The sequence below is a fragment of the Archocentrus centrarchus genome, chromosome 17 (assembly GCF_007364275.1).
Source record: "Archocentrus centrarchus isolate MPI-CPG fArcCen1 chromosome 17, fArcCen1, whole genome shotgun sequence".
NCBI classification, from domain to species: Eukaryota; Metazoa; Chordata; class Actinopteri; order Cichliformes; family Cichlidae; genus Archocentrus; species Archocentrus centrarchus.
The window spans coordinates 15,062,517-15,325,379 of record NC_044362.1 but is presented as its reverse complement, the minus strand read 5'-3'; the positions used below and the strand labels follow the sequence as shown (position 1 = coordinate 15,325,379).

Genomic DNA, 262,863 nt, shown 5'->3' with positions numbered 1-262,863 from the left:
TTGGGAAAAAGCTTTTTGTCACAAGACTGAAACAGTGGTGCTGATATAGCTACATATTGTACTGCTCCACTGAGAAATTGTATTAACCAAATTCCAAAGTGTCAGAGATTGTCAGTAGATGCAGTTATGCTATCAGTATGAGAAGCCTGTATGAGATCCTTCCTGAGTAAATACACCTGTGGCATGGCTGAAAAATAAATCCTACGTGACCTCCTTCTAGAGCTATTGCATTCACAAGATTTTCAGAAAACTTGACCTCTGACTTAGACCTTGAGGAAAAGTCACTGAGAAAAACAAAAAGAAAGAAACAGGTGAAACCCCTTAGGGTAAAAGGGAAAAAAGAGAGAAAGTAAAACCGTCCGACACACAATGACAGGAATAAAACAGGAATTGAATAAAACAGTGAGACGAAGCACAAATCAGCAAATGGAGAAAGAAACAGGTTGTGTGTACATGAGTAGAAGAAGCACATTACTAAGTAAGGCCCAAAACCATGACAAGAAGTCACCACAGTGCCCAAGAATAACCTCAAAAACACCTCCCACACACAGACATGCAGGCATTGTGGGTCAGCACCCATAAATGTATGAGATATGCAGAGGAATTCAGATGCATCTGAGAAGTGACAGAAGTTCACAGGTGTTGGTGTGTTGTGTGTGTTTATAGTGCACAGGTCCATTCCAGGAAGCATGTTCAACAAAGTTCATTAACTTCCTGTTCCAGAACAGCTGACACAATGCAGCGTAGTTATTATGTTTTGGCAACGCTTACAATACTGCGATAATATACAGAGCCTGTAAATGATCCTATAGCCCACAACGTTATTAAAGCAGGTGGATCCCAAAATGAACCCGTCTGTCTCTGTAGCTTGATTGAGCATTTCAACTGCTTTGAAACTTTGTTTTTATTTAGTAATTTATTCCTGTAATTAGAAAGTGAAGTTTCCAAATTATTGCATTTCTACATTCAATAACCACCAAGTGACTTTCTGTTCCTGACATTTAGTCTTGGTTAAAAAAAATAGTTCTAAAATGAAACCTGTGCCAACATCAAAAATGCAGCCTCAACATCTGCTGAATGCTCTCAATTGATTTGCTAGCAGGGTTAAGGTTTGTGTTCAGCAATTCAGACCCAATGAAATGAAGAAAACAGTCTAGCGTGAGGAAGAATAAAAGACCATTTCTTACCCCACTGAGCTAACAGCTCTATACTGCACAGCTATGTTTGTGATACATCAGGGTCCGAGAACTTAAGGCAGTGAAGGCCCAGATAAATAAATTCACCAGGCAACAAGTGAGACAAAATTTACTCACAGGTACACTGTAGATATATGTAAATGGGAAAAAGGTGTTGTTTATATCCAATAAACAGGTATCCAGGTTAGGGATATCCTCTCCACGTACACTCGCCTGCATTTATGGAGAAGATGATGTGAGGTTGCCAAATTAGTTGTCAATCAAATATTCTTGTATTAAACAAACAAAGACAAAATGTATTTAATTTCTTCTTTGCAATAGTCTGATTGATAATTCTTGTTTTGTAAGAGATGCTCTGACTTGACCTCTGTTGATCTCTGTCCTTCTACAGTTCAGTGTCGTACCACAATGAGTTTTGACCAGGGAAATAACACCACCGTTTCCATCTGCTTCCGCCTGTTTTGCTTGGGTTTATGAATGCAGAGACACAGGATCACTCTCACGCCAAACTTGCTGTGTGGGGCTGTAGCAAGTAGCAGTTTGGTGAAATTGCTCTATAATCAGCAGCACACTTACTGCTTAGCACCAAACAGCGGGCACAAGTCGTGACTAGCCAGTGAATAATTGGAGCATTTAGTAGCTGCAGAGTCAGATGTGTCTCTTAGGAATAAACATGATTTCAAAGGAAAAAAATCTGTTACAGGTTTAAAGTAATATCTTTAGGAAATTATTTACATTGTTATCAGCAGTTAGAGGAGATGATTGATATTAATCTCGTGCTTTTAAATCCAAACCAGGAACCAATCAGCTTGCCTTACCATGAGGACAGGAAATATCTAACATGGCTCTCTCAGCAGTTCAAAATTATATCTGAAACTAACTTAAGCTACTCTTAATATCAGACAGAGCAATTTTGCATGTCCACTGGGGATGCAAGGAGTCCTGCAACTCCTCAGCTTCACAGTGGATGATTGACAGGTGCTGTCCATCTCCTAAAACCTCCAAAACACCCAGCTGCACTTTGCTGGACAAACCCTTGTTGTGTAATGATGGTTCACTGAAATGTATTTCAGGAAAGAGTCATGCAGTAAATCATGCTGATTATGTTTTTGTTTTAGATTTTTAGATCATAGTTTAGAATTTTTCCATTAATTTCCAGAGGCAGGCAGTCGTTCCCGAAGCCCCTGGTTTACAGAAATGGACCAAACTGGCAAATAAGTGCTTTTCCTCTCATAAGTACATAGTTTTTCACTCCTGATCCACATCTTGAATCAAAACTGTAGCTGTCTGAGTTGTTTGGACTTGAATTTCTAGTATTGAACACACATGAATGTAACGCAAAGCGTGATTTTTTATTTTTTATTTTTTCATATTGTTATATTTATCCTATGTGTGAATCTGGCAGTCCTTTTTTACCTTTAATGAGAAGTTAGACAATTTTGTCAGAAATAAAAACCAAGCTAAAGCAATTATCTGCCCCCACCTGATTGTCTTCACCTGTCTTATCCCCTCTGGTTATCTTTGAGATTGGGAGATTGGGATGTTATTTTTAAGCGCCGCCGACTTAGTGTTTGCAGTAATCATGAAATAACTAGTGATCGCAGTTAACTCGTTTGCTGGTGTAAAAGAGAGAGATGACTAACAATCTAACAAAGAACGCAGACACACAGGAGAGAAACCAGAACCTAAAACCTATAACCCTGAGGTCCCAAAGGAGGAGAGTGAGAAGAGAGCAGGCTATTTCAGGAGGGGCTGGGTGATGAGGGGTGCTTTTATTTAAAAATGGAGGTGGATGTTGGAGGTGGAAAATGAAGGTAGAAACTGAAAGAGGAGGGTCTGATGCGAGATGGAGGTTTAGGGTGGTTGAATCATGCGTCACAGCTTTATTCAGGGCCCTGATGCTGCAAACAGTGACACACACACCCCACACACACACACACACACACACACACACACACACACACACACACACACAGCAGTGCTACAGATGGACAGAGGAGCAAGGCTAAGAAAAACTTGTGAGAGAACAATGACACAGCAAAGAGGAAGCAAAGCAAGGGAAGAGGAGCAGGAGTGAGGCCAGTGAAAGAGATCAAATACATTTAATTTCAGTGCATTACAGTTTGTTGAAGTATGAGCACTTCTGACTCTTACAATTCATTTTTTTCTTTTTTCTTTTTTTGTAGTGAAAGGTTTATTAAAGTGAAATGAACAAACCATATGTAAAATGATCTCATGGCATCATCATAATAACTAGAATTTATACTAATATTTATGTAACTGCTGAATTGAAACAATGCGAAGCAGCTGCTGGGATATTACTGTACTGCAGGGGGTGTGAGAGCTTTAAAACACACACATGTACACGCGCGCGCGCGCACACACACACACGTATATATAAAAATTTTTGAATCATAGAAACATGTTACACATGTTCATGTATACCTATTAAGACACAAATTCCTCTTTTTTTTTTCTTTTAAATGAATCTAATGAGATTTAGAATCTCTTCTGGGAAAGCGTCATAGATCAAAACAGGCAGCGTTAACCTGATGATTTTTAGAATGAAAAAAAAAAATCCAAAGAAAATCCACACAAGCTGAGAACATACAGACTCCACACAGAAGTGCTCTCCACAGGTTTGAACCCAGGACTCTCTGCTTTGAGATAGCGCTAATAACAATCTACATTTGATTTTGTTTTTTAAAATTGCAATCCTGCTACTATGTCGTGCTGAAGATAATAAATTTTATTCCAGCCCTGCCACTTCTCTTCTCTCCACTACCAGTAATACTAAAGCAAATCCTGTGTGTGAATATTGTTCTGCTTACTCATCTGGCATTTGAACTATGTTTGTCTGAACTTACATACATGAAGGTGCTGTGGTTGCTGCCATTATCAAAAATCCAGGTGTTTGGAGTGAGCCTCATGTACACCTGGTCTCCTGCTTCAAGCTGTGGAGTCATGCTGTTGGTTGCTGTCTCATGGCGATTTCCATTAGGACGGCTATACACTGTCACCATATGCACTCTATTCTTCATAAGTTGCAGTCCCATAGGTTTAGATACAATAGCCAGAGAAGCTGAAGTAATAGACTTCTTCAACTGGAGCAGGGAAAATACCTGGAGATGATGAATAATAGTTATGCCTAAGCTGAAGGCCATTAAGAAGAGTAATGGATAAATAATCCCATTTATTTATGAAGATCATCATGATGTAAGCTTACCTGCTGCAGGGTTGTGAGCACCTGAGTTAAAGTAGCACTTATTGTAGGGGAGAAAAGTTGGCAATCAATTTTCTGGCTCCCCATTATGTCTCCAGCACAGGGACAAGTTGGCTCAGTGCCAGGACTCCCTTTGTCAATGTTGTCTCCTTCTCCGGTATCGAACTGAGTGGCATCCGTTATACACAGGTAGAAGAGGGATAAGGTTAACACAGCTACTGCGGTTTTCATCTTTTAATGACCTCTGTTCGTGTTTCTGTTCTCCACACAGTGATTTATATATCCCTGTTTTCTTCTGTTCTGTTGAAACTGAACATGCTTAACTGCATGTCTTAACACGAATGTGTTTGATCGAAGGTATGGAAAACCTGATTTTCCGCTCTCAGGATCACCTGCAGTGAACTTCTGGAGAAGTAGGGGCTATACTGATATATAGCAAAATCAGCACAACTGTCATCCAGTAGCTTTTAAAGCAACAAATACCCAGCTGACATAGGCGCCAGGCCCCTGCGACCCTGATTGGACAAGTGGAAGAAAATGGATGGATTGATGGAAATAAATATTATGGGCAAATTTTGTGAAGATTTATTTTTACATATCAGATTTTGGAGATTCTATACATGTGGTTTCTATGGGCTAGAGACAATAGAAATTAAAAGAAATTTAGATAATGCTTCAAAATAAGTACTTGGAGTCTTCTTCACACTGATGCAGAGATAACTAGGACAATAGCAGGCAACTCTTTTTTTTTCTCAGACTGCCACAGAGAGAGTGAGCAAAGGGCTAAAACACAGTTATGTTAAAATTAATTATTTCTAGGAGACATGACTCAGTGTTTAAAAATATATAAACCAATAAACCAAGAACTCTTTGTTTGAAAAGGTTTGACACAAATGCAGGATAAGCTTTTAAAAGTAAAAGGTTATTCTTTGTTTTTTCTTCATAACATTATAGACTTGTTGAATTTTAAAAACTTGGAATGGTACTGAAGCTATTTCTTATTTGGTGTTGCCTGAATGCTGTGAGTTGCTTATATGTAATTAGATATCCCAGCTGTCATAGGGCCAGAGGCAGAGTACACCCTGGACAAGTCACCAGTCTGGCACAGGGTTGTCACAGAGAGACAGACAACCATTCACATCTATGGGCAATTGAGAATCACCATTTAATCTAACCCTACTAACTACATGTCCTTGGACCATGGGAGAAAACCAGGATACACACAGAAAGCACACTCAAACACAGGGAGAACATACAAACTCCACACAGAACGGTCCCAGCCAAGTTGGATTTGAGCCCAGGACCTTCTTGCCATGAGGCAACAGTGCTAACCATCACACCACCCACTTCATTCATTCGTTCATTATTTTTAAAAGAAAACATGTCCAAGTATCCTTGAGCTGACCACAAAGATGTAAAATAATGCAATTGAGGCTCAGGGCCCATTCTAGCTGGGTGTTTGTGTTGGCAGCTGAAAATAAATTGTGGGCTACTGGAATGAGGACAAAACCACAGGTTAGAGCAAACAACAAGCAGGTTGCTGGTTTGAGTCTCTGGCATCTCGTCTCTCTGAGGTGCTTTTAAACTATCCCTGACAGCAGTAAGGAAAATAAGCACCTGACCAAACTAGTTTAGATAGGTCCCTGTGTAGCAGCTGTAGGACGATTTCTACAGGCCGAAGAACAGCAGTCGCCGCAGGAATCAACATCAGTACACTTATTTTTCTTTAAGTAGGAGAACCGGGGTCCTCCTAAGGACAGTTTGAGGAATTAGCATTTCATTTTCTGCATCCTGGTGAGTTTTTACACCAAATATAATTTAACAGCTCAGATGTGTTTCAGCAGTATTTCTGCTCATATTCAAAACTTTCTGTACTTTTGTCACGCAGCGCTTCCTTCTGGCTTCTCCATCACTCCATCACACTGTGTGTGTGTGTGTGTGTGTGTGTGTGTGTGTGTGTGTGTGTGTGTAGCCTCAGTTTCCCTTTGTATCTATTATTACTCTCTTGTTGCCTTGTGTTTGATTTATGTTCTGAGCTTTGAAATACTTTGCTGGACTTCAGTTCTCCACCTAATAAAAGGCTGTTTTTTTATTCTTGTTTGTCTGAGACTTCTGTGTTTGGGTCCTACCTGCTCACCCCTGAGAGAATCAGTGAAGGTCATAAAGTTAGATAATCTTAAATCCCTGAAACAGCATGCATATAAAAAATATGAATTATTAAATGGTTTGTATATTCCAGCTTTGCGCCAAGCCTCTTGTATATGCTTAAGTTAAGAATGCTTCTGCAAAGGATAAATCAGTACATCCTTCAACATGTACTGATTTCTGGATCACAGGCAGGAGGATAGAGGAGGAGATAAGGAGACAACAGAGGAGACTAGGAGGAGATTAAAAAAAATACTATTACACTTTTTTAAAATCTCACACTTTTTCTAACATGCTCCACTTCATAAGCTGGAATAATCACTGAACTGATTTTAACAATCATAAAGGATCTATGTTTAGGATCTAAGTAACAGTGATTTAAATAAAGGTCATCTCAGTGCCAGCAAACTAATTTTATTTTATTTTCCCTAAAAGATATCATATTCATTCATTTCTTTATTTTTTAATTTACCATACTTCACCTGCATTGGCTCAGTGCTCCACTAGCGGTGCTCATCCCTCCAATCACTGAATTAGAGGCAGGGTACGTCCTAGACAGGTCACAGGTTTTTCTTCAAACTTTCAGGCTTTTATACTGAAAACCTCAGGATGAAATATGAAGTTCTTTTCATTTTTCATATCATTCCACCATGTGGTCTGAGTTGTACTTTATGTTTTATATTGATGAGTAAATGTTAACGTGCAAAACAGCAATGTGCATTATACAGTATTCAAAAGAAATGTAAGGTACACTTTTTGATCAAAGTATAGCATCATTTCAGTTGAACTTTTGGGATATTGATCTGGTCGGTTACGTAGCAGAGGGGGTTGTTAATCTGTTTCAGCTGCTTTGGTGTTAATGAAAATAACAACAGGTGCACTAGAGGGGAAACAATGAGACAACACCCAAAAGAGGAATGGTTTTACAGGTGGAAGCCACTGACATTTTTTTCCTCCTCATCTGTTCACAGTGAGGAGATTTCAAGAGGCAAGCAGCTACTCTAGGAGAGCTGGACAGGGCCATAGAAGGTCCTTAACCCATCAGCAGGACTGGTATCTGCTCCTTTGTGCAAGGAGGAACAGGAGGAGCACTGCCAAAGCTACAAAATGACCTCCAACAGGCCACTGTTGTGAATGTCAATGGCACCGTCTGTCTCATTAGAAGCTTGCCCCGACATTGTCAGGCATGCATACAAGCACGTGGGGGCCATACAAACCACTGACTACTATTTTGAGTTGCTGTAATGAAATTTATATATATATATATATATATATATATATATATACATATATATAATCCCAGCTCGCCCCTACGGGCGGTCTATTTTGCCCTCCAAGCTCGGGTCCTCTACCAGAGGCCTGGGAGCTTGAGGGTCCTGCGCAGTATCTTAGCTGTTCCCAGTATTGCGCTCTTCTGGACAGAGATCTCGGATGTTGTTCCAGGAATCTGCTGGAGCCACTCTCCCAGTACTGCCCTGAGTGTTCCAATTACCCCGGGGACCACTGTTACCTTCATCTTCCACATCCTTTCCAGCTGCTCTCTGAGCCCTTGGTATTTGTCGAGCTTCTCGTGTTCCTTCTTCTTGATGTTCCCGTCACTTGGTATTGCAACGTCTATCACCACGACTTTCTTCCTTTGTTTGTCCACCACTACAATGTCCGGTTGGTTAGCCACCACAAGTTTGTCTGTCTGTATCTGGAAGTCCCACAGGATCTTAGCTCTGTTGTTCTCAACCACCCTTGGGGGCGTGTCCCATTTTGACCTCGGGACTTCCAGGTCATACTCGGCACAGATGTTCCTATATACTATGCCGGCCACTTGGTTATTGCGTTCCATGTATGCCCTGCCTGCTAGCATCTTGCACCCTGCTGTTATGTGCTGGATTGTCTCAGGAGCATCTCGGCACAACCTGCACCTGGGGTCCTGCCTGGTGTGGTACACCCCAGCCTCTATTGATCTTGTACTTAGAGCTTGCTCTTGTGCTGCCATGATTAGTGCCTCTGTGCTGTCTGTCAGTCCAGCCTTGTCCAGCCATTGGTAGGATTTCTCTATGTCAGCCACTTCTTCTATCTGCCGGTGGTACGTCCCGGGCAGAGGCCTGTCCTTCCATGATGGTTCCTTTTCTTCGTCCTCTTTGTTCTCAGGTTTCTACTGCCTGAGGTACTCACTAAGCACACGATCCTATGTGTATATATATATATATATATATATATATATATATATATATATGTACAGCATGATTTTTTCCCCATTGAGATCTGATGTGCTTTTAAAGTGTGTGTTTTTTTTTCAGCAGTGTACATTACACCATTATTTAATATTTGTATTTAAATTTATACTTGAGTTTAATTCATTGTTTGTTTTGACTTATGTTTTACCTTATGAACATATTTGTTTTGTATTTCATTTTATTTTGCCATATATCATTCTACTTATTTAATCTATTTAATGTGTTTAATGTGTTTAACTCATTTTTTTATTTTTTAAATTTAATTAAAAAAAATTTTTGGCTGTCCTAACAAAAGAATTTGCTCAAAGCACAGCTGTATCCATCTACAGCCTCACTGACTGTAGACTCATTGTTTGTTCATTTAATTGGTATTTTTAGTAATAATCATATTTTTAGCTGACAGGAGTTTTTCAGGAGTTGTCTTGACACCATAATTCCCCCCACCAAACTTTACACTTGGCACAATCCAGTCAGGCAAGTACCATTCTCCTGGCAACCACCAAAGCAAGACTCATCCATCAGATTTCCAGACAGAGAAGTGTGATTTGTCTCTCCAGAGAACACGTCTTCACTGCTCTAGAGTCCAGCGGCAGTGTGCATTACACCACTGCATCCGACGCTTTGTATTTTCCTTGGTGATGTAAGGCTTGGATGCAGCAGCTTGGCCATGGAAACAAATTCCATGAAGCTCTCTACACACTGTTCTTGAGCTAATCTGAAGGCCACCTGAGGTTTGGAGGTCTGCAGCCATTGACTGCAGAAAGTTGGTACCTCTGTGCACTATGCACCTCAGCATCAGCTTACCCCCCTCGTGGCCTACCCCTTTGTGGTTGAGTGGCTGTTGTTCCCAATCGCGTCCACTTTGTTGTAATACCACTGACAGTTGACTGTTGAATACTTGGTAGTGAGGAAATTTAATGACTGGCCTTGCTGCACAGGTGGCATCCTATCACAGTACCACGCTGGAATCCACTGAGCTCCTGAGAGCGACCCATTCTTTCACAAATGTTTGTAAAAGCAGTCTGCATACCTAGATGCTTGTTTTTTGTGCGTGACTGCACACCAGTGCACAAAGCAAAGACCATAAAGACATGGATGAGCGAGTTTGATGTGGAAGAACTTGACTGACCTCAACACCCATAAACACACTTCTAAACCTTGTAGAAAACATTCCCACAAAAGTTGAATATAGCTGCAAACGGTGGGCCGACATAACATCAAAACCTAGTGATTAAAAGTGGGATGTCCCTCAAGTTCATATGTGTGTGAAGGCAGATAAGAAAATACTTCAGGCAATATGGATCTTTAGCAGTGAAGTATGTATAGAAACAACAGCAGTGAGCCTTCTGTCAAGAAGATAAAGTTCTTGGGCATTTCTACTGGGTCACTGAAGAATCTAACATCCATTCCAATATTTCCTGCAATCTCCCTCCAGGAATTTGCTGACATTTGTGAGCCCTTATATTGTTGCTATGAATATTATTCCTTTTACTGAGACAATGATTGTTGTTCAGTGATAATTAAAAAACTGTGTCAAGAAAGTAGCCAGAAATGCACAAGAGGAATCAACAGTGCTGAACAAGCCAATCACAATCATTGTGAACTGTGTAGTTACGTTTCTTGGGATTTGCATGTGTAGATTTCAACAGTAAATCAGGCCTTACAGTATGAGGTTGTTAAAGGTTGTTAGTTTATTATCCTTGGGAAAAATTCCAGAGAATTTTAATTAAAAGGTTCTAACTAAAATGTAAAAATGCTAGCAAGTTTCTATATTTTTCATATTATCAACAGTTCCCATGAAATGAGTAACACCAATAGTGGATTGAACCTACACTGACATGTATAATCCTAACCCTGCACAAAAGAGCTCAGTCATTTTTCAAAAACTGCATCACAAAGTTATTTAAATCAAAAAGCACACTAAACTCCTATTTTGCCTTAAAAAATCAGATTGTTCCTCAGTTTCACTTATCATTTTTCACCTGGTTGTCCATTCCCCGCCTTATCTGGCTCTGTGCTCCATTTGCATCACTCACCCCAGAGTTTGAGAATCACTGGGCTAGAGGCAGGGTACATCCTGGACAGGTCACCAGCTGATGAGCTCTTGACTTTTCATTTCATTTTTATTCAATGCTTTCAAAGCCAATGAGTCTAAGCTGTACTTTGTGATTTGTGCTGATGAGTAAATATTAGCATGCTATCTGGCAAAACAACAGTGTAAAATTGTGTGCATAGCAGACGTGAGACAGAGAAGCACGAGTAACCTGCACAACTGTGATAAAGTCTCAAAGAGCCAAAACCTCTATGACCTTGACTTTACCCAAGTCATTGTTGATCACCTAATAAATAAAACAGACCTTAGTCAGAGTGACTTTATTCATTAAAAACATTTAAATAGTCAAATAAAATATTAATGAATGTTTTAAATTTACCCAATAATGTCACCAGTTCCTCCTACACCTATTACAGTAATTGATGTTTATATCTCTAATTTGTCACACTGCCACTACAAGTTGGAAACTAAAAGCACAAAACTCTATTCATTTTTTTTTTTATTTAGCTCTTTTGTAATTACACTTCTCTCCACTACCAATAATGATAAACAAAACCTCTTTGGACTAAGATTTTTCTCCTCATTCACTCACTTATCTGAATTTTGAACTTTGTTTGTCTGAACTTGATCTCGGTTACAGACGGAACAACAAATGACCAATGAAGGTGCTGTGGTTGTTGGCATTATCAAAAATCCAGGTGTTTCCACGGAGCCTCATGTACACCTGGTCTCCTTTTTCAAGCTGCAGAGTCATGCCATTGGTTGCTGTCTCATAGCGATTTCCTGCCGGATGGTTGTACACAGTCACCACCTGCACTCCATTCTTCATCAGTCGCAGCCCCATTGCTTTAGATGATACATTATGGCCAGAGAAGCTGAAGTAATAGACTCCTTTGACTGGAGCAGTGAAAATACCTGGAGATGATGGACACAATTACATCTTACACAGCATTAAGATGCAGTGGCTATAGTCCAATGCAGCATTTATTTATCAAATAAACCCATTTATGTATGAATATATTTTATAATAGTAAGTTTACCTGTTGCAGGGTTGTAAGCCCCTGAGTTAAAGTAGACATTCTTGTAGGTCAGTGTGATCTCAGTATTGAATGGTCCAATATTTCCAACATTGCTTATGGATGCACCAAATGCCACGCGATTGTCTTGAGGTGCAGGACAAAAATAGGGATATTTTTTCTCTGTTTCCTTCGTTTGAAGACAATTAGACCTCAACCTGTCCTAATACAATGATGATGCTTACTTAACACATCTACAGCAGTACAGTGTGTCCTTACCTGGGATTCCTGACCTCAGATTCTCCCACTTTTCTTCCAATTGCTTCTCAGTGTTCTTCAGCTTGGCCTCCAGTTCTTTTAACATTAAAACCAAGTCAGAAATAGTTTCTCCAGCACATGGACAAGCTGGTTTGATGATGGGACTCTCGGTTGTGTGGGTTTCTCCTGTTTCGCCATCAAGCTGAGAGAGCTCAGCCACACACAGGTAGAAGAGAGATAAGATTAACACAGCCAGTGAGGTCTTCATGGTTTTACTAGTTCTGTTTCACAGCATCTGCTCTCAGCACCTCTACCTACAAGGTATTATATACACACACAGAGAAAGGAAGCACCCTTTATTTTCTTTCAAACCAGAACAAAGATATTGTTATCACAGATACGATCTTTTATGTTGGATCAAAGGTGACTGTTTTATTGGGATTTTACAAGCAAACAACTGAGTTTTCTCATCAATCATAAATAAGACTGAATATGTTTTCATAAGTTTCCCATTAACACACATACACCAACAAGTGACTGATCTTACTGACAGCAGATACAATGTGACTTATATTTTTCAGAAGCTTCAATAAAATAGTTGTGTTTTCTTGTTCCTATGACAGGTGCTCTAATAAATTTACCGTAAGCAGCGTATACATAGCACTGTTTTGACCCACTCAAGGCACCATATGCTACAATGCATACCGAAGAGTCGGCGAGGAGCCTATTGTGATTGCAAGGGGTGTAGGCGCAAAAAAAATGGGCAACTTGCTCATTCACACAATTCTTTATTCTGTTGTGTGAATCATTGTTCAGTAACTTTTATTTCTTGCACACAACTATGGGTGCATCTGGGCTCAGCTTCTTTTTAAGTGCAACCTTAATTTGTTGAGCTGGCCGTCCAGTCACTGACCTTCAGATTAGTGGATGAGCTGCTTGCATTTTTGGCCACAGCAGCTTTTATGGGCAGTGGAGAGAGACAGGAAATGGGGGAAGGATACAGGGGAAGACACGCGGGCAAATTGGCGACAGGCCGGGACTCAAACCCATGCCGCCCACACCACAATGCAACGTGGCATATGTATGTGGTCGCCAGCTTCACCACTAAGCCACCCAGGCGCCCTGCTGCGCTACCTTCTGAACCACAGTGAACCTGGATCTTGGTTTGTGATGAGACTAATAAGGAAGTATTTCAGAATGCCAACAAAAGCATAAAAATATGCACATATCACAAGTGATGTTGAAGGATATAATATACTGAGGGCATTTGGTTATAAACCAAAATCTCAAACAGGTCATATAAGTGCAGAATAAAATAAGAGAATACAGAGCGATAAGGCAATGATACCAAAATGTTTTCACGACTGCATCAACACACAGTAAAATGTGACTGATGCAGACCTTTGACTCGTTGTTAAATTAGCCATTAACTACCTGGTGTTCCATTTTGAGGGTCTGATTTTTCTTTTCTTTTTGCCTCACTGCCTGCAGAAGTCAGATTGTGTGCAAGTGTGGATGAGTCACTCCGGTCTTGGAGGGAACAGTGAAGAAAAGGCCTCATATTTCCAGGGACTGAAATAGACTAAATGCTGTGTGTCTGCCTCTCACACTGCACACTGAGTAGGAGGACATAGCAGACACAGAGGTGCTCTCAGCTCCCCCACATTCATCCAACATCTTATCTCCATTTTCAGCCCATATACTGTCAGCTGGTGGATGTTCCTGTGAATGTGTTTACATACGTGCGCTTTCATGTTAATCACTGTTTCTTCATTGCTGAATGTTTAGTTTTCTTTGAAATGTATATCAATAAATATAAATATTTACAAATGCATCAAGTGAAGCTTTAGACTCTTACAGTTTGAAATGAGGATGTAAAGGTGAATATGATGCTCTATTCTTTCTGTCCACAAGAGGGCAGTCAGGTACAGCTCAGATAGAGCTGAGAAGCAGAACAAAGACTGAGGAGTCCTAGAAACGTCTTTAAATATTACAGTTAAAATAAGCGCTTTGCTGTGTATACTCTTGCACTTGACACACAGCACACAGCAAGAGTACATACAGCACCAGTGGATTACAGTTTAATGCTACAAAGTACAGCTCAGCAGGAGATGAAAGGAAGATGGGGCTCATCTAAAAACCTTCAGCCTGCAGTTTTCCACGGGAGTTATTGTAGAATCATTTAAAAGGCTTTGAAAGTGAAACGGCTTTCACTGATAGAGGGTAAAATGTGTTTTTTCAGGGCCCCGTTCAAGAGAGAAAGAGAGAGAAAAAAGACTTGTTCGGTTCAGAAAGAAGCAGAATTCAAATTAACTCAAATTGAGTGTGAATCACAGAGTTGATTCACCAAAATTTAAGACTCAGAGAACTGCAGAGTGAAGATTGTGTTTAATGGCTGGTTGGGAGAAATCTCCTGCATCTTTTGAGACATCTTGATCAGCACTTTATTAACCATTGCGATCCCTCTTTGAGCAGAATTTTAAAGAATATAAAACAAGAAGATCCAGACTTTGCAAAGTTAAATTAAAGTTATAAGTATTGTGTATAGTTGTATTTTAGTACTGAAATACTTCAAAATGGTATATTTGACTGTTTTGTTTTGTTTTTTGTCATTGCTGTGATTTAAAAAAATAATTTGAACATTAAACCATAAACTAATAGTTTGTATTCATGCACATTTTACATGCTTTGATGTTCACTACTATGATTAAGAAGTGAGCTAAAGTATTGAGTTTAAAGGGAGCCTATTGTGTGCTTTCCTGTTTTGTGTCATACAAACTGCTATAATGTTTGATGCATTATGTTAAACATGGCTAAAAGCAGTTGATGAGGTCTGTGAGCACAGATGTTCCACCAACCTGGTACTCAGTGCTTCTGTTTGCAAGAGGCAGCCAATCAGACGACAGCTGGCCAAAAGGGAGGGTGGCTTTTAAAGGCAGAGGAGCTACAGACAATCTTTTCAGACATAGGATGAAATGTTTATTCCACAATTCCACATTTTCTATATAAATCATTGCATATCAAATCACTACAAGTTTAACTATAATTTCATATTGTTACCTGTTGGGAAGCTGTGAGACCAGTTTTTGTGTGGACATTCTTGTAGCTCAGTTTAGTGACTATTTTAAAGGGTTAATATTTATGACACTTTCTACTCCAAATGCCACCTGCTTACAAAGAGGTGTTAATGAAATTGTGCATGGATCTTCAAAAATGTAGAAACATGCTTCATTTATCAGTTTTTACAGAACATCTCACCAATATTTATGCATGAATAATAATAATAATAATATATTAACATCAGATATGGGGTCCTACAGGGCCCTTAACTTGATCCATTATTATTTACATTAGTAACTTAAGACCCATCTGCAACATCTTCTCTGATAAGCTTACAGCAAAGCGTGCCAATTGTTGCTGGAAACTTCTGCCACAGGGAAACAGATAAGGAATAAGAAAGCCATTCCTGATGTATTTTTTTCTTTGATAACTTTTCTTGGCTCATGATCTTTCACAAAGAAATTATACTGCTATTATTTGAATAATCTTGCCTTAAAAGCCTTTTTCAAATTACCCAGTTGAACAGCTTTAAAATAGCTTCAGGGCAATGTGGGGGAAAAAATAACATGAAGCAGTAAATAAAATTAAGGAATGTATGAAGAATAAAACACTCCATGAATACACATTTTAAGTAGGTCCTTTCAAGTGGGGGGCTGTACAGTGGGCTGATTCTCTCCTGTTGAATCTGGCGGGTGACTCAGAGCATCATAATGTCAGTATAAAGATTTTTAAAGGACACCAGTCATGGTGGATAATTTAAAAAAAAAAAAGGCCTGAGGACCCTGATGGTGGTCTTGTAGTCCTGTTTTGCTTTAGTGTAGATAGCAGCATGAGCAGAGGCAAGTGTCCTTCTAGAAAGCTCACTGTTTCTTCATATTATTTCATTATTACAGGGTTTGTGTGTGACTTTTTTTGTTGGTATGTTTTATGTCTTTTATTTCTCTCCTTTGCACATGCTGAATTCCAGACCTAACAAATATGTGCACAGCAACATACATAGCATCTTTCACACAGACCTTGCACAAAAACTACACCTAGTTTCATGTTTATGCTAATATTGTCCTCTGTAAGTCTTTGCTTGTGTGAAGGTAAAAGAGTTTTAAAAAGAAGATCAATATTTGGTGCAAATTAACTAAACTTTGCCATTCTCTTGCAGCTATTCAATAAGGAGGGATCATTAGGAATAGTTGAACATTATTTATTGATATACAGAATTCAATTTATCTATTTGGTGGTTAGACTCCGATGGGCCATCGAAGCAGAATGGAATCCAAGGGATGATAGGAATTACGGCAGGAGTCTAGATGCTGGTGGTGGTGGTGAAGATAAAGATGGGGGCTTGGATGGCACACTGAGTGATCTGGTTGAGGTGGAGATGGGGAGGAGATGGGTTGCAGGAATGAGTCTGCAAGGAAGAATGACAGGTAAGCAGTGAGATAAAAATCTTCTATATTCAACTTATGCCTAAGCTTCAGGTTAAGTCACCTGCATGTGACCGACAAACGTGAAAAAAAAATGTGACCTTTGACTCGTTGTTAAATTAGCCATTAACTACCTGGCGTTCCATTTTGAGGGTCTGATTTCTCTAGAAATGTTGCTTTGCTGCCTGCACAAGTCCAATTGTGTGCAAGTGTGGATGAGTCACTCTGGTCTTGGAGGGAACAGCGAATAAAAGGCCTCACATTTTCAGGGACTGAAATAGACTAAATGCTCTGTGTCTGCCTCTCACACTGCACACTGAGTAGGAGGACATAGCAGACACAGAGGTGCTCTCAGCTCCCCCACATTCACCCAGCATCTTATCTCCATTTTCAGCCCCTGAAGGCCTCCTTATATGTGCAATGTGTGATGGATGTGTCTCTGTGTGTGTGTGTGCGCGCATGTGCACGTATGAGCGTGCACATGTGCATGTTAATGGTTGTCACTGGTAATTTTTTTGTACTTTTGCTTGAAGAGTAAAAATGTCAGTAAAAAGTCAATCACTTTATTCTCTTCAGGTTTGATCAGCAGAAGTTAAATGGATTTTTTCACATGGATCTTGCAGCTGCATCCTCTCTGTCCACAAGAGGGCAGGCAAATACAGCTAACCACAAAAGTGAAGGCAGTCAAAGCAGGCTGATATGTCTTGTTTATAGTGTAGAAACCTGTGGTGAGTTTTTACTTAAATATAAAAGAACTTTACCAGTGCTGTAATCACTAAAGGCTGCTGTTGGGATCTATAAATCCCATCCTCTTCCTTATCCTTGGAACACAATGGAGACAATGGAGACCCAAATATTATGGCATATGACTGGTCAAAATTATTTAACCTGAAGCCCAAAATGGCAACCTCGGGGTGGCCCTAAAGCAAAAATCAACAGATTTCCAGAGTCAGTAGGAATCATGAATGAATTTATGAACAGTCTCAGTCTACCCAATAGTTATTGATATGACAAAAATGTTTTATGTTATACAGCACAGAGGAAGCAGCCTCTGAATGACCCTCCTTTCTGGTTTGGCTATGAGGAAAAGCAGCTTGTAGCGTCCAGTCTTTTTGCAGCACCATTTTACCTTGATGAGCCAATCACAGTTATTGAACTGCATGAAACCAGAAACATCAAATGTAGACAAATTTAGTGCATTTAACTGTCTCTAGCCACATTTTAAACCTAAGGTCATGCCCCTAAATGAAGAAAAATCAAAGAATACGAAGGATGAGAGGGCAGGAAGGTCTGCATAACGTGAGACTGATTATAGTAATTGGCATGTACCGGTGCTTGGCTGTGATTGGTGTAGCTCAGGTACAACTCAAAGATGACTGCCTCAAACCCTCAACACATAAGGAGCCATCTAGACTCAAGATTGTTCTCTTCTCCATCTTCTACAAGCCATCCCTGTGTTTTCTAACATCTGGTGTGTGCTTTGTGTTTAAAGAAAAGTGAGCTGTCATTTCTTTTGAATAGTTTTCTCTTGTTTATGCTAGGTAGGAGGCACATTGTTGTATTTTCATCTGTTTCTTTTGATTATGTTACCTTGGTTTGGACTTGTGGAGAAGGATAGTGCAGATCAGGAGTTGCAGTGTGAATCTAGAGAAAACACATTATATTGACAAAAATATAATCACCCATCCAAATCACTGAATTCAAGTGTTCCAATCACTTCCATGGCCACAGGTGTATAAAACCAAGCACCCAGGCATGCAGACTGCTTCTACAAACATTTGTGAAAGAATGGGTTGCTCTCAGCTCACTGAATTCCAGTGTGCTATCATGATAGGATACCACCTGTGCAACAAGTCCAGTCGTGAAATTTCTTCACTACTGAATATTCCACAGTCAACTGCTAGTGGTACTATAACAAAGTGGAAGCAATTGGGAACAACAGCAACTGGGCAACTCTAGAGTCCAGTAGCAGCACGCTGCTAGAGCAGTGGAGATGTGTTCACTGGAGTTATGAGTCACGCTTCTCCATCTGGCAATCCAACGGACCAGTCAGGGTTTGGCAGTTGCCAGGAGAAGGTGTTATGGTCATGGCTGTGTTTGAGGTTGTTTTGGACTTTTCTGTCTTTGTACTCCAGTGCTGAGCCTGAATTCCCACTCTACAGTCAGGGACACCTGGGATTCATCAAGCTGCAATTACCTCTCTTATTTAAGGACCAGTTCAAACCTTCAGTCTCTGCCAGAGTGTCTGCTACTCCCTGTGGTAATTGCTGTTCTGCCTTATTTTGTTTTTCGAGGACCCTTCTGTGCTTTAATCTGTGTATTCTTTGTGTACATCCTGTTTTGCCTGGTTATAAGGAAAACCTTTTGCTCACCTCACTTGCCTGCAGTTTTGGTACTGGCCTTTTCTCTACTGACCCAGCCTCCTTGCCTGCCCTCCTGGAGACTACTAATCTGCATACAACAACCCCACCAAAGGACTGCTGCCACTGCAAAGTAAGTCCGTTCATTTTTTCACTCCCAGAGTCAATTCCCCCTCTCTAGATCGATTCACCTCTCTCTGGACAATTGGACCAACTTCACTCTTCTCTGTTATAGAAGGAACCTTACCTGTGTCACTGGTTTCCAGTGCTTGCTCAACCCCTTAGTTTCAGTGAAAGGAACTCTAAATGCTTCAACATACCAAGACATTTTGGACAATTTAATGCTCCCAACTTTGTGGGAACAGTTTGGGGATGGCTCCTTCCTGTTCCAGCATGACTGCACACCAGTGCACAAAACAGGTCCATAAAGACGTGGATCAGTGAGTTTGGTGTGGAAGAACTTGACCAGCCTCAACACCAATAAACACACTCCTAAACCTTGCAGAAAGCCTTCCCAGTAGTGTTCAAGCTGTTATAGCTGCAAAGGATGAGTCAAATTATATTAAGAATGGGATGTCACTCAAGTTCATGTGTGCGTGAAGGCAGATGAGCAAATACTTTTGCGCCTTACGCCCAGGCTCACCCGTTTCCTGGTGGGGGTCCCTTCGTGCGCCGGTGGGGTCTGCACCTCCTTGGGCACACCACCAAGGGGGGTGGGTTGAGCAGCGTCGGAATGTCTGGTTGGCATTCTGGGGTGCCCGCTGATCCTGTGGGGGGTGGCATTCAGATGAGGAAATGACGCCTTCCCACAAGGGGCCAGGTAGTCCTGGACTCGGGCCCACTGTGTGTGGGTGTTGGTGTGATGCTTGCTGTTGTCTTCTGTGTGTGTCGTGTGTGTGTATGTGTCATGTTTGTCTACGGTGTGGGGGGGGTGCAGGTTGGGAGTGTTGTGGTGCTCTGGGGTGTGGCTGCTTCGGACCCCCTGGACTTGCCTTCCCTGCCCTGTGGTTGGGTGTAGGAAACCGGGGTGCTCAGTGAGCCAGTTGTTAGCTGGCTCTCTCCCTCCGGGGGTAGTCTCCTACCTACAGGTCATATGTATCCTGACCCTTACCCTCCTCCTACTCAAACAACACATCACATACACAGGTAGGGCCTGCTCCTCAATTTTATTTACATCTTAGACATTGACGGTCTTGTGGGAGTGGTGTGGACGAGCGCTGTTAAGTGCTCATGTCTGTCCCTCCAATTTTAACAGCACTGTAGCTTTCACACAGTGATAATCATTCTTCCCACTACATATACTCACACACACAAGCACATACACCCAACATGTTGGGTGGGAGGAGGGGATGGGCGGGTCTTCCCACACTCCAGTTTCCTGCACCCTGCCTGGAGTGGGGTCTGGCTAGCTGTTTGGGACTGGGTCGGCTGCTTCCCCAGGTTGCCGCTGGCTCTGCACTAATACAGTACCTGCTCATCCACACTTCGTGTCCATGTAAGGTCTGTGTGTGTGTGTGCATGAGCGTGCAACTGGTATATATGTGTGTGCACGTGTACAGTTGGGCCTGTGGCTTACTGAGCCTTGGCCCCTGTGGGACGTGTCACCCCTCCCTACCACTCTCCACTGATCATTGCTATCTCCCCTGGGATGTGGGTGCCTGTGGGTCCAGGGGTGTGTGGCAGGATGTCTTGGTGTGGCTGTTGGCCTGCTCCCTTTGGGGTTGTGGTCTGGGGGTGGCTCAGGCCTCTCCAGCGTGAGGAAGGGGGGGGCTCTGCTGGGGATTGGGCAGCTCTCGGGCGCCTGGGGCCTCGCGGCCACATTCTTGGCTTGTGCTGGGGGGGGGGGGGGGGGGGGGGGGGGGGGGGGGGGGTTGTGCTGGGGGTGGGTGGGTTGCTCATTGCCTCTGGCTCGCTGGGGCTCTTTCCTTTTGACTGTGGGAGCGCCATCTAGAGTCTCCCTTTCCTCCTCTGGGGTGTGCTTGCGGATGTCATCAAGATGTGTGGCCAAAGGTCTTCTGACCTCCAGGGGGGGCTGTGGATGGCCTGGGTCTCCTGGGTCTTTCCCTGTTTACCTCTAGATCCCGGGGGCATGGTTACAGCTTTTCACCCTCATTATTGATCACATTTCATGACAGAGACACAAACTTACATTAAAACATAACACAGCAAGATTGTGCGTGTGTATATATGAATACCTAGGTCTGTCACCTTATTTGTTCTATTTTCTTCCCTCCTTTTTTTTTTTTTCTGTTCCCCCCTTCTACTTCTCTTTCCTTCCTGCCTGTCAGACTTGGCAGTTATATTTTGATGGAATAAAAGAAAATACAAATATTAACAAGCGTAGCCTATAGAGAACTTATAGAGCTCTTCTTGTAAAAGCAAACATGTTTGATACAATAATGCATTCGGCTCGATTCCTTTTGCAAAAACTGCCAGAGATGACAGGCTTAAAATAAAAGTCCTTCCATTAATTTTTTTTCAATCTGAAATATGATCAATCTGTCTTTATTAGTTTGTCATGTACTGCTGTGCCAGGCTAGGCAGAGGACCCCAATGTAGGACTCAGACAAAAACTAAATTTAAACTTCAGCTTTATTTGCTGGAATGAAGGAGGTAACAAGGCTGGTCAGGAGCCAGCTGTACAAAACACGAAACTTATTTGAAACTCAAATACAAAGGGCACTCAACAAGGAAAGCCGGCAATGATGACGAGAATGCGACAAGGAACATGGGAAAACGCAGACAGTATATACACAGAGGGATAATGAGGGAAGTGGAAACATCTGGGGAAGAACAGGTGAACAGAATACACTAAAAAGACACAGAAAGCAAAGCTAAATGTGACCCACGGAACGTGAAGGGCAGCGGCGTGGGTGCGCACAAATGCCCATCTTGCAATCAATTCACCACTGACCCGACCGACACACCACTTTAATAAAAGGAATAAACCATAGGCATGCATTCACTTCACAAGGATTAAATTTTAATATATAAAACAATTATCACTAAAGCTTTATTTAAAATAAGTTATTCTTTAAAGAATCAAATAACGCTGCACACTCCAGATATTTGCTGCGGGAAATTGAAAAACGAAGAAACCTCGATGTACACATCAAATGTACGGCAAACTACACTGCGACCAAAAGTAGCAAAACGTGTTTAATTCCCACCGCCACGGGCGCCGGGTTGGTTCAGTGGTGGAGCAGGTGACCATATTTGCCGCGAGGCTGAAGGCAGGAAGCGCAGGAGTCCTAGGGCCTGCCGCTCTGTCCTGCATGTCTTCTCCCGCTTTCCTGTCATATCTATACTGCCAATAAAGCCGCTGTGGCCAAAAAATTTAAATAATTCCCACCGCCAGTAAAATCTACCGCGACACGTGAAAGGCGGCAAGAAAAACACTCACACAAGCTTCCCCGCAACGCTTGCACCAGTTAAACTTAATGAATTAATCACGGTACCCAAAGTCTGTGTAGCTCTGGTGGATAAATAAAAGCACAAGAATCACACCACAGAAGGAGTCCAGCATTAAGCTGGCACGTTAAAACCATTTAAAAGCAAATACTCATAAATAGAACAGCACACATTCACCACCACTCCAGGTTCAAACAAGCAACTGCCATATGGACCTGCACCTGCCCTTATAAAGTGGAAACCCTCCCCACAAGGGGCGGTACATGAACCCAGGTTCTACCCCTCACATAAACACAAAGCACGCGGGACAAGGGACTGTCAAAATAAAACAGTAAATGTCAAACATGACACAATGCAGACGACATATAGGGAGTACAGAGGGAATCTAAACATATGCCTAAACAGAAACCTAAACACAACACACAGGCTTGACATAAAACAGGGAAGCAGGTCCACAGGAAAAACCTAAACACAGACATCAAGACTATGACATATGGAAGCAACTAAACTGAGAAGATACAGACAACTGAAACACAAAGACAGAAGACTAGACACAGGAGGGATCGCAAGGACACAAGAACATGGAGAAGATGAGAACAAGGGAAATAGGAACTAAATACAAATAACTATAATAACAGAAAACTATAACATACTAAGAACCTAAACTGTAAGCAAACTTAGAAACATAACTAGAGAAATTAAAAAAATAACAGAATTCAATTACAAAAACACTGGGCCCAAAGGCCTGGGACCATGACAGTGCTTGTCCTTCTAAATCTCAGTGCAGCTTTGAGACTGTTGACCATAATAATTTATTACAGAGATTAGAGCATGCCATAGGTATTAAAGGTCCTGCACTGCACTTGTTTGAATATCTAAGACTCCAATTTGTTCATGCAAATGGGGAGTCTTATCACACTGAGGTTAATTATGGAGTACCCCAGGGTTCTGTGCTGGGACAATTCTATTTACGTTATACATGCTTCTCTTAGGCAGTATTATTAGAAATGTCTTAATGACCTCTAATTTCCTGCTTCTAAATTCAGATAAAACTGTTATTGTACTCGGCCCTACAAACCTTAGAAACATGGTGTCTAACCAGATACTTACACTGGATGGCATTACCTTGGCCTCCAGTAACAATTTGAGGAGTTTTGGTGTCATTTTTGATCAGGATATGTCCTTCAGTGCACATATAGAGCAAATATGTAGGATTGCTTTCTTGCATTTGAGCAATATCTCTAAAATTAAAACATCTTCTCCCAGAGTGATGCTGAAAAAACTAGTTAATGCATTTATTACTTCCAGGTTGGACTATTGTAATTCATTATTATCACATTGTCCTAAAAACTCCCTGAAAATTGATCCAAAATGCTGCAGCTAGAGTACTGACAGGGACTAGAAAGAGAACATATTTTTCCCATACTGGCTTCTCTTCATTGGCTCCCTGTTAATTCCAGAATTGAATTAAGAACACTTTTTTTCTTACATACAAGGTCTTGAATAATCAGGCCCCATCTTGTCTTAAAGACCTGATAGTACTGTATCACCCCAACAGAGCACTTCGCTCTCAGACTGCTGGCTTACTTGTGGTTCCTAGGATACTTAACAGTAGAATGGGAGGCAGAGCCTTCAGCTTTCGGGCCCTTCGTCTCTGGAACCAGCTCCCAGTTTGGATTCAGGATTTTCTACTTTTAAGATTAGACTTAAAACTTTCCTATTGATAATGCTGGACCAGGTGACCTTGAACCCTCCCTTAGTTATGCTGCAGCCTCACGGGAAGCTGGCTTCATGAGAAGCCAACTTCTCAGCTGACTTCCCATGATGCACTGAGTTTTTCTTCTTTATTCACCTCTTTTCACTCTGTTTATACATCAATCTGCATTATAATCATTAGTTATTATAATCTCTGGCTCTCTTCCACAGTGTGTCTTTTGTCCTGTCTCCCTCCCCTCACCCCCAACCATTCACAGCTGATGGCTGCCCCTCCCTGAGCCTGGTTCTGCCAGAGCCATCTTCCTGTTAAAAGGGGGTTTTCCTTCCCACTGTTGCCAAGTGCTTGCACACAGGGGGTTGTGTGATTGTTGCAGTTTTCTCTGTATTATTGTATGGTGTTCATTTGACAATATAAAGTCCCTTAAGGTGACTGTTGTTGTGATTTGGCACTATCTTAATAAAATTGAATTGAACTGTTTGCAGTGGTGATGGACAGGTTGACAGATGAAGTCAGACAGCAGTCTCTGTGGACTATGATGTTTGCAGATGACATTGTGATCTGCAGTGAGAGTAGGGAGCAAGTGGAAGAGAGCCTAGAGAGAAGAACCCTAATGAGAGCAGCCATCCATCCATTCGCTTCCGCTTATCCTAGAGCGAGAGGCAGAGGCAGGGTACACCCTGAACAGGTCGCCAGCCTGTCACAGGGCCAACACAGAGAGACAAACAACCTTTCACACTCACATTCATGCTCTCATTCACACCTGTGGGCAATTTAGAGTAGCCAACCTAACCTAACCCCAGTAAGTGCATGTTTTTGGAATGTGGGAGGAAACCGGAGTACCCGAGGAAACCCACGCAAGCACGGGGAGAAAATGCAAACTCCACACAGAGAGAAGGAGAGGCCTGGGCCAAGGTGGAATCGAACCCAGGCCTTCCAGATAGTATTCTAACTATGAGGCAGCAGTGCTAACCACTGCACCACTGTACTGCCATGATAGCAACCCCCCCCCCCCCCCCCCCCCCCCCCCCCCCCCCCCCAAAAAAAACACAGATTTGTTTTGGCCTTGGCTCACCACCACATTAATTTGTACTCCTGTATTTGTGAATCTCTTGAATAATAAATACAATACCTATTCACTTTATCAGGCTGTTCTTGTGGCTGCTTGGGTTTTGGGGAAGATGGATGCTTTTCATGTTGTGCCTCAGCCCCCCTACAGGGGGCCTAACAAGGTTTGTTAAATGATGGGCTAAATTTGAAAGCGTTTTCAGGAGAAGAAAAAGTGAGTACAATGCATTAATTCAAAAGTTTTTAAGTCCCACATCTGCAATCTTCTATGAAATAGAGAAAAGTTTAGCAATCAGTCAATGTAATGCTTAATTCCTGTACATAATAAGTAAAGTTTTATATGCATATATAATGAGTTTCTTTTGCTGAACAGCTGTTTCTGTGGCCACAACTGACAAATTACACAAAGTGGTTTCATGTGTTTACTTCCTAAATTATTTGTTATATTAAAAAAAAATCATGTAATGCCTGTTAGCTTAGTGTCTTTCTAAGATCCATCAGTTCTTGAACATTAGCTGATATCATTAGAAACCATAAGCTTTGGGTCATACCAAGCCAGTAAATTTGTCACAAATATGATGTGCAGATTTAGGTGAGCAACTGTGTTTTTGTAACACTTGGTAGTGTAGATACTTAGCTCTTCAAACATGGTAGCCATACTTTTCTTTTTTTTTTTTTTTTTGTATTTTTGGACACTTCTGAAACTAACTCATTATCACCTTACCAACAATGCATTAGTAACAGTAGAAGTGTCCATAACTCTCCTCTTCATGTGAAGTTGCCTCTTAATAACATCATGCAATATGTGTGTTCACCATGATCAAAATCATACCTGTCTGTCATCCTTTGCTTTAAGGACTTGGTACCAGAGCAGACCAGGTGGACCAGGTTTTGTTCTCGGCTGCAACTTGGATTGGCTGTACATGTAACAGATGTATCAGCAAGATATTTCTGACGGGCAGACGGAAATATCCCTGTGGCTTTGTTCGGCTCGCCTCGCAGACGAGCAGGCTTCTCTTGCTCGAGCCAAGAGCTCAAACAAAAGCTGTCTTTGTCCTTTAATTTGTCCGTCAGTCTAAGAATAAAGTTGACATTACAGGTATGGCACCGAGTTATATTTCTAACCCCCCCTCCTCACTTATCTCCGCTGACACTGTTTGTGTGTTTGTCTGATTATATTGGCTTTTTCCAAGCACACATGTTCTTTGTTTGATAGGCAACATCTATGGAAATGGTGCTGGGGTATTAGTCTCCATCACGCTGTTAACCTTTGGCATGTCAAAAACTCTTCAGCAAACAAATACGGATATCCTCTGTTGTCCCGCATGACCGCCATTGCAATGTACTTACATGGAGATGTAAGTACACTGTACGACTAAATATATTGAAAGAGATTTGCAAGCAAAAGAGAGCATCCAATTGGCCTGTGTGACACAAGTCTGATCTAAACATGTATCTGAAGGCTGCCTGCAGTGAGATCCCCGTGCCCAGGCAGAGAGGGGGGCCGAGGCTGGATCGCTGCTCCAGTTCCATCCAGCAGAGGCAGGGGGCAGGAACCCGGGCGTACCTCTCAAGCCCCAACAGCTGTCCTGCAGGAGGTTTTGAAGACCACAGACCTCAAGAGCACCACAGCTTACAGGAGCGTCTTCATGTGCAGAACCATTTTTTTCAGGCATTTCCCCAACCTTGTGCCAGCATGGTCTACAGGTAGGATATTGGATTCTTTAGAAGGTACATGGGGGAAAAAAATCTGATAACTTCACTTTATCTTCTGTATTATGTACACATGCAGGACATTTTAAACAAAGAAGATGCATGCATTATATTTGGGTTATGTTGATTCTGCGGTGAGGTGTAGGTTAAATAAGTTTGATTTGACTGTCACCAATCAGCAGCCTGTTTTTTTACTTTACTCCAATTTGTATGATCTATAAAACACTGGAAGCAAGGATTATAGATGAATTCTTCTCAGCAGGGTCTCTGCCTATTAAATACTTTCATCATTTCCTGGTAATCAGACTCTTACAGAGCCCAGAAACTTTTAGCTCTAATTCCTGCTCCTTAATTAGACATAATGTTTTGGTCACAATCAGAAAAACTACCATGTCCTCAGTGACTTCGGCAAGTTTCAGTACCATGACAAGACTGAGGAATAATGTGAAAGCCCAATTTTTGAGCTGATTGATCTAACTCATGATCGGAACTAATGATCAGTTATGTCATTAAATGGAGTGGCATATTTTAGAATTGCTGTCCTGTTTCTGAAATGTTTTAGCTCTTTTTAAATACATGTCTGCTTGCTGAATACAAAACCTTGAAATCAGTAGATTCATTTAGTATAAAAAGGAAGTGGCTGCAACAGGGAGCAACTCTTTTGTGCACTAAGAAGACATTACGAGTTTTAGATGTGCTGCTTTTCTGATTTTAAAGATTCTGATTCATGCACCCCAGTAATAGGGAAAAAATTTGCCTCCTTCTGGGAAGATTTAGGTGAATGAACCCTCAAGACTCTGGAAATCTGCAAATGGTTTAGTACATTTTATTTATGCAGAAACTGGGGGGACTTTCATTCTAAGCTAAGTTAGCTGTCTGTTGGCTCTAGCTTTATATGGAAACCAGAGACTCTAGAGTGGACTTATATTCTCAGCCAAGAAAGGAAAGTCACGTACCTCTCAAAATGTACAAATTTTTTTTTTTCCTGTAACACAAAATTAGCTTTACACTCGCTGGTCACTTCATCAGTTATACATTGCAAGTACCAAATTGGACTCCCTTTTGCCTTCAGAACTGCCTTAATTCTTTGTTCTATTGATTCAGCAGGGTGCTGGAACCATTTCCCAGAGATTTGGGTCCATATTTAAATGATAGCATCACACAGTTGCAGATTTGTTAACTTGATGTTTGATCCTTGATGTGAATCTGCTGTTCCAACACATTCCCAAGGTGCTCTATTGGATTGAGATCTGGTGACTGTGGAGGCTGTTTGAATACAGTAAACTCATTGTCATGTTCAAGAAATCACACTATTACACAACCAGCAGCCTGAATCACAAGGCAGATTGAATCTTTGCTTTCATGCTGTTTACGCCAAATTCTGAACTTACTGTACCATCCAAATGTTTCAGCAGAAATCGAGTCTCATCAGACCCGGCAAAGTTTTGCCAATCTTTTATTTTCCAATATTTGGTGAGCCCTTGTGAATTGTAGTGATAGTTTCCTGTTCTTAGCTGATAGAGGAGCGTCAAATGTGGTCTCCTGCTGTTGTAGCCCATCTACTTCAAGGTTGGATATGCTGTGCTTTCTGTTCTTCCGCATACCTCAGTTTCAACGAGTGGTTATTTGAGCAGTCTGACTATTCTCCTTCGACCTCTGACATCAACAAGGCATTTTCATCCAGAGAACTGCTGCTCACTGGACGTTTTTTCTTTTTCAGACCTCTGTAAGTCCTGGAGATGGTTGTGTGGGGAAAGTAGATCAGCAGTTCCTGAAATATCCGTCAGCAACAATGCCATGTTCAAAGTCACTTAGATCACCTCTCTTCCCCATTTTTATGCTTGGTTTGAACTTCAGCAGGTTGTATTGCATATGCCTCCATGCTTAAAAGCACTGAGTTGCTGTAATGTGATTGGTCTATTAGATATTTGCTTTAACAAGCAGTAGAATAGGTTTACCTAAAGACGTGGCCAGTGAATGTAGATCCTTCTACTTGTGTGTGTATACCACACCAATTAGTAATCTTTAGAGGTTCTGGTAGGTAGACTTTTTTTCACAGACAGAGCCAAGGTAGGTGTTAATTTTTTTTTTTTTCCACTGTGGTTTCAGGCTCCAGCTCCAACATCAATGCACATACTTGAGTTTGGTATCAGTCTTCCAATCTAAAATTTGACAAGAAACACTTAATTTAGTTCTAACCTTTTCTTGTCCTGTCCTCATTTCTAATAACACATAGAGAAATGAACGTTGATTCTACATTGCACATGACTCCATAAGTCAATTAAAATTGCATATTTTTAATATTTTACTGCAAACAGATAAATCAAATCCATTAATATCCTCAGTGGGAATTTAACATTTCCTTTACAGTGCCTCAAATACTGGCAGAGCTAAGCACAAATCCACTGAACATTACATGAGGGTAAACAGCCTACAGATAGTTTCCTCTCTTTAGTCATTAGTCTCTGAGGTTGCACATCATGTTTTTCATAAAAACACTGTTCTTATGAGCCCATATTCAAAATGTAAAAAATTCATCACAAAAAAAAAAAAAAATGTACCAGTGTGCTGTTAATGTGAAACAGGAGACGTCTATAAGCAGCTGTATATTTCTACATGGGGTTGATGGGTATGGCTGTCTGATTAACTAATGACCTCCATCTCTCAACCACCAACACACATAAACGCAAAGGGAGAGAATACAGCCCAAAGGCAGATCCTTGTTTACAAATCCCTTTGGTCTTTGAAATGCTGGTGCAGGCTTGGATATTGTGTCAGCCTCACTGGCGAGCACAAGGAAAGACATGCTACATGTGAGATATGGCAAATTCTCAGTAAAGATAAATTGTGCAGCAGATTATTGAATTTATAACTTCATGGGGAGGTGAGTAGCCCCTTAAAGGAAAGAAAACATGAGATGACTGGTGTAAGGTAGCATGGAAGCTTGTTTTGAACCACTGAAAATAACATTTTTTGCCATCGATAAGTCAAAATTTTACTGCTGTTAAGTTTAAAATTTTGGATGGCAAAAAAAAAATGCTTTTTTTCAGTAGTGGAAACAAGTTTCCATAAGGTAGCAGCTTAATTTTTTCTAACATCAGAATTAAAAAATGTTGATTATTGAAAGTTTCCAGAGCTATTCTTGTGTTTTCACCTCTAGCAGATTTTTTTTTTTTTCCCCAGGGCTTTTCCTTACCATGCTAAAAATAGTCATTAGTCATCCACTTGCCAGCTTGTTTAGGATGAGCTGTTACCCAAGAAAGAAATGTTGTTTCATGAAAACTCCCGCGCATGTTTGTATTCTGCAGGTACACAAGCCTTTCGTAAATACTGACTCTATGAACCCCTGAGTGCTTCAACATTAAAAATAAATGCACCTGCATTTTCTCCCCACTATTATTCAATATCCCACAACAAGAACATATGCTCACTGAGCATGCAAATCATGATGTGTCTGTTGGGGCTGACTTAATAAAGATGTCAGCATTTATCCGTGTCACCATATAGAGAGGATTCAAATGGAGATGAGGCTGTGGCAGAAGCTGGCATAACAATTGTAATGATGATATTAACTGAATGTGTCATAATGGGAAGGGTTAAATAATGTTGATTATATAGAAATAACATGATGGCAGTAATGATGATGATGATGATGCGGTGATAATGTAAGTGATGGGGTTTGATTCTGGAGGCGATGGCTGGTTTTAGTCACAAGGATGACCTTGCCTTTACAGCCACGCATGTCCAGTTCAGATTTAAGCTTCCTCATCAGTATTTCATGCATGCCTGCTGGCCTGCAGTGGAATTTGTGGGCTTAATAACTGTGACCATTATCTCTACACAGAGTACTACCACCCTATTAGGGCAGATTAAACAACCAATGCTCCCTCTGAGGTGTTGTGCGCACAATGCATCACAATGACTTGCACTCTCAAATCTGCAGCACAGGGAAAAGAATCTGGACTTGGACTGAGCAAGAGTGCTATATAAAAGGGGTTTTTTTGGAGTGGAGAGAAGAAGGGGAAGAAGAGAAAAAAAAGATGGGGAAAACATGTAAGCAAATAGAGGAATGAAAGAAAAATACCTAGAGAGAGATTTAATCGAGTAGAGCGAGGTGGTACTGTACTGCTGCAGCAGTGACATCACTGACTACTTGGAAAGGTTCCCCCCCCTCGTTATGTCTCATAATGTCTATTATGTCTTTTCTCGACAGGAGGTTACAGCTGATAAGGACGACTATCAGACACTGACTAGCCTTTTGAACACAAAAGTAAAATGTGTGATGCAATTATCTTTCCGTCAAACAGCAGAGTGTTTACAGGGCTATAATTATGTAGTGAGAACCTAATGTCACTGAAGGTTTTCTTTGCATGGCAGCTATTGCAAGTGGAGAAAATGACTATTAAATGCGCGATTTTGCAGAAACACAGGCGGACAGATGTTGCACACTGCTGGAATTCTGGGATAGGTTACTGTAAGGGGATTTAACACTCTCCTCGGTGCAGTGTCATGGTTGCTCGCCTCAACATGAGAACTCATCTTATAGAGGTTTGTGTCTTAGCAACAAAGTTTTAGAGCTCTTATTATAGGTTCTTACCAGAGCAATTAGAGACGAGCAGTTTGCCTCAGGGTAACAGCATTATCCACCGCTGGGGATTCCAGCCGAGACCGTAACAATTCTAGTTGACGCTTTTGACTGACATACTTTTAAAATGGGCTCAGCAAGGAGGAAACTGGAGCCTGGAGGTGCCGTTGACATTAGAGGGATGCTTGCGACTTAATCCAGCTGTACAGTAACCTCTCCAGAACACTGAGGAACAACGTGATCAAGCCAAAGTAAAGTTTTCTGGCAGGCACAGAGGCCATAGGAGATGTAGAAGTGGCAGCACACCAGAGTTGATGCCGGCACTTCTAAAGGGTTGGGCATGAAAGCACTCTCTGCCAGTTTAACACTTCGTTATCAGTTCACTTGTCATGAGAAAGCAAGAGTTGTACAATGTTTTGTGAGGCTCCAGAAGGAGTTTTCAACAGCCCGTAAAAATACCCTTGATGATGTCTTCAGAGTTACCTCTTGGACTTTGACACTTTAGCCTGTGCTGATAACTAGAGGCAGGAATTTGAATAATGCATGTATTAAACATGTCTGAGTTGCATTATAATAATAACTTTATATTTTTAGCACTTTTTAAAACACAGTTACATAGTGTAGATATATAAACACACAAAGATATAGTCTTACATTCATTCATACATACATGCTTTCATGCACACATTTGGTATGAACTATTGTAAAAATAAATAAATAAATAATGGGGCAAAAGATTAAGAAAAAGCTTACCCATTTCAGCAGCTCTGTGAAATAAACCACTGATTCAGCCGACCTGATGGGCTGAGGATGCCTGTTCCACAGTTTAGGAGCTGCAGCCTCAGACGTGTGCTCGCTGCGTGAAAGAGTTCAAAGACCCTGATTAGATGATCAGAGAGACCGACTGCTGGAATAAGGTCTCAGCAGGTCCGCTGTGTACGCAGGAGCCTGGCCATTGCAGGAATTGCATGATAAATTTTATTCTTGGGCCATATCACGATGTCTCATGTTTTGGTTTCAATCCTTTTTTAAAATTGTGGAAGTGCAAAACTCTGTTGCTGCTACTATTTGTTTTCTAAGAATTCTATTAACTTTTCAAGCTAATAAAATTAACTTTTTGATTCAAGTCAGCAAGCAACTGAGAACAAAATTTAAATGCACAAAATCACATCAGACACATTACTGCACACTGAATAATATGGAACAAAATGTATTTTCTCAGACTGCATAAAAATCTCACGTCTCACACTCCGCAAACCCACCTCCCAAATTCTCCCACCGACCCATTAACTGTTCTTGACAGTAAACACTGTCACTGATTTTTACATGTGTCTATTCTTATCAAATGTAATCGCAATGAGCTAAGTAAAACAGTACTGGCCTCGAGGTTTGTGGATGTTTAATGAACCACAAGGTTCTGCATTGTTAAATTAGTGCTCAGTGAGGGAGGAAAGTAAGACGCTGCACAGCTTAAATACAATGTGTGTGCTTTACTTGAATCTTACAAGACTCTGAAGTATAGCTCGTAATTTGTGACATGCTTTCAGGTCATAGACTGGAAGTGAGTGCTTATGTATGATCAAAAACAGGGCTTGCACTGTAACGGCAAACATAAAATAATGGGTAAAGCAAGTGTAATGATTTAGTTGTTGTGCATAGTTAAATGAAGCATGCCTGCGATAAACACATGTTGTAGTTAACCAGCTTTCACCACCATGCCATTCACCCTAAAGTGAATTACTTCAACTAATTAAAGTCACAGTAACTCAGCCTTCTTGATTTCATTCAGAATCTACCTATCTCTCTTACTCTCTCTCTCTCTCTTCCTCTCTCTCTCTTTCTTCCTCTCTCTCTCTCTCTCTCTCGCGCTTCCTCTCTCTCTCTCTCTCTCTGAGCGTGTGGCGCCATAGTGAAAAACACTGCAGTTCTTAGCCAGTCAGTGAGAGCAAGTAGCCTATACACAGTCTCTCTTCCTCATTCAGTTACTGGCTCACTCTCTCTACTCTAATCACGCGCTGCTCCTCGCCTCCTCACTGCATCTGTCCTCCTCTCCCTGAAGTGAGAAACCATGCATCCTCCTTTCTCCTCCTCCTCCTCCTCTTCCTCCTCCTCCTCCTCTCTGCTTGTCCATTGCTGTTCCAGGGTCCCTTTATCACACAGAGTCCACTTGCTGCAAAGCCGGGGACCATAAAAGCTCTGCTACTTGCTCGGGGACTTTGGAAACGGGACAAGGCTGTTTGCCAGGTCTGAGGACATCTGAGGGAAATGTTGCTTCAACTGGGATGCAGAGCTTTCTGGGACCTCTGCTCTGTGTGTAACAGCATTTAATCCCTCTCAAAGTTCCAGGAGAAGACACGTCAGTCAAGATTCTCATCCCGTTCCGTCCTTGTTTCTCACAGAGCGCTGGCGACTCGCAGTGTGTAAGAACATTTGTATATATGAAGATTTGGTTTGTGTGCTTGAGTGCGTGTGTGGAAGCAAATGCCAGAAATGCTTCTGCATGTGTAGCATTTATTTGCGAGCATTTGCGTTTCTGTGAAAGCATGACCTTATTTTTAAGATGTGTGACAGGAGTGAGACAGCGTCTGTGAACATGAGCGAGTGTGTGTGTGTGTGTGTGTGTGTGTGTGTGTGTGTGTGTGTGTGTGTGTGTGTGTGTGTGTGCCCAATGTAGTGGTGCAGTGTTACTCTCCTCACTCCAGGTGTTTGACTAAAAGGCTTAGCTGTGGTTGGAGGGCAAGATGGACTCCAGAGACACCCACAAGTCCTGGCTGCCTGACAAAACCATGAACACACTAAAAAAAAAAAAAAAAATGAGGAATTAAAGGCTGACTAACCAGGGAGGAAGAGACAGAAGCTGAGGTGGAAAAATGGAAAACATAGGTGGAGAGATGAGGGAACTGAAACAGGGCAGAAAGAGAAAAATGTGACAGACTTACAAAAAAAAAACTTGTGCTCGTTCTTTGCCACGCCATGACAAAGAAGCTTAGACATGTGAGAAGGAGGCATTAAACTGGGGAAAACAGCACAAAAAAGAAATTACAAAGAGTTCTCACAGGTTTTTTTTTTCCAGATCAGTCTTTTGTCAGGTTTCGGCAGTGTCATTTTTTTCTTTTTTAGTCAAGTGTTCATCTCAAATGGACCGCTCTATAAGCGACTCATTCAGCTCCTGTTCTTCATCCTTCTCCCTCCATCTTCATCCTCTCCCATCTTTTCAGGTGGAGTCAGACCAGCTCAGGATCTCAGCACCTCACACACTGACCGGGACCGCCGCTGATATGTCTGATCTTGACGTAGCTTAAGTTTGAGAACATTCTCTCAAAGGAAATGGAATAAACTCGTGCATCATTTCCTGCTGTGCTCTCCATATGAGAATCAGCAGCACCAGCCAGAATTGGCATGGACCTTTGATTTTCAACTTCACATAACGACACAAGCAAAATCTAAGTTCTACAAACAAGAACAAAAAAAAAAAAAAAAGACTTTTAAGCACTTTAAGGACAAAAGCAGAGCAGCTCTAGTGGCCTTTGCCTACAGCCATGCAGGTGTCCTTTGCATGTACAGATCATGGGCTCAAGGCCCCTCGAAATGGCGAGCACAGCAAACAGAACGCCACGAGCCCCAACACAGCCAGCCAGGCACGTGCCCGGTTCCGCACAGTGGCCCTGATAGCTCGCAGCCTGGGGTCCTTCACCCACCGCTACCACCACAGCCTCAAGGAGTCCACGGCCAAGCTCACCGGCATGAAGTACCGGTACGTAAATTGGAGAGGATGGAGGCTGTGTGAAGAGAAGAGAGTGAGGAGGAAAGAGGAGGTCTGCTTAGTTAGTTTACTCTTCTGCCTTCTTTTCCCAGTCTCCCAGTGTATGGTGTGAAAAGCTCTCACAATTCTCATTGTGAGGAAAAGAAACAAATTTGAAAAAAAAAAAAACACAAGATGATAAACTGAAACAAAATGGCAGAAAACAAAAATGAAGATATGTGAGCAGTGACAGGTGATGAGTGGGATGGTGTGTGTGTGTGAATGTGTCAAGAAAGACGGACAAAAAAGGACAGATATTTTTCAAGTATGCAAATTTATTGGCATCCTTGATTCCACAGTTATTAGCGCAGCAATCTATGATCTGGGACAGTTTATGCTGTTGGCTTAGCTTTGAGCTACGGACGTGAACATGTGAATTTAAGAGGCTGCAAGTGCAATCTGAAGAGGGAGAGACGGAGAAGACAGTTTAATGTGGCAGTGACAGATAAAAATGCTTTAAGATTAGGACCTTCAGTCACACTCGAAAGTTGTATTAAAAGCATATTTTTAGAACACCGATTTAAAACGTTGACCAGAATCTACCTCTTTTTGGCAACATGTTCATTACTGGTGCCAATATGGGGGTTACATTAGGACTAATTATTATTTATCATCGGATTATAGTGAGATGACTAAAAACGCACAGAAAACCCAATGATACAACAACACTGTCATGTTAATATGATGAAAATTAAATTAAATTATTAAAAATAAATCATCACACAGTTTGATAGAATCAGTACATAGAAAACAGCCATCCTGACATTAATACTGTTGTGACATTGTGACGAAAATTACTGTCATATAGAAGAAATACAATAAGGTTTGACATGATAAATCTGAATATGATGCTTCTAATATAATAATAAGAAAAGATGGTAACGTGCCCTCAGTACAGCAAGATAAATGTGCATCAGAATCATAGCTGAGTTTTCTCATTAAAGTCTTACTTTAATACTTTGTCAATGCTGCATGCAATTCTCAATAAGTGGCCGCAACCTTACAGTACATTCTGGAAAGTGTGACAGTAGCTGAGCAGTGGCGGGCGGTAGAGGTCTCCATGTGCGTCTGTGTGGGAGTTGTAACAAGGCTGGGCCAAGTAAACAATGCTCTCTTATCTCAGTGAGTGGGCTCTTAACCCAGACCGCAGGAGCAAAATAGTAGCTTTCACCTCACACCGTTAACTCGCTGGAGAGGGTGACATCATCGTTTACAGTGTCAGGATCAAGAGAGACAGAGGGGAAAAGAGGATGGTGGGAAAGACAAGGAGAAAAGAGAGAAAGAAAGTACAAAAAGACTTGGAAAGAAGTAGAAGCTGAATGAAAGAGAAAATTAGGGCACACGGGTCAGTTCACAGAAAAAGAGGCAATTAGCAGAATCTGGGCAGATTGGATGCCGAGCAGCTGACTATGATAAGTGTCTGCTTGTCATACAATCTCATCTCGTTTCCATAACAACATTGAAATGGCCAACTTCAATCTGCTCTCGGCGCTAAACAAGTCTTTATTGTGAGAACTGGTTCACCATTTATGTTTTTTCATTCTTTCTTTTCCATTAAGCAGGTAAATTGATTTTGAAATTTTACCACATTCAGCTCCGTGCTTTCACAGTTCTCAAAATCTGATTATTATTGTAGCTTTTGTGAAAACAGGTGGAGCGCTTTCATAGTAAAGCTTACTCCAAGCCCTCAGCAAATCCTCTATTTTCACCACAGAGACACAAACATTGGATGAAAACTCTTATCAGTCGCATCCCCTCTTTGCTCCCTGTTGGTCTGATATTTTCTGCTTCTCCATCTTTCATGCCACATCTCTCCGCCTCTCCCCTTCCAATCGTTCGACCCAAAGCTGTTCAGTTAGATACTTGTATTGCTTTGGACGCCATCTGACAGGGAATCTCTTTCTCTTGAAGTGAAGCCAAGTCCAAGTACTAAATCTGTGTACAACAAATTCTTTGAAGTTTTCTCTGTGTGATAACAAATCACACTCAGACTTTTCTCAAAAAAAAAAAAGAAAGAAAAGAAAAGAGTATGTGCGATTGTGGGTGTATGGATTCACACATTGCATTATATATCCTTGAGTGTATGGGCATTTGATGCCATTGAGGCTCCACACTGGGAACATCTGAAGGCGTATAGCAAGTGGAAGCAGGAGAAGTAGTGCACAGAGCAAGCAGGCATAAACTAATAATATCACCACCCCCAGCATTTTAGTTGTTATGGTAATCCAAATATAGTGGGGTTCTAATTGTAGGGTCCCTAGTTGCAACCTTTCAATGCTGCCTAATCTTGTCCTCCTCTTAAAATAATATACAAATCTACAAAAAGCATACTTAACGGGACAAAATTTGTGATGTAACGAAACGTGATGTTGTTGGCTTTGCAAGTTGTGCAGATTATTTCTGGTTCCTGGTAGGGAGCCCCTGGTTGCCGTGATTGAAGTACATAACGGTCATTAGGCAGAAAGGCCTTTTGAAGGTTCAGGAGGTTTGGGAAAGGTTCCGCTTGGTTGATTCGGAACTGCGCTGCAGATGGGCATGCAAAAAAAAAAAAAAATTAAAAATCCCTTCTGCTGGTTCCTTTGGATGCAAGCTTATCAGCGGCCAGCAGAGAGAGAGGCCTCCTGTGCTGTGTATACATCTGCGTGTTGACAGTGTGAGTAATGCATGAAGCAGCCGTGTAAAGAAGGTTTTTTTTGTGCACACAGAATAGTCAAAAAAATGCAGTTCACACTGGTCATTTTAAGGTATTCCACACTTTTTTTGCACACTCACATGAGTGAATTAAAAAGGAAAATTGTGAGAGAGGTTCTTCCCAGTTGTCTGAGTGAAGCAGATTGAGTGATTGTGATTCTTTCAGACATGTATGCGTCTCAGTGTGCCTCGAGCCTTTTAATTAAAAATCTTTTTCTTTTGAGGCCCTCTGTTCAATAAGCCAGTCTATCAGACCTTACAGAAAAAAAATAGGTGCAGGTGAGTTTTACTAAACAGTATCATTTCTCCAGGGGCACCTTAATCATTAGCATCAGAGGATGGACTTAATTTGTTCAGGTCATTTTAGGGTGAAGCTTAAAAACTTCCAATGGCTCATATTCTATATTGTTGTCACAGAGCCAGTTAGTACTCCCTAGTTTCTATACTGTAATCTGCTCATTTAAGCACATTTTCACTATATTTCACTTTACATTTTAAGCAGTAAGTCAACAAGAAATCCCTCTTAATGATGTACAGACAAGGTGTATGACTGCTTATGATTGGGATTACGCTTAGCACGCAGTTTTGAAAAAGATTTAAAGTAGATTCACCACCACTTACCTGTTACTAGCCCAGCCTTTCTGTGTGGGTTTCCTCTAGGTGGAGGTAGATAAACTGTCTGAAGCATATAGAATAAAGTGCTGCATAAATGTATGGTTAAAATGTGATTTGTAGTAAAGCAGTTTGAATGGTCAGTAAGACTAGAAAAGCAATATACAAATGTGAACACAATATCTTGAGCACTTGAAAAGCAGGCAGCTGGACTTCTTTAGGTTTGTGAAGATGTTTCACCTCTCATGCAAGCTCTTCTTCAGCTCTAAAACCTGGAGGAGAGTCCCAGGTATTTAAGCCCTAATGGAGGCTGTCCTCTTGGAGGTGTCCTTCCTATGAATCATCTGAGTGACCACATGACCCAAAGTATGAAAAACGGTGTGGGTCATTACCACCATGGGGCCATGGTGTGAAGCCTCTGTAAGACATTGCCCCACCCCACCTAATGTTACTGAGGTCACCTGAGACAAGGTGTGAGCAGAGGTTCAAACTACAATATCCCAGTGTATTCACAAATGATATTTCTATACAAAGTTTCCAGCATTTTTACAGCAATTTGTTGAAGCATAAAGCGCAGTTTTCTGTCACTGTGGATCCGGCACATACCCTTACTTGCTTTGTCGCTGCTCTTTGCGCGCCTGTGACCGTGAACCTCGATTATCTGTGTGTGATGTGTGCAGGTGCGTGTGTGTGTTTGCATGCTTTCATGCATGTTTGCACTCAATGAGCCGATCACGCTACTTTTGCACTCGCAGCGTGTTTTCGCTCTCTGGCATGTTGTCTTTGCTTAGTTGTTCACCATAAATCAAAGGGCTTCATCGAACTTCAGTGAAACAAAAATATATTTCATGTTCTGACAGAACTTACTCCGGTGCTTGTCTCAGCCGTTTTGCCATGATGTGTAGATCTAATAATGTGAGCCAGGACGTTGCACAACAGGAGCCCTGTAGCATGGAGCTCCACTCTGCCCAAAGACCAAACAAGCCCCGAAGGATAAGTACCACACAATCTCTCAGTTAAAAAGCTGGGGAGTTTGCAGGGACTCGCTGCATTTTAATTAAAGGTTACAACCGAGATGGTTTTCTGTAAGCACAATGATTTTATTAAAGTGTTCCCTTGCGATGAAAACAATATTATCTTTTTCTCCTTAATTGGCCTCTGTAATCACAAAGGGAAAGCTAAGACAGAAATATATGTGTACATTGCAGCAGTGCTGGCAGTACAATGCTGGCAGAGCTGAACATATTAAGCCAGAGTATTCTTTAACTGTCTTCACTTTCATAAAAAAAATAAAATAAAATAAAAAAATATTAATCTAACAAAATGCTCTAAAGTCAAAATATTTACACATCTACATCAGAAGTTAAGCAAAGGGAAGAAATCTTGCATGCAGCGTGTACTGTAGTAAAACTGTGGCGAATCTGTTTTTTTCTAGTGATCATGCAGATTTGTTTCCCATGTTGCCTTACTCTCCAAAATCCACACCATACTGAATCAACCACTTCAGATCTGCCCACATGTTTTTCGATACAGGGTCAACAACTTCAGTCATGTGTCCCTTCTAAAAATAGCTGCTTTGTGTGAGATTCTCTCACCATCAGTCACTTGAGGGGTGTTTAAATTAACAAATAACAAATGTCCGAGCATTTTGAATAGCATGCCAGAAGAGCCCGGTCGAATATAACAGTGTGTACTTGTAAACGAGTGTTTGTGTGAGTCTGAATGTGCGGCATAAAAATGAAAAGCACTAACACAATGTCGGCCCTGTGGAAAAACAAAGCAGGAAGTCATGTCCAGACTCTGGTTCTTTATTGCACACACAACCACAAACTCGCACACCAACACACCATACAAACCCCTGCAGGGAGCTGGCTGTCATTTCCCATTTCCCATTCTGTGTCATATAGAATGCGTTATCTGTAGAGGGCGTTTGATCTGCTTAGACTTGGGGCTTGGACTTGAAACTGCAAGCTCGAGTTACACTGTCTCTCTTTCTCTCTTCATAGCACTCTGTTTCCTTATCATCTCCATCCATCACCTTCATCAGCGCTTTTTCCCGTGCAACTCTGCTACATTTTTTTTTTCCATACTTAATCTATTAATTTTTCCACTGCCCACAAAATATGATTGATTTTATTTCCCATGCTTCTTTCCACCCACTCAAAGTGTGGTTTTGATATGTTCAGAATATGACCTGACTTTCTCCCCGTTCAGAATTTTATGGATGTAGCAAGAAAGCAGGAAATGGGTGTTGTCTAATCCCTCGGCCTATCAAGGTTGGCTCGTGTGGGTTTGCTTACTCTACATTAATCCCCTGCGAGTGGAGAGTTTTATCCATTTAACCAAAGCCTGACAAACATTGATTTGAACGGCCCAAAACTGTTAAAAAAAATTGCCTACTATGACTTGAGAGTCACACTCTTCCACAATAAGAGGCCATTTTTTAAAATGCTTCAGCTCGATATAAAATATTAAGATGTTTGTTTGATACAGTATTTTTATGTTAGTTTGAGACCTACTAAGAATAGAAAGGGCTGCATACAGTAGTAGCTCACCGGATGTTCATAAGTGGTGACAGGTTTGTGTTGAGGGGGCGTCATCATATGACTCATTTGTCATTTTACTTCAAGGCTTCTTTTGGGGACCAATCAAGCATGAGGGGCCACACTCGCTGAATCGCAAAGTTGTTTATGTGCAACTTGTGTTTAGACAAGCTGTTTTATCATTTGTGTTTGTCTCCATTATTATATATAAAATTACTATATTTATATTTTATATATAAAATGTAAAGTTATATTGGCTATTCTTAGTTACAAATGGCATGCTGTAATTCCCTGAATCATTAGCCTCTTTGGAAGGTGCTGGCATCCACATCTGATACATGGACAGATCTATTTCTGCTCTGTAGCAGGTTGTGTGTTTAATAAACCGTGTTTTCCAGCACTGCTGCTGCCGCCGCTTCTTGACTACTTGACCACAACGCTGTTAACAAGAAAACAGAAGCGAGGTGGCTTCGCCAGCTGCTGAACATCCGTTTTGTTTTGTTTTTCCTGTCATGATTAAGACAGACTCTGTGAATTTGAAGCAGCACGCAAATGCTGCACACTGAACTTATGGAGCAACTCCAAAAACAAAGTTAGCATTTTGTTCAAGGACAGCCAGCTTTATTTGGAAATGGAATGTGCCTGCCAGCTTGTTTATAGTGGGGATAGTATGCACAAATGAGCGACTGTAAACATGAAAACAGTATCAGTGCAGATCCAAGGCAGACGTATTCACAAATTGAAACAATTCCAGGCATTGAGTTGACATCCAGAATTAATAACAATAAAGGCAGCAATGTACATTCCTCAACATCAAGTGTGGTTTGTCCTCAGCAGCCCCCGACCGAACACACACAGACTGAGTTAGTAACACACTTCTAAGCTACAGTCCAGCCCTTCCCCCACACTTTCATGGATCAGAGATCCCACTCTATAATACATCAGAGAGATGGAGGATATAATATCCAAACTCCTCCACCATATGAGAGACAAGAACAAATCCCACAATTTGTGACAGCAGTGAGATCTGGCTCCTGGTTGTCTCCTGTCATAGAGTTATTGGCATATAAATTACTTAATATATCACAGAATTCGGATATTCTGTTGTATACACGTAAACACTTTCATTTATATGTTTTACCCTTTTATCTTGGCAGCTGGGTCGAACTACTGACTCAATGACTGATGTGTCCCCATGTTGAACACCTAATTGAATTGGCTAAGGGCGCAGTTAGACAGTGCGGGCTCGAATTAGCCCGCCTTCATCTAGACAGGCACAGGCCATTACTTGTCAGGCACGAGAAAACGACTGCTGGCATTTTTTACAGCCTCATTTGTTGTAATGAGTAAATGCCTGCAAAAAAAAAAAAAAGAGCAGAAGGCAAAATCCCCAGACCATAATTGGAGGTTCTTTCTGTTGCTATTTTCACCTTTTTTTTCCTCTCAGACCAAAGTGGTTTGGTATATGTGCCCTTGATAATCCTGTGAAAAGACAATGACTCAATTTCATGACCTTCCTATAATTTCCTTTTGCAGGGTTTTCAATCCCCTTGCCACAGTTTTCTTTCACCAACAGTGTACATCCATCACAGTGTGGAAAGACACCTGTGGCGGCTGGGGTGGAGAACATTCTGCTTTTGCAGTCATTGCCTGTGTTAAGCAATTAAATGCTTGCACCACATGAGTTCCCCTCACAGTTGGACTTGAAGTGGTGCACATTATAAAACTAAATGTGAAGTGCCGAGTTGAGACTCTGAGTCAAGGGTGGTGAGAAGCCTGATGTCTTAGTTTATCTTCCATGCTGTTAATGAGAGTTGAAAGTGCCTTATTACATTGCTGCAAATCAGTTGGATGTAATGTAACTGTTTTTGAGGAAACATACACTTGATTAGGTACAGCTTAGCAGAGGTGGTAAAAGTACAGATATTCTGTAGACATTATAGTTTTACACAACTTACGGACATCGGCACTTGGTCCGGCCCCCTGTTAGCTCTGATTATAGTGCTATAAATGATACATAAATGATATGGTTTTGCCTCTTTAATCTCTTTGTATGTGATAAGCCTCGATGATGGAGGATACACAAATACAATTGTCTCTCATGTGTTATTGTTCTGCCATTTGGACTCACATCGTTTGACAGAGCAGTGACCGGAAATGGAAACTTCTCTCAGATGTGTTAAACATAAAGTAACAAGTCTGTTTTGAAAATGTAAGGAGTTAATTGTGTAAAAATGTAGGGAGTAAAAGTAAAAATTAAATCTCCCATTCCACCACATCTCATAGGTGCTCTGTTCGATTGAGATCTGGTGACTGTGGAGGCCATTTAAGTGCAGTGAACTCACTGCAGTTTTCAAGAAACCAGTTTGAGATGGTTTGAGCTTTATGACATGGTGTGTTATCCTGCTGGAAGCAGCCATCAGAAGATGGGTACACTGTGGTCATAAAGGCATGGACATAATCAACATCAATACAGATAGGCTGTGGTGTTTGAAAGATGCTCAGTTGGTTGGGGCCCAAAGTGTGCCAAGAAAATGTCCTTCACACCATTACACCACCAGCAGCACCCTGAACTGTTGATACAAGGCAGGATGGATCCTTGCATTCACGTTGCTGACACCAAATTCTGACTCTACCATCTGAATGTCGTGGCAGAAATTGAGATTTATCAGAAAAGGAAACACATTTCCAGTCTTCTTCTGTTTAATTTTGATGAGCCTGTATGAATTGTAGCCTCAGTTTCCTTTTCTGAGCTGACGGGAGCGGCACCTGGTGTGGTCTTCTGCTGCTGTAGTTCATCTGCTTCAAGGTTCCATGTGTTGTGCATTCAGAGATGCTCTTCTGCATTCCTTGGTTGTAACGAGCAGTTGTTTGAGTTACTGTTGCCTTCCTATTGGCTCAAAGCAGTCTGGCTATTCTCTTCTGACATGATCACCCAGAAAACTGCCGCTTACCGAACATTTTCTCTTTTTCGCATCATTCTCTATAACCCCTGGACATGATTTTGGGGGGGGGGGGGGGGTCCCAGCAGATCAGCAGCTTCTGAAAGTCAAATTAGTTATGCAAATTGTCACAATAGTAAGAAATTCAGAATGTACAAGTGTTATTATATGGTTGTATTATATTTTATATAAAAATAAAATTGTCTTATATTATGTAGACAATTGCAAATGCACAGATGACAGTAGGTAATGAGTCAGTGATTCAGTAGCCTGGTGGCCTGTGGATAAAAACAGTTTTTTAGTCTAGCTGTCCTTGCTTTCACTTTTCTGTAACATTTGCCAGACAGCAGGATTGTGAACAGTGTGTGCTGTGGCTGGGTGTGGTCCTTGATGATGTTGTGTGCCCTCTTTATAACCCGGATATTATAAGTGTCCTGTAGTGATGGGAAAGCAACTTCACAGATAAATTGCGCCACTTTAATGACACACTGGAGAGCCTTCCTGTCCCGAGTAGTGCATTTCCCATACCACACTGTGACAGAATTTATCAAGATCCTCTCCACTGGGCATCTGTAAAAGTTGCTGAGGAGCTAAGCTATGACACAGCTTCAGTGTATTAAAGCATGGATGCCTGTATTTCTAAGGAAGACAATAAAAGTAAAAGGTCAGAGGAAAAAGAACCGCTGAGTGTCGATTTAGAGGGAAGAGGCAAAGGACAATGCTTGTCAAAACGCATCACAGTGCAAAGAACATTTTTTTTAGTTATTAGAGAAATATATTTCTGGGTCCTTTGAGGGCCTGCCCGTTCTTTCACAGAATGTGGGATCTGTACTGAGAAAACAAATCAGCTGTCCTCCCACTGCAATCTCTCAATTATGATTCATGATCATCTGAGATAAAGGTGACCATCGGATTAGGTGAATTTCCTCTCGATCCAACATAAGACGACACCAGACATTGTTATTATCAAGCCCTGCATTCTGACATTACATTTCTGCCATGCTCTAAATGCTGTAATTGCTGTGTGTTATTTCATTTCAGTCTCTCAATGTGTTTTGGAAGCAACATTTTTTTTTCAGCCCTTGTTTATGCAGAAAATTTTGGGTCGAGCGAAACGCAGGAGCACAGAAATTGCAATGACATTCGAGTGATGACATTTTGAGTCTAAATAACAAATAGTTTTCTTAATCGTGCTTTGTTATTTCTTCATAGGAACCTGGGGAAATCTGGACTGCGTGTCTCCTGTCTGGGGCTCGGTGAGTACAACTATTAGCATTAGTAAATTATAAATATCATAAGAAATTCACTGTGTGCCTGTGTATACAGAAAGATAACATAGAAGCTATACTGAAGGGGACAGGGTTTTTCCTTTTGTTTTTTTAAGTTCCATCATATCGTTTCACCCTTTTCTAAACCTCATGCATCTTTTATATTTACGGGAAGTCACGAGAGACAACAGAGAGCTGTTTGCGAAGCATTTTTCCTGTTAATATTTAATCAATAGCACTGGTTTCAGCAAACAAGTTGCTCAATTATCACATATATCCAGAACATACCAGAGGGTAAATACTCTCACTCTAACTCATCTTGATAGGACTGTGTTTGTGTGTTAATGCTTATTGCATTGTGTGTGTGCCAAGTTCCTTGAAAGGGGGGTATAACTTTACAAAGCAAAGCAGTGGTGCAGTGCTGCCCAGGCCCGGCAGACAAACTGTAGATGATTAAGTTAATCATGGTTATTTTATTTTCTTTTAGATTAAGCCACATGACACTGTGCAGGAGGGAGGAATAGTGAAGAGAAAGAACATTCATCAGCTGAAGGGAATTAGTTTCAAGTCTTCATATCGGCAAGCCTAAGCTACACAGCAGTGCCCTTGAGCAAAACATTGATTCCTCGCTGCACCATTTTTCTGCAGCGCAGAGGAACAAAAAAAAAAAAAAAAAGAAAAGCTATAATTTTGCTGTGAGGATGAAAACACGTCATTTTAGCTTTGATTAGGATCAGCTGACGTTTGGGGAAAATACTTATTCACTCTGGAAGGTTAGACGCTGACTATGAGGAGCCAGTTAGCTTAGCTTAGCACAAGCCCTGGCTGCATATAAGAGTTGGATGTTGCCAACCTAACATCACTTGGTTAGTGGTTTGTGGACTCTTATTTTGAAGAAATGACTTCAGCATCTTAGTTTTTTAAAACAGCACATGAGGACTGATGGGTAACTGACTGAGAAACAGAGGACACTGCATGCTCTTGGGGCAACTATCTGTGAATCACAAGGTTAGACCAGTTCTAAGCATACCCTGTTTATCACTGACTTCACTCTTATTGGGATCATAATTTACAAAATGAACATCATGTTGTATTCAGAGATGTAAAACTGTGACCAGAAACTCACTAGGAAAGTGATTACTAATGTAATAGATCAACTGGGAGGTAAGAGCACTTTTTCATAAATGTCTACTGTATATAATAAACATTTTATTTTTTTTAAAGCTAGGGGTTTTGCCTCCTGCTGGCCATTAGAATGACTGCAGGTCTAAGGGCACTGGCTTCACTGTCCAGTGCCAGAGTACATCCATCTTGTATATACACTCTGTGAGCACAACAGGAAACAAGGAGAATATTTAAAGTATACAGAACATTTCTGGGCTGGGCGCAGTTCCCTTCTAATTCCAGTGTTTGTGCTAAGCTACATTAACCAATAGCTGCTGACACCCTCACAATACTGTAAGGACACAAGCGTGATAATAACCCTCTTCTCAAACTCTGTTTTTTCCTTAATGTGTTAATCACATTACATTTTTCAGTAACACGGTAATCATTACAGCAGTAAATTCAGTAATCACATTACAGTTGCAGTTATGTTGTTACTCGCATTACAAACGTTCTTCAATTGTCTGCACAATCGGAGGATATAAAGAAAAAATCATCAAACGTGCCTGTTTGCTTCCTGCACACTTGTGCTACATTGAGCAGATTTCAGTTCATGTGCACAGAGAAGGAAAACGGTGGAGCCTTCTTCTGAAGAGTGGAGACATGAACATTAATTTTTATTGCATGAAAGGAGACAAGCATGATGGTAGTGCAAACTGCATCCAGGACAGAAACAACTGCATTATACTGCTGACATAACACCGACTCTTTGCAAACATCACGCAGACCACATGCTATTGCTAACACAAAACTAGGGAGGAACCACGGCCAGTATAAAAGATGGACGTACTGTAGCTAACATGATGTCATCCATTGGTTTCTGAAGTCCAGTTTTGAAGCCTCAAGATTAGTATTTTCGCTCTCACCATCTTGGCTGCAACAAAACACATGTGAACACATGCTGTGTTCAAATTCAGGGGCTGCATCCTTCGAAGGACCCGGCCTACGTAGACCGGGTCCTTTGAAGGCCGCAAAGACTGTGAATGCCAGAAGCAAGTGGCTGTGAACTTGAGCTATCTAGCTTTCAGATCTGCCTCACCAGCCATTCCACCCTTAGTTACTCCTATCACCTAGCAACTGTGACACCGGGATGCACGGCTGTGGAAAAGAAGCTGTTAAAACGGACGCCAAACTTTTGCTTTTTTTTCCTGGTTTATTTAATTCAAAATAAACTGTTAACACAATGATAGGACATTTCTACATCAAGGAATAAAGATGAGCAAATGATTAATTTCCAAATATACTGACAGCCCTCCAATAAGACATTAAAATTGAATGAAACTATCCAATTATGTGGCTTAACTTTAATCTCAGTCACACTGCTCAGGATCAAATGAAACACTGACATAAACCAAACATCACCCATTAGAGATCATTTGAGTGAATAATTTCTGTGTTTAACTTCTACTCAGCAACCAGTGGGAGTTTTGAAAATTATATCTTGGGAAGCAGGCGTTCTCTCTGGGTTTAGTGAGGCGAGCTGTCCGTTAGACAAGCGGGAATGAGCATCTTAGCATTTTAAGCAATATCTTGAGAAACTGAGCAGATATTTGAGGTTTACACATCTTCATTCTCGCCTAAAAGCATTATAAAAATTGATTTTGTGTCACAGAAAGTAATATTTTAAACTTTTTGGCCTCTCCGCCGCCATTGTCGCCTTTGAGTTTTGCTGCGCAATGAATCATGGAATACAGTGGCCCACGAAAGATACAACGGACCTGTCCTTCAAATCCAGGGAAAAGAAGTACACATTTATCTGCCGCATTTGGAGGAGCCTTCAAATTTGGACAGCCTTTGTCACCTTGTTGTGATGTAGGGGGATGTAATCGGCCTTGAAATGTGTCCTTCATAGGATGCAGGCCCTGAATTTGAACACAGCCACAGATGGGCGGGTCTGTCTGTGAAACCGCATATTCCTCCATTCTGAAACAAGGTACGAACAAGATTTACAACATAAATTACATTTTTATTCAAAATGACCAAAAGCAAACGACTGAGCCCATAAACCCATCAGGAAAAGGTTTACAGAGGTCAAGACATAGAGCTGTTTCCATAGACTTCTATAGGACCAGAAGTCTTTTAGCAACAACAGCTATCGCCATCTGGTGGTCATCAGGTAGAATGCAGGTTTAAGGCACTTCGGCATTGGCTTCATTTCAACCCAGAAGCTACATCCATGTTTTATACTGTCTGTGCAAGAACCCAGAGTGGTTTATACTGACTCAAGCCCAGCAGCAAGATTCTGATTTTCAGCAGTTAACAAAGGCACTGATGAGCAGTCGGACTTGTAGGATTGTAGCCTCAATTTCTACTTCTAAATATTCCTGTGGTAAAATCATACTGGCTTTGTGTTGAATAATACAAAAAAGATATAATATAGCCCAAAGTTTATATGGTTAACTGGTAATGTTACAGAGAAATGTGAAATAGTGTAACAAATTACTTTTTCTGTGGAGGAATTAAGTAAGTAATGCATAAATTCAAAATAAATAAATAAATAATAATGAGTAAGGTCTAATACATTGCTTTTTTGAGTAATGACCCAACACTGTTACAGATTTAACAACAAGTGCTGCATTATTTCTAATTGTTAGAGGATCAGAAGTAAAAAAAAATTGCCATAAAAATATAACAATTGCATCATAGCCTGCACTCAGTGTGTGAGTCTGGACATGCTCATTACAATCTGTGCGTCTGTGTGTATGCGTGCATTCACTTCTGAGTGGAAACTTTAGGAATATGTCACAAAATCTGACCCTTAACACATGGGTGCCTTTTGCTTAGCCTCAATGTTGCTATCATTTATCAAAGTGCTTTTAACATTTGACAGGTGACAGGTGCTATCTATCTGCACCAACCAAGGCTCAGAATCAAAGGATAAAGAAAACAGAGGTAAAGCCAACCAATAAAAAACATGCTTCCCTGGGTGGTACCCCTGAAAATGTACAGAATACAGCATCCAGGAACTTGAGTACCGGAGAGGCGTAAAGAGGATCAGCATTACATTCATTTATTTCCACCTGCCCTCTATAGAAGGGAGCACTGGTAATTATTATTTGTTTCAACTTGGGATGTCTCACTAATTTAGTTTTGTAGTCATGTTTTTATTTTTTTTATTTTTTTATTTTTTTTAAACTAGCATGCACACAGCTTAAGAAAATCAGGCTGAGCCTACACCAGTCTGGTGTTATACTTCCGACGCAGTTGGCTACAGATTTTATACCGGCTTTTCAATTATTTCTTATTAGTGGGCGATAGTGACAAGCTTCATGTGACAGGAGCAGGCAACAGAAAGCTGAAAGGAGAACAGATAAATTCTAACAAAAGCTGTCTTCATCCTTTTGCTAAAGAAGAACAGAGACTGTAAGCGTGTCTGTCTACAGTGCAGTCTACAGAATTAATAGAGTTCACACTGTATTTCACAAGCACAGTGCCCATTATTCCGACTTCAGCTATAGAAAGGGAGCCCATGCACCCAGTTTTACAGTTCAGTAATCTGTTTCTGGACAACAAAAATTATATGTTTATATCAAGTTTGGGAATTGTTCTCATCAGATGCTCTACAACTTATACATGTAGCTCTTTTTAGAGTCACAAAGTTTCTAAAATGATGAACTGCAGATATTAAATCAAATCTAATTTAGAATTCTTTAAGCCCTCTCAGTATGCACCAACCCTCATGCAGGAAATAATCAAAAATTAATATTCAGCCAAATAATCAAACATGAGTCCAAGTTTTTGTTTCCTTCAGGAGCGATGCAGGTTTGCAATGGATGGCTGAATAGATGGGTCTGCCATTCCATGTAGACATACACAAGAACTCCCCCAAAACCCTACAACACCTCCAAGATACCTCCTAAAAAGACACTGTGTTACACAACAATGCCTGTCACTCTTCTTTAAACTGTCTTTCTGCAAATTTGTACACATGGTTTAATAGAGTCATTCTCTTTTAATCTGTACTGACATTTGTCTGTGATGGCCTTAGGGCAGGGAGCATTTTGTCATGTCTCCATGCCAAAAATGTCAAATTATGAATTAGCAGACACTGTGAATGACTTGTTTTACATGCAAAAGGTCGTGCATGTTTGGTGTTTGCTCCAAATATTTGACGATGACTTTCCCCCTCCCCCCACAGGAACATGGGTAACATTTGGAGGTCAGATCTCTGATGAGGTGAGGCTTTATGTCAGATCCATTTATCAGGTATCCATTTTATTTTGTTCAGACTAGACAAATAAGTTGGCCAATATTTTAACAGGTCTATCAGTATTAGTCTATATAATGCACAGTGCAGCATATTTTACAGAATAAAAAAGAAAAAGATATGTGGGGTTTTTAGAGACGATATCACGTTCATACATTGTATACTGGCCATACATTGTCCAGCAGAGCGGCTTCCACTACATTGTTTATTTACTCCTTAAAAATGCAGGATTACTCATGCTCTATTTTAAACCCGGCTAGACCCAAATACAGCCAGTGAGACCATTTACAAAACCCAATTTGTGGCCCCAACGGGAGTCATTTAGTGTAACTAGATATAAAATGGTGTGGGTGTAAGCAGACCACAGTAATCATTCTGATTTCAATTTTCCAATATCATAACAAGCTGGTAAGTCCCTGTCAGCTCTACCAAAGCTAAGTAATCAGATCTTATTCCTCTCACAGGTTATTAAGCAAAAGACCTCTCACAGTGTCCTAATCTGGAATTAGATGGGAGATAACAGTGAATTGGGGACATCTTATCACTGCTTGATAAGCACGCAGGCTAACAAAGGCACAAACAAAAATCAAGTGCTGGGTACAGACAGAGGAAGTCCTCACAACTAAACTGGCCTTTCAAAGCGCTTTCTCTGAATAAAGAGCAAGCACAAGAAGTAGGGCAAAAAGTGTGGGAAATACACAGTGCGGTAAACAACTTTAATCAACAAGCACACTGTACGGTTTCCTGGAGGATGTGTATTTCAACAGCAAACAGACGTACACTCCTTTCTTTGGGGAATTTCCCGGCTTTTTGAAGTGTAATTTGGTTATTATTTATAGAACTGCCTTACACCACACTGCAGTTCATGAGGGGAAACTTTTCTTGCCTGTGTCAGGTGGCAGAGCAGCTGATGACTATCGCCTACGAGAGCGGGGTCAACCTCTTCGACACGGCCGAGGTCTACTCCGGGGGGAAGTGAGTGAGGTCTCCCATTTGTATCTCACTTCTACTTTTCTGGTCCTGTTAGCTCTTTTCTTCCACAGGACATGAGATGTTAACAAGGTTTAGGCCCTGACCAGGAATTGTGCACCTCAGGAAGCCAAAAATGAGAGGTAGCTGTGACTCTAAAGTGATTTGCATAATTTTATTCAACACTGGAGGCTCCCCATTATGTTCACAGCTCAATTTGACTTGCCTGGGCATCTGTGTGAGTAATGTGGCGCACAGTGGACTTTTACAGAGATGAATATTAATTTTAAAGGTCGCTGGTGAAATTCAGGCGTGCTATACAGGAGGGCATTTATGTGTTATCTTGGGCGCCTTCTGATTTTTAATCAGGCATTCATGCTGCAGATGTGTGGCAGATAATGCGCTAACACGCTGCAAGAGAAGTGGAAGTCTGAGATCTAATCTTATTATCTCTTGTGTTTTTCTTTACAGAGCAGAGATAATCCTGGGAAACATCATCAAGAAAAAGTGCTGGAGGTAAAGTGTAGTCTCTCAGCAAAGTAGAAAGAATCCAAGAATGTATTTAAGATTGCCTATGCTCTGTACCTCTGCACATACAGTATGCCAAAACACAAACATTGTGCACATGTATGTGTATATTAAGCACATCCCATTTAAAATCCACAGGCTTTAATTTGCTGCTATATGAGCATTCGCTCTCCTGAAAGAGTCTTCCACGAGATTTTGGAGCTTCATTCCAGGGATTTTCTACCATTCTGTCCTAAGAGCATTAGAGTGGACAGGCACTGAAGCTGGGTGATAACACCAAATTCACAGCTGGTGCTGCAGTTTACTACAGAGGTCCTTCCACACGGAAAACTATCTTTGTGTATGGAGCACGGTCTTTTTGAAACACATAAGAAGGAAAGGAAACAGCTGCTGCCAAGGTGGAAGTACACTATTACCTAAAACAGTTGTCCCCATACATCCGTTCTGTCAGGTCACTTAAAACAGGACAATGATCATCTATTGCTTGATGAGGTCCCATTTTGAAGCCTTAAGATGAGTAATTTCACCATCATCATCCTGGCATTTTGAAAGTGGATATGACAACGTGGGGCAGATCTTACTGTCAATCACAAGCTGGTAGCCAGTGAGTGGATTCTGGATAATCCTCCTTTCTTACACTTAGAACGGCCAAAAATTGATTTTTTAATGTTTGATAGAGTATAACCTGAAGTGAGTGATTGAGACCATAAAGTCAGCAGCGAAGTGGAACAGAGGTCCCTGCAGAGCGTTTTCCCAAAGAATTCTGTTGAGGTTTTGTAGACATGTGACCACTAACAAAGTGACATCAACTTGTTGGTCATTTTGGACCTGTGACAATCATGGTGACAGTGTAGGATCAAGTGAACAAAGGTCCAGCCACACAGGCCAAGGGAAAATGAGTATTCCCCAACTGGTTGCAAGTGGTTCCTGGAGGTTGATAGCTGTTGCTGGGAACATGATTGCTCAAGCCCCAGTCACACAGGCCTAGAGACCAGTCAGTGACCCCCATTTTTCCCTAGCGACCACTTGTGATTGCATTGGTCATTAGCACATTGCTTCAGTCAACTATAGTTTGCATGGAAGTGTCCACAAACACTGTCCAGCTATTCTCCAAGATGTAGTGATACTGTGAAAGTGTGACAGAAATTGGAAACTGAGACTATTTGCATTTAAACTAAAAGTTGTATCTTTTGAAACATGCTGACTGCAGTGCTGAGGCACAACTAAAAAGCTAAAAAGCTAAAAAAAAAAAAAAAAGCTATATTGATGAGCTATTATACTTGAGCTAACTGATAAAATAAACATCCCAACATTATTATACTATACTATTATTATTATACTAACATGTTGATGTTCATCATTTGTTATGTTAGTGTGCTAAAACATACCACTGGGGCTAATGGGAGAATTTTTGTTTTGCTCCTGCAAAACTAGTTACAAATTCCAAAGTACTGAGAAAAAAATTAAACTGAAAAGTTGATACAGTACTAGTGATCATGAACCTTTGCATCACATGTGAATAAAAAAAACTTAGAAAATGGATGGAAGACTCCCAAAGCAATTGCAGTTCATCCTCTAAGGAACATGGACCTAAATAAAGTTACTTTTTTATTTTAATCTTTTGCTAAGAGACAAATAAATCACTGACAGAGCAGCATTAGTATCCATGGAGCCAGGCTGCTAGTCGGGATAAAATTAACCTAGTTTGTGCAACAAAATAATTTTCTTCCTTATTCCTTCAGTTGTCTTGTAGCCCCTGAGCTTTATGCTGGATCCTCTTGGTGTTATATGCTTCAAATATCCCTTTATTGGTGTGAGGGTATTCCTACCTAGTGAAAACCAGCCTTTTTTGTTGTACAAAATTATTATGCTTAATATGTTTCTGTTTCCAGCCTTCACATAGTAGTGAAATTTGTTAGTTTGAGGTGGAGAGGTGTGCATCCACCCATATTAAGTGTAAATTTGTGAAGGAACATTAAATCACTTGATATACCATAATAAATAAATTCATTAAATGGAAATGGAAATTTGACAGATTTGCTCATGAGCGGATTTGCTGGTGAGCATGAGGCTATAATTCCACCACAGGAAACATTTGTTATATATCATTTTTATATTAATTTTGCATTCGCTCTACTGAATGCCCTGCCGACTCAGTTATGTGTGTCACCCTTTTTTTTTTTTAACTACTCAGTCCAGCTCTTTGCCCAACCTCACCTCAGCTGTGGATCATTCCAGCATGAGGGTGGGAGTGGTGGTGGGGGAGTGGGGAGGCTGTCTTCCTAGAATTCAAAGAAAAAGTATAAAGAGTCGCCCTGTGGTCATTCATACTCAGTGACTTACTCGATGTTTGAAGTGCAGTGGCTGAAGTAAATATAGTTGCACTGAATTGTACACACAGGCACATACCATCATGCACACATGCAGGTATGGTCACACACACATCACCTTTTTGAGAACACTCTTTCTTTGCCATCTTTTGATGTGTCTGTCTGTCTTCCTGCAGGAGATCCAGCCTGGTGATCACCACAAAGCTGTACTGGGGAGGAAAGTAAGTATGTGTTCATAAATATTTCTCCATGTGTCCAGCAGATGAGTTTTCTTTCTCAGAAGTTCAAGCCATCTCTTATATAAGAGCCTACTCTTTAAAACTTTGCCTCCAGCTGCAGGGAGCGTGACAAGGGATCAGACATTTTGGACAAACCACAAGGATACAGACATGGAGGACAAAATGTCAGCGCGTCTCACTCCCTTTTCCTTATTCTCTTGGCCACCTTTAGCATTCTTGCCGAACTGCCACAAGTCATAGCTGCTTCTGCTGTCATGCTGAAATGTTCTCGGTCTGCATTAGTGGCCGTCTCTTTCTAAAAGTCTTCAGGCCACCGGTACATCCACGTACTGTTTTATTATTCTTCTGTGGCTAAGAACACTAAAGCCTAGGCACAATTGTGTAAATTTAATTGAAGCTCATCCTCTCAGACTACTGTCAAGGTATTTCTCCGACCCAGATGGATTTAAAGAACAACTGCTTAACCCCCAACTGAGCGAGCTGTGAGATTGTCTCACAGCTCGCTTGTCAAACATCAGCTCACCCCAGGATGCTGTCGATTGCAAGTGTCGTTGCAAGTTTGATACTTGCTCTCTATTGCATTTCTTCAGTCTTTTGCATGAAAAGTAACGATAACATGGATAAGGGTAGGCATGCATTGTCCTTGAAATGCGTTACTATCCCCTAAGCAGACCAGGAAACCATAGGAAACAGGGAGGTAGAAAAAGAAAGTGTGAAATGAAGCAAGGCGAGAAGTAAGACAAGTCGCAGGCATCTGAACAAAAACAAACACACTGGAGCAGAAAGAAACGAAAGGAACAAAGTGGAAAAGGGAAATGCAGGGGTGGGGAAAATCTTTAAGTGCCTGAGTAAACACTACACACTGAGCAATGCATGTCAGACAATTTATCAACCAGCTAAACATAGTGGAGCATTTAGTTTTTGTATTCCTAAACAGGGCAGCACAGTGGTGTGGTAGTTATCACCACTGCCTCACAGCATGACCGCCCTGGGACTTTTTGTGTGAAGTTGGCATGTTCTCCTCCACCTGGATGGATGGATGGATGGATGAATGGATCGAGTGATGGATGGATGGATGGATGGAGTCTTTGAGTTTAAGTAAATATAAATATGTTGCAATTGTCTTAAGGGAATATGTAGATATGCGTCAAAAGGCCAGAATGTCTCCTTTCAGAATTGTGCTGATTTTAACAATAGTGATACATTCATGTGAAAGAGGCATTATATTATCCAATGCAAAACTAGGAGCTACAGAGCAATATGTGGATGCAGTGTCATTAAAATATCCTTTGTGCAGTAGAAGCATAAAATTGAAAATGGAATACATTTTTCACAAACCACAAGTATTACTATATAATACAGTAGAGCTGCAGTTAAAGAAATTGCCTGCATCTCTAGATTACTTTGTTCACTGACTGCAGTTTCCCTGCTGGCCTTATTGGCCTAAGCATGTCATAAATAAGCATAAAAAGTGGGTATTTGCAGCTGTGCTCACTGAGAAGCCACCAGAAAATCACAGGTGATCAGGACAGTCAGTGCAAACACGCTGCAAAGCTTGATCTGTGGCTGCAGGCACGGAGCAGGCTCTTGTTTGCTATGTTTAATGATCTGCTTCAATTCGTGAGAGCTGCAAAGTAATGAAGAGTATGTGCTGACACCCTTGACATGTACTTCTTTCCCTCTTGTTGCAGAGCGGAGACAGAGAGGGGCCTCAACAGAAAACACATCATTGAAGGTAAGAAGTCAATTTCCACCCCTCTGCTTTGTCCTTCACATCACCCCACCAGTCGGAGCCCCGCTGCTCTCCTCTAATCTCCCTCTTTTATCTCTTTTCCTCTGCCCTCTATGTTCCCATCTGCATCGCTTCTCGCCTTGTTTGATGTGAACACAGCTGAATTTGAAAGCTGTATTAACCAGTGGCACATTTGGTTTTCACAGATGTATTGTCTTCTTGTAATACCTTCACAGGTGTCTATCTAGGAAGCTGTTGCATCATAGAGTAGTAGTATCCAGACCGTCCCCCCTCTGATAGCCTATTTAAGGAGAGTTAGGGCCTTGATCAGGCTCATAATGAAAAACCTTCGCTCTCATACCCTTGGCTCGATCATCCCCACTTCTCAAGCAATTCGCCATCCGGTCCACAGCGCAATGCACCTCCTGCAGTGACTCAGCTTTCTGCCACATTATTAACATTCACTGCAGCTGCAGCAACTCTCCCCCTAACAAGAAATGGGGAATGAGCTGAGAAAGGGTTAGAAGAGAGAGACAGAGAGTACAAAGGAGAAGGTGGGGAGAAAGCCAACATCAGAGAGGGGAAGCATAAGTGGCATTAACAAAGATAAACCCTTTTGCCTCTACATAATAGGCTGCAATTGTAAGAGAAAGGTGCAGCGTCACTGTCATAAGTGGTGTGGAACATTTCAAGAAAGTCTAATTAAACTGACTGAGTGAAACATCTGCTGTCACCATCTTCCTCTCTACAGGTTGCCACTGCAGGCCTGGCATTTGAGTGGACTGAAGTGATGTTTAGGGGTATAGATGACAGGGTGTAAAAACCTAATGATTAATAAAAGAGAGTGGCACAGAACGTTTTCTGGTGCCCATGTGACGGTACAAGTAAAGTCATCTGTTTAGAGTCATCCTCACAACTTCAGCATTTTATAAGGCTCTTTCGCAGAAAGCATAATTGAATGCATTATTCATCCCAGACGCCAATACAGTAGCTTTGTTGTTCCACATCTTTTCTCAGATCCAAAAATAGACTCCCTTCACAGCCAGTAAACTCCAGCTAATCCACGAGACAGCAGAAACTGCTTGTGATGACGGTGCAGGCTCAGATTAGGATCCGTGTAATGGGTGTTTCTGGGATTGTGGGAGTGCAAATGACAGAAGGAGGAATAAGTGACTGTGATGGTAGGAGGGAGAGTATAACTCTCAACTGGGATTAGTGGGTGAAGATGAAGCCTGTGGTACTAATCTGCCACGCACACACGCACTTACTCAAGAGCACAAGAGTGTCTTTTGCCTCGACTCTCTGTTACTCTCCTGTCGTCTTCTGTGACAGTCTCTTGTGTGCGCTTTTCTTCTTTCATCTGGTCTTCTGTGTGTGTGAGTGGAGGCCGATCTGCTCGCAATACTTTGTTACCGTCACTTATCCTCTCCTCAGTATACAGTGTTACTCCTCTAACAAATACTGAGTGTGACCTTTCTTTTGATCCCTCGTCCTTCTGATCATGCTCTTGGCTTTGAATTGTTTGGTTCCTCCACCAGCCGCCAGCAGCATTTATTTATGTAACAATAAGAAAGGATTGCACAGGTGTGGGTTTTTTTGTTTTTTTTTTAATCCGAGAAGGTGCCTCTGAGCTTGGTTTGACAGTGATTATTTCTGAAAATGGTTTCTAAACCTTATAAAATTATAGCTTTGAATCAAACTGAATTACTGATTCTTCACTGAAAAGAGCTAAGTATTTGTGACAGTAATTACAAATATATATATATATTGATGGCAACTACTGCTTAGTAATTTACAGTGAAATAAAGCTTTGTGAGCAAGCACCATTCCATTGTATGAGCGTGATGAGCACAGACAAAGTTACCTGCTATTTACTGTGAAATAACATACAGCACGTGTGCAAAAGTCTTGAGCCACCCCTCATTTCTTTACATTTTGCTAGGAAAATGGGGTGCAGTGTTTATTGAAGCATGTACAAACATACATGGAAATACAGCAGTATTTAAGGCAAAACAGTTTGTACAGTTCTAACAAGCTTCAACATTTTACTGCATTGCCAGTGTGTTTGGGATCATTGTCATCTTGAAAAATGAAGCTGTTGTCAATCAGATGCTTTCCAGATGGTATTGCATGGTGGATCAAAATCTGATGGTACTTTTCTGCATTCATAATTCCATACATATTGATGATGATTTGAATAGAAAGTTTGATATTTGGATTCATCACTCCATGAGACCTGTTGCCACTGTCAGTCCAATTCTTGGGTAATTTGGCATGCCTAAGCGGTTTCTTCCTGTTTCCCTTCCTCAAGAAAGCCTTCTTGACAGCCACCCTTCCACTGAGACCATTTTTGATGAGGCTTCAGTGAAGAGTAGATGGATCAAATGAAGGACCAGATGCAGGTCCTGTGTTGGGTCTTTGCTGGATTTCTTTCCTGTTTCTTAAGGACATGACTTTCAGATACTGTTCATCTGCTGTAGAAAGTTTTTTCAGGCCCGCCACTTCTTCACGTACAGTTTTCTCAAAGTTTTTTAAGGACACGCAGCACACCATGCTGAGATATGATAAAATAATGCCAAATAAATTCAAATAATGGGACCATAATCTATTTTTGCAGCAGGCTGCTAGTAACAAAGTGCCTGAAGATACAATTTAAAATTGGTTCTTTGCTAAGTCATGTTACATGTAGACACGGCACTGTTCATCCTTTGAGTTAGGTGCCTTTCTTATGCTTGACTGTGTCATCTTGTCTGTGTTAGCTCCATGTTATGCTGCCATGTTTGTGTGTCTATGTTTTATGTGTTGCTCTTAATCCTTTGTGTGGTTTGTGCAGTGGAACCTAATGCTTACATTTTTGTTTATAAGAGAAAAATGTGCTTTTCTTTCAAACATTACCTGGTTCTTAGTTTATTAAAACAGAAAAAAACTATGATTATGTGAATATTAGCACTTCAATGTGACAGGTGGGATTATTGACATAAAATATGTCTTTTTCCAATGTGATGTTTTGCACTCATGCTCACTGTTATTATTTACTGGGACATGTTAACAGAGTGGAACCATTGTTAATTATACTGGAACCGTCTCCTGCTGCAATAAGTCAGAATGGCTATGTGACAAAAGCAAATGAACAAAACTGGAATAAAACTGAGCCGTGTCTTTTACCCTTAAATGGCCATTAAGCAGTCTATAATATCAGCTCCCCATATTCAGAATATTACCTGCTATATGGGACACTGAGAATTTTCATCTTCACAAACTATCACTCAGCAAATCATCTCTTATTAAATTAGGCAGTCAGAAATGGTATTATTTGCCAGTGGCTGATGTGGCATTAGATTAGTCTATGACGAGACAGAGGACAGGGTTTTTTTGTTTGTTTGTTTTGCTTTGTTTAGGTGTGCTGCTGCAGGGTTGTAAGCAAAAAGCATTTTGTTGCTTGCCAGAAAATCATTTGTAGTATACTACGTAAACCAGACTGAATATTAGAACTCGGATTTGCATGCGAAGTGAGCTGGATCGAAAGATACGGCAGGCCAGATGGAGCTGGAAGGCTCTGAGTCACATGTGGTCAACTGTCACTTTGTCGTGTCTACGAGCACGCGGAGCTCCAATCCCCCAGGATCCAGTTCACCTTATTTTTTCCTTTTACCTGACATAACTGCAACTTCTGAATACATCTTTTTGTATATTGTTCTTTTGAAACGAGCACCCCTACCAACTTATCAAGTCCCTACATCACAGTGTTGGCTAAAAAGTGAAAATTTAAAAATGATCGCTCTTCTCTGCAGATGTAGGTCACACTCTATGTATGTTCACACATGCCCATTTATTTCACCATTATAAAGAAGGACACCCAGGACTCATGATTCCAATTAACTGTCTTCTTTTATTAGAATCCGAATCTCTCTCAAAACCTGTCATATGTCCCCTCACTTCAGGTTTAAAGGGCTCCCTCCAGAGGATGCAGCTTGAGTATGTGGATGTTGTCTTTGCCAACCGGACAGACAGCAATACTCCCATGGAGGGTGAGTGACTGCCAACCAGACCTCATGGGGCTGTTGGGGAAGTTGAGACAGGGACAAAACATGTTGTTCTGTAACAAGAGAAGGTGAAAAATTCTGATGAAGCCTCTGCCTGCACCCGATTGGTGGCCTTTGCCTTTGACCAAAGGCGGGGTTTGTTTTTGCGGTCAAGTTTGTGTGTTTTCCTCTGACATATGCCTGAACATATTACAAGTAAAATATGATGATCTTTCCTCCTCTCTCTTCCTCTATTTTAGTCCACCAGTCTCCCTCTATTTCTCTTCTGTCTCGGCGGGATTGCTAGCTTCCACAGGGTCTCTGAGCTGCACCCGCTCCCAGCCCTCCCTGCTCTTCAGAAGCAGGATTATCTGGCCCCTATGGGGGAAGCTGGTGTATTTTTGGATTGGTCTCACTAGATACAAGCCCTACTGAGTGCTATTTTTCTTTAACGCTCTTGTGCTTCGTTTCCCACATACCTACCTTATGTTACCACCATTTATTTCTTTTAGACACTTCCAGTTTCTTCCTCCATTATTTCTCTCTTGCCATGTGGTCATCACAGATACTTGGGCCCCTTTTTTATGTCTCCACATAAACTCTCACACCACAGGTAGTATTTTTGTGAAAGGATGGAGGCGCACTGATCTCACAGAAATATTTTCCGTTCTTTCCTCCTTGCCCACCCCCCACCCTCCCTTGCTTCCTCCCATGGGAGCCACCAGACTGTGGGAGGCCAGTCTGTCATAGCTATAGTTCCAGGGGCCTTGCTGTCACGGGTACCAGTGCCTGGTGACTAGCAGGCAGACCGTGCAGCCTTCTCCATCAAACCTTTTAGTCTTTTGCCCCCTGCAGATGAAGTCTCTTCAGCTCATGTCAAGATGCATGATCTGATTGACAGTTTGATTGGTTGAGAGTCTGACAAGATGATAGCTACTGAACAAAGAGATGTCCGAGGAAAAATGTATAATGATAGGCAGGCAAAGTGGGTGTGCTTTTATCACCTCTGCAACACATTTGGTCGATTAGTCAGCATGAAAAATTGCTCGTGTTTGTTTCATAATTTAATACAAAGGAAAGGCTACCCTCATAAATCATTATGTAGGCTGTCGGTAATCTTTAAAAACTTGAAAGTTAGTGAGTGAGTTTGAACCTCATGCATCTACACTGATTTCTATTCCTCTAAGAGCATTTGCTGTATGAAGGGACTCATTTAGTGGATGCCTTACTGATTGATACACCAACATCATGTTGCTAAAACCTTAATTGGATTAATAGCATCAATAAAATATGCAAACCACCATAGCTTTGAATATGCAACCGAACAGGTGCATATATCTGCATGCATGCGTGTTTGCATTTGTTCTTGTGACTTTAAGTGCTTCCGACTTTGTGCGAGACAGCTTGCGTCCCCTTGGGGACCAAAAAAGTGATGTCATGGCTGCAGAGTCTGCCTTTGTTATAATCACTGCTTATCTTCTCCCATCGAGTCATGCTTTTCTGCCCCCGTGCAGTCTCTCTGCTTGTTCTTGACTTGTTTTGTACTTCTTTTTTTTTTTGGCTCGTATCCAGTCTAACAGCAGGGACAGACCAAATGTGTGTCGCAAATATCCAACTTCTTCCTTCATGGAAGACTCTGACTTCTCTTTCTCTGACTGCTCTTTACTGGAGCAGCTGTCAAAGTGATGAGACTCTATGTGAGTTTTCCTCCAGCTGAATATGATGAGAAAGTTCCTCAAGGAGAGGCATCTGTGCCACAGTCAAATCATTGTATGAACAGGTACAATGGTAGCTCGCAGAATAACTCGTCCAAAACCCGGCACAGCGTTTCTATCCAGTCACTCAGAATCAGAATCATATTTTATTTGAGAGAGGAATGAATCCATTCAATAAGCTGAATATGAAAGTACCCCAGACCAACTGAATAAAGAATAGAATACAGAGGCAGACAGACAGAGCGGCAAAGAAGACATGGCATCAATAAAATGATTTTATATCAGTCCATCCCGCCAAGTGTTATTCTCTAGAGAGCAAATGAAATGAAACTGCCGCAGCACACTGAGCATGAACCCTTTAGCTAGCAATGCAATCCAGAAGTGCCAGGATTCCTCTCTCCTCAGCTGTTCATTAAAGAAGAGCATGTAAAATGATCTCACCCACTCAGTATTACCAAACATATCTTTATTTTTTCCTACACATTCTTTCCACAACCGTATAACTTAGAACAGGTCACATCTGCCGCTGAGAGTCTCCTGTGATATGGTGGATTGCCATAAATAAGCAATAAGCAATAAGCAATATTTTTAGTTAACGTCTATGTTCCCACAATAAAGAAACCCTCTGAAATCCACCTAGACATCCTCAGAGACACCTGCCCAGACAAATATGGATATTAGTGTGAGTTGGATGCAATCTTACACCCTCTGCGCTGCACTGATACCTGCCGGCTAAAGTTGGCCAGTGTTCCAGGCTTAGGTATGTGTTGCTGACTGACTCTGGCTAGCAGCCAAGCAGTTTGCAAGTTTTGATATGTTTTCTGTACTAATGAGAGCACTTTGGATGCATTAGCTGGATTTTGTTAGCTTTGCACAGAGGCTGTTTCTATATCCTCTATATCCTCTGTTTTTGTTCTTTGCGCTAAGCTAACTGGCTTCTGCAAATTCATGTGATTGCAATCCTGGCATCTAAATTGTACACTGAGTTCATACATTCGAGGACATAATAGCACACTGCATTTTGTTCACATATGGGCTCTTCATCATGTGTAATTGGCCCACAGCTTCACCCACATCACCCTCCAGGAAAACACTGTAGTGGGTTTTTGTGAGTGGGGTGTTGATGGTGTTTGCGGCACATCTCACCTGAGCACAGGATCAGCGTGGCATCTGCTGTTGGAGCTGATGACTCACAGAGCCCTTGTGGAAAGCAACTTTATGTGAAGAAATGAACGTTTCAATGGATCAAGGTGTCATTTTTTTCCCTTCTGGCAATGGGATGGATTATACATGTATTAGCAAACTCTTATTAACTGTGTGTGCCTCTAAGGTTGCTACATGGTTCACAGCAATTTTTTCCTTCTATCTTTACTTCCCTCCAAATCCCTCCCTCCATCCCCTTTGGAGCAGATGCACTGTTATTCCTCTACCCTCCCACCTGCTTCACCCACATGCACACTTGCTCTCTGTCTCTCACAAAGCTACATTTTGGTCTAGAGAGAGAACTACTGATGAAAAGGAATCGCTCTTTTTTAATCACACTCGCTGCGCTCTCATCTCCTCACCCTCATTTCCAGCCTCTCTGCTTCACATTCTGCGTGCAGCATTGTAATAAGGTGGCAGATGGTTTATTAATTCATTTAAGTGCGGTTACAGATTGAAGAAATCTGATGAATTACTTGATCACATGCTTGTTTTCTTTAGTAATTAGAAAGTTTGTGTAAAGCATGTAACAGGCACACATTCAGAATAATAGCGGTGCTTTCTTCTCCTGTGTGAGCTGTGCTTTGAGAAAGTACTTCACAGGGGTTTTTATTTAAAAAAAAATATTTTGCTCATCCATTTTTACACCAGCCATTACTTTCCTGCTACATCCTGAGGCACAAATACACAAACCACTGAAGGCCACTGCGGCTGACTTCAGCCCCTTCAGATTTAACTTGCTATGATTTCTTCCACTGCACAGGCAACGTTCTGCAAAGACTGGCTGAGTCTTTTAACCCTACGGCCTTTGGTCTCATTACGTAGTGTGACCCCAGCAAACAATATCTGCTTACACATGGGTCTAAAAGAAGAGGCTGGACGTTTCAAGGACCCACTTATTTTTCCGTGTCCTGTAGTTTGAACAATGTTGATAAAACCTTTCAAAATTCTATGATGGCTCCATTCACTGTTCAGTTATTGATGATGCACACATCTGTTCTTTAATATTTTGTATTCACAGAGATAGTGAGAGCAATGACACACGTGATCAACCAGGGGATGGCCATGTACTGGGGGACATCACGGTGGTCTGCCATGGAGATCATGGTGAGTGATGGAAAAAGATTTTCATCTTTCCAGTCCAGATTATTAAAACAGAAAAAAAAAACAGATGGGTGGAGTAAGTTGATATACACTCACTGGTCACTTCAATAGTTACACATTGCTAGTACCAGGTTGGACCTCCTTTTGCCTTCAGAACTGCAGTAATTCTTCACAGATTCAACAAAGTGCTGGAAACATTCCTCAGAGATTTTGGTCCGTATTGACATGGCCATGTCAACAAAGCAGATTTGTTGGCTGTATATCCATGATGAGAATCTCCTGCTCCACCACATCCCAAAGGTAATCTATTGGATTGAGATCTGGTGACCGTGGTGACCTTTTGAGCACAGTGAACTCATTGTCATGTTCAAGAAACCAATTTAGATGATTTGAGTTTTGTGACATGGCAGAAGCAGCCATCAGAAGTGGTCATAAAGCAATGGACATGATCAGCATCATAACCTACCTACTCAGGTAGGTTATGATGCTCAGTTGGTACTAAGGGGTCCAAATTGAAAATATCCCGCACACCATTACACCAGCAGCAGCAGCAGCCTGAACCCTTGATACAGATGCAGGATGGATCCATGTTTCCATGTGTGTATGCCAAATTCTGACCCACATCAGACCATGAAACATTTTTTCAGTCTTGGATTGTTTCATTTTGGTGAGCCTGTCTGAATTGAAGCCTCAGTTGTCTTTTCTTAGCCAACAAGAGTGGCACCCGGTGCAGTCTTCTGCTACGGTACCCCAACTGATTCAAAGTTATACATTTTGGGATGCTCTTCTGCATACATGGTTGTAACCAGTGTGTTTTTGAGTTACCCTTGCCTTCCTTACAGCTTGAAGCAGTCAGGCATTTCTCTTCTGACCTCTGCCATCAACAAGACACTTTCATACAGAGACCTGACACTCACTGGATATCTTCTCTCTCTTTTTTTATCATTCTCTTTAAACTTTAGAGATTCTTGTGTGGGAAAATCTGAGTAGATCAGCAGTTTCTGGGAAAACTCTACCATGCCACGTTCAAAGTCACTTAAATCATCTTTCGTCCCCATTCTTATGCTTGCTTGGAACTTCAGCAGATCGACTTGACCGTGTTTACATGCACTGAGTTGCTGCAATGTGATTGGCTGATTAGATATTTGCATTAACAAGCAATTGAATAGGTGCATCTAATGAAGAGGCCAGTGATTATATATCAGTCATTTGTTAGTCCCTGTTATGATTTTGTGAGATCACTTATAATACCATGAAACACATCTACAAACAAAAATGCCTAATAAATAGATATTACAATCTAAACACTTCACATTTTGAAGGAAGTGCCCTCCGTGATGGAAAGATATCAGGTCTGAATAAATCGATGTAACAGAGCCTCATCAGGCAGGCTGTGATACAAATGTGACTGAATTTACAGACTAAAACTGAGGAAATTTCATCTATATTTTTTATTTTATCTTGAATAGTTTTGTGAGTACATAACATTGTTTCAGTTAGTATAGTTTATGCTTTTATTTATGCTAACTTAAGTGTGGTTACGCCCTTTGGTTTTAAATAATTACAATAACCCTGGTTGGGATGTACTTTGCTCAAACGAAAAAAATATATATGTTATTGAAAAAACTTCAGTGATAAAAGTGTCTAACATTTATTGGCCTCACTGATGAAGCTGGCAGCTCTGTGAAAGTTACACAGTTTTCCTCTGTGATACAAAGTACTGGGGAAAGATAAAAGTCATTAAATACAAAAGGTCCATTTAACACATTACCTTATCTCTTTCTCCCAGTCTCATCATTCTCTCTTCCCCACATTTAGGAAGCATATTCTGTGGCCAGGCAGTTTAATCTCATCCCGCCAGTGTGTGAACAGGCTGAGTATCATTTCTTCCAGAGGGAAAAAGTGGAAACTCAGCTTCCAGAGCTCTACCATAAGATAGGTATCTCTTCAGGAATTTTCTCTGAATGTCAGGCTTTTAAAGTTATGACAGATTTCATATCCTGTTGCTTAGCAATCACTGTGGTCTTACAGGTGTGGGTGTGGTCTCTTGGTCGCCTTTGGCCTGTGGAATAATCACTGGAAAGTATGAGAACGGCATCCCAGAATCCTCCAGGGCCTCAATGAAGGTACAGGTTGATGCTGACCTCTCTAGACCGGGTGTCACAAGTGTGCCGGTGAGAAGGCTGACAGCAGCATCCTGGGCTATTTTTAAGCAATCCAGGGATGATATGAACAGGCCAAAGGAACAACAAATCCCAACAGTCAAGGCGTGATTAAATAAAACCATGCATAATCATTTCCATTTCACAATGAGAGATAATATATTTGAGATGGGCAATGTTCAGCAGATGATAAAAATAAGTTTGTACAGGACAGCCAACATGCTTATCAAAACTGAGTAACACCCAGATTTCTCACAGTTGGGAGAACTGAAGATGAAATAGGTCCAAGATGCTCAATTCCATTTATCAAAGTTCTCAAAGTTATCAAATCCCACTCACCAAAGTTGTCAGAGGCACTGATAAGAACTTCAGTTCTTTGTGTATTTAAAGACAAATAATTGGCTGCCATCCAGTTCTTTATAGCATTAATTGAGTCCTGAAGGACAGACAATTTGACTACATTCTAGGGTTTGAATATCATCTGCGTAACAGTGGAATTAAATGACTTCAAATAAAACTCAGGATGTGTTCAAGTAGAAGCATATAAAAGGTGAACAAGATAAGCTCCAGGACCGAACCTCAGGGCACACCACAAGATAAAGTAGCAGGAGAGGACACAAAATTAGCAGCAGCAGCTGAAACGCTCCTGTGACAGAGATCGGAAGAGAACCAATCCAGAGCTGAACCAGAGATGCCCACCTAAGTTCGAAGTCTCTTAATCAGGATGCCATGATCAAGTGTGTCAAAGGCAGCACAAAGATCCAGCAATGCAAGAACTGAATATTCACCTGCATCACTATGCATGTAAATCTAATACATCTGCTTTCCCTGCTCCTTTAGCCATACCAGTGGTTGAGGGAGAAAATAATGAGCGAGGAAGGGAGAAAACAGCAAGCCAAACTAAAAGAGCTGGCTCATATCGCGGAGAAGCTCGGATGCACTTTGCCACAGCTAGCCATAGGTAAAGGAGAGCTTCTACCTCAGCTTTCAATTTTTGTCAAAACTAAGATTCGTGTCTGGAAGTTTTTTCTGCTTTAATACCTTATCACAAATCTGAGACTCCTCCTTTCCCTGATTTCCCTGATCTTTAGCCTGGTGCCTGAGAAACGAGGGAGTGAGCTCAGTACTTCTGGGGTCCTCCAGTCCAAGCCAGCTCACAGAGAACCTGGGAGCCATTCAGGTACAATGCCATTTCTGTGTAATCTTTTCATTAGTTGGTCTTGTGGCACTACATTATTGTGACACGTTTTTCCTTTGTCATGTACATTTCAGGTGATTCCAAAGATGACAGCAGGCATTGCCTCAGAGGTGGATCATATATTAGGCAACCGTCCACACAGTAAAAGGGACTACCACCATTAGGATGGACCTGTTTTTAGTGAACTATGCTCCAAAAGCTTATCAAAGCTCACTTCACAGCCATGGCACCGCGAGCATGTGCCCAAGATTGCTTGTGTGTGCATATGACTGTGTGTGTGTGTGTGTGTGTGTGTGTGTGTGTGTGTGTGTGTGTGTGTGTGTGTGAGAGAGAGAGAGACTATGTAATGTGTTCTGCTTAGCTCCTTCAACCAGTACTCATTAGCGTAAAATGAGCTACTTGACAAAGCATGCATGCTACAGCTACAGTAGCCAGCAACTGGAGTAAACAAAACAAAGACGCAGGATCCAGCAAGATAATTGCTAGTGTTTAAAACTTCTTCAACTCCAACAAACATCGCAGAAGGTGCTGAACCACAAATTCACAGACGCAAAGGATTATTTAATTTTGACATGTTTGTTCAAATTACTGTCAGCATAGGTGAAACAAAAACTTAGAGAAACATACTAACCCAGAAGCATCACATAAAGCTTAGCAGGTATAGCAAGTGCACAGCAAAAGGTAATTTGTATCAAAAAGTATGCGTTACAGAATTCAACTCTACTAGGTGTGTTTTGAAGTGTAAAACAACAAAAAAAGAACAGAAAAAGAAAAGGCACTGATGCATAAAATTTGGGCCTGGTGTCAGCAAACTGGATGAACAGTTGTCGTTGCAGCTGGAGCTGGTCTGTCATCATGATGAATTGTTTCAGTACTGGATGAACTGAAATTCTGCTCACGAGATTTTTCGCTTATACCAAGAGAGCTAATTTTAACAGAAACATGTTTCAAAACATCTGTACTGACTGTTATAAATAAATATAAATCCTTAATAAGCAGCTATGTCAGAATGAGATTTCTGCCTCCTTATATTTTGTTTTGGAGGGTTTTTTTGGTCAGTTTCACTTATGCAAAAGCACTGCAGAGGGTACTTTCCTACTATGTCCCTTTTACCCCTTTCAGTTTGTACTCTGCTGGACTTTCTGTCAGTAGTGATAACGTCCGATTCATTTAACTTCAGTTTGTGTTGTGACTAAAACATTTGTCAAGTCTAAAGGGGATCTTGTGGATTGAACAAACAAAAAGCCATGTAGCTAATGAAGAGAAAAATAAATAAATAATGTCACCATATGGACCCCTGCAGTAACAGCACCTGGAACTTGTTGAATTTTTGCCCAACTTCTCCCAGATGCCAGCTTTATGTAATGGGATTATCTTTGTTATGTTTGTTCAGACATGCACTTTGGTGTTGTTCATCAGATACATGAAAATAAAAAGTGAATCATTCTCATGTGATATGTTTTAAATGTATATAATTGTTTTTTTACTAATGTTATGGATGCCTTTTTGTTTTTTAACAAATGCCAGTACATTAAATATTGCTTGCTTAGTTAGAATATAAGCCACAGTTTAAGCAAAATAATCTGATGTTTCTGCTTTTTTTACTTAATTAATTAATCTATTAATTAATAGATTAATCTGTATTTTCTATAGTTTTATTATAATACCATAATATCCGTATTTGCCTTATAGAAGTCGCACACGCTTTAATTTGCCCGTGCATTTAGCCCATTTTTTTTTTTTTTGGATTAGTTGTGCATTCGTGTGCTCATCCGATTTTCCAGTTTCCTGAGGTGGGACGTCATTCTTCCGACTTTGGCCTATTTGCGTGCTTTTAAGTAGAAACACTATGTGGAAACAACTCGGAAAGCTATATTATTATTTCTTTTTGTTTTATCAAGTGATCGTTTACGAGAACTGTTCCAATTAAAACCCGTCTTTTCGATTATTCAGATGCCACTTGAATGCACCAGTAATTATTTTGTGTGACGGTGTTCCCATGGAAACAAAGGCGGGCTTTTCCGGGTTAATTATCCAATGAGTTTTTCCCGGTTAGGAGTTGGAGGTTTGATTGGTTCCAGAAGATGTCTTCAAATCATCTACGCCACTGGCACTCGAAGCCCGCGGTTTACAAAAGACATTTACCGTATCCGGTGAAATAATATTATGTTAATAATATGTGCTTTTAATCGAGGCTGACCTCGATTCCGAGTAAAGCCCAAAAACGTCAGGCTGAGAAAACGTCGGTAATCCAGGACTGAAAAACAGAACCGACCGTACTGCAGTGAATTTGCTGGCACTGAAGTTAGCAGATGGCTAGTTAGCCACAGAGCGCAGTGCAGGTAACGTTACCTTGTCAACTAGCATCAACTGAAACAGCCGTGCCTAACAACTAGGAAACCAGCTGAGGTGAGTGTTGGACGCTAAATATCGTCAATAAAATATGTCTTGTTGCAGGAACTACCAGTTGCGATATTAAACTAATTGCTGCAACCATTAATTTTCTGTCATATATACTTAAGTGAGTTATTATCGCCGCGAGTTGGCTCACCAACAACAATGTCGCTGTCAGCTGAGAATCGTTTTGCGGCTATGGGAAGCATCGGTGTTAAAGGACAGACTATTTGTGTGGTTCCCGACTTCTCTTCTGGTCACCTGGAAGATGACTTTATCCTGAATAGGTCCTACCCATGTACTCGGAGACCTCTGTACAAGGAGAGGCTTTTAGCCTTTCGGCGTCGTTATGATCCTGATTCCCTGGCAGGCAAGTTTTAACTGTTTTCATTATTACAAACTAAAATGCTCAGAGGATACATTCACATCCACATAGTCAGCTTTGAAACGATGTGTGGGACGTGATTTAGTTTGTTTAAATTAAGGGAATAAGTTGTGTTTTAATCTGTTTATACGACGCATTTTTCTTACAGGTGATCATTTTGATGTTGGCTTTTCTGTGGCCACAAAAAATCTTCAGATGTGTAGTTTGCTTCCTGTGTCCCAAGCTGGTTCCTTGCCACACCTGTCCACTATGTCAGAGATGGAGAAGACCCTCTTCAGTCAGCTGATGTCTGGAGATTTTGGCCTGCCAGGGTATCCCTCTCCCCTCAACCCAAACAAAGTCATTCTAACAGTCAACCATAAAACTAAAAAGGTACTGTGGTGTTCACTTAATGTGAGGAGGGGTGGATGTGCATCACAGGATGAGGAGCACTTCAACTGCCGCAACTGCTGACTTCAATTTTTATTTATTTATTTTCAGGTTTTGTCAGCAAATGAGCAAGCCTGCAAGCTGTTTGAGTGCACGACCGAGGAGCTGATTGGAAAAAAACTGCACTCCCTCTTAAAGAAAACCAGTCAGGTCCTGGAAGAAGCACTGGAAGAGGATTTTCCACTAGTTGATGGGACTGTTGCTGTAGCATCTGGAAAAGTGGTATGAAATTACTTCATTTTCCTCAAAAAACAGCATTAACCACTTGAGTTAGATTCCTTTCATTGCCAACACCACAATTTTTTTTTTCTTTGACAGGTGGATGCAGTGACATTATCTGGAGAGGTGCCAGTGTCAGTGTACACCTACAGAGAGTCACAGAATGAAAACCACCTCCTTCTCATAATGGAAAATGTGGAAAGGGTGTCTGCCTTTTTGTCCTTTTCAAAAGATGTAAGTACACCTTTGTTTAGCAGTCTTTCACAAATGTTAAGATAATTTATATAATGCTATATTAGACATGTACATTTGTCATTTTCAGGGCAGTATCCTAACCTGTGACTTGGCATTTGCCCATCTCCATGGATACCATCATCCTGAGGAGTTAAAAGGAGTGTGTGTGAATAAGCTAATCCCCTCTTTACAAATCCCCCTCCACAGTCATGCATTGCCCAAAGTAAGCACGCTTTTGAACTGTTCTGCTCAGCTAAGTAAAACTCACAATTTTAACCTTTGCTTCCAAGCTCCTGTTCATCAGTGTGCTTCTCTGACATTTTGGTGGCGCACATAAAATAAATGACATCCCTCTGAGCTGTTTCTGTAGTGCTGGCTTAGCTTTTTTTTTTTTTTTTTTTTTTTTTTTTTTTTTGTCTCGCTTTCAGATGCTGAGGGTTCAGCGAGTGTGTGGTAGAAGCAGAGGCGGTGCAGCAGTCCCACTGTGTGTCAAACTTCAAGGGGCAGTGCAGTGTGGGAAACACCAACCTAATGGGACTGGCTACATTTACCTCAATGATAGCCTTGATGTATCATCCTCATCAGGTAGTTTGCTTAGATGTTAGGACAAAGGTGGGGCCTATAGATTAAAAACTCACCTGCTGTTATTCACCCAACCATTTAAACCTCTTGCAGTCCAAACTTTATAGTCAAAATGTACAGAGGATAAATGACACTATGGTGGAAAAGTAAGGCAGCAGGCAAACATTGCTGAGAAGCTGTGTGTGTGCTTGTTAATGGGTTGAGGAAATTCTCATTAAGATGAATAAGGTCTTTCAAAACTTGCTGTACCTGGAAAAGTTCATAGTCCTATAGGGAAAACATGGCTATACATTTAAAGCACAACACACATGCCATTGGGAGATGTGGGTTTAACATTTAGGTTTCTCCTGAACAGTATGCAGTTGGAAAAATACCAATGTGACCCCTATTGATCAGATATGGTGCTCACAATGATAGATTTTTAGCAGCTTTAGTCTTAATGCCTCTTTTCATGTGTCCATTCTAGTGAGCACTAGTTGAATAATATCCTCAAATCTGACTTTTGTGTTTTAAAGCAATAAATTCACTGTGCCACTGTATTGACCCCTAACCCATTTTAAAAATGCTATAATGGATTCTATAATCATATGTTTTCTGCTTTCTTTGGCTAACTGAGCACTTTGAACATGTGCTTGGACTTTCACAGATGTCAACGCGGACAGCACTGTCAGCCCAGCACTGGAATACTCTGGAACAGTTTGGGTGTTCTCTCCTGTCAGCGGTCTCCTTCTGCTCCGCACTGATGGTTCAATCGTTAGCATCCACAACCACCTGGCCCTCAGTCTGTTTGGCTACAGCAAGGACGAGCTGCTGGGGAAGGTCAGCCAAAGTGACCAGCTGAACATGGCTGTTTAGAATGAGGGCCATCAGACACTCAAAGGTATCGCTGCTGTTTTGTCATCTGCAGAACGTCACTTTCCTGATGCCTGGTTTCTATGAATGGATGTCGGACTCAGACAGAAAGGCCAGATCCTTCCCTGATTCTCATGCAGAGGTCCCTAAAAGTCCAGCAGCATCCAGAATATCAGGAAAATGTGGTGAGTGTTTACATGGGTTTTTTTTTTTTTAAATAACTTTGCTTCTATCAGTTTATCTTGATCTTGATTTTTATTTTATTTTATTTTTTTGTGTCCATATTTTTACTTGTCATATGATATTATTTGTTTCTACTGTGCTGCACTTAATAATTTGATGATGATGATGATGATACTTTATTGATCCCACAATGGGGAAATTACACTTAACAGAACACCCATCCAAGAAGACAAACAGAACAAACAAATTTCCTTCCTTATTTCAAATTTAGACCCTTCCTCACTGGTGGCTGGAGACATGGCCATGGTGCACCGAGCTGCCCTGGACAGGACTTCAGCAGGGAGGGGCAGGATCTTCACTGGCACCAGCACGATGCTGGATAAACAAGGCAGTGCTCTGTCTACCCTCTCCCCTCCCGCTGTCACTTCAACACGTGTGGTTACGTAAGTAACCGGGCACGTTAAAATCATCCAGCTCATAGGCTGTGTGATTTTAATGTGTATCAATGACTTTATCTAGTAAGTTGTATGATTGTGTTTCGTTCTGACAGGACGTTATTGGCTAGCAGATATTAGAATTCATTGTACATGTAGGCTTTAAACAGAATTAGTTTGTATCCTCTGATATGCTGGACAGACAAAAGCTGCTGTAGCAACAATCAGGTCCCTAAAAGCCACAGCCTGCATGTATATTTAATGTACTTTGCAGTAAATCTGGAACTACACCAACTCAGTGGTCAAGCCTTATACCCTCTCTGTGTCTTCAACTATTCAGTAGACATTAAAACACTAATTACTTCTTTTCCCTGTTAGATTAGCTTTGACTGCTCATTATTTTTTGTGCTTTTTGTTGTTGTTGAATTAGACTTGCAAAGCCGTTGTGACTGGAATGATTTCCCTGCATTTCACAGTCATAATTGATTCATGAATGATTGTGACACTGGAACATCACAGTCTGGGTTTAGTGTGTTAAAAGTCCCCTCGTTTGCCATCTGTTGGATGAATAATGTCACAGCATGCTCAGTATTAATTTTTTTTAAGAGTAGAGTTTTCCTATACAGCACCCCATATTTAGAAGGTGAAGAAAGTTATCAGTGCCTTTTGAAAGGAAGTGTGTGTTTCCACACATGGAAATACTTCTGACAGTCATCGGCTAGATGTGTAGAAATAATATAATTGTAGAAAAGTTGGTTTTCTATCAATAAAAAAATATATATATTTTCTCTAATATTCAGAAGCATTAATACAACCACCCTTGCATTTCCATTGGTAATGCATAGTTAGTTGTTTCAATTGAACATTAATGTTTACTAACTTCGTATACATAAGATTGACTTTAGTACTGAGCTTTTATTCCAGCTAAGCATGTACAGGCTACAGCATGCAGAGAGAAACCTGCATGTGTCCTGAATCCTCAGTCTGTGGGGAAAATAAGCAGGAGACCTCATCAGTCACTAAAAATGTAACTGCAGGGAGAAGTGAGTTGAGAGTTAAGGGATTCATTCATTATCTACAGTTATCAGTGATTTTAAAAAGATAAGTAAGCCACTAGTTGTTTCTATAGAAGACTGCTTGTAAGGTGATGTGCGTAGTGTTTTGTGATTCATAGTTGCAGCATTTTCCAACCCCAAAAAAACAAGTCATCCAAAATAGCATCCATATATCATTGTTTTGCATATACAGTTCCATCTAGTAGGAGAAGCTTCACGGATACTTTTTCAGCAAATATTTTGCTGCTGCAGTTTGCCTGTAGCTTTCTTGTCTGATCCAAGTTACCATTAAAAAAAAAAAAAAAAAAGAATTGGATTAAAACATCCATCTTTCCTCAGGGCCAATAACACTGCAGAACTGATGGAAGAAGCAGCTCAAGTGGCTCCATATAGCAGCCAGATAGACAGCATGGATACCACTCAGGCACTCCTCAAGACATTTGCCTGGGTGGAACTTCCAGATGAAGACACCTGTTGCTCCATTCCCACCAAACCATCACACCAAAACAGAGAACGGCAGCTGGCCAATGAGGTTCAGGGAAAGTATGAACCTGCCACTGAGAATATCCCAGGTGTGACGTAGCTCTGTTGTTGTTTTTTCTTTGTGTCATTTCTCCCTGCAGCTCAGCTATAAATACATGTGCACAATGAATGTTTTTCTTCTTCTCTAGACATTCCTGCTGAGAATGGACATGTTGTTAAGATCAATGAGAAACCACCTGACGTAGGAAAAGACCACTGCTCACGTGCCTCTGTTTTTGAGGACTCGAGCTATGAGGTCATCTCAATGGAGAGCGGGTGAGGGGAGAGATTTTTTTCAGTTTTGTGGGTGAAATGTGGCCCTGAAAGCTTCTGACGTACATGGTTGAAACTTCAAAGAATCCAGAAAGGCTCATGAGAATGTCAGCACTCTCGGTTATGTATATAATACTTTAAAATATTACATGATGGCAGGAAGAAACAGATGAGTTTCAGCCTGTAGCTTAGAAACGCTGTCTCATTAATATTTTTGGAGGAGTCTTTACTAAGTCAGCACCTATTTGACTGTATAAGCCTTTTTGAATTGAGTGCGCCTGCTTCTTTTGTTTAGTGAGACTTCAAAGAAAACTGCAAACATTCATTCCTCATCTCATTTGATACCCTCACACCTGGATGTGTTTCTTAGGAAAGCTTTGTTCCTCTTTTCAGTACTTTTTTTTTTTTGTGTATATCTTTATTTTTTATTGTACATATTGATTCCACTGTGTAATACTTATTCATTTCCTTCCTTATTTCAACTGTAGACCCTTGCTTACTTTACAAATTTCTTTTCTTCATAATAAATTTTTTCGGATTTAATTTCCTAGATCTTCTGGCTTCTGTGAAAATTTTGCTGGCCATGGTGGTTCTGATCCAGCCCAAGCAGAGTGCTCGGCTCAAGTAGTGGACTCAGCCAGTGTTTTTCTGGACCTCAACAGCAATGGTGATCTGGTTACCCAGGCCCTAGCTGACCTAGACCTGAACGGTAGTATAGAGCCGCTCAGTGGTGAAGGACACAACAATGACAACGAACACTCGGTGACCTCGTGCGATACAGCCGAGCTCCTGCGGACTCCCTCCCCATGTGTGATATTGTCTGACCAGGAACCAGAGTCCGATGGGCCTGCGGTCACTGCTGTGGAGGCCAGAAACAATTCAAGTGAAGAACTTGAAAAGCACAAGGGTGAGCAGGTTCACTGGGCAGCTGTCTCTGCAATTCATCAAGGAAACTGCCAAGAGGGCTGTGAACAAGTGAATACTGGGATTCAGTCGCTGACAGATATGCCTGCCACATCAACTCCCAAAAAACAGAAGGTGTATGGACACAAAAAGTCCTCAGAGGCTACGTGTATAGTGGAGGGGCAGTTTGAAGGAAGTGGATACCACAGAGATGGCACAAGAATAGGTTGGTGCCAGTAAAGTGTTTACTGTTCTTCTGGTTTCCTGATAAAAAATCAAATACAAAAACAAGTATTCTTCTCTTTGTCTCCAGATGTGCTGTGTGATGTGTGCAGGACGAACCTCCCTGATGGAAGCTTTATTTTCTCCGTGTGGCTGTGTAGACTCAACCAGCAGGGGGCGTTGTCGCAGACCGATCAATCACTGCACAACCAAACAGGAGGCAGTCTAGGAGAGGTCAGTGGCTGTAAAGCTCTTAAATTCTATGTCAATAAATCATGTTATAATTCTTTATTTAAGCCTCATGAGAGGTAGTTGTGCTTTCAGCTTGATGATCATTTACTCCATTTAGAAAATTGTTGAGGCCAGTCAAGGCAACGCATTGCGTTCTACCATGGACCTTGAGCAGTCTAAAGCCTGCGATGGACAGTTTGAAGAAGAGTACAAGCCGATCAAAGCTGTTGGTAAAGGAGCCTTTGGATTTGTCTGGAAGGCAGTAAGGCGCTGTGATGGACAAGAAGTAAGAAAACCTTTGTTGTCCATGCAGAAAGGTCCCATAGGGTGTAAAAACTTCTGTGTATGTGTAGATGTTTTTTTTTTTTAAGGGAATGAGCTTATGACACACTTAAAAACCTACAGGTGATTGTGAAGTTCATCAGCAAGGCCAGAATAGTGAGCGACTGCTGGGTAGATGACCCAATGTTGGGACGGGTGAGCCAGGAGATCGCCATACTGACACGAGTGCAGCACCATAACATTGTTAAGGTAACTATGCATGACACCGTCACAAGGTTTCAGAAATAAAATGTCTTCTTAGTAATGCCACTTCATACGTGCGTGTTTGTGTCACTAGGTGCTGGAGGTGTTTGAGAATGGGAGTTACTTTCAGATGGTGATGGAGAAACACGGCGATGGCTTGGACCTTTTTGAGTTCATAGACATGCAGCCGAGGTTGGATGAGCCCCTTGCCAGCTACATATTCAGACAGGCATGTGCACAGCCAGAAAAATGCACCCGTGACAGGAGAGTGGGCTCATAAATGTGACAAAGTGTTGATTTGTTCCTTGTGAAAATGCAGATTCTTTGTCTTCCCAGCTTGTGGCAGCTGTCTTCTATCTGAGGACTAAGAAAATTCTTCACAGGGACATAAAAGATGAGAACATCATAATCGACACGTGTTTTCACATTCGACTGATAGACTTTGGCTCTGCTGCTATAATGGCTCCTGGGAAACTCTTTTATAATTTCTGTGGCACACTGGAGTACTGCTCTCCAGAGGTGCTACAGGGAAATCCGTGAGTATATAATGCCTGTAAATTACATATTCTCTTTGTTCTTCTTTTTTTAGTTTTATTGATAATTTCTTAAAATAGCATCCATATGTTTTAAAAAAATTCACTTCAATTATTTATTAATTATTTAATCTGGACGCAGAGTCTATGTAAGTGATATTCTCAAAGTCCTAGATGACTTTTATGCCCCAGAATATACAATGTTTAATAATAAACCATCAACACTAAATTAACTAGTTATTAAAATGCTGTCACATATAGGCTTTAAATTGCTTGTCTCATTAGCGGGCTTCCTTTTGTAGCTATGAGGGTCCAGAGCTGGAGATGTGGTCTCTGGGGGTTTTGCTCTACACACTGCTTTTCAGTGAGAACCCCTTCTGTGATGTGGGTGAGATCCTGGATGCCAAACTAAATCCCCCATACCATCTCTCTCCAGGTACGCCACCACTGTTTACGGTTTCACAAAATACTGCATGAGCCTTTCAGTTTCCAGAAAAGATTTTCTACAGTCTGGTGATTAAACTTTTTCTGTGTATTCTCTCAGAGCTGGATGATGTGTTACATGGGCTGTTGGACCCTGAGCCAACTCAGAGAATGACTTTAGACCAGCTGCTGCTGCAGCCCTGGATCAGCCAGCCCATTTCTTTATCAGAGTACAGCTGGGCAGAGGTGGTTCCTGAAACTCAGAGCTGCTGTGAGTACTTTTTAATGGTTCTGTTGGATCAGTGGGTCTCAAACTTTTTCCTGAAATGCACCGCCTCAGGAGATGGAAACCAGACCACAGACACCCCCCCAGTGTTCATTTCGGTGAATTAATGATCAGCGCAGCATCATCGTTGCGCTTTAATTTATTTTCCCTCCAAAAATAACACAAATTCAACTTGATGTTGCCCCTGCTCATTCTTGTTCTGCCTACAGGTCCTGCCCCACAGTTTGAAACCCTACAGCTTAGACTGACAGTGGCCAGCCATGTTTTAATATACTGAGGGCCCTCTGTTCTTTTTTTTTTTTTTACAGGCTCACCACAGCATCAAGAATCCAGTCCTAAGGCTTATATCAGGCAGAGCTCAGTTTCAGAGCTTGAAGATGACACTCTGCCCGAGGAGGAAGATGAGGATGAGAGGTTGTCAATTGCAGCCCTGAAATCTGAGCTCCATCGGTACCTCCTTGAGGGTTAAAGACTTTGCTTTAAGGAAAGCAAAGCCTCCATCCGAACTATCAAACCAACATATTTGTCTGTAGCCACTGAACAAAGATATGAATGACAAAGAAAAATGAAGTGTGTCTGTCAATAATGAGACGCTGCTGTCTGAACTGAGTAAATGTGAGACAGACATTCGATTTTATCATCAGTTGATCACGCTGTGCTTGTTGACAGATTTCTATGAGCAGGATGTAATCTGTTTATTTAATTGTTTTGTTTTGTTTGTTTTTTTGTTGTTTTTTTAAGTTTGAGGAAAAATTGAAGCAGCAAAAAAGATTGATCCTTTGACTGTCAATCAGCTTTGCTACAAAAACACAACCACAACGTTCAGCTGTTACTGCAGAGAAACTACACAAACTCATTAAAGTTATGGAAACTCTTGATCCAGCTTTTTCTTTTCTTTTTTTAATATGGCCATTTATGTTCACTGATTTATTCTCATATATTTTAATTAAAAGTGTAAGAATATTTCTTAATATTTTATCTATTTTTATACATCAATAAATGTCTTGCCACAAGCATGCTGTTTTCAGTAGAGTAATTGGCACTTAACTATATCCTGACAGCAAACACTAAATGACTGCAGTACAAAGAGGAGACATGTTTATCAGGTTCCCAACAAACATAAAAGCTGCTATTTACTGGCTGCTGTTTCCTTCACAGATTTCCAAAGTAGAGGAAATATTTTATCATGAGAAAAACTAAGTAGCTGACTGGCTGTCAGCTATAATAAAGGCCCAGACTGATTTCCAGTGTGTATATGCAAAGATGCAGGAATCCCTGACAAGACAGTACAGTAATACTGTACTAATAACAAAGGGCCAGATTGTAGTTTTTTGTTTTTTTTCTTTAATCTGTACTCTTCACAGTAATCATTTTAATTCTCATATGGATATGAAAATATATATTGTCTGACTGAAAATAATTAATTAACTCATTTGCTGGAGTGGATAGAGATTAATTCCAGTCAACTTAAAAATTGACCAAAGTGTCCTGTTTCAGTGCAAGAAAACTAAAATCAGGTGACCTGCCGAAAACTGATTACCAGTATTTATGCTGTTGTAAAAGACCTGTTGAGCTGTAATGTGTCAAACATACAGTATCTAACCTGAGCAGTTATTTTAAGCCTAGCTGGATTGATTGTTATAATAATGCAGAGTCATAAGGATATTTGCAAAACAGATCATTTTTTGTTTTATTTATCACACTGTAAATCCTGTTGACTGCAGCCTATTTGCCGATATATGCAAAAGATATTAGACATAAAATGCATCGAAACATCAGCCATCATTTTTTGGCGCGACACCGGTAATTACAACAAGAAAATGCGAATCTTATAACGCTTATAATCCATGGTCAGGCTATCTGATAAACGTAATGTTTTTTTCAACGCTGCACAAAAACGTGCACGTAGCGGAACTTTTGTACCTCTTCAAGTTGGAAGACGGAAATATATCGACAACGGACAAAGCATGGGGACCCGTGTTACGCTGCATAAGGTGAAGTAAAAATATACAAACCATGACGATTTAGTTTTTTGTTTGGTTCAACTAGCTGTAATTAGAGGTGCAACACATTTAACTGAATGAACCGCAGTCAGACATTTTGGGATAATCTTCATGTCTGCTAACTTGAGCTAATGATAACAGTTGAGTTTGTTAGCATCTTCTCCCTCGTCCACCTCAGCTGAGACACCGCTGCTGTCTGTGAGGATTTTAAAGGATTGTATTTTTCCACAGATAATGCGGTTGTTGGCTGTGAGAAATGCCGCCTGCTCTGTGGTCTGTCCGCGTCACTTTGGGAGATGCTTCCTCCAGTCCAGGTTTTTCTGCTCCTCCACCAACCAGGCAACGCAGCACAATCAAGACTTGAATTCTCCGTCCGGGAAACCGGTTACTGAGCTGTCTGTGCGCTCTTTTATTGATATGGGCTTTACAGAAAGTCAAGCAGAGCAGATATACGAGTCTTTGTCCAGTGTCGGAGGAGGTGTTGCCAAACACGTCCTGCCAACCCTCACAGCTCTGTTTGTCCTGGGCCTCAACCCGTCCAGTGCACACAAAGTCCTGGAGAAATGTCCTGAACTTTACAGCGTCAAAGAGACACAGCTGCAGCAGCGCATAAGTAACCTGCGGAAAATAGGCTTAGTTGAAGGTAAAATCTTGCCTGTGTGCAGCACAGTTTGAGGACGCAGAAAAGTACTCAGTATATGTGAAACCCGTATTTTCCTTTATCTCCCCATAGGCAGTCTTCAGAGAGTGGTGGTCCATTACCCCAGAATCCTGACTGTGCCCTTGAAGCGAGTAAAACATGTGGTGATGTTCCTCAAAGAGAAGTGCCTATTTACTTCCCAGCAGGTCACCGACATCATCAGAGACTGTCCAGCAGTGGTGCTGGAGGACTTGAATCAGCTGGAGTACAAATTTCAGGTGAGCAGGTAGATCAGTCAAGGCAGCTGATGCCTCACCAGGAATGTGCTCGCTGCTTTTTGTTAGGTTTTGGTTTGGAAACTGAACTGGCCATTTTACTTGAGCTCTAGCCTTTTGTGATGTGTATTCAAATGTTAAGTAAACACAACTGGAGCACATTTCATATATAATTCACTGTTATTTATAGTCAGACAACAATTAAATTGTTTACACTGAAGAATGCAAAATTGACTTCATCAAGGACACAAGGGTTGGCAAAGACAACAGGTGCAATGGAGTTATAATCAACAGGATGTATCCAGTTAAACAAACACAATTATTTGGATGGATGTGTATATATGGTTCTCAGATCTGAATATTATTGCACCTGTGAGCAGCTCTACAGATCTCTTTGTACAGTGCAGAGACTGACAGTAGTGTACATACACATTCCCACATGAATACAAAGCGTCCTTAAGATCAGCTTAGAGCTTCAGTATAGGATTGGTATGTCCTGTGTCCAGAATTTTATAATGTGTACATTTCAAGCTGTTGTCAAACTGTAATAACAGTGTTCACCAAATGTACCAGCATGTATCCTCAACAGAACCCAACATCATACTTTGTTTTCACTTCACTGCATCACTGTTATAATCCTGATGTGACCAGTATGTGGGCATGGCCCCAAAATTTGACAGTTGACTCACCCCTCTCTACTGAAAGGAACAAACATGGTCTATGTCAGACTTTCTTAACTGCTCAGTTTGTCTATAATATGTCTGATATTAACAGCTAGTATTATGAGTATCTGGAACATTTGTTTTGTCTGCTGTTTGTAACAGCACATTTCACCTCCTCTCTCTGCAGTATGTCTACTTCAGAATGGGTATCAAACAGGCGGAGATGGTGAAGTGCCGACTTTTCCGTTTCAGTCTAGATGAGGTCCGGTGTCGACACACTTTTTTGGAGCGACGGGGCCAGTATGAAACCCCGGACAAAAAAGGACAGACAACGATCGTCAACCCCAAACTGGACAGCGTCCTTAACGTTGACCAGGACACCTTCCTCACACATGTTGCCCGGGCGTCAGCAGAGGAGTATGATGTGTTTAAAAGACTGGTATCAAGGGAGTGGCGGGAAGAGGAGCTGCAGCAGGGCAGGATTGAACCTGATAGTGATGGTGATGATGACAGTGATGAAGATGAGGATACAGGAGGAAAAAGTGGATATGGGAAAAAAAGAAAGAAGTGACTGTTGAATCAAGCATTTTTATTAAGTCCTATAGAATATTATCTGAACCACCCATGGAAACATAATATTGTGGTTGCGCTCATGAAGAGCCTTCCACTGTGGAGTTGATTTATGTAACTGGCTTCATCAGGATCTGAGCTGTGATGACGTTAGTGTGAGACTGTGGGTCAGTTCTAACTCTTGGGTGTGAAAAATGTCTCCCAGATAATCTTTTTGTCAAACTGTCAGTAAGATTTTTGACTTTCCTTAATTGATTTCATAAATTAAGTTCATTTCAGAGGCTTGACTTGTGAGTTGCATTGAAACCAAGAGGAAACTGCCAGTCCAGTAGGTTTAAATGGATTTTAAAATAAATTCTCACAATGCAATAAACTCCTTGAGCAAAAAAACATTGTAAAAGCTACGGTGTGGGTAGCTCCACCTTGTTACTACGTGACAACCAAGCGGTTGTAGCGCTGTGTGTACCTATATTATCTCTCTGAGTCAACAAAGAGCACATTCAGAAAGAGCCGGTCAGTGAGATGAGTGATACAGAGCACCCGTTTATTTATTTGAGCATTAATGGATGTGCACCACAGGCAGGTTTTTCCATTTTGAGCATCAGGTAAGATCACTCACCTTTGTTCGATCGATAATTTGTCAATAAATACATTTATGTAGTCATTTCCGAGTTTTTCTGTCACATGAATATGTATAAATTTAAAATGGGAACACGGTGAACATGGTTGTGGTATTCCCCCTTTTTAAAAAAATATTAAAAATCGGGATGTCTCATCTAATTTCTGAGACTTCACACAAAAGAAAGTATTATCCCAACAGCTGGTTTAATGTTTAAGGGCCGGAGTCCATTGCTGTATAAGTTTCATGTGTGAATTCTGGCAACAAGGTACTGGCTTCTCATTTTAATAATTATGTAGACTAAAATAACTTGACCTGGCCTGTAATACGAGATACAAAGGCAGAGATGCATGCTACTTCAACAGTTACCCAGCCAGAGCATAAAGGCTTTAGTCATTACTGATTTTGTTTTATTTTTTCCCAGGCAGCAGCCCAACAAGGTTATTATTGTATTGGGCACACAGAGATGTTATTCATGTTGAGATCCACTTTTGCTCATGGCGGCCTGAATGTGAAAATTGCAAGTTGTACATCTTACTCATGCACAGAATGGCTCATAACTACATGCAAATGTGCCTTTCATCCAGTTTCTTACCTGGTTATACTGTTCGGGGGGGGGGGGGTTCGAGCCTATCCTACCTGTTTTAAATGTGGTTGACTGTTGTTGATTGTTGACATTCATTTTTAGTGTTTTTCTTTCACAGGACTTTGCTGGAGAAAGTAGTGGCCAGCTCATAAAACGCACCTCTGTCTCCATCTGAATTTCCTTCATGACTCAGAAGTACAATGACATCATCGATGCAGATTTCAAACCTCACACAGGAGTGGGTGGAGATCCTGCAGAAGTGGCACCTGGATTTTTTTTTCATCCCTACAATAGTCATTACTCTTGCCACCTTGCTGGCCAGTCCTGTCCTCCTGGTGTGCATTTTCCTGTCCCGTGCCTTGCGTCAGGAGACTCGTTACCTGCTACTGGCCAACACCCTGGTCTCCGACCTGTTTTTGATCCTTCTTAACCTGACCATATTGATTTGTAATGCTGTGAGAGTGCCGATGCCCTGGTTGGTTTGTGAGCTGGTCACAGCTCTCACTGTCACCACTTACTGCTGTGCCATCTTCTCAGTCACTCTCATGGTGGTCGACACCTATGCTGCTGTTCGTTGGCCTCTCCGCTACCGTGACATTATTCCACCTTCCCTAACTTACTGCGTACTGGTAGTGGTGTGGGTGTTGGCAGCCGTATACCCTTTCACAATAATGATCAAGATGCAGGTAGCGAATGGGAATTCCCATGAAAGGATAGTTGTGTGTCTGGTTCTCCTCTCCTTCGGTTTCATTCAGGCCAAGAACACGACTAGGATCTACATCTACTTCTTTGTAGGTGTACTCATCTGTTTACTGCTTATTTCTTACTGCTACATTCGGCTATACATGGTAACAAGGACACAGGGAATCTGGGACAGTCGCTTCTCCAGGGCCAGGGTCACTCTGCTGGCCCACGGGGTTCTGCTCCTACTCTACTTTGCCCCCGGTGTCATTTTTACCCTGGAGCTCTTTCTGTTCCAGAAAGAAATAAGTCGGGATGTTCGCGTGTGGATCTCCACAGTCAATATGTGCGTTTTTATGTTACTGCCCAGGGCATTTGCTCCTTACCTGTATGGGCTCAGGTACAGGGAGGTCTCAGACACTTTAATGCTGTTGCTGCTGCATCGGCACAGGTAACACATAAAGAGCTGCCATGTTTTTAATGATTTCTAAGTAGCCCTCTATGAAAAATAATTGCTACTGCAAGGGCAAAACCAGATTTTTATCAGTATAGTGTCTGCATATTTTATCACAATGCTAAGAATCAAATTCAAATTCTCATAAAGAAATGCCACAGTTTATGTTTGCCGACAGATTTTAGAGAATCCAGAACTCAAACTCTTCCTCAAACACCCGATGTCCCGAAGGACATGTCCTCTGTGTTCTAGTTATATTGGTAATGCAACATCACAGATGTTTTGTTTAAAGCACTTAGCTTTCCTTCTATTTCCTCTTTTTATGTTTTGGACTGAGAGCTCTATTACTGTTCTGTGGTTCCCAATAAGAAGATGCTGAACTCCTCTGCTTTAAATGTAATATCTAACAACAGGTCTCAGTTTTATGACTGGAGTAATAAAAGCACTTAACTCTATTTGTTTTTAAAGCCTTGTTTGTCTAAAGCTAGATATCTACAAAGATTACAGACTTGGCAAAACGGGTGGTGGATAATGGTGAGTCGAGCATCCTGGCAGCACGGACTTCTCACTGCCATTTGTAACTAGTTCAGCAACTTAACAGCAGAGGGACACATTTGCCTGTTAGTTCCAGCAGCACAAAAGGCCTGGCTCCCTACGAATACAGTACACTGTAAACATCTTCACACAGCCTTTCAGCATAAGCGTCAGGACCACCTATACCCCAAAGAACACAGTTGCTCTTAGTTGCTATTTTAGTACCAATTTCCATGGAACTGGCTACAAGTTGCTAAGTACAAATCTCTAATGACCTGTCTGATTTACCCATTTTCCACAGAAATAATTGCCCTTCAACATGGTCTTCTCTGGTTACATTGTTTTGTTTTGTTTTTATGCTGATGAACTCACACAAAAAGTCTCCAGAGGAGGGAGGGCACTCTTGATCTATTTCATTTCTGCTTCCTGGTGTTTCTTGGAAGTGATCATCTGCCAAAAAAAAGAGCCTGTATTTAATAACTGGAAATAACCTGTTGACCTCTAAGTTGTCAAACATTTCCAACATGAATGAAATTAAGTCGTTTTGAGCCAGAAAAAAAAAAATCATTTGTCACAATGTTTTACAATGCAGTTGCTGGCAAAGTCACTTTTATATCTTTTATTTATCCAGGTAAAGAGTCTCAGAGATTGAGAATCGCTTTTTCAAGAGAGACCTGGCCAAGAGGGCAGTATGAATGACAAATATAACAGTTTGATTTAAAAAAGAAAAAAAAAAAGTAATAATGCAGTAACAAGGAAATTTGCAAAACAGGTCATTTTATAGAAATAAAACCCCTTCATAACTTGTGTTGAATGCACCCTATTTTCCAACAGCAACAAGGTTAAAAGACATTTAAAAAAAAAAAACTATACAAACACGTGCAATCACTTTTGGCATGACACTGGCCCGGTGAATGTGGCAGCAAGTGCCTCATCCTGTGGATGCTCTTGTTCTTGTGCATTACTGGGTATAGCAGGTAGTGTTAACCTTTACATTGTAAATGCATGACGTCAAACGCTGGCGATTAGTGACAGCAGGGTTCTGATCATGGTTTATACAGATGCCACTGTATGCCTCTACAATTTTCCCTTTGTTGATGTATATGTTTGAATTTGCTATTTGTGTGCTTCCAGAGTTAGGCACATGGTTCATAACATGCTTGGCTTTTCAACGAACTAAGCTGGAATCTCTCGGAAATATTTTGCAGCAGGCTAAGGAAGTTGTGACATCCTTAATTCCGGCCAAGTTCCTCCTCCTTCACCTGAAAAAAATGTAGTTCGCTGCTTTTCATCATGTTTTCACGTGTTCAAAGGGTCATGTTAGTGCAGTTATTGCTACAGGTTTTCTGAATATCCCTTATGATTATCACTGTATATTATATAACATTAAATACCTTTTTATTTCATATGGGTGTGTATTTTACATAACAAAAATTCATTTAATGACGTTAGCTTCCTAAATACTAGCCTAACGTCTACATATCCATGTAAGCAACGCTTAAAAACTGGTGTTATTTTTCGTGTTTTCTTCGATCGCTGTCAACTTTTTTTTTTCCTCTGTAAAAGTTGCGTTTGTTTGCAAACAAAGGAAGGCCACGTGGAGGACTGGAAGCACTTGGGAAATGTAGTTTTCTCATTCGTCAAACCTAAGTAACAGATATTAAGTACAACTACATTACCCATGATGCGTATGTGTCACCAGCGGAGTAGGCGCAGTGATTTTTTTTTCTCTGACAAGTATATATAGGCTCAGTGTTTACAGTTAGCTAGTTAGAAGTCTTTTTGTTTTTGTCATTGTCACAAGGCAACATGTCCCGGCTGAATATCAGCCTACTTTATTTTTCTTAACCCTTCGACCATAACTAGTGTGAAATACACTGCTAAAGCTTTTCAGGATACAGATTAACTCTTCTTCAACTTGTTTATCCACTGGTGACAGAGGAGGAAGCGTCATCTGGAACCTTCTGCATAAGGTAATTACTTTCTACCCATAAAAGTAAACATTTATGGGTGCTAATTTTAAAATTATTTCTGCTTGTTATTACTTGATTTTCGGTTAAATTTGTTGCAAAATATTTAGTAAAACAAGAGCCGAGGTTAAAAAAAATGTGTGGGGGGGTTAACGGCTAATGGCACGAGGCAAGTTTCCTTTGTCTAATTAGGCGAAACACATAAAATACTTTATGCTCATATGGCTATCCAACCACACACTCATATATATTTTTATGTTATTGATTAAAAAATAATGTCAAATAAAGCAATAATTCTGCATCTATTACCATTTTTAAATATTAAAAACATCTTATTAATGCTTAAGTCCTTTAGTGTGTAATTTTTTATTAAATTTAATCTCAATAACAAACAGCAATACAATGTAAACACAATGTAAAATATGCGTTAAAGTTGGTTGTTATTTATGTCATATTTTTTGTGTCCACCTTATTATCTATTAGTCACAAAGTAAATGTTCGTCAGTTTCCTCCGGCTAAACCTGTCTTTAAATCTGCATGACTTCAATGAGGTGCCGCTGCCGCTGCCTGCGGTAAATCAGCTAACGCACGTGAATAGGTTGAGTCGTTCAAGTTAAAAATAGCCAGTGACCGCACAGGTTGCCGGCTTTAAAAATACAGTATAGCCGTTGAATAAAAAAATAATAATAAATAATAATAATTTGGTCAAATATTCTCAAGAACTTTAGAATTTTACATGGCCTAAATAAAGATGCAGTCTATCTGTGTGTAAACAAAGCACGATTACTGGGATATTCCCTAGTCTTTTCTTCTCAAAGAGGCAAATGTACAAGTTACAAGGCCTCTTGTTACAAGTTTAACCAAATATTAAAAAAAGTAGCCCTCACTTTGCACTTGTTCAAACACTGTATTATCTAATAGCATCCCTGCCCCCACTCTTTAAAAACAAACCTGACTGACATGTAGGTTGGCCTTTCAACCGTTGCTCAACCTCTTTCCCGCCTGTATCTCTTTGTTTTCCATCTTCCGTATTATGCAGTTCATATTGCTGCAGGGCACAACTGCTTCACAGCATGCTAGACAAGGTGCCATACTGATTTGTTTTCAGCTGGGATTTAGTTCCTTGGAAATTCCTCTCTAAGTGTATTTCTGCCCCCACTGGCTTAAGAAATGTGCTTGTGAGGGGCTTGCGTGATTTTGCCTACTTCTAAACACATGCTTTGTGGCTTTTCTCTAAGAGTGCTTTGTTTGCTTGATGAATGTTCTCAATTCCTACTGTAGTAATCTAATTAGGCCACTGTTTATGCATTCATGACCCTTTTTTTTTTGAATATCCCCTCCTACAATTTCCAAAAGAATAAATGATAATAATACATACATAGTAATATTTTTGCACTACCTGTTTTCCATCCTCAGGTATCTTTAAAAGTACTTAAAAAAAAGGCGTATATTGAAGGTGGCAGCCATGGTATTGATTCTGGGCAGAAGGTTGAACAGGGAGGACTCTGGAATCAGAGACTCACCAGCTGTCAAGCGCAAGGTGCTGTCAATAAAAGACACATTGCTTTCCACTAATTTCCAAATCTTTTGTGGTATTTTATCAAACAACACATCTTTACACAAGTTTCTGTTTCCCAAGGTGTTCGAGGTTGAATGCAAAAATATAGCCAGCCAGGATGTCCTGGATTTCTGCTCTGGATCCTCACACTCGGAGGGCATTCTGCAGGTGTTCAATGAATTCCGTGACTGCCGCCTTTTCACCGATGTGGTCATCAGCGTGCAGGGCCGTGAGTTTCCCTGCCACCGCGCTGTGTTATCTGCCTGCTCTTCCTACTTCAGAGCCATGTTCTGTAATGATCACCGCGAGAGCCGTGAGATGCTTGTCGAGATTAATGGCATCCTGGCCGAGGCGATGGACTCCTTCCTCAACTACGTTTACACTGGACGTGCCAAAATCACCACTGAAAATGTCCAGTTTCTCTTTGAAACCTCCAGCCTCTTCCAGATCACCACACTTCGCGATGCCTGCGCTAAGTTCCTAGAGGACCAGCTGGACCCATGTAACTGCTTGGGCATCCAGCGCTTTGCAGATGCGCATTCTCTGAAGCAGCTGGCCAGCCGCTGCCGCAGTTACGCCCTGGCCAACTTCTCAGAGGTGGTTCTTCACGAGGAGTTCCTCGACCTGCATAAAGAAGAGCTGGAAGAGTACATTAACAGTGATGAGCTTTCTGTCTGTAAGGAGGAGTTTGTGTTTGAGGCAGTGATGCGTTGGGTGTACCACAGCGTGGAGAGCAGGAGGCCCATACTGAAGGCTCTGCTCCACCATGTCCGCTTGCCACTTCTGCACCCCAGCTACTTTGTTCAGACGGTGGAAGGAGACCAGCTCATCCAGACTGCCCCGGAGTGCTACCAGCTTCTCCATGAGGCCAGGCGGTACCACGTGCTTGGAAATGAAATGATGTCACCCAGAACTCGTCCACGCAGGTAAGTGTTGACTCCCACGTATGAGGAAAGTGATGGATAACCTAGATAGCTTGTGGAAGTAGCATAACTTGTTGGCCTACAGACACATGAATGGTAAATGAACTGTCCTTTCTGGCCTCCTTTTTGTCTTATTAGGTTAAAACACTGATGACAGATGTCACAGTGATAATAAACACATCTTTTTAAAGCAGTTAGCCAGCCTTTTATGTCCCACATTGCATAATTAGATTTTACAACTTTCATATGAAGTCAATGTCAGTGTTGTTGTTGTTGTGTGTTGTGTGAGCAGGACAGGGAGTGTTACTGTGTTGAAAAGACGAGTGTGTCACTGATGCAGCTTTGTTTTGTAGTCCTATGTTGAAATGGAAATGATAATGAGGTAGGCAGGGCATGTTCATGCACAGACTTGATGACTGTAAAGAACAAAAAAGTTATGTGATGCAAGACATGGTAATCATGAAATGTTGAGTCTTGTTGTCGTACCACCAGTCTAATTCACCTTACAGATGTGTTTGGGTTTTCATTGTCCTCACCTGTTAACCTTGTACCTATTTACTGAGTAGTCCTTATATTCCATGTGTGTTTACTTTTGTCCACCTGCATGTTAAAGTCTCTGGGCGAAAGCAGGTGCTGCTTGAATCCTATGAAGCATATAAAAAGCAGACTGTGTGGTAGGCTGTATAACTTCCTTTGTTGTTAGACAAAAATAGGGAGCAGTTGTAGTTGTCAGTTAAGGCTGTGTGACGTGTATTTCAAGTGTATTGTCAGTTTTTAGGCGCATCTGTTCATATCAGCAAGCCAATCAAGCAGTTGGTCCCCATACAGATTGCATGGCTTGCCCCGAGGGCCATATCCTCTCTTGCTCAAAACAAATGCTTGATTTTCACCTTCTGTGTCTACATCAGGGCTTCTGTTCCCCCAGGAAACGTCTAGAAAGAAATTGATCACATGCACACAGGCTTACACACAAAGCTAAACTGCTCCAGGGCCAGACTTCCCCATAGCACTTGAACCTGCTCTAAAACCCCCTTTTCACATGACATGTAAACAAGCGGATAACCATGAGAGAAACTGTAAATACACCTACCTATGAACACAATACAGCCCTATATCTGATGTCTGAATGTTAGAATGATACGACAAGAAAAGAGGCTGTAGTTAATTAGCTCTCCCATGGGAAATGTAGTCATATCCACGGCATGTGTTGAACAGCCAAAGAGGAAAACTTTGTGATCATGGAAATTCTGCTCAAGCTTAGTCTCAAGTGTGTTTTTGTTGTGCCAGAGATTGATACCTTCATTGTAAGCTGAACTTTGCCTTGAAGATTAATGAAGGTAATTTCTGTGAAAATTTTTTAATGTTTCTACCCTCCAGGTGTTGATGTGTGTATGTTTATATATTCATGCCCTTTGCGTAGAGCAGCATTTTAACTAGACACCATGTCTGTAATTTGTTTATTCCTCTAAAGTCACCCATTGATTTAAACATGTTTTTCCTGTTTTTTGTTTTGTTTATGTAATTTCTTCAGTCATGTACATCTGTAATTTTCATGTCTCTCCCCCACCCCCTGCTCTTTCTGTAAAGGTCGACTGGCTACACAGAGGTGATTGTGGTGGTCGGTGGCTGTGAGCGGGTGGGGGGCTTCAACCTTCCCTACACTGAATGCTATGATCCAGTCACAGGAGAATGGAAATCACTGGCAAAACTGCCCGAGTTCACCAAGTCAGAGTATGCCGTCTGTGCCCTTCGCAACGACATCCTGGTGTCAGGTAAGATCCTGGCATGTGTCACAGTTCATTTGCATGACTCTTTCAAAGCTTGAAATGAACACAAGCCAAACTGCCAACCACAGGTATGTGTTACCTTTGGCATATAAATTTTCTAAGTTACTAGCCAGTTTGACAGATACTAAATACCCAACGTTTACCCACATTTAAGCTACTGTTTTCTTAAACTACTTATGAATGAATTAGTAAATCAGTATGTTTTTTACTCAACAAAATAAAACAAAAAGTGGACATTTAGAATTCAGTACGCTATGAGACAAGTTAGATAAATTGTGTATGGAGAAACTTTAGTACTGAGTACACATCAGACTCATTTGGTCTGTGCTTAACTTGCCATCTAATCTCTCAGCAGAGTGGCAGGAAAGGCCATGGTGACTGTTTGCCCTGTGTTATTTTTAAGGCCTCAGCCTGTTCGAGCTGAAGGAAAATATGAGCGCAACATCTGGATGCACTCTGCAGGCTTGGTGCTATGAGACACCCTCATTGGCTGTCTCTGTCCTTCTTTCTCTTCCTACTGACCAGTTCCCTAGGTCACAAAATTGACTGGTTGTTTCTCTGAATCGCCTTCATTGTTTGTTTTTTCTGTAAGATGTTTTACAATAAATCTTGAGGTATAGCTTTCATGGATGCTTGGCAAGACTACTGCATTTTTCAACATGCTGCCAAGTGTGTTGCAAGTCTCCTTTGGTGGGGGGAAAAAAAAACCAACTATTTCTTCATTTATTTTAACTGGTGAGGTCAGAGTAAAGCTGGTTGCCAAACTCACATCTGTATAGTTGTATTGAGAGACTGGAGGTTAACATGTTTTTTTTTTTTGTGATTTAAAAAAAAAAAAAAAAAAAGATTTCTGAAAAAATACATTAACAAGAGCTCTGATGTGCCTTCTCATGTTCAAACATGCATTAAGTGAGCTGCGCAGCCATAATGGATCAAAACATTGCTAGAGAAGAGGGGGGAAAATATAGAAAGAAACGGAGAGAAAAAAAGAACGTTCTCTCCTTCAGCAAAGAGTGCAGTGCTTTCTCATCGTGCCAAGTCCTCACGTGTGTGCTATCACTCAGCCTGCAAGCAGCCTGAAAACGTCAACATACCCCCCTCTCTCCCCCCCCCGCCCCCGTGCCTGTGCCACAGACATACATAAGCAACTGCTTTTTAGCCTGTTGTGATCTTTGTTGACAGATTTTCAATCTTTTATTTTAACCCACTTGTGTTGATACATTAAAGTCCTTCTCCTTAACTTTATTTTTATCTCAGTCACATTCCTGCTCATACCCCCATTTTGTCTGCCCTTTTGTATTTACTGGGATCTGTCGCAATACCATCCAGGGCCTCCGGCATGTAGCACAACTACAGTTATCTGTGGTCTTAAATGGGATATGGGTATTGAAAACATCGCTGGTCTTTCTGTCCTTGTATGTGAACTCTGGCCACTACTGACTTACTTTGATCAATAACACTGTAATAAGCCTCCTACTGTATTGTCAGCTAGTGAGCAGCAAGATATGTTCATGCCACAAACATGTAAAAGGGATGTATCTCATAGTCACAAGTTGCTTTCTCATAACTGGAATTCTAAGACATACTCTAAGAAATACAAATTGGCGTCTCAAAGACACACAGATGTCACACAAATGATGTTGGGACATCCCAAATTTTTCTTTAAAAACAGTGATTAGCAGTGACCCTATCCCATCTGCACCAGGAGGATGTTAGCTACTGACATTTTTATAGCGATAAAGGCCCTCTGCTGAAGAAGTAGTGCTTTTCTGACTAGCTTTCTAAATGTATATGTCTCTCTTTGAAGTGGTCTCCATCACTGCAAGTCTTTCAACAGCAGATCTTCAGGGGCAGTAGACTGTCTGGATCTTTGATATTTCCTGCAGATTATTAATCCAATACACACTCTGCTCTGCTAAATAATATAAAATGATTGAACATTAATTACTTATGCTATCTCCAGCAATAAAAACAGATGAGCAGAAGACCCCTTTCAGTCTTTTTTACACTTGAGCATTACTCCATATGGCTACTCGCTTGTGTCCTGTACAAAGTAAACAGCCATCTGAGCAGACACGTAGTGCATAACAGGTTGTTGGATAAAAGCCAGCAACCTGTTTCCTAGACTGGCTTTTTCAAAGAAATGTTTTATAACAGTAGGTTTTTCTTCTCCAATTTTACTGTTTACACATTTTTTTCCAGTTTAATAAAAAGTTGGAGGAGAATCTCTGTTTTTTTCTCCTGGTGTCTGTGTTTGGGGGCGGGGGCGGGGGCTGGGGAGTTATGGAGAGAGAAGAAGAGCACAAGTTTGGGCTTGCTTGAAATGTGTCTGGGCCATGTTATTACTTGGTCAAATGACTGTCCTTATTCTCCATAATGTCATAGATGACAGATAAGGACTTGTGGCAGTAGTAGTAGTAGTCATGTTCTGATTGTTAGCTGACAAAGATCCTTTCATTTTGTGTGTCTGCTTTGAACATAAATACAAACAAAAAAAAAAAACAGATTAAATCACTGAAATGTAATTGTACGTGTGTGTGTGTGTGTGTGTGTGTGTGTGTGTGTGTGTGTGTGTGTGTGTGTGTGTGTGTGTGTGTGTGTGTGTGTGTGTGTGTGTGTGTGTGTGTGTGTGTAAAATCCTTTTGTCAGAGTCATATAAGACTTACAGCTCTGACCTAGTTAGAAGAAATTACTACTTAGACAAAAACACACTATCCAAAGCCTGCTGCTCAGAGAGTAGACTTTTAAAACTTTTATATAGGACTGATTTTTATTAAAAACACAAATATTAGTAAATAAAGCTCTATAATATCTCTGGAGCTTGAAGTATTATAATGTGTAGCGCTCAATTTATGTTTTGGCTTTCCAGCTGAAACTGAACTCAGAGCTGTCTTAACTGTATTCATGAGAGCTTCTTTGTGGTTTTTATTTTTTAGGCGGTCGCATAAACAGCAGGGATGTGTGGATGTATAACTCCCAGCTCAACCTGTGGATCAGAGTGGCTTCTCTTAACAAAGGTCGCTGGAGACACAAGATGGGTGTACTACTGGGCAAGGTAAGGAGGGAAATGTGCCTCTTAACATCTGATTTGTTTCAGCGTGAGGTTTTACCCAGTGACAGCATCACAGCAACACCACAAGTTAGTATTTTTCATTCAGTTTATGATAGAATGTCACTTTTATGAAAGGACGAGGGAGAATCACACGTGAGTGTCACTTGCAGTCATTCATATAAACTTTCTTCTGTATTTTAAATGAAACTGCAGACGTTCTCATAAAGATATTTTCGTAACCTTTTCTATAACAGGTGATATAACATCTGGTCTTTTTTCTCCAGGATGTCATAGCTATCTCCAAGATTTCATAGCTATCGTAGCTTGGCCGTTATACTTCACAGGAAACTGCAATGTGTGTTTACAGAAATTTGTTTGTGAGAGCGGTATGAACAGAGCGCATAGCGCCACCATTATCTTCCTTACTTCTTCACATACTTTTTAACGTATCTCAGATACAGTTCAAAGGGGCTGACATTTTGAGAAATCTGTGGAATCTGTTCCATGGAGCTTTTCGAATCATGCGTATTCATCATGGGTCTCATTCCACTCTTGCATATATTCTTTTCCGGGTCAGCTTGGAGGAAATGCTCAAGGCTTTGTATACTTAGGGATGATTGACATTAAAACATCTTCAGGCCTTAAACCTAATTCTGTCAGTAATAGTAAGAAAGAAATTATAATAATTGTTATTCCAGTTCCATTTGATCATAGGCTGCTTTCTGCACTCAGATATCCATGTGTTGCCTCAGGGTTTGTAAACAGCTGGTGCCAACTTGACTCACAAATCCTGATACGCAGGAGCCTATTCAAGAGAGAAGTTTGCATTCTTTTAAAAACTGGCATTTAAACAGTGGTTTCAGCTACTGGAAAACTGTAGCTGATTCAGTTGTTTTGTACCCTGTACAGAGAAAAACTGTACTTCCCACTGTAGTTGTTACTATAAATATTTTTCTATAGTTTAAAGAAATTATAGACATTCTTATACAGACACTAACATGACGTTTCCTATGAAATTTATAATTCCTATGTAATTTGTCTCTGAGATGTTTGTCATAGCCAGCATAGCCTGGCCACATTGGAACATGTATATAGAAAAGTGTGTAACCTACAGTCAAGTCACAAATGCACCATGTGCTACAGCGTAACGCTCCATTACATCAGTATGAATCCAGCACATGCCCTTTGATTAAAGTTCAGTTTTGTTTTGTGTGCAAGAAAATGTGTCGTTTGGTTACAAAAATTTGAGTAATAAAAAAAAAAGTGACATATGCTCAGTATATTTACTGCTTCCTGTTTCCTTATTACTGAGGATTTTTTTTACATAGATGAGCTGAAGTACAACGGAGTAGACATCTACATATTTAGGAATTTCTGGAATTTGTTCCATGGGGTTTTTTGACTACAGTCATGGGTCTCGTGCCAGCCTTGCGTATATGGTTTTCCATGTAAGCTTGAAGGAAATAGTTTTAGAAATGATGAAGTCGTTACTTGCCTCAGTCGTTACTTGCCTCAGTCGTTACTTGCCTGTAAACCTGATTCAGTCATTATTTGCAAAAAAAAAAGGCCAATTCTTATTCTAGTTCCATTTAGCTATAGGATGCTTTCTCCTCACATGTCACAGGTTTGTAAACAGCTGGTGCCTGCTCATCTCACAAATCCTCATACATAGGAGCCTATTAAACAAAGAGAAAGAAAATTGCTTTCCTTTTTAAATTGGCATCTAAACAGTGACCTCAGCTACCGGAAAACTAGCTGATTCAGTCATTCCACACCTTGTACACTGAAAATAACTCAACTGTCACTTGCAGTTATTACCACCAAAACTTTTTATGTTTTGAAGATATTCTAAACAATCTTTTACAGATATTTTCACAGCCTTTTCTTTAAGATGCCCCAGATTTCCAGAACTATTCACACTCCTTCGTACAGGGCAGATGGACATTCTTGGAAGGCAGTGGATATCCACTAACCTGTATCACGCTTCATGTGTCTCTGCTCAGGAAAACTATACAGAGATTCAAGAGTTCCAGATGAGTTTGTAAACACGTACTCGATCTACACATGTAATTATAATTCATCCCAGTATGTACAGTACAAGGCTGCTCAGTTTCCTATAGGCTGTGGCTTCATCCTGCAAGAATGGTAACTATCATAATTTAGAATAAATTTGTTCTGCTAGTTTTCCACATTATATCATATTTTGTGTTTTTGTTTTTTTGTTTTTTAAACTAGATTGTGAAGTCTGTCATTACAGATGGAAATTGATAACTGCTTCTAGTTTCGAAAAGTTAACGCTCCAAAAAAGTTTTATCAGTATGTTCTGTCAAAGCTGGCATGTTCTAACAGTCACACATTGCAAAATAGTGACATTAGAATCAGGCCAGTGGAGCCTCTGCACACATGAGCACACATGCACACATTTATACATGCATGAGTTAGGCAAATACATCACTCTCCAAAGGTCATATGTGCTTTAGTCACAAATGCAGACCCATCATTACAAACATGACGTATTCATGGAAAGCTTTGAAACAGCACTCTATTTACTTTTTCACAAAGGATGTGACTCAGGGTTCTTATCGTTTGTAGGGCTGTAGTGGAAACATCCTTTTCTTATTTTTCTGATGTTTCTTTGATCTGTATTGGATTTTCTATGCTGACTTCTAGACAGCACTCAAAATATTTTGTTGCCCTGCCACAGCAAACCACATACGTGCGTTTGGTCTACGTGCTGGTGTTCCACAACAGTGTGGCAATTAGTCGAATAGTCATGGTGTGGCTATAAGAGTCAGTAATTAACTACAAAGCGAATCATGGATGCATTTGTGGTGAAAACATGACTGATACTTGAACATTAAAGGAAACCAAGTTTAAATGTAACAATCTGGAGCTGACTGGGTACTCTCATGCAAAACCTGTTTGATTAAAATAAAATGCCATCGTTGCCATAATGCCATAATTTGTACCATTATAAAATGCTCAATTTCTATACCAAAGTACAAATTTTGCAACTCAAGCCTTAAACTGGACATAAATCGTACATGTAAGCATGTTGTCACCCTCTTAAAATAATGGCCTACCTAATTTTTTTCAGGTTTTGTAAAAAAGACAAAAAAACTGAACCAAACAATGGAAATATGATGATTTAGGCAAAAATAAAACTTTCATTAAAAAATGACACGGGCTGTTATTTTAAGAGGGCAATGATATCTAAAACCATAGATACATAATTACTGTTCTTGAAAAGCTTCTTTGTTTTTAATTCTCTTTTATACTATTTTTGTCAACATTTCTTTGTTTATTTCAGTTGTTAAAGGTTAAGATTAAAAACTTTATCCTTCTTGATCCTTTTAGTAACCATTCTCCTAACTGAAGGTAAATAAACATCTATCAGAGATAATGCCTTTATTTATACTTTAGCAAATTACCTGAATATATATTTATAGTGCAAATTTGTTTTATCATTTTACCTCAGAATCGTCTTTGGTGTTCACCCCTTTTAATTTCCTCATATTTGATCTTGAATGTTTTTCCTGTTCATGCTTTTTGTTTTGGTCTCATTCCAGATTGTTATCTGGCCTTTTCATCTCTGAGGCAGTACCCCCCCCCCCTTAACAATGTATCTTTCTGTTTGTCAGTTTTCCTCAGAATTCAGATCCTCTCCTCCTGAGTTTATACCCACTCATTTCCTCATTCAGACTGTAATTTCCCCTTCTGGTGAAAAGCACTGATGTTCCACTTGCAAGTTTAGAATAACAAAGATGAGTGTGAACAGGCCTGTAAAATGCATGTCCAGGCTTTCATGCAAACACATTCTACTGCAGTACTACTCAAATAATCATCTTACTACACTTACGTGTTCATTTATTAACTTTAAGTATAAACCTGTAAAGCTAGATACAAGATCACATACACACACACACACACACGCACTCACATACTTCTCAGTGTCCTGCAGTCTGATACGTCCTGTTGGACTGGTCTAGTTTCCATAGCGTATAATCTAAAATAGGTCACCACTTGTTTTCCTCTCCTTGTTATGGTGGCACTTGCTGACGGCTGTTCACATCTATTATAATTTTCACCCTCTCACTGTCAGTCTCTCTTTTTCACACAGACACACACACTCTGTCTCTCTTTCATGCTGTCTATTTATACTCGTGTTTTTGTCCCCCTGCTGTAGTCGCTTTGTGTTTCTCTCACTGTAACTACATCTTACTCAACACATGTTAAGGAAGCTGTTAATCATTCCTCCAGTGGCTCAGTGCTTATATATGGTCATAAAATGAGCATGTATGTTCGGACTTTTGTTTAGCTTCGTTTGTTTATATGAAAGCTGCAAACTTTATGTCTGTGCTACCATTATGTGCACATATTGATAAACTTTTTTTTACAGAGTATCAAAAGCTGGTGACTTATTAAATGAGTGCAGAGTGGCAAGGGTGCAAAAAAGACTGATCCAGTGCCCCACCCCCACTCCTTTCCACTGCCTTCTTTAAACAAACTCATGTCTGGATATCCTCAATGCACTTTAAAGCCTCAGCTCACCAAAATATATTTAAAAAAAGAAAAAGATATTGTGGGCACTCTTAAGGTGCGTATCTAGCTTTACATGTTTATTGGATTATTATTGGAAATTATGGTTAAAATGGGAAGGAAAATAAATGAGTGAACCATCTCATCAAAACCAGCAGCTCTAATGAAAACACTTGATTAGCTTTATCTCTCGGTACTCTGTTTTCTTCTTATCTCTCTTTGTTTCTCTTCCATCTTTCATTTTTAGGAAAAAAACAATCTGCTTTTAAAGTTTATCAGCTGTATCAACAGTAAATATTAAAAACAAACAAATTTCAGTTGGCCTGCATGCCCACAGTCTTATTCTGTGAATTACAACGTGGCAGCTGCCCGCCACTAAATGTGCGCTCAGTTTTGTGTTGCCATCATTGACAATACATGCAGACAGAAACAACACTACCTTGTAACCACATGAGTTGTAAACAAGACTACGGATGATCAGCTTTTCAGTTGAACAACGGTAGAGCTATTCAGCATTAGCCAGGCGTTGAATGTTAATACCTGTGTGTCCCATCAGCTTCCGTCTTTTTGTTCCTCTTCTTTCCCTCCATCTTTCTTTGTTCCTCTCTCTCCTTTTTTCCTCTTTTCTTGTCTGTGCTTATTTGTTTCCTGTTTTGCAGAGAGCCAGGAACAGCCTGAAGGTTTTCTCTTGCATAACACGATGTTTTTAAGCAGTAATGCTGTTCACTGTGTATTCATGACATGTGAGCTCTTTTCAGAATATGTTATTAACATAACTGAAGAATAAATCTGCATCTTTCACAAACTTTTGAAACTTTTTTTTTCATTAACAATCTTATTCATGCCCGATCAGCTCAATATTTATCCTGTTGGGATTTGTTTCCACTTGTGGTATCATTTGTAACCAGGAGGTTACATGGTCTGTCTTATGTCAGCACAGTACTCCCAGTTCTGTTGCTATACTTTGTAATATAGTTTATGCATATTTATCATCAGATTTGCTTAACCAGAGATAGTATTTGGCAGCATAATAATGTGGAAATCCAGGCTGTGATAAGTACACTGTAACACTGAGTCATTTGCAGTCATCAACATTTTATATTAAAGTTTAGCAGAAGAGCTTGGCTCTCCAGGGGACCACAGCAGTGTTTACATGTGTAAGAGCAGCAAGGAAAAGGATAACTGTGCTTATTCAGAAGAAGTACGTCATCATTCCTCTGCACCTGAAAAACTGGTTCTCTAAAGCTGATATGAAAGCTGTTGTTCACATTCACAAGTAATGAGCTTAAATGCAAACCTCTTTTTTTTTTCTTGTGGGGAATAATGTGAATAATTTTATTTCCGTGTGGTTAACGTTTCTTTAACTTTTAGTTTCTTCATCTGACCCATATTCATTTGTGTGCCTGCCCTCAGGTCTACGCTGTGGGTGGTTATGATGGCCAGAGCCGCCTGAGCAGTGTGGAGTGTTATGACTCCTTCTCAAACCGTTGGACAGAAGTGGCTCCCATGAAAGAAGCTGTAAGCTCTCCAGCTGTGGCCAGCTGTGCAGGCAAGCTCTTTGTCATTGGAGGAGGGCCTGACGATGAAACCTGTTCAGACAAGGTGATAAACGGATGTGTGCGCCCACATACTCAAAAACAGTGATGGCAGCTCAACACGCCTTTAGTGTCTGTTGTTTTCATTAATTACAGGTGTAGTGCACAGGGAAAAATCCTGTTTTGTTTTTTGGTTCTTTTTAAGCTCTTTTACTTAAAACACCACATAACATGATATGTACAGGCCTCATGATCATATAAAGATCATATTTTTCCTAAGTAGAGTAAAGAAAAAGGCTTAAATAGCAATAATTTATTATCCAACATTTTTAGCTTTCATAAAGTTACAGTACAACATCTATTAAACATTGATTGGTAGATTTGTGTAGGTAGTAACAAGTACATCCTGCTCAGTCTGGTTGGTCCTGATTTACCTTGTTTCACTTCCTTAATTGTATCCAGGTTATAATCTCCATGGAATTTTTAAATTGCATCATATTTCAGGTTTCACTTCATAGTATTTACTCGTAGAAGTTAAACTACAACAACTTAATACAATGACATACACATACAGAAAATGTTACAGTAAGAAGAAAAATAGAATGGAATACAACGACTGACCATTTTATCACTGACCATAGCGATAACCTACATAAGGCTTAAATAGGATTTGTCATCTGTCACACTGAGATGTGAAACTGATAGCTTCAGAATTTGGACTTATCAAGTACCTTGGAATAGTTTCAGTTTGTTTTGAGTGACAGCCACATTGTTGGTAGTAAACAGGAAGACGGTGGCTTTCTTAGGAACCTAAAGTTCCACTGAAGCACTTATTCATGTCTATGAAATTGCTGGCATATTTGTTTGTCTATTCAGAGTAGAAAACACACATCCATGGGCAGAGGGGCAGCCTGATAAGACTAAGAGCCCATGCTGACTCCAGACTTTTAATCTATTCATCTCTTGGGTCTTCTAACAGGGTCATTTACATTGGTCCCAAAGGTCCTAATCTGTCTCAGTGAGACCCTGTGCACAATAAGAGTCGTATGAGACCAAACATTGTGAGGGGAGGCTATTTTAAAGATAAGTGGGTGAGGGAATGTTTGGATTGTATGCAAAACCACACAGAGACACTCTTATATCAGCCCACAGAGAAGTCAGTAACCACTGAATGGGCTACACTTATTTCAGTTGTTTCTGCTTTCACAGCTGCTATACACACACACACACACACACACACACACACACACACACACACACATTTAAAAAAGATAAAGAGTATGAGTTTAATCTTACACTACTATCTGTAAAACATGTCACAGGTTCAGTGCTATGATCCAGAGACAGATTCCTGGTTGCTACGTGCCAACATCCCCATTGCCAAGCGTTGCATCTCAGCAGTATCTCTCAACAATCTGATCTATGTGTGCGGCGGTCTCACAAAGTCCATCTACTGCTACGACCCTGTAGAGGACTACTGGATGCATGTGGTTCAGAGCTTTAACAAACAGGTTAATATTACACACAAACACCGAGCACTGAATCCACAAGCTGGCTTTAGCTGCAAGAATGTTAAATATTCTATACTCTGAAGCTGCACTCTTTTAATTTCTCTCACTCTCTTTAACCACAGGAGAGCTGTGGCATGTCAGTGTGTAACGGAAAGATCTACATCCTTGGTGGCAGAGGGGAAAATGGCGACGCCACAGACACCATCCTGTGTTACGACCCAGCAACAGGCATCATCACAGGAGCAGCCACCATGCCGCGAGCCATCTCCTACCATGGTTGTGTAACCATCCACCGTTACAATGACAGATACTTCAAGTCATGACCCTGAACAGAAACACGCACAGACACACTCTCAATATGAGAGCAAACACTAAAGAACTCTCCAAGTACTCGTACCACATACACAGCATAAACATTAACCAAATTTTTTTTTTAATAAGAGGCACATTTAATAGTTCAAACCACAGTATCAGTGAGCTAATTTATTTCCTCATAGCATCATGTAGCAAGACTCATTGTGGTGCTGTGAATCTTTTGTTGTCTTTATAGCCTTTCTGTGGAAGTGCTTAGATGTTGATAACACTAATGACTTTTCTGCAACCAGAGATAAAGTGGAAACAGATCAGCATGATAGCTGTGCTTTGTATCAGTAGTTTCTGCACAGTACTGGGAAGAAATGCATAATTTGTAATAGAACTAAAGAAGCTGTTGATGATCATCAGTCATAAATCATACTATAGATATTTGGGAAAAAACAAATCCCGATTACTTGTTCATTTATAAAGACTCTAAATTCAGATTTCTTTTTTGCATATAATGGCACCAAAAACATCACAGCTGAGAGTCCATAGGGCAAAATAGCACTGCAGAGAAAAATCTTAATTTGATTTTGGGGTGAACTAAAGTTAATCAGTAAGTGAAAAACAAATGGTAATACTCCCAGTTACTTTAATAATTTTTGGCCTTCGATTTATTAATTTTATTTGTCATATCATTTATATATAGGTCATAAGTAAAAAAAACAACAAAAAAAACTTCCCAGCCCTCTGCTTTTATTGCTGTGCAAAATATAACCCCGAGATTTAGGTCATTGATGATTAATGAGGGTTCTGATGAGTAAAAACAACACTTTAAGGCAAACACGAAAAATACCCACAAAGAGCCATATATATATATATATATATATATATATATATATATATATATATATATATATATATATATATATATATATATATATATATATATATATATATATATATATATATATGAATGACAGAATATTTTTGACTAACTGACCTGAGTGGTCAGGTCAGATGACTCACCTTGTGCCCAAGTCGAGTTATGCCATGAACTGGCAAAGAACCAAAAAGAACTGTGCTCTGTTTTTCTTAAACTCTTCTTGATACTGAAAATGACCTGATAGAACTGTGGATAAACAGTCAGCCAGCTGCTCTCCCACAGTATCAGCTGTCATAAACATGAAGCGCTTTCACCCCTCGACCCAGAGTCGAGTTAAGAGAAGAGGTAAAGAGCAGAAGCTGTAAAAATATTGGACTCCAGCCACTGTTAGCTCTTCCCTTGTGTTTCCTTATTTTTTTCCCCTCTCATCACCACTCGACATTAAATTCCACTTCCCATATGTGTTTCTCTTCCCGTGCTCCACCTGTGTCAGCACCTCACATTTTACACTCTACAGTGATATCACCTTCTAAGCTGTATTTTTTTCTCCTTTTTAATTATTATTATTTGCCTCATTATTGCCTTTTTTAAAAAATAATTGTAAGTTATACTTGGTTGTGCTTCTTTTTTTTTTTTTTTTTTTTTTTAAATAATTGGATGTTTATTGTATGACACGTCATTATGCCAATGTCGGTCCATTGGTGTACGGGCTTGTGGGTGGTTCTGTAGATGTGAGAAGCCTTTGCAGATCAAACTCAAGACTTCTCTGAATAAATGGTGTGTATGTAAGGATGTGTGTGACTTTTACCACTTGGTGTGGATGCGTTGGAGCAGCGTAGGTTCATCGCAGAGTTGTAGTGCAATGCTGCCACATCTCACCTGTACACTTACATGTAAAGATGTAACTCGGGGTAACCATAGATACCTCCAGGTGTGTATGCGTGTACGTGTGTTTATTGGTCAGCCGAGGTGGTGGGTGCAGCAGTGCTGCACCTCACATCATTGGCGGGGTTAAGAGTCCTGAATGATGAGGATTTTTGGATGGTGTGGCTCTTGGTCAGTAGAAGTCACCTTTTAATACAATTGGTGTTGATAGATTGCTGTGAATAAACAAACTTTAATTTCTTTGTTTAACCTGTATTTAAATATATCTCTTTCTTGTTTGCATAGTATGTTCTGTGAGAGCCCCGATTGTGCACTTTGACAGAATCCTGTTAAATGTAGATCTTTATGACACTTATTATTTTTTTTTTTACTGTATCAGTAAATGTTCTTTGCTTTCATGTGACGTATAGAAGAGAAAAAGGGCCTGTCAGCTCCTCCTGTTGGCCAATACCTGCTGTGCAAAGATTTCTACAAGGCAGCACTGACATACTGACAGTTTCAGTTTTTCCATTTTAGGTATTTGGGAATTTGTCATTCAGCACCATGATGTGATATAGCTCAGGTCATGCTTCCATCTGTCAGTCATGATAACAAAAACATGTGGGGACATTTTTTTAACATAAACATTCCTCACATTCCTCAAGGTGGAGGTCAGGTAGAAGAAATACAGGGAAGAAAAAAAACTCATCTCCTGGTTTCACGTGTGCTACTTTGCAGAACTCAGGAGGAGCGACAATTAGAGTTGAGCGTCAGAAAGGCGGAAAGGCAGAAGCATGGGAGTTATAAAGTGAGAGTCTGAGAGTGTGTGTGCGCGTCTGTGATTTCACTGAGTATTTACTCTAAATAGGGCACAAACTGTCTTGTGCTGATTAATTGATTTTCATCAGTTATCTTTCATGTATTATTTACTTTTGAAAAGATTATCCATTGTTTTTGTGTGTGTACAGATCTTTTTTTTTTTATCTTTTGCTTCTTGTGGTGAGTTGTGGGACTGTGTGTTACTGAGATATTTGAAGTCCAGCATTAAAACAGCATGCAGCAGACTAAACCTCAAAAAGATTGAGGGTCACAAGTTGCTTACCAGAGTTAAATATTTGAGACAATCCCAAAGTGAATTTTGTTGAAAAACACCACCTGAGTCTTGCCTTGCTTGCAAGATATCAGAGATGTAACCTCTTAATTGCTGCCGTATGTGCCTTAATTAAAGATTAATGAAAGAGCAATTAGGTCAGATAATTGTGATGTAAACTTTTATGATTGTGTGTATGATGTGATGCTTTAACAACACTTTCCTTGTGCTCTTTGTAAAAAGCTTTCAATTTTTGAAAACTGCAGTATGTTGAAATGTGATGGTTGTCAATAAAGTTTTTTTTTTTCTTTATGTATCAACGCTGTGCCCTGATTCATCATTAAAAAACTGTTTACAAATGAAAGTCCACAGAAAATAGTTTTGCAAAGTAAAACCATAGTCCAGTTATACCAGAGTTGAGTAATAAAGTGAAAAAATTATTTCACACTGTAGCCGTCATACAATCCCTGGACATTTTGTTCAGCTGCTCATTAATGCAAGAACTCATCCATCTGTATGAAGCTTTGCAGTTTCCTCTTCTTAGCTGACAGAAGTGGCACCCGGTGTGGCCTTCTGCTGCTGCAGCCCATCTGCTTCAAGGTTGGACACGCTGCGCATTCAGAGATACACTTTTGCACACTTTGATTGTACCAGGTGGTTTTTTAAGTTACTGTCTTCCTCTGACCTCTGACATGAAAAAGGCATTTTCACCCAGAGAACCGCGGCTCACTGGATATTTTCTGTTTTTTGGATCATTCTCTGTGAACCCTAGAGATGGTTGTGGGGGGAAAAAAATCCCAGCAGTCAGCAGTTTCAGAAATGCTCAGGCCAGCCAATTTGGCACCTTTTGTCTCCATTCAGATGCTCAGTTTGAATTTCAGCAGGTTGTCTCGACCATGTCTACATGCCTAAATGCACTGAATTGCTGCCATGTGAATGGCTGATTAGATATTTGTGTTAGTTAATGGGCAGTTGAACAGGTGTGCCTAACAAAGTGGCCAGTAAGTGTATGTTTTTATTTGACAGAAGTTTCCACACAGTCATTATGTGGTGAGAAAAAAGCAGGGTGGCTCATGCCAGCAATGGAAGTAAAACTCATCCAAGTGAGACATCCTGTCATTCCTTTTCAAACTAAATTTTGAGTTTAGACTCCGTTTTACAGAAATCCAGAAGACTGACATGAAAAACAGCTGTCGTGGTCACTGTGATGCATATACTGTAAATGGGATTTTTCTCATTAAACTGATCATAAGCACATCCGTTTTCACAACAGGCCAGCCATAAAAACATAGAAACTAAGTGATTTATGTATTTCATTGAACCCACAACTATTGTCCCACAAATATCCATGAAGATGTCACAAAGGAAGCGAAGCATTGTGTGGGTTTTGTTGTAAGTTGTAGCAATCTCCTCCATAGAGCTGTGGACTCTTTATTCAGCAAGGGATGAATCAATCATGCTGGTTATGTTTTAATGAGCCGTTGTGCTGAACAAGGGGACAGTGTATAAAACCAGACACACTTTTTAAAGTAGGATTGAGAAACTTGTGCTTCATTATTAGGCCTCTCTGTTTCTGTCTTATGTGATTTATAGACTCTATATTATGGTTTGGTTTAATCCAAACCACAAAGAATCTTCTCAGAGATTCTTAGTCGCACTACATTTTCACCAAACAATATGGAAAGAATTGAAGTCATGTCTTCTCCAAACACATGTGTTCTGATTTATGCAAAGACTTCATCAGGGACGTGCATTCGCAGACTGGATAATGTTATACAGTACATAAATCCGATGTGATTATAAGAATTTTGTCACCTCAGTCATCCAGCTGAATGCCAGCTTCTATAAATTAATAAGGATGCCAACTCTGTGGTACAACTGCAGGCCTGATCTGGTCTGAGTAAAATGCTAGATTGAACTTAATGTACCAAACTGAATAACAAACCTACCTGAAAGTGCTACCTTATGAAGGGATGTATACAAAAAAAAAAAAAAAAAAGGTCATAGTCAGCCAAAAAACATGTACAGTATTAAAGAGTGGAACTGAGTTTCATCCACACCATTGCAGAGAGGCCCTAATGTATTAACTGAAAGTTCAGTAGAAAATACTGCAACAGGACCTTCAAACATGTTTTCTGCTTCATTAGAAGGAAATGTGGACACATTAAGAGGACTCATTGTTCATTCATTGTAAGAAAAGGTGCCATAACTAGAGAAGTTCTAAAAAACAAACAAACACACACAAAAAAACATATGGCTTCAAATTTTGTAGCAACACTGCCTGCTTAATTGACTTTATGATGACATGTTTATTATCTAACTCAATGCTCTGATGAAGCTAAATAAAATTAACTGATCCCCTTCCTGGCCCTGCTTATCTGGCATTATTTTGCTTTCTTATTTATGGTATGCAGCCAGACAGAGCTGTTAAGCTTAAACATGTTACACTAATAGTAACCTATTAGTGTAACAACTCTGCAACTCTGTCACGTGATGTTTCTAAAGCGTTCCACTGAATCCGACACTAAAAAAACAACCAGTGACAACACTGGGGTAAAATGCTGTTAAAATTCTTGTGAATTGACCATGCTGGCTGGATTCAACAGGGAAGCTTGCGTGCCATCTCAACTGCTGTTTACGAATATCTTGTCCGGCTGGTTAACAAAAGACGGGTTAGTCTTGATCCTGACACTAAAACATCCTTTCCAGTGAATCGATCTCCAAAAAAAGGTGAGAATACCTGTCATTCCCTCCTACACGCCTCCCCCGCTTTTCACTCCATTCGGTAGAACTGCGGCCCCTTGTGGCTGTTTGGCTAAACTGGAAGGCTAACTATCCACTATTTAGTTAGCTTACTCGTAGAAGCTCGAGATTTAGCAATTCACTAAACACGAGTGTGGTCTGAAAATATCTAAACGCAAAGGATATGCTCACACTGAATTAAAAAAAAAAAAACACGCCTCTCAAAGAAGCGTTGCGCCACATCACAGAGTGCTCCAGAAAATTTGCATTTTGCACAGCCCGAACCGGTATGTATGTACAACTGTGTGCTAACGTTAGCTAAATTAGCAAGGTTAGCGGTTGCTAACGTCACAGTACTGCTGGCTGTATGGACGACAGGCACGGATTTACCTATCACGGCGGTAGTGAGACACACTAAAATGTGATATACATTTTTTTTTAATTATTATTATTGAAGAATTCTTAGATAATTGGTCAACAGCTGGAAACAGCATGCTAAGCAGTGGACAGCCTGCTAACCCATGTTGGCTAGCTAATCAGTGCTAAAGTTAGCTGTGGGCATTACTGTTGCTTATCCATAGCTTCTCTGCTATGCAGCTAATTCTGTGCTAAATGCACTGCTAATCATGTACATCAGAGCATCTAAGTGATTAGTTACATGTTTTCCAATTATAATTCTTTGCAGGGAGCCATGTCGGGAATTAAAAGAAAGATAGAAGACAATGATCCCGACTATGAAGACGTTTCATTGGTCCAAAACAGTAAGAGAAACAAAGCGGCTGAACATTGTGGTAAGTTCATGCTCTGAAGCCTGAGCCAGTACACCTGCTTTGCTTGTTGTGGTCAAAATCAGCTGTGCCCTGGTCTTGGAAATCTGCTCATTCACTATTCCTGTTTTGTTTGCCCCCCTAGCTCGAGAGGCAACAGTCCAGAAGATTGAAACCATTATCAAGGAGCAGTTTTCTTTGGAGATGAAGAACAAAGAGCATGAGATAGATGTGATAAGTCAGGTATCCAGATGAAACTTTTGAAATTTTACTTGTTAGTACAGGAAAAAAACTTACAATGGAAAATAACTTTCAGATTATCTTCACGATTAGTGTAAAGCAGATCATGCTGGCTTACTGTTTCTTCTTTGCTTTGCAGCGTCTTAATGAAGCCAGGAGGATGATGGACAAGCTTAGGGCATGCATAGTAGCTAATTACTATGCCAATGCTGGAATGACAAAGCTCCCAGAGGTAAATTCCCATGTATTTGGACACAGTCTTGGGTGATACAGCCTCAAAATTATATTATGATATTTTAAGAAAATTTGTGATAATGATATTTCTGACATTATAGAAAAAATACTGTTTTATTGATGCTTGCACCAAACAAGGTGCCAGCAGCAGCTGCCTAAAGCACTGCTTCACCAACATGTGACCACATCTGTAATTTCCATTCACCATTCTACTTCCTGACATATGGAGTACAACTGGCGAGTGCTCCAGTGATCCTTGTGGACTCATTCGTTGACTTTTGGGTTGCACATTGCCAGCTGTTAGTATCTTCTCCTTTGTAGCCTGGTTGTGCTTGATGGTGAAACACATTTGTTGTTTTCACTTTCAGCAGGAACAGTTTTCTTGTATATTTTGTAAAGTGTTGTGCTGAAGTAGCTCCCTTTTTAGGTACTAAAATGGCTTCTAGACATGCCTGCACTTGTCTTACTGTTGCACACACTAGGGGACATAAAAACATAGTAAAAAATATATAACTTTGTTATTGCAGACAATATGATGTTTGCTTCACTGTATAGTGGTACTGTATAGAAACACGAAAGCATATTTCTTCTGTGTCTCCTAGCATACCTCTAAGAGTGACCCTGCTGTACTGAACCATCCAGCCATCCGCCGGTTCCTGGAGTCCCCATCCCGTTCTTCTTCCCCTCTCAACCAGGACTCAGAGACTCCTTCTTTGATCCACTCAGAGTCTGAGTCACTCTCACAGCAGGGAGAGGGAGCTGAGAGGAATGGAGAAGGAGCATGGAGAGAGGACAGCAGCAGGCAGGAGCACAGACCTGGACGCAACACAGGCAAAGTGAGTTCAACTGACAGAAATCATGGGGTTATTGAGTATTTGATGATCAGTGACTAAAAGGATCACCTTTGTTGCCATAGGACACATTTGGTGTGCCATCATCTGCAGGAGCACAGCAAAGAGTGACCTACCACACTACTGGAGACGATGCCTCTAGACTCTATGCGAAGAAGACAATTGTAGTGGGAAATGTATCCAAGTATGTACCCAAATTAACATAAAAAAAAAAAAAGTTATTTTGGTGACTGTTAACACAGGTCTTTTCAATTTAGAGGTCAGAATTTTGTTAGTAACTGTTCAAAAGGTTTAAAATGACAGTTAAACATCCGGTGTTTGGCAGTATATAAAAAGGTGTTTTTTTTTGGGTTTTTTTTTTTTATCTTTCTCTGAGGAAAACACTGTGTGATTGACTTACTTGTAGACTACGGCCTGTCTCTTACTTTTAAAGTTCAGTCAGTGCTAACCAGCTACTCCTGGTGCATCCCATCTTTGGTTTTCCCCAACAGGCTGGCATGCTGGCCTGGTTGTTGTTGTCACAGAGAGGATTTCACCTCACAGTCGGATGTACTATAAATTGGTCATCTTGACTGGCAAGGGGTTCGCTCAGTAGAGAAATAATTGACTTTTATTTCTTCATCATTTACTTTTCATACAATACTCAGCAAACAAAAATATTTAGCAGAGGAGAAACTTACAAACAGTATTGATAAGTTATTTAAGGGAGCGTGTGCTTTCCTTCTCAGTGCACATCTATTCACATAAGAGCTACATGCACTGACACGCAGATTTTGAAATGCAGACATGGCACAGACGGTGCCTTAGAGTCAGTGGTTAAATTTATTAGCTGAAACGAGAGAGGAGAAAATCAAGAATAAACAAAATTGTTGGTATTTGTAAAAATTATCTACTAAACATTAGAAGCACTGTTTGGTTTCTGTGAGTTGAATCAGCTGAATTTTGTCTCATGCATGATTGTGCGCTGAAGAGATGAACCATGAGTCAGTTTTGCTACAGGCCTTGTCTTGAAAAGATTGAGAATCATTTTTACCTGATTTATTTTCCCCCTGGGCTGAGAACTTTCGCTTCCTGAAGACTGTTTTATTCACAGCAAAACTAGAGTCAGGCTTGCGTTGGGATCCCACCTGCCATGACACCCATCAGCATCTTGACCCTGGACCTATGAATAGGCTTCTCACTTTTTATTAGCACATTATAAAATAAAGTTTTAGTTCTGTTATTGAATTTGAACTTCATTTTAGTCTCAGCTGCACAGCTGTAGAGTTTCGTGACTGCATTTTGAATAGTAATGCCGCTGTTGTTTTGACCAACTTTGGCCACCTACCACTTGTCAGAGTAATTAAAACTGCTATAGTAGATATCTCTAGGACAACAGGTTTTCTTTTTTTTTTCCCAGCATGACACGCACAGACTCACAAGCTGGAAACATGCTGATCATTAATAAAGTTCATATTGAGTTGGGGAAACTTTATGAAAATGACACTAAATGTTTTAGAAAGTAGATTTACTTAATTAGAAAGCTTAAAACAGCTGATTAAAGATTAATTTGAATGGATGAGATTTTAAGTTCATCAGGACTGCCAGCCAGTGTATTATTTAAAGCAGTTCAATGTCTGGCAAAAACTTCTCAAAGTAGTGTTGACATAACTCATGCAGAACCACCTTCCCTGTCTCCCGTTCCCAGATATTTTATAAAAATACATAAGAAAAAAAGCACCTGATCATTTGCAGTTTTGCTTTCCCCCTGCCTTTCATCTTGTGTAGTTTTAAACTCCTCTTTAAACCACCTGATCACTTTACATTATCCCCAATGTTTACTGAGTGTCAGTCTTCACTACCGCTGACTTTTTTTCTTCATTGTTTCTTATTCTCAGGTATATTCCTCCTGATAAGCGGGAAGAGAATGACCAGTCTACCCATAAGTGGATGGTGTATGTCAGAGGCTCAAGGAGAGAACCTAGCATTGACCACTTTGTCAAGAAAGTTTGGTTTTTCCTGCATCCCAGCTACAAACCCAATGACCTTGTGGAAGTCAGGTTCGTGCCAGTTTGGCTAAATGTGTTTTTAAGGGTGTCGTCATGCAGTCATGCAGTTTCATGTAGTGATGTTGGGCAATAATAGAAGTCAGAAGGACTTCTGCTTAAAAGAAGGATGAAGAAACTTGTTTTTTTTTTTTGGTTAAAAAACATATTTACTTCTAACCTTGTATTATTAATCAAAGTCATTTAAAGCTTTCCATGCATCACTTGCCAAAAATAAAAGAAATAATCAAAGAATATTACATAAAAATCCTGAAGAAACTCTCTTCAGCATCAGCTGGGTGAAAAGCCTTAAGATCAGCTTTTAAAAGCAAAAACGGTCTGCTCATATTTACATTTTATTATACTCAGCAGGACAAAGACAGCTGTAAAAATGGTTTAGTAAACACTGCCCCCTTGTGCAGGTTTGATGATGCAGCGCATTCATCCCCTATCAGTCTCATCACTTTGTAAACGTCTTACCAAGCAGTAATCACTTCAGCTAGATCTTGCCACTGGTTAGCTTTTAGGAAAAAATAAGAGACAACAAATTCATTATACAGATTGGACACGTGTCATTTGCTGCACAGTGAGTCAGATGAAAAGTCAATGTCAGTATGACTAATAGCAGGCGCACCTAAGTCAGACAGACTTGCCTTAGCCTGAAGCAATGAGGTGTAGAGATCAGCGTTACACAGTTAATTTAGGAATCATCCAGAAGCAACAGAAGTTTTGTGGCCTTGAGATCTGCAGTTAAAATGTCTCATTGTAGGCATTACTCCCTAAAAATGGCTCAGGATTTAAGGTTGCCTGCGGCTTCTGAATAAATGATCTCTCTCATCAGTCAGCAGTCCTTATCCTTAGCTGTAGCCTCCCAGCTGTTTGAGCTGACAAAGTGCTCACGTTGCTGTTGCAGCAGCTCACAAGCTCCCCCCCACCTAACTCAGATCTTCATTCCCAGTGAACCCTACATTGATGCTCTCTGCTGACTTCCAACACAGCCTGACTGTAGATGAGGGGTTGAACTGAAGTAAGAAAAAAGCACTTGCTTCACTTATAGGTTGTACTTGAATAGACACATGATATCTAGGCACATACACACCTCCTTGCAGTCACATCAGGCTCTGTTATATTGGGATGAGAATGTCGAGCTTCAAAGGAGGGAAGACACGTGAGTCCTCCAAGTCATTGATTTTAGGAGATTTGTAACAACGTTTTGGTTTTTTTTTTTTTTTTTTTGACAAAGGGATATTGATGCATCTTTTTTTCATCCTGATTTGTAATTCAATTTTAACACTGTTACATAAGGCAGTTGAAATGTGTCTGTTCTCAGTGAGCCTCCCTTTCATTTAACACGTCGTGGTTGGGGTGAGTTTCCTGTGAGGATCCAGATCCACTTTAAAGACCCTCGCAACAAACGTATTGACATCATCCACCAGCTAAAGGTCAGAATACTTTGTAGACCACATTATCACTCAGTTTACTTTTCTTCTTAGACAAGGACTCTGTATCTTCCCATATGCAGATTATCAGAGCCTCTTATACACCCTTTTACAGCCTACATCATCAAAGGACACACGCGCATTTTGGCAACGGAAGTGAACTGTTACTCCATTCAAATCAATTAGAACGAAACTTCACAGCATTTAAACATGATTTAAAAGCGATATCAGCATCAAAATGTCTGGCTGTTGCGTGTTTGGCTATCAGAATTTCTACTCTACCAAAAAAGGACTGAAGTTGTACGGAGGTGTCTGTGGTTGCAAGCCATCAAATGTATTGATAAAAATTGGACTGAGGACACCATCAGAAATGCTTGCGTTTGAAGCGCCCATTTTATATTAGGTAAAGTTATTTATCTACTCTGGTTATACCGGGATGTCAGGTTTAGATAAATGCTAATATCTAAAGTAAACAGCATTAGCTGGTAGGCTATTTGGCTTTTAAACTGTAATGTGGCTGGCTATTAACAGGTGGGGTATCACTGGACTCAGAGTCCTGATTTTTAAATTAATATTTAATCGCACTATAGATTCCAATATGCAGTGCCAGTCAAAAGTATGAGCAGACTCACATATGAATGGTTGACTGTGTCCAGACTTTTGACTGGAACTCTGAGCAAGCTAGAATAGCAATTTGACAAAGTACTCACGCTGCCATGCAGGTACAATTCGCTGTGAGGACGTAGTTCTCTGACTTGTTTACAATGACCCGAGCCTCGTGTTTCCATGTCTTTGACTTGGAAGAACTTCTGCTTTTAAGACACAAAACTCTGAGTCTGGGTCATGATATTTGGTGTTCAGTACATATATATATATATATATATATATATATATATATATATATATATATATATATAATATATATATATATATATATATATATATATATATATATATATAATCTGCCCACGGATACTGGGCCACTTGCTAACGTACCACAGGGATCGGGGAGTCAGTTGCCGGTGGTCAAAATAAATTTTTGCAGGTAGTTTTCATGATCTTTTGTTGATAATCCCTTCTCGTAGATTGAAACGCTATTGAACTCCGCCATAATTCTGTTTCCAAAATGCGCGCGTATCACTACCTATGTCATCATTACTTAGAAACAGTAAAAGGGTCTATACACATCCCAATGGGTCTGTGATGTAATTTGGGACATTGTTGACTTCTGCTGCTGGTAAATTGCACATGACAGTAAAGTGCACAGGATTTAGAAAGAAAACTTAAAAGGATTACATACATTTAGATCAGTAATTTCTTTGGACAAAGACACATTTTTTGTAGTTTTTCATCTCTGTACACCACCAGAGGGGATTTTAATTCAAACAGTCAGTATGTGATTGAAGTGCAGAGTGTCAGCTTTAACTCAAGGGGATTTACAAAAGTATTGTGTTAACAGTTTAAGAATTACAGTCATTTTTATACACAGTCACTCATTTTCAGAGCATAGAGAAATAATTGGAAAATTGACAAGCAGTTTTATGACCTGGTCCTTTGTTATTTAATGAGAAATGAAGCAGACATAATATCTGAAGCAGATTTAAAGTGTTGAATTTGTATTTTATTGCTTTTCAGTAAGGGAGCCCAACATGAGACTTAAAAAAGCAAAATAAACCTATCAGAGAGAGAGCAAAATCTGTAGGAGTGCCCAAAGCAACAGTTTGGTACATTCTTAAAAAGATTAAATGCACTCACCAGGTCAGAAACACCAGAAGAAAGACCACAGAAAACAACTAAAGTGCACAATGACAGAATTATTTCCATGGTTAAGAAAAACAACTTTGCAGCAGCTAATCAATTACAGAATACTCTTGTGGAGTTAGGCGTGTTATCAAAGTCTGTGATCAAGAGATGCATTCATGGATGTAAATGCAGAGGGTTGAAGTGTACAGGACTATAGTCCCTGCTCAGATTCAGACAAATGCTGCAAAACTCATCAGACAAGTCCAGTGCAAGTGGATAATTCCCCTCAAAAACCCAAAGTATTCTGCAAGCAACACAAGAGTTTCTTGAGGCAAAGAAAATTTAATATTTTTCAATAGCCAAATAAGTCATTTGAGCTCAACCCAACAGAGCGTGCTTTTATTTGTTAAATACCAAACTGAATGCAGAGAGACCCACAAACAAGTAGCAACTGAAGGTGGCTGCAGTAAAGACCCAACAGAGCATCTCAGTGGAGGAAAAGTAGCATTTGAGGATTTCCATGGTGTTCTTCAAGCAGTCATTCACAGCAAAGGATTTTTTTTTATCCAGGTATCAAAAATATATTATATTTAAAATGACAGTTGATTCGATTTATTTTGAACCTTTGAATATGGAGGACTGTAAAAATGTGTGTAATTCCTAAACTATTAATGGACAAGTTTTGTCAAACCCCTTTAATTAAAGCTGAAAGCCTGCACTACAATCACATGATGCTTGTTTGACAAAAACTGTCTTTGCCCAAAAAAATTGGACCGAATTGTGCTCTGTGTTCTTTAAATTTAAAGACGTTTCATTGCCTGTGACATACTTAGTAGTGCAGTCTAGTCTGGTTTTATAGATTTTGCCATTATTTAAAGAAGTAATTATAATAAATTGCAGTAAAATGTGTTTATCCAGCTCAGTAACTCTGCTGTGTAAGTTTGCTGAAGTCTTTACCCTTTCTTTTGTTTTCCTACAGCTGGACAGAACATACACTGGGCTACAGACGCTCGGAGCAGAAACAGTGAGTTAGAAATGTTCACTTTGTTTCCTGCTATGACTTTTTTCCTCTTCGTAGCTTTGCTCTGACGTTGATCTATATTTGTTCCAGGTGGTTGATGTGGAGCTCCATAGGGATTCTCTTGGGGAAGACTACATCCCTCAGCCCTCTTCCTCCAAGGTGACTCATAGAGCAGCCAGCCCCACTTTGACTACCTCTCTGGCTCAGACTTATGGACGCTCTAATTCTCCTGTTTCACATGACTCCATTGTAGACAAAGGTATAGCAGCTGATTATTTTTGTACACTTAAAGTAATATGGCTTATGTAACTGATACTGGACTGTTCTAGAGAAAAGTAGGATTGTTTATTTTCTCTCCTCAAACCAGATTCATTCTCTTTGCAGTGGTTTCTTAGTCCAACAGTCACTTTGTGGCAGTTTGTTATTAGCAAAACCAGATAAAGTTTTAATAAAACAAACTCTTCCATCTGCAGGTTTCATAAAGACAGAGATGGGGAGGCCTGCAGGTGTTCATAGCACAGGCCTTACTGCTGGTGAACGCACTCCAACACGGCCCAAAGCTGGTGACAGAGTCACTCTGGGTTCCCATGGCAACTCTGCCTTCCAGCCTATCACAGCGAGCTGTAAGATTGTTCCCCAAGGACAACCACCCAGTCCTGCTGAGTCTCCTGGGAAATCATTCCAACCAATCACCATGAGCTGTAAAATAGTTTCAGGTACATGTCTCCACCCACTGGCCTTTTCATATTGTTTCTAAAGAATTCATCGCTTTCCTCTTCATAAATAAGATTGTAAGAAAACTGCATTTTACCATTCAAGCAAGAGAAGTTTGTGAGTTTGCATAATCCCTTTAACTTCAAAAATGCACTATGATCATTATTTTTTTTTACTTCAGTTTTTGTTGAGGTAAAATCTGTAAATCTCTAAGAAGGTCTGACAACAAACACCTAACTGACGTTAAAGTTTGTCGATATTGTTTGATATTGTTTTTCTGTTTCCTTGTAATTGGAACACATTGTTTCTTGGCACGGATACGCGTCCTCAGCTTAGTGAAGTTGGTATGAATGCAGTCATTGTTAGGAATATGCAGTACTGCTCAGTAGGGGTTAACAGAAGCTTCTTTTATGTTCCCACAGGCACATATTTGTTGCATTAGCCAAACACTGTTCATAAAAATAGAAAAACATCATTATGTTTTACTTGAGATTTGCAAAGCTGCTGATTATATTTTTGAGATTGCAAACAAAATAAGTGAATAAAATATGCCTTTGAGGCTCAGCTTGGTGCACAAAGATTGGAAACAGTGGAAAAAGTTTATATGACATAACTTTCTTTTTATAACAGATCTCAGAGCCCTTAGTGTTTAGTTTTTGTTTTGTTTTTTTTTACATTTGCTCATAAAAATTCTAAGAGAATTATTCATACAATAACCAGCGTACTTCCTCCTCCACAGGGTCACCCATCTCCACACCAAGCCACTCCCCGCTGCCCCGCACACCCACGACCTCCACCCCTGTCCATAGCAAGCAGAGCTCATCCTCTGTGCTCAACAATCCTTATATCATTGTTGACAAACCGGGCCAGGTTATCAGCACAGCTCCCTCATCTGCTGCCTCCACAGGTACACTTCTCCTACTCAGTGTTAAAGTGCTGCTTTAAATCGGAAGTGGACCTGCAGCAAAATTGAGAAGAGGTGTCTGAGCCGCCCACACAGAATATAAAAATGGCTGTGAAGAATATGCTCTATAGCAGGACAGATGATGAACAGTTCCCTTCAGACTTCTTTGTTCTCTTTTTTTTTTCTCTCGCTGTACTTTGGAACCTTTTTCTTTTCCTCTCCTACCTAACAGCGTGTATTCCCTCATTGCTGTTTTTTTCTACCTGCCTCTTTCTCTTGCACTCCCAAATTATGACGTGTGTTGAGCCAGCAGGATAGTTGCTAGATGAGAGGTTACCATAGTAACTGAGCTGATGTGTTTCATGGTCAGATTAGGAGGCTATTTGACGAGACCCTACACTCAGAACAGGTTGTTTCATGTGTTTTTTTTTTTTTTAATGTGTTGTGTGTGTTAGTCCCCATTAAAAGATTATGTGCAATTGCCTCAAAATATAAGGTTTATTTTCATTTGAGCTTTAAGCAGTCATCTTACGGGACTTTAGCCATTGTGTTTACTTCCTCACATCAGCAGCATCAGGTCATATTCCACTTAGGAGCTCTTTCCCATAGATTGCTCTCTCACGCCCACTCAGCCACTCCTACACTTCCTTCACAAATGCACTGCTCACCCAGATCCGGCAGCAGGCTTGGAGTGCTATTAAATGATGTTTTATCAAAGTGGATGAGGTGGATGTGGGTGTTGGGGCTGATTCACCAATCCTGCAGTAAAACAGATTTTAATGCAGTAAGGAACAAAACTTTAGCAGTGCTCGCCTCTGTGAGTAAATGCAGCGCAGCCAAATCTTAGATTCAACACCCACACTGAGTAACCCTGAGAAGAAACCGTCACCTGGCACCATGTTGGCACTGATTTCTCTGGAAAAGATGACAGGAGGAGCAGTGAATCCTCACCTTCATCTGTGCTGTGACTTACTGTGTTTGTATGCTTGTTAATTATTTCACAGGAAGCCCGTCTGCCAAACAGTCTGCTGCTCAGGGCACTCGCTCTCCAGCACCTAAAGTTCACACTGGCACCTTCCTCTCCTCAGGGGTGAAGGTGAGTTGGTAGAGTGTAACTGGGTTACAACCTTTAACATTACTTTGTATGTGCTAAAACTGTCCTGTCCTCCAGCTGTGGAGATGTTCCCTGTAGTATCTGAATCTAAAGCAACAGCAACAAAGCAGTGTGATATTAATAGTAAGATAGGGTGCTATCTTCAGCAGATGTGAGTGCCTTGGCAGCTATTTAAATAGGACATCATTCTGAAGCTGGAGGAGGGGAAGCTGTGCAGAGAGAATTTCACAGTTCTTTTTCATGCAATTGTGTCATTAGCCTGCTTTAAAATCATCTCACTCACACATGCTAATCATCCCTTCGCTGTCCACAATGAATGAAGTATGATCTTGCCTTGAAATTGAATTTCTGTTTTATCACAGTGGAGCTCTGATTGGTTCAGATTCTTTAGTTTTCTCTGTTGTAAACTACAGACATCTGCTCTCGTACTGAAAGGCACAGCAGATGAGGACAGATGGGGAATATCAAAACATGCACCTGATGAATAAATGATGATGCTGATTTTTAAAAATCTGTTTTAAGTAACAAATCTTTTCTTGCAGCACTGCAGCCTGCTGAAAAAGAATCATCAGAGCTTTCTTTACAGTTTCTTTACAGAGTGCATCGTATTAATCATTTATGGGATGTTTTACTTTAACCAGAAGCTGTAGTTTATAACAAATATATAGCAGCTGCATTATGAACCTGCTGTAGTTTCAAGCCAGTGTGGCCTTTCGTTAGAGTCCCTCTCTCTGTGTTTCCTGTGCAGGTTATTATCAAACAAGAGCCAGGGGAAGTTTCAACACAGCAACAGCAGATGGTTTCCACAGTAACCAGCCAGCAACAGCAACCCACTGCTACAGCAGGACACCAGTTTGTCGCAGTGAAGGGGGGTCACATGATCTCCATGTCGGCCCAGAAACAGGCTGGCGGAGGGGCAGGGGCCACTAGTAGCAAGGTCAGTTGTCACCCAGACTGCACAGAAGCAAATCTGAGAGCAATAAATACTTCTGTGTGCCAACGGTCATTTAAAAAGTAGTTTGCTTTCTTTCTTCTAGATGTTGGGTATTCCTGTTAGCTCAGCGCTTCAGTCTTCAGTCAAACAGGTTGCTATCAGCAGTGGACAGATTCTGGTTGCCAAGGGCAACCCTTCTGTCTCCAAGGTGATGGGTGGAAAGCAGGTTTTGGCTCAGGGAGTTGCTAAAGCCATCGTCAGCGGAGCCAGTGGCATTTCTGGACACCAGGGTACCAAGGCGGCTGGTGGTTCAGGTGGCAAGAGTGGAGGTCAGAGTTCACACACACACACACACACACACACACACACACACACACACACACACACACACACACACACACACACACATACACACACACACAAGAAGGTTAGGATGGTTGCAAGGAGCCTACTAATGTTACTAAGAAGTATAAACTTAGGCTACGTTCACACTGCAGCCTGAAATGACCCAATTCTGATTTTTTTTGTGAAATCAGATTTTTTTTGCATGGTCGTTCACATTTCCAAATATATGTGACTTGGATGTGATCTGTGTGTGAACTGAACTGTTTCAAAGTGTCCCGCATAGCAGGACGCAGAATAGTGACGTTTGTCGAGTATCAATGACGTGCACGTCGGATGAATGTGACCTGACTGTACAGACACAGGTCGCATTTGAAAAGATTGGATATGTATCGGATTTAGGACCACATATCCAACTGGCCTGGGTCGCATTTGAAAAAATCGGATCAGTGTTGTTCAGACTGTCATGAAAAGATCAGATACAGGTCGCGTAAGGGCATTTGGGTCACTTCAGGCTGCAGTGTGAACGTAGCCTTAGTTACATTACATTAGTTTAAGCATCTATATAACGTTAACAATTGCAAACATTTTAGCCTAAGGAACGTAGTTGATTTCACAGCATCAGTACCATTGGTCTCAAAAATAAATGTTGTGTTTTTCAGGGTAACAGAGCTAAGTACTCCCATAGCTGACTCTTACAACCTTTCTCATCAGTGGGGTAGTACTATCGTGGCAGCTGCACTAGTTGCCGTCTTTCACATGTAGTTTTTCCTGTGCCGTGTGTAGCTTTTCCTGTGCTTGTGGGCATCCCTTTTCTTAGACTAGAACACTTGCAGCCTCGGTACATACGCTGCCTATTGTACCCACGGTACTAAAAAGAAAAAAAAAGTACCATCACATTTTCAGAATTTTGGTGTTGAAAGCTGTCGGTTCTGGTGATATACCTATTATATCCGTTCATCTGTTTTCTTAACTGCTTATTCAATTTAGGGTCACCGGGGTGCTGGAGGCTGCTCCCAGCTGTCATAGGAAGAAGACCTGGACAGGTCACCAGTCTATCACAGAGCTAATACAGAGATTATTCAGATGAAATTGTTGTGATCTAGCACACATTTTTTGCCACGATGTTCTTTTTTTGTCTTGTGAACCTTTGCTCCTCTCTAAAAATCCAAACTCTTTCACTGCTTATTTCAGCTCAGGCTAAGATTACAGAAAGAGACTCTGGTCAACAAGAGCTTTGTAAAGCAAGTTGTAACAAGGTTTCCATAGGTGAATCTATGGAAGGATAATCAGTAGTTGCCTGCAGTACATTCTCCTTTTCTCTCCTGATCTCAGAGGGTCTTGCACGTGTGAGAGAGGTTTTGCTGAGTTGTTGGCCCACCCTCCATCCCTCTGAGTTCAGGATATCCTGCATTGCTGTCCCTGTAGCTGTTCCTCTGAGATTCATTCATTCATCTCTGGGTTTAACTACTATCTGGATGACCTTGCACTGTCACCTACGGTGTTTAAATGGTCGTTGGCACCCGCTCAGTGGTGCTCTTGTTTTGAGTTGAATTACATTTAAAGTTTAAGCAAATCCACTGTTAAAAGTAAACAGTATATTCAAAAATTGTATTGCAGTTTTAGAGCTTGGTCAGTAATTTTATTTTTTTTCATTCTGTGTGCGTTCTTAGTGATGGCTACACTTCAGCTGCCGGCCAACAACTTAGCCAATCTGGCCAATTTGCCACCAGGCACCAAACTCTACCTGACCACCAACAGCAAGAACCCCTCAGGGAAAGGGAAGCTGCTCCTCATCCCACAAGGAGCAATCCTCCGGGCCTCCAGTGCAAGTGAGACATGTTACATCCTAGATTTTTTTTTTTTTTAATACAGACAATGCTAAACAACCTCATATCAGTTTCCAGTGATATGCCACTGCTCCATTTCCTGTCGGTTTTCCAGTCGCATGCTTCTCTTGGTCCTCTTGATGTTTTTTAAGATGAAGGGAAGAGTTTCTTTGACTGTCAGCATTTTAAATATTGTCTTGTTGGATGCATGAGCATCTTTTAATATAACTCCCTGTAATAAGGTATTTTTGTTGCAGCAAAAGATCAAATGAAACTGCAGATAATGGAGGTTACGTTTATCTTTTTTTATATGCTTAAAGGACCTGATTTACTTTCAAAAGCCCTGGAAGATTATAATGTTATTAATTTATTAATGTAGAACATTTGTTGTAAGTTTCCAGGACATTATCCTCACTGTGGACCTACAGTATATGGAGCTTTAATGTCCAAGAAAACCTTTCAACATGTGACACTACACATCATTTCTTAGCAGGCATATAATGTCATAAATCACTAGGTGTTAGAAATATGCTCATTCAACAGTTCTGGGACAAACTGAAAGCAATGTCAGTGACTCAGTATTTGGGGTTAGCATCCCAGGCAAAGGCCTTTCACTCTGACATTTTCATCCATGCCTCCAAGTTGTAGACATCTGTATTAAAAAATATGATGAGCCAGGAGCCAAAACAAAGTTTGGAAAAGGAAATTCACTTCTGAAGTGACTCTACAACTTGAGGCATGCTGGTGGCAGTTACAGATATTGGCTGCTGTGCTGCTGCTGGACAGTGAGTCACTTACAGTCATCTGTTTTTCTGCTTAAAGACTTTTTTTTTCTCACAGCAGTAAACCAACATTACACTGTCTCGCTCTGCTTCACAGTCATGCCTTTGCCCTTTTTGAAAGAGAAGAGCTGATACTCTGTTTCTTTGGTCTAAAGAATAACAGGATTATTCATCTGATATGAGGCTGATTTTTTTATGTGGCTTTCTGTAATTTAGGTCAGCAGTCCCAGAACAGCTCATCAGCGGTCTCTGGAGGTTCTCAGAACTCCTCCTCTTCTTCATCTTCAAGCAGTCTACCTTCCAACCTCTCCTACACATCTTATATCCTTAAACAGACCCCACAGGTAGGTTTTTTCAATAATAAAAACAATGCATTCATACTCTGGCTTAAAATCATTTATATCTGTCTGTGTATCACATCTTTGCTTATTAAAGTGCTTATATTTATTTGCCAGAATCTTTCAAGTTGTCTGTAGGATACTGACAATGTGCTACACAATTTTTGCCATTATTTGTCTCAGATGTTTTTAAATTTTCATTGAGGTTGAGCCTGACTTCTTAATTAGAGACATTTACTATACCAGCATTGATTGTGCAGTCAGTCTAAAAACAGCTCAGTTTTTGCTTTTAGCCAGCTTCGTGCGTGTGTGCGCAGAGGTTTCAGGTTTCCAGATAGATTCTGGGTCGTGCTTTCCTAAGAGTGATCAGTCTTCATGGAACATGTTTTTTTTCCTCTGTACAATTTCATGTCTGTCTCACTCATTAACCAGAGAGCCTGTGCACACCCACATTCTAATTAGGACCTAGAGGATCAATTGACCTTGAGGGCTAATTTAATTTTCTGTAGCTATTATGATATATAAAAAATTAAAAAGTAATAGAAGCATTTTGCTGCTTAAAATAGTCATGCTTTGCACATCTTGTACTCAATAATGTGAAGTGTAATATTGGTGATGTAAATTCAGCCTCAGTAATCATGGCTGGTTTCACTAGGCTGACCTGAAACCATAACGCTTTCGTTGACTTTGAATGTAATCTAAGTAATATAGTCGGTAAGAGTTTAGACACATTTTTTGTAGTTTTGCTTCTGTGCACCAACACATGGATTTTAAATCAGACAATCAAGTTGTGATTGAAGTGCAGACTTTGAGCTTTAATTCAGGGGGTTTAACCAAAGTATTGCATTAACTGTTTAGGAATTGCAGCCATTTCCAGACAGCACTCACCAAATGCTGTGTTTCATCTGTTAAGATGCGCTGATAGGCCTTGGCTGGAGCCACCTTCAGTTGCTGCTTGTTTGTGGGTCTCTCTGCATTCAGTTTTGTCTTCAGTAACTGAAAAGCCTGCTCTGTTGGGTTGACATCAGGTTACTGGCTTGGTCAGTGAAGAATATCCCATGTCTTTACTTTGAGAAACTCTTGGGTTGCTTTTGCAGTGTTATTATCCATTTGTACTGTGAAGCACTGCCTCATAAGTTTTGCAGCATTTGTCTGAATCTGAGCAGAGAGTACAGCCATGTACTTCTATCAGCAGTCACATCATCAGTAAGCACTAATAGCATGCATGTATGAGGTTTTTAGAAATTACAGCCATTCTTATACATAGTGCTCTATCAGGTGCTCAAAAGTAATTGGACATTTGAATGACAAGCAGTTTTATGACCAGGTGATGCCTATTTCCTTGTTATTTTATGATGAATTAACTAACTTCAGTTATTAACTGCAAGCTGAATGCAGAGAGACCCACAGACAACCAGCAACTGAAGGTGGCTGCAGTAAAGGCCTAGCAGAGCATCTGAAGGGAGGAAACACAGCATTTGGTGATGTCCATGATGTCTTTCAGGCAGCCAAACCCCTTAAACTCAAGCTTAAAGTCTGCACTTCAGTCATATATTGATTTAAAGTCCACTGCGGTGGTGTACAGAGGCAAAATTACAAAAATTGTGTAATAGTCCAAAAACTCGTGGACCTAACTGTATGTTATGAGATCGCCACTTCAGTCTCCACTTTCTTGTTCATTTTTCTCAGGGTACATTTCTGGTTGGCCAACCAGCTCAAGGTTCGGGGAAGCAGGGGAGTTCGAGTTCAGCAGGTCATGCAGCATCATCTTCCACAACTGTTACCCAGCAGGCTATTAGGGTGACAGCCGGACAGAAAGCAGCCATCCTGGCTCAGGTCAGTGTGGGGAACTTCTGTGGCCAGGACTGTACTGTAACTGTAAATACTAATAGAGGCTATTGTAGTTACTGCAGTTTCTCAGTTGTTTCTTTAATGGTCTGATTTTGATACAGCTAACGGCTACAAACATTGTCTGACATTAATTGTCTTGTCTTTCGGGTAATTGTCAGCAAAGGTCGTCCGGTTCTGTGATGGTAGCACTCATTTGGTGCTTGGCAGCACACCTGTTCTTACTCAGCAACAGAGTAACCAGAATCTTGTTGGCATTAAGTTCAAAATAAAAAAATTTGTCACCTTGATCATGTGGAGATTGATTCTCCTGAATTAGAAGAACCCTCACCCACCAAGTTGGGCTTAGTAGCTAAAGGGGGTAATGCAGCATCTCAAACTTGATAAACTGATAAATTTGAGAAAGTCTGGAGACCCTTTGTACATTACATTAATATCTGGCTGTAACTACCACTTTCCACTATTTACGTATACTCCTACTCAATATTTAGATTATCTAAGAATGATTTAACAACTACCAGGTTTAGAAACTCATTGCAACAGGACTGTGCACCTGCCAGTTTGTTTTAATGTGACTTTTTTGTGTGTGTTTTATGTGTTTTTTGAAAGTGAATAAAAACATTAAATGAGAAGGTCATCAAGTTTTTCAAAATGCTCTTAAATACCAACAGGGACCATAGACCATGTCTCCTCTTTAATCAATGTAAATTAGTTCCCGGGGACATTGATAGTTAATACCCTAGTAATAAATTTGTCTGCTTTTAAGGTGTTTAAGAGGCAGCACAATTTGTGCTGGACACGGCCTTTTTTCAGTTATCTTCATTTTTCCATATATAATATCTACGGGCATCGATTCAACACAGATCCACGGTGGTGCCATGTAGCTACTGTGCTGTTGTACACTGGTTTATGAAGTCTTGTTTGGAGACCCCAAAATTAAAGTTTAAAAAAAAAAACAAAAAACAGAAGCAACAAGGAGGGGTGGGTCTGATCAATGAGCATGCCAAAAATAGTCCTCCTTTTTGAAATATAGTATGACCAAGATCTATAAAAGAGATTACATTTTTATTTGCTGTCACCCAAAATGAGTGACTGATCCCATAAACTCAACAGGAAAGCATTTACAGAGGTCAAACCAGAAACACATTTTCCCATAGACTTCAGAGGCATTTCTGCAACCACAGCTATCGCCATCTGGTGGCCTTCAGATAGAATGCAGGTTGAAGGCACTTCCACGTTGGCTTTATTTTTCTGACCAAGAAACTACGCCCATGTTTTATACTCTTGGTGGTTATTACCCTGGGATTACATTAGTCTGTTCAAACATGACACTCAAACAGTATATATGACTGTAGTCGGTTTTCTGCTGGTTCCACCCACTATTTGAATGAGCTGGAACAGTGAAGGACCTGTCCAGGCTGCTGCTGGTACAAGCACCTGATTCTCCCATGTGCTGCTGAACTGGAGGTGGACAAGTCTTCTCATGCATTTTAATCAGTCTCACTTTATATAACGCTATCATAGCAGTTTTCATTTCTTACTGTTTACCCAAGTAAAAACTGACTACAGAATTTCAGTAAGACTGCTATAGTGTCAGGTGTTTTATATTTTAATGTTTTAGGGGTTTTTTTGTGAAAATGGAAGCCATTTTCATATGAAGTAGTTTTTAAACAGATCTTACTAATTACATCAATTAGTAGCAAAACTTAGTAATGTCTTTGGTAATACCTGTGATAAGTGTTTACCCACTATTTAGTGTCAAAATAGCTACTGTGGAAAACATTATTGAGGTTTTTGTGGAAAAGCATCAAACAGAATATGTGAGTGTGTATCTTTGTGAAAGTTTCAGGGTGAAAAGGATTTTGGATTGATTTATTTTTCTGTGAATTTTCACCTCCTTCACCTCCTTGACAGCTTCGGCATGCTGCATGTGGGCTGTTGTTGTTGTTATAAGTGGGTAATTGCGCTTCCTCTGATTGATAGGTGGTGGGGAGCTCCCATGGTGCACAGGTGAAGTTATCTGACGGCTCTGTTAAAACAGTAACAGCAGCGGGAGCAGGCCACTTGTCCAAGCCAGGCACCACCACATTAAGGATGACAGGTGGCGTCATCACTGCTGCTAGCTCCACTCCTGGCTCTGTCAGCAGTGCGAGCCAACAGCAGGCAAGTTTCACAGATTTTATGTTCATCTCTTTTATTCTGCATGGCAGCTGTTCCTTTATAAAAGTCACATTTAAGCAAAGAGCTGTTAGTATTTCTTTTAGATTGCAAACTATTTGTATTGCTTTTAATTACACTAGAGCTCCTACCTATCTAAATCTGTTATGTATAAGACCAGATATACCCTGATTTTACAAGAAATGACTTTTTTCCCTTCCATTTTTGTATAAGTGGCATAAAAGAAAAAATAGAAGCACTACTTGCTCTACAGTAAGAATACACAGAAAACAGAAATGATCCAGTGTGAGTGCAGGAGCTCGCATGTGTGGGCATACTGCTGTGTATTTTCATAAGCATTCCATCTTTAGAGTCAGCAGCTAGGAGTCATAAACCTGAGAAATTGCAACATACAAAAAGACTTACTGGAGGCTCCGTCAATGCAAGCCAAAGAGGGGGAACTACTCTTTCTGAGGACTCTGTGTGAGGAAAAATGGACTCTTTTGTCTGTGAGAATTCCATAAAACCAGTGACCTGATGAGCACAGCTTACTCTGAGAGCTGCACGCCACTAGAAAACAAACATCAGCAGAATAAACAGTTACTCTATTCTAAGCACAGCCACAGCAATTTTCTCTCGCAGTGTTTTTGTAAATTGACTTGGACAGTGATATTTTTCATATTCATGAGCACATTCACTGTTGTTTAACTGCAGATAAGGTGAAATGTTGCAACATGTGTTTTTATGCCTCACTTTGTTAACTCTTTATAAATAAGTGGTTTGTAAAGAATAGAGTATTTTTAATTTTCATTCATTTTAAATGTTCATTGTTGTTTCACGTAACCATGGCATTTAGACATCCAACATTAAAACAGGAGGAGCACTTCAACCTATGCTGCACTTTGGTTAGCTGATTAGCAGAAACATTACAAGACCAATGTTTGTTTAATGTTTGTTTATTCCTTGTTTGACACGTGTGATTCCATGTGTCCATGCAGGCCGTTGATGGTGGGAAGTCTGCTTCTCAGCACCACTCACTCCTGGTGGCAGCCAACCAAGCAGCAGTAATCAGCGCAGCAAAGAATACCAGCGCCGCTGCCGGCCTGTCAAAAGCGGCAGTGGCCTCCTTGGTCAAGGGTGCTGGAAATGCTGCCACGATTGCTAAGACTGCTGGAGGTCCAGCTGGTGCTGTAGTAACAGGTGCAAAGGGGATCGCCAATATGCCCGTTATCAGTATGTCCAAAGGTGTGGGGGTGGGTAGTGTGGTGGGTGTGCCCAAAAGCAGTGGTGCGTCACTGGTTTCTGCAGCTTCGTCAGTCAGCGGGGTGGCAGCCACTGGAGGAAAAACAGGTGCTTCTCTCTCGGGTAGGCAGAACGAAGCCTCATTCTACATTAACTGTTGGGTTAAATGTGTACACATTACCTAAACAAATGGAGTACCTACATTTTTGTTTTGTCCAGGTATGCTGAAGATCCACTCTGGAGGTTCCAGCTCCCAGCAGACAGTTTTAACCATTCCTGCCAACCAGCTCAAGCAGCTGGGGGTTGGAACTGGATCCGGTGGTCTGCAGACCATCTTCATGCCTGTTGGGAAAGGTGAGGTGTCTTTTATTATAGTAAAGACAACCAGTGTGAATTCTCGTTTGAGAAACTGGGTCCTCCATGATAAACAAGATGCTGCTCATACATTGGTTGTTTTAGTTGGTGTCTCACATACTTTTTTAATAAGTTTCTGAGGATAAATCTTAAAGTAAACCTTGTTTTCTTTATGACTTGCAGTGTGAGACTACTAACAGTTTATTTACTCTCTAAACTGAGTTTATGTTCCCCGTTAAATGACTAAAGAATGATTTATTTGGGACACGCTCTAACGCACAGATTTCCATTATTTCACTGCATTCTCTAAGAGCAGCTTCTGTTAGACCCATCTTCCCCTCCTCTCATTTTCATCCACTGTTAAGCCTGTGTATCTAATGGCCCACAATCCATTCCTGTGTGTTTTATTCTGTTCATAGTAGTGTCAAAGGGCCCAGTCTCCAGTACTCCTTCCTCCTCTTCTTCTTCTACCACCCCTGGAGCACCTGGAGCTGGAGCCTCCCCAAGTCCTGCCAGCCAGGCCTCCCCCTCCCTTGCCCTGCCTCTGGCACAAGGTGAGAGAGGTTAATACTTACTCGACTTGCTCTCCTCTTCTTTACCACTTTTACTCCCAAATTCCACTTTCTTTGTTTGGGTTTAATGTTTTGTTTTGTTTTTTTATTTAGAAGCACAATTTTGTTGCAATTGAGCAACATGCACTGTTAAGCAAAAACTTAACTGCAGTTGCTTTTAATCCAAACACAGAAAACTTTACACTCTAAGAGTGTTGAAATAAAAATTTAAATCTATTAATATGTGATGAACGTTTTAAATAACCTTGAGAATCTGCACAGTCTGGGGAATGAAGGCAGTTCTTGCTCAGTACAAAAAAAGCAGAGACCAAAACTGATACCATCCATATCACCCATAGTCTCATTTCGTCCCGTATTTCTCTTTTCTCTTCCAATTTAAAATACATATTATGCCTAATTAAATGCACCTTTCTCTAACACTTTTTTTTTTCCTGTGTGTCTGCCACAGTGAAGACAGAACCAGGTGCTGGCACAGCTGTCACAGCTGGTCCATCACCCCCGGTAACTACCCCTGCCCCCACTTCTTCTGTCCATGTCGCCTCTGCAGCTACCACCGTCAAACAGGAACAAGGGACAGAAAACTTATCGCATGACCTCATCAAGTAAGGACAGGGGCCAGCTGCAATGACATACAGTGCATATCCATAAAAGGTTCTTGGGATCTGATAGCTGTGATTGCCTTCTCCTCAGCACTGAGCATGTAGAAACCATGATGCAGCTGCTGACAGCCGTGGTGAAGAAGTTCCCTCTAATTGTGCCAGATAAGAGTAAGTGAACTTGTTTTTTATTCGGTGCACATAAAGACTTAATATAAGAAATCTGTCTAAAAGTTTGACCCACTGGTTTATTTCTGTTTCCTTCTTTAGCCGAAGACTCCCATCCGTTTTGTGCCTCATCAACAGAACAGTATTATTCCTGGAATATTGGCAAGCGCAGAGCATCAGAGGTGACTTTTAGTTTATTGTTTGTTTGATGATAAAAATTAAAAATCATAGAAGTGCGGCATCTGTGCTTTCAATCATAAAGCCTCACTATAGTCAAACTGCTGATAAGACAGCAGAGATCTGCATTTATTGTGAGGATTTTTTTGGGGGGGGGCTGTACAGGATTATACTATATTTTATAGTTTTTTTTTTTTTCATGAAATTATCAAAATGCTTTAATGGTTTTGTCATATATTTTTGTAGCTGTTTTCTAAAAGCTTTTGAGCTGTATTTCAAAAAGAGAAAGCAGGATTGCATGTTTTTCATTTCTCTGTATGCGCTTCCTCAAATGAAAGTTTAATTTAATCCAGTCTGAAGGTGACAGCACCCACTTACTAGCATTTGCTGTCCAGGTTCCAGCTTGAGGGTGTCTCTGAGTGATAATTTGCAGTGTCTGCCTTTTTTTTTTTGTCTGTGTAATCTCTCTTCATGCTGCATCCTGACTCAGAGAGCTTTCTGCTTGCCTCATGTCTTTCTATTAGGTTCCTGCCTGTTGTCTCCTGACATCTCTACATCAGTAGCTTATACAGGCCAACCTATATCTGTCTGTTCTCTTTTTCTGTGGCTATAAAAAGGACCCCAGACAAGCCAAGGCATGGTTATTTATGTCTACAGGTCACTAATTTACTCAGAGGACAGGGGACTCATCACGCATCATTATACAGTGTGAGGACGGGGGGAAGATTAGGTAGTGTGTACGGGACCGGAGAAAAACTGTTTCTGCACATCAAGTCTGTGTTTTTGCTAATAAACTGAAAGTCCTTCTAGATGCAGATCTTCCCAGTTGGCAGCCATCTTGGTAATGCTTCCAGGGACTTGTTTAGGCCTAGCAAGACTAAGCATCTGTCCAAATGAATGGAAAGACAGCCATAACTTTAATTTCAGTGTTCACTAGGATGTCAAAATGGCATCTATTGATGTTTCCCATTTGTCCACCGTATTGGATGTGATACAACCATCAGTTGCTTAGGAAACGTGTATTCCCAAACTGGTTGGCCCTGGTTGCTAGAGGTTGCTGGTTCTTGCTGGGTGAAATCAGTTGCACAGAAGGTGCTGCTCTGAAAACCTCCTACTGGTTCCTTTGGTTGCTGCCATCAACCTCCATCGACCACTTTCAACCAGTTGAGGAATGTTCATTTCTTTCTCACAACCAGTGGTTGCCAGGCCGGTGTGTTATTCATTTGATTCTACATTGTCACCGTGATTGTCACACATCCAACATTGTGCACAAATCAACATCACATTGTTAGTGGTCACATGTCTGCACAAATTTCGACAGAATTTGCAGTAAACTCTGATTTAAAAAAAAAAAAAAAATTCATAAAGTTGTGTGTCTTTTCCTGATATAGGGATCAAAAAGCTTCCCCATGTTATGCTTCCTGCTGCGCTACAGCTTCATTAAAGCCTCAATACAGAGAGCTGGCATGATCAATGTCTCTTACTCATATCACCAGAGCATTGAGCAAATGGCAAGCTGGTTGTATTTGGTCACATTGCTTTATAAGAACTTTTTTGGAAACAGTAGGCTGAGATAAACCAAAAGGACACTTACCTACGATAAAGAATATACAGTACTTCTACCGTATATGTGCATCAGTGCGGCAACATGACTGATCTGTGGCTGATACGTTTCCCAGTACAGCTTTTGATTAATGGATTTCTATTCAGGATTCTTTGAATGTCTTTTTCTCTCTCATCATATCACTGGTTTTTGCCTCTGAAGCTTCAGCGAGCGGTGGCGGTGAAGCGGGTCGTCCAGGATCTGTTGGACCGTTCGCCCCGTCTCCAGGCCCTAACTCCCCCAAAGACCAGAGAGGTGGTGCAGTGGTGCCGGCAGAGGGGCTACACTCCGCCTGACCCTGAGCCCCAACACAAGAATGATGATGAGTCCATCGAGGATATTCTCACTCAAATCGATAATGAGCCTGGTGAGTTTGTGCCTGTGTGTGGATTTGGTGTGTATCTTCTACAGGAAGATCATTTTAGTTGGTCTTGCTGCAGCTTCAGGCGGATCAATATTTTTGCTTTGCATGTTCATGTGTGGGTGTACTGTTTCTGCAGCTACCAGCGGCTCCAGTAATGTGTTTGCAAACCAGTTGTGTGTGAGGGTGGCCAGTGTGCAGCCTCAGTGCTTTTGTTCAGCCGCATTGTTTAATTCACAGGGAGCTCTCATTAATTCCATCTTTTGTCTCTAAAGGATGGATAGTGAGGCTGTTCAGCTCACTGAGCCAAACAACATGATGTTGTCTGGCTCAGTGTTTGTGTTCTACACATGTCTCTCAGCGCAAATATCTTTATTTGTAATTGTCACGTTGTTGAACGGTAAAATGAGCAAACATCTTACAAAAACTCTCCTTCACATTTCTCAGTCTTGCTTTAAACGCACGGCCATGCAGCAAGAATCTGTAACCGGAGAGAAATCTAGAAGCAGTTGCTGTTTCTGCTGATGCTGCAGCTTGTGAAATGATGTGTTAAATGAAGGTACATGCAAATGTTCCTGCAGAGTGCCCGTCGACCCTGAGTAGCAGCGAGGAGCTGCTGCTGAGGCTGGAGCAGATGCAAGCTCTGCTGAAGACTGAACCAGAGGAGGCAGACGATGAAATAGTTGACATCATCACGGTGACTCCTGCCTGCCAGAAGTTAAAGGTCAAAGAGGAGGAGCAGGAAGCTGACGTGGAGCCCAGATTCTTCCTGGGTGCCAGTCTGTCCGATCAGTTTGTCAGTGAAGCAGCTCAACAGGTCGGGAACCTCTCTGGGTTTTTAGAAATGTGGAAAAAATTAATAAATTCCATCAGTGATGTCTGGTTCCTCTGCAACTTTTAGCAACTAATAAAAAGATGGTGCACTTTTTTTTTTGTTGTTGTTGTTTTTTATAAGACAGACCCTCTGTCTCTTTCAGATCGGGGTACCCTTCCAACCCATGGAGGTGGAGAAGAATGTGTTTGCTCCAGTAATCGAAGCTATGATTCTGAAGGTTTGTCACTGTACAAAAACAGTCACTCATGAAAATTAGTGACAAATAGCTGAGGAACAGTTTTGACTGGAATCATGAATATACAGTGTGTATTAAATACTTGTTTCACCTCCTGCTGTAGGAGATAGTGGGTTTCTTTGAGACTACTAAAAACTGTGTGTGTGTGTGTGTGTGTGTGTGTGTGTGTGTGTGTGTGTGTGTGTGTGTGTGTGTGTGTGTGTGTGTGTGTGTGTGTGTGTGTGTGTGTGTGTGTGTGTCTTTACACTGCAGGCTACAGAACAGTTTGCCAGTGACATCCTGAGAGAAGCTCTGGCTGGGGCCTACGCCAAATCCCCTCCAAACAGGTCAGCCTTTTTTTCTTTTTTTTTTTTGGTCCTTTCTAGCATGCAACCTGCTTTAAAGCTCCAGCTTTCACTTAATTGATATTTGGGGCTTTTCCAGCATATCAGTTTGGTATTCAGATCGGTAATATTAGAAAAAAAATAGGAAGAGTAGAATAAAAATCTCTAGAGAAGCAATTTTTTAAATGTTTTAGAAACAAATGTTAATATAAAGGCCTGGCAGTAGTTTTTTTTTTCTTCTTTCTTTTTTTTTAACCTCATACCACAAAAATAACTAAAACACTGTGCTGGATGGTGCTAGAGTGGATGGATTATTGTTCTGTATTGGCATTTGAAAAACCATGAGTCACCAATCGCCAGAGGGTGTCACATGTTAAAGTGAAAGCCTGTTTGCATGCTCAGTATTTAAACATCATAAACCAAGGACTGCCCCAAACTGAAACATGCTTTGAGTGTGTTGTTGTACTCTTTAAGTCATATCTTGGTTATGTTTGTGTTTGCAGGTCACCTAAAGAGATCACAGCCATGAACATCCACCAGGCTGTCAGTAGCATCCCCACCTGTGACTTCCTCACTAATGCACACATGGGTTACCTGGCTAAGGACAACTGAGGCGCCACCACCCTGAGATTGACTGCTTACTGACACACCAGTAATGACAATGAGACAAATCTACTGTTTTAGTAATTACACCCAGATGTAGACCTGCTGCCTCTGGTTGCGCAGTAGTAATTAATGTACTGTATTCATTAACTTGATCTTAGAAGGGCTCAGTTTGCTGCTCGAGCAGCTGCATAGCAGCAAAGTAACAAATGTTTCTAATATTCTGGTTATATTGTAACATTTTAGTCCCAGTGCATTGAGGCTTCATGGGGCTCGTGATATTGGATTTGGAGAAGCGATTGTTCACTTGCGTACCTCAAAACAAGATTATTTTAATGATGAAATGTTTCCTGCCAGACAGCTAGCTAGTCATTGGGGAAATGAAGCCTGAGTGACTTGCAGGGTTAAATAATAACATCAGACAGCTGTCTCCTCCAGCATTCTGCATCTCGCTGTCACAGTCGCTGAATTTTGGAACAGTCTTGAGTTTTTCTGCTCAGGTGAACCACACATTTGAGCAAAGCGTACAGAGTGGTTCTTCCAAAAGTGGCATGGCAACCAACAATCGGCTTTTGATGTGTTTCACTGATACCTGGCAGAGGTAACGGCGAATCTAAGACCCTTCAGATGGGGTAATAGATTCATCTTTTAGAGTTTGAAAAAAAATATAAAATTTAAAAGTGGATTATGTCACCGAGACTTTGATGAAACCTCACGTATGACTGATATGATGCAGGTGACGATGTACTGAAAGAATCATTATGACTTCGAGAAACTCTTTTAGTATTTATCTTCTTGCTCATAAACCAGCTCTGGTGCTTTTAAGCATTCTGTGTAACAGCTGTATTGTACCGTATCATGTAATGTATAGTGTATATGACCAGTATATGAAGTATGGTGTTTTTTTTCAGACACTTTATTTTTCTATCAAATATCAGCACCTGAGAACAATAATACTCTGACAGGAGTAAGTGGGTGCGTTTGGATGTATTTTCCACAGAAATTTGTGTGTGTGTGTGTGTGTGTGTGTTTATACAAAAAAAGCGATGTTGTGCTGTTAATTCTGTTTAATGTGCTGCTTTGCATTGTGTTAGTGTGAATGAGTGGATAAGTGAATGTGTGTTGGGCTGAGTGTTTCTAATAGCTGTCAAACCAAATCGTATTAGTGTAGAAGACACCTAAACATTGTATTTTCAAGTTTCAGTCCAAACCAAAAATATAATCCAATATTCTTGTAATGAATTAAAAAAATCTTGCACATCTGACTTGTGTGATTTTTTTTTTGATAAATACAATCAGGATACATGTACAGTATGCTGAACCCAGCACAGTGATATAAGTTTTTTTTTTTTAACTTGATGGGAAAGTCTGGACTATTCACATTACAATGTCTGTCTCTAGAAAAAAGAACATGTTAGGTTTTCCTTTTAAAGTAATGGTTCAACCCTTTGGGAAGTTGTATATGCACTGATCTTAAAAATGGACTGTTCCTGTTATTTGTCTTCAAAACTGAATTTAAGCCATAATAATGTTTGTCTTAACAGAACCTCATATTTCACTTAAAATTAATATTACTTTCTTATGGAGCAAATATTTTGGAAAATTATCCTAAATAGCCCAAGAGGTGCATTTTAAAATGATTTGAATATACACTCAACAGCCCCTGTATTAGGTACACCTGCTATTACTGGGTTGGACCAACTTTTGCTTTCAAAACTGCCATAGTTCTTGTGGCACAGATTCAACAATTCCTCAGAGATTTTGGTCCATGTTGATAGAATAGCATGACAACGGTTGCTGCAGATTTATCAGATTCACATCCATCATGTGAATCTATTGGATTGAGGTCTGGTGACTGTGGAGGTTATTTGAGTACAGTGGACTCACTTTCATGTTCAAGAAACCAGCTTGAGATGCTTTGAGCTTTGTGACATGGTGTGTTATCCTGCTGGAAGCAGCCATCAGAAGATGGGTACACTGTGATCATAAAGGGTAGGCAACAATACTCAGGCAGGCTGTGGTGTTAAAACAATGCTCAGTTGGAACTAAGGGCCCAAAGTGTGTAAAGAAAATGTGGCATTTTCACCCAGAAAAAAAGCCACACACTGGATATTTTCTCTTTTTTTGGACCATTTTCTGCAAACCCTAGCCATGGTTGTGTGGGGAAATCCCAGAAGATCAGCAGTATCTAAAAATACTCAGAGCAGCCCGTCTCGCACCAGCAACCATTCAAAGTCACTTAAATCATCTTTCTTCTTCATTCTGATGCTCGGTTTAAATGTCTTAATGTCTACATGCCTAAATGTACTGAGTTGCTGCCGTGTGATTGGCTGATGAGATATTTGCACTAACGAGCAGTTGAATAGGCATACCTAATAAAGTGGCCACTGAGTGTAATTGCTCACTTTCTTGCTGTGATTAGTCGTCAGGTACAGAGTTCTGTCTGAGGGTTGTTATCAGTCTTCTCATCTAACTAAAAATAAAACTAAACCATCTGAATGGACCTGTTAGCTGCAAGAATAAAGATTCTGTTGGCCTTCAATTCACTAGAGAGGTTTTTTTTTTTTTACTCTCAATCAATTTACAAGTTGTTAATTGCAAATTGCAGACTCAAATCCACTGTCAGGTAAATTTGCGAACAACGAGGGACAAATAATACAACTGAGGAGGCATCTGAAAGTAACAACCTAGCTAATGATCATTTTATTATAATTTCTCTTACATTACTTATTTGCTCTTTTTCTTTAACAATAGATTTACAAAAAAAAAAATGAGACCAACTAATACTTTTACAAACTGGATACAGAGGAAATAACTTATTTTTAAGCAGATTTCTAGCAACACCAAAGGGCAACGCAGTAGTCTAAGCATACACACACGAGGTCCTTCATTACTGGTGCAGACTCATTTTTTATGTTCAATAAAAGGACAAATCAGCAGGCACACACACAAACTCCCGCACAAACACACAGAGCAGCCAGTTTCTTGTGCGTCTATAACCTCAAAAAAAAAAAGTCATTACATGCATTTTCATTTCCATTGCAACAAGGGTAAGAAGGAGTGTGTGTGTGTATGTGTGTGTCGGGGGGGGGGGGGGGGGGGGTGTCTATGTATTTATCTCAACTTGGGACACTGAGGCTGCAGCTCCACGGGCTTCACTACAATACATTCCCTTGCATAGATTCTCGTGTTGTGGAATGAAGTGAGAACATTCCCCGTGTCGACTCCTCAAAGCGGAATGGCTGGAAATGGCAGAGGCTGTCAGATGTTGAAGACCCTCGAAGATCCGCTTTGAAAGACAGCAGAAGGGTTTGGAGGGAGTTTGGTCCTCACCAGATGTTCCTGCAAGGAGAAGGAAACGAGAGAGACAGCGAGAGAAATAGAGAGCGAGGGGTGTAACAGCAGGTTTTAAAGTGGTCAGGGAGATGAGAGTGAGTGGGGCAGCTGTGATGCTCATGCTGGACTCATGAGATGAGAGGAGACTGGCTGGACAGAGCTGTCAAATAACATCAGGTCTGCTGTCAGAGTGCTAGCAGTCTGGACTGTGTTGCTTTTTCCTCTTTAGCGCTGCTCTGTTCTGCTGATGGCAGCTCTTCCCCAAATCTGGCCAGACTTTTATCTGGGCTTTGGTGAATAAAACATGGAGAAGCTGACCACACTCTGTTCTCTCTAGCAATTAATAAATCTGCCCATGAAATTGGGGCCAGACTTCTTCAGTTTCAACTTGCTTATCTGTGGAGTTTGGCAGCTTTCATCAGGCAATCAGAGCACAAAATCTTTGGAGAGCTTTTTAGATTGTGGTCCCAGCACCGCTTTGAGTCTGACTATACAGCCTTGTGGGTGGCAGGGGAGGCAACACTTTTTGTTTAGCAAGTCAGATTGTTGTGTGAGTGTATTCATCCCCCAGCACACACACACACACACACACACACACACACACACACACACACACACACACACACACACACACACACACACACACACACACACACACACACACACACACACAGTCTTTTCTGCTCTGTGTAGCAGCCAGGTCTGGCTCTCTCCTAAATTAGATTGGTGCCAAACAAGACTGCAACCCAGTGCAACACTGCACTTTAACAGATAATCCATCAAATGGTGCACACTGCTCCCCTCACCCACGTCTCTATCACCTAGCACCTAACACAGTGCATATCATTCCTCTGCCCCCCCCCCCATTGTCTTAGTGTCTTTCCCCTCACCCTTCTTTCCCCTTTCCCCTAGTATTAGTACAATCCTCACTTCTCTGCCTAAGCCCTGCCAAATTGGCACCAACCCCTGCCTCTGTAGTCCTGGGCAGCATGGGAATGAGGACAAGGTCCAAAGTGAAAGAATGGGGGGAGACAGCTTGGCAAAATGAAGGAGAAAAGACAAAAATAATCTAAGAAGAAATAAAGGTGGCGAGTTGTGATTGGCCAGAGAAGGGAAGACGAAAAGCAAGGGGCACAAATGTGACCATTCAGAAACCATCTATAACTCTAATAAACAAAACTTCCTATCACTCTCCGACTCTGTCAGAGGAAGAGGTGGGAAAAATCTGATTCTAATGCAGGGATTTGCCATCCCCTGCCAAATGAGTAAATGGAGGTAACCGGAAATTTTAGGTTACATTTTCCCAGCAGGCTATCTAATCCGCTTCATGCATTTTAAAGCCATTGACTCAACTGTGCATCTCTCTTCCTGCCATAGGAGAACACAGCGCTCTTAATACACTGTATTCGCAAGATGATGAAGGGTTGCCAATGAGCTCTGAGGGAGAGAGATCTCAGGAGGCTGCTCACTGCCTCTGAGCTAAATGTAAAATAACCAAGGATTTGTCATAAGCGCTCATGCTGAGGTTTTCCCTCTGCATGCTAGTGGTTTTGTCTTGCTTATCCTTGACACACACTGCAGATTATACAACCCATCCTCACAAATCTGTTTGCCTTGCGATGCAGTTGCCAGGAATGATTGCTTGCTTACACACACACACACACACACACACACACACACACACACTGCTCTGAACTAGCCGGGTGTCAGCTTTAACAGAGGTTCGTTCTCTCACCTCGATAGTGCCTCTCTCTGGGATGCATTAAATTAGGTTTGCAAGTTCAGTGAGTTCAAGAAAATGCGGCTCTCTCCTCATAAAAAGCATCACTATATTTTTAACGTCATGAAATCAGAGCCAGCTTTTGTCTGTTGAGACACATTTGATCTGTCATAGGTGAGGGAACGTGCAAATTGATTTAAATGGTAACGAGAGTTTTACGGTCACCCGCCTCCGTTCTTTTAAATCTTTTAATGAGCTGTCAGTCTCTTTGAATCAGCTGATCTGCCCCCCACCCCCACCCCCCCACCCCAAAAACACACGCACACACTCAGTGAAGATGGTTGATTCTGATTGCTGATGAAAGCACACCAGATACATTTTTGCAGAATGGCCTCAAAAACTGAGAATGGCCTCACAAATACCAGCTGAATACTGTGACCCAGTATAATGTGTACTGGAGTGGGATGTGTAATGCTTGGTCAGACACCTCTGCAGGGGGTTAGTGAGTCAATAATGAGTCGGCAATGAGTGGGCCATCGGTAACCGGGGTGGATTATCTAACGCTGCCAGGCCGGCTTGTGTCACACTGACAGATTGTGGTATGCCAGACAAAGTGCATGCAATACTGAAAGACTGTATAATGTAAATGTAAAGGAAATATCAACTGCACCTTTTCTGAAACTTAGCCCACTGGCAGCAGCACATCCCATCTTAATGTGACCTGAACTCTCACTCCAACTGGGCCAGTGTTATTATTAGAGTCTGCGTCCTTCCATTGACATCCCTTCCCTTCAACCTCCATTAACATCACACAGCATACACAGCATACACACAGCATACACACACAACAGCTTAACAGAGCAGGCATTGTTCAGAAGATGATGCAAATAACTACAAAGTTGTATCATTCTACTCTCGTGCATGAGTCTCTCAAACAGGGGAAAGTTGCAAAAGTGAGAGCATCTTATTCACTGCAACCCCCCCCCCCACGTGACATCCCAGTAACATCTTAAACCATTCAGTTTAAGATGTTACTGGGGCAGCTGTTGTGAAACGGTGTGCAGACCAACAAGCTCCCCTGACCAGGTCCGACCCAGAGCTGTCCCAGGTCTCTAGTGGCAGATGGCACTGAGTGGTGTGGGTGGAGAAGAGGGATGGCACTAAACCTCTGGAGATTCCCAAAAACTGTCTCCCTAACTATCAGCTGACAGCTGACCTGAGACAGCACCCAGGCAGCAGACTTAGTATATTTTTTTTTATTAGATATGCAGCAGGTTTATTTTTATTTATAGTATGAGAGAAACGATATCATAACAGTTTTTTTTCCAGCAGAGGGGCTCTGACTCTGTTATGATAACACTCCAAACTGATCGCAAACATTTGTGAAAGAATAGGTTGTTCTAAAGAGCTGGGTGAATTCCAGGGTGGTGTTGCAACAAGTCCATTTGTGAAATTTCTTCCCACCTAGATATTCCACAATCAGCTGTGAGTGGTTTTATTGTAAAGTGGAAGCGTTTAGCAACCACAGGAACTTATCCACAAAGTTTCAGACCAATTAAAGTTACAGAGCGAGGTTGTTGAGTTCCAAACTTCTGCCATTAACATCAGCACAGAAACTGTGCGCTGGGAGCTTCATCACATGGGTTTCCATGGATGAGCAGCTCCTGTATGTGTAATCTGCAGGAGCTCCAGTGATTTTGTCCATATAGTGTATATGACCCAGTAATGTTAATATTCAGTCAATAAATAGATATCAAATTTTTACTCCCTAAAAATCTGCATTGTTCAGGCTTTATATGACAGAGTCACCTGCTTGTCTTTAACATACTTCATGTTGAATCATAATTTAGGTACATGTTATTACCGTCCTTTCCCAGGCATAGGCCTTTGAATATGCACATGAATGTAATAACTCAATTTCAATTCAATTAAATTCAGTTTTATTTATATAGCGCCAAATCACAACAAACAGTCGCCTCAAGGCGCTTTATATTGTAAGGTAAAGACCCAACAATAATTACATAAATAACTGAATGAATCGCACCAATAAATATGTTGGCAATTTGCAATATATAAAAGAGCACCTGTGCTTTGTGATAGTATCATTTCTGAGACACCAGGAGTAATGTCAGAGAAATTTTACACTGAAACAGCCATGTGACAGCGGAGCACAGGAAAAGTGAGTTTGTCATTTGAAGCCTGTTGGACAGTTATTTCATCTGAATGCAAAAATTTCTTGTATGCGTGTCAGTAATCTCAGAACTGATGTTAGGATTGAGTTCCTAAATAATACAAAATATAAAATATATCATGCAGGGTGAGAATGTAGATGATTTTGTTTTTATTGGAGTTTAGGGGATATCTAAAGAAGCACTGCTGTGCTGTGTTATAAAGAGAAATCACATCTTTTAGTAACAAGTAAGATTAAAAAATCACATATTTCATTGCTGCTATGATCGGAAATGATTTCTAGACAGATGTCAATCAGTTTGCTGACCGAAATGGACTGCAGTTCAAAGAATTACACACGTAATTTTTTGTTCTCATCAACCCGGTTTTATTCAGGCCACAGTAAAGAGTGTAGCACCAGCAGTGTTACCTAACACAGTACATGGCCTGTTTTAAACAGCTGGGTCACTTTGAGCCTCTCAGGGACAGAATGCTGTATCACTTTTCTGTGATGCCCTAACAGCAACAGGCCGCCAGGGAGATGAGTGAAGATGACTTTCAGGATGAGCGTGCTGCAATTCAAACTTACAGCTCTTGCAATGAACTGTTTTTGTTTTTATTTAGACATGACACGGCTCCTTGAACTGAATGATTATGCGCCTACCTCTCCTTTGATTGTTCCACTGAGCTCGGTCTTCTCGGGCAGGATGCTCTGCTGGAGGCTGCAAGGGCTCTGCGATCTGTAGGCTTGCAGGGCAGTGGGGGCGGGCTGGGGGACAGGGGTAGGATGGATGTTGGAAGCAGCGGATGGGATCACGTGCTCTCCTTGATGCAGACCTATGGACCTGCTGACCTCCCCGCTGTAGGCAGCCTGGTAGCTGGTCTCACGTGGGATGTGAACAGCTTCTGTCCCAGGGCTGGAGTACTGAGCTGGAGGATTTTTCCTTGCACTTTTGGCTGGTCTCACCCCTGTCCAAGGCCTGTACTCTTGCCTGGAGGTAGAGAAGTGTATCAGTAGAGTGACAAAGAAGGAGGGGACTTGTCTGGAGCATACTGTAACACTAAAGACTGACTTAATGGGGAGATTAGAGAAAATAATCATATTCTAGTTATCTTGGAATGGGCTTCATATGTTCAGTTATTTAACAGCTGATGCTGCAAACTGCAGAATAAGAGCCCTGATGAAAGATGTGGGCGTTTATCAGTATCTTGGCTGTAATGAGTATGCCTTTAATTCCCAAAAGGCATATACTATACTAACTCTAGATGAACCAGAGGTCATGAGAAGTATCTGAAGGGGTATAACATGATAAAGTAAGAAAAATATTTTAAAATTTACTCTTTAAAATAAATTTTAAAATCAACCTTAAAAATATCCCATTTAAAAAGGTTACATGCTAGAAAAGGTTGAGAAACACAGACCTCCACATATATAAGAGCAAGCACAAATCCTACAACATACTTGCGCTCTCCCATATATGTATACGAATATATAAGAGACTTATTAATGAGCCCTCATCTCCATGCAGGCTTGCTGGGTCGACCTTGGAAGTCGCTGAACTATTAATAAATCGAGCCTAATTAAGCATCAAAGCAGGCATGAGCGCATGACCGGCACACATGGCGTGAACAGCGACCGGTGCTGAAACAAAGTGAGAGAGGATCTCAGACCTGTAGGAGCTGGTTTTGCTCTCCTCCATCACCTGCTGCTCCCCCCATCTCTGCCCCTTGCCCCGTTCCTCTCTCTCCCCCCGGCTCTCCCCAGGCTGACCCTGGACGTGGTAAGTATTCACCGGGCTGTCCGAAACATTGTCCGCTTTGCTCCCCCCGTTACTAATCCAAGGGAAATTCTCCTTCCTGGGGATGGGCCAGGGTTTGAAATCCTGCTTGTACTGGGTGACACTGGGGAAAGGTACTCCCGGCGGGTGGTAGTCTTCCCGGGGCTTGTAACTGGGCTCCTTCCGTGACCTGAAAGATCCCCGGGTCCCCGTGCTATCTGCGGGCGCCTGAGGGGAGCCTTTGGCGCGCAGGTCCGGAGTTGATGTGTAGTTATTGCCGGGTGCGCGCTCCGAAGCGGAGACCTGCTTGGTGACGGACCGCACCTCCTGCTCGGCGATGTCCGAGTAGTTCTGGATGGTGAGCGGGACGGACAGGTCCGATTTATCGAACTGATTCCAAAAGCGGGCCAGGCAGCACACTCTGCTGATGCACGGCCAAGCCATACTCCCTCTAACCGCTGGAGAGAAGAAAAGAAGAAGAAAGAAAGAAACAAACAAACAAACAAAAAGAACTGAAAAAGAAGAAAAAACGGCAAACGACCAAAGGTTACATTCAGACAGAGTATCGCCCTCCCTCCTCGGCTGTTTCTGAAAAGCTGAGAGTATACAGCGTCCAGGAGTCCATGTCAGCCAGCAGAGGAGCGCCAGCAGAGATGAACCGGTCTGTCGGGGACCGTCATTGAATATTCCTCTCACGTGGTCTGTGATAGTGCCTCCACTATGCAGAGGAATCTGTGGCAAATTATTCTCCGCATCTCCACAAGACGGATCCCGGTGTCTGCACCGGTCTGACCGGACGCGGGATCAAAGGAAACATTATCTGTTTCCACTTCCTTACACGAGTCCGCTCCTGCAGCTAAACGCTCGAGAAAAGGGTGTTTTACGGCTTCTCCCACCGCAAATCACCACAATGACAGAACCCTGTTCACAGTGCGGTTACATAATGATGCAGCTTCAGTGCACACTACAGTATAGGCTACATTGCTTACAGTAATGTCTTGATGTTATTGTTATTATTGATGCTGTTATTGATGTTATTATTATTATTATTTTTTTTTTACCACACATACATGAATCAAATGAGCCCAGCTGGGAAACGTGCGCATGAATGGATGGACTGTTTTTCAGATCAAGATCTCAAGATTTCTCAGTTAGTTCAGTTTAAACGTGTTGCGTCAACCTGCTTCATAACCACTGAAGTGGAGCTAATCAAGTCACTAAATTAGAAGTGAAAGACTTAAATTGGGAACATTCTGCTGCCATTCAGCTTTTGTATCTTAGTTTTGAACAGAAAAATGGGGTAGAGGGCGGGCAGTGCAAGATCAATAGCAGCTAATTTTCAAATCTGCAAAGATGCAGGAAGGAAAGTTAACTTGATACTGTGAGGCCACTGGGGATTCTAGGACATGTTCAAGAGGACAGTGTGGAATTTTTTGAGATTTGGAGGAGAATGTGTCAACTAGCCAGCAGCAAGGGATAATATGTATGTTATCACTCTTAACAGGGGTTGTTTGTGCGCTGGTTAAGTTTCCTAAATGTAGTTTAGTAGTAAGGTGATTTAAACAAGTACAATTCATTTATACAGCACTGTTCACAGACATAAGTCACAAAATGCTTTACAGAGCCACATAAAAACTACCAAGTTGAAAAGATCACAAATGCAAATGGAAAAAGTTGTTAGCCAATAAAAATGTAATCATTTAGAGTTACCACTTAACTTCATTTGTTTGGACATACACTCTCTGGTACAGGAATAATGGGCAGACTCACACCGCAAACTTGCTCTTTGTAAATTCACACTATTTTGCTACTTTTGTTGTTAATATATCCAAAATATCACAGTGGACTCCACATTTAACTGCTTACTAATGGTTTTTTGAATTTCATTCAGCAGTTGCTTTTTCAATATAAATCGCACTATAGGATCAAAAAGGAAAAAGAACACTTTCAGCAAGTGGCTGGCACTCAGTCTTCCCTGATTTCAAAAAACTGTGTGAACCTGTTCTCATCTGTGAAGAAAACAGGGAGCCGGTGGTGGACCAGCCAGGTCTGGTATTCTTTGGATACTGCCAGATTGATTTGCATGGTGCTGAGCTATGACCACAAGTCCCACTAAAAGTGACTGGGCTCTCCTGCCACCCTCATGGAGTCTGACTCTGACAGTTTGGCCAGAAGCATACACAAGTAGCCCACAGGAGGCCATTTTGTGGGACTCTGGCAGCGTATAAACTGTTCCTCCTTGTACAAGGAGTCCTGGTCCTGCGGCTGGGTTGATGTCCTTCTACTGGTACCTCTTCGCCTGTCTCCTGGTACCTCTACCACACTCTTGAGACTGTGCTGGGAGACACAGCAAACCTTGCAACAACAAAATGAGCCATCCTGGAGGAGCTGAACTACCTGTGCAAACTGAAGGTACCAAGCAGGTACCATCTCAGGCTACCAACTGTGACAAGAACCAAGCAAAAAATCCGACAGGAAGGATATGGACAGAGTAATGTTCTTTGGCCACCTTTCCTTAAGGATGGGTAGCTGTTTCATTCTGTTTCACTGTGAACTTGAGCTGTGCCTGTTGTCAACTGTAGCTGGATTGAAACCTACCTGGCCAAATATCTGAAGTGTCCACAGCACCACGGCTGGCTTGCCAAGTTCAGTTTGATTCTAAGTTTAGTGTAGCCCTGGCTTAATAGCTAGCTGTTTTTAACTTTTGTTTTGCTTTGTTTGTGCAGCTTATTAAAAGCCATTTGGCACAGAACACTTACATTTGGATAACAAATTATTAGAAATTGCACATAATTTTAAGTTTTGCCATCAAGAATGTTCAAAGAGGGGAAATTGTTTTCTGTTTGGTGTGTGGTTAATATCATTAAATGTTAAGAACAGAAAGTGTGTTCTAACTGTTCAAGAATCTCATCATTCTATAATTTATATCATTCAACCACAGGATCGGAGGCCAAGAAACGTATCTTTCAATTTAACTTCTTTTTGTGACCTCTACAGAGGACGTGAGGTCTCAGGAGGATATGAGGCGTTCTTACTGTAGCAGCAGATTTTTTTAAAGATAAATAATACAGATTGACGTATTGTATCGATGTATTAATACTGTATTACAGCAATATTATGAAATGATTTAAAAGGCAAAGCTAATATTTAATAAGTGTAACTCTTTCAAGGTTCATATCTATTAAATATATGACTTCTATATTTGAAACAGTCTGAACAATCAATTTGGAGGTGATACGATCTGTAATTAACGGAATATTGTATTTGCAATAACATTTTCTGGCTTTTTAAAAAGGTAAATCCATTAAATATAAATATGGGAATCCATTTTTAACCCTAATCATAAACCTACTTGTTAGTTTTACAGCAGTATTTTGACTTTTTGATGGGTGATCTATAATTTTATTAACTTAATTGTTGATTAAATTTACAAGATGTTTCACATAAAATTACATAATGAAACCCAACTAATAACAGTATTTTTTCCTGTAATTTTAAGCCTGATTTTAATGTTTTTACATATTTGATACCTTTTACGTAACATAAAACAGCCACAAAAATACACAAGATCTCATCTAAATTAAAGCTACAAAACTGCCTTTTTCTGGCACCCCAGCTGCTGGAATATTACCATTTTGTAATGGATTTTAAAAAATAGTGCCTACTACATTAATGGAAATTGATTATCCTGCTATAAGACCAGTCTTAGTATATTTCCTGTGAAAACATACTTCTACCTAGCATACTAGATTTGGCTGTTCCACAGTCAGCCAGGGTAGTAAATCAGGTATATGTATGTGGGCTTACATTTTACTCAGTTTTGGTTCATTTGGCTGGAACAGTATTAACATTCAATATAAAGCAATAATTTGTATAATTTTCTCATAAACTCAGGGTGCATCCTTAGCTTTGAAACTATAAAGCTGCCAAAAGCTAACTGTATCTTAACCACTGCAACTGATGATCATAATCTCTATTATGGATTGTTTTGCAAAGCACGGCCAAATAATTAGTTTTTTAACTATGAGGAAAAAGTGCCAAAAAGTGCCATTTCACCCTTAATAATATCATGACTATTTTTTAATGAAAAAAATGTCCACACTGGAAGTTATATTGAAATTAAGAGAGTGTAACTTGCTCTGTTTAATTGTAAATTAGGCTTCTGACTGGCAAGAAAAAAGAGAAAAGTCTTTAAAACTGTAATGCTGTACCTAGAGTATGTAAAGGACTACAGTTAGTTAGAGATTGTAATTGTAAAATAAAAATTGATGGAATGCCAAATAAGAGAACGGCCTTTTTGGAGCTGTTCTCAGATAAAAATAAGACCTCAGCCTCACCCACATCAGTTTAAGAATCACTCAAGTGAGTCTGACACAGGAAAAGCAGCTCTTGCTGATGAAGGCGAACAGGTATGTGGACCATAAGTTTCCTCAGGTTCTCTTTTCTTTTGTTCACGCACCTGTACTTTCAGGTATAAATGACACGGACTCTGGAGTGTCAGAGCAAATGAGCAAAACCGAATGAAATGGGATGACTGGGGTTAGCCTATCAGTGGGTTTCCAGGAGCAGGTAGTAAAGAGTCAAAAACTTTAAGATAGCAGTGTTATACTACCATCTGCAGGGGAAAGTACATCATTACACCTGCTTAATGGGTTTTGTATTGCTAAATTTCTTTTGCTTAATGTATTTTTGCTAACGGTCAGAAAAGTCCATGGATGTTTACTTTGGCAACATTTGAAATATCTGCACGTAAATGATGCAGTAGATGAGAGGCAGCAAAAAAAAAGTCCAATCAGAACTTCCCTAAAATAACTAAAACCTAATTTTTGTTTTACTCAATGATTAAAGTGAAGTCGTCTGTCTTGATGTGTTCCATGATTTGGCTATCAGTGTGCTATCGGAAAAATGCCTTTCTTCACATTGTTCAGCATTCTTTCTGTTTTAAATGTATCCTTTCCAGGGAAACTATTTTGATACCACTTAATGCTTAAAACCTCCTCGCAGATGCAGTCTGTTCTCTTTGTTTTCTCTCGGGTGGGTGCGGTCAGCTGATCAATCAACATGGGCCACTGAACGTAAACAAGGATATTTAGCCAGTGTTCGCGGGTGGAGCTGCTAAAGAAAAGGACTGTGATTGGAAATTATTCTTCAGTCCAAATGTATTTAAATGAGCATGTTGAGAATATAATTGATAACAAATGGAGTACAAATTTTGAATTTAGTTTGCACCCCTGACCATCCTTTGTGTGTCCTGTAAGGAATTTTTCCTCAAATTATTTCAGTTTTGTGTGTTTTTTTCCCTGTTGTTTATATTTTCTTTAAAAAGCACCTTGGCATAACACACTATAATATTTTTTCATATGAGGGCTGATAAGTAATCATTGTTTAATTAAATGTTTTCAAATTACTTAAATGTAAAATATAAATGCCCAGTGTGCAGTCTCTCTCTCTCTTTTTACAAATAACTTATCTTGTCTGGCAACTTTTGGAACTGAATGCACTGTTGTGCCAAACATATTTGCTTTTTTAAGATGAGCTCTATAACCTCTCTATAGGCTTCTCTTGTTAGTGTTTTTCTTTTCTTTATTTATTTATTCTTTTTTTAAATTCACGTATTATTATTCACGGCAGGTAGAAAGAAAAAAAAAGAGAGGGAGAGAAAAAGAAAAAGGGAGAGAAAATAGGAGAAAAGACCAGATTAAAAGGACAGAGGGCAAGCAGAAAAATACAATCAAGTGCTGCACCTGCAAGAAAACGCATACAAAAAACAACCGGCACCAAAAAAATTAAACAAAAAACAAAACAAAAATGCAAACCATCAATCTTGTTATGTGTGTGTGTGTACGGCTGAACCTGGGCCTTGCTGAGCCTTGCCAGCAGGCCAGCCCCAGACCACAACCCCCAAGGGAGTGAGACAACAACCAAGCCAAAACAACTGGCCACACATCCAAGAACCAACAGGTACCCACATTCTGAGGAAGGCAGCAATTGATCAGTGAAGAACAGCTGGGAGGGGCAACCCCCACCCTCCATGTCCTACAAGGGCAAGGCTCAGCAAGGCCCAGGCTCAGCTGTACACACACACACACACACACAACCATCTACACCCCCCCCCCCCCCCTTCCTCTGAAGTGCGGGTGAATGGGTGCCCCCCAGAACCATCAGCAACCCCAGGATGCAGCTGGCCTGGTCCCCAAACCACCAGCTGACCCTGTTTCCTGCACCCTACCTGGGGCAGGAAACAGGGAAAGACTTCATTTAGTAGTTGGTCTAATTATAACTATAATTATAGAACAGTAAGCCTATGTATTATTTTATTATTATTTTTTTTTTTTTGAGTAGTTATGACTGTGGGAGGAAACCGGAGGACTCGGAGAAAATCCACGTAAACACAATCGGATGAGCGGAAGAAAATGGATAGATAAATGGAATAGCTATGACAAACGTAGGTCGCTTGAACGCAACGTGGCGATTTGACCGATTTTCACAAAGAGTACATGAAAGCAGCACAACTCTGTAGACACTGCAGTGTTACATTGTATCGCTCCGCCTTCTCTAAAACACTGACTAGCAAAAAAATAGAAAAATACCGAGACACTATGTTTCTATTCAAGCGGATTCTTCAAAGGACGGAGATTTAAGACGAGGCTCACTCTAGTTTCTCTGGCGCAAAGGTTTATTTTGTAGAAACGTGAGAGTGAAAGTGAGCTCACTCGGTCCGACGACTAGTTGTTGCTGTTAACACGTGGATTCATTCCCACTTAGGAAACGGCTCCTTCTTTTTTTTCATTTTTCTTTACACAACAGCTGAAATTAACGAGAAAAACGTAAGTAGGTAAATGACTAATATTTACAACTGAACGCTCATTCTATGTCAGGTATGCAGTCTGAAGTGAACTACATGAACAAACCGAACTGCCTGCGAAAGGTAGTCCACCGGATCCACGCATGCGCTCTGTCTACATGTAGGGAAGTTCAAGAGTTCCACACAAACACAACACTGAAATACCTTCTGTTTGTTGTGTTTATTTTGTGTTTTGGTACAACAGTGTTACTGTCTGCCAACTTGTGATTGCCATTGCTTGCATATGTTTTTTTAAGGTCTAATAAACTTGTTTATTTTGGTAAACAGGCAGTAGTCAACAGGATTTCTGAAGGTGTTACATATAAAATAAAAAATGACCTGCTTTGTAAGTGTCCTTATGACTTCTACATTATAATCAGTCCAGTACTTTTTTCCCCAGGTAAAATATTTTTATAGAGCTGTTTTGTTACATTTGTTGCTATTTCTGCTGCACTCCTGGCCAGGTCTCTCTGAAAAATAGATCTCAGTGGGACTTTTTTACTTGGATGAATGAAAGATATGTAAAAGTGACTTCGCCAAAAACTGGCTGCAGCTTCTACCATGTGACAGAGATGTTTTGTCTGGTTTAAAATGGCTTGATATCATTCACGAGAGATCTGAGAGAGTATAGGTCAACAAGTCATTTACAACAGTTTAAATACTGACAGTCACTTTTTGGCACAACACTTGTCTCCAGTCAACTTACCTCTACAATGACCTCAGTGAAGGTATTTTAACAGTTAACAGCTGGCTACATTTGTTAGTATTAGTCCAGAGGATGTAAGTAATACTATATGTGAAGTCATCTTTTCTGCTTTTCTAAAGTCTCAGGAAGTTTTAATCCAAGAAAAATTGTGATACAAGTTGTCAAGTAGAAACTAGCTGCATTTGTAATAAAACTTGCAATAGCATAGCATGTAGGAACTTCCAACTGGTAGTGAAATAATCATTAAATAATTAAAGCAAAATCCTCCACTTAAAGATTATTGAAAAACTTATCTTCTCTCCAGTGGGTTTGAATTATAAAACACATTTATGGGACATGCAATAGATGCTGCAGCACCACTGGACTGTAGTATAATTTACAAGTGTGAGTAGGTTCCTCTTATATTAAAACACACAAAGAAGCAGTTCTATCATATTTTAAATATTCTGACACATTATTATAAAAAATACTCTTTGCCATGTTACAGAGATTATGGACTATCTGCCAGACGACAACTCCAGGTACAAAGACGTCACCTACTGGGATGAAAGATACACCACGGAGCAGTGCTATGACTGGTTGGGGACCGTCTCCAAATTCCAGCACCTTCTGGAAAAATTTGTGAAAAAAGAGGATTCGATCTTGATACTGGGTAGGTAGTTTTCTGTTTTCCCTGTTTTTATTGGTGGCCTGTTCTCTTGTACTTTATCACCACAAAATTGTGTGCATAAAAAAAAGAAAAATGAGACAAACCTTTGGGGGCGTCCTGGAGAAATAGAGGTCTGAAAACCGATCGAAACAGCAGATCTGTGTCACACGTCAGGACCCATCTCTCGCTCCCACTTCTTGTCACCTCTCCCGCTGTCTGCTGTCACATAAAGGGACAAATTCCCTGTCACCATTTCTCGTCATGACTGTCGCACATCGTCCTCATGGTTGTCATTACTGCCATTATAATCACCATTAATAATTAAACGCAGCCAGATATCCGTATGCATAGAATTGTCCCTATGTGTGGTGGAAGTGGCCTGACATAAAAAGTATTGATACAGTTAACATTTGGCTGAATGTGGAGACACTTTTTAAATTCAGCCCTTTTATAGAGCTTGTTATTAATGGAAAATGTTTAATTTTCTCTAAACACTAGCAGCCACGATGGAACTTTACTTTAAAAAATACATCACAAAGCTGGCTAATCGTGCGGGGTATGGGACATTTTTTTTAGGTCTCACCTCCAGTGTTTATAAAACATTATACCATCACACTGGTTTCTGTTTCCCTGACTCATTTATTATGTTGACAGAATTCTGTAAGCATGATGACTCGAGAATGATACGTAGCATAAACCGTCTTCTAATGGAGTAGATGATCTGATTTAATTTGCATACATTTGCATATAAGTGTGCTGCAGCTCTTCACAGTTAAGCACACAAGTCTACATTTATACCAGATATGTCGAACATAATCTCAAGACATGTACTAAATGAATATTTTCTTGTTATGCTCACACCAAAAATTCCACCTGCCTAAAAATTCCTCTGGTCAGCAGCGGATCCTTTGGGTAACGTGAGCTGCAAGTCGTGGAGCATCCTGCAGATGCTCAACCCTGTCGACACCTCGGGCTCTTTCACTTGTTCCTTTTAGTTTTGAGCACTTTTTATGTCAGATCTGCTGCTGTTGGGGTGTGCCGTTGCCATTAAGCGGTGGTGGGGGTTGCTTGTTCTGCAGTAATATTTACATGGCTGATGCGTGTCAAAGTATCACATTGCACCAAGAGATCAATCGTTCCTTACACAGATGGGTGGTTTTAATGTTTTGGCTGTTTGGTTTAATCATATATTTTTCTTGTTATGGCATTATGCTATAAAACAGGAGGCAACATCTAATTACTGCTTTGTAAAAGTCAATAGGAATTCACTGTTATAAGGTACCAGACTCCATGGGATTAATTATAAACTAATTGATAAATTAATCTGATGATGAATTATTGAGGCTTGTTTCTGTCACTGGAAAAAAATATATATATTTGCCATCCATGAGTCAAAATTTCAGATTCTTATCTCAAAATCTTGAACTAGGTAGCTCAAAGTTTCAACTTACTAACTCAAAAGTTACGAGAAAATAACATGAAGTTTCAAGCTGTTAAGACAAAACAATTTGAGATAATAACCCAAAAATTTGAGATGCTAGCCTCAAATTTTAACTTATGGATGGCAAAAAGTTTTTTTTAGGTGGATTCATATGAAATTTCAGTACTTGGACTTTTTTACTTATTTAGTATTTTCTAAAGAATAATCCTGTTAGGTTGTATTTGAAGTTATCTGTCTTACACACAGTTACAATTCAACAAAATAATAATATGAATAATATAGACTGGATCCTTTATTTTTAAGAGAAGCAACCCTTGATCATGTGGTTGGTGTGTTGAATTCTTTTTGTTGGAGTAACATTTTTGTAAATGTCCTCAAGGTGTCACTGTTGTATTAAAATAAATCTACTTAGCTTGCACCCCCCCCACACCACCTGTAATACAGTTTTGTTTATGGCCCTGCTGCTCTGGCAGACAGGCTACACAAAAATTTGAATAGTGAACACTGTGTTCTGGCTGCTCAACATACACTAAAGTCAGCATAAGCATGTGGCTGGAGAACCAGTTAGTAGCTGGTTTACTGTTAGATTATGGTAGCACTTTCTTGATGTTTTACTATTTACTTGAAGCCAGAGAAAGAATTTATGTTTGCATACATTATTTGCCTTTTTTTCCTAAATGAGGATATGACTGTATGTTATAATGAACCTCTTTCACAGATTGTGGACACGTAAAATATTCTAAATAAGTTTTGTTTGTTGTCCATCATTAGGATTCATTTTTACGCAGCTGAAATTTCACATTTAAAATTGTTTGTTATTAGATTGTTATTACTTCAGAGAAGCACAGAGGGCTGTGGTGCTCAGTTTTTTTCTGCTGTAAGCCTTGTTAATGCATGCGCAGTGGTGTTTTGTGTGTTAGGGGGTTTGTTGAATATGTGTCAGGGAGAGACAGGAGCTCTCTGCTGTGTTTTAAGGGGAAGCAAGCTCAGTGCAGTTGCCTAAAGTTGGGTATTCTTTTCTCAACAAAAAGCTCTGTTTTGCTGGTGCCTGTTAAGAAGTTTTCCTCCTAATTTTAATTTGCATGTTGATGGTCTGTCGCCCTGTGTTTGTTTTTTTGTTTTTTTTGAAGCTGTAAGTTAGAACACTCACAAACTCCTATAGTACGCAGCCTCACTTTTTTGGCAGGCACCACCTACAGGGAAGTATGAGTGTTCCCAGTGGCTCTGGAGTCTGAGATATAAGATAGATGCTCTTGCTTCTCTTCTGCATTACACCACACCAGGTAACACCAGGACAGACTGCTTTCTGTGTGCTGATTTAAACCCAAAGTAGAGCCATTATATTGCTTGAGAGCTCTCATCTCTCAGTGTCTCTTCTCTTGGTATCATGCATTTTTATGACCCAGCATGTGTAGAGTCCTCTTCAGCAGCACACATGCACAGATGGTTAGCTATACAGGGAAGTCCTCGTGTGGTAAAGATCTCTTAAATGCATACACTCCACTGACTGCACTCATTTGTAAACCCATAGAGTAACATATTGACTTCTACAAAATGACACAAAAACCAGTACATAAAGGAAGATTTAAAGAGAGGTTTGAAATACCCTTGTGTTTTTTGTGTGTTAATGAGTGAACAAATGAAAATGGAAGGACAGTAAATATGTAATCAGATTTGGGCCACTCATCTGTCTCAGATGGAGAGGTGATTTCCATTAAGATAATCTGTACAGCACAGGGAGAGAAAGAGAAAAGGCGCAGAGAGAGAGAGAGACATGAGAGAGCTCTCGAATATTTAGTTGCGTCCTGCTGGCAGCTTTAATGTCTTCATTCTTCCATTATCTTTTTAAAAGTATTTTGCGTTCTCCTTTTATCGGTGCATTTTCATATCACTCTATACCTGTTTTCTCCCCACTGTACTTCTTTCACACGTCTGTTCTAAGGGCAGACTTCCCAGCACTGTGTTTTTTCCTCCCACCTTCTTGGTAACCTACTTCTGCTGTTTGATACTAGTTGGGTTTGTCATAACCTCATATTCAGCAGTTCCTGTCATCTGAAAGTAAGTGAGATAATACAAGCCTGTATAGTCAGACACTGGTGTGATCTGATGTGAGAATGTGGTGTACACTATATGGACAAAGGTTTTGGGCGATACCGCCTACGTACCAGCCATGCAGTCTGCCTTTACAAACATTTGTGAGAGAATGGGTCGTTCTAAAGAGCTCGCTGAATTCCAGCGTGGTACCATGACGGGATGCCACCGTTGCAACAAGTCTGTTATTTAGCACCAGGTTCTCCAGAAACATGAGTGCACAATTGGAGAGGGGCGACCGTCGTTTGGTCCTTCCCCAGCCCAGTTACGAGCGGCTCTCCTTCTCCGAGACCAACCGAAGATCCACAGCACTACGGTATCACTGCGTCTAGGCAGGATTCTGACTTAGAGGCATTCAGTCATAATCCCGCATATGGTAGCTTCGCACCATTGGCTCCTCAGCCAAGCACAGACACCAAATGTCCGAACCTGCGGTTCTTCTCCTACTGAGCAGGATTAATATTGCAACAACACATCATCAGTAGGGTAAAACTAACCTGTCTCCTGACAGTCTAAACCCAGCTCACGTTCCCTATTAATGGGTGAACAATCCAGTGCTTGGTGAATTCTGCTTCACAATGATAGGAAGAGCCGACATCGAAGGATGAAAAAGCGATGTCACTATGAACACTTGGCTGCCACAAGCCAGTTATCCCTGTGGTAACTTTTCTGACACCACCTGCTTAAAACCCAAAAAGTCACAAGGATTATGAGGCCCCACTTTCACAGTCTGTATTCATACTGAAAATCAAAATCAAGCGAGCTTTTGCTGTCCTCCCTGAGCTCGCCTTAGGACACCTGTGTTACAGTTTGACAGGTGTATCGCCCCAGTCAAACTTCCCACCTGTGAAATTTCTTCCATCCTAGATACTTCATAATCAGCTCTAAGTGATATTATTGCAAAGTGAAAGAATTTATGAACACAGTTCAGGTTGTTTCTGGTCCCTCAAATGCCTCATAAGGTTACAGTAGAACTCAATGTTGACAGTCTGACCTTCAAGGATGAACTCCCCCCTGCACAGCCCTGTTAATGAAGAAAAAAAAAAACAAAAAACAGTGAGCATTCTCCTGGTTTCTGGTTCTTCCAGTGAAACCTGTTGTTTGGTCTCTGGGTTGTAGATGCAGGCCCAGCTCTCCTCAGCAGTGATGATCCTCAGCATGAAAGCCGGGTTAGTTTGACACAGAAATTGATTTTATTGCTCTCTGTGTGAGTCTGATGTCTGTGATGAAATCTCAGATGCTCATATGCAAGTCCTCAGAGTACTGGAAGTGGTGCAAAGGTGCACAGGAAGATGATCTTGAAGGTGAGAGAGGCCAGAATCAAATCAGCACTTGTTTTTTTTACTTTTTATGGACAAACATGTTTTGATTGCCCCTTTAGAACATTATTTCCATCTTACTTACTTTATTCTAATTCCATAAAAAAATAAAACCAACAATGAGCTGATCCTACTACAAACAATTGCTTTTGTAATACATACAGGTACCATAAGTAATTTTTTTTAGGTTATTTAATAGAACAAAAAGAATGTTGTACTCATAAATATACATTGATTAGTGTGCAGTTACGTCTTCCAAGAAATTGATGTTCTCATAAACTTATAATTAATCCATTAAAAATACATGCAAGCGGGCACCGGTTTGTGGAATCCGCCAGTTTGATTACATTCTCACATCGTATGAGAGTTTATTCACTAAATGTCCAAGTCCAAAATTGTTAGGTTCACTTCAAAGACAGTTTCGCTAACACCAATTAAACGAGGCTAACAGAAGCTAACAGTAGCCAATACCACCAAAAACAGCAATGCTTACTGACAGAAAAATTCAGGATATCCTCAACAACTCACATTGCTATCACTGTCATCATACACAAGTGAGGCTGACTGACCCATCAACTTGTATCGGACTCCTTTCACAAAGTTTTACAGCCTCCTCCAGAGTAAACCAACATAGATACATATTGACAGCTAAGGTAAACAGTGGACTGACAGCCTACACTCACTGCAGGTGAACGGCAGCAAGAGTTGTTTGTCCTACACGTAGCTAGAATTATGCACTTGAACTGGGGGTGTTAAAAAGCTGAATACAGTTGACTGCAGTCTACTGACATCTAGTGGTGATATTTTCAACACTGTCCCTTTAAGGAAACACTTTTTTTAAATTCCCTGCAAGTGGTTAAAAGGAGACTGAAAATATAAAGTCATTGTGTCTATAGTTCCTATCATATGCTATTCTAACATTTCTCTTTCGAAGCATCGTGAGCATTTATGTCCACAAACACAGTATAGGTACTGTTTTCCAGTTTTACATAAGAATGAATACTCAAAATACAGTATTGATCCTGTAAGTCCCTCATGATCAACAAGGCAGTAAAATCATTTACAGTCACATATCCTGTTTGGATGCTGCACTGCCTACTTTATACACCCACTTCAAGCACATTGACATTCTGTGTTGTTTCTGCTTTGAAATAATGCAAGGGTTCAAAAACCTTTCTATGATAAGGATGACCCCAGGTAAAAATGCACTTGTTGTGAAAGCACTGATATTGAAGCATGTTGGATTATGAAAAGGTCTGCAGTTATGAAACGCTCCTGCGGAAAAAAAAGAAAAATATAAACCCCAGCCTTAATAATAGTTGTTTGTTATTTTTAAAGCCATGTGTGGCTTCATACTGTGATATCACTGTAGTCAGCTGGCTGCGCAGTGAGCTGAAGGTCCAGGGTGGTCTGTGTTACAGCATTGCGTCAAGCAGTTTCCACCCTTCCAACTGACCACTGTGTCACTTAGCAACATTACGAAGCAGTGATCAGTTCACACACGCTCCAGTTCACGCACAGCTCCCTCTTTTACAGTCTGCTCCAAGCTGCTGCCAGTGATGTAATGACCCCACATCTCCTAGTGGTCAGGCCCCATATCGTAGGGTTTTGAACTGGTGATAAGACAACACGTTTCTTTAAGAGATCATTGTTGGATTTAGGAAATGTATGACATATATACCACAAAATTAATCAATGGAAGTTTTGATAATTTATTAATGGTACTTCTCATGCAAAAGTTTTTTTTTTTGTTCATGGTTTGCAATCTGCAGATTAATTGATGTTTCATCTCCTTATATGCCTAGTGTTGCACCCTCTTTTTTTAGCCCATTTGCTGACATCACTGGTCTGCAGTTTTGGGGTGCTTTCAGTTCCTGAGGGTGATGCAAGAGGGTGTTTATTAGCAAAGAAAGTATTGTAAGACCATGCATGTGACTGTTAAGTCAGCTGTTGAGTGACTATCTATGGCCCCCTGCCTTGACTACAATGACACTGTCTTTATATAAAGAACATTACTACACACATGCAACAATACAACCACTTATAGACTCTTCCCTCTGTCATATTTTCTTCCATCCAACTTGTCTTCATCACATCTGTTCATTACTTCTTGACATTCCCTTATTTCTACCATTTTATCTTCACTGTCTTCACATCCCCTTTGTCAGTGTGCCCCCCCCCCCCCCCCCTCCCCAAATGTGCCTGTTTTTCAGTGTTTGGTATCAATGATGTTCACCTGTTAGGCTCAAGCCAGTCCAGTTATACAGACGAAGTGTTTATTTACATGGTGGGCCACCGTATGCTGCCCGAGCAGATTGAGCCCTGCTTGGCATTGATTTTCTTAGTTTCTGGAAGTCAGCTAGAAGAATGGTACTGTATTCATCCAAAAGATATTCCTTCATTTGGTGATTTGAAAGTGGTGGTGGACATACAGATCAGTCCAAAACCTGTGACCCCTTGTACTCTATAAGTGGGCCAAATATAATTGGGATAGAAATGTTTCATTATAGAATAAAGGTAATAACTAAGGTCAGCTTTATTGATTTGCAGTGAGCTACCTCAAAGGGCACAAATGGACCCAAACCATACACATAACAGTGCCAAGCTGATATCATCAGTGGAACAATCAAGAGTTCAGGTTGTTCCTTTAATTTGTTACCAGTGTGCAGCCAGAGCAGCGGCAAGGGCCGCACTTTTCACAGGAGAGTCTAACTAAGGCTCTTTTATGAGCTGCTGCCCAATCAAATGATAGTGGGCACATTTCTAGTGGAAGCTTTCATTCAGTGCTGCATCTCTGTAGCTTTAGAGTAGTCAGCATACAATGTCCTTATCAGCAGGGAAACGTTAAACCATGCACATAATAGTATATAGTTTGTGTGTAAACCTACAGTCCTGTGAACAAATAAGTACATCCCATGGAAAAAGTAAGTACTCATACATTCAGAGCCATAAAATTATAATCAGGGGTTCCAGATGAGATGTTAGTGATTATAAGCTCCTTACAGGGATACATTTGGTACAACTGTATGCTAAGACTTAAAAAGTTTCCTAAGGCCTGATTAAAACAAAAAAGGTTGTGGATATTTTTGGCAAAGGATTCAAAAGTAATTTGAAAGAAATCACTCATCTAGTGTGTAGATTTCAAACAACTGCCAGTTTGTCCATTATTGAAGGAAGGTGACTGTTTTGATGTAAAAAGAAATCCTCAAGCCAACATCACTTCATCACAGGATATGAAGGTAACTCTGCAGCTGTTGGTGTCAAGTGTATGTATCTAAAATAAGAAAGAGCTGCCACAAATTTCAATGGCATGGGAGACACGAGAAAAAGCCTTTGCTGTCTAAAACCAAATGAGAGCAAAACTACAGTTTGCCGATGCAAAGAGCAGGCCTTATGGAATAATAAAGGGCAAGATAAAGTTTTTATTTTGCCTACAGTAACAGTATTCATGTCTGGCTCAGACAAAAGACAGATTTTATGAGAGTCTTTGATACTTCATTGCCATGCTGCCTCAGAAACTGGGCAGTCAGTAATTCAACTTTAAATTCTGCATCCTATACTAGCATGCCCAGTGTGAGACCACCCATCTAAAAGTGAGTATCAACTGGAGGTGGGCATTTCAACAGGTTATTGGTGCTAAGCACATTAGCAAGTCCACTGAGGCTCAAAGAACTGGCCTGGTATGTATGTAAAAAAGAATAAAAAAGACAGAGATTTCCAAGTGTATTTAGAACCTGTGAAATGTAGGAAAATGTAGACTAGACAGCAGGATTTAATTTCAGGACAATCAGGGGGACCTTTGATAACTGTACTCACAAATCTTTTTTTTTCCCCCTTGTAGTGTTAGAAACAGACGCACAGACTCAAAATGCTGATGGGATGGAAAAACACTGGCATCACAGGGAGTGTGTGGTAGAGTAAGATCTGTGAAGTCAGGAGTTACTATATGTCTTAGCAGCTGTCAGGAGATTCACCTCAAAGCAGATGTGCTTGTGCTCATAAGAAGTTCAACCCTCATTTCTCAGTTCTTGCAGTTTTCTGTGTATCGTTTGGTTCATCTTTTGCCTTTGGCTCCTGCTCACATTTATTCCTACTTTACATTCATCCTTTTTTTTTTCTACCTTCCTTTCTCCTTCACTTCGGTGTTACTTCATTCATTGAATCTTTTTCGCTTGTCCTCCTCTGTATTTACTCCTTCCACCTCTTCCCTTTCTTGTATCTCACCTTTTTCACATAGACAAGCACATGCATGCATGCACACAGCTCCTCCCCACTGTTGGAATAACAACAGCTGCAAGCTGTGAGGAACAGGCAGCTTCCAGAGGAATAACAGAACCCAGAGACAGGCCTCGGCCATTTCGCGCTCGCCCTTCCTCTTTATTGATTGCACCCCAGCCTTTTTGTGGCATCTGAAGGCGGAGCATACCTGATACGATAGGCTTGTATCAGCTCAGTCCTCCCTGTCCCTTCCTGTCCTTACCTTAGGTTGTGCTAGCTGTACTTCATGTAATTATTAGTGACCTGATTCTGTGTTGGATGTGTAGTCTCAGAGGCACAGACAAGCTCTGATAAGTTTTATGTTAATTGTAGCTGCTGAGCAAAGGCAGCAAAGGTTGTTTTGTCTGCAGTGTCCTCTGGGAAATCTCTCACACACAGACACCACTGCATTGTTTGTCTTTACCTGGATCAGCTGAAACATCTGCTGCAGAAGAGGAGTGTTCTCTGTGAATGGAGGGTGGTTTGAATGGATGAATGACTGAATGAAAGAAAAGGGGGCAGAGGAGGTGAAAGAGATTGTAGCTTGAGGCGGAAGGATTCTTACCCCATCCTCTCTCCTCTCCACTGTCTTCCTCTGCTACCCACCCACCCCTCCTTTCTGCTTCTGCATTGGCTGTTTTCAGTTTTCAGGGAGCCCTCACCATGCAGCAGTCAGTAAGTCAGTAGGGGTAACCCTCCTTCCAAACCACCCTCTCCCCTCCCTTCTTTTTGCTGCTGTAAGGAGTGGTGCTGTTTATGAATGAGCCTCGGAGCCGCAGAGTGTGAATGAAAAATAAGAGAGGGAGTGAACAGATAGGGGTGCAGACTGAATGAAATGCAGCAAAAGCAGGGGTAGAAAAATGGAGGAAAGACAGTAAATGAAAATCACAGGGGTGGGGAGCAGTGAGGTGCTACAGTACTGGTGATAGATGATAGAAATGAAGAGAAGTACATGTATATTGGAGCAGTAGTTACATTGCAGTTTGTGTTCTGAAGCTGCCATTGTCCACCTTCATAGGTGTGCACATCAGGGATGATGCTGGGAAGGAAGATACCTGGAAAGGTGGCTGCTTTGCTTGCGAGCCACTCGGAATCCTCACTACCTAGCAAACACATACATACACACATATACGCAACCCTCGCTGCAAGCTGGTTCTCTGTGCTTTGAATAATAACGGGGTTACCCGGGCAACCAGGCTAGGATGATCGATGTGCCTGTGCCTGATAAACAGAGCTCAGAGGGAGTCACTTGTGTGTCTGTGTGTGCCACCGGTTTTCTTATGTCGCAGTAGGAGTTTTTTGGTTCGGGGAGCACACGAAGATGTTTTATTATAAAATCACTTCAGCCTGTGATATTTTGTGCACACACGCACCTGTGTGTGTGTGTGTGTGTGTGTGTGTTTGTGTGTGTGTGTGTGTGTACATGAACAGCACATAAAAATAAAAGCTCACAGAATGCATGTTTAAAGGGTGTGTGTTTACTGATGTTTTTCTCTTTGTGACTAACACTAAACCCCCCTTTCTAAGATGTGTGTGGTCACTCCCACAGGTTATCCGTGGGGGTGACCACACACGCCATCCACACATTATCCTGACTCATTCACTCACTGTAATAATATGGCTGTTTGAAGTGGAGAGATTTCAAGGCTGTTACTCGTGCACATAGAGTGCAAATTATACAGCAAACTAATGAGTCTACTTGATTCAGTCAAATGTGAGCTGCATGCAAATGTGATTTTACAAGTGCTGCTGTTATGAGCCATTGTTAGTCGGTCTGTAGAGGATGGAGTGTGTAAAAGATGTAAAGCTGGTGAAGGTATGTAAGGAAAAGAAAGTGGCACACCTTTTTTGGAGTCATTTAGCAGAGGTACTGGTGAAATAGGAGGATATCCTAGACTCATTCAGACACAAGAATATTATCCTCACTAACCCAAAATGTCTCAGAATGTAGTAAAAGGGAAAATTTCTTGCAATATTTTAGTGAACTGTTTCTGACACCAAGCCACACTTGCATCAGTGTTAAATAATGTGTAAATAGTGACTTTCAGCTGCTCCCTTGCCACAAGAGGTCACCACATCAGGCAGTTCTGCATGTTTGCTCTGGCAGTTTTACACCACATGCCCTTCCTGAATCAACCCAAAAGGGATTTGTCTCTCTGGCTGGAAGTGAACCAGCAACCCAATTGTGTTAGCCACTACACCATTGGAGGCAGTAACGTATGAATGTGTAAATAATAGCAGTAATATACTGCGAATATATCACTAGTTACAAAATACCTTAATAAAATTTTGGTAATAAGACAACCACAGATTGTGTAGTTTTAAAAAAAAAAGTAGGTGTGGTCACAGTGATGGTTGTATTAGCTGCTAACTTAGGAAGATGGAACTAACTTTTATGGCTGCATTACACTTAAGTGACTGTCATATCTGCAGTTTTCGCCTTCGGGAACGTTGGGACATGCCAAAAGTGATATTAGTGATATTCTCGCTGGTGGGGCACCCCACAAGTTTTGCGGTTGTGTTGAAGACGGAGATTGGTGTACAGAAGCTCAAAGATTGCCAGATTATATAGCGGGAGTTGTTCTAAAAGGTTGAAAAGGTCGACGTTGTGGAGAAAACTTTGAAATGAACTGTGCCATCGCTTTGCTTCCTGCTTTGAGTTCTGTGTTTTTATTTTTAGGATGTTAAGTAAGTAAAGTATTTGTGCCAGAATATGATGAGTAATTTGATCTGTATAGATAACAAACAATTTGTTTTACCTACACAAGCTTTGAGATATGTTTTTGAGCCCTTCCACCACACTAATACAGTGGCAGTGAATAGAGTTTTATTTGTGGTGGTTACAGCATTAAAGGATTACATGTCAGATTTCAGAAGCACCTTTGCTCTCTGGAAACAGTGTCCTCAATAAGCTGAGCAAACACCAAGCTCCTCCAAACACACTCACTCTCTAATTGGTAGAATTCCACTAAACGCTATTTCCCACAAGGTCGATGGAATATCCAGAGTAATGGGTATACTTATTATAGACAGTTTACTGTTACAGTGGATTGTTTAAAATGTAATTTTAGGTGCTGTCAAAACAATATTCTCTGTGATGCAGAGAGACATCCCAAACACACAGACAGCAGTTTTAATTCAGCCGCAGCCCTGTATGAGTGCCTGCAGATGTTTTTTGAAGTTTAGTGGATGGTGCTGTGTGCTTCTGAGGGGTAAATGTGTAAATTAAAGCATTTTCATGCAGGCTATAATGTGAGTTTAAGGAGATGGCCATAATTGTTGGTTTTATGTAACAAGCACAAAAAATGAGGGAGAATATGTGTGTGTGTGTGTCTTCAAAAAAAAAAACCCTCCTCTCTTTACACTGCTCACTCCTGCATTGCTTAAGCTTTGTGCCCTTCCTCCCTCCCCTCTTGCTCATCTCTTCCTGTCCTCCCTGTCCCTACTCTGCCTCCCCTTTCCTGAGCAGAGGAGGAGGAGGACGAGGAGGAGGTGGAAGGCAGAGTGGCTCCTAAGAGGTGTATATCAGCTAGAGTCACCTCTCAAGAGCTGATGTGTCATCCTGGAGCTCGCTGTGTGTTGTTCACAAAGACATGATGACCTCACAGAAAGGTCATCTAAGTGCGTTCATAATCATACTGCTTTTTTGTCATGAATACCACGAGGCAAACTTTACTTGCTGTGACAATCGCTGTATGTTGCAGCACAAAGAGTCACTTCTCTGTGACCTTGTACACTTAAATCTGTGATTCCAGTGACAGCCTCTGTCTGGAGAACTCAGCATTGAATATTAAAACAATGGCGTGGACTTGTAACTACTGATGAAGCTTTGAGAGTCTGACAGAATTTCATAGTGCTCATGTAGGGCTTAACAAATGACAAAATGAAAAATGCAGATGCACATGAGACACTGGAGATAACATTCAATGCTTTTCTTGTGGCTGAAAAGCATCAAAATGATTTACTTTAAAAATGCCATGCACTGAACATAAAAAATGTTGGTTTTTGAATGTTTTTTTCCTTTCATTCATGATAAAGCCACTGGGGAAATTATAGGAGGATGCACTTGGATGTAATAGCACAGGCATATTCAGATGTGGTGACGCAGCACAGCAAAAATCGCAGTCACAGCTGAGCACACTGTCTCCAACAGCTCAGGCTGGGTTTTGAAGTGTTGTATCACACAGCTACTGCAGTGACAGCATCGCTTACTGTGTTACTGTCACAACATAATAAAGGCACGTACTTACATGTGTCACGCACGCTCATGAAGGCATATGCATGCATTTGACTGCACTATTTCCTGATACAAAAGCTGTACAGATGCAGTAGTATTACTTATAAAGGATTTTTTTGGTCACCAAAAGAAGACAAAAGCATTTTCAGAATTTGATATTGTTGCTCATTGAGAGATGAGCTCAGCATTGCATGTGTGAGACTCACTGGCATCATTAACCTATCATGACATAGCTCTGAGCAGGGGAAGCCCTATCAGCTACTGCTTTTGCGTCACCGATGTGCCTCCGCTTGTCACCGGTGACGCACTGTTGCTGCAAGGCTTCTGCGGTAATGTTACAGAATCACCTGTGAGTGGGTGTGCTTTTGGCTCCACATGTCTCTGAATTAAAGGGCAGATCACTGAGTTATTGACAGTAAACTTTATGTTGGCCACTTTAATGTACTCTGAAAGAAACATAAATGTTAAACATTAAGTTATGTGCTCTACAGCACAGTGGGGCCATAAATAAATAACATTTTTAGAGCCAGCTAGACCACAGATACAATTAATAATAATTTTGGTGATATTCTAAATATTTTATTGTAACCCTGCCAGCACTGTGTCTCTTTACCTCCCAGTATAGAACATACACTCCCCTCCAAAAATATTGGAACAGTGATGCCAATTCATTTTATTTTTGCAGTAGACTGAAAACATTTGAGTTTGACATTAAAAGATGAATATGAGACAAAAGATCAACATCTCAGCTTTTATTTCCAGGTATTTACATCTGGATCTGATACACAGTTCAGAGGATAGCACCTTTTGTCTGAACTCACCTGTTGTTTTTTTTTGTTGTTTTTTTTTGTGAACAGAAGTATTGGAACATGTGACTGACAGGTGTGTTATGTTACATTGATTATTTAAACAACAAATTGTGCTGAATGTCTATGCTTAGTTTCAGATTTAGGTTTTGTCTGTGCATTTATAGTTAGAGGTGTAACCAACATGAAAATCAGAGGAGCTGTCTGTGGACATTGGTCTGTTGGCCATAGCCAATGTCGGTCCAATGTCAGTCAAATGCTGATTGGTTGACAAGTGGGCCAGAACAGGGAAGGAAGTGACAGTGGCATTCAACAGGAATGGGAGAAGTAGGAAAAGCACAGAAAGTGCTTGCAGTGGAAACTTTTCAGTGTTTTTAACACTCAGTTTCACTTCAGGGCTTCTTATATTATAACTTTGCACTTCTCCATGGATGGCTGATGGACCAACAAAAGCACAAGCAATCTGACAACAGACAACCTCTACAGGTAGACGGGCAGGTCGTAGCTGCCCATGAACTGCCAAAGTGCTACCAGCACCGAACCATGATTTCCACATTAGCCTTCCTTCCAGTTTATCAGTCTATAGGACGAGAACCATTGCTATATTTTCCACATATGTCTCCAAATCCCCTCGTCATCCTCCTCTGTAAGACCATTACTGCAACTAAGTCGTTAAATACAACATTTTTTTCCTTATGTGCTTGTGTGTGTGTCGAATAGGATTTTTAGTAGAGTGTTGGCTTTCTGTGATGCGGTCCCGAGCACTCTTACATAACACTGCTTGTAATGCTGCAAGCACAGACTAACAGACCTGCACCTCCACCTCTGCATCTTCATGTCAGCTTACATGTCTGTCTGTCTCTCTCTGTCCCTGTATGTGGATCTGTCTGCCACTCTGCCTCCCAGTTTGTGTTATGTTCCTGAATCCATTAGTATATCTGCTTGTCTGCTCACATTTTTGCCTCTCTGCCACTGTGGGTCCGTGAGTCTTTGTTTGTCATTTGCTAATTCTCAGTCTGCCTTGTTTGTGGACTCAGTGCCAGTCTTGAATCTGTGCTTTATTTTCGGGATGTGTCTTAATCTCCTCTCCATCTCCTACTTCTGACATACCATGCATAACAGAGTTACTTTAGCTTGGTCGTGATGTTCTTATATAACTCTCCATTTGCCTTTGCGGTCTCACTCATCTCAGTTGCGCGCGCACGCACGCACGCACGCACGCACGCACACACACACACACACACACACACACACACACACACACACACACACAAACACAAAGATGGATGATTCTAGATAAAAAGAAAATTGCTAGTTTTATTCACTTAAAATTGAGATCGTAGCTTCCTCTCAGTGTTTAGTGAAAGTTTTTCTGGGTAATTTTTCACGGCCTGTGTTGCCCTTGCAATTGTTTTAAGTCTTCAGCCTGTTGTTTATGGGAAAATCAGAGTTTTCTTGATTGCAGCTGATTTTCTTGTGCTTCAGTTCTGTTTCTTTCTAATGCCTGCTAGTTTTGTTTTTGATGCCCCTGACTGTGCACAGGTTATCATATTGTGTAATGCAGGATTGTCGTGGAACAGATCTAACCTGCAGGATGAGATTACATTGAGGTGAGAATCATAACTGGCATTTGGATACTTAACTTTGAGCTCTAATATGCTGTATAAATACATTATAAACCCTTTGACCGTTCGTTCTGCTGTCACCATAGTGACACGCTGTGGAGAGTCTGAGAGAAATGTAAAACCTGCTTTATTAAAAACAGCCTGTCCTTATTTGTCTGTTTGTCAAGGTATGACTTCAGTGTGGTGCGTCTGGAAGTGTCAAATAAGTTGTCACACCCGGGTGAACAAATTTAGTTTCACAGTGACTTCTTATCAAAAGCAGTGAAAGATAAATTGATGTTATTGACTACACCTACACTTATATAACTTCATTTTGGATTTTCTGAAACCCAGTTAATAGCTGCCATTGTGTCTTACAGAAGAGCGCGTCATGCTTAGATGTGTAGAACCTGCTTGATTCTTTTTTGTTTTTTGTTTTTGTTTACTATTAATTAAATTGTTATAATAAATCTTTAGGTCACAAGCAGGTCAGACACTCCATGATAACAATAATGATGATAATAAGTACATGTCCTCTGGACTGATCCAGTTAATAATTTTGCATGAGATATGTAGTCATTGAGATTTTATTTTTCTGTGTAATATTCTGACCTGTAACCTATACCACACTGGTTAAGAATTCATGAACAAGGGTAATAAAAACCCCCAAAAACTAATAGAAGTTCCTCTGATGGTTTTCTCTCAAGGACATGTCTTGCTTTCTGTGCCTTTTCTCTGCACTGTCTGTATATATTACTGTGGCTCTTGGTGTTTCGATGAACTGACCAGAAAGTAAATGTGGCTGTTTGGTGAGACAAGTTAAAGAGTAGCGGGAGAGCGAAATGAGATATGTGTGGCGAGAGATTGAATTGATTAATGGTGCAAGCCACTCAGTGTGGACTCTGGTTCGCTGAAAGCCACCTGCCCCCTCTGATCAATCAATGCACACGACTGACTTCAGCGAGCCTGAATCTGATCTGTTCTTTGTGCTGCTTGGCTTGAAGTGTGATGTTTCTGGCATACCAATTGCTTTTAAACCCTTTTTGTTAGAAATGCTCATATTACAGTTGATGTTCTAAATTGCCCATAGGTGTGAATATGAGTTTGAATGATTATCTGTCTCTCTGTGTTGGTCCTGTGATAGGCTGGTGATCTGTCTAGGGTGTACACTGCGTCTTGCTCAATGGTCACTGGGATAGGCTCCAGCCCCCCTGCGACCCTGATTTGGATAAGCGGAAGAGAGTAGATGGATGGATGTTAATATTACATTTTCTGTCTAATTACTGCAGTATCAAATTCAAGCACTGGTAACTGTGTTTCCTCTAAGCACTGAGTGAATTCTCAACATTTGGTTACATATTGACACGAGTACTAATTCTGATTCTTACATAACAGTTTCTTCATTACATTTTCAGTAATAACAAAATATATCTACTGACTGTGCCATTATGGCTGAAAACCAGTATCTTTGATGGAGTTTATTACACAAATTTACCTTTCTCCTCAGCTTTGGAGCCTTGCATTGAGATTCAGTTCCTTGTTTAGCTGATTTCCAAGCTGATTGTTTGTTGCTTTAATGCACTCTTACCACTCACTTTTGTCTACAGTGAGCAGCTGTTTACAGCCATGAAGTTCTAAAAAACTAATGTCAAACTACAGACAAATGCAGCAAGCAGCTAGCTGGAGAACATAAGGGAAAAACATGCACATTTTGCCAAAAGTATTCACCCATCCATCTAAATCATTGAATTTAGGTGTTCCAATCACTTACTTGACCACAGGTGTATAAAACCAAGCACCTAGGCATGCAGACTGCTTCTACAAACATTTGTGAAAGAATGGGTCGCTCTCAGGAGCTCAGTGAATTCCAGCGTGGTACTGTGGCAGTCTGGAAATTTCTTGACTACTAAAAATCCCACAGTCAACTATTAGTAGAATTATAACAAAGTGGAAGCAATTGGGAACGACAGCAACTCAACCATGAAGTGGTAGGCCATGTAAAATGACAGAGCGGGGTCAGCAGATGCTGAGGAGCACAGTGTGCAGAGGTCTCCAAATTTCTGCTGAGTCAATTGCTACAGACCTCCAAGCTTCATATTCAGATTATGGTGTGGGGTTGTTTTTTAGGAGTTGGGCTCAGCCCCTTAGTTTCAGTGAAAGGAACTCTTAATGATTCAGCATACTAAGACATTTTGGGCAATTTCATGCTCCCAACTTTGGGGATGGCCCCTTCCTGTTCCTACATGACTGCACACCAGTGCACAAAGCAATCACCATAAAAACGTGGATGAGCGAGTTTGGTGTGGGAGAACTTGACTGGCCTGCACAGAGTTCACACCTATGGACCTGATCGAACACCTTTGGGAAGAATTGGAGCGGAGATTGTGAGCCAGGTCTTCTCATCCAACATCAGTGTCTGACCTCACAAATGCCCTTCTTGAACAATGATCAAAAATTCCCCAAAACACACTCCTTGTGGAAAGCCTTCCCCGAAGAGTTGTAGGTGTTATAGCATCGCTCACTCGCTGGCTCGCTCGCTGGCTGGCTGGCTGGCTGGCTGGCTGGCTGGCTGGCTGGCTGGCTGGCTGGCTGGCTTGAAAATGGGATGTCACTCAAGGCGGCACGGTGGTGCAGTGGTTAGCACTGCTGCCTCACAGTTAGAATACTTAGAAAAGGTCTGGGTTCGATTCCACCTTGGCCCAGTGTGGAGTTTGCATTTTCTCCCCGTGCTTGTGTGGGTTTCCTCCCACATTCCAAAGACATGCACTTACTATGGTTAGGTTAATTGGCTACTCTAAATTGCCCATAGGTACGAATGAGAGTGTGAATGTGAGTGTGAAAGGTTGTATGTCTCTCTGTGTTGGCCCTGCAACAGGCTGGCGACCTGTTCAGGGTGTACCCTGCCTCTCGCAGTATGACAGCTGGGATAGGGTCCAGCCCCCCGCGACCTTGAACGGGATGAGTGAAAGCGAATGGATGGATGGATGGACTCAAGTGCATGTGAAGGAAGATGAACGAATACTTTTGGCAATATTGTGTAGCTCCAAATGAAAGCTACTATAGCTCCATTAAAATCAGCTTGTCTGGTGACATGTCCTGTTGTGTCTACAGCCACCACATGGAAAAATGAGTTCCTTTCAAAGGAAAAACATGTTTCCTACCCGAGCTGAAATTAATAATGAAGATAATAATTACTTGCAGTCCGGTATAATGCATAAAGATTGAAGACTTGGACTCATTGCTCATCTCTATAATTGGATGCCAGAGAGAGATGGATGACACCTAAACAAAAGAATAAATTATTAAACACAAACTGAGCTAGAAATATTGACATTTCCATGTTAGAGTGGAACATAATAATCGAAGGGGGTGAGGGTAAAGTGTCACACCACTTGTCATGTTCATATTACATTGTACCCTCTCTTAGTGTGTTCTAAAACTGTTAACTACAAATAGAAATGCTCAGAGGAATTTCACACATCATTATCGCTTGGCTTCTGCACTGTCTCTTTAAAGTCACATGGTTTACTTTGGCTGGGTTTAAGTGCTAAAAACTTCCCGATATAGTGCTCAGTAAACATGGGTTTTAATAGTGACGCAGCTAACTGGCGCAATCTTTCAAAAGTAGATGCAAACACCAACATTTGTGTGTTCGTCTCTCTGAAAACAAAATTAAACGACATGCAAATTATAACTTTTATTTAATGTGCTGTTTCTGGATTTTTGGTTGATATTTTGTCTCTCTCCATTAAAATGAAACTACCATAAAAAAATAGAGACTGTTCATTTCTTTGTAAGCGAGCAAACTTACAAATTCAGCAGGGGATCAAATAATTAATTTCCCCCACTGTATATGCCAATTTGTGCTGCATTGTAAGGAGTCCCACATTTGAGGAGATTAACTAGCCTTAGCCCTATTAGTTAATATCAAACAACTGTGTGTATGTGTCACCCACATTAGCCTACACAGGGAGTCAGAGAGCAAATAGTCTGCAGTCATAGCTTGCAATTCCCTTTTTTTCAGTACCATAAGCCTTAAAATACCACTTGCTTTTGAACACACACTCACACAATAGAAAGAAAGAGACACTTATGACTAGTGAAGCGAGACAGTGGGAAACAAACCCATGAGATTTGAGTCCACTTATCTGTTTAATGCAACATAGTTTGTCAAGACAATCCTTCCCATCCCCACAGTGTTACATCATGTTGGAGTCAGTGAGACTACCAAGAGACAAACCCAAATCACCTCTGCAGTCAATTGCTCTGCCTGTTGCCATGGCTACCTACTCCCCAAGATAATATTTATTTAAAAACACATTGTTATGCATTAATTTGACTGTTGGGCGGTAGTATAAAAAAAAAAGGTGGTGTTTCTGTGCATGAGCCTGATGAGTTGGAGCATCAACAAGTACCACATCTGTGTCACATACACGCTGGTAGGATACAGTATGTTGGCGTTCATTTGATCTTTAATTACTCTCCCCCCCACATAATGCTTACCACAGTAAAGATTTCCCTCCGTAGAGTGCAGTTCATAGCTGTTATTTTGGAAACAATGAGTGATTAAATTCAGACGTGGGTACGCAAAAACGTTTCTGCCTAGAAATATTGATATTTGCCTGTTAAAATGATTGTTGTCGGAATTTTTTTCCCCGCATTGTCCAGTTTGTGTGGTTTTTAAGCTAACGTGGGCTCCATGATGTTAGAAATGTCTGTCTCAGGCATTTTAATGTTTCCACTTTACACATTTGAAAACAAGACTCTGGGAACAGGATTTTCAATACCCGCAAGCACTATATTGTGCTGAAACACTGTTCCTAGGGCTGCACAATAGGCAGAAAATCTGGGTGTAGTAACTTTTTTAATATTGTGATTATTTGACTTACAATATATAAGCAAATATAAAAGTGTACGTTCCTTTCTGCTTTAATAAATACACCCCTAGCATAGACCTCAAACACTCACTAGCTTATGCCCAAATAAACTATTTCAAACCTGTTTTATTGAACAAGTCCAAATGTTTGCAGTCTGAGAGTGAAAGCATAGCACGTGCAAATAAAATTACCTTCCTTGTTCATTGTGTTTTAGTCTTTTGCGACGTCTAATACCGATGTTCATATCACATTTGATTATTGTAAGATATAAGGCTTTAAAGTTGAGGGCTAAGTGACACATGAGCTTGCTGGAGTTTGTAGACTATAATTTTAAATCTCATGAGCATTTTGGCTTCTGCTGTCTTTTTTTTAAAATCACGTCACCACATAGAATTTGACTAAGAATCCAAAAACACTGCATGTCGTGAACTGCAAGGTAGGCACACTTTAAAGCATAACCTGCTGCATACTTTTAATTCAATGACCATAATCTACCGAATCAGGGTTATGTTGTCTTAAATGAGACCTGAAACTAATAACTGGAACCATAAAGTTATTTGTAAGAGATTTAATGAGGCATTAAATCAAGTGAGAAGTAAAGTTATTTTCTAAGACTTACAGTTGTGGTCAGAAGTACATACATGCACTCATCCTGGGCATGGATGTCATGCTAGTTAATTACTTTTTTAAAATTATTTCTTTAAACTGTTCTTTTTCCAGGGTAAGAATGATTGTACTGTACACATCTTTAATGACTAAAAAAATAAGATTTGGGTGCACAATTCTGGATTTTTTCTAGTCCACACAGGGATAAAAGTATACATACAGGTTCAAATATAAACATACACCCCTACTAATATTTAGTTAAATGTCGCTTAGCAAATTGCACCTTAACAAATGCATTTGATAGTTTTCTGACATAATTCTGGCTGGATATTTGGCCACTCTTCTTGGCAGAATTAGTAGAGTTCATTTAAATTGATTGGTTTCCTGGCATAGACTCGACTTTTAAGCACAGTCCATAAATTTTCAATAGGGCTGTGGTTGAGGTTTTGGGAAGCTGATTCCAGAAGCTTAATGTTAGCCTACTTTATCCATTCCAAAACCAGTTTTGATGTGTATTTGGGATCATTGTCCTGTTGGAATACCCAATTGTGTCCAAGTTTCAACTGTCTAGCTGGTGATTTGAGGTGAAGTTGAAGAATTTGGAGGGAGGTAGTTTTCCTTCTTCATTATTCTAACCACGTTGTGCAATGCAGCAGTACCACTAGCAGGAAAACAGCCCCAAAGCATGATGCTATCACCACCAGTGCTTGACAGCTGGTATAGTGTTCTTAGGTTTGAAAGTCTAACCTTTTCTCCTCTTTTAACGCCTCTTGTCATTGTGGCCAAATAGCACAATCTTTGTCTCATCTAACCATAAAACTTTTCTCCAGAAGGCATTTGGCTTGTCCATGTGGGCAGCTTCAAATTTCAGTCAAGCTTGAAGATACCGATTTTAGAGCACGGTCTTCTTTCTTGGTTGGCACCCTCTCAATCCATCGCGATGTAAATCTTGCTTGTGTTCCAGCAGTTTCAAGTTTATGGCAGACTTGAGCCTTGGTGGTTCCTGGGTTGTTCCTGAACATCCTAACCAATTTCCTCTTATCTGAGGGTGACAGTTTGGGTCTTCTTCCAGACTTTGGCAAAGTGGTGACGCATCCAAATAAGTTGTACCTACATACAATTGTTTGAACTGATGATCTTGTAATCTGCAGTTATGCTCCAAAAGACCTTCCCAACTTGTGTAAATCTATAATTCTCCTTATTAGATCTTCACTAAGTTCCTTAGACTTTCCCATTCTTCTGAGTATTGGTCAATCCAGTGAGTGTTGTCAAACAAATCCTTTTTATGCTGGCAAAGAGAAACTACCGGCTGTAGTCATGAACACTAATGAGACGTTAACAGGCCTTGGCCTTGTCAACTTAAAAGACATTGTTGAACCTTTAGCAAGAATTATATGAGTGTATGTATATATTTGATCCTGTATGAATACTAACCCTGTGTGGATTATCAAAAATCTAAAATAAATTCAAACCGTGTATCCAATTCTTTTTAAAAGTTATTGAAGACGTATGCTGTATAATCATTCCAGCCCGGAAAAGGATAGTTTAATGAAATAATTAAAAGCCTAAAATTACCATGACAATCATGCCCACGATGAGTGTATGTAAACTTCTGATCACAGCTGTATATAATGTTAAACTTAGAGGAATAGCTTAATGAACTAATGCATTGACTTGTATTTTCACAGATAAAGGCTACGTCCATATTTTATATGCAGTCTGTGTAAAGGTCATACTGTAAACATAGTTTAATTGAAGCTCTCAATCACTAGTTAGCTGTTTATGTTAAATCACTATCATTAGAGCTGTACTAGCTATCTGATAAACACTGTTTACTCTATCCTTTACAGATTTGTTCATCTAGTTTTAATACACCTACATACACATCTCTTCAACAAATTAAGAAATCCAAAGGTTGGCAGGCCTATTGTTTCTAATTTAAGTGCTATGGTAATTGGACAATCACTAGTTGGAGGGAGGAGCTTAGCATCAGTTATTGGGTTTGTGAAAAAGGGTTAAAAAAGCAGGATGGGAGGAAGGAAGGGATGAAAGAAGGAAGATTGACAGGAAAGGAGAGTTGAGCTGCAGATTTTCATAAATCCCACTGTTGGGAATCTTTCCAGACCGCGTGTTCCCATGCAGATTAAATCCAACACACACGCACAGAACACACATATTTAAACTGTGTCACCCCAAACCAGGCTGACAGTGGTGTGTTATGACACAGGCTGTCTCACTGTGTCTGTGATGGTGGTTTGTTCATACTTGTCTCCCAACTGATGAGGTTTCCTCAGTCCCAGGAACAGGACAGAGCTCTTAGTTTAAAGAGCCCAAGTCCCATTTGCCTATGGTGCATTATACTTGGAGGATAAATGTGTTTCCTGTCACAGTATGCTGCCTATGAGGCTGATTAGTGCTCAGCCCTTGACTATTTCATGACAGGAGAATCTGAGACTTTTGCACTGCACACATTTACATTTTTAAAATACTGTCACATCCACTGTGGCATCTTTTTTCTCTCCCATTTATTTGTCTGCAGTCATTTGCTTTAAATCTTTTGCTTTCTCTCACTAAAACTATTAATAAAATGTCTTCTGTCTCACATTCTCCCTTATTTCTTACTCTTTAAACAGCTTTTTGACTTTTGTCTCTGACTCTTTCTCCTTTTCAGTCTGTCCTGCTGCCTCCTTTTTTTTTTCTTTTAAGCACCTCATCACGACTCATGGCAACTGCTCTTAAGCATCACACCTCTGTTTCTTTCTTTCCTCTGTGCATGCTGTGTGTTCTGGTCTGTGTCTATGCTTGTCTGCGTGTATCTGTCTCTTTGCCTTTACCTTTGGCACATAGTTTTTTTTCCTTTTTATCCCTAGCACCCTCCTCTCTTCAAGAGTCTGTAGCCCAGGTTACATAATATATATTAGATAGAGATGGAGAGAGCACTGGTGGAAGCATGAAAGTAGAGGGGATGGAGGAGGGGAAGAAGATACTGTGCTTCTTTACCGGTGAGCCTGATGTGCTCATTTGTCTGAGCAATTGCTGCAACACAATTTGGGTCTTAATTTTCTGGCCAGTGGTCCGCTGGTCTGTCGTTGGTGTATAACCGCGGGCTTTGTAGATATACGGACTTTATTTGTGTTTGTTTAAATTTCTCATTTAGCTTTTCAAATGAACCCTGCCCCACCCCCACACCCCTGCTTTACATGGCATGTATTTGTAAATCAGCCTTTGCTGCCAGTCCAGCTCATTTTCATCTTCAGGAGCTGACATCTGGTCTGCCTGTCCTCTCCTCCCCCTTTCCTCGTCTCTCTCTCTCTCATCCCCTCTTCATCTCATCTCTATCGTGATTACACTTTGCCTCGCTGACCTGCAATGATGTAACTACATTTTGGCAGCAGACTTTTACCCTTGCCAAGCATTATATTGCGCCATCTTTCTGAGTACTCACCCCTCTCAGTCTCTAACCACCAACTCTTTCCACTCAGGCCATTTTTTTTCAAGGTTTTAATCTTGTTCCCAGTGCATTTCCCAGCAGTGATTTGATATGAATGAGGAAAATGAGGTTGAAGGGGGAAGAGAATTTAGAAAAGTTCCCAGATGATTTAGTGTTTCAGCTGCATGACAGCAAGAAACACTCTAGTCTAGTCATGAGTAAAGGGATGGTTAATTGCACCCAGCAGTCTCCTGCACCAGCCTTTAGGCATGGAACACCATCTCCTCTGCTGTCACATATTGTGAAATTATTTAGGAGCGTATTTGTGTCTGCTTGACACTTTCCCTAAAATAAAATTCCCCAAATCATAAACTCTAAACTTTAGACTTAGAATTAGATTGTCCCACCTTCCACTTTCCCACCAGGTAGTGTTAGCTAAACTGCTTAGCATACATGGCTACTATAGTTTGCTTTTATGCAGCCAGCAGATTGTCAATAAGCCGAACTTACTCACTGAATTTTGAAAGTTGAGTGACGAACAAAGCAAAGGAGAAAGAGAAGTACCTGCAAGCACGTCAGCTTTCTATCACTGATATTTTAATAAGAAAAAAGACAAAATAAAAAAAACGTACCTTTGGTTGATATGCAGAAACTGCATCTTGTAATTCAACATAATTCTGTGATCTACCCCATCTCACATAAAAATCAGATGGGGTAGGAGCATATCTACGCCCCCTTTTTTTTTTTTTTAGCAATCAGTGGGGTCCAACAAATGAGATACTGTCACCTGCACGGATGGTCACTCTAAAACATCAAACAAGCAGTCTACTGGATGTATGATGGGGGAGATCCTTATTAATGATCTGATGCATTTTGATGATGTAATCCTTCTGTCTCCTTATTGAGGTCTTGCAGGCACGTGACCACTAAGCACTTGATGTTAACTTGTCTACCATTTTGGATGTGTGACAGTGTAGGGTCAACTGAAGAAGGCCTCAGTCACACAGGTCTAGACAGCAGCATGCAACCACTTGTCAGCCATGTGTTGTGAGGGGAAAAGGAGTATTCCCCGGCTGGTTGGCAGTTGCTAGCATGAAATTGGTCACAGAGAGGTATATGGTGGGGGTGGGGAATCAATACAACATAGTAATGCAATATTTTGCGCGGTGATGTATCGATACAGTGACATTTTATTACTTTTTATATATTATTATTTTATTAAATAAAATACTCTGGAATTGGAAGCAAATATTTCTCTCGGTCTGTTTGGGATAACAAGTCAAATATTTGAGTCATATTATCAGGAATGAGCTCTGTGATGATTAAGATCTGCAGCACCAGTGTAAAATCTATGCGGAAGCACAAATGGCTCAGAAATCCTACATGTGTAGAGACGGTGTTAAAATAACTTTTTATAGAGCCTGTTGTACTCCACTTTATGCAGCCCATTTGTGGTACTTGTAGTGATGCAAAGCACAAGGCTTATATGCATTCAGGATCTTGGTCAAGCTTCCAACATGGACAAGTGCAAGCCAAATGTTTATAACTAGTAATGCTACTTGCCTTTCACACTATGCTGAGACTTTTTGGAATATTTGCTTATTTCTGTTCTACTCAATAATGATTGCATTTTAATTTTGTTGTCCTTGTGCTTTTATAATTTTTAAAATTATTTTTTATCTTTTATATTTAGGTAACATTGAGATAACCTAGCAAATTCTGTTGCAGTTGAAAAGTGGCATACCTATACATTACTGTTGACTGGCTGGACAAAAAGGGGCTCATTTAAGAAGCTCCTGGGATTGTGTCTTAACTTTAAAATATAAATAAGCTAAGGTACCCAATCCTTTTTGCATTTTCCAGTTAATTAGTCACTTAATTAGGTTAAGAACTAAAAATCACCCAAAATGAAAATTAATTTCAGACTCTTCATTATTTGGTTATGCAGTTGCCCCACTGAGGCTAAAGACTTTTACTCTCTGTGGGAAAACTATTGCAACAAGCAGGGTGTAGTGTGAAGAGAGAGAACTTTTTACCTCACAGTAAGGTAAGGCACTTTTTAACATGCTTGAAAAACCTAAATGAACTCTGATTTTTTGTCACCTTTTTCCCCATTATCAGGTATTGTGTATTCAGATTTTGGTTGCATCAGCCATATCCAGACTGTAGTTATTCCATTTGGTTTGTGTCACTCATTCCTTTAAGATGTGGGAGTAACATCACAAAGGAGACTTTTTTTATATGATGATCAACAAATCCATAGGGGGTGTCTTTACTTTCACGTTTTGGTTCTCACTCACTCTGATTTTTACTCAAATTTTTATTAACTCACCTAGAGATGCTTACATTTCCCAGCTGCCACTGGTATTCTTTTTTTTTTTTTTTTTTTTTTTGCATTTTTGGCCACAGCGGCTTTTATGGGCAGTGGAGAAAGACAGGAAAAACTGGTGACGGGCCAGGACTCGAACCCACGCAGCCCGCACTGCAATGCGGCATATGTATGTGGTCAGCGGCCACATACATATGGGCCAGAAAGGAGGTCCTGTTCAGTCAGAGGAATCCAGTGTGTTAAATCCCAGTAGCATGACATCACTGTCTGATACCAGCATGCTGGCTCAGACTTCTATTAAGCTTTGAATGTGATTGTCAGTGACTCTGACAAAAAAAGTTGATCCGCTGTTCATCCACCAATACTGAATTTAATCTGCATTCAGTATATTGTTTTTTTGGGGGGGTGGGTGGGGGGTTGCTCATGGGCATTTTGTGTAATATGTGTAATATTAGTATTACTGCTCATTGAGGATGGTATGAGAGGATGGGAGGGGCTGCTTAGATGCTCTGTTTTGAGGAGAGCAGGTTATTATAAACTAAAGCTTTTTAATCTACAGATGCACGCTCCTCTCCCCTCTTTCTCTCTGAGAATACTTTTATTTTCATCTCTTTTATGAAAAAATCCTCCTCTGTATTTTAACAGTAGCAAGACATTTTGATTTATTATGAAGTGAAAAGTATTTATGTAATGATGTGGAAACAGTGGCAAACAAAGGATTAAAAACTAGTAACGAAGCAAAGCCTTTGAGGCAGGAAGCTCGTGTTTCACTGCATCATACTCACATAACATTACTCATGCTCCCCATGCTGTATGCTGAACTCACAATTTGCAGTGCGCTGCTCCGCATTGCTGCTCCGCATTGCTGCTCCGCATTGCTGCTCCGCATTGCTGCTAGTTTTTATTTTGAGTTTAATGCTTAGTTTTAGTTTAGTTTTTGTTAGTTCTATTATTAGTTTTAGTTTTTCATACTTTGTCAGGTGCAAGTGTAACTATTGTGTAATAAGACCTCAACAAAGTATACCATTAAAAAAATTTGCTAAATGTGTGTAATATTAAGAACACACATAAACTTAAACTCCCAATAAACGCTTATCTCAAATATATGTATCTATCGATTTTGCTGAAAACAGTCCATTATGGTTGTCATCTTGCTACATGGCTGCGATGCTGGTTCTCTCTTAGAGCCGGAGGAGCTACTCAGAAATGCTAGCTTGGGTAGATAATAACTATTAGGCCTGAATTAGTCTTCTGCGCTGGGTCTTTGTGTGGACTACGTATGCAAGAGGCTGATGTCTGTTGTGTGTGTTAATTACCTTGTGGTCATGTCCCAGTCCCCGGGGACCCGGCCGACAAAACCAAAAAATTCTGGCAATTTTTTTCCTCTTGGGTGCTCCCTCTTTGTGGTCTTTTTTTGGGGCTGTAAACATAAGTGTCCCTTTAGTTTTTTGTTGTTTTTTTTCACTTTGCTCGTTCCTTCAAATCCGTTCTGAGAGTCATCCACAGCAAGACACTTACTTCTGTCTGTCTCGCTATCGTACTTATAGAAAGAAATACTTCTGCCATTCTTCAAAATAATGACACTGAGGTGCTGGATGGTGCTCCCAACTCCCAACTGCTAAAGTGGAAAAAAATGATTTCATATCAATCCACAATGCTTTTAAATAAACTGACAAACAAGAAAACAAAGGGTATTTTGTCATTTAAGTTCATTTTAGTTAGTTTTTTAAACACAATTCAGTTTTGTTAGTTATAGTTTTTTTTCCTTTTAATTATCGTTTTTATTTATTTCAGTTAACGAAAATGTTTTTTTAAGTTTCAGTTTTCATTATTCCGTTCATTTTCATTAACAATAATAACCTTGGTGCAAAATGGTTTGAGCATTTAGCTCAAGGTACCATGGTGCTGAAGACGTTTGGCAAAAAATAAACCAAACACTGCCAGCAATTTAGATACTCTAATCTAGCCTTTGTTTTAATTTATTTCACTCAGGTTTTTCAATTACAAAGCACTAGACATAAAGAAATACAGCATACAAAACAGGACAAAGTAAGAATTGCATATGTGTCTATATGTCCATCCATCCATTTTCTTCTGCTTGTTCGGGGCTGGGTTGTGGAGGCAGGAGCCTAAGCAGAGAAACCAAGACCTCCCTCTCCCAAGCCATTTCCTCCAGAGTGTCCTAGGTCTGCCTCAGGGCCTCCTCTAGGTAGGACATGCCCAGAAAACCTCACCCAGGAGGCACCCAGGAGGCATCCTAGTCAGATGCCTGAACCACCTCAACTGGCTCCTTTTGATATGGAGGAGTAGCAGCTCAACTCTGAGCCCCTCTTAAATGACTGCACTCTTCACCCTATCTCTAAGGGAGAGGCCAGCCACCCTTCAGAGAAAGCTCATTTCCGTCGCTTGTATCCACAATCTCGTTCTTTTGGTCACTACCCAAAACTCGTGACCAAAAAAGGTGAGGATGGGGAGATAGGTCAACCGGTAAATTGACAGATTCTCTTTTACGTTCAGCTCTCTTTCCACCATGACAGACGGTATATTTGTGTGCATGTGTACTTGATGTGTATCCCACAAAGTCAAACCAGAGGGGGCACATTATGGGGGGGAGGGGGGAGGACTAATACTGCTGCTATATTAATACTACATCCTGACACCTGCCAGTTTGGGAAGTATGCATTGGCCTCATTCACCGGCAAATGAGACAAAGTTTCACCAGGCGTTTGTTTTTTGCGTGGGTTCCCTCCAGCTACTCCAGCTTCCTCCCACAGTCAGAGACATACTTGATAGAATAGGTTAATGGGTGATTGTAAATTGGAAATAGGGGTTGTGGGCATGAATAGTTGTCAATCTCTGTCTTGGCCTTGTGATGGACTTGTGACCTTTCCAGATTGTACCACCACTTCACATGGGGTGAGCCTATTCCAGCTCAGTTTATCCCTGATAGGCAAATAAGAAGATGGATGGATGGATGGATGGATGGATGGATGGATACTATATGTTGGTTTTGCATTATGGTAGTCTAGCTTGATTAGCAAGCCAGTCACTTCTATAGCTGTCATATGCTCTCTGTCAAAGCGATAGCATAGGTAATCTAACAAACATTGCTGACACAAACAGTAGCTATAAGCAAAATGTGTCTACTAAAGCACACTGACTATAAAATCTATTTTACAGATTTTTTTTTTTCTTAAGTAATTTAATAGTGTTTAGTTAAAAGGTAAATAAATTTCCTAAATAAATTTGTTTTTACTGTTGATGGAACATGTTACAGTGGATAATGAGAGGTGGTGTGGTGGTTAGCAAGAAGGTCCTTGGTTCAAATCTACCAATTGGCCGGGGCCTTTCTGTGTGGCGTTTGCATGTACCTCCATGTCCCACAGACCAAATATGTGTTAGGCCTTAGTCACACAGGGATAGAGACTGGTTGATGACCCCCGTAGCAACTTACTGGTTACTGGTTGTCACCAGGTGAAAGCAGTCTCAGGCTGCTGCACTGAACAGCTCCTTGTGATTTCTTTGGTTGCAAGCAGATTGTTCCGGTCACCCATAGTTTACATGGACTATGTTAGTCTCTTAAGCTATAGTGAAACCCGAAAAAGTGCAACAGAAACCAGAAACAGAGAATGTTTGCCATCAAAGTAAAAGTCAAAGAAACGTTTTTGCTCCAGCAACCGGTTTTGTGACCAATTTCATGCTAGAGACTGCCAGGAACCACTTGCAGCTGGTCAGAGAATACTCGTTTTCCCCCTCATGACTGGTGGTTTCCAGTTGGCTGACAGCTGAGCTTTAGTCCTCTCTGACTGGGACCTTAGTTCAATGGGTTATTCTATTTTGGCCATAGGCTTAGGCGTCTGTTTCTCTGTGTTAGCTCTGCAACAGACTGGCAGCCTATCCAGGGCGTACTACACCTTTCACTGTATGTCAGCTGGGACCCCCCCCCCCCCCCCCCCCCCCGCCACCAATGAATTGGATAAGTGGAAGAAAATGGATGGATGGATGGATTGATTGATAACTTCTGTTTAACTGGCTGTATTTCTTGTACTCCATGATTTAATATCAGTTATTTTGTTTCTATACTTATTTTGCATGTTATGAATTGGATAACCAGTGAAGAAAATGGATGAATAGTGTTTGTTTATTTCTATTTATTATGTTATTTGGCGTCTGCCCATCCATCAGCACATCATCAGTGCTGAAAACATTGAAACTCTCTCATAACCTACTCTCTGCTGTGTGTTTGTGTGTGGCAGACTGTGTGTCACTGGTAGCAGTTCAAGATTGGTGCCAGATTCAGCGCTTAGTCTGGCACTGCCTTGTCAAACAGAGTATGTGTGTGTTGAGACTTGGGACCTGTGCTGGCTTTCTCATCAAGTATGCACTTGTGGTCAACGCTGCAGCAGAGATGCCTAATAGAGAAAACCAGAGAGAAGAGAAGAGAGAGTTGGAGAAAAACTCCAGAATACGTCATACCCCCCTCTCGCTTCCAGCCCCTGCTCTCTCCTCTTTTTATCCTTGCACTTACCAATTACGCCTTTTCACACTTTTCTATCTAAGCCTGCTCCTCTTCTACATCTCTTCCCTTTCAATCTCAACCCCACCCATTAAATTCCTCCGCTCTTATCCTCATTCATAGCCCCAGCCATTCACATCCCTCACGCTCTCATTTCCACCAAAATGAATGTCATTCATCCCTCTCTCTCAATCCGCTGCAGCCTGGAAAGAGCTGCTCAGAGTTTCAGCAGCCGTCCAGATATCTGTGACACTCACAGCTCCTCTTGGAGTTCCTGTTCCAATGCCCATATAAGTACTTCCTCAGGGCTGTTAGTGACATCACAGTGTTGGCCTGACACGAGCAGTTCTAGTAGAAGGTCACAGAGATTTCTTCAGGGAGATGTTCTGTGCTCTTTGTAATGTATTGCATTACGTGTTCTCCTGTTGGAGGATACCAATCAAATTATTATTGTTTTAACGTGTTAGGTTCCCATCATGTCCTTATTCTCACCTCCTCCACTTCATGTTCTTGCTTTTCTCGTGGATGAAGAACAATCAGTTTCTGCCAATCGGGAAGTGGTCATGATTCAGTGAGAACAGATTATCCTGTGTGTTTTGCTCTGTGTGTGTATATGTGTGTATATCATGTTGTACAGTCCAGTTCTTATCCACTAGCAGACACTTGCACTACTGTCTTCTGTCATCCATCCTCTAATATTCAGAGTTTGAGTTAAATCAGTATAGACAGATCTGAATCTTAAGTGATAAATAACAGTTTCCTCATGAAGTATCAGCCAAGCAGCTGGAAGATTTGATGAGTCAGTGTGTGTGTGTCTGTCAGAGAGTGATAGAGAGTAGCAATGACGCATTGGCATATTGTACGTAGCAGCAGACCAGAAGAGGGGACGAAGCATCTAGTATTAATTACCTTCTTCATCCACCAACCTGTCTCAGAGGCCGACTCACTCTTCATTAGCAACTTCATTGCTGTCAGCTGTTTATTGGTGACTGTAAACCACACTACCATGCCAGTACAAACTACAGTAACCATTTTGGATAAAGTTCAGAGCAGTCCACAGTTTTGAAAGACTGGAACTGAAGGGAATGTCATGTTTTTGTTTACAATATCACCACTGTAATACCAAGGCAGATTCAGTGAGTTGGCACAGATGGAAGTGGACTGTCTACGAATGATAACCGCTAACGACTTAGTTTGAATGCAGTTGCAGTATATTAGGTTTGATTTAAAAGTTCATGGAGTGCATCGATAAAAATCAAAAACAGTACTGGTTTAAATTTGGCTGCTATTCTAAGTAGCCAGCCAGTGCTCCAGACACATTTAAGTCCAGTGTTCGGTGTAAAGCATTACAAGATAAAATGTTACTGTATTCATTTTACATTGTTCTGTAACTGTGATGGTCCTGGGTCTGTAGTCCAGTGTTTTGTGTTTTTGTTCTTTGTTGTACTGTTTTAGTTTCTTCTGTCATGTTTCTTAATTTAGATTCCTATTTTATTATAGGTTTTGGATTATTTTGCGTTTCAGGTTAAGCAGGTGTTTTTTACTACTATGTTTAGTCTGTTTCTTGTATTGTTTATCTTCTGTCTTTGTGTCAAGCTCACGTGTCTTAGTCTTGGTCTCTGTGTTTGCTGCTTCTTGCATTATTTTGGTATGTTTTTGGTCTTTGTGCTTTGGAATTATTTTTGGTCTCTGTGTTTCCCTCCCAGCTATTTTGAATTGTTTCATTACCTGGTGTGTATTTATTGCCTTAGTTTCCCTCTGCTCTTTGTCGCATCATCCCCTCATGGCGGTGTATTCATCTGTTCCTGGTTTTTGTCTGAAGATCCTTAGTTTTGGATACTCTGCCTAATTCAGCTCCTTGAAGGACTTTTGTATGTCGCCTGCCAACCTCAGCAATAGAACCACTTAAGTTTATATCTGTCTGCTGAGTTCTGCAGTTTGGATCCTAACTCAGCCTGCCGCACCCCCCGTCCTGACAGTAACACAGTAAAGTAATGCATTACTGTACTAATTTCAGTGACATTTTCTTTGAGTTTGTTTTCAACTTTGTGGTTGAATTTTCATTAATATTTAAACGCTTAAAGAAAGATCTTGTGTGGATAGGAATTTGTGTGAGTGTTTGGGACTGTACACCATCTTGTACAGGCATGCGTCTGTCCACAATTCACAGGAATTGCTACTTCTTCTACAGTATTATGTTTTTCTGTCTCCATGTCTGTCTTTACCCTCAACCCCCAACCGGTTTAGGAAGATGTCTGTCTGGTTCTGCCAGAGGTTTCTTTCTATTTAAAGAGAGTTTTTCCTTCCCACCAACACCTAGTGCTTGCTCATCAGGATCATCTGCTCATTGGCATTTTCTGTCTAATACTGTAGGTTCTTTACTCTTCAGTATATGATTCAACTGTTGTTGTGATTTGGTGCCATATAAATAAAATTGAATTGAAAATATTAATCAGAATTTGATCAAACTTGCACACAATGATCGCCTATTGAGTCTTCAATCATATTGCACTCATGGTCCAGGTCGCACTTGTCGTATTCACAATAACCTGTGAATTGGATGCTGTGATGGATCATGAGCTGAATGAGCTTCTACATCACCGATGTTCCGGTATTGTTAACTGGTAACTATGTGACACTTTCTCCAGGAAGTAGTTAACGTAATGCATTAATAGCGAATAATGTGTAATGCATTACTTTTTTTGAGCAACAACTCAACTGCTCAGAAGGCTCCCTGGAAACCCAATTCTGTAAGTATGTCAAGCGTACGTCAATGTAATCATCAGCTCAAAGCCCAATGATTTAGAGACTTGTAATTTCTAGAAGAGCCTTTGACTTAAATGTCATATTCAGACCAGGCTGTGACACAGTGACACTGCGGGGAGACATGCTATTTCCTCCTGCAGTGATCAATATGCTTGGTCAGCCATAATGCTCCCACGGTGGACTGAAACCTGATCCATACTGCATAATCCCACCAAGGGCAAGCAAGAGAGCCATTTACATATAGACGCAGGCACCTTGAACTGACAAGCTCGCCTGCCAACCAGGCAGATAATTAATCAGTCAAGTCAAGTTTCAGCCAGTATGTGTATGTTTAAGTGTAGCTTTTTGTGTTTAGTGAATGCGTGAAAGAGGATGGTTTTTACAGTGCTCTGTGTGTGCATATGTGTGTGAGTGTTTAAACTTGAGAATACCTGTGCTCTTCTGCCATTTCATTTTCTCACAGACGTGGCCTTGGTAGGTGGCTAATTGAAAAAGCCTATACTGCTGTTACCTTTTCTTTCCCTTTACACGTAATGTTTGCGTGCATGTCTCTGTGTGTGCTTGTTATCTTTGTGTTTCCTGTTCACAGCATGTGTCAGACTATTTACCAACTTCACTGGTTTTGGCCTCATTTAAATAAGATTTTTTTTTTTTAAATGTCATTGAAATGTCTTTCTTGTGCTAATTTCCAGGAAGTATCTGAGAAAATGGCTCATCTATGTACCTCTAAGTCTTATTTTATGCATTGATCTTCCTGTTTACCATCTTCTGATTTGATGCTTTTCTTTAGCCTGCTGAGGCAATCATGGCAGAGTCCTTCTTTCATGCATTAATAAGAAACTACGTCACAGTAATGTAACAATGTGTGAGTGTGGCCTGTTATGGAAGAGGAGGGAAAAAAAACGTCTTTTTTCTAACTTTATTGACATACAGTCTGTTTTCTCTTGACTGTACTTCCCTTTTTTCTCAGTGTGTTCTGTAGGTCACAGTACAGGTGAGCTGGATTAATCTCAGATTAAAGAGGACGCAGAAATGAGTCCTGCAAACTTGATCCCACACACACATTCACACACTCAATTTTTTTGCTGAATCATGACCTTCCACTCTGCTGCTACACTGCTGACTGACAGATTAAAACACTGCCACTCAAGCAGTACAACTGGAGACACACACATACGCACAGGCACTAGTATAGCCTGATGGAAAAATAAATATTGGTATATGTGCAACTAACTCAGCGTGGCTAAAAAGAATATCAAGACAGGAGGGCAACACTGTTGACAGACCCAGCTGTTAATACACCTGTGCAAGTGAACAGTATCGGACGTGCTAATATCATTTAACTCCTGGTGGTAGTATGACCTTACAAAAGCTAAGGATGTGGATTTTTCCACTACGGAGAAAAAAATGGTGCTCAGTATGAGGGCTTGAAGAAAAGAAGTAAAAATAAATGAGAAAGTACACAAACATATATAATATATAATTGTTAGCTGTCCCATTCTTCCTCCCTTTTAACAGTGTTTAAGTGGTTGTCACCACTTTCAAACTGAGATGCATATAAATCTCTCTTTTAATAATTAGTAAAAACAAACCAGATAATCACCTGTGTAAGAATCTGGTTCTATGATTTAGAAAAAATAAAAACATGTACAACAAACACAAATAAAGACAATCAACTAATGTTTTTATTGAAAAAGTAAAGAAAAAAAGTATATGTTTTTAAATAAAGGTATGATAGGTTACTGTTGGCTAAATTGAGACTCAGTGATCCAGAACCTTCATTAGGTACACCTTGCTCGTATCACTTTGGACCCCCTGTTGCCTTCAGAACTGCGTTCATTCTTTGTGGCATAGATTCGAGAAAGGTTCTGGAAACATTCCTCAGTGATTTTGGTCCATATTGACACGAGAGCATCACACAGCTGCTGCAGATTTGTCAGCTGCACATCCATGACATGAATCTCCTGTTCCACGACATCTCAAAGGTGCTGTATTGGGTTGAGGTCTGGTGACTGTGGAGGCCATTTGAGTATAGTAAACTCATTGTCATGTTCAAGAAATCAGTTTTAGATGGTGTAAGGTTTGTGATATGGCACGTTCTTCTGCTGGAAGCAGCCATCAGAAGATGGGTACACTGTGGTCATAAAAAGGGATGGTCAGTCACAATATTACGAAGGGGCCCAAAATCTGCCAAGAAAATATCCCCCACAGTATTACACCACCAGCAGCCTGAAACATCAATACAAGGAAGGATGGACCCATGCTTTCATATTGTTTACTCGAAATTCTGACTCTACTACCTGAATGTGGCAGCAGAAATAAGGATTCATCAGAACATGCAACATTTTTAGCTCGGCTGTTTCAAAGTCAAGCTGTTGTCATAACCTTGCCATCGGCGTCTGTTTCACAAAAACTTTAATGTTGGCCATGACTCAAGAACGATCTCACCTAGGATCTTCTAATTCACATCATAGACCCTTACTGTTCAAACTTCACACACTTCTTCACTGACTTTATTACTGTGAATGCTTTGCAGCATTCACAGTATTGTTCTTGTACTCCAAAAACCTTCGGTCGCTAAAAACTCAAGCAGCATTTGGGCTACAGATATCGTTCTGGTATCAAAACGTTCTGCCTGTTCTGGAGATTTATGCTATTACTTTTCTTTTTTGTAACCTTTATACTTTTTAAGATATTGAACTTTTTATAATCTTCATTTTTGCCATTCAAAATGAATGGGGTAGTTTCAAATCCTTTTCAAATCCTTTCAGGCTTTAAAAGCTAATAACTTCAGCATACTTTCAGCTAGAAAAACCATTTAAGCTTTAAAGTGAAGCCAAGCCTTTCAGCTATTCAGCTATTACTTGGTGTTTCAAAATCTTTTACGGTTTAAACACAGTGAGCGTTTAAGTTTAAGGTGTTTTTTCAGCCGTTTCAGAGTTTATAATGGTTGTGTATTGCGTTTGCTAGAGTGGGAGCCTGATTAGTAGAGTGGGAGACTTCAAAACTTTCAGGTGGAAAATTTATTTTTAAACTGCCGCTGTGTCCACACTCTTTGTGCTACAGCCATCATTTTATGCTCAAAATGTAGAGCTGCTTCTCTACTTTCAAACAATGTGTCTCTAAACCCTGTCAAATGTACTTTTTTTTAAAAAATATTTTATTTATAATTTCTCAGAATTTAACAATTAAAGCAGACAGAAAAAACAAAACAAAACAAAACAAAAAAAACAAATAAGGAAAGAAAAAAAAAAAACAAAAACAAAAAAAAAAAAAAAAAAAACAGTGTCAGCCAGTTGATATATTGAATACAGAGAATAAAAATATGCATGAAAAATTGAAATATCTTGCACCAGAAGTCCACAAGCCTAGGGCAGGAACAGAACAGATGACCCAGAGTCCCATCATCTCATTTACATCTATCACAGGTAGGAGAAACAGAGGGAAATAGTTTAAGTTTGGTTTTAGAGAAGTGCAGCCGATGGATAACTTTAAATTGAATAAGCTACAGTCTGGAATTGATGGAGCAGGTTTTGATTCTCGACAGACTCTTATCCCACAGTTCATCTGAAATTTCGCCTAGTATATCAGTAGTCCAAGCCTCTTTAAAATGATTTGAGCATGGGGTCAAGCTAAAAAGATTGACAAAATGAGAAATTAAATGTTTGGAGGTAGGGGGCTTTTTCATAAGCTCATAGAAACTATGCGGCTCAGATAGAGTTTCAAAGTGGGGGAAATGCTGTCTGACAAAGTTACGAACTTGCAAATATCTGAAAAAGTGACTAGAAGGAAGACCGAACTTTGATTGGAGTTGCATGAAGGAGGCCAAATGATTACTAATATAGAGATCTTTAATAACAGCTATGCCCTTATTTGTCCAGTATTTAAAGACTGCATCCATTGTGCCTGGTTTAAATGCTATGTTCTGAAAAATGGGTGCATAAATGGAGAAGCCAGAGAGACACAGAACAGTCTTTATTTGCTTAAGAATCCTGAATGAATTTTTTAGCACAAAATTATCCTTCAGCTGTTGGAAAGGCAAAGACACATTGGAAAACAGTGCAGCGGGTAAGGAGGAACTAGTAAGGGCTAAGGAGATAAGATTTTCATTCAGCGACCAATTAGGTAATATCAAGTCCAACCTCTTTATCCCCCACATAGATATGACTCCAAAAAACCCAGATTCTGGCATTACAGGCCCAATAATAATGGCGAAAAACAGGGAGGCCGAGGCCACCCTCAACAGTAGGTTTCTGTAGGTGTAATTTTGAGATTCAAATGTACACTTTTTAAACTGTAAGCATTCAAACAGAGGGAATACCTTCCAACTCCTTCATTAACCTCTATAGTAATTTCAGAGAGGTGATTTTCTCCAAAGCAGAAATGAGCACCTTTTTTAAACTGCTCCCACGGCCACACTTTTGAGCCCAGGAAAATAAAAATTACACCACTGTTTAGAGCAGGTCCTTGTGACGCTCACAGTTCAAAAATGATTTTGATAGGAGCTACGGTTTTTGACTTAGAAGCAGTTATTTGACAGGTGTGCCGAGGCAAATTTGACAGAGTGCATGCATCTCAGCAGGTAAGCAGTGCACCTGGCAGGTGTTTTCAATTGGCGCATTTACAAGCATTCAGCTTGGCAGAGCTCTCCAATATGTATGCTTGCAAACCTCAGTCCTCTTGTGACTGTCCTGTTGGCTCAGTGGTAGAAAAGGGGACCATCAATGCACAAGAAGCAGACAGAACAGGTTCAAGTCCCACTTTACTCCAAACTTTAAAAATTTTCCATTGAGCATTCATTCACGAGCTTAAACTCTTTCAGCCAGATTTAAGCTCTTTGGAGCATTTCCTGGCATTTCAGCTAGAGACACCATTTAGGCTTTAAAATAAAACCAAGCTATTCAGCTGTTCAGCTATCCAGCTGTTCAGCAGTTCAGCTATTCAGCAGTTCAGCTGTCCAGCAGTCCAGCTGTTCAGCTGTGCTTTGAAATAGAATAACTTCAGCATACATTCAGCCAGAGACACCATTTAAGCTTTAAAATAAAGCCAAGCCTTTCAGCTATTCAGCTGTTCAGCTATTCAGCTGTTCAGCTATCCAGCTGTTCAGCTGTTCAGCAGTTCAGCTGTCCAGCAGTTCAGCTGTCCAGCAGTCCAGCTGTGCTTTGAAATGTAATAAGTTCAGCATACATTCAGCTAGAGACACCATTTAAGCTTTAAAATAAAGCCAAGCCTTTCAGCTATCCAGCTGTTCAGCAGTTCAGCTGTTGAAGCTCATTCAGCAAATAAAGTTTCAGCTCTTTGAAGCATTTCTTAGCATTTCAGCTGCAATCTTTCAGCTTGCAGCATTCACAGTGCATTTTCTTCAGGAAATGCTTTTTCTAGTTATAATTGCACTTTGACACACAACTCCCCCTTCTCCCCTGTTACGAATCCAAAACAGCTTAACAAAAGCACCCGCTCAACAGTGCTCTTGTTCCAATGTTCTCTCTTACAATTTTGTGATCCTGTGCAAATTGTAGTCTATTTCCTGTTCTTAGCTGACAGGAGTGGCACCTGGTGTGGTCTCCTACAACACTACTTCAGTGTTGTGCATTCAGAGATGCTTTTCTGGAGGCTTTATTTGAGTTACTGTTAACTTTGTATCAACTAGAACCTGTCTTGCTATTCTCTGACCTCTGGTATCAAGAAGGAATTTTTGCCCAATGACCGTTCACTAGATACTTTCAGACCATTCTCAGTAAACCGTAGAGATGGTTGCATCAGACCCATCAGGCACAAAAAAATGATGCCAGATTCAAACTCACTGAAATCACCTTTCTTCTCTAGTCTGATGCTCGGTTTAAGCTTCATCAGATTGTCTTGGCCATGTCTACATGCTTAAATGCACTGAATTGCTGCCAAATGATTGCTAATTTAGATATTTTTAATGAGAATTTATCCCTTACAAAGTTGCCAGTGAGTGTATACATGTGTGTCAAGTCTGGAACTGGGCAAATGATTTATTTGTTTTATTTTATTTTATTAATTTTGAAATGTAAAGAAACAAATACAATCACTGAAACCATGTGACACCTCCTCTTCATGCGGGTGAAGTAATTGTAGTGCATTATCATTTTAACATTTGGTAAAATGCACTAATCACAATGTCACTGCCCTTTTTTTTCCAAATAGATGGTCCTTAAGAAAAGTATAGCAGAAAATGAAATGTTGATATTGACATATTTACTGCTCCTCTCCCAAGAAAAGTGTATCAGTTGAATAAAATCTTTTGTTGTTCCAACTACAGCAAAGTTAAAGTTCTGTTAGATCAGACGTCTGCGGTGTGGCCACAATCCAGCTGACTGAGTGACTGTGGAAAACGTATTTCCCTCCCATTCTGGTTGCCCTCGTGTTTCTGACTGACTTTTCTATCATGTTGTTTTGAGCATTTTATTTGTTTTCGTTTGTTACTTTTTATACCTGGTTCATTTCTGTAGCAATGCTAACACAGCTACGATTCTCCATGGCAGCAAAACAGGTCTCGGGAGCAACGTAGAACCCTCAGCATAGGTCCACAAAAACAATTAGGTGCTGCACCAGTGTCTTACATGGTAGGAAAAACCCAGATCTACTGGAGATTTGATGAGAGACATGTTCTTCCCTCGAGAGGACATCCAGAGATCTGAATTTGTCACGCAGCTGTGTATGTGACAGAGGATGCCATGATGTGATGAAGAGCGTGCTATGATATGCTGCAGCGTGTGGGCTGATGATGGATCTTATGAAAGTTTCTTTTTTTTCCAGCCACTTCAGTGGGATGAAAACTGGTAGGGAGAGAGAAATGGACACAAAAGCTACTAGACGTGCCTCATGAATAGTTAATTGTCATCGTAGTTATCGATCTACTTGCTTAATTGTGCAATCATTTATTATGTTAAGGGAGGATCAGTTGTTGTAGTTGTTATTGTTGTCAGCTGATCTTCAGTGATAGACCTGACTCATCCTGTGTGTCCCCCCAAACCACCGCTAGCTCTCAAGTTTCACACAGAGGGCAGATCACATTGCATGATTTGGGCTCTCTACCACACATTCTCTCCCTGTTTCACTCTTCTACTCCCACTTTTAGTCACCCCTATTGCTGTCTTCTCGCCCACTTTGTCTGACAGCTGCCCACCCTTTACTGTTAGTGCTCTATCCATTGTTCTTGATCTCCAAACTTTCACCAGCACGGTTGTTTTTTTGGCTCTTGTGTGACCTCGTTAAGGATGGAGAGGATTTTAAATGCAGACTGTAGAGCTGCAGCTTCCACCAGTGAGTGTTTTTCTTGTGCAGAGGGTGAAGTGTAAAGCACTCAGGCTTCCAGTTTAAAAAAGAAATTGTGCAGAAAATGCTTGACTCTTGGTATTATATGAATTCTAGCAACAAGGCATAAATAGTAATATAAGGATGGAGGTGGGTGGCTTTCGATAACTGTTAGTTTCTGGCAAAAAAAAAAAAAAAAAAAGCAAGAAAAGATGGCTCTCTCTCTCCTCTTGTTGCCATTTACTAAGCTCCCGTTTCTGGTGCCTGTTGATGGTTTTGGATCAGATAGAAGCTTTAGGCTGCATGCCACAGCTGAGAGGCAGATTCATACAATGGAGTCCTTCCAAAAGTCCTCCATCGCTCATACACACAGGCATATAGACACACACACTCACACTCCATCAAACAGTCACACTATCATGGGCACACACTTAATTATTCAGTCGCTAATTATCTTGTATGCCCGGTTACATAACTGAAGTTACTTTTGTGAGTGGAGCGAAGAAGAAGAGACTTGTGCGGAGAACTTGCCGGAAGAGCCGAGCTTTTGAGAGAATTTTATCTGGCTGCTGATGCAACTTTTCTGAAGCATATGAAACTGCTTGAAAAAAATCTTTTCAATGAAGAATATCTAAATCTGGGGTAGCTGCAAAGATGGTGTCAGAGAGGTGAAATGCAACACACACACACACCGAACCACACAGCTGTTTTCAGATATCCACCTGACACCTTATTTGGCTGGCGATGAATGTACACATGATGTGATTTTAAAAACACTGAAAGTGTACTCAGTTCGATATACTGAGGTTTATATAAAGCCGGTGGCTCTCAGCACCATGGAGACAAGCCTGGTTAGTTCACCCAGTTGGTAATCTCCTTTTCCTTCTCTCCTTTGCTCACCCTCTCCCTCTTTTCCCCTTCATCTCCCCCTTTCTTTTCCATCTTGCTGTAGACATTTTGTCAACTCTCCCTTCATCCTTTTTCCTGACACATTTTTTTCTTCCATTGCTCTTTCATGTTTTCCTTTTTATTGTGACCTGCTTTCCTTTTTCTCTTTTGTGACTTCTCTTTTATCCCTGCTTATCCTTGAATTTTATTACTCCACATGTCCCCAGTGTCCTCATCTATTGTCTGCTGAAATTCTGTCCACCTTTTTTTCACCTGTTTCCACTGTTAATCTTCTCCACTCTCATTCTGTCTCGATGTGCAGCTGAACAAGCTTTAACAGTGTTGTGCTGTTGGCATCTGTCCCCTTACCTGTCAGTAGCTATGTTTCTCCATGCTAGCAAAACAAACCTTCAAAACTTCTGCAGATTGAACCAGGCCAGCCAAAGGCTTAAGGTGGAGAAAGACTTGATATAAAGAGACATGAGAACATGTGCTGTGTAGCTACATTAGGGCTAGTTTCTAGTCACCAAATATAAGACAACCCTTACTCATATTAAAAACACTAGAGTGTATTTTCTCTCTAGAGCAATAGAGAACCTTCAGCATAGTTTCACAACAACAATTAGGTGCTGCATTAGTGTCTTATGTGGTAGGGAAAACCCTGATCTGTCGGAGATTTGATGAGAGAGCTATTCTTCCCTCCAGACATGACATGACAGGAGATCCAGAGATTTGAACACTGACCCCACTGCTCACCCAGCCATAAGACCAGTCACTCCCAGTGGAATGCCACCAAATGAGGTCCACATTTCACAAAATTAACAGCAACAAGGAAGTGCTTTGAAAGGCTTGTATTATCATTCATCCCAACGACCATCTCCTCGTGTCTGGAACCGCAGAGATTAGCATACAGATTGACAAAGGATGTGACTTTACATGGCATACATACATACACCAGGAAAAACAAAACAAATGTGTGAGGTTGTTTTATTTTATTTTATTTTTAGCTCGACTTTTAACTTTAGAAGTAAACTATTGGATGCACCTTAACCTAGGACTGCCACTCTGCCATGATTCATTTGATGTATGTCAGAAGAAAAGTTTTGGGCACCTTATCAACCCTCTGAACACAAGGTTCCCTCATGACTGCATGCTGCTCTTCTGTTTTTGCATAACAGCACACAACAAACACTATCTTTAAGGTTTCTGATGACGTTCTACAGGGTGAAAATGTATATCAGTTGTCTGAACTTTCTCTGTAGTTATTGTAGGGTCTTTACCTTACAATATAAAGCGCCTTGAGGTGACTGTTGTGATTTGGTACTATATAAATAAAATAAAATTGAATTGAATTGAAACAACAACCTAGTGCTTAAGACAAAGTAGGTGAGTGCTGATATGAGCAAAACTTTCTCAAATTGCTTACAGAAAGCCTCAAGAATGCTAGACTCCTGCACAGGGTGACGGTGGTGACATGAAATATAATCCAGGGACACCACCTGTTTTACTTTTCTGGCAGAAACTGTAGATTCCCCCACACTGGATCTAGTGTGCACCAAGCACACTATCAGTCTCTTTATTTGCATAATCAGCACTAAAATACTGTTTAGCTCACCTTATCTGTGCACTTTAAATGCTTTACACTTTAACCTTTAATACTTGTACTACTGAAAGAAAATAAACCTTTGAGGTTTTGTGGTACTTTTAGAGTTTATATTTCAGAGAGCTGTCAAAATGTTGCATCTACAATGACAATAAAAAACAAAACAAAACTTCGGTCTTGTGTCTACTGCAGCCTTAAAAGTTATCGAAATAAATGATTAATCTCTGCACATATTTGTGTCTGAGTATGTGTAAAAATGCTTGTCATATTGGCCTAAGCAGTCGTGCATTATTAAAGAGGTAAGAGTGGGTGCTAACTTGGGCTGTAGGGAAGATAACAAGAGATAATTGGTTAAAACAAGGTCCCATGTGACACTGTCTAAGTTCATTAGTGTTTCAGTACACACAAACCCACACACACGTGCAGGCTTCTCGTGACCCGATGTGACCACTCAGTGAAAGTTAATCACCAATTATATGCACAACCGTTAGCTTTACAGCTGATTACCTAAAGCAAAATTCTTCTCTATTCTAATTCTTTCTCCATTTTCTTGAGAGTAGTCTAATATATAACATGTTGCCTTCACACACAACACTTTTCATTTGTTGACATTTAGTTGCAGCCGAGCTTTGTGAAGTGTCATCGTGGTTTCAGTTTACCTCGTGCTAGCCCACAGCCTCGGTGTGTGTGGGGCGGTGGAGCTCGGTGTTGTTGCTAGAGTGCATGCGTACATCATCTTTCATCAGCACTGGCCACGATCGCCATCCTTAATGTGTCTAAACCAATCTGGGATATGAATGAATACCATGCGTGCCTCTGACATCATGGAGTTTCCACTGCTGTGTTCGGCTCACCTCAGAGATAGCAGCTTTGATATTTCACACCGCTGGCTTGCTCGCAGGGGGTTCCCCACCCACCACCCCTCCTTACCATAGATGGACTCTGGAGAGATGCTGTTTTTGTGGACGGTAGTAATCTTATAGCTCAGAGGTCAACTATCCAACTGTTCATTTTGAGTGAGGGGCAAAGAAGCTGCCTCTAAACAAATTAGGCTGTTAGAACAGAGCTGTAAATTTGATACGTTTGCTGTAAGACAGACTCTAAATTAGAGTCTAATTCTGTGTTGGTGCAGCACTTACATTGAAAAGAAGCTCTGTTTACTTTTTTTTGGTAATCAGTAAGGTTTAGATTTACCAGCTCTGCTGTAACGGTATAATCTACCATGTTCTATAGATGAGGTGGACACCCGCATAGACTGCTGCAGAGTGATGATAATTTTATTGCCTGTGGAAAAGAACAGAAATGTCGCCAGTTGTTAATTACACTTTCAAGACAAATATTTTTTTTTTTTCTGCTAGTTGTGCTTTTTCTTTTTTTTTTTTTTGACATGCATATAGTTCATGGAAAAACCAACCTAGCATTTTAGTTTATTTCAGAAATTTTATTTCTGGCACATTTTCCACGTTTGGGAAGCCAGATATGTGTAAGCAGAGGAAAGGAGGGTTATTCCAGTGGATTACCTCAGAGGTTTCCTTTCCTGTGGTGAATCTCCACAGCTGTCCAAGTCACATGTTAAGTTGTTTCTTGAATATTAAAGGCTTTGTCAGGTCAAACAGGTGACCTGATGCTATTGTTGGACAGAGCATCTCTAACTCTGACGGAAGGAACCACCTCCATGTTTGGCAAACTTTCCTCTCTGTCCTAGCAGCTGGTTTACTTCCTGTCTTATTTAAAAAAAACAAAACAAAACGAAACTTTTTTGTGTAGAAGTACTGTTTATAAATGGACCTAGAAAAGCAAACAGTGAATGCACTTGAGCTAACAAATTGTTTACACATATGACAAACAGATGACTGTGTACACCACTGTTTGTTTTTGTATTTTGGTGGGAAATGGCATGAAACATTTTAAGTGCAGGAGGACTCACATTTTCCATCACACACTTGCACACACAGGACGAGGTGATATGACACCTCTAACTTTAGTCTCCCAGCCCGCCGCTCTAAATAATCCGGTTAGGATGTACTCTCTGGCTATCAGGAGGTTTTAGCTGCCTCGCTTCCAGCCAGAGGAAAAACAGACTTCAGGCTCCAGACTGGCCTAAACTGGCCTGATGTCCTAAATAAACCTTTGTCACATAAACATACACAGAACATGCACTCCCTAACCCCACTAACATCCTAACCTAGTGTTTCTTAACATTTTCTGGCTTGCCACCCACGTCAAAACACCCACCATACTTTTTTAAATTAATGATTCTGCATAGAGAAAGATCTAGGCTAATGTTTGGTGAAATAAAAGTCTGCATGGTACTTCTTTTTTTCCCTTAACATTCACATTTATTCATATGAGAACCACCACTCTAACCCGTTACCCTAAACTTTACATAATGTCCATAACTTTAAGTAATCTATTAACTTTAGTGGTTTTTAGCTAATATTCATCACCTCTCTACACCCAGATTATAATATAGTGGCAGTAGATCATGTCAGATTTCTGTCCTTTGGCTATGTGTTCACGGGCTAATAGAAGAGTGTGTCTTTTTGTAAAGGTCAGAGGTTGCGGGGGGTACCAGCTGATGTCACAGACACAAAAAAGAAAAGTAGTGTCCTTGATGACAGCCTGGTAACTATAAATGTCGTGACAACCCCTAGGAATGAGCTGTCATGTGACACCCCTTCTTGGAGCCAAGTGCATGGAAAAAGAAAACATGCACACACACACACACACACACACACACACACACGCATATAGCTATGCCTATGGGGAGATCCCTTTGGAAACAATGTCTGGCATTCTTGAGGATTTGAGAGGGGTGAGCAGAAGCGATTTGATCCACTCAGTAAAACACCAAACGTGGGCAAGAAGTGAGACTTTGTTTTACTGGGTAGTTATTATGAAATTAGCCATGTTTGTCAAATGTTGAAGCTACTGTTTTTGTGCTATCTCCAGCTGTTTTTTTTCAAGTTCATATAGTGTGTTTTCCAAAGTTGTTGCCTGTTGCTTTTGGCAGAGGGAAAGTGAGATTAAACTTATCTAAAATAACCTGTTGAGCCTGTGTAATTCAACTCTGACACCTTCTCTCATATTCCAGTCATCCATAAAGAAAGTGTTCAACTATCTGACTGTGACCAGCAGTGTTGACATAGTTTCCTCCCTTGTGTTGGAACCAAATTCTCAGGAAGAGCCATCAGGCAAAATGCACACTGATCATGTTTAAGGCAGTGATTTCTAATCAGGGGTACTTAGGCAATAGTCAGATGGGAAGATTAGCTCAACAGAAATTATGTGTTACTAGTACTGAAAGAATTGACTGAAACAGTACAAGTCTTGAACATTTGAGTTGAAGGAAACTGGACTTTTTTTTAGGATATTAAAGATGTTTCACTTCTCATCCAGAAGGTTTCTTCATTTCTGAACTTAATAACTACACCCTCTTTCAATTCTAATGTTTTCAGGACATAATAAAAAAAATTATCTAGTTCTCAGCAGGTTCTAAAATGATTTAAATTCAGCCTCAGATGAACAACAATACATGACATATTGCACTCTGTAATTATCTTTTAAACAAAAATTAAGCCAAAATGCAGAAGCAGTGCATGAAAAACTAAGTGCACCCCATGATTCAGCAGTAGAACCACATTTAGCAGCAATAACTTGAAGTAATTGTTTTTCTGTATGACTTTATCAGTCTCACATCGTGGTGGAGGAAATTTGGCCCACTTAACTTTACATCTTTGCTTCAGTTCGCTGATGTTTGCAGGGATTCGTTTATGCACAGCTCTCTTAAGGTCCCACCACAGGATTTCAGTCAGGTTGAGGTCTGGACTTTGGGCCATTGCATCACCTTGATTCTTTTCAGCCATTCTGTTGTAGCTCTGCTGCTGTGCTTGGGATCATTGTCCTGTTCCATCACCCAGTTTCAGCTGAGCTTTAGCTGTCGGACAGATGGTCTCACATCTGACTCTAGAATAGTATACAGAGGAGTTTATAGGCGACTCAATGACTGCAAGGTGCCCAGGTCCCGTGGCTGCAAATCATCACTCCTCCTCCACAGTGCTTGACAGTTGTTGTGAGGTGTTTGTGCTGTTATTCTGTGTTTGATTTTTGCCTAACTTTGCATTATGGCCAAACATCTTCACTTTGGTCTCATCTGTCCAGAGGACATTGTTCCAGAAGTCTTGTGGTTTGTTTAGATTCAACTTTGCAAACCTAAGCCATGCTGCCATGTTCTTTTTAAGGAGAAGAGGATTTCTCCTGGCAACAATTTCAATCTAGCCATACATGTTCAGTCTTTTTCTGATTGTGTACTATAGATGTTAGATTCAACTCATTGTCATTGTGCACGGAAGGCACACAACGAAATGATTGTTTCATATCACTCATCCAGGGCATCTGCGGTCATGCAGCCAGAGACCGGCGCTAATAACTGAGGCTTGAAGAGTCTGAGATGCAGCTCTTAGGTTTTTTTGCAGTTTCTCTGAGCACTGCATGGTTTGACCTTTGGGTGAATTTGCTGAGATGTCCACTGTCTTGTTTTCCACTTGTGAGTAATCTTTTCTATTACAAGTGATGGACTCCAGGTTGTTTGAAAATGTCCTTATAGTCCTTCCCAGACTGATGAGCAGGAACAATTGGTTCTCTAAGTTTATTGCTGATGTTGTTTCTCCTCGGCATTGTGTTAACACACACCTACTGTAAATGCTTCAGAGCAGCAGACTGCCAAAACTTCAACTTTTATAGAATTGCTCACACTTGCTGATGATCAGTTAACAAGTGTGTTCGATTATTTGACTGTCTGCTACCTTCCCTCTTAATTCCTGTGGAAGCAGTAATGATGATGTACTTACTTTTTACACACTGCTTCATGTGTTGTTGTTCATCTGAAGTTGTTTTTAACTAATTCTAAGACCTTCTAAGGACCAGATGATTTATTCATTATGTCTTGACAGGCAAAACTTTAGAACTGAATGAGTGCGGACTTTCTTTTTTACATTACTAAGCAGAATGCATTAACAGGAACCATCTTCTGTTAAAACCTTTAACTCACTACAGCTTAGAAATGCTAAGCTGAAGATGCTGAGGGGGGTCATAAGATGGAAAAAGTTTTGGGTACCGCTGATTTATGGGAGTTTGGCACTTTGTCTGATGCAGGATTGTCTTTCAATACTGTGATTTAATTGAATTCAGTATAATATTCTTGCTCCTTTAATTCTGACTTTATTGCCTTCTGCTTCACATCTTCTGCCTTGAGGTTGTCTACGGCTGTTTGTGTGTGAAAATTAATGCCAGCTAGGATTATACAACATATTTCCACATGTACTGCACACATACACACCTAAATAGATTACAAATGTGTATTTAGTGTGAGGCTGCAAACTGAATACGTCTTAGACACTTGCACACACACTCAGGCACACATGGGGTTTTTTCAGGCTGGTAATTAGTAGAAGCAGTAAGGTGATAACAAGCGCCAGCCACACGTTTGCAACCGAGGTGTCGATGCCAACGTGCTGCCGGATATCACAGCCCTGCACTTTATCACACTTTCCTCTCTCCCCAGATGGATAACTCTTAAATACAGATGCATGCTCGTGTGTGCTTTATAAGGTGCAAGAAAATATGATCATGCTACACGCAGCACAAATCTTCACCTTTACAGAAACCGAACATGTGCATCAACACGGTGTATATGTCCCCGCACAAGTCCTCCTCCTACCCTTTTCTTTCCCTCTTTTCCTATCTTCTTCACTCACCCACTCCTCCTCCTCCAACTACATGATCTGAGTCATATGATTCAAAAGGTGAGAATCTACATTGAGAATATTATTTTCATCTTGTTTTCCTGCATGATAGGCTACCCTTACATTTCTTTTGTCCTCTTTTTATGTGCCTGCTTTGCTTTCATGCATGTGGCGCTCGGTGACAAAGTTGAAACCTTGTAGCCTGTTGATGATCTTGTGAGTCTTGACATCATTTTGGGATAAGCTGCACCTGCTGAATGCACATTTATATGAACCCCCTGGAGTGTGAAGTTTCATATTGAACAACAGTTTGATCAAATTGTGACATTGTGTGTGTGTCTTTTCCCTTGGAAGGCTTTATTTAATTGCATTATACTACAGTGGTCATACCATTTTTTATTAATATTATTATTTTATTAATATTAGTGGCTTGAAACATCAGTAATAAATTGGTTTCAGGCTTATCCTTCTGCATTCCCTTATTCCCATTTCATCTTCATTCCTCTCTTTGAATTGATAACCTCCTTTCATCTCTTGCACTTTTCACCATGCACTGGCTCACTTTCTGTTTTATTTCTCTTCCTCAGGTTGTGGAAACAGCAGTATGAGTGGGGACATGTACAATGCTGGCTATCGTAGTATCACCAACATAGATTACTCGTCCGTGTGCATCAAGACAATGAGTGCCAGGTATAACCACTGCCCAGGTATGACCTGGCATCAGATGGACGTGCGGCAGCTCTCATTCCCAGATGCCTCCTTTGATGTAATACTAGAGAAGGCTACCCTGGACGCCATCATGGTGGATGAGAAAACACCTTGGGAGGTGTCACCTCAAACTGCGTGTTTCATTCACAAAGCACTCACAGAGGTATTTTTATAAAAAATGTCTTCCCAAAAGTTTCATATATTGTGACTTGAGATTCAGTTGTTATCTTGGATTACTCAGCAAAAATGTTTCTTTTTCCTGTCTGTGGGAACCTGACAATTTTTATAAAAGTATACCCGTGTTTTCCCATGTGTTTTCCCACTGAAAACTCACTACCACTCACCACTACATCTTTCATTTGTACTCAGTAGGAGTAAATACTAAAATCCAACCTTTATGTGCTAATTCACTTATCAATGCAGCAGCAGTTTTTTTTTTTTTTTTTTTATCCTCCCACGCAAAATAAAGTGGGAGAATATTGTCGTCATACTGTCCTTCCTGGCATCTGTGAGGTTTAACCTTACTGGTCTATAGACTCCAAAACCACAAGGAGTTACGACTCTGAAATTTGGCCTATGTGTTCTTTTCTCCTCAAGGATGTGCAACATGATATTCATATTGCTGGATGTTTAGTACCCTTTGACTGTAGTCATCTGAAGTGGAGAGTAAACAACATGGAGGATTTCAGGCTGTTAATGCTATGATACATTATGCTAATGATAAGATAAGATAAGATAAGATAAGATAGTGTTTATTTGTCACATGCACAGTTATACACAGTACAATGCACAGTGAAATGTATTTTGTACCTGCAACCATATATACACACACAAATAAGAATAAAAATAAAAATAAGTAATTCAGACTATACACTATACTCTATATACTATACACTATACACACTTTTACATGGAATTATAGATTATAATATTTACATTGTGCAATAATAGTCCAGTTAGGGCTCAGAGTTGAGCAGACGGATGGCTTGTGGGTAAAAACTCTTCTTCAACCTTTCAGTCTTAGTCCTCAGGCAGCGGTAACGCCGGCCTGATGGGAGCAGGGAGAAGAGAGAGTGTCCGGGGTGGCTGGGCTGTTTTAGGATCTTCATGGCCCTCAGCCTGCACTGCTTGGTGTAAATGTCCTGCAGGTTGGGGAGGGAGGTTCTGATGGTCCGTTCAGCTGAACGAACCACCCTTTTTAGAGCCATGAAATCCTGCTTAGTGCAGTTTCCCATCCAGGTGGTGATGCTCCCACGCATGATGCTCTCGATGGTGCAGGTGTAAAAGTTCCTGAGCACCTTGAGTGGGAGCTTGAAGGCTCTCAGCCACCTGAGGAGGTAGAGAAGCTGTCTGGCCTTCTTCACAGTGATGTTAATGTGATGAGTCCAGGACAGGTCCTGTGAGATGGTCACTCCCAGGTATTTGAAAGTGTCCACTCTTTCCATCTCAGCACCACTGATGACAAGTGGATGGTAGTCCCTCTGCTGCTTCCTGCTGAAGTCCACAATCAGTTCCTTTGTTTTGCTGATGTTGAGCAGGAGGTGGTTCTCCTGGCACCAGTTCTCCAGGCGGGAGACCTCTCTCCTGTAGGCTGTCTCTTCATTGTGGGAGATTAGTCCCACAACAGCAGTGTCGTCAGCAAACTTGATGATGACATTGGACTCTGACGTGGCCTCGCAGTCATGGGTGTACAGTGAGTACAGCAGAGGGCTGAGCACACAACCCTGGGGGGATCCGGTGTTGAGGGTGAGGGAGGATGAGGTGAGGTGACCCACTCGTACCACCTGTGGTCTGCTGGTCAGGAAGCTGTGAACCCACCTGCACAGGGATGGGCCCAGGCCCAGGTCCAGCAGCTTAGAGACCAGCCTGGAGGGAACTATGGTGTTGAATGCTGAGCTGTAATCTACAAACAGCACTCTCACATAGTTCCCCTTACCAGTGTCTATGTGTGAAAGGGTCTTGTGGAAGAGGAAGGTTATGGCGTCATCTGTGGATCTGTCTGGCCGGTATGCGAACTGTAGTGGGTCGAGTGTGGTAGGCAGTGAGGAGGTGATAAATGTCTTGATGAGTCTCTCAAAGCATTTCATCACCACAGAGGTGAGTGCTATGGGCCTGAAGTCATTGGGGCTGCTGGGGTGAGGTTTCTTTGGGACAGGGACTATGATGGACTTTTTAAAGCAGGTGGGAATCACACACAGTTTCAGTGAGAGGTTGAATATCAGTGTAAACACAAGTGCCAGCTGGTCAGCGCAGGTCTTAAGGACACGTCCACTAATACCGTCTGGTCCAGCCGCTTTCCTGGTGTTTACACTTCTAAACGCTCTCCTCACGTCGCACTCCATCACAGTGAGTGTCTCCGCCCCTCCGGCCGGGAGCGCAGCGGGCTGTCGGCTTCCCGACTCGAAGCGCGCAAAGAAGTTGTTGAGTTCAATGATATGCTGCCTCTTTCTCATGCCTGGTTGGCTTAGCCTAATCATGTAATCATATAGTGCTGTGTGATTGGCTATACCCACTTGACCATTATTGACTAAAATGGAGAAAGTGGGGATTCCCCATATCTAGTAGCTGACCTAGGTCACTGAACAGCTGGGAGTGAGAAATTGGGGAATCCCAAATTTCCAGGTAAAGAGACAGTTTATTTCTAGTAGCATCAGTTCTAGACTGTAGCCTTATTGATTAGCCTGTGATGCCATCTTCTGATTGACTGAACACTGTCTAACATGTTGGTCAGGGATGTAAATAGTACAGACTATGACGCATCATTGAGCAATATTAAAGCCATACCTACTGCTCAGCAATATTGCTCAAATGTAAACAACATGGTTGCATTATGTTTTTTACAAAGTTGCCTTATGATTATAATGATATTATACATAATGCATTGATATCAGCAGATTATGTAGTGTAGGTGCATTATGTAGTCATATTCCTGTACATGCATGAGTATAATATGATGTGGATACCTTGTAAGTATGCATTGTGTCTTCCTTATTATAGATTATACAAATAGAAAGATATTATGTAGTATACACCCTTGTACAAGAGCGCAGTATATACACTTACTCCACCATTTTTACCATGAAAACTTTTCATGTCTCTTTCTTGGATGTGGTTACAAAAAAGTATTTTTTAGAAATGTTAAAGATAATCACAGAATATGAATCTCTTACAGCATCCTTAAAATTGTTTTGATTTAATGAGTTACCCACTGTGACAATTACTTGTGACTAGGTAGCAGCCAAAAGTAGCAGGATAAATTCAAAATAATGTGTGGTTTCCTGTAAATGAATCAAGGTCATTTAATGTCAGTAAATACATAGTAAATGACGTTATATGTCAGCATTTTCCATGGCCTCATTTACTTCTATGGTACATGAAAAGATTTTTCTAAAGACTGGACATTTGTGGCTCTTGTATGGCAAAGCTAAAAAAAAAAAATCAACTGTAAATGTCTACATACTGTATATTTGTTCATTTTACAGAGCGGTCCTTTGCCTATTTCACAACCCACTAGTGTCTCTGTTCACCTATGATGATTTGAGAGCTGTTCTACAACAAGCAGCAGTGTGGTTTATTTGTAAATGACTTTCTGACAGTGAAATTAGTGGCACTTTACATTTCCACTCCACAGCCATCAGCGTAGTGGCAAGAAGCTGAGTGCCCTTCAGCTGCTCGCCTCAGCACTAACCACCACTGTGTCAATGTGACAATGACAATGTTTTGGCCATTTGCTGTGCTTGACCTTCGCATATTAAGACAAGAGAGCTCCACTATTAACTGAAGTAGGAAACTTCTGATTTCTGAATGGGGAAGAATTACTCATAATGTATTTACTGAACAGCCTAAGTAAGGTATAATTCAAAATTTAGGTTAAAATTACAGGTGTATAACTTATATGCTTAATACACAGGCTGAATATATATAATTACAATAAATGTTACAGTGGAAAAGGTCACATAGTGTGACTCATTTAATAGAAGCAGCTTCAGAGCACTAAGTAAAAGTGATATTAATGCAGATTTAAAACACTAGCATTTTTTTGCCCAGTACTTTAGAAATACAGTGAGTTGATTTTTTTTTTGGTTTATTTAATAGAAAAAAAATTGTACTCATAAATATACATTTGTGTATGTATTCTCATAAACTTATTATTAATCAATTAAAAATACATAGGAGTCGGCACCAGTTTGTGGAAGTCGCCATGTTGCACGGCCATCTTGAATACAGTGGTCGAGACTGACATCACCATTTCACATCATCATGTTTTATGTATGTGGCTAGAGACTGGCTACATACGTAGTACACCAATCCATCTGCTTTTTCAGAGTTCTAGCCAGCGGTTGATTGCCCTGCACTGTGCCATGTTTGTGTCGTCTTTCCTCGGTCTGAGAATTTCAGCGGTTTGCTTTTGGAACTCTTCTATGACTGCAATTAGCAAGTGGGCGTATACCCCCTGCACTCCGCCCTGTCGCAAATACCAAACTCATACTTTCTCTGGCTAGATTGCTGCACTATAGTATTACTTCATAGCAATTTGCAATATACCACCGGCATGGCCAGTTTCGATCACAATGTGCACGCACGATCTTGCAATGGTCCTGTTCACACTTGATTTTGCGGGGTTCAGAAAGCAAAATGGTGACCGGCATGAACTTGAGGGGGAAGAAGAGGAAAAAGGGAGCTCAAAAGGACAATTTTAGGCTTCCTATTAAACATAAAATTCCAGGAGCTGTGAGAGACCTTGTCACGCTGACAATATGATGATGATGGATATTCAAACATAGCCAGTGCTTTTACCAGCTGATTGGATTGATAAAACATCTGGGTTATAATGTTTTTGTTGTGTACGCCTTTTACATGATATCTGAAAACCCATTAGTGTCACGGCTGGGTGCGGCAGGCAGGGCAGAGAGGACCTCAAAGCAGGACGTGAGGTGAGAGCTGATTTGTACTTAACTTCTATTGAAAATAAACACAAAGGAACAAGGCTACACGAAGACTAAATACTTGAAAACTAGACACTCGAAACTCAAAATACACAGCATGGACGTTAACCTAAATGTACAATGACTTAGGACCCGACAAGAGCAGACAATAAATACACAAGGGCTAATGAGGGGATTAACAACAGAGGGGATGACAGCTTACCACAATTACACAGATGAGACACAGGGAACACAAGACTATCAAAATAAAACAGGAAGTGACCAAACAGCACACACACGCAGAGCTAACACAGAAAACCTGACAGAGGGAATCAAACATTACACAAAGAAACAACAGGAAGGGAAACTAAAAATAGAACACCCAAACAACAAACTGAGAAACTAAACTATAAGAAACACAACCAGAAAAATACAACAAAACAAAACTACACAAATGCTACTTTCCCACTGCTGAGGAGCCATTGCTTGTGCTAGTGCTGGTGCTGGTTTCAATGAACCGGCGATACGCTATAGAACGGGCCCACATTTCCACCTACTTTATGTGTGAGTGTGGGCGGGTCCTCGTCTGGACGCGGAAGCCGAAGCGCACAAACGTGGGAGAACACACTCCCCTTTATTGTGCTGCGAATACTTTTTACGGACCAAACCAAACTACTGCAGCATCTATGTGCAGCACAGAGGTAAACACAGACAGCGATTAGAGCAAGACAACAAGTACACACTTTGTGTCTTTTTATCTGTGATATAAGCTGATACAAAGCAGCAAGTTCAGCCTTAAAGCCCAACCTAATTCACAGCCGTGAAAATCGCTTCACTTTTCTCATGTAATACACATGTAATATGGTAGAAAACTTGATGTTGAGATGGCAGAGTCATGCCCTTCTGCAGCTTTTGTCATGTGTTCTTGGTTCGAGACCAGTTAGTTTGCGGGGCCGGAGTTGAACCTGTTTTTTGGCCAAGCACCGAGTGCTTCCGCGGTGGAAAACCCGCCTAACGGTTCAAATAAAGGCACCAGCTCCGGAACTCTGTTGGTGGGAAAGAGACTGAAGAGGAACTTAACCCACCGGGCCACCGACCCACAACCATGACAATTAGTGGAAGGAATGTGCAATGTTGAATGCATGATATGTAAGTGTAACTCTTCTGGTTTATATGCAAAAGTAATTATCACTCTATGTAATAAGGCCTGTATTAGAGTTCTGCATTGGTCCTACGAACGTAAATTGAAATCCTCTCTGAACCCTACGCTGTAACATACTACGTAACCTGACGTTCACCTCTTGAGAAATGTAAGTACACATCCACAAGGATTGTGATTACCACGTAGGGTTCAGAGGTGATTTCCGGTTACCCACAAAGACCCGGGGCAGAAGTCCTATTCAAGCCTAACTGTTCACCATCACCCAATTAGCAAGCGAGCACGGCATTTAGCATTTAAAACAAGCAAGCTAATGCTACACCCCTGCCCCCTGCTAAATGCGCCAGGCTGAAATTTTTTTCTGGCTAGAACCCTCATCTCCCGAACTGAAGTCAGGGCTCTAATACACGAAAATGTGCATAAACATGCTTATTTATTCCTGCTATTGCCACCATTACTTATTGTCAGCAGATTAGACATGTGACCCACTGTCTTCGGACAGTTGACAACAAGATGGCTAAGCAACAACAGCAACTGGTTATAAGCTAACATCATGCTAGCTAATGTTAGGCGTGAGTGTGCTAAAAATCTCACTTTCCGCTGATAAACAGTTTGTTTAGATTCCCACATCATATGAGAATTCAGATTATTACAATCTACTGACATCTGGTGGTCAGATTTTACACAATGTAGCATAAAATTAATAATTAATAAATAAGGATAGTATAGAGCTTTTCATTTGAATATTACACTATGAATATTACACTAAAATATGTGCAGCCTACCAGCATGATGGTTCTGCTGATGATTTGGATTTAGCATCAATAGACCAATAAAATTATTTGATAGTCACTATCAATTCATTTAATTTCCCTGACGGAACCCTCCCAAAGGGATTAATAAAGTTTAATCTAATCTAATCTAATTTAAACCAGTGTTTCTGAAACTGAGGAGTGTGCCCCAATGTTGGGGTGCAGGGTCATGACAGGTGGGGTGCGAACAACCTGGGAGAAAAGTCATGTGGAACAAATATTGAATATCGGATTAATTCTCATGGTGGTACAAGGAAACTTTAGCAGGTACATTAGCATAGTGGCTGGCGAAACGAAAAACTGCAGTACATAGAGCTGTCGTGCTGCCGCTTTGTCCAAACGGTGACCCCCTCCAACCCCTTTGGAACCGTGCTTCGTGTGAGGCGTGAAAAGATTTCTTCCGGTGAAGTGGGCCATGATGGAAAAAGTTTGAGAACCACTGATTTAAAGCAAAAGTCATGTGAATTTCCACTTTCAACGACACCACCAGGCACTTTTAAATTAAACTAGTTATTAGTCTGTAAGTGATTAAATACTATAAAGAAATTTCTATGATTGATACTGGAAAACTATATGAAATTCAAACACTGAATAATTAATGTGAATGAATAAAATTTACAGTCTGATGAAGTATAAGGTCAGGAGACAGGGACTTACCTTGGAGCTCAAATGAGGCAGAATTAATCATATTGCTAAATACTATATTGCCAAAAGTATTCACTCATCTGTCTTCACACACACATGAACTTGAGTAACATCCCATATTTACTCTATAAGATTTAACCCTTTATTTACCATTGGCCCACTGGCGGACTCGCTAACTTCAAAAGAGCAACCATTTGCGGACTTCCGGCAACAGTTACTGTAATAACCCTACATTGGGTGTGAAGTGCAATTTTTCAGCTTTCAGAAACCATTGGTCAAGGAAACCCATTCGATGAAGCTCTCTACACACTTTTCTCGAGCTAATATGAGGGCCGCATGAAGCTTGGAGGTCTGTAGGGATTGACTGCAGAAAGTTGGCTATCTCTGTACACTATGCGCCTCAGCATCCGCTGACCCTGCTCTGTGATTTTATGTGGCTTACCACTTTATGGCCGAGTTGCCATTGTTCCCAACTGCTTCCATGTTGTTATAATACCACTAACAGTTGATTGTGAAATGTTTAATACAGAGGAAATTTCACGACTGGACTTGCTGCACAGGTGGTATTCTATCATGGTAGCACACTGGAATTTACTGAGCTCCTGAGAGCGACCCATTCTTTCACAAATGTTTATAGAAGCACTCTGCAAACCTAGATGCTTGGTTTTATACACCTGTGGCCATGGAAGTGATTGGAATACCTGAATTCAATGATTTGAAGGGGTGAGTGAATGCTTTTAGCCTTATCAAGTATGTAGGTGCAGTGATTCAAAAATACAAGTGGGACAAGAAGGATGTGACAACAGGGCATGATGTTTACATTGACAGCAGGGGCCATTATACCTGCCACATTTGTTGCTGCGTGTGCCACTGGTGACCTCATTGCACAGCGTTACAGTGCAGGTAGCCACTGCAGTATCCTCCTGAATGGCAGGTGTTGCCATTCGGACTATACCTTCACATCAGTGCTGGTATAGGAGGAAAAGAAGTCAAAACTGGAAGCAAAGAAATTGCTGAGTTTTTGTGGGACCAATTTAATGTCAACTTTCTTTGTTTAACACTGTTGTCATTACATTGTGTTATGCCTGTACTCACTGCAGCCAAGCAGCATGGCTCTGCCTTTGCTGAAGGTGTTATTGCATGGTGCAGTTATAAGCTATTGTAAATCAATTCTAAATCCAAAAGTGGCCAAATATTCGAGAGCCTCACCATGTTGTGTTCTGTGATTAGTTGGAGCCTGGGTTGCAATATGTGGTTCATTGACTTCATTTGAACTTGACCCTAATAGTTACAGCAACAAGTGAGTGAAGTGCTTTATATGATACACCAAGATGAGACATGAAAAATGTTCTTAGACTGAAGTACTTAAATGTCAGTTTTCCCAAATTATTTAAATTTTTAATGCTTAAAGCTTAACCAGGGGCAACCCTGACTTGTGAAGTAAACAAGGATATAGACAATGCTGTCTGTGGGGCCAGTTTGTAGGGACGGTGTCTTGGGTGTTTTCCTATAACAGAAGGAAGGATTAAAGAAGGATCAGTGAGTGTGATTGGTGGACAGATGGGAAGATTTGAATTCCCTGAACTCATGAAGAGGCCTGTTTAAGAGCCATTTGAGTAAGACAAAAATGCATTTGTTTTCCATTTTAATTTTTCTCATCTGATTCATGCTCATGGTTGTCCATATGTCCTTAATGTTGGTTTACATGTATCTTTATGAAGTTCTATGTAAGTACCATCAAACACACTGGCAGTGTCCTCAGCACTAGTGTACGCTTGCTCTGGCTTTTATGGCCACAGCGAGTCACGATTCTTGTTTATGTGTGAATCTGTGTTTAGCATGAATGTGGGTGGTGGCTTCAGAGCCTACTTTCAATTCTTACAAAAAGCATTTTCACAAAGTGGAACAAGGGGACAGACGGAGAGAAATGAGAGCGAGAAAAAAAGGTGAGAAAGAAAAGAGGGAAGGTGAGAAAATAGCGAACGAAGGAGAGAGTGATGAAAATGAAGGAGATCCCTGAAGAAACTTTTGTTGAAATCACAAAAGAAAAAAGAATCGGTGTGAGGGGGGGGAAAAAAAGAGTGGATGACAGCAGAGGAGAAACTGAGAGAGGGAGAAAAAGAGAAGGAGTGGGAGACAGAAACCAAGACTGACAGAAAGCTAATGAGCAGTGCGCCAGTGTGAGACGGATGAGAAGAAGGTAGCAAAGGAGAGGGAGAAACTGAGGGGAGGGGAGGAAGAACAGTGCAGAACACTTTAATCTAAAACCTGCTTTGAAAGAGATTCCCAAAGATTAATCGTGTTGAAGTAAAAGCATAAAGAAAAATATACCAGAGAAAATGGGCAAATGATACCACTTCACACCAGTGGATTGTTATTTCTCATTAGTATGAGAGCAGATCATATAAATACAGGTTTAAGTGTACAAAAGTTGAGGCAAACTATAGATGTTAATTATTTCAGTGCTCTCTGTGTAACATCAAGAAAACCCTTGTTATCATAGACCGCTGTCAGCCTGTGTGTGTGTGTGTGTGTGTGTGTGTGTGTGTGTGTGTGTGTGTGTGTGTGTGTGTGTGTGTGTGCTTGCACTTGCACTAGTACTGGCCAAACAATGATAAGTCACACACAAGACTGTGCTACACTCTTATAATGCACTACTCTTTGCACTGTATGTCATGCATGTTCTACTAGAGAGTACTGTGAGTATACTGGCTAAAATGAGATACTGCTAGCTTACTGGCCAGCGTAAACAAATTTTTAGAAAGAATAGAATAGCTTTATTGTCATTATATCTCACATACAATTAGCTATCCATCATAGCAGCTAGCTGGTTAGTCTTAACATGCTTCCTACTCAGTGTTGACACTGGCAGAGTACTGTTTGAAGCGTGAAGTGTGTTTGATGTTAGTAATTAATGGACTCCATTATTCAGTGATGCTACTTAGTGCTTCTTATAGTGCTTCCATTATACTCACTGTATTGGTTATGTTTCGGACAAACAGTAACGTTGCAACGGCTCTGTACCTTGTATACCAGCGCTGAGGGCATGAGAACTCACTGCAGTTTTCTCTTAAACGATAGGTATTGCCACTCAGCGTGCTCCTGCCTCCAGATCACCAGAAGAAGAAATCTGTTTTTTTTCCAGAAAGCCTAATCTTTTCAGTCTGTTGCAAAATTTCCCTCTGTATAATCTTAATCTCAACATGAAAATCACCATGATCATACACTCATGTCCCTCAAACCCAGCTGCGGCAGTGGCAACAGCATCTATGTGAGGTTACAAAAAAATGATTAGTCCACAACTGACCACAAAGACGTGCCACACGAGTATATTGGGCCCATTATTGTTGGTGCTAAAGGGAAGCAAAGGAGAGGCATAGCTGCAAGCGCATGCTAGAGAGCATAAACATTTCATCCTTTAGAGTTTCATGGAAAATCTGTCCTGAGTTGTTGTTCTTGAAATCAGTGCATAGGCTGTTTGAAGATTAGTGGAGGTTAGATTAAAATTGGTTCAAAAAGCATTGTGCTGGAAGTCAAGAAGTACATGAAGCCCTTGTAGAGAACAAATATTAAAAACATTAAACATTTAATCTTTGTTCTCTACAAGGGTTTCATGTACTTCTTGACTACAGACCTCCAAACTTCATGTGGCTTTCTGATTAGCTCAACAACAGTGCATAGAGAGCTTCATGGAATGGGTTTCCATTGCTGAGCAGCTGCATCCAAACATTACATCACCAAGCACGATGCAAAGTGTCGGATGCAGTGGTGTAAAGCACACTGCCACTGGACTCTAGAGCAGTGGAGACGTGTTCTCTAGAGTGACGAATCACGTTTCTCCGTCTGGCAATCTGATGGACGAGTCTGGGTTTGACTGTTACCAGGAGAACGGTACTTTTTCTGACTGCACTGTGCCAAGTGTAAAGTTTGGTGGGGGTGGGGGCTTGACATTTTAATTCCAGTGAAAGGAACTCTTAATGCTTCAGCGTACCAATTTTTGGACAATTTCATGTTCCCAACTTTGTTAACAGTTTGGGGATGGCCCCTTCCTGTTCCAGCATGACTGCGCACCAGTACACAAAGCCGGACCATAAAGACATGGATGAGCGAGTTTGGTGTGGACGAACTTGACTGGCCTCCACAGAGTCCTGACCTCAACCCAATAGAGCACCCAATAGATCATCAAGTAGAGCGGAGACCACGAGCCAGACCTTCTCATCTGCACGTCTGGAAAGATGGTCAAAAATTCCCATAAACACCCTCTTAAACCTTGTGGAAAGCCTTCCCTGAAGGGCTGAATCTGTTAAAGCTGCAAAGGGTGAACTGACATCATATTAACCCTATTGATTAAGAATGGGATGTCACTCAAGTTCATATGCATGTGAAGGAAAACTTTCTCAAGTCAAAGCTGAGACATTGGCCCTTTCATGCAGTATTTATTATTTTATGTGAAACTGAAAGTGATGAAGTATATAGCCTGAAGATGAAAATGTGTCTTAATGTGCCCCAATATTTAATGGTCAGGGCTGCGTGTTAAAGAAGATCGAATAACAAGGGAAAAACCTGCACTTGACTGTGAAATCAAATCCACCAGAAATCCCAGTCAAGAACACTTTCTCACACAGTTATCTGATCTAGGACACACATACTGTATATAAAGTCATGGGACAATACATGTAACAACAATACAGTTTTATTTTTATTGCTATCATGTTGACACACAAACACAGTAGAAGCTGCAGTGCATTGAAGTGTGAAATTTATTTCACAGGCTGACACGCTCTGTGAATAGCTGTTGCTATGGAGACTCTTTCATTGGATATAATCTCAGACTAACACTTTTAATTGCTAACCTTTAGTCCTGTTTAAAGAGGTAAAGACCAGTCCTTGGATTCAATCAGTGAGGCAAGTTTACTTGAAGACATCTATTTTGTAGCTGTCAGGATTCTGGCTGGTGCAGGCAAGGCAGAGGACCCCAGTGCAGGACTCAGACGAGGAGGTTTGAACTTAAGGCTTTAATCAAACGACTTGAACGTGGCATTAACAAGGACGTGGCATGGAGCACACAGCAGAAAAAACCAACAACCGACGTTAAGACTGACGACACGACGAGGAACTAAACAACAGAGAGACCTTAAATACACAGAGACATAATGAGGGAAAAGGGAAACAGGTGACAACACAGGTGAACGAAATACACTAACGAGACCTAAACACAAAGCACAAGGACACAACATTGTCAAAATAAAACAGGAAGTGGCCTAAACATGACGCGTATGAAAACTTAACACGGAGGAAACCTAAATACCATTTACAAGAAAACAATGGGAAGATAACTAAACACAGAAGGGCCAAGACAGACAGCACAGGGAAGACCAGGACTAACATGAAAAACTAAACAAAGGCAAACTACAATCCTGATACTAAACTATAACCAAAACTAGAAATAGAACAAACAGAACTTCACAAAAGAACTCAACACTGGGCCACCGGCCCAGGATCATGACAGTAGCTGTCTTAAACGCAGCTTGTTTGCTCAAGGGCACTGAAGTGGAGGTTATGCAATGTCCAGAAGTATACTCAAGTGTAGCTGAAAATTTGGCCTAGTTCTTGAGTTAGTTAATTCTGCACATCGACAGTGTATTAGTTAGTTGTAGTAAATACTCTGAGTTAAAGCAGTGAAGCCGTTACTGTGTGCAGCAGATGTGCAACTTGCTTCTGGCTGTTGAAGTGACCTTCCACGACTGAAAAAAATTAGACTGTGCGGTCTAGAAAATCACTTACAGCTGAATTAGGTTTTTTATACCGTCTGTAAATTGTGTAGTGTCTTGAGATGTAACGCTCAACAAAACAACTTGTGTTTAGCTTCAGATCACAGGTTTAACTGGTCTTCTTATATATACATATACAGTATGTGTGTCCTAGGTTGGATAGGGTTGTGTACCTGTTTGATGAGGTGTAATCATATATGTTCAAAATTGTACAGTTTATACTTAACTTTAACCCTACAAATAAGACTACATACACAAATCTGTTTACAGATTTTTGTGACAGCTTTTTTGCATTTTTTAGGAATTGAAATAGAATGAGAAGAGCCTTTTTACATTTTAGGACCTAATTTAAACCTTTTAATTTAGATGATTGTTAAGGCCTCAATCACACAGCTGGTATTCCCCAGCTGGTTGCTGGAGGTCACTGGCATTTGCTTGGTGAAAAGAGGTATTTAAGAAACCTTCTTGTGAGTGCTTTGGTTGCTAGCAGGTTGTGCCTTACTGCTGCAACCAACATGTTTCAAAAGGCGCACCTTTAACTCTGACTGAATACTGAATACTGCTCATTTTTATTAAAGATTTGGAACACTTGCAATATGATGTAGCATAATGGTTAACAGTAACCTTTAAAAACTAAATGTTTCAAATGGACATATTTTGGAATAATGTGCACAATTCTAGTCACCACAAACTGTACACATGTTTTGATGTGAACTGTACATGTGCTACGTGCTCCGTCTGCCTGGTAATGAGGCTGTCACATATGTAAGTTGACAGCTGTGACAGAAACATGTCCTTCGAAGTCTGATCTGGATCATTGTTTGTGATGGTAGGTGCCGTGGAAAATTCAAGCCATTCCAGAAATTTAGAACCCAGTGTATGAGATGGTTTCCTATGTTATAATCACCTTGAACTCAACTCTGAGAATGAGCATATCTTGTTGGCCCTTTGGGGCCTCAACCGGCTTCACTGTCCTTTCCTTTGATCAATCAAAGAAGTGCAAGTGATATGGTCACAGCTTTTTCATTGTGCTGCATTATCAAAACAGCAGAGGAGCGTAGGTGTGTGGCAAGAGTTGAAGACAACTTTATCCAGCCCATTTCACATAGTGAGATTTGAAGCTTTGGTGCTATCTCACAGTCTGTTGGCACAATTACTCTAACATACAACTAATAATTTTATATTTATTTATGTTCCTCTTCTCATCTGCATTTTTCGTCCATCTCTGTCCTTCAATAAGTCTCCCTCTTAAACTGAGGCTTAGACTTTTTTTTTCTTGGTAATCTTACATAATCTAGTAGATTCCTACATTTTCCACTGCACTCAGCCAATCTGACAGTACTGACAGTTCCCCCTGTATACTGGGAAGGAGAGACCTTAGAAACATGAACCTACATAGAGAACATAAAAGTTTTTCTGAACCATTCACTGTACAGTACATAGAGTTAATCCTCATCAGTGTTGGGTGTAACTGTAATGGCATTACACTTACACCTATGCATGACTATACAAAATTCAGTAATCACATTGCAGTTACTAAGCAAACACTTGTTACTAGTTGCATTACATAAGTTCTTCAGTCACAGCATCTGTATAATGGGCAGATACTTTTTTTATTTTAAAAAATCAAAGATTCCCTTTTCTTTCCCTGCACTACAATCAGCTGATTTCAGTTCCTGTGGTGGGAGGAGAAAAATGGTAGCGCTCTACAACTTTTGAGAAGTGGAGATGTGGACATTACTTTTATTTTTATTGCACAAAATGTTGCAATAAGTACAAACAGTGCCCAGGCCAGAACCAACCATCCACTGCTAACACGACATCGACTATTGATCCTTTGCAAGCATCTATACACACAGCATATTACAACAATGCTAGCAGCAAGAAACCTGGAGTGATGTTAAAGCTGAATGTACGCAAGCAAGCAGTAAAGCTTGATTTTCAACAGGTATCATAAAGGTGAGCAGTCAGGTTTGTAGCACTGTAGCCTTAATTTGCACCTGTAGCTGTTTCTAGAAGAAATAGAACTGCCACAGCATTCTGAAGGGCTCTTTGTGTTGATTTATTGAATAGACAGTATAAAAGATGGATGTAGCCACTGTGACATTTAGTGATTTGGCCGTTGCCATGTTAGTTTTTTAGAACCAAAAGTTATCTTGTATGGATGATGGGACTGAATACTAAGTTATCAGCATGTTTTATTTGTTAGATAATTAGATTAAAATGCTCTGAAAGGCACCAATACTGCAAACACAATGACAAAGTTCTATATGAAACCTGCTACTTGTCAAATACCTGTATACAACCTCAGCGTTTTTAATCAGTAATGTATTTATTTATTTATTTAGTGTCAGGCTTCAAGCATGTTCATTTCTGCTCTGAAGTTTACCGGTTTGTGGGGATTGGCTTGCTATATGGAGCCATCTTCAGGTCCAGGCATTTGAGGAGCTGTAGCTTTTGGCACTTCCCAGGTGGAGTTGTTTTTACGACCCCGAGGTTTCTGCTTTTATATCTTCCTTTCTAAAATCGGTGCATTTTAAACTGTGTGCTCATTATGGCGGAGAGACTCATGTCATGACATCATCTTGAGCTGGCTTAATGGAGAGAGTGAAAGAGAGACATGTTCATTGACATTGATTGGTTGTTTCTGGCTCCTGCTGTGGACAGTTCTCCCCTGCTCCATTACCAGGAAGCTTGGATGGCTGCCGGGAAAACAACCCCAAGGGAACATTTGTATTAGAGCGCACACACACACACAAGCCTTATTTCAGTCTTTTAATTTTTTTTTTTTTTTGTTTTGTTTTCTGAATGCTCGGTGTGTTCGTGTGTCTTTCAGTGTCTGTGTTTCGATGTTGGCATGTTTTCATTTCAGTTTGAACCTTTTGTTCCAGGATAAAATGGATTACACCAATCCACTTCATTCTTTCTCTCTTTTCACACTTTCCTTTTCCTCTATCACCCCTTCTGTATTTGTGTAAAAGGCAAAGCTTAAAAACAGAATGAAGTGCATAAATTTAGTTCCATATTGACTTTGGTGTTTATATCTGCCAAATATTAGTCCTACCAATTCCTATTTATATGTGATTTCTTTTGTATGTATTGGGTGCTTATTCACAGTAAATACAAAGTTACAGTGACTCTAAAATTGGGTTTATCATTCCTGTGTGTTCAGCTTTATAACTTAAATAATGACTAAGAAGGGGTATGAATGTTGAGCTGGGCTGCTAGGGAGTTTTTAAAGTGCCTGCATAGTTTTTTACTTTATGCAGCATCTTCACCTCACATGATATCACTCTCTGCTCTACTTTCAGCACTCACGCTCATCTGATTCATATAGACTCTGTAGTTCTGTAAAGGTTTGAGAAGTAAAAGTTCCAGCTTTGGTGATCAAGATCATTATGTTTCAAAACCTGATTAATATTGATAGTAAAAATATATATTTTTTAACATTTAAAAAATATCACTGCTTGTATGTCTGTTTATCTCTCAAACCTTGTGAGACTTTTTTCTCCCACATCTTTTTTTATGCATGTGTGCCCACTTGCTGTGGTGGATATATGCATTTCAGAAATACATGTGCATCCCAAACTGCAGTTTTTTGCATTCGGGTGCTTGCCTGCTTGTGTATTTTTGTATTACTAAATGTGGACACCCTGTGCTTTGCATGACTGTGTGTATTACTGTGCACATATGCTTGTGTTATCCAGGTTCCTTATGCATACCTATACCGTTTGAACCTCCTCCGTGTGTGTTCAAGGCTGCTGGCCCAGTGAGCCCTCTGTTCTCCACTTCTAGCAGATGGAAAGTAGAGCAGTGGAGCACACGTGAGGGAGTGGGAGCATGGTTGATTGCAATGCTGATTGCGCATGTGTAGACTTTTCACCACGGGATCAAAGACAGGGTGTGCAAGTGCATATGGGTCTGCTTGCGGGAAAAAAATAAATAAATTAAAAAATTAAATATATATATATATATATATATATATATATATATATATATATATATATATATATATATATATATATATATATATATATATACATATATATATATATATATATATATATATATATATATATATATATATATATACATATAATTAATATTAGTTTATGTCACATGCATGGTTGCTTCTTGTGTGTGCTTGAACTGCTGTGTGGATTAACAGAATGTCTGTGTGCGTGCATTTTCATACATATGCATGTACATGTGTGCTTCTGTGTGTGTGTGTGTGTGTGTGTGTGTGTGTGTGTGTGTGTGTGTGTGTGTGTGTGGGTGGGTGGGTGGGTATGTGTGAAGGGATGGACCGCTGAGCCAGGGGCCTCCTGGCTCTCTAGAGATTTTCACACAGCTCTGGATGATTTGTTGCACGTGTTCAGTCAAACATACACTGTCCACTCACAATAGCAGATGGCCTGCCATGCACACAGAAATTCATCCAAACAACACATAAACACAATATAAAATACATCTGTTCTGTGGCATGTTTACTGTATGTCATCTACATTTATTGAATGCATATGTGCATGTTGGTGTTTGTTCCCTATTATCTGAAATTATAATACCAGTCTGATTTATTTAAGTGTCCAGCCTGTATGACTTTTTTTAAAGGTAGTTGTAATGAAGAAACTTTGTTTTCCACCATCTTGACAAAGAATTTAGAGAGAAAAATGGATTTAAGAAGTAAATACAGATGCACTCATGGTTTCAGAATAATACATTTAGGCCATTATTTTATGAGGGTGACAATATGTTACCTATATGCAGGTCATTACAGCCATTTGTTCCCGTTTGTCGGTAGATTCCTCACTGTCATCCGTCCTGATTTCACCTCAAATCGTGCCATCGTGCAGCTCATGCTCGCTCTTTCTATCTGCAGATGCTCTTGTTAATCCAGCGTTATGGTTTGTACCAGCTGTGACTTGGGAAACCCCCGGAGCCAGATGCAATCCCCGTGCTCCCTTTTGCACATATAGTCTTTCTCCCTTTTACTTTTCTAAACTCTGAGAATGTTTCAGGTTTATACTTTTCATGTCTGCCCATGTGTCTAGCAATGTGCTTGCATTGTTTTAACAGATGCAACTGTGTTAAGTAGTACAAAATCCCACAGTGTAAATGCAAGCTTTAAAAGAGTGATTCCCAACCACGTGGTACTTCAGCGTGAGCCAGGAGGTACGGGAAAATATGAGCTCAATAAATTATCAACTACAAAATAAAAGGTTAGGTAAACATAATGGATACAGTTGAAGTATGAATAAAAAGCTAACACTCGAAATTACAAGCTAAATAGTATATTCAAAATAACAAATATTATTATCTGCACACAATTAAACAGTTAAAACACAGTAGCTAACTAAAGTTGTGAATAAAATGTATGACTAGCAGTTAAACTGTGGGCTAACAAAATTGTTACCTAAAAATAATAAACAGGTGAACTCACTTCTCACTGAGCATAATGATATGAAGTGCTATTAAATGGAAATTTTTTTGTTTCATGAAATCACAGAAATATTCGATCTGTCAATCTCCCACTCCCACTCTCACCTATGGTCATGAGCTTTGGATTGTGACTGAAAGAACAAGATCCTGGGTGCCTCTTGGGTGAGGTGTTCCTATCAGGAGGAGGCCCCAGGGCAGACCTAGGACACGCTGGAGAGTTTATATCTCTTGGCTAGCCTGGGAACGCTTCAGTGTCCCCCTGGATGTGCTGAAGGAGGGGGCTGGGGAGAGGGGGGTCTGCGCTTCTCTGCTTAGGCTGCTGCCCCTGCAACTGAGCCTGGATAAGCGGAAGAAATTGGATAGATGGAGTATGTAGCATCTGCAAGTACTAGTAAACTCTTAAAACAGTTTACAGCCTGAGCACGTCTGATCTCCTCTGAGCTCGGAAGCTAAGCAGGGTCTGGACTGGATAGTACTGAATAGGATACCAATGGTGGATAACAGGTGCCGTTTGTATCTCAGAGGGTAGACCATGTCACCTGCTGGTCACAAAGTTGGTAGTTCAATCTCTCCCTGCACCACTTGGCAGGATTAAAACTATTTTTATTTTTTACGGAACAGAAAATGTACTATTTTAAATAAATTAACAGTGTATCTGACAGGGCTGTGGAGCTAGATCCAATGGAAAAGGTGATAAAAACTATTTAAATCCACATCATACATTAATACACACACACACACACACACACTCCCCTCTTTACTGCATATGCTTTTAATTCTTTTAGGCAGATATAGTTTTTAGAAGTGGGTGTCTCTGCATAACCAGAGATTTGTAATATGAAGGTATTTGAGGGCAAAATTTTAGGGGGGTACAACAACACAGCACATCTGAAGATTAAAGTCAGTAAAATGTCAGTGGCAGTTTGATCGAACGTTTCCTTAATGACACTAAACGTGTTTCCCAATGATGTGCAATTAAAAATGTTTTAAACACTCCATCAAAGTCAGTTAAACTCAACAGAAAATCCTAAAAACACAAAACACCTGAACCACAGTGAGGAACGAGCCCAAATCAAGTAAACATGCAGCATGTGCACCCGCTGTTACACACACGTACACACACATACATAAAAAACACAGAATGTCCTGCCCAGCTCACTGTTGCCTAGACAACCAGTATCGACTACAGAGCACTGTTTCTATGGAAACAACGGATGCCTAAAGGATGAAGATCATTAATTGGAATAAGCGAATATAGGAGAGAGGGAAGAGGAAGACTGGGAACAAGGGACAGCGAAGAGTCAGTGGAGGATAATGAGAGAGTAGCTTGGTAAAGGTGTGGTCAGAAATCTGAACAGAAAATCACATGAAAACAAAATCTTAGTGTTTAAACTGTATCAGCTTTCATTTGGTCTTCATCTTTCTGCTAGGACTGTGCATTTGTTTGCTTATCTCAGCAACACCAGAAAAGCACAACCCAGTAGTGAGTAAAAAAACAAAGGGAGGGGGGGGGGGGTCGGGGGGTCCCTATTTAAAATGGATGTGTGAAAAATCAATGTAGGCCACAGTAAAGTGGAGTGGAGTACAGACCATGAAGGCTAGTAGAGTACAATAATCTCCCAGTGTGAGTCTTTTTTTTTACATTCCTGAGGCTGTTATACATTATTATGAATATATATAATATTTGTAGTGTTTATACAGTGCGTATGTGTACTCTTCTTTAGTCTGGAAGCTTCTTCAGTACGCTGGACTCTCCCTCTGTATCTCACATTGCTTTAATTCTTTGAGCACAGTGTGTTAGAAGGCAGAACAATCAGTGCAGACACTTTTATCACATTAAGCCTCTCAAAGTCAGAAAGGAGGCAGCAATTAAATGCTTTGCATGTATCACAGTTTTATTCTAATGTTGAAAGTTATTGTAGTTGGGATTTGGGAAGTCTTATGTCTCAAGTGTCTCAAGTAGTGACAAAACATTTCTCTGACAGAACACGGCCGACTACTGATACAGACTTTATTTTCTTGTACATAGAATTTATGTGTGGATCTGGGCAATTTGATATGTGAGAGGCAGGACTGTGGATGTAATAGAAAGCACGTGTTTGGGCTTTGGCATGTGTTTGGAGAAGCATGCATCTGCGTATGTGTATCTGACTTGTTTCTGGATTGATCAAACTGAGCCAACTGTGATTGCCCCCCACCCCCCCACCCCGACACACACACACACACACACACACACACACACACACACACACACACACACACACACACACACACACACACACAGCAGATCAATCCTGCTGCCAGTTGCCTCCTCCTCTCCTTTTTTGTCTCTGCTGCCTAAACCTTTTACTGACCACTGAAAACTGGTTTGGGTCGATGGCTGAGCCTTGTGATCTGTTTGTTTTCGCATTCCAGACACACAGATCACAGCTTCTCTCTGCTGGCTGAAGTCCAAACAACATTATTCTGGTTCCATTTCGAGTGGCCAAAATGACCACCTCACTTTGTAGCTAATGCACTAAAGCAGACAACTAAGGTAACAACTTTTTACTGCTTGAAAGACTGGATGAAGGAGGGAGAGTGCACCAATTTGGACTCTTGATGTTTAGCCGTTTTGTCAGAAATGCACACGTTTCCTGGAGTTGGAGATATAAAGCTCTATGTAAGTCTAGTGTTATCTGTGCAGTACATTTAACTTGGTTTCTGCTGAGGCACAATAAAGAAAAAAATCATACTGATCATCCGATCCCTACTGCTTCTAGTATCAAATGTTGTGATATATCCAGGTGTCCTATTTCTGTAACAAAAATAATATTTCCTGTAGGACACTGTGTGGTGGTGGAGGTGGAGTTAATTTTAATTCAGATGTTGCTCGGGGGTTTTAGGATCAGTTTCAGTAGGTGTTAAACATTTAGTGAGTGAGGGAAGCAAAAACAACAACAAAAAGAAAGTTTCAGAAGTTTAAATATTGATGGAAACTGAGAATATGTGATATCATCTTTTACTTTCCTGCTCAGTCAGCAGCACAGGCTTTCTGATTAACCTGTATTGCTGGGACTAAACGTTTTTGCAGGCTTTACAAAGTTTTTCCACAACCACACGAGGCGCTGCTGCTTTCATAGGTTGATGAGCAAACAAGCGCTATTAAAATTGTCCAAAAAATGCATTGAGCATAGAATTTTTTTTCTTCATCTTTGTGCATGTGACTACAGTGGCTGTGCATCAAGCAAATGTAAGAAAAAGTAATGGAAGCTGATGCATTTCTTTTTAAGGATGTATTTTTTGTGTGTGTGTACACAGAACTCCCTGCGAGGATGCCACTGATCTCCTGACCCCACTAATCTAGCCTTAAGACTGAGGTTTAAGCTGATGGAATACCAGCTCCTTTACGGACGCCGCATAGTTCACGTCACCACATCCATAAACACTCTTTTTCCTTTTTATTCTTTTTAAAGGTGCAGAAGAGCATGAATTTATTCAGCCCCTCTCCTTTTCTATCTCACAGCTCATCCAAGTGTATGACTGTAAATCATATTTTCATCTCACCTTATGAAGATAAACCCATCACCTTTTGTCCTTGACTCTCTTTAAGCTCATCTGTCTTCTCCCCATCCCCCTCATCTTTGCTGCATGGCAGATACCCTCTGCAAGCTACCAGATGTGCAGGGATCCCTCTACTGAACAGCTGGTCACTACTATGAAGGACACACACACACACACACACACACACACACACACACACACACACACACACTCACACGCACACAAATAAACCTGTTTTGGCACACACACAGAGATGTAACTCTGTGCCCTTCAAAATCACAGCTCCAGATGTGCTGACTGAGTTCTTTGCTGTATGTGCTCATGTCTTTTGCGCAGAAAAGAACCTCAGATCTGAGCGGCTTAGCTTTCCTCCTCTTTGTTGTGCTGCACTAAACTGCTTCATGACAATCTCCAGAAAATTAGACATTTATTTAACTGACACCTCCCATGCTAGAAGAAGTGTGACCTGTGACTTTTGCATCTGCAATACAGTAGCTTCCAACATCTTGTCAGCAGGCTTTTGCCAGACACTGAATTTCACACATACCGTGTATGTGAAATGATGTCGTGGTTGGTGGGTGTCAGTGAAGTGAAAAAAACTGTAAATCAAGTGCAGGAAATGCCCTGATGTCTGCCATTACTGTGGGCTAAAGAGGATTTGGTTGAACAAATGTTGGCCCCATGGCAGCTTGTCAGTTAAATGTAATGGGCTTATTTATACTTTAAATGTTTTAAACGATGATGTGCTTCAAAGCCTCATTAACTTAAACTTACTTCATCTTATGTTAATTAAAAAAAAAAAAAAGCCTGGCTTACACTTGTACTTCATAAAATTGCATCACCTTTATTGCCTTATCACAAGTTGATGAAGAGATTCTTTTTATTCAGAATAATTTGCAATGGACTGAAGAGGTGGCTCACAAGCATAGATCATAAACATAAACTTTTATGGACATTATACAAACATATAAATAGATAAATGGCCGAATATGCCAGTTTTCTGTAAACAGATAACAGAAACATCCAATATTGCTCAAGTTCTTGGGTGCAGCCTCATGGGGGAGTTTGTGGGTTGTGCATTTCATTGGACAGACAAGAAGTTGTGTAATACTCCCAATCAGTTAATTAAATCACCTCCTTCAGTAGAACCACACTGAAATTATTTTAAATCTTTTATCCAGTCTTCTGCAGAAAAACTGCTTTGCCTCAGGCATTTGTGACGACGCATAAAGCACAGTTTGCCTCATCTCTTTCCCTCTGGGTTTGGTTATCAGATATTGTCTGTGCTCGTGTTGTGCGGCCTTGTCTTTTTTCTTTTCATACCTGCTTGCAGTAAAATCTTAACTGTCAAGTGTGATGGAAACATATTGTTGTGATTACATAATATAAGAACTGAGGAACTCACTGGTCACTTCACTTGGTACACCTTGCTAGTACCAGTTTAAATCCCCTTTTGCCTTGAGAACTGCATTAATTCTTCGTGGCACAGATTCAACAGGTGCTGGAAACAATGATTTGAGCTTTGTGACATGGTGCGTTACCCTGTTGGAAACAGCTGTCAGAATGTGGGCACAGTGTGGTCATGGGATGGGCATGATCAGGAGCAATACTCAGGTCAGCTGGGGCATTTAAATAATGCTCAGTTGGTACTAAGAGGCCCAAGTGTGCCAAGAAAATATCCCCCACACCGTTATTCCACCAGCAGCAGCCCGAACTGTTGATAAAAGGCAGGATGGAGCCAAAATGCTGACCCGACCATCTGTTTTTCCAAACTTCTGTTGTCCAATTTTCTTGAGGCGGTGTGAATTGTAGCTTCAGTTTCCTGTTCTTAGCTGACAGGAGTGGCACCTGGTATGCTCTTCTGCATATCTTGGTTGTAACCAGGCATTATTTGCATTATTGTTGCCTTCCTATCAGTTCGAAATCAATTTGACCATTCTCCTCTGACATCAACAAGGCATTTTCATCAAGCTGCCACTCGCTGGACATTTGCTCCCTTTTGGCCCGTTCTTTGTAAACCCCAGGGAAGTTTGTGTGGGGGAAAATCTCAGAAAATGCACCAACCATACAACGTACTAAGTCACCTAGATCACCTTTGCTGCCACATGATTGGCTAATTGGATATTTGCATTAACATGTGTACCTAATAAAGTAGCAGTCACATCTATTTTCTGGTTCCTTGTTGGCAAAATACTTTAACTTACCCTAATGCTAACAAACTCTGCCTCAAACCTTTTTTTTTTTTTTCCCCATCTTTAGAAAACATTCAGGTTATTGCAGCGTACTTGCTGTTTTCGGTACTGCTGACCGCTTGCATAGTTAAAATGAAAAAACTTTCACTAAAATTAGTTCCTGTTGTCTGGTTAATGTGCTTAATCCAAACCAAGCAAGCTTATGTGAGAAAAGAAGGGAATATCACTCTTCATTAGCACTCTGTGACTGCAAGTATGCTGTTTATGTGGTTCAGCAGCTCTCATGAGCTGAGATCATTTGTTAATTGGATCACATCCATTTCAGCAGAATCTAAATATTCCTTAAAAACCCTCCTGTATCTGGTGCAACTAACTCATAAAAAAAATATGGTTTGCGAAGATAATTGGCCTGCTATTTTTTATTTTAAAGGTCTGACATTAGGAGGAAACAAAGACATTTTTCTTTCTTTCAGAGTGTTCAAATAACACTCTTCCCAACTTCCCTACAAGGTTGTCTCCCTGGGAATATTTCTATAAACAGATATCTGCAGAGTTTGTAGCCAGGGAACAAAGACTTTTGGCACTAGAGGCTTTTTTTTCTTCTTTTTTTTACATTTTTATTTTTATTTTCTACATTTGGGAACAATCAGTGCACAGAAAATGAATTCTTAAACTAGATATTTATTAACCATTAAATGGATATCTTGGCTGTACCGGAAGCCCCTAAAACCTCCTGTTGCTATCAGAGTCTAAGTCAACAGACTAGTTAATGGTTTTCTAGACTGCTTTGAGCAGTGCTGCACTGCTGCCTGGAAGTGATCTATAAATCTGCTGCTCTGCTACAAGCAGTGCAACAGCAGTCTACCTTGGAGGTGAGCTCTACCAAATCCACTGGTTTTCAATGAGCGGAGTTGCAGAACTTTTAGGTAAGGGCTTCCAAAGACACAGTCATCAGCCTACGAAACCTTAACAAAAAGACTAGAAACAGCAGGAAACAGCTAGCCTACCACATTTGCACCCTCTAAAGCCCATTAATTAACAAGTTATGTTGTTGGTTTAATCTGTGCAAAATGACAAATCTGGTGATAAGCATGACACTTGTGAGGAAGTTAATCATAACACAAAAGAAATAATCCAGTACCTAACCTTCTTTAAAATGTGCCAATTTGCGTGAGACTTTTTCAGGTTGCATCTACAGGCAATAAATATAGTTAATAATGTTAACTGTAGTCTCTGATATCATATGCTTTATTATAGGATCTGAAAAATAAAATGACACTGATTGTTATTTTTGTATTACCCCAGCTTTGAATGTGGGTCTTTTCACTGGGCAAACATTTACTTAAAACACAAATATTATAAATCTTCAGCAATAAAAGTATCATGCACGTTTTTAGAGGCGCTACATGCTGCAACTGTGTGTGTGTGTGTGTGTGTGTGTGTGTGTGTGTGTGTGTGTGTGTGTGTGTGTGTGTGTGTGTGTGTGTGTGTGTGTGTGTGTAAAGGTAATAATTCACTTTCTGTTTGCATATCTTTGCTATCAGCTTTGTTGATATTCCCGGCACTTTGTGTGTGTGTGTGTGTGTGTGTGTGTGTGTGTGTGTGTGTGTGTGTGTGTGTGTGTGACAGTCGTATTGTTGTAAGTCTGACTGAAGTTTTTGGTGCAGTTTGTCACAGCGATTCACTGAATAAGCCTCAGACTTCATGAATAAGAGGCAATCTGCATGTGTGAGTGTGCATGAATCCATCTGTCCTATAGTGCTGCCTGCCAGTTGCTGCCGATATTGTCTGTCACTGACTGTAGTACACAACACGCTCCAAGGCTCTTTATGTGACAGTGAAATAAACTTACCCGGTGGGATGTGGTCCAGCTTCAGCTGGGGAAAGATTAGAGAGCTAGATGATGATGAGGAGTGGGTGGTGCGTGTGTGAGGAGATGTTACGGGAAATCAAATGTAGTTCAACGGCAGGTTGGTGAGTAATTTCTGGGAAACAGGCTTCCGTGTGGACATCTGCAAATTAGTGCGTTAGGCTTGGATTTACCTGCCAGCAGCCTGTTCTGTGTCTTTGTTTTTTTTCTCAGTTGCAACCAAATGATGCTGTTTGCATCTTTCCTGTCTCACTCTTCTTACTTGTGAGTATATGTCAAACGACCTTTGGCACGATTTATGCAAGCTCCTATTGTGATTTGATATCCTCACTTCAAAATAAGCATGTTAAGCACACAAGCTCATTATTCCATGTGTTGACCTTAGAGCATCAGCACTACATGCCTAAGACAAATGCTTTCTGTCAACTAATTGTAATTCTCACCTGAACCCTCAACACTTGAATATCGTCATAAACAAATGAGCAGAGGTCAAAATGTTTTAGGCAGGCACTCGTGTTTGGTTGTGGCCCCAGCCATCTTGCTGATTATGTAATGTTTGCTGTGCACGGCCGCCAGTGAGATGAATATCAATGAAGCTTCTCCCTTGTTCTTCTCCACAGTATAATCATGCTTTTTATCAAAAATCAAACACTTGAATTCCCCTAAAAACATCCTCGCTTTATGAAACTACCAGAAGACAAGGTTTTGACTGAATTGTGGTGTGAAGCTCTGCTCACAGTCCAGTCATGCCAATACTCAGATAGTTCTTGAGATATAAGATTGCACCAAATTTGAGCCTCTTCACTTTATTTTTTTTCTTTTTCTGTGTGCTTTCTCATTCTTCTCCCTCTGGTTTCTGCCTCTTTCCTTTCTATCCTCACCTCCCTCACTCTGCCTCTCGTTCACCCGACTCCTGATTCTGTTCCAGGGCCTGTTTCCATAGCAACAGGTTACCATGGAAACTAGGTGACAGTGCTGCTCATCCCGTCCTGCTATAGCCAGGCAAGAGGTGTTCGAAGAGGGAAAGTTTTTTTCTTGTCAAGATGAAAAGATGAAACTTTGGTGGTGCTTTTCATTAAAGCGACTTATCCATCTTTTCCCCTACCGTGACCCGGAAGTTGTCCCCCCCTTTGCTATCATGAAGGATCTTCCATTTCCTTAATTGCACCTCAAGTAGACAAGGAAAGAAGAGACTTTTGTAGGGGTAAAGCATAAGGAAGCACAGGTGTATCCTATGCAGAAGTCTTTTGTGTAGTGGCATAGTGGAAAAAACTTTGCACCGTGACACATTTCCACACATTAGACTGCATGCACATGACACACTTTATACTTACTGGGTTTGTCATGATTTCTGTTTTGACATTAACCAGAATCTTTGAAAATGAAATACTGGTTGTGTGTCAGGAATGCACATTCAATGATATTTGTGTAACTGTTGATTTTGCATGCAGTTCTGAACAGTTGCAGACTCTCGACCCCTCCATGCATGTGTATTTCAGTGTTGTTAATTTGCCACAAAAGACAACAAAAATGAATCGTTACAGATGGATTTGACCATTAGGTGAATCATAGCTGGTGTTTAAATCTCTTCTACAGATTTATATAGGGAGAAATCAGAACAAAATATGCTCACTAATGCACTTATCTAATCAGCCAATCACATGGCAGCAACTCAGTTAGGCATGTAGACATGGTCAAGACAACCTGCTGAAATGCAAACTGAGTATCAGAATGGGGAGGAAAGGTGATTTAACTGACTTTGAACATGGCATGGTTGTCAGACGGGCTTGTCTGAATATTTCAGAAACTGCTCATCTGTTTTAATTGTTCCACACAACCATGTGCTTACAGAAAATATCCAGTGAACAACAGTTTTCTGGGTGAAAATGTCTTGTTGATGCCAGAGGTCAGGCTAGACTGCTTCAAGCTGATGGGAAGGCCACTCTTTACAACCAAGGCATGCAGAGGAGCATCTCTGAATGTACAACACATCAAAACGTGAAGCAGATGGGCTACAGCATCAGAAGATCACACCAGGTGGCACTCCGGTCGGCTAAGAACAGGAAACTGAGGCTACAGTTCATATTAATTCTGGTTTTGGAGTTTAGAAGGCTGTGACATCACGGATGTGCAGTCAACAAATCTGCAGCAACTGTGTGATGTTATCAAGTCAATGTGGACCAAAATATCTGAGGAATGTTTCCAGCACCTTGTTCAATCTGTGCCCACGAAGAATTAACACAGCTCTGATGGCAAAAGTGGTCCAACCCAGTGTGAAAAAAGTGTACTTAATAAAGTGGCTGGTGAGTGTAATTTATATGTATATTTCTGCATGATACTGAACACTCTTTAGGGAGCCTTCCCATAAAACCAAAATGGGATATTGTGACAGCCCTTTCTCTCAATGCACTGACTTTGTAGTATTGTATCAAAGTCCTTATAGGAACAGGTTTTGAAACTCAGCAGATATCTTGGCAATGCCTCAATCTAAAGGAATGGGGTGAAAGTGTCAATATTAAATTCAGTTTTAACCAGGACCTAAAAATTGATGTACAGTCACCAGTCAAAAGATTTTAAAAGCTATTTTCCTTCGTGCAAAGCTACACGACCTCATGGCCTAACAGCTCAGTCCAGAGTGCTGACACAATCAGCACTCAGCAAACAAGAGCGCTGAAGACATTTTGTGTTAATTCATTAAGTCATGTATACAGTAAGCCAAAATTAGAGGGAAAGTACACTTGAACCTTCCTCCTGTCTCTTCCTTTCATCCCTGTCTCACATCCACACAGAGAAGAGCTGAGATAAGGTAAAGAGATGTGAGTGAAGGAAACAAGGAGACACATTAGCTTAATGAAAAGGATCCCCTGGTTTGATTTGATCTTGCAGAGAAAATTTTTAACTGTGAATAAAAGTATGTCATGTGTCGATTCACCATGCACATTGATGCAGTCAGCCCTCACAGTGTATTGCAGCATCTTGTTTTAAACATCCAAATTTTAACTTTCTTAATAGGTTAACCCCTTAAAGTCTGAATTATGAAATAATTGCCAGAAAATTCGAAATGTTCTCACAAATTATAAAAAATACTTAAATATTAATTTTTATATTAAAATTTTTATTTGTGTCATATTTGCAACGTTTGGCACTTTTTTTGTTGTTTTTGTTGCAATTCCTTGCTTAAAAATGTATTGTGCAATTTATTTTGTATTTGTATTTTGTATTTATATTTTTCAGGGGGGAAAAATCATACTGATGATGTACAAGTCTCAAAAACTCCCCAAAACAGTGCGTATCAAATATGATACACTGGGCATTAAGAGGTTGTGTTTTAAATGAACAAATATTAACGTCTTAAAGGTTCGACTTCAAATCAGATGGCTCTACATCACTATTAGTTTTAATTATCCTTCCTCCTTTTTTAAAATATTAAAACAGTGTATTAAAGGACAGAAGCCATGTCCATTAGGTTTGTCTGACCTGTGAAGCATAACATTTCTAAGTGTCTATAAAGACCTACTTATGTTTTTTAGACATACTAGGATTTTTTATTTAATGAATTTCCCCTCTCTTTACACCATCTGAAGAAATGTTGAATTTTATGTTGCTCTGGATTGTGTACAGAGATATCTGAGGGCTTGAAATAACTGTACCACTTGACAAATGATGCAATTATACAGAAACTGCAAAAAGTGGACTTGGCTTTTATGTTGCTTCAAATTTAGAAATAGACAAGAAGAAAGAGATAGCAGCAGAGTGCTCAGAAGACCAAGCTGCTCACGTGTAAAGGGAGGGAGGATTGGGGGGGGGGGGGGGGGGGGGGTATGTTTTGCTGTCTTACATTTTCAGAGCAGTTAATAATGCTGCAGAGTGCCTCCACTCGTGTAAAACCCTTTGGGACTACTGTATGTGGTCGCTTTGTTCTTACTCGTACTGTATGGACATGAAAACGTAGGTTTTATTTTGGACACAGCCTGGTAGTGTAAGCAGTGTCCCTGTCTGTTGTGGGTTTTGTTTGTTGCTCCAGTTCTTAATTATGAAAAACAACACCCTGGAGCCACGTTAAATTTTCACAAAACAATCAGAGTTTGATCAGATGCAGGGGGGTGGAGAGACAGAGAGAGGGACTGAAAGAGGACTGACAGATAAGCAGCACGCAAACAAACAGAAGGTACAATGGAGTGCTGTAGCGACCATGTTAAGCCTGTTGCTGAGGTGTATCGGACGCTGCTACTACCAATAAGATGCAATTTTTATGCTGCTGCATTTAGATGTCATACACGCTGCTGTGCACAAATAAGTCAGTTGCATAATTACCTAAAATCTTAACCAGAGCATATTAAAACCACACATAAACTCCACATACTACATAGCAGCACCACTGTATGGTAAAAAGGGAAGCTTTTTGTCCACTCTCTAACGCTGTAGCTGACCTGGTTTGGAGCACGTGACTAGTCACTGCTGTAGCAGTCTACATACTGCACGTTCTGCCTGCAGGATCAAATGATGGTACAAAAATAGCTCTCAAATAATAGCGGCAGTTCACCAGTACTTGTGCAAGACTATTGGTTATCTGTTCAATTGGATGTGACATTTTAAGGTTGGGTAAAACAGCTCACAGCACTGAGCATTTGATTGCTTGCTGTGTTCTTCTTAATCTTTTCTTTAGTTTTTTTTTTTTTTTTTCCATTTTTTTAATTGGGTGGGCTAAATACAAGTAAAAGGGAAAGAGGTGGATTTTATTTTTCGAGTCATTTTAAAAAAAAAAATGATGTGGCTTTGATGTGTAGTGTTACTCACTACAGTTTTGATGCCGGTGGCAAGATGCAAAGGGATTTGTTAAGTCCCCTTTGGGATTAGCTCTGGGAATGGCACTCTGATGTTGTTTGTCATTACAATCCATAGAAATCAAGTTAACATGCAACTGTGAAAATATGCAGTCAACGAAACTTGATGCACATTTCACAACCTCCTGCTCCCGTCAGCTGACTTTCAGTTAGTTTTGATTCATATTCTGTTAACTATGATGTATGTGTATTTTAGACTACTATTGATTGTTATTTAAACAAAGCCATAACATTTTTTACCTTCTTGGCAGCCATTAATTTCCATTCACATGAGATAAGCTGCTGTCAGTTTACAGTAGATTTGAATCTTGAAATGTATATATTTTCAGGTATACCATAACAGTGAGCAGCATAGATTTACTGGTACATTATTTTCTGGATTTTAGTTTTAAGCCACACAGGAACGACACCATTGTTGTTATCATGATGACTAACTGGAGACTAAAGAATGGGTTGAGTGTTAAAGTAAAAGGAGCTTTATTATGGACTTAGGATTAACAAAAGGTAATGCACAGTGTGCTGGGAAAACCCACTGACCTAAGAAAATCCAAAGGTCAGCAAAAGAAAATCCAGACAATGAAAATCAGCAGGTGAAACCTAATAGAAGACACAGGAACAAGAGGGCAGATGAGACAATGACCCGACAAAGACTGAGGGAAAACACGCAGGCTGTATACAAACTAGGAAAGGGGTAATGAAGCACAGGTGAATTCAGACAGACAATAACAAAGGAGGAAGATAAAAAACACATAGGAGGAGAAACACCTAAACTCAAATAGGAAGTAAATAAAGTAACTGAAAAGGGGATAAGGAACAGCTCACACAGACAAACAGGAAGACACTAACAAGACCAAACAGCGCAGTCCAGACCACTGTAGTTAAAAGTAGATTGTTTCCATCTGCAGTCATTACTGATGGTCAGTGGCCCTGTTATGACATCTCTGACGTCAGGCCTGAGCTCTTTGAGGTAGCTGGGCCTCTGTCAGTGCTTTGCCCCATCTTATCTTTTATCACCATGCTTTACAGTCTGTTGCTATTTCATACCACTGCTGGGTGAATCTGAACATCTTCAGGTCTTCCTTGTGCAGTCTTTCCAGTGCTTTTTGGGGTGCCTGTATTTTCTGTGCTAGTTCATGGACATGTCATGGTCCCGGGCTTTTTGCCCAGTATTATGTTTTTGTAATTGAAGTCTATTTAATTTCTCTAGTTGTGTATCTAAGTTTGCTTAAGGTTTAGATTCTTAGTTTGTTATAGTTTTCTGTTTATAGTTATTTGTATTTAGTTCCTGTTTCCCTTGTTCTTGTCTTCCCGGTGTCTGTGTCTTCCCCATTTAGTTGCTTCCTTGTCTGGTTCATGTGTCATAGTCTTGATGTCTGTTTTGGTATTTCCTCTGTGGACCTGCTTCCCCATGTTATGTCAAACCTGTGTGTTGTGTTTAGGTTTCTGTTTAATCATGTGTTTAGATTCCCACAGTATTCCAGCCTCCCTATATGTCAAGTCTGTGTTGTGTCATGTTTGGTCACTTCCTGTTTTATTTTGACGTTGCCAGCTTTCCCTGCTGTGTGCCTCGGGTTCATGTTAAGTTCATAGTTCATGTTCACAGTTCAAGTTCATAGTTCTAGTGAGTTTATAGTTTGTGCTGCTGGCTCCCGACCAGCCCTGCTTCATGTTGTATGCTCGCCAATAAAGCTAAAGTTTAAATTTAGCTCTCGCCTTTAAGTCCTGCATTGGGGTCCTCTGCCTTGCCTGCTGCAGCAGTACGTGACAAGAAACAAGGGAAAAAGCAGACATTATACACACAGAGGGATAGAACACATGAACAGAACACACTAACGAGACAGAAATAAAAACAGGAAGTGACCAAACATGACACAACACAGACTTGACATATAGGGAGGCTGGAACACAGAGGGAATCTTAACACATGATTAAACAGAAACCTAAACACAACACATAATCCATCCAACAGACACAACCCAACTAGTGTAAATCAGTTGGTCCTAACCATGGTCTCAATGTCAGCAAACCCATCTGTAGTACTTTATATTTATCGACTCTGTTCTGGGACCTCCCTGCCCTTTCATACATGGAAAGTCATTGACAGGGAGAGCAGAAGCAAGACTTCCATACAGACCAGAGCAGACATCAGTGACAATGTTGACTAAGTCAGGCAGAGCATGAAGAGAGGGAGCTGGATTGGGATGCATGTGAATTGCAAAGTGGCTTGCAACACAGGAACTGTGCACAGGTTAAAGCAGCCTAAATGCTGTGGCCTATATGAGATTCACCAGTTGTGTGTGTAGAAGACTATGAGCGGAGCCATCCAATGTAGTCAGCTGATGCTGATTTGATCAGTTGCTCTAGTGGGATTGCAGCAGAGGTTGAGCGTTCCCTGAACTAATGCTGTGCTTGATGGTACGGTATAGTAATACAACAGCCAGGAACATAAGGGCAAAGTAAAAACTAAGGATCATGACAGAAACTATTGTACAACAATCATGGCACAAAGTTGTATCCTTGTTGCCTAAATTTTAGCCTATATCCATGTTTGGATATAGGCTTGAGACCTCAGCTGCATCTTCATTGTCAAGTGCCACTGATGGCAAAGGGTCATCAGTGCAGTGCAGCATTTCCCTACAAAACTGCTGTATCCCACAATCAACTTGCGTGAAACGTGTGACTCCCGTCCTATTTTAACTTTATTGAAACTCCAGGTGAAGTACGTGTAGTGAACACAACCACAATGAGGCGTCAGCTGCACTTCACAGAAAGGATTTTTAATAAAATAGAAATTCAGGTCACATCTCAGCAGCTTGCCTTGACTTTCCAACAGCACACACCCGCTTTCTAGTTGAAGGGTATGAAATGTGACTCACTGCACTGTGTGCATGATTCAGTAATGATTATTGCCTCAAGTTTCTGTTTTAAGTCATTTTACTTGCTTGCTTTAAAATTGAACACAGAGAGCTGGTAATAATTGAATGTTTTGCATGTATCACACACAAATTGATTTACACAGTTTATTCATGATTCAGCTTGGTTGTTAATGTGATAGTATGTCTGTATATGATTATGTATGTCTAAATATGGGTCATCCATATCTTTGAGTAACCATTTCTGTTGTAGACATTAGTTAATGTTAAGGCACACTGTGAGCTTTCCAAATAAACCCACATCTTTTTAAAATCTTTTCCAATTTTTGGCCACAGCGGCTTTTTATTCGCAGTAGAGAGACAGGAAATGGGGGAAAGATATGGAGGAAGACACGCGGTCAAAGTGGTGACAGGCCGGGACTCAAACCTGCGCCGCCCACACTGCAACGCGGCATATGCATGTGGTCGCCGGCTTCACCACTAAGCCACCCAGGCGCCCCCCACATCTTTTTTAAAATATTTTTTTAATCATTTTTGGCATTTTGTATTTACTTGGCAGCCACAGCGAGACAGTAATGGGGGAGAGGTTGGCTCCATGTGAGCTACAAATGAGTCAGTGGTGACTTTGGGATTCACAAAGGATTTGAGGCACATGCTCTCAGGTAGATGGTAAAAATCTCAGCCCGACACACCAAAGTCTCCAGTCACAGCTTGAGTTCCCTTTCAGACTGCATTAAGTACTATATGTTGAAAGGTTATCATGTCAGCAGCAGCATGTTGCCTTCCCTGGCTTTAAGGTCAGTGTGTTGGTTTACCAAACTGACTGTATGTTCTTCAGTATACACCAGTTTGTTTACATGTGTGAGGCTGTAATTTGATGACAGCATGTGGGTATTTGTCAGAGAATTTCCCAGCACTTCAGTATCTGAAAACTAATAATTAAAATCTGTTGACTGCTGGTCGTTATTTTTCATTATGCACTGACAGCTCTGATGCTGCTGTACGAAAGTTGGGGAATTCCTTTGGCTGCTACATTTGGATTAAAGCCTCATTGTCGGTGACTCAGTCCCACTCCTCTCACTTCAACATCATCTCCTACAGCGACTGCCACTCTACTCACCGTGGGAGTCCAGACCAACGACATGGAAGGAGAAAACACATGCAACAGCTAGCAGTCAATCAATCACTGTGGACTTGCCACTCCACCCTGCTAAGTGCTTCCCCTATACTTCACACATCTCTCTACTGCTCTTGGCAGGATGCAGTATTAATAACAATCCCAAGTGTCTTTACTGACACCAAAGGGTGTGTTTCAAAAGCAGCTGCCCAGACTGGCGTGCTATATTGCCAGCAATGCCATCAGTCTGTGTTGTCACAGTGACGCCAACTCTCTTTTGGAGCTTTTTGCCCTCCAGGAAATGCTGTTTGCTTCAGGGCAAGCTGTTCACAGACTCCCTCATTGGCTGGTTGCCAGGTACAGTATATCTCGCTTTAGCAGTATTGTTTAGGGATAGAACCTTTTAATTGTTACAGCTATTACATGGTGCTGATTAATGTTTATATTGGAAAGACTTTTAAATCCAGCATTTTTTAAATTGATATACAGTGTAACATCAGTTTCATGTGTGCTATGTCAGTGTTTTGGTCTGCCATGGTGCGCTCATATCTGACGCAGCATGGTAAAAGCCAGCTAAAGACGCAGACAGAGAATCCAGGCCGCAGACAAAGCAGCCAAGCAAGGATGCAATCAGAAACAGACAGATGTTCCAATATTATGTTCCAATATTTCCGGTGTTTGCTTTATACTTCACTGTCTGCAAATATCTCTCACGACTGTGTTAAAAAAAAAATTTGTTTATTGAACAGTTTGATTCATAAACTCCAAATAAATAGTGTCCCAAATCCTCATCCAGCAAACCTTTCAGCTATGAGAGGACAACCTAGCCCCACATGCCTAGGGGTGTAACCCGGACAGTCAGCCAGCGAAATATACCCCCTTAGTGATGCTGGCGACTTCTCCTCATTTGGCCTGTGGCAGTAATGCTTTGGGGATTGTGATCACTCAACAGGCTCTTATAAACCTATTGCAGTTCTTATCAGAGGTTTAATCATTTACCAATGATTTAAATGAGAATTTATCTATTTTCCTTATTACTAAACCACAGTAATTTAAAGAATGACACAGTTTGACATCTTCTAGCTTAAAATTCATAGAAAGCAGACAAAGATAGATAAAGGAAATTATTTTTTTTAATGTTCATTTAGAAGTTTTGAAGTTTTAAAAAACATAAAAAGGTTTAAAATTTTTGGGGGGGCTTTAGCCTGGTTTTCACCTGCTGCATCACATATACATCTGAAGAAGTACCCTGCAAAATCTATTACAGAACCTAGAGCGGAAAGAAATTCTCTAAACTCTATGTACAGTACCAATTTAAAAAAAGCACAGTATGTTGGTTAGTCCCCACACTTGTACAGAACTAATAAAAAATTGAGGGAGGGCACCTGGTTGGCTTAGTGGTGAATCTAGCGACCACATACACATGCCGCATTGCGGTGCGGGCGGCATGGGTTTGTGTCCCGGCCCATCACCAATTTGCCCGCGTGTCTTCCCCTGTATCTTTCCCCCATTTCCTGTCTCTCTCCACTGTCAATAAAAGCCACTGTGGCCAAAAATGCAAAAAAAAAAAAAAAATTGAGGGAGATGTCAGTTAAGCCCAGTATGGACACAATTTTGTGAGGAGGGCGAATCAGAAATTTATAAAATGCACGTGTTATGGGATTGCAGGTGCATTATTGGCCAAACTCTTCAACAGTACAGAGACCATTATACCAACACATACAGTACTGCAGCAATTAACTCTGCAGAATGACAGTATATTTGATACTGTCAGACTACGTGAAAAGACAGGAGGATTGCTACCTACACTTAAAGAGTTAAATTTCTTCCTCTTCCTCTTTGTAGTCTACACTTCCAGCCACCAATTTCTGCTTCTCTCTCCCTGTGTAGTCATCACACTTTAATGCATTTTCAGTTGCTCCTCTCCATCCTCACATACAGAACATTCACACTACACTGAGCTCGAACCTGTCACCAGCTCCTCTCTGCAGATATGACTGCCTGGCTGTGAAGGCTCTAACACTTCTCTTGTGTTCTTGCTGTATAATGAGACAGTCGAGGCATAGTTAAAGAACACTTTTATGATTTAGAACCTAATGAGGCTCCACCTGGTTTTGTATGAACAGCCGCTACATCACAAAAGAAATAAAAGCAGGTTTACTTTATGGTGGGTCTAGGCAGATCTGGGAGGTAATTGCAGTGTTTTCTAGATCTTTATCCAAGAATGGAGACTCACAAATGAGAACATTATGTCCCTAACATTGAATCTGAACCTTTCCTCGAACCATACTATTACTAGGGTTTGTAAGGGTTAGGGGTATATTTCCTCCCCCTACCAGACAGCAGCTGCTTTGAAGTCTTTTCATGCAGTTCATTTGTAATTCCTGTAAACGTCACTTTCTGAAAAATAGTAGGTTTACCTGATAGTAATGTGTAATGTGTAGGTGTCAGTGGCCAGCTCACTAAGCACTGAGTAACATTTGAACAAGATTAGTTCCCAAAATGTTGTTGTGGACACACTCTCTTCCTGCTACCCTAGATTGACTTCATGCTGACCAATAAAAAGGGTGCAGTCTGCAGATCTTGACACTAATTGGCTCCTTCTTTCTTCTGACATCAACAGAGACACAGCTCCCAGCCTTGATACGTTAACTGGTTAATAAAATTTGGAGCTCAGAACCTTTTGAAGCCTGAGGCCCAGTAAAGTGTTTAAATTACATCACTAGTGCTGAAAACTAATGCACATCTGAAGTTGTTAAAACCTCAGTCTTCCTCCTCCTAATTTTTCATTTATATTCCAATAATATACAGTCCAGACCATGTTTAGACTGTTGCTCTGTGCTTCAAGGCGTTACATGTTTTAATGAAATAATTGGTACTAGTAGCAAGTAACAACTGTAACATTTTTATTTGATGTTTACATCAATATAGAAAGGACTTTGAACACAGTGCCCAAAGTTCAGGGGTTGAAAGTAAAAGGAATTTTAAAATTTTGGGGGGAAAATCCCTTGCAGTTCCTGAAGTCTTGTCTGAAAATGAGTCAATACTGACTTTTGACTTCACGCACAACTTGAACATCGCTCTCTTAGGCCCTCATCGCATAGGCCTGGAGACTGATTGGTGATCCCCCAGCAACCACTCGTCAGTAGGGAAAATTAATATTCCCTGACCGGTTTCTTGCTGTCAGTAGGTGAAATTGGTCACAAAGAGGTATACGATGTTGCAGTGAAAACCTTCTTGCAATTTCTTTGGTTGCTAGCAGACTGACACAGTCACCCGCAGTTTGCATGGAAGATGCTAGTTTGTCTGCAAACACTCACCAACTATTCTCTGACCAGTAGTGAAAAAGTGAGACTGTTCATCTTCACAGTAAAAGTTGCACTTTTGAAATGTGTTGATTGGAACAACTTTTACTTTGAAGGCAGACATTCTCTGTTTCCTGTTAGCATTGCACTTTTTAAGCTGTACTACAGCTAGGTGGAGTGTTGACATCTTCCATGCAAACTATGGGTGACTGTGGCTAACCAAAGCAATCACAAGGAGGTTACTGGTGCAGCCAGCAACCACTTGCCAGCCACTTCTCTAGTGACAGGCGGTTGTCAGGATGTTGCAGACGCTCTGGGCCTGCCCAACTCAGGTCTCAGGAGAAAGCCTTCTGCTTAACCTACTGAACCCCCCACATCTTACTTCTAGCAGGGATTTATTTTGTGCAGTTCATACTACTCACCAATGTGGCCACACATTATACACTATGCTTTATAAAGTCTGAAAACAGGATGCTAGTTCCTTCTCAGCCTACTTAAATTACAGTATGCTGAAAAATAATAATAGCTTTATTTATTTCTGTTCAGTGATGCCAAAAACCTGTTGCCTGCCCGTGCTTAAAAATGGCTTTATCTCCCACACACTTCTTTCTATATTCATGTAAACCCAGTCAAATTAAAGCTGAATTTTGGTGCTTTGATTTAGTATCCATTATTATGCCTACATGCCGGGGACACCATTATGTTTTTGGGTTGTCCATCAAAGTCTTCACTACATACAGTGTATTATTAGTCTCCACAGAAATAGATGTGATGAAGAACAACTACTATGTATCTGCCTAAATTCCTCAGATTGTGGACATAAAAGTACATTTTATCCTTACTCAGGATGAATATTTTAATGCACAAATGTTATAACAGTTTTTTAGAAAGCCAGTAGATGATCTTTCACTGCATGTTATATTATTTATTTACTGATGTTATATTATTTCTGTTGACAGACTCTTTCCTCTAAGCACAACAGTTGTAGCTGGAAGAAAGTTAAGTACAGAAGCTGTGAAGAGGTGGCAGTGACAAAAATTTGCATCAATTTTTGCTTAAGGAACTATGAGCATATACTGCAGTTGTTATGCTATGATCTATTTGTTATGTAATTGAAGGTAATGAGATAAGCAGACTAGCTTTCTTGCACCTAAACTTCAAGAATAAATTGGCTAAAGTTGTTTATATTTTTATATATATATATATATCCTATCTTTTTTTCCCCATGTTGTTATGGAAACTGGTCTGCCCACACCTGCCATAGTCTTGTGCTGTAGAGGAGTTTTCTACCTCTACTTCTCTCTAACATAGCAGTGTCCATCCAACACATGCATACATCAAACACATCACTACTACAACAGAGCATCTCTGTTGTAGTTTCATATTCTGCTTTTTGCTTTAATTGACCAGTTACTTTGATTTCTCTAGCCCTTCTGCTGCTTTCGTCATGCATTCTTGGTTCGAGACCAGCTAGTTTGCAGAGCCCGAGTTGAACCTGTTTTTCGGCCGAGCACCGAGTGCTTCTGCGGTGGAAAACCCGCCTAACGGTTCAAATAAAGGCACCAGCTCCGGAACCCTGTGCACTTGTACAGGAACTGAATGGCCAGCAACAATGGGCCAGACACCCCATAAATATATATACATTGCATACTGCATGTTGTAGCTAAACTGCACATATTGATTTGTATTTTACAGGGTCAAAGTGCATTTTTTCAGGATGCCTTCACTGTGAGCAGTCTTTATTTATGACAAGATCTTCATTTGTCTGTGCAAATGTTGATCTGTCTAATGGTGCTGGCCTGGCACCAGAAGCAATTAGGTTATTTGGTTATTTGTCTTAGTAATGCAACAGTCACACTAGATTGCCTCACCAGGTTTATGACCACTTGCCACCTGCTGCTGTCTTCTTTGGTGCTTCAAGATAGTAAAGAAAATGGCAATAAGACTGAGTCAGTCTGCTATCAGTTTGCAATTGAATGGGGTCATGTTGGCAATTACATGTAATATTTTTGTGATAATAGGTGATATATGTGATAAAATATCAGAAATCACAAATGTTGCAAATCTGTTGTGATCAACATACAAATTAAACTAATGTTAAACACTTACTTACATTATTAACTACATTCAGAGTCCAGCCAAAATTTCACTGATTTTAAACAGAAATTCTGCAGGACGAATGACATAGGCACTCAGCAACCTTACATTTATTTAGGAATATAATCTCAATACAACCACTTGGGAACCACCTGAGTCAGTTCCCCTGTTGCAAAGGTGTGTTACAGATGAGTGGTGCTCATCGGCACAGTCTAACTCAGATCGATTGCAATGTGCTGGCAATCTGTCTGCTTTTATAAGTTAGATGATAAACATTTGCAAACCTTCACCAACCTGTCTGAGAGTGACTGCAGTCAGTCCGAGTGAGACCGCGATTGTTTGGAGACAAGTTGCTTCCCACCAGTCGACCTGTGCAGTCATCTTACAATCGAAAGTGGTCACCCAGGGTGAGGGTGGTTGAGGGTTTTGCATGCTCAACCTCTCTGTGACTAGCTGGATTGCAGCAGCTACTTGCCATCGGTTGCTGAATGTGAAAAAATTCCACTGCCGTCACTGGGCAACCACATACTTTTCCTTGTTGCAAGAGGTTTGCTGTCCCATTTTTGCACTCAAACACTAGGCTTCTTCCCTTACTACTGAGCTACAACATTACGTTCACTGAGGTAGAAATAGTTATATCATCTGATAAGAGAGTCTGTGTGTAACGCTTTCAGTTAGGTCATCAGACACAATCATGTCTAGGAACTCTCTTAGTACAAGTGTGCTCTGTGGATCACTGATGGTCCATGGAAAGATTTTGTGCGTCACGTGAGCACAAAAGTTTGTTCTATCATCATAGCTGAATAGGCCTTCCAAATGTCAAGAAATGCCTCCTCACATTTTACTGAAAACAGTAAACTAGTACAAATATGACAATATAAACCACAACATAGGCACATTACAAACACCATCTAAACATGTTTGATTGTGCACTTTTCTTGTACAGCACTTAATCATACACCAGCTTCTTAAATTGTCAGTCATCTGATCTAAGTTCTGCTGGTGCTACTTCATCTCTTGTAACATTTAGCGCCTTCCCTGTGCTACTGGCCCATTGAATGAATGGGACTGTGTTAGTGTGCTACGGGAACCTCCACCGGGCTGTCCTGTCCCCCTTCCAAGTCCCACGAGAGACCCCTTCAGTAGCCAGACACACTGGCCCATTTTGCTTCTTTTTCGGCCTCCTTCCTTCTCTGCCTTTACTTGCTGTTTCTGCTTTCTTCTTCAGCTGCTGCCAGGCGCCTTATTCCCTGGCTTGCCATTAAAAAGGAAAGAAAGAACTATTGATGTAGCTGTTTCTGTTTTGGCTCTTGGTCTGTTCAGAATATATGGCGGTGTGCATTGACGTTTGCATTTCCTTCTGGCAGCTTATGGCTAAAAAGGAGGGACTAAAGCAGTAAAATTAGCTGCCTTGCAAGTGTTGCTAATTAGAGAATGACTATTTAGCAACACATATATAAGCATACTGCTGCTAATGTAAGCCTACCCATAGATAATTGCATTCAAGTGCAACCAATAGCTTGATAAGTGTCCCAGGCTTTCAAATGTGGTGTGCGAATTTGAGAATAAGAAAACAGAGATGCAGAGGGTATGAAAGGAGTGAACTGAGAAAGAGGGGAACACCCTCCCTCCTCTTACGCTGCCGCCTTTTAAACATGTCACTGTAGCAGCCGCTCACGTTTTGCTCCAGTTTCTCTGCAGTTCTTATTTCCCCTAAGGTTTAAAATTATTTTTCAACTATTCTGAAAGGCAGATGAGTTTATTAATTACACATTCGCTGACTCTGTGCCTTCCTATCCAAGTTTTTCCCAAAGCCTGCATCATTTAATTCATCATACTGAGCCAAGAATAGCAAACATTGCTTAATTAATTTAGCATTTTTGACTGCAGTGTTCTGCATTGTATCTTCTATAAGTAGTGACCTTGGATGAAGCATTTTTAGAGAAGGCTTTATGAAAATGAAACACAAGCAAATGCTCATGCAGACACACAAACACAAAGGAAAATATGCATGAAAGGCAGTGCAGGGATGCTGGGAGCCTAACAGTGGGCGGGTGTGGTTGTCTGACGAGTGTCTCTGTCTTTCTCCACCGGTGTGAAAAGTAGTTCAGTAATTAAAGCAAACCTCTGTCTGGTCCCCAGTGGAGAAGGGAAGGCAGAAAGGGTGAGGAGGCAGCATGAGCTAAAGAAGAAATGAGAGATAAAAGCCCGCCATGGTTGTGTTGGATGAAAAGGAGAAGAAAGAGATGTTTTAATTTTAGCTTGGAGTGCCAGATTGCCATGAGGAGAGAATGTGGTGTCCGAATGTGAAGATGCTGATCGGTTAGACACGGGCCCACACACTCTTGGGGACACACAACACACACACACACACACACTAATACTAATATCACATCTCAAAGCACAGATACGCCATTCAAAATCAGCCCGAAGACAAGTTTCCCCCATTTTTAAGGGAGGCAACCTCACAAGCGCTTTCAGCTTGCTTCATGTTGAAGAAGCACTTTGTAAATGCATCAGCAGTGACCCAGTTCAGAGCTGCATTTATTTTGAAAAAATAGTAATTCTTTGTCTTTTATTGAACTCCTGCATTCACCTAAAGTCTCTTCACTAATAAGGCTGCTGAGAAAGACTTCTGACACACAAGCGTGCTTGTCAGCGCACTGAAATTGCTTCAAATCCCAGGGAAACGTTGCTGTTTATTTCCACAGTAAATATTCAGTGTACTTCTGCATCGTTTGAGCTGTTTTCTCATATCAGCGCTGCTCGTTATCACTTTCTCTCCTCGCCCAACAAAGGCGTGAGTTTCCCTGCACCGCCGATGCCGCCTGGTGTTTTTGTTTTGGGAGGTGTCCCGCTCTGACCTACATATGTTACTGTGACCAGCACAAAACTTTTGTCCCCATGGCAACACAAGGTGTGAGAGGGAGAGATGCACCTATTTAAAAGGCCTGGTGTTGTTGTGGTTGTTGTCTTCCTACTGTAGCTCAAGCCTCCGCAAGCCCGCCACACAACCTGCACTCAGGTTTGTGTCAGAAAGGTGTTGAGTCATTTTGAATCAGCGGAGCTCTTTGGCAGCGCATCACTAGCTATAAGTACACACACACGTAGTTGAACACAAACAAGCAGTTTTGTCCCAGCAAGCCAAAGGGTGTGTGGATGTGGAGGGAGAAAGTGGAAAAGAAGAGAAGGTTTCTGATGTATAATTTATCTGTGTAGTCAGCGGGTGGAGGAGGTGGGGGTGAGGAGGAGAGGAAAATTCGGGGGAGGATAGGTGGGTGGGTGAAAAGGAGGAGGGCAGAGATGAGGAGAGGGAGAGGGAATCCAACTTTGTCACGTTTTCCCTGTTATCCATCATTGCTCCAAGTACTGTAAGTTTCCCAGAAGGAATAAGGGGCTGCGTAAATGTAAAGATGTGTACTCGTTTATTGTGTTGTTTTTGTGCTTGTTAGATGGTGCAGTTCAACTTAGATAGAGCTGCACTTTCTGCATATAACACAGTTTTCATTTCATCCCTGTTCTGGAGAGAATTTGAACTTGTGCGTGCACACAAAATGAAGCTTCTTTAGGACAGATGGCGCCTTATAGCAACTGCACATTTGGCTCTTTAAAAGCAGGAGCTTGGAGAAAGAAGAAGAGAAAGGGGTGGATAAAACAGGGATGGAGGGATGAAGGAAACAAAGCAGGCTGTTTCACCCCTGAAGGGAAGAGCAGAAGAGCAGATTTGCTTTGTTAGGAGACCCACATTGAGCTCCCCTACCCATATTTTCTCTCCTGTCCTTCTTTTCACCACGCTTCTCTCACCCACGCCCTCTTCGTTTCTTCAAGACGTTTACACGTTTTTGCCATCCACATGCTTGGCTGCAGGCTACGGGTGAGGTGAAATGGAAAGCAAGAGAGGCGGTAGATTTTAAATGCACGTTCCTTAAGGGAGGAGGGAGACTGCAGTGAGGGGGTCTGCAGAGCTACATGATACCAGTAAACAAGCCCAGACAAGATGGGAGGGAAATTATAAAATATGATCTGAAAATATGACCTAAATAAAAACTGCACCTCCCTCCTTTTTTTTTCTTCGCCCCACTTCAAGTGTGTGTGTGTGTGTGTGTTTGTGTGTGTGTGTGCTTGTGCATGTTTAAGAGCATCATGTAGTTGGTGTGCGAATGAGTGTGCGGGTGTGTGTTTGTGTTAACGGTATGTCTAAGGGAGACAGTAGGCTGTGGTCCATACAGGTCTGTTGTCCAGAGATAGCACTCTGTTGTTGTCTCTACCCACTGATCAGCTCTGCCTCACCCACAGTGAAGTGGGCGCACATGCACACAAAGCGCCACCTCCACCTCTGCCTGCCCTTCACTGTCCCACCCCCGCTCTTCAGCTTCTACCTTCAGGTTGGAACAGATGACAACTTTTTTTCACTTAACAAGCATTTTGAGATGAACACATTAATTGATACTCAGTTTTTTATTCAACACACTCTCCTTCATTGTGAAAATTTGGCTCCTACATTACCCACAGCGCAACAAGACAGAACTTTTTGGAGCTGTTGAAATGAAGATTGACAAGAAAGAAAATTACAAGATTACAATACAGACTTTAATAGGGGGAAAATGAAGGAACAGAAGTATAACTTCGATATGTTCCTGTTTGTATGACGGAAAATAGTATTTCACTTGTAGATTACTCGCTTCCACCTCATTTTAACACTCTTCATTCTGAATTTCTTTGCTCAGAAATGATCCCTTCTGTGTTGAGTGAACTGAATTTTAATATGCAATAACAAGAAAAACTATGAGAAATGGAGGTAGCAGAGGATCAAAATCCCCTTAAACAATTTCCTCCTTCCAGCTTCTTTGACTTTTTTAATGAAATTCATGTAAAAGTAATCAGTACGTTTGCAAAAGAATCTGTGAGAATAATAAATTTTACAACTACTTTATCCTCAACAGCAGTATCTCATATCTGCTGTTGTTTTGTCTTTTTTCATGCAATTATACAACTGTATAAAGAACTTTTATTGGCTTTAAATGATTTGCATATAATTTAAAGCCTACACTCAGTGGAACCTTGTAAGGTACACCTTGCTAGTACCAGGTTGGTACCCCCTTTTCTAATTTTAATTCTTCATGGCATAAATTTGGTCCATATTGACACGACAGCATCACACAGCTGCTGCAGATTTGTCGGCTGCACATCTGTGATGTAAATCTCCTGTTCTGTCACATCCCAGAGGTGCTCTACTGGATTGAGAAATGGTGACTGTAGAGGCCATTTGAGTGCTGTGAACTCATTGTCATAATCAAGAAACCAGTTTGACATGATGTGCATTATCCTGTTCGAAACAGTCATCCGAAGATGGGCACACTGTGGTCATAAAGAGATGGATATGGTCAGCAGCATAATAGTCAGGTAGACTTTCAAGCTTCAAAATTTCTTGTCTTGTACGAAACATGTTTCCTTCTACAGTAAAGTTCTTTCTTTGCTGTCCATAACAGATGCCAAACAAAAGATCCACATATAAAATTAATAATTATAAAAACTGCTGATAAAAATCTGAGGTGCAATACATTGTAAACAGTAGGGAAGGAAAATTTCTTTAGTCTACAAGTCCTTGATTTAACACTTCTATACCTCCAGCCTGACAGTAGAAGTGTGAACAATTTGTGTTCAGGGTGGGTAGAGTCCTTGAGGATGGAGCTATCCTGTTAACTCTGCAGTAGTAGATGCTTTGTAGAGAGGGCAGTGTAGTCCTAATGATTTTTTTCAGCAGTCTTCACCACTCTCTGCAGGTGTTTGAGCATTAGCATTGCCGTACCACATGGTAATGCAGCTGGTCAAGATGTTTTCAACCATGCAGCTGTAGAAATTGATGAGGATCTTAGGCAACATACCAAACTTTGACAGCTTCCTCAGAGATGATCTTCTGTATACCTTGGTTGTAACGTGCTTATTTGAGTTATTGGTGCCTTCCTTTTAGCTCAAAGTAGTTTGCCCAGTTCACCCAGAGAACTGCAGCTCATTGGATATTTTCTCTTTTTTGACCATTCTCTGTAAACCCTAGAGAGTTTCTGAAACACTCAGACCAGCCCACAACCATGGCATGTTCAAAGTCACTGAAATAACCTTTCTTCAGCAGGTCTTCTTGGCCATGTCTACAAGCCTACATGCACTGGGTTGCTGCCATGTGATTGTCTGATTAAATATTTGCATTAACAAACAGTTGAACAGATGTACCTAACAAATGGCTGTTTTACCTGGTTTGAACGTTGTCCGTCTCCATAAGCATGGCACTCTACAAACATCACAGAGATAACACATAGGTCCTGCTGTCCATGCCTATAATTTTCCAACATTTAAAAATTTGAACTAAAATAACTTTCAGTTTATGAGTGTAAATGGAGTTTCCCATGTTAAATTCAAGTAGCTTGTAGCCAATCTGGATTGGCTCAATTTCACTTTTAAACCAAATTTAAGCATGAAAAGAAACTTTCAATGACTGAACAAGGTCTCAGTAGATCTTATGGGGTGCATATGAGCCTTAGTTACTTGTAAATGGCTAAGTAAGAACCAGGAATAAAAAAAAATGGTAAAATCATAATGTAAACCACTGAGAATATGGTCAGTTTCTGTGATTGGCATTATTATGGTACAAACTAAGTCAGGGATCCGCAAATCCAGGCCTCGAGGGCCTTTGTCCTGCAGGTTTTAGATGTGTCCCTGATCCAACACACCTGATTCAAATGACTGAATTACATCCTCAGATGCTACTTTCCCACCGCTGAGGACCCGGTTCGTGTGCTGTTCCCAATGAACTGGCGAAATGCTTAAGAACGGGCCCGCATTCCTACCGTGTTTCTGTGAACTGCTCATTTATGTATGAGTGTGGGCGGGTCCTTGTCTGGACACGGAAGCCGAAGAGCGCAAACGTGGGAAAACACGCTCCCCTTTTTTGTGCTGCAAACGCATCTTATGGTCCAACAAAACTACTGCAGCATCTGTGTGCAGCACAGAGGGAAACACAGACAGCGATTAGAGCAAGACGACAGGTTCGCACTTTGTGTCCTTTTATCTGTGATATGAACTGATACGGGAAGTTCAGCCTTAGAGCCCAACATAATTCACACCCATGAAAATCGCTTCACTTTTCTCCTGTAATACACATGTAATATGGTAGAAAACTTGATGTTGAGATGGCAGAGTCACACCCTTCTGCCGCTTTCGTCACACGTTATTGGTTCGAGACCAGCTAGTTTGCGGGGCTGGAGTTGAACCCTTTTTTTCGTCCGAGCACCAAGTGCTTCCATGGTGGAAAACCCACCTAACGGTTCAAATAAAGGCACCGGCTCTGGAACCCTATTGGTGGGAAAGAGGCTAGTATGCAGTCAAGTTCTCCAGAGTCCTGCTAATGACTTCTATATTTGACTCAGGTGTGTTGGATCAGGGACACATCTAAAACCTGCAGGACACCGGACCTTGAGGCCTGGATTTGAGGATCCATGAACTAAGTTGTCTGAGCTTTTTAGTTGAGTTAGTAAATCATAGATGCATCTGTGTTATGAATTTGAACGTGCTAGGTCACATCGTTCTCGAGTTATTGTGTTCACAAGATTTTCAGAAAAACTTGACCTCTGACCTTGACTCAAGTATGGGAAAAAAAAATCTATCAGGTGATTAAGGGGTCACTGGTTATCTTTTGTGCAAATTTAGTATGAATCAGACTGGTAGTTTTGCTGTAATATTGTTAACAAACAAAAAACAGACAAACATACAAAATAATACCCTGTTCCTCCCCTCCGGGGGGCGGGGTAAATGAGAAGCCATGGACAACATGATGGCCATACCCTCTCAGCAAGGAGGTGTTGGGTTCAAATCCATCAGCTGGCTAGAGGTTTTCTGTGTGCACGTTTTCACTTCCTCCCACAGTCCAAAGACATGCACATTAAGTAACTGGTTAATTGGTGACTCTAAATTGGTTTTAGATGTGATTGGTTGTCTGTCTTTCTGTGTTAGCAATAGACTGGCATCCTGTTCAGGGAGTACCCCACCTCTCGACCGACGACCCTGAATCATCGGATAACTGGAAGAAAATTGATGGATGGATGGAAGTCAACTTGTTAAATAGTGAAACTGAGAAATTTGTTTTGTTAGTTGAAGAAGAGCTATGCTCCAAAAACTATATAAACTCATTCAGTGTTTGACATATCTATATCATTTTCAGTTTAAAATACATTTGCTTCCTTGCATGCACCTCCGTTGAGTAATAACCAGAGAAGTTCAGGGCTGCAGTGCATGTATAAAAATGGCTTGTGTGTGGACCTGCGGCTCAGGAGCAACTTAACATTTCCATCTCAGATGAACCCAGATTATGTAACCTAAAGGTCCTGCAGAGTGAAATCGCAGACTTATGGCCACCCTGTCCTCATCTGACCACCAGAGACCATCAGTTATCTCATATACCGTATCTTTAGGCAAGCTTGAGCTCAGCGAGGAGACAATGGAGATAACGGAGGATATTGCGGTCCAGTGAGGACAGAAAGACAAAGCAGCGAATAGGAGAAATTCAGAGAGCACACCTGGACAAAGAAAGACTGTTGAGTGAATAAAATGTCATTCTTCTTGGCTCCACAGCTTATCTTCTCTCTGACTAATGTGGAAAAGGCCAGGCAGGGACTTGGACTGACATATACAAAGTTAATATTTCAAAGGTTTAAACTAGTTAATCTGTTTCTTCCATTACCTAGATTCTTCATGTCATATCTACCAAAAACTAATTCTTGTAGTCATCCAGAAAAAGTTTGAATGACAGTTCTCATATACCAGCATAATAAATATACTGGTATATGACAGTTCTCATATACCAGTATATTTATTATACTGTTAAGATATCTTTATTGTCATTGCACAATACAATGACATTTTTAACATGTCCCCTTTGGTATTACAGTCATGCAAGATCATTTTAAGAATTATACATTAAGTATAATGTACTGGAAAATAGTTTAAATACATAAAAATTTACACACAATTTACAATTTACATAACAAATATGAAGAAAACAGTGATAAAAATCTGCCAGACTGTTGACATATAGAGGAAACTTTGAGTGCCTTTTTTTTTTTATTTAATCGAACAAAATATTTTACTTGCATGAGGAAACTAATTAGTATCTGCAGTCACAGCGCACACAGCAGCAGAACCATCTGTAGAACGGCAGGTAAAACAGGAAACGTCGATTTGCGTTATTGACAAGCTGTTTACAAGCTGCTAGAATATTAAGCAGTTAATGGCTAAAAAATTGTATATGAACGTTGCGGGGATGCTAATCCACTATGTACAATTTAGGTTCATCTCTTTTTAGACAAAGCTGCTGAGATACCGAAGACAACTAAAAGCATTTTAGCTCAAAACATACTGGTTTGTAATTCCCTCAGAACTGTTACAGCCAAAAGAAGATTATTTCCATCTGCGCTTATTTATATTCGGCGCTGTGGCTCTGAGACCTTTCCACACCTCCATGCTCATACGTGGAAAGCTTCCAGCAGGAACAGCAACAGAAAGGAATCAGTCATCAGTTAAATGCTGGTTGAAGTCAGGTTGAGCAGGGGTGCAGGTGGGTTGCTCAGTGGCTTACAGGTGAACAGCAGCTGTGAGTGGGCTAAAGCAGCCTAAAGAGTTGCTTAGAGATCAACTGATCTGCCTGGATTGCGGTTAAGCTTCACTTCATGGCCTGCCTGAACTGATGCTATGCTCCATTTACTTATGAACACATGAACCCATTCCCTCTAGGGAATGATAATAAAGAGGTAAATACCCCAAGGTGTCAGTGGGAGTACCTGGGAATTTTCATGGGAAACTTAACTCCGGATCTCGTATTTCCTCCTCGTACTTTCAAGACAGGTCAGGTGACTTGGACACAAGCTTCCACTGCCACACTGAATTATTGAGAACAGGCCATAATCTGAGTGTGAGTGTGTGTGGGTGTGGGTGCATGCATGTACATGTGTGTTTGAGTATCTCAGCAAGCCATGGTGTGTTTTTGGTGTGTTTGTGTATTTTGGGGCAGCGCTTCAGTGGCGTGTGAAAATGAGCACTACCGAGTGGTTTCCCGCATCCTCTTGGAGGAACCCTGTGCCCTACTTGGGATCAGCTTACAGATGTTTGACTAAGAGTGGATGGACTGAAAACAGCCTCAGTGTGTTTCTGGGTGCTGTTTTGCTATAAAACTCAGTTTATCCACCTGTTAATTCAAATAAGTGAGACTCTGTGTGTGTGGCTTTTTTCTCTACTTGTCCTGAAGAAATTTGATTCCTTTTATTATGATTTACATCATGTCAGAGCTGCTGTCATGCACAAGCTGATATGCATATAGACAGTGTGTAAATGACTCACTTCACTCAGAGCATCATCCTCCTCCTCATGTGTTTGCATACATACAGGCCCCTGCTGAGTGTGAGAATCTGGGTTAGTAATGTATCTTGTAAACACACAGAGTAATTTGATGTATGACTAATGTATTACATTGTGTAAAATGGCCCAAAACATCACTGAATTTATTGCCGTCCTCTAACTGCTAGCCAAGCTGTCAAACAATGGATCTTATAGCAGTTACAGCTGACTCGTTGGCTGTAGTTCATTGTCTTCTTGGGTTGCAGTGACATCAGTCACCTGTGACATAAGACTCTGGAGTTACACTCCAAAGGTACAGAGTGCAGCCATACATCTCAATGTCATGAATAATGTCTGAAGCGGTGAAGTCAAACCACACTGCAGTTCAGCAAAATGTGTGCTGCACCGTGGTGTAAAGTTAAATGTAATAGCCAAAGGACCTGGCTTTGTGAGGAAACTGCTAGAATGTCCAGTATTAATGGGAACATTTATGTTTTGCCTTTTCATAGTCTCTCAATCCACTAAAAATAAAAAATACCCTCATTAGTGCAGGAGCCCCTGGTGTCACAGAGATACACATGAGCTGTCCTTTGGCAACAGTTCCTTGAAGCATTAACTCCGTCAGTAGTAGTGTTTCTTACTGAAAGAGCAGCAAAGGCTTGAGGAGTGGACATGAAAAAAATCACAAGCTGCTTCTTTTGTGCTTTGTTTCACTGCCTGTTAGGTTAAGCACCAAAAATGACTTGATTAAATTTGACTTTAGATTGCGGGTTTGCATTAATATAAACCACTTTGCAGCATCTCGAGAAGTGGTGCTACATGGTACTCTGTGCATTTAAATGTGATAAGCTGGGTCTCATTAATGCGGCAGCACACTGTAACAGCACTGATGCCAAAGGACACCTCATGCATTGCTATGTGACTCCACTGGCTTTCGACCCAAGGGTAGTTTTTGGCGCCGAAGATTGAGATCAGTCTGAATATACACATAATAATTATAATGATCGGTTACATATCTAGTACTTAAAGTTCCCATTTTTCCCAGTAAATGTTTTTGAAGAGAAACATGATACCAAACACACACTCATCTTTGTCTACTAATTGTGAGTGGGAACAACTGTCAGCAACATGTTCACCTTTACAACTGTGTAAAGAGTTGTGTGTTTGCCACCTTGTTTTTACTTTTTCTGGCTCTTCTGGCCAAAACTCAGTTATCTCAGCCTTGAGAGACACTGTGACACAGTGCCTCACTCATAGTTGGAGAAAATTTATCTGGATGTTGTAAATCTGAACATAAAAAGGTTTCAGTTTTAAATTCTTTTGCCTCGCCCCCCTTATCTGGAGCAACATCCTCTTCTTCACTTTTTTGTTTCTCTGCCTTACATTCCATATTTTATCCCATATCCAACATCCCCTCCACCCTTCCTCTGTGACATGGTGAAAAGTGAATAATTTATATATGGGCTGCATGCTGGTGGAGATGAATCATGTGAGAAGAGCAGGATACACGTGCTCGTTTGAGAGCGACTCCTCTCCAAAGACCCCAGCAGTGTAGGAGGAGTTGCTCCACACTCCACCACAGTGTACTGTTCAGCAAGCAGCCACTCCATCCATGACTTTACCATCGCAGCTTTCGTGACAGTCGCACGTGAGCTTAACACCAGCTCCTCTTCCCTCAGAGCCCAGGCATGAAGCCACGCAGGGAGACCATCCAGTAGCTTCTCACTGCACATCTACAGTCTTTTAATATGCTTGCTTTTTAGGCTGTCTTTTCAGTAGACGTCTGTGCACTGTTAATTGCTCATGCAATGTTTCAGATTTGGTAAGAAGTCCTTAAGGTATGCCTGCTAGTTATTTCCAGAGCTCTCACCCTCGTGATTATTGCTGCCTCCTCCAGCTGTCATCACGTGAGAGGCAGGGTAAACCCTGGGTTTTTGGGGGAAAATCACAAGGCTGGTCTTGACTGCTCCATCCCAGGATGGATGGATCTTGGTAAATAGTCCTTGTGGCTTTTGCAGCTTTGCTAGCAAAGGTTCAGATGTCTGTTCCCGCTCTGCATCAATCAAATTTCCTGTATTTCTCTGCGTGTTTAGTCTTAAAACAGCAATTCAGATTGTAATCCTTAAACACAGCAATCTGCTCTCCACAAACTAAGCACACAGCTTTACCTCTGACTTCAGTAGATAAGTACTTGGAAGTCCATGTCTTGTTAAAAACTCGACATTCTCCATCAATCTTTCTTTTTTTTTAAAGGGAGCTGGGTCAGGGTTAGCATCTCATCTAAACATCTGTTCCAACCAGTGAACGTGCATTTGCTTGCACACATGTATGTATGTATATTTTAAAAATAGCAGTCGCCTTCAAAATCAAAGCAACAAAGTTATACTGTGGTTTTCCACAAAACCACCAAAAACTGTTTGGTGGCTCAAATTGGGCAAACTGAATCCTACTTTCCCGCTGACCTCATGTGGGCTGGCTGTGGCCCGGGGAGCGTGTAATGCTCAGATCTGCTTTGGAGGAATCTTTCTTAGAACGCAGTCAGTGCACACATGTACAGAGTACCATTAGCATTAAGTATCACAGCCAGCTCTATAAACATTGAGAATATTCCACAGCAATTTACACTAAGATATTGTCTGTTCCCCTCAGCTGTATCACCAGTAACAGTTGTGATCTGAGTTTAGCAGACGGATTACCAACCTATCTTGTGTTATCATATCAGATTTAAGAAAAGCTCCTGCAGGCTTGTAATATTTCTCCTTCAATCTATTATTTACCCTGTTGATATGTTTGATTTACGAAATACAAAAAAAAAAAAAAAAAGCTTAGTTTGTCTCTGCACAGGGTTCTGCAAATTGGGTCTCTTTGCTCCCACACACACACTTATGTCTCTGGAGAAAAACTCCCTGCTAAAGTCTAACTAAATGTGTATTTGTGTCTGCGTGTGTCTTTGTCCTCTTGCTTGCCTGAGCTCTGCCATCCTCTTGTGAAACTTAGCATGTCTCGACGCACACGTGTATCCCTCACAAAGGATAAACACCCCAGTATGATGAGAGAATGAGAACAGCAATTATTTATATACAGGGACCCTCTAAGTTTTCGTGCTGTCACACTGTGTTATCAGACTGCGTGACTAAGCAGCAGCCACTGTAGACTGAGCAGCTCAGTGCTTAAAGTCTTCTCTGGCTTACTGTGACTTAATGTGGACAGATGACAGTTTGAGATAATTTGGTATTTGACAGATGTGACAGATGGATGACATGTTAAAGGAAAAAACTGAACCTTTCCCTCCTACAGCGAGGGGAACAGCTGGCTCTATGGTGTCCCTTAGAGGTAATGGTCACTGCACATCAATACAGAGTTGTTCCGAGTGGTCACTTTTATCCTGTGATGGAACATTTCTGTCCTGATTGCAGTGGTCTCCTTCTGGGTGACGCAGTCCCTCATCCACAGGGGTCGAAGTGGTTCGTGATGATGTGCTGATGTGAATCGTGTGCTGTGCCCTTCACAGCCACTGAATGTTAACCTAACCAAACACACATGGGAGCTTTTGGACTGACAAGTTAGTCAGCGCTCTCCATTTCCATCATGAAAACCCTAAATGAGGGAATATCTTTCAGAAGGATGATATTCCATCATCCCAGCAGAGTCAGAGAGAGAGAATCTCTAGCAGCATGTGATTGACCAACACTTTACTAAGACACCTCTTTTTTCTTTTGTGCCTGTCAGTGGAATTAAATCTCAAGGTGTATAACAAAGAAACAGCAGCCACAGAGATGTTATGACTCAGATTTGAATTCAATTTAGAAGATTGCTTCTCCCACGCCATTACTTCAAGAGAGAGAGGGGAAAAAAGATTTATCTCAGGTTTTATTTTTCAAGCTCCAGCCATCTGTTATAATAACATTGTACCCACCAGAATAATGATGATCACTCAGTCAGATGCACACTCTCTAACAAAAGTAAGGTTTTGTTTGGAAAGTCTAGCTTTGCCGAAGACATGTAATTGTCTTACCCTTCTCAGCGTAGGTTTGCTATTATGCAACCGCAAGTCGCTGAGCAGAGCAAACACCTTGTGTGCATCAAGCAACCTGATTGGCTGATTCAGCTGCATTCATGGAATCGTTTTCCTTTAAATCGTGCAGGCATTCATCTTTGAGGAAGTGCATTTTAAATTTGCAGGAATGTTTTACTAGAATGCACTCAAAACATCACCAAAGGTCTAGCACACCTACTACAGCCTAAATTTATTTTTTACTCAATACCCTTCCTGCAGCAGAGTAGCTTGTCTTATGAACCAGCTTGGTAGCTAGCAGTCCACATTATGCCACGCTGAGCCCAAAGCAGCTGACTCCCTGTGAGGACTATGACGGAGTTCATGGAGAATGCTTTTTGACCCTAAAAAGTTTGAGAAACCTTTGCTTAAAGCTTAAAGCATTTACCAGATAACTGTTACATCCACTTTAAATATTACCCTGTTATCTTTGTTGCATAATGTTCTTTCACTCTCCCCATTTCTCCTGTCTCTTGGCTCAAATAAAGAATAAATAACATCCCCAAACAGCCTAAGATGCAAGGCTTTCCATACAGCATTCTCAAATAGTTATGACTTTGTTCAGGCAGGTGGTAGTGATGGTGGGGAGAATTATGAATATGATATGTCTCATCTTGGTAATGTCCTAATAATGATGTCCTGCTTTTTCTTTGCTCTCTTAGATTAGCCGCTGCTTGAAACCTGGAGGGCGGTTTGTCTCCGTTACCTTTGCCCAGCCTTTCTTCAGGAAACGCCTCTATGCCCGCACGGAGTATAAATGGTCGATCAAACATCACAGTTATGGAGAAGGTTTTGAATATTTTGTGTACGTAATGACCAAAGGGGAGAAGCTGAGCCCAGAAGATGCAGCTCTGGAGAAAAAGCCCCTGAAGGACACCGAATCCCCGCCAACCAGGATTGCTTCGATATCTAATGAAGATAAGGAAGACTTCCTGTCTAATATTGACTTGTAGGGTGACTCTAATATGTGGATCACCTTTATAAATAAGCTCTATGTTGTGATTATGAACATTTTTACCACCACAAATGTAACAGCAAACTGTTACAAACTGCTCAAACTCCTGCCTTACTGTTTTTATGTATTTATTAAGAATTTGTAAGGAGTAATTATTTTTACAGTTTTATGTGCTAGATTTTAATTTTTAAAAGATCAGATTTTATCTCATAATACCAATACAATGGACAGTGTTCTGCAAATGTAATTGAGAAAATGTAAAGAGAACTACTATGTTAATGAAATTTCAAATCCATATTTTAACTAAATATATGATTTAAATGCATTCAATGCTCAGATTTCCATCCATCCATCCATCCATTTTCTTCCGCTTATCCGGGGCCGGGTCACGGGGGCAGAAGCCTAAGCAGAGAAGCCCAAGCTTCCCTCTCCCCAGCCACCTCCTCCAGCCCATCCGGAGGGACCCCAAGGCGTTCCCAGGCCAGCCGAGATACACAATCTCTCCAGCGTGTCCTGGGTCTACCACGGGGCCTCCTCCCGGTGGGACATGCCCGGAACACCTCACCCAGGAGGCGGCCAGGAGGCATCCTAATCAGATGCCCGAGCCACCTCAACTGGCTCCTTTCGATGTGGAGGAGCAGCGGCTCTACTCCGAGCCCCTCCCGGATGGCCGCACTCCTCACCTTATCTCTAAGGGAGAGGCCAGCCACCCTTCGAAGGAAACTCATTTCTGCCGCTTGTATTCGCGATCTTATTCTTTTGGTCACTACCCAAAGCTCGTGACCATAGGTGAGGGTAGGAACGTAGATCGACCGGTAAATCGAGAGCCTCGCTTTTACGCTAAGCTCCCTCTTCACCACGACGGACCGGTGCAGCGTCCGCATCACTGCAGAAGCAGCCCCGATCCGCCTGTCGATCTCCCGTTCCCTTCTCCCATCACTCGTGAACAAGACCCCGAGATACTTAAACTCCTCCACTTGAGGCAAGAACTCATTCCTGAGCCGGAGATGGCACTCCACCCTTTTCCGGCTGAGGACCATGGCCTCAGACTTAGAGGTGCTGATTCTCATGCCAGCCGCTTCACACTCGGCTGCGAACCGTTCCACTGCGAGCTGGAGGCCCCCCCGTGATGAAGCCAACAGAACCGCATCATCTGCAAAAAGCAGAGATGTGACTCTGAGGCCACCAAGGAAGAAGCCTTCTGCCACCTGGCTACGCCTAGAAATTCTGTCCATAAAAATTATGAACAGAATCGGTGACAAAGGGCAGCCCTGACGGAGTCCAACACCCACAGGAAACAAATCCGACTTATTACCGGCTATACGGACCAAGCTCTCACTGTGGTTGTACAAGGACTGAATGGCCCGCAACAATGGGCCAGACACCCCATACTCCCGCAGAACCTCCCAAAGAACACCCCGAGGAACACGGTCGAATGCCTTCTCCAAGTCCATAAAGCACATGTAGACTGGTTGGGCAAACTCCCACGCACACTCGAATATCCTTGAGAGGATAAAGAGCTGGTCCAGCGTTCCACGACCAGGACGAAAACCGCATTGTTCCTCCTGAATCCGAGGTTCGACTAACGGACGCACCCTCCTTTCCAGCACCCTGGCATAGACCTTACCGGGGAGGCTGAGGAGTGTGATCCCCCGAAAGTTGGAGCACACCCTCCGGTCTCCCTTCTTAAAGATGGGGACCACCACCCCGGTCTGCCAATCCAATGGCACTGCCCCAGATCTCCACGCGATGTTGCAGAGGCGTGTCAACCAAGACAGCCCTACAACATCCAGAGCCTTCAGGAACTCAGGGCGAATCTCGTCCACCCCAGGGGCTCTGCCACCAAGGAGTTGTTTAACTACCTCAGTGACCTCACCCCCAGTGATGGTCAAGTCATCCCCCTCATCCCCAGACTCTGCTTCCACTACAGAAGGCGTGTCAGTGGGATTCAGAAGGTCCTCGAAGTATTCCTTCCACCGTCCGACTATAGCCTCAGTTGAAGTCAGCAGCACCCCCCCCCGCACTATAAACAGTGTGAGTGAAGCACTGCTTTCCCCTCCTGAGTCGCCTGACGGTTTGCCAGAATCGCTTCGATGCCGTCCGAAAGTCTTTTTCCATAGCCTCACCGAACTCCTCCCACACCCGAGTTTTTGCTTTGGCCACTACCCGAGCTGCATTCCGCTTGGCCTGTCGATACCTGTCAGCTGCCTCCGGAGTCCCACAGGCTAACCAAGCCCGATAGGACTCTTTCTTCAGCTTGATGGCTCCCTTCACCTCCGGTGACCACCATCTGGTTCGGGGGTTACCACCACGACAGGCACCAACCACCTTGCAGCCACAGCTCTGAGCAGCCGCCTCAACAATGGAGGTGCGGAACATGGTCCATTCGGACTCAATGTCCTCAGCCTCCCTCGGAATGCTGTCGAAGTTCTGCCGGAGGTGGGAGTTGAAGATCTCCCGGACTGGGGCTTCTGCCAGGCGTTCCCAGCGCACCCTCACAATACGTTTAGGTGTGCCAGGTCTGTCCAGCATCTTCCCCCGCCACCTGATCCAACTCACCACCAGGTGGTGATCAGTTGACAGCTCAGCTCCTCTCTTCACCCGAGTGTCCAGAACATACGGCCGCAGATCTGATGATACGATTACAAAATCGATCATCGACCTGCGACCTAGGGTGTCCTGGTGCCATGCGCACTTATGGACATCCTTGTGTTCGAACACGGTGTTTGTTATGGACAAACTGTGGTTTGCACAGAAGTCCAATAACAAAACACCATTCGGGTTCAGATCGGGCAGGCCGTTCCTCCCAATCACGCCCCTCCAGGTCTCACTGTCATTGCCCACGTGAGCGTTGAAGTCTCCCAGCAAGACTATGGAGTCACCAGATGGAGCACTCTCCAGCACCCCACCCAGCAACTCCAAAAAGGGTGGGTACCCTGAACTGTCATTCGGCGCATAAGCGCAAACAACAGTCAGGACCCGTTCCCCAGCCCGAAGGCGCAGGGAAACTACCCTCTCGTCCACCGGTGAAAACTCCGACGTACAGGCAGCAAGCCGGGGGGATACAAGAATACCCACCCCAGCTCGCCGCCTCTCACCGAGGGCAACTCCAGACTGGAACAGAGTCCAGCCCTTCTCCAGGAGACTGGTTCCAGAGCCCAGGCCATGCGTTGAGGTGAGCCCAACTATGTCTAGCTGGTATCTCTCAACCTCACGCACTAGCTCAGGTTCCTTCCCCACCAGAGAGGTGACATTCCATGTCCCAACAGCCAGTTTCGATAGCCGGGGATCGGTCCGCCAGGGCCTCCGCCCTCGGCCACCGCCCGACACACATTGCACCCGACCCCTACGACACCTCCTGCGGGTGGTGGGCCTGCAGGAGGGCGGGCCCATGTAACCTCTTCGGGCTGCGCCCGGCCAAGCACCACGGGCTAATGCCTGGCCACCAGACGCTCTCCCTTGAGCTCCCTCCCCAGGCCTGGCTCCAGGGTGGGGCCCCGGTAACCCTATCCCGGGCAGGGTAAACTGTTCCCTTGTTTTTTCCCTCATAAGGGTCTTCTGAACCGCTCTTTGTCTGGACCCTCACCTGGACCCTCACATGCTCAGATTTATGCACAGTAATTTACAGTTACAGTGCCATGAAAACTAATTAACAGTGTTTGAGACAAAATTCTGTGTCTGACCAAATGTATTCACAATAATTTCATAGAAAAAATGTGTATCTTTTGTCAATTTGTCATTTTGCAAACAAGACTAATTGGTTGCATCAAGAATAGTATGCAATAAAACAAATGTAATAAGTTTCACCTTTGCAAAACAAAACGGATGTCTAACTGATCTTTTGGGGAAAAAAACACCAGACAGTAAAATAAAATCATCCACTTAAACTTACCAGACACTACATTAGGTACACTTTGGAAGTATTGGGTTGGACTGCCTTTTGTCTTCAGAACTGCCTTAATTCTTCATGGCACAGATCCAACAAGGTGCTGGAAACATTCCTCAGAGATTTTAGTCCATAATGACATGATAGCATCACACAGTTGCTGCAGATTTGCCAGCTGCACGTCCGTGATGTGATTTTCCCATTACACCGCATCCGAAAGGTGCTTTATTGGACAGATCCGGTGACAGTGGAGGACAGTTTAGTTAAGAGCCACACTACACCCGCCACCACCAGCACCAGCCCGAACCATTAATTCAAGACAGGATGGATCCATGTTTCATGATGTTTACACCAAATTCACCATTCACACATGGTAATCTGTGCTTGTTTCAGTTACTGTTGCCTTCTTATCAGTTTGAAGCAGTCTGGCTATTCTCTGGCATCAACAAAGCATTTTCACCCAGAGAACTGCTGCTCATTGGATATGTTCTCTTTTCCAGACCATTTTCTGTAAGCACTAGAGATGTAGGAAAATCCCAGAAGAGTGTGAAGTTGTCTAATAAATGCATCACATTCTACAAAAAGAGAAAAAA

General features: G+C 40.9%; 9 protein-coding genes across 12 annotated transcripts; 7 read left to right on the top strand and 2 right to left on the bottom strand.

Moving 5' to 3' along the window:
* Nucleotides 1-11,482: 11,482 nt before the first annotated feature.
* Nucleotides 11,483-12,228, bottom strand: LOC115795581 (complement C1q tumor necrosis factor-related protein 3-like). Its single transcript, XM_030751554.1, has 3 exons — nt 12,144-12,228; nt 11,889-12,011; nt 11,483-11,763 (listed from the first exon to the last, which is right to left on the bottom strand). The coding sequence occupies exons 1-3, from the start codon at nt 12,226-12,228 to the stop codon at nt 11,483-11,485; spliced, it is 489 nt and encodes a 162-aa protein (XP_030607414.1).
* A 21,201-nt stretch (nt 12,229-33,429) lies between these two features.
* On the top strand, nt 33,430-69,325 carry kcnab1b (potassium voltage-gated channel subfamily A regulatory beta subunit 1b). Its single transcript, XM_030752702.1, has 15 exons — nt 33,430-33,874; nt 34,673-35,208; nt 45,257-45,300; nt 50,615-50,652; nt 51,579-51,658; nt 52,124-52,168; nt 54,687-54,731; nt 56,441-56,484; nt 60,423-60,509; nt 64,443-64,528; nt 66,344-66,464; nt 66,557-66,651; nt 67,528-67,648; nt 67,779-67,867; nt 67,960-69,325. Exons 2-15 carry the CDS (start codon nt 34,994-34,996, stop codon nt 68,047-68,049), a joined length of 1,200 nt encoding a protein of 399 aa, XP_030608562.1. The 5' UTR covers nt 33,430-33,874; nt 34,673-34,993; the 3' UTR covers nt 68,050-69,325.
* A 571-nt stretch (nt 69,326-69,896) lies between these two features.
* pask (PAS domain containing serine/threonine kinase) lies at nt 69,897-79,490 on the top strand. Its single transcript, XM_030752283.1, has 21 exons — nt 69,897-70,294; nt 70,408-70,649; nt 70,813-71,036; nt 71,145-71,315; nt 71,412-71,546; nt 71,635-71,769; nt 71,975-72,131; nt 72,775-72,947; nt 73,036-73,165; nt 73,435-73,606; nt 74,992-75,224; nt 75,324-75,450; nt 75,999-76,576; nt 76,664-76,806; nt 76,922-77,089; nt 77,209-77,334; nt 77,423-77,557; nt 77,665-77,864; nt 78,164-78,297; nt 78,406-78,555; nt 78,879-79,490. Exons 2-21 carry the CDS (start codon nt 70,445-70,447, stop codon nt 79,037-79,039), a joined length of 3,657 nt encoding a protein of 1,218 aa, XP_030608143.1. The 5' UTR covers nt 69,897-70,294; nt 70,408-70,444; the 3' UTR covers nt 79,040-79,490.
* Nucleotides 79,491-80,509: 1,019 nt separating this feature from the next.
* On the top strand, nt 80,510-83,316 carry mterf4 (mitochondrial transcription termination factor 4). The gene is made up of 4 exons (XM_030752105.1): nt 80,510-80,564; nt 80,805-81,216; nt 81,307-81,491; nt 82,338-83,316. The coding sequence occupies exons 1-4, from the start codon at nt 80,538-80,540 to the stop codon at nt 82,719-82,721; spliced, it is 1,008 nt and encodes a 335-aa protein (XP_030607965.1). The 5' UTR covers nt 80,510-80,537; the 3' UTR covers nt 82,722-83,316.
* Nucleotides 83,228-85,469, top strand: LOC115795951 (probable G-protein coupled receptor 148). Its single transcript, XM_030752107.1, has 2 exons — nt 83,228-83,325; nt 84,044-85,469. The coding sequence occupies exon 2, from the start codon at nt 84,126-84,128 to the stop codon at nt 85,059-85,061; it is 936 nt and encodes a 311-aa protein (XP_030607967.1). The 5' UTR covers nt 83,228-83,325; nt 84,044-84,125; the 3' UTR covers nt 85,062-85,469.
* A 1,862-nt stretch (nt 85,470-87,331) lies between these two features.
* On the top strand, nt 87,332-103,643 carry klhl24a (kelch-like family member 24a). Its single transcript, XM_030752878.1, has 8 exons — nt 87,332-87,567; nt 88,981-89,104; nt 89,204-90,048; nt 91,633-91,817; nt 94,769-94,887; nt 100,837-101,025; nt 102,281-102,469; nt 102,592-103,643. The coding sequence occupies exons 2-8, from the start codon at nt 89,030-89,032 to the stop codon at nt 102,790-102,792; spliced, it is 1,803 nt and encodes a 600-aa protein (XP_030608738.1). The 5' UTR covers nt 87,332-87,567; nt 88,981-89,029; the 3' UTR covers nt 102,793-103,643.
* Nucleotides 103,644-108,213: 4,570 nt separating this feature from the next.
* Nucleotides 108,214-135,942, top strand: yeats2 (YEATS domain containing 2). Of its 4 annotated transcripts, none has more exons than XM_030752320.1 (30): nt 108,214-108,336; nt 109,034-109,139; nt 109,261-109,358; nt 109,495-109,587; nt 110,192-110,425; nt 110,506-110,624; nt 112,318-112,479; nt 113,795-113,906; nt 116,626-116,670; nt 116,758-116,926; nt 117,141-117,383; nt 118,121-118,288; nt 119,290-119,381; nt 120,148-120,336; nt 120,437-120,662; nt 122,349-122,507; nt 123,503-123,630; nt 125,314-125,460; nt 127,456-127,635; nt 128,628-128,994; nt 129,091-129,225; nt 129,645-129,779; nt 130,246-130,399; nt 130,488-130,564; nt 130,664-130,743; nt 132,504-132,708; nt 133,284-133,519; nt 133,680-133,754; nt 134,025-134,098; nt 134,599-135,942. In XM_030752320.1, the coding sequence occupies exons 2-30, from the start codon at nt 109,040-109,042 to the stop codon at nt 134,705-134,707; spliced, it is 4,311 nt and encodes a 1,436-aa protein (XP_030608180.1). In that variant the 5' UTR covers nt 108,214-108,336; nt 109,034-109,039; the 3' UTR covers nt 134,708-135,942. The 4 variants fall into 4 exon arrangements, with proteins under 4 accessions (XP_030608180.1, XP_030608181.1, XP_030608178.1 ...); XM_030752321.1 differs by lacking the exon at nt 108,214-108,336 and adding an exon at nt 108,440-108,635 and having other exon boundaries at nt 129,648-129,779; XM_030752318.1 differs by lacking the exon at nt 108,214-108,336 and adding an exon at nt 108,440-108,635.
* Nucleotides 135,943-137,796: 1,854 nt separating this feature from the next.
* map6d1 (MAP6 domain containing 1) lies at nt 137,797-144,630 on the bottom strand. The gene is made up of 3 exons (XM_030752262.1): nt 143,595-144,630; nt 142,588-142,915; nt 137,797-138,040 (listed from the first exon to the last, which is right to left on the bottom strand). The coding sequence occupies exons 1-3, from the start codon at nt 144,143-144,145 to the stop codon at nt 137,960-137,962; spliced, it is 960 nt and encodes a 319-aa protein (XP_030608122.1). The 5' UTR covers nt 144,146-144,630; the 3' UTR covers nt 137,797-137,959.
* A 5,599-nt stretch (nt 144,631-150,229) lies between these two features.
* Nucleotides 150,230-258,682, top strand: ece2a (endothelin converting enzyme 2a). The gene is made up of 4 exons (XM_030752686.1): nt 150,230-150,528; nt 151,739-151,903; nt 202,283-202,566; nt 258,092-258,682. The coding sequence occupies exons 2-4, from the start codon at nt 151,744-151,746 to the stop codon at nt 258,380-258,382; spliced, it is 735 nt and encodes a 244-aa protein (XP_030608546.1). The 5' UTR covers nt 150,230-150,528; nt 151,739-151,743; the 3' UTR covers nt 258,383-258,682.
* Nucleotides 258,683-262,863: the final 4,181 nt, after the last annotated feature.

Coding starts and splice junctions, on each gene's coding strand:
- map6d1 (XM_030752262.1), bottom strand. CDS start 144,145: ATGGCTTGGCCGTGCATCAGCAGAGTGTGCTGCCTGGCCCGCTTTTGG. Junction 142,916..143,594: donor AGCAAAACCAGCTCCTACAG/GTCTGAGATCCT, acceptor CTCTACCTCCAG/GCAAGAGTACAGGCCTTGGA. Junction 138,041..142,587: donor GTGGAACAATCAAAGGAGAG/GTAGGCGCATAA, acceptor TTCTCCTTGCAG/GAACATCTGGTGAGGACCAA.
- yeats2 (XM_030752320.1), top strand. CDS start 109,040: ATGTCGGGAATTAAAAGAAAGATAGAAGACAATGATCCCGACTATGAA. Junction 112,480..113,794: donor AATGACCTTGTGGAAGTCAG/GTTCGTGCCAGT, acceptor GTCTGTTCTCAG/TGAGCCTCCCTTTCATTTAA. Junction 117,384..118,120: donor GAGCTGTAAAATAGTTTCAG/GTACATGTCTCC, acceptor CCTCCTCCACAG/GGTCACCCATCTCCACACCA.
- kcnab1b (XM_030752702.1), top strand. CDS start 34,994: ATGCAGGTGTCCTTTGCATGTACAGATCATGGGCTCAAGGCCCCTCGA. Junction 51,659..52,123: donor GAGGTCTACTCCGGGGGGAA/GTGAGTGAGGTC, acceptor TTTTCTTTACAG/AGCAGAGATAATCCTGGGAA. Junction 66,652..67,527: donor CCTCCAGGGCCTCAATGAAG/GTACAGGTTGAT, acceptor CTGCTCCTTTAG/CCATACCAGTGGTTGAGGGA.
- ece2a (XM_030752686.1), top strand. CDS start 151,744: ATGGACTATCTGCCAGACGACAACTCCAGGTACAAAGACGTCACCTAC. Junction 151,904..202,282: donor GGATTCGATCTTGATACTGG/GTAGGTAGTTTT, acceptor TCTCTTCCTCAG/GTTGTGGAAACAGCAGTATG. Junction 202,567..258,091: donor TTCACAAAGCACTCACAGAG/GTATTTTTATAA, acceptor TTGCTCTCTTAG/ATTAGCCGCTGCTTGAAACC.
- LOC115795951 (XM_030752107.1), top strand. CDS start 84,126: ATGACATCATCGATGCAGATTTCAAACCTCACACAGGAGTGGGTGGAG.
- klhl24a (XM_030752878.1), top strand. CDS start 89,030: ATGGTATTGATTCTGGGCAGAAGGTTGAACAGGGAGGACTCTGGAATC. Junction 94,888..100,836: donor TGGGTGTACTACTGGGCAAG/GTAAGGAGGGAA, acceptor GCCTGCCCTCAG/GTCTACGCTGTGGGTGGTTA. Junction 102,470..102,591: donor TTCAGAGCTTTAACAAACAG/GTTAATATTACA, acceptor CTTTAACCACAG/GAGAGCTGTGGCATGTCAGT.
- pask (XM_030752283.1), top strand. CDS start 70,445: ATGTCGCTGTCAGCTGAGAATCGTTTTGCGGCTATGGGAAGCATCGGT. Junction 71,316..71,411: donor CTGTAGCATCTGGAAAAGTG/GTATGAAATTAC, acceptor TTTCTTTGACAG/GTGGATGCAGTGACATTATC. Junction 77,558..77,664: donor CCAGCTACATATTCAGACAG/GCATGTGCACAG, acceptor TTGTCTTCCCAG/CTTGTGGCAGCTGTCTTCTA.
- LOC115795581 (XM_030751554.1), bottom strand. CDS start 12,228: ATGTTAAAAGAACTGGAGGCCAAGCTGAAGAACACTGAGAAGCAATTG. Junction 12,012..12,143: donor TCTGAGGTCAGGAATCCCAG/GTAAGGACACAC, acceptor CTGCACCTCAAG/ACAATCGCGTGGCATTTGGT. Junction 11,764..11,888: donor GGCTTACAACCCTGCAACAG/GTAAACTTACTA, acceptor CATCATCTCCAG/GTATTTTCACTGCTCCAGTC.
- mterf4 (XM_030752105.1), top strand. CDS start 80,538: ATGGGGACCCGTGTTACGCTGCATAAG. Junction 81,217..81,306: donor GAAAATAGGCTTAGTTGAAG/GTAAAATCTTGC, acceptor ATCTCCCCATAG/GCAGTCTTCAGAGAGTGGTG. Junction 81,492..82,337: donor AGCTGGAGTACAAATTTCAG/GTGAGCAGGTAG, acceptor CTCTCTCTGCAG/TATGTCTACTTCAGAATGGG.